General features: G+C 40.6%; 4 protein-coding genes and 1 long non-coding RNA gene across 12 annotated transcripts in view; 4 read left to right on the top strand and 1 right to left on the bottom strand.

Annotated features, from left to right (window-relative positions):
• The window catches only part of LOC113983571, a 7,803-nt gene extending 2,125 nt beyond the window's left edge, over positions 1-5,678 (top strand). Inside the window, exons 3-4 of the long non-coding RNA XR_003539137.2 lie at positions 1,575-1,664; positions 5,616-5,678. This is a non-coding gene — a long non-coding RNA (uncharacterized LOC113983571). The remainder of the gene's footprint in view (positions 1-1,574; positions 1,665-5,615) is intronic.
• A 50,976-nt stretch (positions 5,679-56,654) lies between these two features.
• ZFYVE28 (zinc finger FYVE-type containing 28) lies at positions 56,655-206,858 on the bottom strand. 5 transcript variants are annotated; one of them, XM_039382985.1, is made up of 15 exons: positions 206,602-206,858; positions 136,742-136,882; positions 117,508-117,645; positions 114,488-114,690; positions 112,673-112,762; positions 110,064-110,153; positions 106,938-107,039; positions 97,781-99,142; positions 86,239-86,343; positions 74,986-75,006; positions 73,468-73,619; positions 72,770-72,886; positions 71,246-71,350; positions 59,896-59,999; positions 56,655-58,968 (listed from the first exon to the last, which is right to left on the bottom strand). In XM_039382985.1, exons 1-15 carry the CDS (start codon positions 206,638-206,640, stop codon positions 58,837-58,839), a joined length of 2,901 nt encoding a protein of 966 aa, XP_039238919.1. In that variant the 5' UTR covers positions 206,641-206,858; the 3' UTR covers positions 56,655-58,836. The 5 variants fall into 5 exon arrangements, with proteins under 5 accessions (XP_039238919.1, XP_027568568.1, XP_027568569.1 ...); XM_027712767.2 differs by lacking the exon at positions 74,986-75,006 and having other exon boundaries at positions 73,468-73,622; XM_027712768.2 differs by lacking the exon at positions 74,986-75,006.
• A 378-nt stretch (positions 206,859-207,236) lies between these two features.
• On the top strand, positions 207,237-265,596 carry CFAP99 (cilia and flagella associated protein 99). Of its 4 annotated transcripts, none has more exons than XR_005564205.1 (17): positions 207,237-207,636; positions 210,588-210,715; positions 221,591-221,735; positions 223,726-223,820; positions 229,868-229,980; positions 231,950-232,130; positions 236,087-236,167; positions 240,529-240,594; positions 241,550-241,609; positions 245,542-245,630; positions 247,880-248,084; positions 249,883-250,024; positions 251,184-251,335; positions 256,386-256,591; positions 263,006-263,168; positions 263,774-264,002; positions 264,929-265,596. XR_005564205.1 is itself a non-coding variant. In XM_027712783.2 (17 exons), the coding sequence occupies exons 3-17, from the start codon at positions 210,596-210,598 to the stop codon at positions 263,939-263,941; spliced, it is 1,986 nt and encodes a 661-aa protein (XP_027568584.1). In that variant the 5' UTR covers positions 207,544-207,665; positions 208,747-208,764; positions 210,588-210,595; the 3' UTR covers positions 263,942-264,093. The 4 variants fall into 4 exon arrangements, 3 of the variants coding, with proteins under 3 accessions (XP_027568585.2, XP_027568584.1, XP_027568583.1); XM_027712783.2 differs by lacking the exon at positions 264,929-265,596 and adding an exon at positions 208,747-208,764 and having other exon boundaries at positions 207,544-207,665; positions 263,774-264,093; XM_027712784.2 differs by lacking the exon at positions 264,929-265,596 and having other exon boundaries at positions 263,774-264,093.
• Positions 265,597-268,042: 2,446 nt separating this feature from the next.
• Positions 268,043-282,870, top strand: RNF4 (ring finger protein 4). The gene is made up of 8 exons (XM_027712764.2): positions 268,043-268,387; positions 273,270-273,433; positions 273,908-274,028; positions 274,770-274,849; positions 276,170-276,179; positions 277,381-277,546; positions 279,681-279,729; positions 280,075-282,870. The coding sequence occupies exons 1-8, from the start codon at positions 268,243-268,245 to the stop codon at positions 280,222-280,224; spliced, it is 885 nt and encodes a 294-aa protein (XP_027568565.2). The 5' UTR covers positions 268,043-268,242; the 3' UTR covers positions 280,225-282,870.
• Positions 282,871-283,837: 967 nt separating this feature from the next.
• Positions 283,838-287,182, top strand: LOC113991862. The gene is made up of 2 exons (XM_039382996.1): positions 283,838-283,976; positions 284,109-287,182. The coding sequence occupies exons 1-2, from the start codon at positions 283,905-283,907 to the stop codon at positions 286,350-286,352; spliced, it is 2,316 nt and encodes a 771-aa protein (XP_039238930.1). The 5' UTR covers positions 283,838-283,904; the 3' UTR covers positions 286,353-287,182.
• The last annotated feature ends 1,176 nt before the right edge of the window (positions 287,183-288,358 follow it).

Here is a 288,358-nt window from a genome sequence, read left to right as displayed (position 1 = left end):
ACCATCCCTCACCCTCCATGCCCCTTCCTTGTCAAGTTGTTCAAAACACCTCCTAGTCAACAGAACTTTTCTGTGGCAAACACTGCCATGTGGGAAAGGATTTTCACAGCAGAAAATGTCACTAACGTTGGTGAAGAAGAGGGTGCTTGGCCAGCACTGCAGGGCCCCTTGGCAAGAGAGGAGGACTGCCATGGCCATTGAACCACAGCCTGAGAGGTACAGTGACAGCAAGCGGCAGCACATCCCTTTGGGAGTGAGGGATACTTCTCAGAAGTCAAGTCCACAGCCAAGTCTAGTTCCACAGACAAATGTGGTTGCAGTCTTCTCTTTATGCCAGTGGGACCCAGGGAAAAATCTCTCCTCATGATACTGCATGCTCATCCTTGTACTCTCTAGGCAGCCTTATCTAAACACCCCACCCCACCCCACACACTCCCCCAATCTCTCAGCCCTTTTTGTTTCACAGGAAACAAGTAGATAAACCACAGCTCTCAATTTCCTAGTTATGCAAAAAAGTAGAAACTCCTACACTTTCAGAAGCTCAAAAATGCTGAAGTGGTTGGAAAAAAAGGCAAAGAGAAGACCTCAAACCGAATGGGGATTTCACACTGCGGATGCTGGGATGTCATAGACACTACAAAGATGTGAGGGTGCTCTCACACCACACTCACTCATACATGTGTTTCCTGAAAGGGAACAGCAGTGGATGGTAGATAGAGCCCCATCTTTGAGGAAGGACCCAGTAGGAGGAAAATCTTTTGTCTGATGGAGCAATCCTTGATTCTGAGAAAACATTGCGTTGATTGCTGCTGAGGGGAACTTGCTCAGCTCAGTGGGGAGGAACCTGGCTCTAGCACTGCTCTCCAGCAGGACCCTGGGGATTTCTAGACATGTTTTTGGCCAGACCATTTCTTCTCTCCCAGCCTCCCTCTTTCCCTGGATCTGTGCCTGCCTCAGAGCTGTGGGATAGCCAGATCCCCTCAGGACTTCACCCATTCTGCACCAGTGTGGGCACATGCAACTGCAATAAATGCATGTGATGGAGCCCCAGCAAGAAGCCAGAGGGCAGCTATGCCTGTGCTGTTGCTGCCCCACTTCTGAGTGATGCAGTCACTGCCAGTCCCGTTGCCTTCACCGTGGCTGCCAGGGAACATCTTTGTGTTCCTGGGACACCTGGAGGGGCTGAGCTCATCCCATCAGAGCAGCTGCTTGTTCCCCTTCTCCCTGGTTTCACATGTTCATTCTCAAATCTTCTCCTTCTTGACAGTTGGTTCACAGCACGTGATTTAACCCCTTCCAAATTTTCCCATGTTAGGTAACAATTTTGGGAAATGGGATAGGCATCCAAATAAATGCACCTGGAGGGTAAGTGGGCTGTGCTGAATGCAGCCTGTCAGAGGGTCCCTCTCCCGACTGCCACTAGCAGGTAATGCTGCAGCTCATGGTACTGGTACTTGTGGAGCCTGTTTTTTCCCCAGTTCCCATATCATAAAAGCCTGTACACGTCTCTGTATTCTCACTTGCTATTTCCTTGTTCAAACGTCTGTATTTTTTTCCTTTCCCTTGGGAGACAGCGGAGTGACGTGGAGGAAGGAGGATTCCCTGATTCTGGTGAGTTCTGGGAACGAGTGCCACAATTTTCAGCCAGATGCCAAGAAACCCAGGTAATTCACAGGCACAACTCACATTTGTTTCCTTAGCAGCTCTTCTGTTTTCCGGCACATTGTCAAGGACACAGGGAGAGGAGAGGTTCATCAGGCACTGCAGGCAGCTGCCCAGGCTTGCAGGCAGCTTCAAATTTTAGGACCAAATCATGAACCACAGAGGACTGACTGGCAGCAGAGCACGGGCAGGGCTTTCTGCAGCCTGTGCTGCTGCCTCCACATCAAACTACCCTTGGCCTGTTAGAGCTGTGCTGTCTGCAGAGCAGCTGCACCAGCTTGTCCTGGATGAGGACCTGCTCCCCATCCCATTTCAACTCTGCCTCAGCCTCCTTCTCTGTTCCCACATTGGGAACAGAACATGAGAGTGGGTGTCTCTGTGGCTTTCCAGTCCCTGCTTTATCCAAGAGGACGTTTGTTTCCTGCAGAGGAAAGCACAGTCAGATGTCACGCTAGAGGAAAATCAAACACAGGGCCAGACTGGTGTCTTTTACGAGTCTACGTAGAGATTTCATCAGAGCTTAACTTGTCTTGTCAAACCAAGCTCTGATTTTGTCCATTGCTAGTGGACAAACTCAGGGGACTAACGCAGGGACAGGTTAGTTTGACAGATGCTCAGTTTGTTCCCAGTGTGGTGTGTCACATGAGGCAGTCCCAGTTGGAGTTATTGAACGGCATTGGTTATCCCGTATTGAAACTGGGAGTGCTGACACTGACCATGCAGAGCTCTGGGAATGGAAAAATATGATAATAATGCGGCAGACCCTGCACATTGCTAGTGATCTGCTGCTGAATGGTGCCACATGGCTTCACTGCGTGACGCTTGTCCAACACATTTGTTGCTCCAGTGAAACTTGGTTCCTCCAAAACACCACATATGCTGAAGCTGTACAGGTTGTCCTGTGAGAATCAGAAATCCGTGGTAGCATTAGGTGGATCAGGAAGATGGACTTTTTAGGTGGGGAAGGACCTTACCACCCCCTCCTATTGGTGGCCTTGGGAGTGATTTGGAGAATTTCAAACCAAAGGATCTCGACTCCCCTGGTCTCCTGAATCTTCCTGTTGTCACTTGCAATTCCTTTACCTGTATCCATTGTGGAATGGCTAATTGTGCCCATTTCAGCCTAACATTGTCCTGTTTCCTCTTGGTTTCTGCTGACGATATTAAACATAGCAATCATTTTTGGTCACGGATATTTTTATTTTTGTTAATTGAGGTACTTCTCATAACAAAAATCTTTCTTAGTCTGGTTACTGTTTTCCCTTATTGAGAATATTCATTCAGCAATTACCTTTGCCAAAGATGATGTAGTGCAAGCAGGTGTCACAGCCATGCTTTCAGCCATACGGAAAATACATTCCATTTCTGACAGCAATCCTGCTGTTTCAGTAGAAGGCTACCCCATGCAGAGATAGGCTGGTTAGATCAAACTGTACTAATTGCAGAGTGATTTGGAAATCTGTTCCACTTGCAAACAGAATGAATCCAACACTTTGTAACGTTGAATTAACAAAGGTCACATTTCATAAATATTACCAAGCAATTTTCATAGATAATGCAGCAGGCTAGTTAATGATTAGAGCAGTAAACTTCTGACGTAAAGCCATGATGAATAAGGGACATATTTTTAAAGCTTCCGTTATTATTGCCTTGAGGATCTTAACCAAAGGCAGCAGAAATTATTAGTGTCCAACATATCTTTAAGATCTAACCCGTCAGGCTATATCTGGTCTTCCTGATGGCTTTTGTGTTAGGAACTGGAAAATTGAAGATATTTTAGAATACAAGTCAGATCCTCAATGGGAAAAAAGCATGTTGGTTTCAATCTAGTTCTACTGGATTCTGCACTGTAAAAACCAGCTTCAGTAACTGGTGGGAATTGGCAGAGCTAAGGCTAAGAAGGGATGCAATTCTCCTTCTTGTTCCAACTGCTGGATCTGCTGGATCAGGGCAGCAAATTTTAGTAAAGATCTAGTTCTGCTCCTAGGACTGACCGCAGAGACTGATCCTCTCCTGAGACTGGGTCCAACACTGTTTCTTAGATGGAATGGTATTCAAGCAACCTGAGCAGTAATCTTGATTAAGTCTGTGGGATTAGCTCTGTAGGGAAGCAGTATTGTACATGTCATATGTGAGGGAAGGTGGTGGAACAAATCCTGGGATAAAACAGGAATCTTGGGCCCATGTACCAACAGAGGACTTAAAACCAGAGAATGTAATTTTCCAGGATTTAGTTAGACATGTTTTGTGTCCAATAGCCCTTCACTCATAGACAATCCATATTTCCCAGTAGAGTTTTATCTTCTGTGAGCCATTCATGTCTGAATTTTATGGGGCAGAAAATCTTGGTATGCAACTGTGGGACAACTGTCATCCAATAGTGCTTAAGGGTGGAGGGCTTGGGAATCAGCAAAATTCCAGCAAGAATTTTATATTTCCTTCATGCAGAAGAAACCTAGAAGGATAGAAAGTGGCTAGTGCCACTCTGTAATGAATTTTTGAGAGAAATGACATGTGAAACATGCAGCCCTTTGTGAAACATGCAGCGATGTCCAGGCGCTTGGATGAAGAGGTGGAACCTGTTCCATCTCTGTTTGGGAAAGCTGTTTGACAAGGTGAAACACAAATTGTCCAGGCAGTGATGCCATTTGGACATAACAGGTTTTAATTTTCAATTTTTAGATGTTCACGCTTTGAGAGCATCACGAACCTAAACCTAAAAATGTAATTCCTTGAAAACCTAGTGCAATTCAAGTGACACAAAAAAACCAAACAAAAAACCCACAACAAAACAAAACTCCAACATTCATGTAAACAGCAGCTCAGCTAAACATAAAACAACACAATTGTGGAAACCAGCCCAAAACACAATGAGCACCACTGTCAGAAGAAACCTAGAAGGCTTTTCCCACAGCCGGGGACCCCGCCAGGCAGAGGTCTGCAGGGTTGCTGCTCCCTGGAGGGCTCACCCTGCCTGCAGCCAGCACTTTCTCCAGCCCTGCCTCCATCCCAGCTGGAATGGGCTGAAAAATAACTGGAAGTTTCTTGTCAGAGCAGACGCACGGCACAGCCAGTTCTTCGTTGACAAACGAGCAAAAGAAAACAAAATATCACACTGTCATTTAAAAATAGCTTCAGTAAAAATACCACAGGGAGTGCTTTCACCAAGCAGAGATCAGCGACTGATTAGGGAGGGTTATCAGTGTACCTGGTGCCGGATAAAACTCGATCCTGCTGCAAGGCATTCTCCCTCAGTCAGACAGACTGTGGGTTTGTGCTGAATGCCTGAGAAACTCTAAAAGTTTTCTGATAATGCAGGAGTTTGAAATAAGGGGTTTCTGCTCTTCACCTGCAATGCAGCTGTAGAAAAGCTCCATGTGGTCTGATGCTGCCAAGTGGCACTCTTGGAGTTTGGTGGGACAGGGCCATTCCCTGCTCATGCCAAATGCAAGCTGGCCTGGTCCGCTGCCAAACTGGGATGAGCTGCCCTGTACAAGGGTGATCCCCTCCTATAAATTGTAGTGAAAGCATTTGTGAAGGATAGGCACCATTGCAAAGTTCAGTCTAGGTTTGGAAACTTCCACAAGTGATATCTGTGCCTTGTAGCCATGCTCTGAAGTTGAATAGTTTGAACACAGACTTGAGTGATTTTGGGAATTTGATTCCATTGAGTGTTCTTGCAGGGTCATCAGTGTTGGTTTTAAAACACAGCATATATGTGCAACAGTTTTCCAATGGCAAAGCTCAAATTGCATGACCCAAGATTTAGGGTCACTGGAACTTTTAACATTCCTTCTGGTCTTCAGCCTCTTGATTCTGCTTATACAATGAATTTAGGTGTTAAAGTCAATGTATTTTTCTTGCTTTGTTTATTTTGAAGTAATCAGAGCATCATTTAATTTGCAACTCTTGCTTGGGTCTATTTGCATTATTCTAATTATTTCACCCAATAGGAGAATTAATATTCACTAGCTGAAGAAGATCATGCAATGAACAAAACCCACCAATTTGCTTACGAGACTCTTGAACATATTTCAAGAAAAGAAGAAATTGGTGGAAAGAGAGCAAGAGCTCTTCTGAGATGGTATCATTTGTTAGTTTACCATAGTCCCCTCAAGAGGTACCTTGACTCATCACTTGTCTAAAACTTCATAGTTGGAGCCACAGCTGAAATCCACAGGCTTGAAGCACTGTCAGTACTGAAGAAAAAAATCAAGTGTATTAGAAGCAAAGCAACTGGACAAGTAGCTTTGCTAGGTCAAGTGTCATTCTCATGACCTTAAGATTAAAGAGCTTTCCTGTTTTTATGTATCCTGACTGTTTTTTACATGTGATTGCAAAAGCAAAGCGCAGCACAATGAAAATATGTGCAAAACCATCAAAACCATAAAAAGATATAAGTGACCTACCCTAAAGCAGGCAACCCTCAGGCTGGGGCTGCCCTCACAGCTGGCACCTCTCCACAGCTGCCTGTGTCCTCTGATGGTTGGATCACATCACGTGCAGCGTGCTCAGGCAGAGTCCCTGCTTCCACACTTGGGATTCAGGACACAGGATCTATTGGCCTGCCAAAGCCACTTCATGGAGTGGGCACCACCCCAAGAGCACAGCAGGGCCTGGAGTCAGCGTGGTGCTCCTCTGCTCCTGGGGTACATCTGCTTACAGTCAAGTTGTGCAGCAAGTCAGGGGACACAGAAGCCTCATTTTGGGTCTCCTTTGCAGGAGTGCACATCCCCATGGGATCATATTGCACCCCTCCTTTCCCCTCCCTTTGCCCCATCCCCAAGATCTTGGCCATGCAGAGTTCCCACCATTCTTGCTCTTCCAGGCTATCTTCAAAACACCGCCTTGGGTGATTCTTTCATCTCCTGAGGGAGCTGCATTTCAGAGATTTCCCTTCCTGCACAATGTCCATTCCCTGGTGGGATCCACTTGGGCCATTTCTGGGGACAGTGACATCCATCACACCATTGGCTCTGCTGTCCCATCTTGAGGCCAGTTTAATCATAGGGGGTTATTTAGGACTGGTGCTTTACTACAGTAATGAGTTACTGTTCTTCAGGCTGAGGGAACAGCAAGTGACATCTTAGACCTTTCACTCCCAGATCTGTTGCTTCTGTCCCAGGCACCACCTGAAGGGAAAACCAGCTGTCCCAGCTCACCCAGTAAACCATGAACAGCAAAGGTGGAAAAATACAACTCCCTCAGCACAACCTGAAGCCATATCTACTCAGCCTGGACCAGCAACTCCAACAGTTTTGCTGCTGAGATCCCCTACAGGAAGGATAATACTGAATGCACGTTGTCAAAATGCCTTTTAGCAATAGCAGGATACTCTCTGCACCAGGCAGAGGAGGATACATACGAAGCCTTAAGCTGTTCCAGTCTTCACAGAGCAGCAAACAGCAAAATACATGTGGCTTCATTGAGACATGTTGTTTTCAAAGCCCTGTGCAATAGCACCAAGTGGCATAAATCAGAATTATCTGTCACAAATTGTATGTCTCCATGGCCATTTCTCCAGTCCCAGCTGAGCAGCGAGACTAGAAAGAAAGCAAAGAAATGGCAATGCAGGAGATGGGGAGGTGGTAAAAAATCAGTGATGCCTGAGAAAAAGGTTGAAATGCATCCCACTAGAAAGTAGTGCTGAGGATGTGTTAGGGCAGGAATATGAGGGGCTTTCCTGCTTCCGGAGAACTGGTTCCAAGAGCTGCTTTCTTTAGCATCAATTTCAGAGTTAAGATTTTGGCTTTTTTGTATGAAGAAGTGGAGGACTCTGCCCCAACATGCACGTTCTGCAGCCCCAGGGTGTCCAGTCTTCTTCTAAAACTCTGCAAAACTTACAACAGCTTTCAGTTAAAGCTCAGCCCATCCCCAGGGAACCTGTGGAGCGAGGCCAGCAGCACATCCTCCTTGAAGCAGGCAACTGTGCTGCTAAATACTTCACATTCCTCCAGGACACTAATCCAGACTGGAAGATGCACTGGAAACCTGACACGGAGGTTACTCAGCATAAGACAGTTGCCGCGGGGAACTGTTCGGAATAGCAACAAGTCAAAACCTCAGTCCAGACCTCAACTCCAAATCCAAGCCATATCCCAACCAGCCTCAACAGCCTAAATGTGAGGAGTCATAACCTGTTCTGGAGACCAACCCTTTGGCTCTATATCCCAGGTGTTGAGCTACTGCCCATCTGTGGTATTTAAAAGCCTTTTTTCTAATTTATCTCCACAGCTGGGGCTTCTATTGGGGTGCTGTCCTTCTCTCCATAAGTCTCTGCCTGCTTTGGTTTAAGTAATTCATTGCAAGACACATCTCATCAGAGTTGTCTTAAAACATAGGTAAGTGTCAGTTTCTTTTCACCTTCCAGTTTGGGTGAAGTCATCATGCCCATTTTCCTTTGGTACGTGAGCAGGTTAGCAGTGAACAGCAGTGTGGCTTGGACTTACCACTGCTGAATGGCTTCTGGGCACTGTGCTGTGGTAACTGAACAACCCTGCCCACATCCTATGGGTCTCATAAGTATTTCCCATATATGAGGTCAAGATATTAAGAGCAGATATTGTAGAGTGCAACACCAACGTGTCCTACTCAGAACAAAAGCATTTGCTGAAAAAATCAAGTAAAAAGTAATTTGTCCATTAACAAGAGGTTCAGTGCTGGTATCAGAGTGCCAGGGCTCACAACTGCTACACCAGCCCTGCTGCTCTGGCATTTGGGGGTCAGAAGCTGAGATCGGCTGTATTTTTGGAAAGGAGAAGTCCTGCTTTTAGTTGGATTCAAGCATACAGCAATCTGGACAACAGCTTCATAAATTTATTTCCTACTCCCTGCCTCACTCATCATTGACTTGTTCCCACACTTTTTGGCAGCCTCTAGCACCATTTTCATTTTCCCCACAGATTGCTGTGCTGCTTCTGTGCAGAGATAAGCTCGTGTAAGAGAGGCTTAGGCAGAAAGAAAAACAAACAGCCAAGGTCCATATTTTAAGAATTATTGAAATATATTCTGGTATCACTTATTTCTTAGAACAAGAAATCATTTGTATATGTCAAAAACCTAAAGAAAACCCTGAAGTGTTGAATTTTCCCTTTCTATCACCATAGTTATTAAAAGAAGGAACCATTTGCCATCTGCTTCTGATGACACTACGCCCAGGTGGTCTTTCCACTTGTCCCAGAGTTTGTCCTGGGGTGCTGCTGTGCTTTGCTCATTACTGCTAATGCTGTCGTTCTGCAGGGTTATGGGAAGATGCAGCAGCACAAAGCTTTTCAAATCCAGGTTTCAGAAAGAAATGAGAGACATGTATCTCTCCAGTCTGTTGGGGGAAAGAATGAAAAATAAATTGTTCTGGTGATATGCAGTTGCTGGCTATTAATTCCTTTGAGGATTTTGTATTGCTTCCAAGGCAAATATAAGATTAGCTGATGGAGTAATGGAGTAGCATGGGATACAGATCACATAGAGGTTCTTGTAACACAGATGTTATTTATTTAGCCTGTGCAGAGCAGAGCTACTTACAGATGTAATTTTGTATGTTCAACATGTTATCTATCTGCCCTGTAGCCCCCCACATAACCTGAGAAGTCGGGGTGCTGCCTTTGTGGGCCCCCAGCTCCCAGGCAGGGAAGGCTGCCCCTTATACCCACCCCTGCTCGAGCAGGTGCCCCATCAGGGTGTCATGGTACTGCCACTTGTCAGCATGCAGAGATGAGCAGGTAAAAAAGCAACATGGCTGTGAGAGGGCAAGTGGAAAACAGGTCTCGGTCACCTGAAACCTTCCTGCTGATTCACCCAGCTGCAGGGGCTGCCCGTCCCAGCGCACCAGTCAGTGGTGGTGCTTGGAAGAAATGCTGCTTCTATGAGAATGCTGCTATTCTGTAAAAGCATTTTCAGGACCTTCCAGTGCCAGATATCCAGACGTGCTAATGTAAAATGCATTAGCCCAAGCAGCAGGAGCTCTGGGGCTGCTGGCGCCATTGAGTTCCACTCATTTCATCTTTATTATAAATACTGCATTGTCGTCTCATTCTTTTCTCTCATCCTCTCTTTGGAAAAGAATTATAAGGCTCTAGTTGACTGGTCCCTTTGACTTAGTACAGTTGTTAAACCACAGGCAGTAAATACCTCTTTCAATTGTTTTAGGCGGATGTATTTATTCCATTGGAACAACTGAATGAAATCTGTAAGAGCTAAAAAATCCCCCCTTTCACGGCAGCTCCGCACTTCTACCTCCGAGCCGAATGCAAAAGAAACTCCTCTTAAACCTGCCGTGTGAAACCAGCCCACTTTCAGGCTCTCTCCCACTCTCAGCTTAATTTTTTTTTTGGTTCAAAATGTATTGAAGCCTCGAAAAGACTCACCGCCTACTTGCAAATAGTGATCTTTCACCAGGCGGATCTCAGCTGACAAATGTTAATTGTTATGCAAACTATCCAGAAGATGAGCTCTTCTCCCAGGACTGAAGGGCAGCCACCTCCCAGATGAAACAAGGCAGCTGTTTAAACAGCGCGGGGTGCGCTGCCCCGGCTGCCAGAGCAGCGGGAGAGCAGAGTGGTGCGAGCGGAGCTGGAGCTGTGCCATGCCATCATGGTTAACACCCCCGCTTTTGTGGAGAAAACCTCCACAACACAGCTCGGGAACTTTAACTGACCCCGTGCGACCAGGAAAATGATGCTGCTTCAGGGGAGAACATATATAAAAGTTGATTCTTTGGGCTCACGCGGTGGGATGCTCCCCCCTGCAACTGGGGAAAACAAATTCTGGTTGTTGGGGCAGGATAGGGGTGAGAGAGCAATGCTTTGCCAACCTAGAGGATTTGACAGGGACCAGGGATGCTGAGAATGCCATGCAAGCCTTATTCTTACCTGGAGGTAGGTTGTTGACTGAGGCAGGTGGTGTTTTTGGGCCGTGGCTCCCACTGGAATCCCCTGGGGAGCTGGAAATCAGCTCCCCTCTCTTGGGAAAGGCACGTTTTAGTTCTATTGATGCTGCTTATAACTCCACCATAGGCTGAAGGGAAACTTCACCATGCTAGCAGTTCATTTTTCCTTCCAGTCCCATTTAGTTCCTGCTCCTTCCCTCCTCAGGTGCTCTTGGTGCAGGGCTGCTCTGCCCAGTGCACAGTCTTTGGGATCACTATGAAGCATGGGAATCACCCTAGAGAAAGAGAGGAACTCACCATGGCTGCTTGTAAAAACCATCCTGAGAGGGCTAGTGGGAATTTGTACGAGTAGCAAGTCTTGCTCTTTGCCTGCACCTGTCCAGCCCTCAGAGAGCACAGCCTTGGCAAGGAGAAGATGGTTCAGCAGTGCAGAACAACTCCAGGAGACCAAGGTCCCACTTGTTATCCCTGCATTGAGTCTGTTGGGTCAGGCTGGCTGCAGAGAAAAGTTACATTTCAAGCCCTGTATGAGATGTGCACAGAGCCCACTAACTTAGTGTGTTACTAAATTATCTGTATCAGCCACTTCTGGGCTAAAAAAACCCCCACTTTTCTGGACATCAGATGACATGGAAAAATGTTTCTTTCCTGGCAGTTACTTTGGATAATTTAAACAGGTTGCTGTGCTTCCTGATGAACATGCAGAGAACTCTCTACTTCTGTTTGTGGCTGTGCTGACTTTATGAGCACTGTATTTGACCAGGGCTTCATACCACCTTGTACTCCTTCAAACTGGTTTTGGAGGTTTTGTTGTTTGTTTGTGTATTTGTTTTAACTTTTAAGGTAGCTTTGCGTTATTGCAGCTGGGAACTTCAGTTTGATTTTGTTTGGTTGGGGTTTCTTTTAATAAATAAAATGCTTTATCCCACCTGTAACTGCATAGTCTTCAGCTGTATAGGACTCCATGAGTTTGACCCAGTGCATTTTGAGACAAAAACACATAGAAGGGGAGAATGGAGGAAGGATGTGATTTGAAGATTCAGACAACAAGGAAAAATTTTCAATGATTCTTACTTTCTTGAAATGCAATAGCAACATTTTTTTGACTTCAGTGGCAGCAGGATGGCAGGCTACTTAAAAGGGAAAAAACTGGCATTTAACCCAAAAAATCTGTCCCAACCTCACATCTCCTTCCCTGTTTTTGCATCAGTTCCCAGTATCAGGCTGACCAGAGCAGCCATGTGCTATTTCCACGCTCCACTTTGCCCTTCAACAGCTCTGTCTGGCAATTTATTTTACACAATATGGTAAAACTCCTTCCCCAAAGGGCTGTAAAGCCACGGATTCAGTTGCCAGGGAAGGCCACTGATTTCCTCTCAGCAAGGCCACTTGGCTTGGCCCACAGTGTCCATGGTTGTTTTCAACTGAGACTGAGCTGATAAGGGGATTTCCTTTCAAGTGGAAAAGCATAAACTATGTTCATATGCAGATAATTTCCTATTTGTTGGATTTAGTGTAACAGGCTGAATTTCTGGCCTGTCTCTCCAGCACTCTCCGACCACATGAAATATATTCCAAGTGGGAGTTGTTTTGCCAGAAGCTGGAGAGATGCCACAGTGCAGCTGGCTGTGGATGGCAGAGGTGGAAGGACATTACCAGTCCCCTTTACTCTGCTTTTTCTATAAGGAGGTAACACAGACCACAGCACCTGCTTAGCATTTGCCGTGTTCACTACAGGTGCTTATACCACTGACCCACCATTTTATCTGGGCAAAGTATGTATATTTTGAAAAATAATTTTAAAAAAGAAACCCTTGAAGCATAACTAATGCCTGCTGAGCCACCTTCAGGACTCAGTGATTTTGCAGGCAAATAGGACCATGCTCAGCTAAGGAGCAGAAGAGATGAAAATACATGTGTAGTAGAGGAAGGATTTACTGAGAAAGCTAGTAGAAGATTCCCAAACTATTAATGCCCAGGAGGAAGGGCATATCAAACCAGCAGTACTTTGTGTTCATCTGGGAAACCTACTCCATTCCTCTCTGCAGGGATTTCCAGAGGGGAAGACCCCAGTTCACAGCAAACTGATAATTATTAGTCTTCTATGTATCAATTTACACTTGCAAAGCACCTCAGGATCCCTCCCTGCAGTAATTGTTCATGTTTATTGTATTATCTGGGGGGGTTTATATTGCATTCACTTCAGTGACTGCCAGGGGAATATGCTCTTGAGGTTTAAAGATTAAGCTTTAATTTAAATATATATTCCTCTAATGTTACACATCTGGTTTTGCTTAAACTTGTTTTAGAAATCCTTTGTTTTCTGGGTCGTTTACTACTGGTCCATCTAACTCTCAAGCTGTGGATGTTACCAGCAGCTCCACCTGAGCCAGTGTGCTTTGAAAGATCAGGACTCTTCTAGTTTCAGCCTCTTGGGAATTTGTGTGTGGTGGATCAATGTACATGAAGGTTTTACAGAGAACATCTTAAAGTCTCCTTTGCTTTATACTCCAAAAGGCCATAAAGTAATAAAAACATCTCTGAAAAACAATAAATACCTTACATTTTCTGGGAGTATTTAGTGCTTCTTGAGTCCTTTGAGATTTGGGCTGATGTCTTTCAAGAAACAGCACATAGCTCTGGCCCACACATCTCCACACAATCTTCTGGTTCTAGACAAAGTTTTTTAAATTCTGGGGTGCTGTCTGTCCTTTCTGCAGTAGGATCTTGTCTGTTTATGTCTTCCAGTTTTGGAGATTTTTGCTCTTTTTTTTTTTTTAAGTAGAAGTTTTGCATGAAAACCCAAGGGCTCTGAGGACAGCTGATGGTCCTTGATGTCTTGAGTTGAAGCTTCTACTGTAAAAGGGCCATTAATCAGCACAGAAAGTTAAAGTTAATAGAAGAATTCAAATAGAACTTGTGCAGACCTAGGCAGGTCCACCAGGCCATGCATGTGTGTATATAAACACATATGTATGTACTTACCTATGTCTGCATTTACACACATATACAAATATAAATGAAAAAAATATATGCTGCATTCCAGCAAGAAAAGTGTCAATATAGAAAGCAGTACCATCTTCCTAGTTCTGCCCACTAGAACTGTGTAACCCTAACTATGCATTAGAATTTAAATGGTGTAAAATAGCAACATTTTTTCAGCCTTTGGTTTTCAGGGAACTTTTCTCCTCTAGAGTTTCTCAGCTTGAGAAAGTACTAAACTGCACAGTGGATTCCTGTACCTTGTGCAGCCATGCAAATTACCATCTAGTTTTCCCATGCCCAGCTCGAAATACAGCTCCCATCCTACTTAACCATATCCCGGTGTGAGACAATACAATATTGAGAAACACTTCAAGCTACAATAGTAGTAATGCAGATCTTTTGTTTTATCGTTAAGTGGAATGAATCCCTGAGGACTCAAAAGAACTCCACAGAAGCCTGATGTATGCAAAAAAAGGCTGGTTATGGTAAGCAAGGGTAGAGGTATGTGAATAGTCAACATGCACGTTCACACAATGAGTAGACAAAACCCAGTATGATGGGAATTTTGGTGAGGGAGCCTTCCTTCTTGCCTGTACCACAGACAAAGGGATAATATCCATCACAATTTATGAGATCTCAGGAAGGAGGGATGTAAAAATATCAATGCTCCATCCATTTCAGGCTGTATGTGGACCCTGACTGAGCTACAGCAGAGTGTGAAGTCTTTCACCTTCAGCATGTAAGATCACCAACTGAAAGTCAAGTGTATCCTGCCAGGTAAATGGTTCTTGTCCCTTTCTGCTACTGGTGGAAAGCTCCTTTGTGGCGGGGAATAGGCATGTCCTAACGGAGAGAGCTGGATGGTGTGAATGCTATGAGGAGCCCGGGATAAGCCCGGCTCAAGAGCTCTGAACAGGAAAAGCAGCAAAGGGAGGTGGCATTCCACAGGGGTCTTTGAAACAGGCAATTGAAATCCCAGTAATAGGAACAAGGTGGCCACATTCAGGCAATCAGACCGAGCACAGGAGCAAAACCAAGTCCAGCCATGACCTTTGACGCCCTTTTTGAGGATGGCAGGTTCAACTCTTCTGCATTGGCATCTGCAGTAAATGTTTCTTTCCAAATGTCTTCAGTTCAAGAAACGAATCTACAAGATGCCAGTGCTCATTTTCTGTGAAAGGTAGATCAGCCAGGTTGTCTATTAAAAGCACTCACTGAAGGTGAGCTGTGGATAAATTAATCTAATAGGAAAGCTCCATAGGTCAACAGCTGCCAGTCACGGATGGGGGAATGTCACAGCACATTGCTTGTGATTGCACATGATGGCAATACTGTCCGTAGTCACCTGGAGGCAATGTCCCTGGATATGTTAATGACACCTTTGCCTGCAGCCTGCACGGTGCTGTGGTTCATCATGTTTGAGCTGAAGGTTTGCATCTGTACTAACCAAGGATCTTGTGCTACTGAAATGCCCACATGAGCATCCTGGATGGCTGTCTCTATGCTTGGGAAGCATCTCCTCCTCATATACCGGGAGAGCGACTGTCACACACCCAAGAGGAAATGAGAATGGGTCATTTTGTAGACAGCACTATATGGAACGAAGATTACAATCGGAGAAGGTGCAGTCTGACATGGGACATTACCAAAATACAAACATCTGGAGATCCTCACAGAGGTCAGCAGGATTTGGCAATAGTTGTTGGCTAAACCTCCAGGGACCAGTGGGTCCTGCATGCTCTGCAATCTGGCCCAAAAACACCAGCCATGGAGTTGGAGTTGCTCCAAGGACTGCACAGACTGAAGAGGTGGCCTCTGACCCTTCGCAGTGAAGTCCTGCCCTCTGAAGCAGAACTGGCTCAAGACTACTGAAGATCAGTTCATTGGCCAGATATCCAAATACGAAGGAATGAAGCCTTCCAGTCATCTCTGATAAGCTGCAAAGGTGGAAAAATCTCTGGTCAGAAGCAGCAGGGTGTAGGCACACTGACATGCAGAGGGACACTCGAAAATAGAACCCATTCTTCCAGCCATGACCAAGGTAAGAAGACAACCCACATCAAACATAGCTGAATTTGGGGGAATATTCATCTTGTGCCCACTGCGTTTACAGAACAGAATTTTCAACCACAGGAAACACAAAAAGACATGATTGCACACATGGTGTGGGAGAAGCAAATCTTTACACAATGTTCCTCAGAACTTCAGGGGAAGAGGTGGAAAAATCCAGATGCTCAGAAATACTCTCTAATGGACACATCCCTCAGTTATGTTTTGTTGCTTAATATAATGTTTAAAACATTGTATTATTGGCTATTGTTCCTCAACCAATCAGTTGATATCTGGGTTTTTTTGTAAACCTACTTCATATTTATGCTCCCAGAGACTTTCTAAACAGTAGTAGATGTTTTCAGAGATGCAAAAGGAATTCTGGATTAGTTTGGTTGAGTTTTTTTTTTTAAGATATACAGAAATTTAAGAGCAAAAGCAGTTTATATTTACTCACCAAGGCCTTTATTTTATAATACAAATACCAGACCTGAATATGGAAAAATAATGATGGTTTCTCTCATGAACAAAAAGGTATCTTTCATCCATAAAATGTTTCAAAACAATTACAATCCAAGTAATGAAAAAATCCTCTAATGGGAGACAACTGGTTTGTCACTATTCAGACAAATATTTGTTATGCAAAAGCAATTCCTATTTTAAAAGGCAGTGTGGGATATTTGGGAATGTTCTCAAGAGCTGTATTCCCATCTCTGCAGAAAATATAAAATTATATGATTCAACCATTTGCATCACAGCAACTGGTCAAGTGCTCCAAAGGCACGATGGCTGGCTAGAGGAGCTGCCTCTGCCAGAAATCGTAGACATTTTACATCATGGACATTCTCATTTTCAGTTTCCCGTTACTGTTTTCTTTCAGTTTAGGGATAATCCAAGATGTATGTTTCTTGCCATTTAAAACCAAGAGAAAAACCACAACAGTATTTTCCGTGTAAGCCAAAATCTTTCACATGTGCCAACTGCCAAAGCAGACAAAAGAGCTTTGATCGTAGTCAGACACCATAACTAGCTACTTGTTTTAATTACAGAAAGTTTTAGCTATTATTACATGACAGGCTGGCACATTCAGCACATGACATAATTTTATGAAAGCTTTTCATTTCTCTCAGCACAGCTCCAGCCCTAGGCTATTCCACTCACAGCAGAATCATCAGTTTGAGTGAAGCCAGGGAGATACTGCAGACCGAGACCTGTGACTACCCAATCCTGCACCAACCCCACTCCCAGCCAGGTTGGGACACTGTCATTCCCGGTATCCCAGCTGAGGCAGAACTATGAACTGACTACAGGTCAGTATTTTCTTCTGTTCCATTAATTTTTCTGGATGAAACAATTCTAAATCCCTGGGGTTTGGGACATCTTGCCTGTCGCTTTTACTTGATGTTGTCCTTCTATTTATAGTACATCAGCTATTTTAAATAACTGATGAGCTAACACCCAAAATATTGGGGTTTTTTCCTGCCTGGGTCACTATCAGACCACCAGAAAAAAATCAGCCACGGTGCAGGTCAGTCCAAAGATTTTCACAGGTATTCCTGGGCTAGTACATGCTTCCATGTCTCTTAGCAATACTTTCACTTTGGCAAAGCTTTCTGTGAACAAACTCGCAAAAGCACTGATGAAGAGAAAATCAAAGGGGCTGTGACAGTCCTCAAAAAGGCTCTGTGATTTCTGTTTGAACAAATGCTTATGAAGACTCATTTTCTCATAGCTCTGGAGCTCTAATCCTCATCTATTCAGCACATTGGAGAAAAATACCAAATTACATCCCCCATCACTGCATCTAATTTCAAATGAAATCAAATAAGCATAGTAAAGAGAATAAACACAAATAATTAGTGGCAACGATAACATAGGAATTGGGCTGAAAGAATATCTTTCCCTTGGAAAACACTGGAAAGCAGTGTCAGAGTTTAATTTCAGAGATTTCTGTTTAATGTAAGAGATTAATTTAACAGCCATTAAAACATCTTATTAACTCAAGTGCTAATTGAGTGCTTGGCAGGAATAACAGAGCAGTGCCAACCATACACATAAAAATGGCTAGAATCTGAAGGAATCCTGTGGCTTAGTATTTTATTGCTTTTATATGTTTGGCTGGCTTAGGTGGCCTTACCTGCCTCCTTTGTACCTGGTTTGAAGATGCCATGCTCTGATGGAACACAATCTCAGCTGTCCTTTTGGCTGAGATCTTGCAGATTGAATTGAAACATGTGCCTTGCAGCGATGCCAGGGTTTATAGGTGGAAAGGTGCAAACTGCTGAGCTTTGGGAATGCTCAGTGCCAGGATTGCTGACATGATGGGCACTGAGGGAACAACTGCTCCAGCTGTTCCAGTAAAGGATCCATGACCATGCTGACCACCACCCTCCCAGGACTGGTGTACCACAAAATTTTTCTTTCTTGTACATGGACATCTACAGTTTGTAGGGAGAAGTTAAGACTAACAATACTCCTTCCTCTACATTTGACACCCAGCAGTGATGGTTTGTGTTTGACACACATTGCTTGCTGGGTCCTTTTGTCCCTAGCACCCATAGCCTGCAAAGGCATCCTACAATGTCTCCTAGACTGAGAGAGGATGGTCACAGATTGCTGTACTTTGCTTTTGCAGAACCACAGAGATTGCCTCCACTCCTTTCCCCACCAACACCCCCAGTGGGAGGAAAGCAACTAGTTTTTCTGGTCCAAGCAAAGCCAAGGCATCATATAGCCTGAATTTTGCTTGAGACCTCAAGGGAGGTATATCCCACTGCTGAAAATGTTACAGGGACACAGCTCCAGACCTCTCCCCTTGATGACTACAAATGGAGGTGGGTGGAAGGGATCTCACTCCTTTAGGGCAAACCTGAACTTCAAGTCACATCATCTAAATTAGCTGAGCACATCCAGGAGATATTTTGAGCTCAGCACACCCTAAACAGACAACAGATACTTTGAAACCAAGTGAGAGCCAGCAAAACAGATGAAAAGTTAAGGGTCATGAAGTTTGCCATGTATAACCACTTCAGGTGGTTACCTGAAGTCTGTTATCTACCCCTTAGCAGAGACACACCCCTAGCAATTTGTGTTTAGATACACAGAAAGCAATGGATGAAGCCAGGATTTACAGTCAGCCCCACTGGCTGACCCAAGCTACAACACATGCTCTCATATGCTGGGAGTCTTTGCTGTGATTGCTGTGATTGCTTTATCTGCAGTGAGTGTGGCTTCCTCCAGCTCAGCAGCTGCAGCATTAGTAATGTTCCACAGAGCTGCCTCAAGTCTGGACCCCCTGAAAGATTATTTAGCTCTAGCTTAAAAGCTACTCAACAGCCCTTGATGAAGCTCCAGTGAAGCATGGGCCAAGCAAGAGTGACTAGCAAGTTGTACCTGGGACAATGTTCAGGCTGCCAGGCTTGCACATGTACGCAGCACAGGTTATAAAGTGCTTCCAGTGGTCAAATCCACTGGGAACCTCGTGCTGCATGTCATCTTCCCCAGCCACCTAGAAATGACCAGCCATTAAACAACTAGTGCTTATTAATAAACTTGCTTGAGGAAATTGGCTGGAGTCTTACTTTTCATTGTGCTGAATGAATGGAGCTAAATATAATCCAGAGCTCGTTTTGCTGGGTAACAATGCAAGAGAAACTTCCTGTTCTAGCAGAAATCCCTGAGTTTAAAAGTAGGAGCTTCTCTAGGCTGAGTGAAATTCTTCAAATCTCAAGAAACATAGAGGTCACTCTCTAAATTACTCTCTCCTCCCAAAGACAGATTTTATTTTAATACTCTCTGTGAAGAGTAATGTAATGTCTCTATCAGAACCCAGCTGAAAGCACAAGTTGTTTTAATCAATGAGCACTCAGAAACAAAGGTACTTCTTGGCTTAAGACCCAAATTCAGTAATTATTTTTTCAGCTGAACTGGAATAAAGACATTATTTAAACATGTATCTGTCATCTCACACTGCCTGCGGCTTGCTGCTGGATATCTATTTCTCAGGAGCACTGTGGCAGCTCCTTATGTAAACAGAAGAAAACATAACCATTTCCTCACATGACTTCATTTTGGGATTATGTCTCCTTACATCTCCTTCCCTGGAGCATCCTGACAGGAGAGGGCTTCAGATGCTAACAAACCTTGTGGTGGGTGTGCAAATGCACAGTGATGTTTGCAAATAGGCCTGTTTGTGTTACAAATTTGCAAAACAAAGGGCCTCTGCATTTGATTTTTTGCTCAGTGCAAAATGAGCCACAGGCCGGTTGGGCTACAGGAGAGAGGGAATCGCTGGAGAACCAGGAGCTCAGCAGTGACACCACTGCCAGGGCTGGGAATCAGGAGATTCAGCCATGTAAAAGTACATTAATTCTGCCAGGCTCCTCTCCTTCGTTTTGCCATTAGTTACGCTACCAACCCATCAACTTTCTGAGGAGTTTTCCAGGATCAGTTTCAATCCCACAGTGCTGCCTGCGCGAGCAGGCTCCTTGCAAAGACCTGTGCTCTCAGAGAAAAACAAGGAGCTAATCTGTGAATCCTTTTTAGCTCAGCAGGTGCAAAATCTGGTCTTTTTCCTTTGTGGCAGTGCCATGCATAATGGAGCTGAATGCAGTATTGCCAATAAACACTTACTGCTCTTCAGCTCATGAGGCTCCTGTGTGTGTAGCTGCAAGATGGTGTTGGGCTGCCTTGAAACCCCGTGGGGCTGTGGCAATTTCCATTAGAAGAGGCGGTCAAGGAAGTCAGGTGAACCACAGCTGTTGTGGATGGGGTGGACACTTAACACCTTCTGGGTGTCAGAAGTGTTAGGTGGCTGTTAATGCCAAAGTAAGGTTTGGTGAGGCCCCTGGGCAGACCCGGCTCTGTCCTGTTGCTTCACTCATCTGGGGCCAAGACACTGGGTCAAGGTGAGCGAGCAAGGAGGAGGCAGAAGCTGGTGGCGTGTAAACAGAGGTGTATATTGGAGGTGGAGAGTGGGCAAAAGGCCATGACTTCAAGGTAAAAGTAAGAGGGGTTGGAAAACAAGAACCACGTTGGATACCTGACAAGTATCTTCTGGTGATGTCTTGGATGTCTCCTGTGCAGGAACATTCCTGGGAGACAACGGGCTTGCTGTGCTTCTGTGCCAAATCTGTAGGGCTTGCATAGACAGATACTCAGGTCTGCAAGATTTTACCATGAGTGCAACAAACTATTTGCTAATCCTCTGCTTCTGAAGGGCTGCAGGTGTACACACATAACAGATCAACTTACCCTCCACCGGCAAGATCTGGGGCACTGCTGGTCTTTTCAAGGTGGGGTGACAGCTACACTGCTACAGAGCACATCACTTAGGGGAGGAAACACCTTGGAAGCCTTCAACCCAAGGCAGCAGCACTCGAGTGCAAACTGCTGCCTTGAGCAGAAATCCACCTGAGCTGAATCTGCAAGAGAAAACTAAACATTAGCAGTTGCTCCTTCAACTTCAGCAAGCTGAATAGTTAGGAGCAGCTTTCAAAATCTGTGTATGTGCTCTCTGTATCACCTGTCCACCAAGTGGTGTTTGGCCTTTCAACCTGGAGCAGCACCATGTGGCACTTTCCCTCACTGTCCCATGGCTGTGTTTCTCTGCAGGAGACTTTCATACAATGTGGCCCTGAGAAGCTCGTGGCATAGGGTATGGGGTGTTTTTTTGGGGAGGGGACCACACTGTGGGTCTACCTCTATCCACTGGATGATGAACACAGAGGCTGGAGCTTGGGCTGTGCCCTCGGATGGATCCTGAGATGCTCTGGCACAGTCACGGTCCCCGAGCATGGAGACAGGGCTTGAGAAAGACAGAGCATGCTTCTGTTCACGAGTAACTGAGATGGCTTTTTGTACCTTAGTCGAGCCCTGCAGAAGCCCCTGAGCTGTGAGGAGTGGCTGGAGGATGCAGGAGCAGATTTCACGCTCTCGCCCTGTGCTTTGATGCTCTTGCCTAATGAGTTAATCAGCTGCTTCATGTCGTGCCTGACATGGGAAAACAACAACAAACACAACCAGAGGATGAAGTGAAGACAGCAAAACATTTTCTGGCATGTGCTCCTTTGACTGCAACATCAAAGATCACATTAAGATTTTTGTAGAAGGTTATTTCTCTGGGTTTCTTTAGCTCTGAAATTATCAGGAGTGTCAAACTCCATTTGCAGGAAGACCTTTTGGGGAGGAGGATGCTGCTGAAAGGGCAGAGATGTTTAATATTTCACTAAGGGCATGCACAGACTAACACACAGTTCTCAAAACATCCTCATTAAAATGCTTTAATTAACATTGGTTCAAACACTAGCAGACTTGGGGCTACACATGTCTCGGATACATTGGGGTGCTGTGCACTGCTCACGTCCCAGTTGGAGGAGCATCATTTCCCTCTCCCAGGGGATGGGATGCATCTCAAACTCCTTCACAACCTACTTTTAACACCACATGAGTTTTCTCATCTTGAAGGGCCAGGAGACATTTTTTACCTGACCACATGCGAGCCCAGTAACCATTCATGCAGAGCAAACAAAATCAACAGTGTAAAGGGAGCAGCAGAGATGATCCTTTCCCTTTCACAGGCTGTAGTTTCAGTTCCCCAATGCCATTAATCTCATTAACTTTCTACCTGGCATCTGGACTAGGCATCACCCTACTCCCACAAAGGCACAGGGAGTGCTCCCCTGTCCTTGGTCACCTTGTCTGTATTCTGGAGAAGGGGCAAGAAGACTGCTTCATATCAAGCCAGACAACAGAAAAGCAGGGGCACAGTCCTATTTCAACGAGGTCTTTTTTAAAATGGAAAAAAGATGCTTCTTTTCTCACCCAGAAGAGACTGAGTGTCTTACATTTTCTGAAAAACTGGGCTAATTTACTGAAAAAGAGATGTAAGGAAAGGTGGGTGGAAAAATACCTGCTGTTGTCTATTGTTCCTTTGGCCAGGAAGGGTTTTGGGGATATCCAAGACAGTGCCCTGCTCTGGGGGTGCATGGTTACACATGGGCTAAACATCTGCAGTGACTGTGGGACACCTGGTGCTGCAGACCCCATCCCCATCGTGGGCACTCACTTCCATCACGGAGCTCCAGCCTGCCCCACTTTCTGCATCTGCACAGACCACAGGAAAAGGTCAAGGACTAAAACTGCCACCAAGACCAACCAGATTTGCTGATGGCAGCAGCTCATGAGGAAGTGCCCTTCGACACCGGCCACTTTATCTGTGTGGAGATAAGAGGAAGGGGCTCCTCTCTGCGTGGATGGGCTGCTACCCTTCCCAAGCACTCCTGACACCCTGCAGCAAAGCCATGGAGGAGCCGGCTGACAGCTCCTTCTGCACAGCCTTCTGCAGTGATTATTAGAACAGGCTGGAGTCATATGCCCAGCAACTCCCTTTGGTCAGCACTGACATGGCAGCAAAGCCACGCTGAGTCAGATCTGCTGATCTGATGATGGAGGATGCCATCCCCACACACCATCCCTGCACACGGATCGGTGGGAGGACACCATTCCTGCACCTGGATTGGTAGGAGAACACCATTCCTGCACATGGATTGGTGGGAGGACACCATTCCTGCACATGGATTGGTGGGAGGACACCATTCCTGCACACGATCAGCTGCAGGTCAGCATCCCTGCACACGGATCATGGGCTGGAGGATGGCATCCCAGCATGCAGAGGAGCTTGCACTTCAACCTACAATAGATATGAATTTCCATCCCAGATAAAATACATTTTAATTATGCAAACTCTATGCGCATTTTTAAAACATAAGGAAAGAAAACCAGGACCCTGTCTTATCTTTTTGTGAAATCATTATTCACTTGAAATACATGGATAATTAACCACATTATCATGCAAATTTAAGTGAATCGAGCTGGCTGAATTGAAGAGACTTCACCTACCTAACCATAAAAATTGCAACATGGGGCTGTCGCAACAAAGCTCTGAGCACTATTTTTAGTGCAGCGCTGTAAGAGAGGGCCTGTGGGAGGGCATCTTCCAAAGGAATGCAGACGGTATCTTTTAGGAGAAATTAATCCTTAGGAAACCATTACTAGCTCTCACGAATGGCCAAGGGATATTTTTCTGGCTGGGCTGGAGTTTATACACAGAGACGCATGCAACAAAAAAAAAATCATGACTCATTGAATTTAAGGAACAATTTACTGAAGCCAAATTTGCAAATGCTCCTCCTTCTGCTTCTGCTCCCTTGGCTCGCTGTCTTTGGGGCACACCAGCCCTTTATCCATGATAAAAACTAAGTTAAAAATTCTTATTTACTGCCTCTGAATGAAAGCACTTTAGCTTTTCAGGATTACAGTTTTGCAAAGCCCTCACGTCATACTTTTAGTCACATGAAAAATACTCACCTACTGAGATCAACTTATTTCCACTTCCTGTGATTTTAGAGCATTGCATCTTCAACCGTAAGGTTTCAGTCATCAGCACATAAAGAGGACATGTACAAATATCTCCCCCTGTGAAAAAAGGACCACATTATGGCTCCTTGAACAACCACCGTCCAAAACAGACCCTGAATGGTGATTTTTCCAAAGATATTTTGGTTTTGTTTTTTTTTTTTTTTTTTTACCTGTCCACACATTAACTTTGACCTCTGTGAGAGAGTTACAGACCATGCTTAGGAAATACCTTGGTTCTTGTTCAGTTGTGGCCTGGCATGGGTTACCCCCTCCTGGTCATCCATCCTGGACACTGACAGGGATTTCTGGCACATTGGCATTGCAGAATGGCACCGATCACAGGGACACAACACGGTGGCTGATTGAGGACGCTGCATTAATGAACTTTGTCCTTAGAGATTCATGAACAGCTAAAACTGGTGATCTTCCCCCTGAACACCTTTAAAGAAATAAACTGAGCAGAGGTCAATCCAGGCTGAAATGTAAACACATCTAAAGCATCAAAATCACTGGCACGTGAACTCATATTTTACTGGTATAAAAAGGGTTTAGCAGCTTTACCTTTGAAAAAAGTCATAGATGCCATATAAATGGACAATTTTAGGTAAAATTTTGTTGTTTTTTTTTCTTTTGATACATTACCCTCATCCTCTTCTCCCCTTGCATATCAACTCAAAAACATTTGACCCTAGATGCAGTATTCAGCAATCTTTAGATGAAAGAGTAATGAACATGCTGCTTCTTACAGCAGGAAGGGGATCCAGGAGCTCCCATCTCCCTGAAAGTCACTGGGGCTTTAGTTGCCCAAGTGACTTCAGCAAACAGGACTTCAAAGCCATTCAAAACTATACAGCTAAGAAAAATAAATAAATAAATAAAGTTTGTAAATACCCTAACATTTTAAAACACATAGTGACTTTTTATGGAGCGCATTTCCATTTATCAGCCTTATCCAAAGGCTTCAAAGGGAGAGCGGTGGTGGTCGGTTTGGCCACCCATCCCCAGCCCTTCCTTCTAATTTCGCCTCCCGCTTGTTGAAACTTGCTTTCGATTGCACATCCACAGGGGAAGGATTTACATTTTCCTACATGCCTGCAAAATGCCTGCCACAGCGTCTGAGCCCTCTAGATGCTACTATAATAATAATAATAATAATTACGAGCACGATTCCCAGTGCACGCGGTGTGCAGCGAGGCAGCTGAGAGCCCGACCGCCAGCAGCTTTGTAGTCTGACATCTAATTACCAGCAAAGAAGAGGGAGGAGAAAGGCCAGCTATGGCAGGGAAAGAGGGAACAGCTCTTGGGAGAAAACGGGAGTGCCTTACAAGGTAGATTCGCTCTCCTCACCTTTGCTTAATGAAGAAGCTGCAACTAAACACCTTTAAGGTATTGCGCCTTTGTTCCTGTTGGGAAAGTTTGTCTGGGTGGATTTGAGGTCCTTTTCAGCTGCTTACAGGATTCTGCAGGCTGGCATACACCTCAAAACTCTCCGAAGGATCAGCAGATGGGATGGCCATGCCATCAGGGAAATGCCAGGAGGTGGAAACGGTCTGTGCAGGGGGCAGGTACAGGCATGGGAAATCTGCCGGGTCCCAAAACTCCCTGATTTATTGCCACAGTGCAAAGCATCTGCCCAGTACATGGTCAGTCAACCTGACACGTTAAGAAATCCCACATGTAAATCCAGCAGGCTGAGACATAGGGCAAAAGGGACCACTAGGTCATAAGTACAGTTCTGTATTTCTAAGGGAACTAAGCTACATATTTCATTCAGAATGGTGAGCCGAGAGGGAGATGGGTGGGGTTTTTTTGTTTTATGGGAAAAATCTGCAATTTTAGAATTTGTTTGCTACTTCGAAGTAGGTAATAAATTTGTCATGGATTGCAATTCCAAAATTGTTTCACACCAGGTAGATCAAAGTGTTTGGTGTCTATGAATTCTGATGTAGGCCTTTAAAAATCATAAATTATCTTTTTCTATAAGACTGAAAAACATTGAACCAAAACATAGTAAATTCCAAAATATAGTAAGAAAACTGAAGCAATTTTAGTTTATTTAAATTTTGTCCAATTCAAAGCATTTCTACAAGAGAATTCATTTCTCAAAGCATCAGCATTTCCAAGCAGAATAAACACTGGTCCCAATGCTTCCCATCCCTGGTGTTGTTATCACACCTCAGCCCAAAAAAACCCCAAAGCATCTGAAGCTGGAGAAGATGGGGACCTGCAGCTGGTGGCAGCTTTGGGGAACAGTCCCTGTGTGCTGATGTGAGTCCCATGGCTGGGACATGCTGGGATCACCTGGGATACCCAGAACAGACACCCGAGCATTCACTCAGAGCCTTGTCAGCCAGGCACACGCGTCCGGCTGGTTTCTGTCACCACAGGCAGAGCTCAAGGGCACTGCACACGCGGCTGCCTCTGCACACAACAGCATCCTGCCAGGCATTTTCTTGTCCTAACAAATTACCCTGAAGTGCCCTAAAATATTCGGTTTGCTGGAAGGAATTGGAGAAACGTGGAGACATAGGATGTGTTTTGCTGAGCTGACCAGAAAAACTGTTCCTGCAAAAAGTCAGGGCTCGATGCAGCACAGCAGCAGCAGGTGAGACGCAGATGAAGGCATGACAAAGCAAATGTTTTGCAGTGACATGTTGTCCTGGAGTGTAAATTAGGAGCTGGAAGGGCTCAGTGACAGTCCAGTGGGGTCTGTGTGTTCATTGGGAGCCAGAGGCAACAGCCCAGCCTGCCGGACCAGCTGCCAAGGCAATGCTAAAGGCAGTCTAAAAATAAAGTGCTTATCAGGGTGAGAAGGGCCGAGTATTTCATCACTCTGCCTCAATCAATGACTAGCAAAGCATGAGCAAGGAGGATTTCTGTTTTGTTAGGAGCTGTGTTCTGATTCACAGTTTGCTGGGCTTGGGCAAATACCTTCAGTTGACTTAAGCTTTGTGGGAACACGATGCGACTGCCGGGCTGCACCGTCCCCCACCCGCTGGCGTCTCTACTACTTGTAGTGCAGGACAGAAAACACAGCATTTTTATAGAGAAAACACATAAACCCCAAGGCCTGTAAGAAGCAACAGGTTTGGTGCTCAGCTCCTCCTTTGCCCACCACTCAGCAGTAAAAGGCAAACCAACCTTCCCCTGCAAAAGGAAAAAAAGCTTCACCCTGTGAGTGCCGACCAGCTCTGTCCTAGGATATTTGTTATTTAAGGGGCACTTCACGGAGCACATGGATAGGTTTGATTCTTAGGGCCTTGTGTCCACGGGAGACGGGAAGGGAAAGGGCAGGGAGAGGAGCCTGGCAGGAGCAGAGCATTGACAGGGTAGCGTTAGTGGCAGCAGCCGCTGCTGGACCCGCGGCACTGCGGCCCCTCTCGGCAGGCAGGGCTGGCTGTGGGCAGGCTCCGAGCTGCACAGGGCATCTTCACACCCCTGTCCACACCACGCTGGGACAACCTATGTATACACCTGTGGCATCAAGCATCACCCATTCCCGCAGCATGGATCCTCGGGCTGCGTTACCAAAGCCGAGTCAAGGAAAGCCCTCCAGCCGAGCTGCGCTGGGCCAGGCGGCGATGCTGGGAGATGGCACAGGCACGGTGACACGCTCACCGCTGCCACGCGAGGCGAGTTGCCGCCGCACTGGGAACCCTCACCGTGGGAAAGCCTTTGATCTAACCAGATCTCCCAGGGCCGCCTGCCGGACTCCGCTTCCACTTCGGTACCTGCTCCTGTAAACATCGGCGCCGCCGCGCACGCAGAAGCCACATCCTGTCAGCCCCTGTTGCAATCTGCAGGGCCATCTCCTTGGCCACAACGCACAGGGTTGCGACACTGCAGGGAGCGACACGTCCGTGTGGGGCAATGCAGGGCTGGTTCCCGTCGGGGCGCGGCGCCGGCTCTTTGCACCCGCACGCACCCAGGGCTTTATTTTTCAAGTGACCAAGGCAGGCTACGTGCACCAGGAGGTGGTTTCTACAAGTAACTCTCCTCTCTGCAGGAACATATATCTGACTTTATAATTCATACATGCCTGGGAAGTTCAATCCAGTCCCACTGGAGTAGCAAGCTCGGTGGGAGTTTATTTATTTAAAAGAGTGCATGCAGTAGCATGGAAAAAAAAAAATCAAATCTATCAGAAACCTTAATCCAAAACCAGCTTTGCTTTTCTTAAAATATGGTCTAGGGAAACTGCTTTTAAAATGTGGCTTCCATGGAGCCTTGGCTTTAGTACTGCAATCCCCACAGAACAGTATTTTAGTATAATAATTAAAACGTTTACAAAATGATACAAAATCTATGGCTGATCCAAGTTTCTATGGAAATTTGGAGGCTATGCTGTATGCAGCTGTTCCTATCTAATGCAAAGGTTGGCTGTAGCCCTACTTCTGAGCCCATTCGTAAATAACTTAGGGGATAATTTATCTGTTACGTTTACACAGTTCTCAGTTTGCACAGCCCCAAAGTGTAACATTTCTAGAGTTCCCAAGCAAAAGGGTGCCTTATCCTCCCCACTCAGCCTAAGCAATTAGTGTTCTCAGACTTAATGAGGTACATCTGTGGAAAGGTGTGGGTGCTTGCTCTGGGGTTGCAGATGTTGCACTGCCCGAGACACGTCAGAACATCAGGCACACCAGTGGTGAAATGGAAACACTCGCTCACGCTGGTCTGTCCTACCCACAGAAAGGCAGAGAGGCTGTGGGTCCATCCCTGAGCTGATGGTCCCTGCTAACAGGTTTTGGTGAGCCCATGCGGGGTAAACACAGACCAGAGCAAGCTGAAAAGAAGGCAGTTCTTCCACCTAGGATGAGTTCGGCATCTGAAGGGTAGGTAAACATTTCTCTCTTGACTCACGGGCACCTCTATACAAGTCACCATATTAACACTTCTACAGACGCACATAGATCAGGGGAGGCTGTTGGGTGACAAAGCAAAAGGATTTTAAATGCTGTGATGAAGGACTTTTTGGGCTGATAACCTGAAATTAGGCTGATAAAAAAGCCGGACAACTGCTTGTCGGGGAGCAGAGAGCATTTGCTACCTGCTCATCATCATGACATGATGATGTTTTACATTCACAAACTTATCTCCAGTGAGTCCAGGGCTGGTATAAGCAGTTTTTACTTTGCAATGTTAAATTACTAATGAAGAAAGTATTAATAACCTCTAAGCAAAGAAGGTTCGCCAGCAGAGCAGAGCTCCAGCAGCTACACAATGGCCCCAGGGATGTAAAACCTTCAAGCCTCATTGAAACAACAGCATGAAAATCTGCTTTTTAGAAAGGGATAGGAAAACTCCATCAGTCAGGATTGCACAGAAGAAAATCTTTCAACCAAAGTAGGGCTGGAGATTCCCATCCTGAACAAATATTTAGTACCATTCCCTGAATGAATCCCTTAGCATTAGTTTGAACTCAAAGACGGAAAGTCATAATATCTCAGTGCTTCACAGTAAGAATTAAATAAACCCCACAACAACCAACCAAAAATAAGCCAAAAAGACACCAAAAAAACGCAAACACAGTATTTTAATTCCTGGTTGTATTTAGGCACTGCAGGGCAGCTCAGTTACAATTGGGATGGAGGTGGTGATGGCTCAAAACTGTCACTGATTTTAGAGAATAACTGTATCTAGAGGCCCTCAGTCATTTCTCAGGGAAAATAATTTGCAAATACAGATACATGTCCCAAGACATAAAAAAAACTGTCAAAAGGGGCCTATAGGAAAGCTGGAGAGGGACTTTTGCCAACGGCATGTAGTGAGAGGACAAGGGGTACAACTTCAAACTGACAGGAAAGCAGGTTTAGATTACATGTTAGGAAGAAGTTCTTTACTGTGAGGGTGAGTATAGAAGATTTGAATACACATATTTGGTAGTGCAAAAAGATGTAAGCCAAGCTGAGATCAACCCAAACTCCTCTGCTTCCCCAAAGGGCAGGATCATAGCTCAGTTTAGCCCCAGCAGGCACAGACTGCTCTGATGGAGAGCAGTGCCCCCATTCACCCTCTGGCCTCCACTGACTTGTGGTATGGGGAATAAGGAAGGGGTTTTGATGTGACATAAGAGTGACTTCCTAGAAGATGACAAGATTTGCAGAGCTGCCTGTTGTTTGCAGGAGCACAGGTCTCTCTGTGTCCATGCCAGGGTTTGCAGCAATAAATCACGGGTTCACTTGGATGCATTCCTTATTGCCCGGGGGAGCCCTGTTGCTAAGTCACACAATTATGTCACCGTAGAGCGTCTATGATGTTTTTGTAGTTGGGTTTTTTGTGTTCCCCAGCCGACCTTCTGGGCATATACGTTTCCTTAAGCAAAAATCTTAAATTTCCAGTTGTTTATTAGCTGGATTTTGGTTATTGTCTTACCTGCAGCCTGGACAGGCTATGAAGACATGTGTGCATATGGTTCTGTGCTGGGTAATTACGTCGGTCACATACATCAGAGCTGTTCCCTCTCCTTTTTGGAAAAAAATAGATAAAATATTATGGGTTTTAGTAGAACTTAATCTATATCCTACATCAGTTCTTAATCATCATCATAATAAACCGTAACAATAAAAAAACTGAACTTAGATTTAGCTGAGATTAATGGAACAAGTCTCCTTCAACACCTTAAGAAATCTACTAGAAAGCAATTTGCAGTCTGCTTGCTTTTTGCCCAGAGAAGTTATGGATGCCTCATCCCTGGACATGTTCAAGGCCAGGCTGGATGGAACTTTGAGCAACCTGGGCTACTGAAGGTGTCCCTGCCCATGGCAGGGGGGTCGAAACTACATGATCTTTAAGGTCTTTTCCAACCCAAACCATTCTGTGATTCTGGTTTGCAGGACGCCACCTCTCTTACACTGATGGCAAATCTTGTTTTTTTCTGTGATTACACTGTTTTAAACTCAGAGCCTAAAAAGGTCTGCACGTTTCAATCTCTCCCTGTACACATAAAGGTTTCGGATTTTTTTTTTTTAATTATTTAGATTCTGGTAGAGCACTTTCTTTGTAACTACTACTGCTACGCACATTAAACCAGCTCTGAAGTTAAACAGCAATTAGAGCAAATGTTAAGATCATCAGCCACTCAGGTCTATTAAAGCAGAAAACTATTTTTGAGGCAATCCAAGAAACACAACCCGTCCAGCCAACGACAACACACCTTCCTCGTAAAGGCGCAGGTTTTTGTGCAGCCAACGAGCAGCTGCATCTGACCCCTGAGCTCAGAAGAGCCTGAGTGCCAGATAATAATGCAGCTGCAATGTAGATGTATTCTGGGAGCACACTGTGCTTCAGTTTGCTTTCCCAAAAAAGAAGGTGTGTGCGTGGTGTCCTGTGAGTGCATCCAGCCGGACAGAGAGACACAAGAGAAACCTGCTTACAGAGAGCAAACTGGAGCCAGACCTGAAACTGTGACAAGACGGTGCAAGCTGGGATCCAGGAGCACATGGACTTCTCTTTTAGAACCAGCTGTCCTCATCCCATGCAACTTTGGCTTCCACTGACAGAGATCCTTTTTCTGTCATATACTGAAGGCAGAGCACATCCTTCATCAGACTGTAGCACTTGCAGGGCAAAATACATTCCTGATTATAAGTAGCCACAAATTTCCAGCTAAGAATGACTTTAAAGAGGTCTTTAAGATTTCTTTCCCCCACCTTCCTTTATTTAATAAAATAAAAACCCGGTTTAAATTTGTAGGGTGCTTTAATTTACTTTAATTCTCAAATATATCCCAGACAAGAATAAGGGCCGCTGTCTAATGTTTATCCCAGTGGCATCTTTCAGGCCATCCTTCAAATATAACCACAACACTCCTGATCATATAGGTTTAACCATATCTCTGCATTTCCTGAGCATTTTAGCACCTGCCTGTGAGTAATTCAAACCATGTCTTTTCAACCCTACACCTATTTTAATGCTTTTTTTAATTCAGGTATACAAATGTAAACACAATGTGATATTTTACCTATTTATTTCTTTACCTGGGCCCCTGGATTTGCCTCCTGCCTCAGGCAGATCTCTGCCATGATCCTGGCACTTGCTTACTAGCTCCTCAGGGTTTAGTCCTGCAGTCTGCATCCATCCTCCCCTCTCTTGTTTAATCAACATTTTTTTAAAATGCTGATTATGCAGAGATTTTGCCATTTTTCTCTGAAATGAAACTGTCACATGGAAAGGAGAAGTCATCGGTTGTACCAATAAGTGAGATAAAAAGGATGCAGATTGCAGGGCAAAATAATAATAATAATAAAAAAAAAAAGACACCAAAATCATCTTTAAAACAGAAGTGAGCAGTATTGGGTAGGGAAGAGCTAAGTACCTTGTTTATATACACCTCAAATGCTTTTCCTTTGTGGAGGAAAAAAAAAAGATATCTGGATCTTAATACTCTCATGGGGACATTACAAGATCATTACACTTGGAGACTTTCCATTTTCCCCAGTCTATTAACATCCCATCCCCGTACCTCAAGCAAGATTTCCCTGGAGACATCACCTTCTTTCATCACATCTAATATCTAATAAAGACGTAAGAGAATTTAATAACAGACTGCACAGGGGAGACTTCTGTTCAAACAGCCAAGGTTGCTGCTGATGTGTTGTTACTACAGATGCTGAAAAAGTATAAGAGTGACCAGGAAAGTGTGGGGTGTTCAGTTTTGGAGGTCATGCCAGTAAAGCCACTGATCTCATGCCAGCCAGCCCAGAATTTGTGTGAAACGAGGCAGAAAAAGCCAGTTTCACCTGATCAAGTCCAGTTCCCTGTCACTTGGCTCTACAGATTTACAAAACTCTTTGGAGGAGGGATGCCTTCTCTGAAGGATCCTGAGACAACACAGCAAGTGAAGGGACTAAAGCCGTCAAAATGAACTTGCACCCATCTTAGTCATACTTGCTGAATTTAACAGAATATTCCTGGATTGCTTAAAAAAAAATCCCCTGCCCTATTTGAGAAACCAGCCCCAAAAGGCACCTGGTTGGTTTCCTACTGGATTAAGTATTTGCATGAAGAGCACAGTGTTTTATGGCCCCTGTCTCCCAGCCCTCCTATTGTTTCCACAGCCCAAATTTTCAATAATGACCTTTGGCTTTTGGTCCTCAAATTGAAAAAACTTGAGAAGCTAATTCTTTTTTTTTTTTTTTAAATCTGGAGGTGAGCAAGTATTGTCACAACAGGTCTTGTATAAAACCATCTTAAATGAGAAGCTGGAAAATGAAGGGTGCAAAAATACCACACCGCTTCTAAAACTTGTGGTGAGCTAAAATAAGGCACACTGACCTGATGGCTGGGCCTTGAGGTTCTGTGTGGCTTGTTCATGCAGTGCCTGCCTGGTCCTTTGTCATTCAATTGTAGTTCATCGTTTACAAATCCATGTTCAGGTATTCATTTTGCAGAGATGTACTAGAGCATTTTCTATAAATGCTTTTGCTGCTGCTGGAGATGGATGATCAGCTTCTCTGTGAATTGTTCATGACTCTTCTCAGGTGTGTGTGTGTGTTTAAACAGAGAAGAGAACAAGCCAAGTATAGACAAATGTTTGGTTGCAAACATTATATATGTACTATGAGGTAAGTACAGCTGAGAAATGGAGAACATCTATTTGCTGAGAGCTGAGCCAGGTACCCGAGGGCAATGTCAACTGTGCCCTCAAGAGTTCAGCTCCCAGTTTTGGCACTGGTTTTCTCAGGAGGAAATTGGTGGTAGCTGCATCAAGGTTATTCGTAAATAAAGAACTCAGGAACCTTTCTCACTAAATCTGTGAATTCAATTTTTACTACACTAAAAACATCTCGATGTTTTCAACTATTTAACGTAAATTGCCAGATTTCTTGCATGCTTCAAGAGATTCCCTCCAAAATGGAGTAGAGCTGGTATTAATTTCTGAGCTGTTCTCTTTCAGCAAGGTCACTGTATTTTCTCTTGTTCCTTCACAAGATTCCTTCATTCTGGACTCCCCACACTTCGTGTCCTCATCCTGCTTCTGGGGATTTGTCTTCACAGACCTGCTGCATCACCTGCTTGTGTGTCACCCACTTTTACAGCTCCAGGGAGTCCCCACTGCTTTGGTGCCAGAGCATCGAGCCACAGGGAAGAGGAGGTTTGCAAAGTCCAGAAACAATTTTAGGGAGAAGAAAAGAAATGCCGAGTGTTGGCTACTTGGCAAAGGCTGTGTGTTTGCTGCCGTTGTGGAAAATGCCTGGGAGGCACCATTAACCATTGCTCTTTGCTACGGGCTGGCTTGTGTCCACACTGCCAAGGACCAGCACTCTCTGAAGGGCAGTGGTTACCTTCGTGCTGTGCAGAACTTGGCCTGGGTCTCCTCTGAGCTCCCTGCAGAGCCCCACGGAGCCTGGGTCAATAACTGTTGTACTGGGGACTTTTCTCTAGGCTTGAAATTCTCCAGATGATGAAAGGACTGGGTGGCAGCCTGCCAGCAGGATGCTTTTCAGCAGAGTGTGAAGGCATTTTGGGTTCTACAGTGCAGCATGGAGGTTGGTGGGCACAAGGACTCCTGGGATGGCTGGAGGACTGCTCAGAGTAGAGTCTGGTCCAGCTCATGCCAGGTTCTTCTGTCTGGGCAATGCTGGAAAAAATCCCTGTCAGTCGTGTCGAGGTTTCTCCTTGGGAGAAACCAGTTGGTTTGCTCCAGAGCAGAGACAGGAGGGAACTCATATGCATGCCACGGAGACAGCCGGTGAGCAGAGCCTGGGGGGAAACGGAGGCATCCAAATTGGCTGGGCAGACAAAAGGAGCTTTCATACCCCCACCGTGGTCTCACCGAGTGAGACGTTAAACACAGAACAGGCGATGCAATTTTTCCTCACCATCACCCGCAGGATCGGCAGCTGGTCCCTCACCGCTCGCCCGCCACTGTCACAGCCTGGAGGTGACTCTGGCACGTGCTTCTTCAGCCACCATGAGCTCCTAGAGCTTTGCCAGATGAGGACAGTCTTTGTGCCTTGGCTCTGCAATTTTTAAAGGTTAATGTGACTAAACAGCAATTCTGTGTCTTTTTCAATTGCCCTAGCCTTTGATTTTGGGCCTGTGTAGGGGTTTAGGCTTAGTTTTAACTTGAAGAGGTAAGACACATGAAACACTCGCATAAAACCAAATTAAACAGCACACAACTGGTGGATTTCAGTATCTCCCCCATCCCATTTACAGTCCATGTTTTCAGTCATGCAGCTCTAGCTGAAAGCAGTATGACATTTTTCTCTATCATACGTTGTCTATTTACAGCAATACATGAAAATGTTTACCTTAAAATATAAATGTAATTATACAAACGTATAATTACAGGTATGACTGTGCCTCTTTGAGCCACCTCGAATTATAGTTTCAAATTATAACAATAAAAAAGGATCAAATTAACGACCTTGATTAATTTCATTACAGAGCGGAGCGAACGCCGCTCGGCACAGGGTAAGATTACTCTGCCTGACCTCATTTCATCCGTCCTCTTCCCCTGCAACAGAAGAGCGCCCGATGGCACATCAGGTGAGCCATTCCTCCCAGAGACGTTGCTAAGCAATCAGCTGCAGGGTTATAAATGTTGAGTGCTTGATATACAGCGCATGGGGGTAGAGATTAACTAATTTTTTTTTTTTTTTCTTTCCAGGTATTAAGGGAACCAGGGTGGTTCACCTGAGCTGCATTGAAATAGTTTGGAATCAGAAATGAACCCAGATTTGAAGCAGCCTTCGGTGTTTGTGTACAGACTGAACTGATTTATCGTGCGTGCTATGTGCTGAGTTGCAAAACCTTGCTGTATTAGTGATTTAAAAGGAGGAACAATTTGATTTGTCATTACTAATAGGGATGTAACTAAATTAGTCTCCCACATACTTTATGCTGATGAGGTCATGCTTAGATTTCCCTTTGTAGATTTACATTCTCACTAGCTTTAATCACAGCTAAGAAACATATTGTATGAGTAATACTATTATGAAATACTGAAGTATTTTCAGAGGGGTTTAGAAACCCAAGAAAACCACGGAAGTAAAAATCAAAGGGAAGCTTTAATATTCAGCCCTATGTTGTACATTTGATTAAATATTAATTCACAGCAATGTGTTGGGTACTTACAACCAAGCTCTCTTGACCCATTTGAAATGCACGGTCACGTATATAAACTTGGCATTTGAAAAAGGACAGGTCAACTCTGCAGATCCCACTTAAATCTTTTCTACAGTTCTTGCTTAATTAGAGGTCTCATTCTACCCTTACAAGTTATTGACTTGATCACAGCTGTGGAGTTAGGAAAATACTGCTGTAAGATAGATATGCAGGCCTTGAAAAGGTACAAAGTCTCTCTGTAATAAGGTGTTTTTTCTTTTAGATGTTTGTTTGTTTGTTTGCTTTTTTTTTTTTTTTTTTAGTAAAACAGCATGAAATGAAAGAAAGACAATGAAAATCTGGATTGTTCAAAGAATTTGACTTTTACTACCAGAAGCAGAACTGATGTCTGGATGGGAACATTAGGAATTGCCTGCTTTCTAGTTAAAAAGGGGAAAAAAGGAAAAGCTGCTATGTAGAGAAGCTTCCTTGAACTACTTAGCGGGGTACAGTGTGAGAAAAGAATCAGGAGGCTCCTTGTGCAAGCTGGGAAACTGAAAAATCCAAACTACAGGAAGACATCTCAGCATTTGTCTTCATCAGTGAACTTGGGAGTAGATGGTACAGGTTAGCTGAGTGCTGCCTCTGCTTCTGCCCTGCAGCTTCTCAGATGGGACATTACACCCTCGACCATGGCCGATGCACCCAAACTATCAGTGAGTAATTTGCTACTGTCAGCCCTGCTCTGACCACCACATAAATTCAGCACTGGGATAGAGCCACCTTTTCCCCATCCACAGTCATTCCTCGGTTCCAGCATCTTCCACTGAAATTTCTTGAAGGTTTCTGTTTGTGTGAAACTATTACTAGCATTTCATTTGGTATCAGAGCTTTGATCTCCCCACTTAAATGCCACATTAATGCAGAACTCCCTTGGGTGCATGAGTTCACAGTATGAGTTAACCTCTTCTGCTGGAAGTCTCAAATATGATTTAGAAATAATTCTGTGCATTGTGACAGAAACAAAAACTCATCCTTAATTAAAAGTATAAATAAAGGAACTTTTCTCCTTAGGCTAACTCAGATTCAGACAGCAGCTTTGTGCTGCTTTTTCAGTGCATTAAAGCAAAATTTCAAATTCTGCCTGCTCGGCCTACAGGTCTCATTTCTGGTCAGAAAGCAGAGCATTTTCCTGAATACCATTAAGCACCTGTGAGCAATAAGCTAGCTAGACCCACAAAACATTTAGATTTTTATCCTTCTTTTGGGAATAGAAACTGAGCTGCAAATTTTGGGAACACCCAAGTTTCATTACTGCTGTCAACTTGTAAGTGGTTTCTTGCTATTTTAAACCCCTTTAAAAAGCCTCTCAAGGTGCTGTTGATTTGATCCACAAAGAGATCAAGCTCAAATTTTGCAAAGAGCCTCTCAGTTGCTACCCACAGATTTTTGACTTCTTACCAAGAATGGGCTTGTGGGTGCCCGACCACGTGAATGCTGATGGAGCAGAGGTGCCTGCAGCTTGAGCTTTCCACCTCTCTCCCCAGTAGCTGTCAGGGGTGCCCAAGGACAAAAACAGGTAGAGGGTGACTTTACTACCCAGTGCCAGAAGGCAGCTTTTTGATGCTGGTGGCAGTCACTTCCATGCAGGACTCCAGTCTACACTTCTTGGTGGTGGTGGTTTGGGTTTTTTTACCTAATTACATTTTTATGTTATATTTCCAGGTTCTGATCTGTACCCAGTCCATTGAATGCTGCAATGACTAAGGCCTGTGCTTGGTTTCATGCTCATCTTTCTACCCCCATGATTCTTGTTAGCCTGGTCCTGGGCAGGACTGAGGCTGCTGTGGAGGCTGCAGGGTCAATCCTGCAATCCTCCACCCCTGCCTGTGAGCTGGCAGAGCCCAAAGCCCACATCTTCTGGTTTAGGAGGACTCCCGCAGGTGCTGGACCATTGCACAGAAGCAGGAGCATCACCACTAGCACACTCAGCACTGTCCTACCACCGTGCTAAGGTGGACTGAATCCCAAGTTAATTCCACTACCGATATTTCCTTACCATCTCAAGGGAAAAACAAACCCCTGTTTAGAGTGGACAGGGCTGCCACCTGGAGGCACCCCAGTTTTCCTACATAGTCAGTGGAGAGAAGGAAGTGCCTGTGTGAGGTGACTGCGGCTCCAGAGACGTCTGACCGGTCCCGTTGGACATTTATGCAGCCGGGAGATGGCAATTTTGGCACCTTGGTTAAGTAAAAGCTCTATGCTAGAGGCCGCTTTGGGGTTAAGGATTTAATAAAGAAGAAGAGTGGTTATTTACTTCCAAACTCATCCAGAGCACTCTCAAGGGTTTTCTCTCCAAGGCCAGGTTCAGGCAGGACCCAAACTCCCACCTCCCCACTGATGTAACAAATAAACAAGGACCTAAAGCACTTCCGTCTTCACCAGTTACCTTGGGCACCTCACAAACCCTCTCATCCCTCACTGATCCTCTCCGGTCAGTACCAGACTGTGTTTTCTTTTCCAGCACGACTCTTGCAGCCGTCTCGGTGTTTCCCAGGGGTTCCCGTGAGGACGGGCAGGGAGCACAGCGGGGTTGCGACAGGGCTTGTGGCACAGCGGTGCCGCCTCAGAGCCCCACGTCGGGCGGTTTGAGCAAGAGGAAACAGCCTCGAAAACGTCAAACTGCTGCAGATTTCCTGAGAAGTCAGGGGCAAGGCAGAAAAGAAAGAGGCAGCCAAGTACCCAGAAATTTGCCCCATCAGCATATAATGACTTCCAGCTCACACCCCCTCTCCTGCCCAGGCTGGGGGATGATTAAGTTTTGCCGTGCACAGAACAGCTCTTTTTTTTTTTCTTGGTTTTTTTTGTTTGTTTGTTTGGTTGGTTGGTTGGTTGGTTTTTGTGTTTTGTTTTTGTTTTTGTTTTTGTTTTTGTTTTTGTTTTTTGCATGACGTTCCAGCAGAGCAAGGAGGTGGAGGGGAACTGTGGTGGGGCTTGCTGCTCCTGCCACCTCACTTGGCGTGGTGGCCGGGGTGTTTTCTCCACCTCTGTGACCACAGCTGTGTCCTTTTGTGATACCTGGAAGTGCAGTTCAGCAGCAGTAACGGGAGGGACAAGCAAAGGAGGAAGCCTCCCAGGAGAACACAGGAGTTCTGCGACAGGAATGAGGGAGAACACAGGAGGTGTGCGACAGGAATGAGAAACCCTTCAAACATTCACGTCCCACCAGAAAGTCACCATCAGACTCTGCCGTTCAAGGGGCATCACTGGGAGATGCACCTGTGCAGCCACTCCCAGCAAAGGCTGCTCCCACAGAAATGTGGCTCTGAGGGTTCATTTTTATTTCTTAAATAATTTACGTAGAGAAAAGGCAAGTCGGAGTGTGGGATTTCCAGGGTTCATGGAAACACCACCATTTTTGTTTCATGTGCAACATGGGGAAGATGGAGCCTGATACCTTCACACTTTCTGGGCTGTGCCTTACCCCATAGGTGACATTTTGGGCACTGTCTGTAAAGAGATGCTCCAAATGAGCAGAGGTGCAGCAAGCCATCACCTTGCAAACAAATGAGTGGTCACTTCTTTGTTTGCCCGAAGAGAAGATTTATTCCCCCATTCCCAAAATATTGATGAGTACAGGTTTTCCCTCAAATCTCACAGTTAACATAACTCCACAGGGACCCATTCCCAGAGGAGAGGCTGTTTGAACCCCTCTCCTAAGACTCTTACAGCAGGAGGCCTGGGATAGATCACCATTATGTTAGCAAAACATGGGGGGGAGGGTGGTAGAAAGCATTCCCCAAACCTGCCTAATTTTAATTTTCTAATATAAATTATTAAGGACATGAATTTATAGGCGGCTATCAAGTAAATTCACTACACTGGTTATGGTCTCAAATTTTACTTGCCTTACCCAGAGCAAATCTTACCTTTCATCGCCCCTGCCCCTTGCCTTGCTCCTAGTTTTGTTGACTCTGGTTTCTACAACCTCATGAAATTTTCCCTCTCCCCAGGTGGGTGTCCTCAGTTTGCCAAGGCTTCTGCTTCTTGTGTTCTGTGCTTTCATGGTGAAAAATTAATGTGGAGATCAAGAGCTGAACTGGAACCAACCAGCCTTGTGGGGCAGTTGAGGACTCCAAACACAGATGAGCAGGAGTCAGTCTGATGCCTATATTAAATGGGGAAGCAAGGTCAAATAGATTCTCCCCATCTCAGCCTCAGCTCAAGGTGACAATATTCCCCATCCCCTGGAAATGAGAGGTAGGACCATATTGCACCACAGAGCATTAAAGAGTGCGCTTTGCCCACCAAAACATCCTTTCCAGCTGCTACTTCACTCCTGTCTTAATGTACATTCCTGTGTGCAGAGTTCTGCTGTACAGTAATCTTACATAGAGCCTTTAAGGCACAGTTCTTCCCATCTGTCCCAGGGTTTATGCAGCATCTTCACTGCTCGTGCTGGTGGTACAGCTCTTGTGCAAACACACACCTCTTCCTCGCTCACCTCAACACACAGTCCTGTCTCACACCAAGCAGCTGTATCTCTATGCCCACCAGCAGAGTAAATCACCGCCAGCAGGATTTTATCCCCTTATGTTCACAGATTGTTACAGTACAAAACTAATTTTCTCCATTTTGCTTGAAAACATTTCTTAAAAATTATTATTTCACATAATTTGTGGCTCACTCCTCACAGCTCAGCTCCAGCATCTCCCTGGGCCTGGTTCCTCCCCTGTCACTGATGAGCACTGTCTTTGCAGTTGGGGTCTTGGTGCTAAAGAAGAGGCAGTTTTATATTCCCTTTCCACCTCTCTGAAGATGGAAGATTATGGAGGTATACAGACACATAGGGATTTGAAAAGCAAGTATCAAAAGAAACCTTATTCTGAAATATATTTACTGAGTCCTTCTTTTAAAAGGAATGAAGATTTCCCATCCCATAAGACCTTTCATTCAGCACAGACTGGCAGCAGTCCTCCAAGGAGAAATCAGAACATAAATGGCAAAATAAATCGTATTTCTCCATTCAAAATAGGTCAAAGATAAGGAAGTTATCCTTCATGACATCCATGCAGTGAAGGCAGGTGCCCAGCCAGTGCAGACCAGTATGTTCAAAGGATGGTTGTGTCATTTAACTTGGCTGATCTGGAGGTTTAGCAATTTCTCAGCAAAGGCAGTAATTTCCATAAAATAAAATAAAACAGTAAAAGAAAAGGTGTAATTTTATTTCTGGAATAAAGTAATGCTGTCGAAACCACCCCACTGGGTTTTGTTGAGAGACAACTCCTTCATCCTTTCAGTGCACTGTGGGGTCCCTGGGGTGATACAGTCACATCAGGACAGCACTGTGGGGCAAAAACCCTCCTGCTATTCAAACTCTCCAGAGCAGAGGTTTTAACAGGCAGTTTTCTACCAATTTTATCTTAGTCATACCTACAGGTGTTATGAAAACCAGTGTGAAAATGTCCTCCATAGGTTGCTGCCAGCCTAGGCCATACTCATTGCCCTGGCATTGCCCTTGCAAAGGGTGGGCTTGCTGCTCTGGGTTTTGAAGGGCAGGAGGAAGAGGGGATGCTCTCCCAGACACGAGCTGGAGATGTACTTCAGAAAGGGCAGCTGCACTGGCCTTCAAAGAGTTTTCTCTTTTTAAATAACACATCAAGATACTTTTTTTTCATCTCTGTCCCCATTTTCACAAGAAATCCCAGTGTAATTTCCATGCTAATCAGATGGAAGCTTGCAAAATACATTTTCTTCAAGATACAGGGGAATGTATTAAGTTAACTCCAGGTGACCTGTGACTCTGACAGTGACACACACTGTTTAAATCCATGCAAATGAAAACCTTGCCCATGCCACAGGCAAATACTTTGCTTTCCCCATGCTGCTCGCATGGAGCTGCAAATGTTCGATGAGTGAAGTCTTAGTGATGCATTTCAGCAATAATTCATATGCTATACATAATTTAGGACCTCACTGCAGTCCCCCTGTAACACGCGTTGTACAGCGTGTACACACAGGGCCAGACGGCGGCTTTAAGGAGGCTCCAGGCATAATCCACAGTAAGAAGAAGTTTGATCCATCTCCAATTTGCACCTGCCAGATCATGAAGGGAGCTAATTGGATTAAAATATTGTAATTATCATTTCATTTACATGCGGTAAAACCTTAGGGAAACATTTTAAATGGCAGAAAATTTGAGGATGCAGTCTCTGAAGTCTGCTTCTTAAAAGCCGAATGCTCTCTCCCTTCTTCATTGCCTGAGACTAGAGTTTTATTCCCAAGAAAAGGTGAGTTTGATAAGCAGCTGATGCAGTGCACAGACCACAAAGCGCTGCTTTGTTTGATCACAGTCATATTTATCAAGGCCACTTGGATGCCTTTGATATCAGCAGTCCTTAGTGACTCTCCCTGCGGCCCTCACCCACGAAAAATTAGCTTTAAAACATCTGTAAAGAACCCGACCTTCAAGTTCAAGAGACATCCGTTTGCAGGGGTGACTACAAGCTGAGAGAAGGAGCAGAAAAAGCCTTTCTTGGACTATAGTAGCAGCTCCCTCTTCTTCTCCACAGGGAGACAATCCCGTGTTTTGAGGCCAAGAAGCTGTCCCTGAATGCCCCAAGGGAGGGTTAAACCAGGAGCAGCACCTGGCCCCACAGACCTACCTCACAAGTGGAACATGAGCCCTCAGATGGGGCTGGAATACTACCTGCCTCTTGCTGCATCTCCCAGGAGGGTGTCCAGCAGGTCTTTGGCAGCCCAGCCCTGCCGTGCCCTTGGAAACAGCAGGGAGCAGGGATGACGTGCTGCATCTGTACTGGTGCCTGTCACCAAGGAGCAGGAGATTACACACACACAGTGCGATGCAGTTTCGGAGCCTAATGAAGCAGAATACAAGAAAGGCCAAAAAGAACCCAAAGCCACATCTCCTCACACCTACTGGGTGCAGTGCTCTTTATCATTTGGATAACTCAGCCTGGATCAAGTGTGAAGCCACTGTCATCCGGGTGCCCAATGGAGAGTTCTGTGTCAGAATACGTCCAATTAACTTCTGTGTTTCTTCCATTACACTGATTCAGGAATAAACAGTCACAGCCACGATGAGAAATAACATAGAATGTTGCAATGCCCTTGTTCTCACAATAGCCTCAGGGTCTGCCCTAGTCTCCTGTGAAGCTGATATGGAGCTACTGATAGAGAGCAACTTCAAGCCTCGCTGAGCAGCCAGGCCTAAGCATGTGGAATTGTATATGCTCATCAAGAGCAGGAAGGTGGCAATAGAAGAACAAATATTACCCTTAAGAGGGGAAAAAAATGGAAGAAAACTCCATTTTAGGGAATGTATTAACCGTTTACCTGAGGTCACAAAGCTTTGAGAAGTCTAGTCTGTAACTGAGGCCCTGCTCATGCCAGTGATGAAGCACAGGAGCTCATGAGGGCAGCTTTAGTAGCTGCCTCAGCACCGTACATGACTGTTGGCAGCCCAGAGCCTAGACTGACACACTTACCTGGTTTCTTTTTTGGGACAGTCAACTCGATACACAATACATGATTTTCAAAGGGCAAGTACTCCACCCAGTCTGGAAACTGGAGACTTTGTAAGATGTGTCCTATTAGACAGGCAAAAATCAATGCCTACTTAGTCATTAGTCATTCTGGAAACCTCCGCCTTGGTGAGTCAGCCTGGCATACCTGGCAAGCTGGAAGGGAATCCGGTTTTAGGAATATTTTCTGTTTCTGCCACCCCAAAGTTTCCAACTTGAGCTGCACAGGGAGCAGCCAACCTCCCTGGGAAACTACCCAGCTGGGAACATGGCATGAAACCCATTTCTGGTCTCACCACATCACATCTAATGCATCTAAAAAATATGTAGCTGATGAGTTCCCTCTCTCCAGAAACAGAACAAACACACAAAAGTATCACCAAAGCAAGTTATTGGATGATGTCCTGGTAAACGCACAAGCTCAAGGGAGAAAGATAAGAGTCTGAAAAGTAGAATTTGCTATTACCCATTTTTTGGTGAGACATCTCCAAGAAGGGCAGCACCAAGGGTAGTTGTACAGAAACACAGCAAACACAGCTGGATCAGAAACAGCACTGCCATTCATGCAGTTCCTCCAAGGTTCAAATCAGTTGTGACAGTTCTAGCCTGGATTTCTATTCTCCACCTGGTCATCCCAGAAAATCATCACGTCTGCCCATTTCCAACAGGCACAGCCCGCTATGGACTGTAACAGAGAGCTAAGCGGGGTAGTTGTTGTTACCAGAACAGCCACAACTGCTGTGAATGTATACAATGTAAAGATAAAGCGGGTCAATTGAAACCCAACTTTCCACATTTAGCTGCTAAATGCCAGCTAATCATAACTTGTAACCATTGCGTTTCTGTGAACCAAGGGGTGTGGCCTTGGTGCTTTGGAGAGGAGCGCAGACCATCAGCACCACTGTCGCCTGAGTTTCCTTTAGACACAAATGGAAGTGCCCATTTCCATAATACAGGAGCTTCTGATTGCCCAGGAGAGCTGCTCAGGTAAACACCAAAGTATATGAGCAAGCTGACGAAACCCTGGAAGTCAGGGGATCTCAGCACAACAGAGCTCTCCCAGTTCTGCTCAGTGTCACCACATTGGACCACCCAGCAGCAGAACTGGTTGGGAGCCATGATTTGTCCAACTCTCCCTGATCATGGATGGCTGCAGAGCCCAAGGCTGTAAAACTCCAATGCAATGTCATTCTCGAGATAGCAGCAGCAGCGGTGGTGGTCTCCTGAGCGTTGCACTCACAGGATACAATTGCTATAAGGCAGCATCTCAGTTTTATGCCATGATGAGGTTTCCTCCACTGCTGTCTACAGAGAGCTACACTGCCCTACAACAGTCTCTACCAGCATCAAGAGACCATTTATCCACAGATGGGATGATGCTGTGCAGGTCAGGACTTCTTGGCATGTGTTGCTTTGTCTCCCCAGTGACACAAACCTGCCTGCTGTGCTGGCTGCCGGGGACACTTGAACAACTCTTTACATCATTAAGTCTTCAGCGCTGCTCAGAAGCAACCCAGCTCTTTTCCTTGTGCTGTAATGTAGCTCAGTGGTGCCTTTTTTGTTTGTTTTTAGCAATCCATAGCGTATCTTGTCAATGAAACTTTCCCACCTCCTCTCCTTGGACAGATTCCCAGCAAATTGCTTTCCCAACGAGGTGCATTTATATGATCACCCCTGAAAAGTGTCTTACTCTTTTGATGGGACAGGAAAAGGAGATGGCATGCAACTGGGACATGAAAAGGATATTCTTTAGCATAGCAAGGAAAACATGACTGCTAGAACAAGACTTATCTCAGGTTCCTTCTAGGGGAATGCCCAACTCTGAGCAGCATCAGAGTCCTGCTATTTCCAAGGGGAGACCTACAGGAGAATGAAAAAGGGACATAGGTGGCCAGCCTTGGTCGTCTGTGCTTCCAGAAGGACAGACATGATGAGAGAGCTGCTGTCTGCCACCCCACAGAGGAATTTTGCTTGTGGTGTGAACTGTCTGCCTGAGCGCTGCGGAACGGATCGCTCAAGGTTAAATTGGATTAAACTGTTACAGCTCCACTTTCCCACGTGTGGTTTAAATTTAAACGCTATAAATTTCATGGTGAGTTATTAAAACCTTCTTGGCAAGGAAAACTCATCTCTCAAAGAAAGAAATTTTTCTCCAAGTTTGCAAACCCAGAGGGAGGCTTTAAGTCAAGTTCACAGTCAGATTTCCAAGTGGAGGGGAAGGAAGAGCTGAGGTGTTTAATCAGTGGCATGTGGGAGCCCTGCGGAGCAGTCTGGCCCTGCTCTGCCATGTCAGCTGCTCACCAGGTTTTCAGGGTCCCACGTTGGTCCCACGTGTTGTGCCCGGTGGCACAGATGCTTCTGGAGCAGAAGCCGAGTTCTGTGCCGTATGGCACATTCGGAGACAGCAGGACGTTCTGGGCTGGATGTGTGGAAAATTTTTGTAAATACTTGTCAGCATAAATTAACAAACAAGCCTTGGGAGGCCTGGGAATGTCATTCTTCCGAGAAGTCCCATCCTCCCAGTTTCTCCTGGTATCACCCAGCCATGCGGTGGTGTTTTTATGGGACGGGTGTAAAATACCTCACTGAGTTTGGGTAGAAACTATGCAAAGATGATCACAAGTATCATGCACAGGGATGGACAGTTCTGCATGGTTACTGCTCCTTGCTGGGCCAGGGAAGCCCCCCACGAGAAACCTCTTGCCCTACTGCTCCCTGAAGGTGCTTACCAAAAACCATGAGGCAGACCCTGGCAAGTGCAGGAAGAGAAACCTGTAGAGAAAACAGCCCTAGACCAATAGTTTGTGGCAGGGCAGCAGAAAAGCAGAGCTTCCTCCTGCTTCCCACCCCAAGGGAGGACATTAAACACAGCCCTGTCAAGGACAGCACAGCAGACACACTTCTGCACTCTCCAGACTCTACGTTAAGCCTCAGAGGACTGAAATGCAAATCACTCAGAGCTGGTTTCTGTTCTCAGTTGTCACACCACAGGAGCAGCACCAGCTCAGGTTGTCCTGGTCCACACGCTTCCGATGCTTGCCTTGGATGTGCTGCTGCAGGAGCAGATGTTCACAAGCCGCTCAGGTCTTTCCAGTGACTGAGTAGATTTTTCAGCCTGAAGCCTCTAGCAGGCTCCCACATCAGCCCAGGTGGGCACAGCTGTCATCTTTGAGAAGGTGAACCACAAAGCTCTTGCCCTCGCCCTTATGCAGCCAGAAAAGGGATGAGGCAGCCCCACATGCCACTGGCTCCGCGCACAGCCAGGCCATGGACACATAAGAGCATCTCTTTGGGCACTGAGGCTTGCCTGTACAACCTCAACTACTGAGCTCCATTTCAAGACTTCTCGAGAATGGGAAAACACTAAACCACCCCTCATATCTAGCTGCAATTCCAAGGGGATCTGGAGGCCTGGTTGCTTATGGAGGTTGCTGCCGTTTCTGTATTAAATGCCACAGGTAGCACTTGGAGCAGGACAGACAGTGCTGGAGCCCCGGTTGGTGGAGAGGCACCCACTCAACATCCACTCGTGTGTGCACGGGCTCAGGGGCTTCAGGAAGACCCAGGCGGAGGCTGAGCTCTGTCAGGCACTGACAGCCCGGCACTGAGCCAGCCGGGAGTGATCAGGGCATCAGAACAGCCCAGCGCCTGAATACTCCCAAGAGAAGAAGAGGTTTGGGTGTTTTGGTGGGTAGTGGGGTTTTTTTTGTTTGGTTGGTTGGATTTTTTGTTTGTGGTGGTTTTTTTTTTTTTGTTTTTGTTTTTGTTTTTTTTTTTTTTTTTTTTTTTTTAAATAGGGCTGGAACGGGCTGGCAGCTGCAGCATTCGGGAAATGTCCCCCTGTCTCCCGCATCCCCGGGGCCGCTCCCCCCGCCCCGCACTGCGCCCGGCGGCCGCACGGGGTCACACCGAGACTGCGCCTCGCCCGCCCGGGCCAGCGGCAGCCGCTGCTTCCAGGGCCAAATCCAGCACCTCCGGGAGCGACGGAGCCGCGGGATGCGGCCGGGAGCGGTGCCTCAGCACGGGGGACAAGCGTCGCTGGGTTCTGTCCCAGAGGGGCTGGACATGAAAGCCCGAATTGCTGCTCTTACCCCACCCAGGGGAGCTGCTCCCTCCCCGCCAGGCTCGGCGGCTTCACGCTGCAGCTCGTGGGCTCCTGCGGGTTCACGGAGCATTGAAAATGTTATAGACCTTCTCGCTCGAGGCGGGAGCGCAGCGGAGCCGGGACCTCCCCCGCTGCCATCCCGGCGGTCCGGGCGCTCCCAGGCGCTGGCACTGTCGCCAGACCCCGCCACCAGCAGTGCCACCAGCAGTGCCAGCTGTCCGCAGCCGCGCCGGTGACGGGGCTCCAGGAGGAGAGCGTGATCCCTGCTAGTCTGCCAGGTGGGAAAGCTTTCAGCACTTGAACCGCTTACATTTGACCCAAATATTGCGCTGTACATTGGCTTTAACGCTCCTGCGTGACAGCTAAGCAGGGGACGGAAGGACTCGGTACTCAAACCACCACCCCCCCCCACAATCGGCTTCCACGCAGCTCAAGCACTTGACCTAAAAGTCTAATGACTCGGCACAGCCAGAGCCCGGTGCTGTGACAGCAGGTAGAGCAGCCTGGTTTGTGGAAGCGCTGTCTGCTCCCTGCCCCGTGCTGCCGGGACATCCAAGGAGGAGAAATTACGATTTGTCAAGAAGAATTGGAAAGAATAGCTTTGCTGCATTTTAAATACGAGATGTTTGTTTTGCTGCAAGATGACTGTAGGATGCCAGGACAGGCCTTAAAAATACTCAATGGTCCCAGTGGAGAAACTACAAAAGAAACAGAAATAAGACTGGTAGCTGTTGGATGCAATACAGAAGCAGTTTATGCCCCAGCAGAGCAGGGGGACACGGGGCTATGGGTGAAGGTGGTAAAGAAAGGAAATATTTTAGCACGTGGCAGACTTGGAAGGGCTCGCGCAGATCGGCAGAGCAGAGCCTCTGCACACCCAAACACCCGGGAACAGCGAGAAGCCGGAGTGGGAATCACACCCCGCAGCAATAACATACTGACTCGGCAGCACAACCACTGCTCCCGCGGGTCCGGGGCCACCCGAGCGCGGTGCTGTGCCAGCAGCTCCGGTGCTCACAGCCCCCAGGAGGAGCCCACGCTGACACCTCTCCTGCTGGAAATCGCTGCACACAACATTTAGCACAGAGGGCTGGTGAAACCGGGAGATAAAACATGCGTTTGGAAAGAACAAAACAATCCAGCAAGGGAGCTGGGAAAGCTGAGCGGCCCGGGAATTGGCTGATGGCTCGGATGTGCTTTCACAGCCTGGGATCCGTGGGGCAAGCCTCTAGGATGCTTCCCTGAGCAGCTGGGCAGAGCCAGCAATTACTGAGTGCAATTAACTGCTTCATTACCACCTAAGCAAAACAAACCAATCAATCTCTGCTTCGTTTACCCAGAGAAGAGACTGATGTCAAGACACAAACATCATATTCCAGACTGCAGCTGTGACCCACACCCTCCAGCCTGGCACGGTGACTCTGCTCCCCAGACACTCCCTGGGAGCAGATTTTAGATATCCCCTGCTATTTCAGGTGTGCTGATACCACACCAGTGAGCCAGTGCTCAGCACCCCCATGAGCTGAGCTGCCCCATGGTGTTGATAAATACCTGCTGAGATGGAGCTGTAGGCCCAGATGGGAATGATGGAGATGAGAGCAGAATTTAGTCTTCTGAGGTCCACCTTGACCACTGGTGCCTGTGCTTGATGCATTCAGCAGGTCTGGGATGTTTAAACAAGCCAAATGAAGCCGAGAGACTGGTTTTACGATGAAGACAACCTGCCAAAGGGAAAGGGAACCTAGAAGACACCAATCACTTTCAGAGGACCAGGAAAAACTGTGATTTTCAAGCTGAAGCCCAGAGCCACCCCAAGCCTCAGTTTACATGGCCCAACACCCTTTTACAACAGCATAGACATTTCCCATAAGCTCTCTTCTTCCCACCAGACACATCTCTAGATAAGGCTCCAGGTGACAGGCAGGGAGAAAAAGGTCCCCTGCCACGCAGGAGGAACAGGGACGACTGACTCCTGAGATCCATGGTTAAGCTTCAAAGGGTCACTAAAACATCAGAGTCTGGAGACTTCAGCATCTCTAAAACCTTTCCTCTACTGAGAATATTAAAGCCTGAGTACAGTAAAAAGAACTGCACTTAACTCTGTGATGAGGTATAAGTGATCTGTGAAAGGGATTATTCGTGGATGTTTGAAATAGCAGGACAGGACAATCCGATCTTGTGTCCCTGAGTATTTTAATAAGCTCTTCTGTAGGATGGAGATAACATCCCTACAGCAGTGTGATGGCACGTCAGCATGCTGGTACCGAGGTTAGCAGGGAAATATCAGGGGCACTGTGCATTGTGCAGGGTTGAGGATGGAGGTACTGTACAAAATCCTACGGACTCCACTGTGACAGAGTGTTGCAATGCCACTGCTGTGGGGATGCCCAACAAATGCTCACAACAGTCCCTTCATCCTGAACGTGTCTGAAGGGATGGACTGGGACAGGGACTCGGCAGAAGCGGCGGGGGGGCCAACAGCCCCTTCTCATGCTCGGGCAGAGGAAAGGCCTGGCTCCCCCCTCCAGTCCTTCATGGCTGATGTGCTCTGCTGGGCAAGAATATGAATAAATCCCTTTGGTGTAAGATATTTACTTACATCTTCTGTTGTACCTGCACTGTCCGTGCAGGGTTGGCCACTGTGTTCCATGCCCCGCTCCTCAGGCAAACAAGCTCCCTGCTCTGTGGCCAGCAGTTGTGAAGGAAAACAAAGCAGAAGGATCATTTCTTCTCTAGGTGCAGGTAGGGTTTGGGAAAACAGTGATTCTACATGCCCAGCCCTGCTCAGTGTCCACCCGTGGCACACTGATGGTACCCACAGCCCAGCTGGGCTGCGTGCAGGAGCGATGCTTTCAGCATGACACCAGTGTTGATGAGTGCTGCACGAAATCACAGCCAGCTCACAAGGACAGGAGAACTGCTGCTGGAAAACTGGGAAGTGATTCCTTTAGCTGATTATAAACTGCACATTGGGAGATTTTTGTGGTCGGGGATTTTCCTCCCCCTCCATTAGACACTGGGCTCCTAAATGGCAGCACATTCCTCCCTGTTCCCTCTTCCTTGTGTTTAATCCGTTACCTTTCTTTCCCTGCTGCTTGTAACAGTCCAATGTCAGTGTGACTCCAGCCCTGTTGTAGGATTAACTCCAGGGTGAACTGGGGAGTTGGAGAGCGCTGAGTGGCTTCCTGTATTCCACCTGCACATCAGCCCACAGAGAAATTCCTCTTCTTGGTAATTCCTGAATCCATTAATAAACTTGAAACCACCAGGACCCTGACCTCTGGTGCAGGACAGCCCCACTGAGTGCTCACCTCTGCCTTAGTCCCAGCATGGGTGGCTGAACTGCTGTGCCTGCAGGGAGCACCTGATGTGGTGTTAGAAATACTTGTGATTGTAGGTAGAAAGTCCCTCACACCTCTTAGCTCACTGTTCAACAGCTGCTTATCCACAGGAGAATTAGCCTCTTCTTTCTTACGTGCATTTGTTCAAGCTGGCTCAACTGCTGGCCATTGGATCCCCTCAGAGCCCTGCCAGGTGGGCAGAGGAGCCCAGCTTAGCAGACCTGTGCACCAAGTGTGGGCATTTACAGGGTACTGATGGGGGTTGCAATTAGTCTTCTCTTTGATACATTCAGTAGATGGTAAATCCAGAGATTTCCAATCCCTTAGTCACTTCCCATGGCTTTTCCCTCACAGCAAAACACGCCAGAAGCACTTTTAGCAGGACGCTCGCTCAACACCTTCCCCCATTCAGCTGCATCTTCCCTTTTGCCAGGTGCTTAAGCCCTTTTATAAATATCACAAATAAATGCAACCCTGCAGCGGCTGCTGGAGCTGTCAGCACTGAACCCCAGCAGCACAAGAGCACAGAGCAGCCAAGAAGATATGATTTGGCAAGAGCCAACTTCCTCTGGCAGCTAATGATGTGACAACATCTGAACCTTGGGAAGACACTGGAAAGCCTCCAGGAGTGGCACATGGGGCAGAGGGTTTTATCACACAGCACTGGTGTTCTCCATGGCTTCCAAGCAGTTTGTTCTCAGAGAAAGCACTTTTGTAATTGCTTGATTTGGGGTTAATGTTTTTTTTTTTTTTCTATTTAAAACTAACCTAATATTATTTAGTGATTTGTATTTACTTGCACTATGTAATTATATCACTTTATGAGAATTATTTGTTGCATGAATGGGAATTTGAGATTTTCAAAAAGTGAACACTCCTTTTTTCTTTTCATTTCTTACTGCAGCAAGCAAACAGAGAAAAGAAAAAATAAAACCAACAACCGAAAAGACAACAGCATCTCTGTCCCTTGTACCTGCCAAGGAACAGGATTTTTGTAACACTGGGTGGGAATAGAGAGGCAGCACACCCAATGGATTTTTCTCCAAGCTCCTTGAAAATACCCTCAATGCAGTAGGTAAGACAGTGCCTTGCATTCCCCTCCTGGGAGTTGCTTTTGGCAAAACAATGGGGGGGGGAATCCCTTTAGGCAGTGTCCCTCAGGCTCTCACCTTCTTGGCCGGCCAGGTCCAAGGTCCCCAACTCAGGGCTGCATCACCCGTGGGCTCCTGACAGAGGCTGGCTCTCTACTTGGGCATTTTTAGTAAGTACCATCGAAAGTCTCTTGCTAAGATGCCCTTAAGCTTTCACGCTTTACACCAGCCTGATTTTCAGATTCTTTACTGCAGCATCTACTTCACTTTCGTCCCAGTATGAGACAAAAATTGCATGGAGGCAGCATCTGGATGCAAGTCTGCATGCTCAGGTTTTCACAACACACATTTCTGAGACAGACACTGGACACAGCCATGTTTGAAATACTCCCTACAGGAAGGAAATATGGAAGCATTTTCCCTGAGACTCAGTTTAGACTCTAACTTCAGTATCATTCCTTTAATGAGAAAAAAATAAGAGAAAAGGTAAAAGCAGAATGTGAGGAGCAAACATGACAGAGAAAACTGCCTTTCATGAGGACAGCCAGGCAAGGTTTTCCTACTGATCCCCAAGCAAGGTTGATGTTCTGTCCGGCAAGAAACTCTCAAAAATGTGGCAATTAGAGGGTTTAAAACAGGTCAACAAATGAATTTCTGGTAGCTCTGTATTCTGTTCCAACACACTTGGACCAAATTAGTTGAATTTTCTTATTTGAACAGAGCTTCCTTACATGGGGAGTATAGCAATTTCCTTTTTTTTTTTTTTTTTAATTACTGAGAGTTATTTCTAGACAAAGATAAGTTACAATCACTGGCTCAAACCTTTAATTTTTGTTCCCCACTAGAGAGACTATTTCCCCCAGAGATCACCCATCCATATTTCTCTTTCCAGTAGCTACAAGTCCTCCTAGACAAAAGCAGATGGTTCAGAGACCAAACCCAGGACTTTCGAACTACTTGATGTTCAGTTTTTCCTGTACCATCTCCCAGTGCTTGAGAGCTAAGGGATCACAGGGTAGTTTCTTTTAAATGTATTTATGAAGTTGAAGAAGGGATTATTTTTCTGTTTATATCTTCAATTATTAATTTCCAGCTTTCTGGAGATAAACCAAAGAAAGTGAAATCAATTTAAAAACCCAAAACAACCCAAAAACAGCAGGCTTTACTCTGCATAATAAACAGAAAAGCTGTTAGTGAAGCAACAACCACAAATTGTCTTGGCCAAAAAAAAATATCTATCAAGTGCCTCAAAATTCGATCTCAGAGGCTCCCCAAACACAGAGGAAGATGTGACAATACAGGTCCTTCAGTAAAAAAAGTCAGGACAATCTCTGCTCTTAATATACCAGACAGGTGACTTCTCCTGGCCAAGACCTGACTGGGACAGCCCTTGGTGGAGCCACTGTTCCAGCCCTGGAAGGATGAGGGACAACTTTCTCCAAACTGTCCAAAAAGGCTGAGGCACTTAACCATCATTTTCAGACACATCTTCTAAGAAAGATGGATATTTTTAGCACGTTTTACAGCACATCACCAGAGAGAAATTACCAGCACAAATGCAATTCAGGACTATTTCTTCTCATCATCTTCCACCATACTGACAAGCCCCTTGGAACCACAGCCTAATTCCAGCTAAAAACCTGAAAGCTGTCCACTGCTGAAATATTACCTAGAAAGCAGTCACCTCTAACACCCTCCCTGCTGCTATTTTCTTTCTTTTTTATTAACTCAGTGAATAAAATGTCATGGTGGTAACAGCAATGTTTTACTGCCCTGTGAAGAACTATGTAAAAGTGCAAAAACATGTAAATAAGACTTTCTAGAGCAAGACATGAGTTTAGTGCTTGCTTAAGTGGTGTAAGTGCCTGGCACGGGGTTACTTTCAGAAAATAAAATCTCTGTAGTATCTGAGGTAGTTACAAGCTCAGTGCTTGCTGGCTGCACCATTCCCAGGCACATTCCCTCACATCCCAGCTGTGTCAGACATCTCGTGCTATGAGAAGGGGCAGATGGCAGCACTGCTCAGAGCAGCTGGACATGAGCAGCAGCCCCTTTGCAGTCACCTTGTGACCACAGGCAGCCCTCACTGCTCCTCAGGGGTTGGAGGCCTGGAGACCCCATTGTTGATACAGCACTTTGGACACAGAATACTCTCTTTTGTAGAGAGGCTCAGTCAGAGCCCAAGCAGGGTGGTGGCAGAGAAAAACTGAGAAGACAAATCAACTTCATACCTTTGAGTGAAACATGAGGGAAAATAATACTTTACACTTCAGAGCCTTCATGTTTAGTGAAAACAAGAAATGAAGCGAGTTCATGAAAGACTAATTGCCCAGTTTGTTTTATGCATGAGCCCCAGCATTCCTAGCACATGCAGTTACAGCTTGTTTTCAAAGAAAACCAATTACTTCATTAAAACATCATCTTCACACTTCCAGATCTGCTATAACAAGTCTTCTCTTCCTTCATCCTTCTGGCCTAATATTTTGCCATTTTTTGGTTTAAGAGCAAAGGGAAAAAAGAGCCAAATGAAAAAAATCAGAGTCTTGGCATTATCTATTATTTACTAACAGCTATTAAACCTGGGAATCAGGATCCATCCTTTCTCCTTCACCAAGTAAAGGAATACTGCAGAACTTTAAACAACATGGTGCAAGACCCATGGCAACTCAGGCAGCCATGTGGCAGGATGTTCCTGCAGGTACAAGGAAGTAACAGAGATGAAAACTCCTTGAGTTGTCTAATATTTCACTATCTGCAAGATACCCAAGGAGGCCACATAATAAGTCTAGTTTATACACAGTAGAAACTGAAAGCTGCGTGATGTGGTGGGGTAAAGGGGGATAGAGAAGGAAAAAGAGCTAATAAACCCCTCAGAAATAGTCAAAAGGATGCCCACAGGGATTTCTTCTTCCACACAAACAGCATAAATAAAGTATAATTCAGTAAAAGGCTATCATTAGAAAATAAGGGTTCACAGTAAGCACTCGACTTTGCAGCATAAACCTGTTACAAATAAAGATGTTTGAGCCATCACAGTCCCTCTGACAAAGCAGAAAGCAGAACCCTCTGTGCCTGCCTGTGCAGGAACAGAGTGCTGCAGTCTTGGCACTGGTGGGGAGATGCTATCGGGGGTTGCCACGGAAACTGGAGGATGCAGCCCCAGCAGCTTTGACTGTGCATGAACTGACAGTGAGTTCAGCGAGACACTGAGAGCACTGGTGGTTTCCTCCAGCTCCCAGGCAGGACTGTGATGGGGCTGTGTTTGAAGCCTTCCTACAGTCAATCTCCTGCTTCCACATCTTTCACATCTCCCTGCTCCTGTGCAGGCACAACCACACGGGCACAGCCCACTTCCTGCTCCTTCCTCTCAGGTTAGATAAGGCACACAAAGGTCATTCCTCACCCATCACTTCCACCCAGGTTCCTCCTCACTGAGATGCTGTGGGACAGCTTTTAAGTATATTTGAGCGTTCTGGTCAGGGGTATTGCCTGGAAGCAGAGATATTTTATTGAAGTTCCTTTCACTGCAGAGGGAGCTTCGATATCCATCTGCGTTTACAAACCCAGACAGAGCAGAAAATGCTGTACAGACCCAGAAAGGATCACTTCAGAGTTTACTGTAATTATTTCCCCCCCCTGAAAACAGTTGTGATTCAGAAGGAACCTACCACATGAGAGAGTCCAGCACCAGGTGAATTACTGCCACCTCTGCCAATGTTGCTCTTACCTTATTAGCCCATTCACTCCCATTGTAGTATCCCCAACAGGAAAACTGATGTGGAACACATTGTGTTCTGGAGAAAAGAAATCCCCTTTTTTATTAAAATATCCCTTTAGGATAAATTTCTACTGTTCATTTATTCATACACACCTTAAGGCAGCATTATTGTCCATAAATATTATGTATATTAATTCAAATGCAATCTTACACTTGTGTGCAGGCTTCCCATAAAGTTTTCCCATTGTTGCACCACTGAAGCTGAGATCCTAATGTCATGGAGCTGTAACATGGTTTTTGTTCGGTGAAATTGCATCCCAAAGCCATGCATTAAGTCCTCTGGAAATGAAAATTAATTCTCATAAAACCTTTAACAGCTGTATCTCATACAAGGAGCAGAACAAAGCAGCTCTGGGCATTTATGCTTCCTAAGGATAACTGTGCACATAGATGCAAGGAGCACCGTTTTCATTGCAGACTTGTGTCCCCCACAGAAAAGATTATTCAGATGTGACACAGGCAGATCAAATGTGCCTGATGTGTGAAGTGCCCGTTGACACGAGATATTTCGGGAAGGGAGATTTTCAGCCGGTGGTGAGAGACAGCACAAGGCAATGCTAAGTGACAGGCTGGTACTCCAGGTTTGATTTACCACCCCCTTCTCTGTACTTCCATTTTCAAATTTGTAAACTCCTTTCTTTCATGTTACTTGCAAAGTGAGAAAGACTTGAGGCCGGTTTGTTTGACAGGATGGCAGCTGTCACTCCATGTAAAGATACCCCGAAATGAAAGAGCAATCCAGCACATGGAAGTAGAAAGTCCTGACACTTTAATTATCTGAAGAGATTACAAGATGAAAGTCTTCCTTGAGGCAAATGTATATTAGTATTGATATAGTCATTGTGCTTTTCAGTAAGAGAAATAGGAGTCTGTATTTACATAAGAAACTATAGTGTTTGAGATCTTTAAATATCATATTTATGGAAATGATTCTGAATTACAGCATTTACAAAATAAAAACAAGCTTAAATAAATATTCAGTCCATTAAATAAGATTTTTTCCACAGAAGCAACTTTTTGTGCATATTTATTTCACAATTGAAGTTTGTTGCAATTTTTTTTATCCTATAAAAGAAGCATTAAATTTGTTGTGTTTTTTTTTTTTTTTTCCTAAAAATAAAACTGCAATAATCATTGCAATGTGAAGCCTGAGATTTAAGCCTGAATAAGTATCATTGCTCGCACCACATTACCCATCTCCCACCGATCATGCAACCCCACGCCTCTCCGAACTCTGGTGAATGCAGACACTCCAACTCAAGGATTTCATGAGAAGGATTTCAGGGAAGTAATAATAGTAAAAAATATAAATAAGGTGAGAATAACACATAATAGCTGACATTGTCTACAAACAGCATCATAAGGCTTGTGCATTACACGTAAACTAAGTGAAGCTGTTTCATCTGATTCAAAACGACAGTAGTGCCGAACTGCTGTACCCTTATATGGCTCATTAACACTGAACATTGAACAAAGGGAATGTCCCCACAAAATAAATAAATTATATTTAAAGAAAAAAAAAAATCAACACTGGCCAGTTTTGCTTTATCATTTTGAATGATGACCTTTCTCGAGCGTGATACCACAAACAACTTCCTCATCCTTTTTTGTATTTATCACCTTGAAACACAGTGTGTAACACCACGAGTCAGGAAAGGGGACACAGCAAAGAGCTCTTGATCTCGTTTCCTCTGTAACCACAGCACACACTGTCTTGCTTTTCATGTGGCCAACTCAAAGCCTGTCCAAATACCTTTGAAACCTCAGTGCTCAGGGAGCTCTTACTGCAAATAGTTTGTGCAAGATCATAGCATGAATCCACGTGAGTCTTATTTCTTTCCTCTCCGAGTGGAGATAAAAATTATTCCCTGGTGTTTCAAATAAATACAAATGTCTTCTGAGTTGTTAGCATGAGTGAAGTAACAGTATGCAATATTTTACATGGTTACTCTGCCAAATGTGGACAACAAGTACCCTTCTCTGGCTGACCATTCTGTAGGACCTTTTGGATATCTCATTACACATTTGCCTTTTTAAAACCATTTAAAAGACTCATTATGGGAGAAATAATTTGTAACATTTACTGAATTTTGCTGCCAAAGTCTTTAAAAAATATCTATTTTAATATTAATTCATTTATTTGGTAACCATTTCCTCTGAAGTTTGTTATGTTTTAAATGCTGATATAGAAACCAAAGCTCTGTGTCATTTATTAACAGGATTTAGCATCAATAGTTCAGATTATAAATACTTCCAAAAGTCCAAAATATGGAACTGGAAGTTGTAAAAATTTTTAGAAGACAACTTGGAGTTATTGCTTGGTAAATGAAAGGCAACAGAAATATTCTGCTCCAGGACCTTCAGTCCTTCAGGACCTTCCTATGGGATTCACAGAAAATTCTGCCTTTGTAAATATTGGATGTGGATTTGAAATAGATTTGCTTTAATTAATCCTAGCATAGGTAGCAAAAATCTAGTAGTGGGAAAAACAGCAGCAGGAGCGCTGATACCCACAGCCATGATGGAATTCCAGTGGGCACAGGAGTGTCCGAGCTTTGGGATTGATCTGCTGGGATGGACTAATTAACCGGCTACTCTGTTCCTAGCATGTGAGATAAGCAGCAATGCTTGTTCCATTCTCTGAGCCCTATTTCCTTCCACACAGTGCATTTGTTCTGCATATGGCATCGTAACATTAATGTTATAAATTTATGGAAGACTGTACTGTAGCCTTAGAGCTACAGACGCTTCATACTTCCCTTTAGCAGCTTAGTAAAATGCAATAAAAACTGTCTGTACAAAATTTATAATAATGGATATCAAAGCCTACGTGCCCTCATGGGGTCCCTCTTTCAAGTTAATTCTTGGCTTAGGTCAAATATATCAGTCCGTGTAAGACTCCAGAAGACACACCAGTAGTTTAATATGTCAGATACTGGCTCTGTCACTATAGAAAGGAGTGACATGGAACATGTAACAGTGAGTGCAAACACGGACAGGCTTCATCTGACCATAACGAGGTAATGGAGCAGAGTGGGAGGAACAGCGGGAACAGAAGATCTGAAAAACAAGAGGGAAATTTCACTTCAGTTCCTTTGAAGAACAGGATGGGACAAAACTGATTTCAAGACAGGGGAGAGAAGAGGGTGTGTTGGCACCACCACCCTCCTCAGCACAGCAAGTGAAAAGCCTCTAAAGGCAATTCCTAGCCCAGTGACCAGTTTTTCTGGCCATGCCCAACCTCTCTGATGCCGGTGCCCCAGCACTGACAGTAGCCAAGGCAGGCCTGTCCAGCTCTGCAGGTCGCAGGGGAAAGCAGCTCCACCAGAGATGCGAAGAATCGTTTCTCTCCACTGGTTTTAAAGAAAGACTAAGGGAATATTTGTGAATATCTCCCAAGTCCCTACTCCAGCAAGTCCACTACAAGGTTAATGAAAGCAGCTTCACTATCCTCTTCCTTTTTAACTTGTACAAGAGCAAGCGAGTGAAACGGGATTGCAGATTTCTGCTTCCTGAGCTACGTGACTGGTTTTTTTTCTCCCTCGCTCCCTCTTCCTCCCCCACAAACTTGCAAAGCAGCAGCCCTACAGACCACAGTGATGCTGCAAAGGTTTGGAAAGAAGGCAAAGGGACACACTGTCCCTGCAGCTGAGCTGAGCATGTATCACCTCTGGCAGTGCAGGCTCGTTAAAGCTTGCAGCAGTCGTTCAGAGTGACTCTGCATTTGGGTGGGGGGTGTTCTAGGATCTCAACAGGGAATTCTGCCTTTAGCAGACAAATGTTTATTGCTGTATAAAAGTCAAAACGCTCCCCAACCCTTTCTAAAGGTAAGCTGAGAGTTGGCAGCCAAGATACACGAAACCACTTGTGACTTGAAAGCCCTGGCCAAGCTCACACATTTTGCTGTGCAGCCGAGTTTCTGTGGTACATATGAATTTGCTGCTCTGTTTGGTGGATAGTTTCTCACATGTCTGACTGAGTCATTACCTTGCCACAGCTCCGACAGTGGTGCTTCCTGCGAATGACTGTGAAAGGAGCCTTGCATGCAGTGCAGTAGCTGCAGACTTCATCTGGAACCCAGTCAGGAGGATCTGTCAGAAGCACAGCAACAAAAGGGAACATAAATCAAAAGGGAATAAAATCAAACATGTGATTACCAGATCCTCAAGGAAGTAGGGAGAGTAAAATATAACAGCAGCTGCTTTCATCTCTGTTTCTCAAGGTGCTTTGCAAACAGCAGCTGGGTGAATTCACGATGCCTAGGAGGGTTCCACTCCCCCCATCTCTGCCAGGCACCCACCTCTGGGCAGAGCACAGCAGGCACTGAAACAGTGCACAGCAGCTTTGGACTTACAAAATATATCTTACATAAATGCACATAGCAGGGAAAAGAAGATAAGCAAAATAAAGTATGAAGACAAGGGACTATTAAAGCAGAGTTGGATCACAGGTATTTTGGTCAATGCAACTCGCCATCAAAACAAGCTTAGAGCAGAGATCACTCCCAGCCTCTTCAGCCCTCCCTACAGAAAGGCCGACTGCTTTTCTGCAATTAGACAAGCAACTCCACAGGTAATAAACCCAGAGCCTGATTACCATCTGCTAAATTATTAGAACTCTTACTGGAAGTCACCAGTAACTACGGCAAAACCACAAAATCGAGTGTGCAAGACTTAGCAGAGAAAGAATTCGCCCATTATCACGAACAGCATGTTTCAGTTGTTTATGTCTCCTGTGAGCTCTCTAACCTCTCATAAAAGCCAAGCAGGGAAATGATTTGGTTTTGGCAAAGCAGAAGGTGTCAGGCTCACTTCTGCTGAGCTGCTTCTGCTCACGACAGGCTGACATGACCTCGGAGAGTCCAGAATTACAAGTGCAGAAATAATATAGTTGATTGCTTAATTAAGGTGGCAAAAATCTAATGGAGGGCAAAGCAAGTTCTATCCAGAAGGAAATCCATGGACACAGTGAACATGAACTGCTGGATGTATTTACCCAAGTTCACTGTATGCAGTTTGCCTCAGAGTATTATTTACAGCTTGCAAGCCATGCAATTGCTGATTTATAAACCTGACAAGCAAAATCCCTGCCTCAAGAAATGTATTCTCAAACAACAAAATATATGGTGCAGTTAATGCAGAGGTCAAGAGGGCTACAGCTACAGGCAGAAAGAAGATAATTAAATGAAAATTCCACTGTTTTGTTCAAAAATAACCATGACCAGTTTTCACGTCTTTGTCAAATTGCAACATTTGTCAAATTAAAAGTACAAAGGATATAGCATTCAATGCAGGAAATGCTCAAAAAGCAGATTAATAAAAACAAAGAGAACTTAGAATTTCACTCAGCTTTCATGGGCTCCTCTAAACTATTTTAGAAGTTGAACAAGTTTAAGGAAGTAATCCTTCACTTTGTGAACAAACTGTCTGATAAAGGTTACAACTACAGGGCCAGCAAACAAAATCAGAAGTCTGCGTGCAGAGAAATGACCGATGTGGTGAAAAAAAGGGGATTGGACATAGAAGGCTTCACCTCATCCCTGGGAACAATTCACCAGAAAACATTCTGTGGGGACACAAGGCTACAAATTCCTACTTCAAAGGCAGGCTTTCCTTCAGCAGCAAGGACTGCCAGCTTAAGTCTAAGCATTAGTAACAGTGAAGCCAAGAAATTTTCCTTTCCAATTCTTTTCCTTCTCTGCAACCTCCCTAGCTACTACATGTAGCTTGCCCAGTGAACCTTACTACTAATAACAGTTTATGATGTTGATTTTGACAACTCTGTATCACTTTTACAGAAATCTCTGATCTCTAACCATGGCAAGCCTGTTGACCTTGGAGCATCCTTATGTTCTCTTCTCCAACCAGGATGGTTTTCACATATATCCAAAACAAAAAACCAAAAAAATGAACCAATAACAATATTCCTATTTAAAACTTGCCATTAGACTACATAGATTATATTTCCAGGGATTTAACTATCCATTGATTCTCACTGATTTTGAAGACAGCAGAATTTAGGCAGCTATTGAGGCTCTGTGCCACCAGGTCTCCCTCTGCAGAGCTGGTGGAAGCAGATTTGGTAGATGCCTACTTTGCTACCAGTGCTTTATCAAATGTATTGTAGTGCGGGCTACCACGTTCAGCTAGCTACTAATTTTAATATTCACAGAAAAGCCACAAAACACAGGCCCTTTTTGTACACACTGCAGCATGCTTGTAGGATCTGCAACTTCTGTGGCAGCAAGAGCCATAATCTCTCCCTCCCTCAGATCACAATTAGTCCAGACACATTAAAAGGTAATGCAATCCCACCACAAAGACCCTGGAGCTCATCAACAGAAAGCAGCTTTCTTATCAGCTGTTTATCTTTGGGTTTTTTTGGGGTTTGTGCTGTAGGTTGTTTGTACGTTATGGTTTTTTTGGGTGGAAGGGCAGGGTTTTTTTTCCTTCCATTCCCCCCAACCCCACTTTTTTCTCCTGTTGTTGCCCTTGAAATGCAACACAGAAAAAGTTATTTTTTAATTGATTGTGCATGAATTTGTCTCCATGGTAAATAAAAAGAATACCTGCAAAAAACCCCAAACCCCAAACCATGAGAAACAGCAAATTTTGATAAATAATGACTCATAACAATCATATAATCCACAGTCCATGGTTACAGAATTACTTGACTGATAGATTAATTAATCTGCAAACTTTGTTTTTATAACTGCATTAAAAATAATTCATAACTTAGTGGTACTCGGTGTATAGAAACAGCACAACCCTCTCTACAGAGCATTCTCCCACAGTAGAGGGGCTCTCTCTGCCTCCACGTTGGTGTCACATCAGCTGATTCACTAAATTAATGCATCAGCAGAGTGAGTTAAAGGGCACATTTTTCCCCAGACAGTGACTCATCAGCAGTAAGGCCCTTTGACGGGGCTCCACAGCCAGCCCCGTGCCCTGTTGCCTCAGGGTTTTAGTGCCCTCCCAACACCCCAACTGCTCGCACCAAGATCTGCTGCACTGCAGCACACCCCCAAATAGTAACACTTGGTTATGTAACGGCTTTTAACATTCAAAACACTGTACAAATGTAATTGCTTTAATCCTCATCACCCAGCTACAGTCAGTCAGTGTGCGGGGACAAATCATGGGAGAAATGTCTTGCACGAAATCATACAGTGGTGCAGCCTTGAAATGACATTTGAAATAAGGAACTTTGGGGCATTACCCCGATGTCTTTGCTTCCAGTTGTGACGGAAGAAGTCCTTACACTGAACACAGAGTTTTGAGAGCAAGCACTTAGAAGTTAAATGCAATCCTGGATTGAAGCCAAAGTGCTCACCCTGGCAGGGTAGATGAAGTCCTGAATGACTTGGTCTCTCTGAGTCCATGCAAAGCCCCTACAGCAATTGGGATCCCACTCCTTGGTCCCCTTCACCAGCCTCATCTTGTTCAACCTTGGGAGCAGCCTTTCTGACTTACATGTATTAGCGATTGAGTCATTGGGCTTTTTATAGAACAGGTTTTTGAAATATTCTCTGAAGAGCACTCTCAAGAGGGGATAAAGCTTCAATGTGAGGAGCAGAGTGCCTTACACAAATTAAACCCCAAGCAGGAGCCTGAAGATGTGCTGGAAGCAGGGCCAGCAGCACTGCATCCACAAGCTTTTTATATTATAGTCCTTCTCCAGGCTACGCTGCTCCATTAGCTCTGTATGCTGCAGCAAATAGAAACATCCAGTCACTAAAGCATTATCTGCCTGTGCTTCGGGGATTTGGACAAGGAACGGGGGAAAACCTTGTTCATGGGCTAATTGGCCCACTGCTTTATCATGCAATGAGAGTTTGCAGAAGTCTGCTGGGAAACGGATGAAGTCCATAGCACAAACATCAAAGAGGAGGAGGAAGGGAAGGAAGGGATTAATGAGACAGAGTACAGAAATAAATTTTAGAAGAAAATATTAAAAGCGTGCACAGAAAAAAAGAGAGAAAGGAAGAGAAACAAGTATTTAAATGAATAAGAAACAAGTTTAAAGAAAAGGCACAAGATAAAATTAAATAGTGTGAAGACTGAAAAAGACATTTAAAAAAGAGAAACAGTATTCCCAGCTCTAAAGTAGTCAAAAATCTTGCATTAAAATTTCTCATAAATCAAGAAATTTTATTGTCTTTTTATTAATGTTATGCTGTAGCTTTTAGAATTCACCTTTACATGTCTATGCCACCTCATTAGCTAAAAGTGTTTTCTGCTCTTGAAGTTAAAAGTCACATAAATCTCAGATGCTGAAGCTTTAAGCAAACCGTAGTCATGATGAAAAAAAATCACAGACACTGTAAACTGTCAAAAAGCACACGTGAATTAATTTTGCTTAAGTATGTGCAATAGTCTTAATGCAGGCCAATCTAATCTTAGAAAACCAAGAAGAACATTTCCCTGCCTCAGAACACAAGAGGAAGAGAGCCTGGACCTGGATCCATCAATGGTGTGCACTGAAACAACATTAGATCAGAAAACTTAAAGTTCATTTAGTGGTGCTGAGACACAAGAGTGGGGGGGGAGGGAGGTAAACAATCCTAAAGGTTGTTGAGGCTTACAGAAGGCCTAGCCTAGCAAATCTATACTCTGGTAGAAAACAAATCAGAAACATGCATACCACAGCTCTCTGTTGAAGATCAGCTGCTAAACCCCAATCTTGTGGTGGTGTTTGTATTAGGACCAGATATTCGGAGAAAATACCCTTTCCTACGTCTTTTGTTTTATCAAGTATTCCTAATGTAGGACTCCAGTTGAAAGCTCCTCCTTGCACTGATGTGTATTAGATTACAGAGCACACCATGCAAACCCCTGATTATACCTCTACCAAACTAACCTAAGGAGGGCTGTTCCTACAGGAGCCTGTGGAACTTACACCACTGCAGCCGTCACAGTGCATTACCCTCACAGCTGAGAAAAGGGTCAGATGGGCTTGCTGTAGCTCTTCTGATGAAAGCAGGAATTGTAAATTCTCACAGTTTTAAGTATGGAAAGTAGAAAACTAGGATGACTTGACTTTACCCCTCACTCAACTGCCAAGCAAGATGAACCTTTTTTGTCCCTCATCACACATAATTTTAGGCAATTTCTGACTTTGATGTAAGATTCCTAACAGGCAATTGTACCAAAGTAATCTTTTTCCTTGCTCAGTGTTGATTACAGCCAGGTTGAAATTTTTTCTATAAATTTTCTGCTTAAACAATATTATTTGATGAAAATTTGGGGGGTGAGGGAGAAAAGAGGTACAGACTTCTCAGCCTCAGCTCTTGTCAAATAGATTTCTTAGGATGGAATTTCAGTCCAAATCTAGAAAGTTTTCACCAAAGCATGGAGCTTTGCAAACCTGGGTTCGAGCCTCTGCTCTGCCCGATTTAACATGACCTTGAATGATGATGTCCTGTGTACATTCTGTCCTAGTACATGATCAGCAACTAGTTCTTTGGGCAAAATAATTATTTACAAAAAATGGAACAACTCTTATAGAAAACACTGACTTCAACTGAGATATGGTTCAAATTTTTACTTTAAATCGTATGGACCAGAGTCTTGGATCTTCCATATAACCACTACTTGGAGTCTTCTCTGTAAGAGCCACAACCATTACAGAATAGAAAAAAATTGATAATGTAGATCTACATATGACATACCAGAACACTCAATACATGTATTTTCAGGACAAAAATTTTCAAACCTAATCAAAATCCCACTTATGAGATTATGGAGCTGAATAAGCCTGTGCTTATCAACATCTGGGATGTTTTCCCCTAAGTACTGCAAGGAAGTCTCAACAAGCTCCACACACTGCCAACAAACAGGGATAGTCTTTGAGAAGGGAAAAAAGCTCTGAGCAAATTCTTAAAACACAAGTCAGATCAAATTATTGCACTACAACCTAAAACCCGTAAAAAACCTGTAATTCTGCATGCATGATTAAATATGTTCAGCTGATTATAAAACATTGCCTCCATATGGAAACTTGATGCTAGGTTCTTCTCTCGCACAGTGTAAGCAGAGCTGCCGAGTAAGGGAAAAGTAAAAAGTCACATGGACAGAACATGTTTGGCCACTGAACTGTGGCAACAATTTAACTTGTTTCACTTAGAAAGTGTTGCTGGTCATTATTAAAAATAATAAGAGTTACCCAAGGTGCGTAGAAGACAACAAAAACCCTGAAGTATTCAGCTAGGGCTGACAGCTAATTCTAGAGTCACAGTGAGTAGATTCTGCTCATAGAGGAGCATGAGTGGGTTTTCTTGACCCTGACTACAACAAGAACAAGATCTTGAGCCCTGGGACTATAAACTGCTGAATTGTGCTTGTGCTGCTGGTTGGGGAGTAGTAGGGACTTGTGACTAGACTGAAGTGGGTGGGCTGCAAAGGGATCAGGGTGAAATAGTGTGCTGTTGTGCAGCAAACAGATGCTAACACCACTTGGCACAAACAGGTATTTGTACTGGCAGCCACAGCAAATCCATTATGTCTGGAGTTATAACTAGGTGGTAGCAAGCAAGGCACTTCTGTGCAGATGCTAAAGGGATGAGGAATGAAAATGCACGTATGGTTGCAGAGAGAGATGAGATGCTATAGGAAGTATTTTCATGGAATACCAACAGCTTCATAATGCTTTCTGGTTTCCTTGAGAAAAATCTTCAGATTTCTAAGTTTCTTGCTTTTTCTTAGACAAGGAGCGTTTTCTTAGCCTGCCTTTAACTTCATGAAATGAAAAATTAAAAATGTGCACATTCCCCCAATCGCAACAGATCAATCCTCCTGAGTAATAAATAACTCCAAAATACATGTATGGTCAAAACTCAGATTTGCCAAAGCTCACTATTAAAATCACCAAATTCACAAGGATTAAGATAATGCTCCCAAACACGGTGAGCAGGGACTTATGCTAGATAACATTTAAAAATTAATAAAACATAAAAATACTTATGAAGACAAAAAATTAAGAAGTTGCTCTGTGTACATCTATGTATATATACGGGAATCTGCTGGCAAATACAAAGCAAGTTTTCTTTTGGGTCTAGAAACATGATCCCAGATGCATAAATGGCAGAAAGACATCAAACTTCTACTTCCCCAATGAGTGTTTTTTTTAAAACTGTACTACATATTAAGAATGACACAGTTCTGTCCTGGCAGGGATGCATTTATACTAGATTAACTAAGAGTAGTTTTATTACTTATTATTTTATTTTCAAATGTGGAGGTTCTGTTTCAGTTGTGTGTGACCCGTGCTGCCCACTCTCAGTCCCCTGCAAACTTCTTGGTCAGTTTATTATCTACCAGGGGTTTGTCCAAGCTGGAGATCAGGAGCTTCCCAAGAACCTGTGCTGGCTCGTAGCTCACCAGGGCATGAGGGAGAAAGGTAGTACCGTAAAAGTTCCCAGGACACAGGCCCCTTCTGCTGTTACTGCAATGCAGAGCAAACACCACTGACAGCAAAGAGCCCAACCTGCTTTCTTCTGAGCATCTGCCACTATGATTTGCTTTGAGTTTATTTACAACACATTGCCTCCACTGGCCATCACCTCCATCATACAACCAGGGCAAGAAATTGTACTATACTTAAAAATTATTTATGGAATATTGCATAAATGAAACCTATACTCTAGGAAAATATAAATTTATTTGTTTTATATTCTCTCTCCCTATAAATATACAGTGCTTTTTATACTCTATGAAGTATACATGCATATGTTTCCCTGCAAAAAATCTTGGAGCTTTAGGACAGTAAAGATGAACATAGACGCCACAGGCTCATCTGTATTTTCGAATGCTTTTGTTTTGGAACGCCAATTAATCTGTAGTTTATTTTATTTCAACCTTCAGAAGGTCATAGGATTTAACTCTTATACCCTTGCCACTGTCAGCTGGTTCATAATAAACATTCATATTTGTTTTACGACCCAGACCAGCTGGTGGGTTTTATATACAATCAGAATGAGAAATCTGACAAAACAAGTGATTCATCTTCATAATCTGAATAGATGCTGAAACCTTCAGTAGAATCTTAAAACCATTTATTTGTTCAGGTTGCTGGGCTTGCTTTCCTTTTTTTTTTTTTATTACCATTGATTGAATACAATCTTAAACATTCAGTACTTTCGGTTGGAGGAATTTACTTGATAATTGGAAAGAGCCTTCCTGGCAGGCAGCTTTCTGGACCTTCTCAGTTTGATACATGCTCCTGTTCTGCCACAATGGCAGAAGGGAGGAGCTACTCATGCGCTCCTTCGCTTTAAATTGTTTTCACTTTCAGTTGAAATAATTGAGTGACCTGAGGTACAGAAATTATGTACAAAAAAAAGATGTAATTAATTTTGGTGCAATGATGTCAACAGATTGGTGCAATGCTCTCAGACTTTGTGCCGAATCCATTTACAGGGATAACCCTGCTGACTCCTGTACTCTTCTTGGTGGCCCGTGGCCCAGATTTGGCCTGGAGGACAAACCCATCAGGCTTGCTGCAAGAAATAGGGTACCCATGTTCACACAGCAAAGGTTGCCTTAACCACTAGACATCTTCCACCTCCACCCAAACATCACTCAAAGTGAGGGGCTGTTCCTTCCACAGTGGTCAGCAAAAATGACATATGTAGGGGAGGTGTTACAAGGGGTAAAGGTACATGGCTGCCAAGACGAAAATCCTGCTGCAAGTTTATGCCTCATGCTGAATGCCTTAGGGATAGCAAAACCATGTATGCCATTAGCTAACAATGCTGCCTCAGCAGAAACAAGTTCTGTACAGCGTTACAGTGACCTTGAGGAACAGGGGTCTGGAATGTATTGGAAGCAAGGGGATAAAACGGGTGTTTCTACAGTTTCCTCAAATTCAACAAATCGACCCACTTTGGATATCCCTTTTTGCAGACCTTCTGTGACTTGTTCTGATTTGGAATATGGAGTTCATCTCCCTTCTCCCCAGCACACTTTGTCTCTTTGGGATACAGAAAATTCCTGTCCATCAGCAAGTCAAGGCCAAGTAACAGTGGACTATACTCATTAGTTTACACAGTCAGAAGGGATGCAGTGGTTTGTACAAGCAGATATTTACAGCATAATCACTTACACACCAGCCAAGGAAGGCTCCCAGACAAAGCCTGCAAGGAGACTGATGAAGACATGCCCAAGCTTCCCAGTGAGGCAGTGCAGCTACCAAAAGCAGAGTCCCTGCAGGACCACTGGCTAACTGGCTCTTTAGAGGATGTGTTAACATGGGAAAACACTGGCACAAAGTGCTCATTCTGGCACCCACGTCTGCTTATTCTGAAGGGACTTGGTTATCCCACGAGGCTCTGCTTTCTACCACGCAGGCACACGTAAAGCACCTGCTATTTCAGAACAAGGGTGCAGGCAAGGGCTGGTTCTGTTGTAGTTATCTGCATATGCTGTTAATACCACAGATTGAGTTTTACTATTCACTTAGGGCAGGGACATAATTGATTGACACTGCCTGGGTGCTGCAGGGGCTCTTGTAACTCCAAAAATTCCCCTTTACCACACTCCCATGTGGCCATAACATCACCTAAGTACCCAGACCGTTCTCCTCTACTTCAATAAATAACATTCCAAGTCATAGGCTGCACTTCTCCAAACATAAAACACTCCCCGTGCCAATAGAAGCTGCCATGAAAGCCCAAAGAACCCTAAAAGCTGAATAACATGCCAGGGAAGTGAAGTGACTTTGCTGTGACAAAATGTACATCCACTGTGAGAAGGTTATTTAGCATCCTGCAGTTCAAGTTCCGTAAGTCAAATTCACTGACAGCATCAGGCATCGATTCAAAACAAAAGACTATGATTTGAAATGGTAGAGAATCAATAATCTCTTGCATTCTTTTCCAATACAGCCTATACATGGTAAGGATTTTGCCTAAAGATTTGTTCTTTACTGCACCTTCTGTGACATTCTGAATTACAGCACGATAGAAAAATCAATTAAAATGACTAGTGAATAGTTCTTTATCTGCCTCCAAATCATCTTCCTCCAGAAGAGATAATATTTCTACATGAATTAGCCCTACTGTTCTAAATAGATTAGACCCTTTAGCCTGCAGCTTCAGAAGAAGGGTAAGCAAGCAAACCATGGGTTTTATGTAAGCACGAAATAAGTTATAAATATGTAGTATTACTCTAAAATCTAATCTTTAAGAGGTCTTCTCTTCCCCCTGTGATTTCTGATCTTTATTACAAATGACATGAACCAATATTTCTTTTCTGTTGGCCACCACCCTCCGCATACAGGCAGAGACACAGACTGCTTATCACTCAGTTCTCAGTCATCCCACATTCCAAACCTCTCACTGGAAGGACAGTAGTGTATGTGGATAAATATATAACAATATATCAAAGTTTTAAAGCACAGGGAAATTACTGCACACTTGAATTTCTGGGAAACTCAGATACAGTTTCACAGTTGACGGTTGTCTTGTATTTCTCACTTGACCACAGAGATATTACTGCTCTGATAATTGGTCTCCTGGTGTGCTGAATCCACCACTTAGCCTTGAAGATCAAAGCTGATTGCTTTCTTGTTTGCTCCATCTCATACATCTACTTTCTCTTTTTTTATTCTTTGACTGCAAGTGCTCGGATATCTTTTAATCCATTTTTTATACTATGTTTGCCATAACAGGGCTTTAGTTCATAACAACTCTGAAGCAGCTCGGATTAAAAAAGAGAAACAACTCGTGAGTTTTCAGAGTGCTTGAATCCAACCAAAACTTTGATACTTACATATGCTCTTTTCTTCACTCTTACCGTGTGCTCAGTGAGATTTGAGCAACCTCGGCAGACTTACCTAATACTACCTTTTTCTTTGAAGTAATATGGTGAAGAATATGAAAATATTAACCGAAATGTTTTGATTAAAGACAAAAGTAAAGAGAATACGAAAGGTAATTATACCATGAGAAAAAGCAGCACTTCCACATATAGCAAATGATATAAAAAACCTCTTCAGATTTGGCTGAGAAGACCTTACTTAGGGCTTTCCAGCTCACTCAGCCCTCAGAAACTTGTCAGATGCACTGCTGTATTAAAGCCTTTACTATACAGACCCTTTCTCCACTGATACAGAGGAATTCACACTGAATATGAAAATTTGGAGATAAGAGTTTCATGAAGCTGTAGGAAAAAACCTGAAAGAAACATGCTCAGTTTATCATCTGACTTTGTCTCTAAAACATACTATGACAACATTTTATACTCACTTTCCAGAGCCAAACGTTAAAAGACTTTTTATTTTAATGATCATTTTTTTATCCAGTGTTGTCTCATTTTAATTCGTAGAAAGAAGAAAGTACCTTCAAAGTCCCCATCTCTGGCTTTTGCTGCAAGTTCTGAGGATGATATACTTTCTTGACATAAAGCACAGTCTTCCAATGCTGCATTCCTTAAACCATGATTAACTGTAAAACAATTCGAAAGTACTCATTCACATTTTTCCAATTTTCACTTGAAAGGTTCATGTTAGAACTTCTGGGATTAGACTACAGTACCACCTCTGTGTACCTTCTTAGACTTCTTGCTTTTTCTTTACCCTGACACAAACAGTGATTTAAAAGTCTCCTCTATTCTTCTTTGGAACGATGACAGAAATGAAACATGCTGCTATTACAGGACATGCAGTCCTCTTACTTCCAGTAGTTTAGCTGCATCCTACACTTTATTTGCCAATTCTTAAATTGGATCCTTTTAAAGAAGTAGATTATGAGAACAATGACACATTCCCTAGGTGAATAACACACATCAAATCATATGTATCAAAGAGAAACGTCATTCCAAAAGTCCCTGACTTTTATTTGCTCATTTTGTTCATGCTTACTTTTGTCAACGTCTTCTTTTTTAATGCAAGAGTTTATCCATTAGAAATTATATCCAGTCAAGTACTATTGACTAATATATATTTCCCAATGATAATTCCTTACAGCTCCAGTTTCTTTATTACTCTTATTTGAATCTTCAGGAGCTCTTCTATTCTCTTTTTGGATTCTGTCTAACCCTATTTTTTTTTTTAACAATGAAAAAACCAATCTCTTCGCATCATGACATGCTGCCACCATAGAACTGTTCTGGAAGTTTCAACCACAAGTAATAGAGAACTGTAATGCATGTTGTGCATTATCCCACTGCAGAGTTGGGTTGGATTGGAGGTTTTTCTGCTAACTTGATCCAACTTTTAACCAAGCACATCACATACAATCATCAATGCTTTTAAACGAAACTAAGAGAAAGGAAAAGTTTTCCATCAGGAGGAAAGGAAGTGGGGAAAAAAAGAGCTCTGATCACCTTCAGATGCTGATAGTTCTAATCATAACAAAGGACAAAGGTAATTGCAGTCTTGCTGAGATGACATGGTTATTTTTAGATAAGTTAGCAGACTTGCCACTTTGAAAAAGAAATAATCGAAATGGTCACAGAGAAAAAAAAAATCTTTCACTGGCTCATGATCTTGTTCTGGTTCCATTATTTTAATTATCTAGAATTAAAATGTGGGTATTTTTCTGTTTTGAAGCCAAATTCTCATTCTCATCTTATAGTCTGCTCTTTGGTAACACACGGGAATACACGTAGGAATATGGAAACAGCAGGTGCACTCTGAAGGCTTTACTCTTCAGTATTTGCCTTAAGACATACTCCTGTGTACCTATACTTGCAGTGATTTCAACCTGTTTACAGTCTATTTCCATGACTTCTTTTAAACTTAGGTCAAATCACTGCACAGTGAGTCCTGTCAAAAAGATAACAGTATGTTAAGGGAATTCTTGTCAAATAGTTCATGGATCCCTATTGTGCTATCAGCAGAAATTTACTATAGATCTCTTTACCTTTCTTCTGCTTTTCCTTGTCTTCTGTTTCAGGTTTGGTTGCCATAACTTCAAACAAAGTCTTTAGGATACTTCTCAGATCACTAGCATAGTTTGTCTGCAGCTGGTCAGCAACACCTTAGGAGTCCAAGAAAATGAGTAAACCATTACTAGATTACTACACCGTCCTTAAAAAAAGTTCTTAAATTTGCCTGTTGCTACTAGTGGTGGCTTCATTTATTTTTAGGGGATTACTTGCTCATGTTAGGAATAAAAATTGAACATTTAATTTAACTAATTCTCCGTAATGGCCAAATTACATTCTGGTCTTTATGCTACCAGCAAGTCAATACATATCTTCCTTATCCCTTGGCAGGAAATACTGAGAGATTCCTTTTGCATGAAATTAGAACTGCTGCATCAAATTTCATTCCTTGAACACAATAGGACATCGCCATGAAAAAGAAAGCACTTTGAAGTCAAACCTGAGACACGTCCAAACTCTTCGTCGCTACAGATCTAAAACGTTTGCGTCTCTGACTCTGTAAGTTCCCATCAGGTAACAGGTCCTTCTAGACCAGACTGCAACTCAGGCCCCAAAAAGAGTCTTCCTGCAACTGCATCTCTAGTCCTTTCTACCATAACTTTATGTGCACCAAAAAAAAAGAAAAAAGGAAAGGAATAGTTTATAAATTCAAAACGAAAGGTGACTCTCATACCTGAGATACAGACAAAAAGGCGGTGAATAAGATCATTACTGCCATGAAATCTAGATCTGATCTTCTCTCGTGTGGCAATTTTAGCAGCCTGCAAAGCAAGCTGGATTTCTTCCTGATCGATGTCATCAGATGAACAAGAACTTGTCATTAAACTGCTGTCGGAGAAAAAAAAAACAGTGTAAAGGAAAGTAATGTAAATCTTCACTCAGTTGTTCAGGATGTTCAGCAAATCCTAAAGGATTTATGACTCAGGCAAGACTCTACAGCAAACCGGAACTAATTGCTGTAAATTCTTGTTGAAGTTAATCAGCACACAACCAACCACCATCACATTTGACTTTCACTGTGTGACACAGCTGCAAAAAAATTTTAAGCATAAAATCACTTGTCCGTATTTTATTGCATTTTTCCTTAGCTATGACAAAGTGCTGTGCCATTTTTCACATTATCTTCTTCTAAAAGCTCAGTCCTGAGAACATAACTCCACCAAAAATCCTGAAGGGGAATAGCAACCTAAAAATGTGAAGGTCAGTTCTAAAGTCAACTTAGAAATTTATTAATGTTGAAATTAATGTGGAAAAAAAAGGAAATTCTGAATTATGCTACCTTAAAATAGCAAGAATAGAATCTAAATATAACCTTACCAAAAAAAGTGGAAAGAAGAGCGATAAAATACAATTTACACAGTACAGAGGTAGATTAGTCCCCTTACAAATATAACAGTAGTAATTGCTGAAATGTCAAACTATTGTAAAAGAATGGCTCATCAACTCTAAAGAGATTAAAATGTGTTCACCAAATGTCTACCCAAAATTTAAATTTTCTTTTAAAAACTAGATGCCAGGCATTCCCAAACCTTTGCACCCCAACCCCCCTTGCCATTTTCCTCTTACGGAAAAGAAGTTTGAAAGAACCTCACACCACAGGGAACATTTGGTAGGAATCTTCAAATCAGGAATTACATTAAGTATTTGTGAATCAAGATGACTTCTTTAAAAAGGAAGTACTTAGGGGAAAAGTAGCACTTTGCCCTTAAAAACCCTTAAATGGGAGTAAAGGGAGTGCAGGATGTAATTACACCGAAGCCCTAAGGATTCACTGTGCTGACCAAAGGAGACACAAGTCTTCTTACTCTACTACATTCCAGGACAGAAAGAACAGTAAACAATTTTTCTACACATACTGGAAAAAAATTCATATTGCCAGTTATCACAAAAACCTGGACTATCTTACTTATAATCATACTTTTGCTCTCCAAAACTCCAGCACTCCTTACTCTGCAGACGACTACGTGTTAAAAAAAAAAAAGAGTTACTAACTGCATAATAGCATGTATAACAAAAGAAGTAATTTCTAACACATTTCAATCTGCTTTTATCAAGTGCAGAAACATTCACCACCTTGCAGATTCCATACCTATTGCAGTATGCATGAACAATTATTTCAAGAAAAGACACAAAAGTAACATTTATAATTACTAATAAAAAAATTTTATAGAATATAGTTTTGAAATTCTACCTGTAGGCTCCACATGTAATCCTTTGAAATGTAAAAAAAAAAAAAAAGTTATTAGGCCATGCAATCTTAAAAGCCCTAGGAAAAACAAAACTGAAAATAAATAAGTACTGGAGATTAGCTATTGATAGAAATATCAATAGAAGATGTGTAGCACGAGTACCTTAACTGGGTTCCCATTCTTTCAAACACAGAGTAAAAAGCAGGCTTGCAGGAGACTCATTTGGTTCACATGATCTATTGCTACTAACAAAAGAAAATCCTTGTAAAGAGATGTTATTTCTCTGTTTACAGTTCTGGCAGCATCATGACTGACTGGGTTTATTAAAGACACTGAGAACTGAGTGAGAATTCTCTCTTTCAATTTTTCTTTGTTTTTTCGTAGGGGATATAATATATCTATTATAATAGCAAGCCTGTCAGTGTGGAAAGGTCTGTGTTCAAGACAATGAAGAGGTCATGTAAGAACACGGCTTATGAAGGCGTAAGCTGAAAGGTAGTGAGAGCCAGGAAACAACTCCTGACTTGCAGTGGTGTGCAGTTAGAGGATTGCCTCTTCACACAAATGCTCTCATATGCAGATGAAGGAGTCTGCCTTGTAACATGGCCAAATAGGCTCTATTTTTTCTTGTCTTTTAAAAGAATTTTTCTTAGTGATATACACATTTGTATCATAAATTGCATGGAGCTCCTGAAAGAGCCAAATGCAGCCTATGTTAGTTACAATGGTCTTGCTGAAACTCCTGATACACAAAAACCTTAGTGCAAGAGAAAGCAGGGGCTGATTCAAGGATGACTCTTCCCTCCAAATCACAGTTGAAGAAATATTTCAAAGTCAGGTGTTAAGTGGGCAGAGAGCTGTGAAGAGTGCTTTTCAAGAACATAAACTACTTGGTCCTTTCCCATTTTGCAGAAAGGAAGAAAGGCTCATTCCACAATTCTGACCAATTTTAATAATAATTTTTGCCTTTTGGAGACTCTTCCAAATGGGAGGAATGCAGTTTCACCTACTCCCCCCCAAGAAATGTGGTTTGACCTACTTCTGTACCAGACTACTCTGTTAGATTCTGTGGTTGTGTCATTAAGACTGGTCATGTCACCACAAGACTGGCTGGAACTGTTTTGTCCTCAAAATCCGTAGCACAGAGCACATACAGATTGCTTCAGCACTGTGAGATGGATGGGTAGCATGTACACACACTCACATTTATAACACATGTTCATATGCACAGACACATGTAAAATACAATATCCAAATACAGAAGGTTCAGAAAAAAGGATATTTTCTACTTGAGATTGCTTGTGCCACTGCAAAGAAAGACGTGAATGCTCCAGAATAATTTAAAACTGGACTTAAGAATTACCATGGAGTTAAAACAATTACTCTGCCTTTATTAACACAATCAAGTCAGATTTAGACAAAAGTGACTTCAAAGAATGACTATATACCATCTGTTCTTTACTTTAAAACACATCTTACTGTAAAAGAATGTAGCAAAAAAAATTAATATTGTAGAGACAGTTAGAAATACTGTAAGAACAGAAACACTGCAACTGTTTCAGATAAACAGCAAAACAGACAGGTTTTTTTCTAACAGGATATCCCAAACAGTAATGATTGCATCTGTGCAAATAGATTTCTCGTAATTTTTTAAATTGATATTACATAAAACAAACCTGAAATTTGATCTGCCACAGTTCAATTTACCTTTTTTTTTTTCCAGTTCTATAAGGAATACCTTTCCTATGTGGCTTACCTAACATGCATAATTTGGCTCAACATTCCAAGCTGATACCACATGTGTAGGAAGCATTTCATTAATGTCAGACTACACTCCAATCTGTAATTTTTCACAAACAGCATCTGCAGAATCAAGTCTCACTGCAGAATACAAATAGCCATACTATACTAGAGACAAGTCGTCATTCTCTCAACTTTTTTCTTGAAGGGAACCCTGAATTATCCAAGGAATTGAAGAGATAAGACCAAAATATGCATGGAACTCCCCTTGTGAAATGTTTACCATATACACAATGCTTATAATATATTTCTTTTTCAAACTGTAAAAACATTGCAAAGTTAACACATCTGAAGATGAACATAAAGAAATAAGATTTTATATCAAAGGTTGATTCCAAACAGTAAACCTGCTTATACTTTATAAAGGAACAGGTACCCTTTGGTAGATACAGTGGATTAGCTTTTTGCTTAAACTTGGTTACCTCCCATCCTATTTTGTGCAGTACCTCTAGTGTTTCTTTTTGGATTCTCTCAGAAGAAACACAATAAACAGTAGGCGAGAACTTGCTGGTTTCTAAGGTGCTAGTTTTGACATGGCTGGAAAAAAACCTGTGAAAGTCATGGGTTCTTACAATTATTTTAAGTGAAGAGGGTGGTTAAAAATCAATTTTAGAGTCATTTAAACCCAAGCCAGAACATGTCTTATTATTTGGGTAATAGCATATATTTATTTAGCCAAAGACTATGTTTTAAGGAACAACCCCAGAAGCTACATTTAAAGCAGACTAAAAAAGGCTTTAATCCAGAACTTTATTTCCTGACTTTTAAACCCTAATATTTTATGAAGTCAATAGAGTTTTAAAATTTAATCCCTTAGGTATTTTCTCTTTGTTTTAAGAGAAAAGGCTAAAGGGGGGGGACACCCCCATCAACCCACCCTGAAAACATGTCCAAGGCTTCAGAACTTTATCTTGAGAAACAAATAATATAACTGCATGCAAATCCCTCTAGCTAGAAATCACCAAAAGAACTGGACTTGACTAGACAACAGTATTATCACATGTATTAGTAATGCCCAGCTCCATTCACAGTAGGACATGTGCTAGAAGCCCCATCTGCTGTCAACCTTTTGAATTCCTCAGTAGGGGGAATTACTTTCCATACACTGTGAGATTTGCAGAAGCCCGTTCTTTGCTTCTTTTGCCCCTGGCTGGCTAATTAAAATAAGGAATTTGGCTAACACGATTATCCATGTGTCCCAAATGATACTTTCAGCCAGGAAAAAGCCCTGAGCATTGAAGATGGTTGAATTCAAAATCAATATCAATAACTTCTGCTCCATACCCTGGCAGCTTCTGCAGCTGCCCACTCTGTTGGAAGAACATCTTCTTGCATCTTTCCTCAGCTCTTCCAACCTCAAACTCCAGAGCATTTCTCATTTGGACTGCAAAAACCACAGCTGTTAAAGCAGTATCTTGCTAAACAGATCCATTATAAGAAACTCTACCTAGATAACTGGCTTATTCAAACTCATTACCACTCTAGACTGGGTTTTCAGATGAATGCAAAAGTCAGTATTTCAAATGGGAGTTAAAATAAACAATACTGCCAGTGCAAAATTTATCAACTTTTACAGTGCTTTCTCCCAGATAGCTGTTTTGGTCATTATAGATAAAATTTCTGAAAGTGTGCATATGAACAAATAACTTAAGCATTAGTAATCAACACAGCTGCTTTCTAACCATCAAATGAATGTTAGACACTTGCAAGGTACCACATTTACTGCTTTACTTAAAATTTAAACCATAAATGGATAAAAGTTAAAGTTATTGTGAAATTCAAGAAAAAACAGAACTGAAAAAACAAGAGGTTAGAATATTCCTTAGGTTCTACTACGATTTTTTTCAATTCCACCATGACATTGTTTTCTAACACTTTCTTGCAATCAAACATACATTTAAAGCTCTCAAATGTTCACTCACACTGCAAAAGGATAAATAAAATTAAATTAGAGCACAGAAATATTTAAACTTCAAAAATATATCCTGAACTGGAAAAACTGAAAGTGAAAACCACAAATAGTATATAGCACTTATGACAAAATGGTATAGAATATCAGCCCTGGTATCCGATACAGGGATAGAAAACCACCAGTTCCAGCTTTTACTCTTTACCCAGAACTTGACACAGGACAGGTAGAACCTGGATACCTGATACTAATACTTTCAGGGGCAAAGAATAACTTCATACAGCTTTTCAGCAACATCCTCTGCAATACATAAGCCACTATTCTGCATGGCATCGTAACAAGTGAATTAATTTAGCATCCAATTCCTGCAGATACACTCTAGAGTTGCAACTCCTGTGTGAGGCAGAAACAGAGATGGAAAAGCAGCCTTGAAAAACATTCTCCAGTAAGAGGAACTCTGAGGGATAGGGAAACTTATTAGCACAATATTTTCACATTTCTTCCATCAGTTCCCTCAAAAAATAATACGGAACAAGCAGCAGAAGCATTAAAGCATCATAAGGTTTAAGAGAATCCCATAGGAATTCCATATCCAGACGTGGGAGTCAAAGCTGAGAAAAGCTAATTAAAGTATTAGGTGGAGCCTTAAAATTTTAATTAGAAAAGAAAGCTTTCTCTTCATTTTTCACCTTCAATGCCGCTATGAGGAAATCCTCTTTTTTCCTCCAATCTAATTGTGATTTTACAATGTATCTGTAGGCATTGTCAAAAACTCTGCAAAACTGCAGTTACTATAGTGATTTTAATTACACATAATCTCAATACTCCCAAACATGTTATTCAAAGGGTTTTACTGGGGAAAAAAACCACTAATCTGTAAAATAAAATCTAATTTCTGAAAGCCAGTAATTTTGTTCTATTAGTATCACAGGAAACACCAAGTGACATTCAACAACAGATTTTTTTCACGTCACTAAAATGAACATGATTATAATTGTGGCCAAATTACTAAAAATGAAAATTACAACTAAGCTATGCAGAAACAAGAACACAGACCTATTATGATCACTTTGTGTCAGTCTCCAGCCAGACAATATGCTTGATATGCCACTTGGAATATAGCCCCCAAATGGCAAATTTTAGGGTGTCTACCAATTTTGCTTGAACAGTCTTATTGCCTCTGCCACTGATGCCAGTCAGCTTAAAATACTGCCCTATTTTACTTGATTTACACGGAGAGCAGTATATTCTATATTTACTTCACCACATAAAACATTTTAACACCTCTAAAATATGAAGTCTATTATTTTAATAGAGAAAGACCAAAAAACTTGAAACAACTGAATTTTCACCTCACTGGAAGAAGCACTTGTTAACAAGTAGCTTACACAAGGTGCCTGGGACATTCCTTGAGAGGATAAAATCTGCAACAGTTACTTGTTACTAAAGACAAAGATAAGCATAAAATATAAAATACCATGTAGAATATCCTAGAAAGGAACACTGTAGCTTAGAAAATGCTGCACCATTTGGAGATTTAATTTTTTTTTTGTCTTGCGGGGTGAAGAACAAGATGGGCATGAAACACATCAAGAAGAATCCTGGCGGTGAAAACCTAGAGACATCTGCTTCAGTCACATATGTCTCACTGACTAAAATCATAAGCAAAAGCTGACAGACCTCATCAACACTGACTTTTTTGTTTTGCTAGTACTGCTCAGCTGGTTGTTGGGGCAAGGGATTTAGAAGGAAAACAAGAAGGCTGTATGCAGCAGCCTGTTTATGGCTGTATTAATAGTGCCCTCACTGCATGAGCGACAGAGCTGTACAAAACAGCACAGACTTTCAGTGCCTAAGACATACACAGACAGTTTGCAGTTCAAAATCATTAGGCAGGAAGAGCATCTATACTGGGAGTCAAGTCAGATTTGCTCAAGGTAAAAAACCCCTTTCTCTTCCCACAAATCTTTTCACTGAGCTCTTTATTTCCATGATTCCGATACAGTACATGTAAAGCCATTACTAACAGCCTTTTTCAGATTATGAGCACTCTCTCCACGAAAAAAAGCTCGACAGAAAAAAAGGGGGGAAAGAAAATCTACAGGAATGTACTGATCAAAACAAAAATGACAGTACCAAACATTAATGCAGAATTAATCTGCCAGTTTGCATAGCTTCAAATATAACCTGACCAGGTTAACAATGTGCAAGACAGTGCAAGACAGGAGAACTGAAGACAGAGCTGATCAGGTAGACTGACACTTCAGTTCAAATACATTGTTAATGTATTTGTTGTCCTCCATGCTATCATCTACAAGATCCCCAGAGCAGTTGTGATCTCTGTTGAAACCTAGGGCATTGTGCTGTAGCTTTGATAGCATAAATTCTGTACCATGAGATGAAAGAACTCAATTCTCCTAGTATAATTCACAGTTCTGGCAAATTACCAAGTTCTTTTTCCTTCTTGTATAATTTTTGAGGCACTGAAATAAAACCTGTTTTTGTAAGAAACTGTCCACCCCTAAGAATTTTGCTTGATCTGTCAGTTGGGCAAGAAACTGGCTGACAGCTCACACTCAGGGAGTGCTGACCAGTGGTCTATACTCAGGCTGGCAGCCTGCCACGAGTGGGAATCCCCAGGGGTGGACACTGGGCCCACGCTGTTCATGACCACCATGAACCATCTGGATGATGAGACTGCGAGCACCATCGCCAGGTTGGCTGACCCTGGGTGGGGAGGTGGACGTGCCAGCAGGGAAAGCCACCTCTCAGACCAGGACAGGCTGGAAGAGTGAGCTGGCAAGAACAGTGTGGAGTTCAACAGAGACAAGTGTAATTCCCTGCAGCAGTGACAACACCAAAGAGCCCGGGACAGGCTGGGATCCCTTGCTGAAGGGACCTGGGGGTCCCGGTGGACAACAGGAGTCAGCAGTGAAGCTGCTGCAGCAATGAAGGCAAATCAGATGCTGGGATGCACCAGAGGGGCACCACTAGCAGAGATGGGAGATGTGACCATCCCAATCTACCAAGTGCTTGTAACTGGAGTACTACTTGTGTCCAGTTCTCATCCCCACAGTTCAAGAAAAGACACAGACAGTAGAGCATCCAAAGGAGGGCCATGAAGATGATGGAGAACCTATCCTACAAGAAGAGACTGAAGGAGTTGGGTATTTTATTTCCTGGAGAAGAGAAGGCTCCAGGGGACCTCACCACAGTACAGCAGTATGTAAAGAGTGGCTATAAAGAGGACAGACTCTTCTCAAGATGCCACATGGAGAGGAGAAGTTGCAATGGGAGACGTTTCATCTTGATATAACAAAAAAATACTTTACACTAAGAACAGTCAATCCCTGAAAAAAACTCGCTTGGGATATGGAAGAGTCCTCATGGCTGGAGGTTTTCAAGATGCAACCAGACAAGGTGCTAGATAATCCTACCTCAGCTTACTTTTCCACAAAAAGTTGGACCAGATGATCTTCTGAGGTCCTTTCCAACCTGGGCTGTTTCATGATTCCATGAACTGACTGGCAAGGTACCTTCAAACAGCTTCCTGCAAAACACCATCTACTTCTGCAGCAGGTAACTACAATTTCAGTTCTTAAATATAAAAGATGTCGTATTTTAAATACCACAATAACCTTCCCTGCCTTGTTTCACATGTGTCTTTATACTAATAGGGATATACTCAAAATACACATAAAGTAAGTCATATGCTTCAACTACATTCAACAAGCCAATGACCTTGGGATCTACCCACATGTACACAAATACAGGTATTCTAACTAAAATAACCAGATAAATATCCCACTCTAATTGCTGGCAGTCTTGATGTTTTGGCATAAATTCGAGTCTCAATTCATTGCAGATGCTTCCTTTTACAGACCATAAACAGGCTAAAATTTCACCACAAATTTTTGTAAATACTTAAAACAGTAGAAAAACGTACCACAAACCCCCAATATTTAAGCTGTAAAGACATATCTAAATAAATAAAAATATACATACTGTTGACTACAGAAGTTGTATCACTAGGGTTAGTTTTAAAAGTTATTATTTATATTTAAAGTTGTCATTTATTGGCTTGTCATAACCTTAAAATGAAGAAATAGGGTTTACCATCTACTCTAGCAGGCAAATGTTTGAATACAGAATTCATTAGTATTTCTTCCTCCCTTGCACTCTTACACCAAGAACTTCAATGACGTTTTGAAATCAGCTAATTGCAACTACCTTGTTCTTCTGTTGTCTCATTTATTTTTCCTCATCAATCCCAAAGCAACACTTTTCTTGCATTTTCTAGTTCCAGTCTTTCAAAGAACTTGATATGCTTAAAGAATGAACCTCAGTCCTCTCATTCTGTTAACAGATTAGGTTCACTTAGGTTTCCACTCAAAGTAATGGCTATGTCAGGATCTTGTCCAATAATCCAAACATGCTGAAAGCTGACAAATTCCTGCAGTTTATTTTTAAAAATCACTGACTTCACTACTTCAAGCACTGAAATGGATAAGATTTCAGAGATGTATTTTATTACCTGCATGTTTACGATTTAGTAAGTTATAGTTATACTAAAAATGGTTCTCAAAATAACATTTATGGAAAGAAAACATTAAAAAGGAAAAACTGGGTGGATTTTTTTTTCCTGGAGTTGGTACATCAATGGATCTATTGCCACTTCCCTGCTGTAGGGCAATTTTCACTCAAGTCACTGATGTACAAAAGACTTGTGCATAGTCTTCGAAGTCTGCATAAAAACAGAGTTTCTCTGAGACTTTCTGAAATACACAGAACACATTTATTCTTTGCTAAGAAAGCTGACTACTGGTGGGGGCATCTCAAGTCTGGACACTGCTTAATGAACATTTTACAAAAAATTATCTTCTGAACTGGGTTGAAGTTTTAACCATCAGACCTCTGAGACTAGAAAGCGGAACCTTCTACACAGATCAGGTGCCAGTGAAATCGTCAACCTTTCCTTAGCAAAACCATTTGAGAAGCCCTCCGTACCTTTATTTCTTCCCTAATTTGTGCTCTAGCAACCTTGAGCAAAGTTTACAACTGTTTTTCAAATTACTGTGTGAACAGTCAGCAATCTAAGTATGCAACCATGATTCTCATTTAAGACTGAAAATCTTCAATCCAGATGCAATTCAACAAATTAATTACACATTTAACCGAGGTTTCCGCTTTTCTCCAGTGACTAAACAGGGAACCTTCAGGAACTCCAAATTTAGGAGTTTGGTGCCTAAAATTAGGTGGGATAAATATAGCTCTAAAAAAATTACACAGCGTTGGTTGATGATTGAAAACGTCCAAGGCAGTAAATCACAGGCTGACTTGAAACAGCCTCTTCAACTGGTCCCAAATGGCTCCTTACAGTCCTGACAGGTTTTTCCTCCCAGTAAAATCGAAAATGGCAAACAACGACCCATGGATTGAATGGCGTTCTGAGATCCAAGGAGTGAGAATTTTCTCCCTGGTTCTCCATTTGGAAAATGGATACTGACTATTTACTGGCACAAAGGGGTTGCTTATGTTTCACAGGAGGCTGGAAGGCTACATAAATGTATTTCAAGAATTCTATGTTTACTCCATTACTTTTCAGACAAAACTGAAAATGTTACATATAATTTCTAATTGTTGTTAAGTGAAAACAGTAAGACATTAAGTATGTTAAAATTGCATATTTCAGAAAAAAATGAAACAAAAAACAATTTAGGTATTATTCTGGATATGCATCACAGAGACAGCTATGTCAGAAAAAAGCATTTTAGAGACTGCGTTTGCAAGGAACATGCTTGTTGTAGTAAACAAATAATGCAACTCTAGAGAAATTGTTTAATAGGCAAATAAAACTCTTTAGGTAAAAAAACATAAAAGAAGAGGGAAGCCCTTTAAAAATAATGTATCCTAAAATATAATACAAATAGATGTACTGAATACTACATTTCTATGCACAAAGATCTAGGAACATACTACTGTGAAGCAGTTAGATTTCTAAACTTTTTTTTTCATTTTATTTCATTAAAATAAGTCATTAAAAGGAGTTTAATTTTTTTTCAAACTAAGTATTTCAAAAGGGGAAATTCCTATCATTATAGTCAAGCAGGTAGCTGTTTTGTTTTACTGGACCACAAACTACTAGATCTCCAGTAATATCACTCAGATGCAGAAAAACAGGCAACTCAGATTTTGCCAAATCACCCAGGGATGATACAATGCTATAGTTCAGTGGACAACAGCACAAAGGAACATGTACAAATACTGCCTTATAAATCAAACTTTAATTTACCTAAGCATCAATAAAGTGGCAACTGCAATGCTAACATATGAAGGCAGTACAGTAAGGCCTTGAAAAGAGGTGGTGCACCTAATGAAGACTTATTCTCAGTGCTCCAGTTATTCCTGAAGAGTAAATGAGGCTACTTCTACCACCCGTTCAGACAACGTTGTGCGAAAGTGTTTGATGTATATAGTATTTAGAATAGGGCAGCTGTTGCATGCAGGCAAATTGGGTTTTGTTCGAAGAACAGTCGAAAGGAAATCTATTTCAAAATTAAAACAATGAAAACCAGTTTTTGTTGCATCTTTCTGTCCTTATTTAAAAAATACAAAACTCAAAAAAAATTGAGCTTGAAGACAGATACAGCCTAAAAACCCCACAATTATTATTTTTAGTATTTCATCTATCACTATTAGAAAAGCCATTTTACCTTCTCTTTTTATCCCCAAACCTAGGCAAAATTTAGAACTCCTAAAGTTCAAATGAAGTGCTGGGTAGAGATGAACAGATGAAAAAAGAAGGCACAAGAGGCAGTGGAGGAAGATCTACATCAGCTGAAGTATTTGTATTTCAAACTGTCTGTACCAGAGTAAAAACGTTCTTGCATATACAGTGTATGCAATACATCACATAGATATATGTTACACAAACACCGAAAAAAAGTAAAGAACTCATATTTATGCTTTAGTGACATTTTTCTGCCCTAAACTTTATTCCTCTATTATTCTCATTAAATGCTTTGAACAAAACTAAAGTTAAAACTCTCATGCAGTTTCAGAAGATGAGAATATAAACTAGTATTCTTACCAATTTTGGCCAACAACACGGTGGAAGCTGAAGTATTATTAACTGGAATGCTCCCTTGTTTCACTACTTCATTTTACCAGGCAAAACAAAATGGGAAAAACATGTTTTCTAGAAAGCCAAGGCCTAGTTAAGAAAAGCATTTGTTACTTTTCAAGCTATGACCCGAAATGTCTCCAAAGAAATGCCATATGGACAACTAAAAGCGAGATCGTGGACATATGTAATTGATTCCTGTATGCATTAAAACTTTTCCATAAATAGTTGCCTCTCAGTTGTCACAGCACTGAAGAAAGCTGTTAGGTAAAAACAAAACCAAACCAAAACAAAAAAGCACCTGTTGTCCAAAAGGAAGAATACTCAGAAGTGTTGCTGTCACTTGATTAATTCAATGAAAATTTTTAACCGAGCGTACGTCAATACCATCCGCCAAATCTGACTGCGAAGTGATGTTATTACCTCAGAGCGTATATGCTGGAGAGACTACATGTAGTGACAGAAACACTCTCATAGTCACTGCTGGAGATGGAGCTGAGGGGGGAATCACGTAAGCCATCCTGAGAACTGAAAAAACATACGGAAACAAAATGAACTGCTGAAGCCAACAAAGGTAAAAACAGAGCACTGCGATAAGTCATGGCTTGTCATGGATCATACAGAAATAAGAATAAACTGGCAGTTGCGTTTTTGCTCTTCAGAAAATGATACAAACCTATTCTGTTTTCTTCCCAAAAGGACAGAAAATTCGGCAAAATCAGTGGGTACACACCTTAAAAAAATCTTCAATGTAATTCATGCCGTACAGTTAAAACATTCGAGAAAGAATCAAGCATCTTACATTTTCATCAGAGATGGAGGGAATAGCATGCCCATGCTGCTAAGTGTTGTATAACCTTATAATGAAGACATAACAAAACTCAAAGTTCATAAAGTCACCATGGGTTTCAGGTCAAGATCACTAAACCATACATTTAAAAAACTTCTGAACATTATGACAAATTTGACCTATGTTCCCTTCCCCTTGGAAGGAAAAAGTCTGTTAGAAAGCAGAAAGCTGATTCTTTGTTGATGGAGCTGAAGATAATACACCTACCCCTCACCCTAAGTTTGCTCAGTCCCTATAACTGCCATATATGTACCTCAAATTTTGTGCTTTAAGTCAACAGATAAGCAGGAAGGAGCAGTCCCATGGTAAACTACTGACACTTCATTAGTGGAAATCCACTAGCTACTGAGTAGAAGGATATTAATAATTTAAATGAATGGTACAGAACTTGTCTCTGGCATCCCAAGACTAATAAAAAGCCTTTAAATAACAGATCATTTTAGATCTTACATCATATTATCAACATAAACTAGGATTAGAGGAATAAAAATAGTTTCATAAGCACTACAAAACTATCTTGTAAAGACCAATTTTTTGTTTCAGTAACAATTTACTGCTCAGCTACTGGAAATTCCACAAGCTGAAAAAAATTAAATTATACTAAATAAGAAAATACGTAATCCTGAGCAGAGGTATCAAAGCTGTATTGGCTCTAGGCGGTGCAGAAGATTCATTCAAGCCTGCTGAACTCAAATGTTCAGTCAACAGAAATCTCTGGACAATGCAAAGAGAAACCTAAGAAACATCTCTAGTTCAAGGAGAGGTAGTTATATAGGTCAGAGTTATTTCACCTTACTTATCCACAATTACTAGCAAATTTTTTTATGCTCTTTTGATTTTTAGGCATACGCAAACCAGCTACATTCCAATCTCTTCTCTTTTACCAAATTTACTATTGTAGCTATTTTTTCAGCTAGAAGTCTGGAAGAATGCTTAGAGGGAATTCTTCAAAGCAGTGTATGGAAGGTATGTGCTCTAATCCCACTAAGAAATAATAGGATTTGTTTGCATACCTCCCACTAATCACTAAGAAAATGTACCCCTTCATGTTTCTCATTTCTGATTGCCAATTTGAAAATAAATCCCAAGTGTACCATGCTTTAGTTGAAAGGAGAGACTTCACAACCGGAAAATAATTTTATCAGACTTGAACAAAAATCTATTTAACTTTCATTCGTTTTATGTAATTTCCCTTGCTAATTCTGCTCATTATGAAGAGATATATGCATTTAAACAAAGGCTTACTCTTTTATAGCTCATCACCTTTACCCATCCAATCTTACAATATGGTCACGCTACTAAAATGTACTTTTACTATCTGTTTTATGGCAGCTAAATGATATTAAAAAAACCATTAGCATGTAATTTCACACCATGATTGGGCAGGTGTGGTGGTGTGCTCACCCCCCCTTTTCTCTTTAAGCAGTGGCCAAAAATGGCAGTCGTGATGGCTGCACCCACGTTGGGCTCTGGGGAGACAGATAACACAGCAGCCAAGGGCCACAAATCTTTCTCAGCAGCTGAGGGGTAGTGGAGCATGCACCAAATAAAGTAAAACTGGTATGTAAATATGACTATTAGTCAATCATCTTAGCTCATAAATAGTGGACAGTCCAGGGCACACTGAGCTCTCCTGCATGGCAGCAAGCTGCATGCCAGGACCTCCCCTTGAGTGGGGATGCCTCCTAAGGTTACTCCTCAAGGCTGAGAGAATCCTTATCATATCAGATACTCAGTAAGTGAACTGGGAACAAGTATGTAGAAATGTTGAAATATTAGCTAAGTGACAAAAAGACTGACTGCACATATATAATCCTTTAGACATAAACTATTGACCAAGACCAGGATTAAGTCTGGAGCCAGCTGCCTGAACCTCCTGACTCAATGAAAGGGTCTCCCTGGCAGTTTTGTCTCACTCCCCTCTGTTCTCTATGCACTAAATACTGAAATGTACCTTGGCATCAAATCTTATTAAACCACTGTCACATTTACCATTGAATTTTGTTAAGTCATTGTCCAGTAGCATTTATGTATATTGTTGCTTCTGTCTTGCGAGTGAAGCCCATCACTCTTTCTGCAACAGCAGGAGAAGCTGCCTTGCAAATATGACATGTATTGTTCAAAATAAAGTAATCTTTGAAAGCAGAATCAGGAAACAAGAACAACTAGCAAACTCAGCACCTTCTTTTATGCTCTCTCACCTCCCCACCATTTCCAGATTTTTCCAGTGTTAACAGTCCTGCCAGCTGATTTCGGGAGCACCATTTTTATCTGAAAAATGTCAGGTTTGCTGTCCTTCTGTGCTTTCTGTGAAGCTCTGCCTGATATATTTGAAATCCAGTCAAAATATCTCAGTTACCAATAGTGACTATTTAAGAACTTAAATCCAATTTTCTCAGGTTCTAGTTTTCCCTATTTTTTTTTTGTTTTAAAGAATTTGAGGTTTCCAGCTCTTACATGCAGCCCAAAGGGCTTACACTTTTCCAAAGAACTGGAAGTTCTCCCACTTTTTTTGGGGAGTTAAATGCTCTAGGCTAAAACATAAACCAAACCAACCCTAGAGTACCACTTCTCTGTTAAGAGCGGATATTATTCATTGTGAATATTTGTCCCAAGTCACAAAATCACTTTCCACTGTCAGGTAATTATGTGGAGTGGACAGTCTGAGCCAGAAGACAAAACAATAAAGGACCTTAATAGTACGTAAACTTAATGAGTAACCTCTAAACATAATGGTCCACTTGCATTGTCAATGATCTCAATCCTACCTTTCTGTTCATCTTCACAGATATCTTCTGAAGAGATAGGAAGCCTTACCTCATCTCTTCTCCATACTTCTTTTCCTCTCATTTGAATCTTCTCTCACCTCTAACCAGTTGCCAGGAGCATAATTTCTCATCATTTCCACCATCTCAGCTTTTTTAAGCCTTGTCTTAACACTGTTTGCCATTCTAAATTGCTTTATAGAAATCTTCATTTTCCACTACTCCATCCTTCACTTGGTGCACAAACCTGACCATGCTGAGTGATTTGCTGATATCAGGATTAGATATCCATCTGGTCAGTCATCATTTGGCAATGTAAACTGCTTGGACACACCTGACACAAGCCACGCTCACAGACATTAGTTTGTTACAATAAATGATGTGTTGTTTAGGCAATTACAATGTGTAAATGTTTTTATCACTCCTGTGTATCAATAGAGATTCAATTTTTGTACAGGAAATAGTATTTATGATTTACAGTGTTTATTTCTCATTCATATTCAGGCTGTATCTCTTCAGATGAGAAATTCTGCATTTATTTAGTACCAAGAAATGGGAATCCAATAATGATAACTGTTTTATACTTTCTCAGTGTTATACTAACTAGCTTTTTTAAAAAAAACACCAAAATCAGCCAAATAAAAACAGACTCCTGTGACATACTGCTTTCCCTCTCGGTACACACAGACTCAAGATAACTCTTAATAAAATTTTCTACTTATTACTGTCCGCCTGAAGATTCCCTCAGCTTTTCTAAGATGCTGGTAGATCCTGAGGTGAATTGACCTGTTTTTCCCAACTCAAGAATCCCATTATCAACTGATGATAGCTCAGCATGCATGTTCATTAGCACAATTATCAGAGAAGACACCTGCATATAGTCACATGCAGCAGCTGACAGCAGCTAACCCTTTCTTCCCATATCAGCCCCCAGGCGACCTGAACTTCACCACATCATGGTCATTGCAATTAATGCTGTGTTTGACTTGGGCTCAGGACTGCTTGAACTGTGTGAGGTGGCAGAAGTTTGTTTCATTTGTAGGTCTCAAATGCTTGCACTGCTGTTTTTAAAATTACATTCTAACACTGGATAAAACCACTATTCATGCTCATCAAAACGTAATTCCTCAGCACTTCTGATGAAAATACAGAATAAAGATTTGAGGCAACAGAACAAAGTGACATGAGGTGATGTGGCTGCCTCTTCATGGAATACTGGCAGACCAAACTAAGGAACCCTATATTTAGAGCTGTTGGCCACTTTTTGTAACTAATCTAAGGAAACCAAACTGAAAGCCACATTTATTTTATTCTGGTTTCTGTGCCTTTTTTCTACTACTATGTGTTTCTAGTCCTTTACATTTAATTAAACTTCAGTTTGTTTCAGAGGATGGTTTCCTCATGAAGGCTATTATGAGTTACAATTACAGTCCATGTTACAACAGTTAATTGGCACAGGTCTTCTCTGACCAGCTCACTACAGGAAGGCTAACTATAAAGCCTCATGTGTCACACCAAATCCCCTCAAAAGGTATCTTTTACAACTCTGTTTTACCTCTTATACTCAATTTGGAAATCTGCATGTTGAGAGCTAATATGGTTCTCTGTTTGTTCAACTGACATATGAACCTAGTAAAAGGGAAGCTGGTATAAAACACTGACACCTATTTGCACAGCAAGGCTTCGTAACAGCACTCATGTTATTGGGCAACACAAAACCTGTGTTCAACAGACAGGGTAAAACACTGCCACTTCTAATATGAGATTTGTGTTGTTATAAAGAAGGGGAGGAGGGACTGAAAAAAACTCATTTATACTGAATCTGAATTTGGCTAGTTGCACAAAGACACAAAACAGAACACCAAAAAGGAAACAAAGAATTTTTATCAACAGCCAGATAAATGATTACTTAAGGGAAGTTTTGCAGTAGAAAGACTGATGTTTGGTTCCCAATCTACTGCTATTTTCTTTTTGGTCATGAGAAGTTTTCTTTCTCCTTAATAGCTAGTTAAAAGATTAATCAGTACAAGACACTAAGCAGTCATATTTTTGTTTACATGAACTTGCACAGCTGTCCATTATTTTTTCAAGGAAAAGGCAACTTTTTAATGTAAAAACATACACAATTTTCTTAAGTCTTACTGTGCTGGGACTATTATAGAAAAGCATGAATTTAAGACATTTAATCAAGCTACTTTACATTGAAATATTGATTAATTTAGTTTTGATAAAGGAGTACTTGTAGAATAATATACTAGAAACTAAGAGACAAGAAAGGTAATTCTTGTGAATTGGGTTTTTTTAACAAATTCTAGCCATCCCCAAAATACAAACGGCATTTATAAAGGTGGAATAACTTATCTTAAAGTTATTGTACTGAAAATATGCACATGTCACATGTTGCCAAGGATTGAAAAAAGAAATACAAGCCAATCCAATCAAAATTAGAAACAACAGGTGTTCATCTTTTTCCACAGTTATTCTAATATGCTGAGGAAATACAATTTTAAACATATTACAATATATACTATTGTAATATATAAATATTGTACAATATATACAATTTAAAGATTACAGAATTGCAAGACTAAGAAATGTGACAACTTGAACACCAGGCTAGAGAAGAATAAATTATTCACCTTATTCTACGATGGCAATACCGATCAACAAATAGCAAAACATGCTTTTCCAAGAATGCCTCATTCCTCCTCCTTACACTGCAAAAGCATATGGCAAAATATTCTATTTTTTAAGCCCCCACAAGTAAATGCAAACAGCGCCAGCATCTAACAGCCGATGGACACAGCTAGAGCTTGCAGGAGGTGTCAAGATGAGAAATTCTCCTCACTACCCATTTCAGCTCCTTTTGCCAGTTTTCGAGTGCACTGTAAAAGGCTTCATCATAAGTACATTCAAACAGATCAAGGCAAATGGGGAAAAAAAAAATTGTAAAATTTAAGCTAGACACAACAGACCTGCAGTGGAAACGAGAGGAACTGCACTTAATAATCTGTTTTTTTTTAATATCAGAACAGTTTTGAAGTCAGCATGTAGATAAACAAACATGCAACAGAACCAGGTATTTAAGACTAAATCATGAAAACACCAGCATTGTGTGACAATATGACACAAGTTGTTAAACTTCATAAAACATTAGCAGTTTGACAAGGACTCTTCAACTCTGGAAAGAACAGAAAGCCAAATATTTATAAAACACACACAAAAAAAAACTTCACTCCTTGTATTTTTCTTTCCACTGGGAAAAAGCAGGAAGAATACTACGACAGAATGGGCATTTAAACAAAAAGTCTGCATAGTTTGCTTCCAGCTGAAAAACAAGGAATGGTAGATACAGATTTAAAGCTTGGTTTTCATGTTAACTTATATCCTTTTTTACCTCAAAACACCAAATGGTGCTTTGTCATAGTTTTATCATCTTCTGTTCTATTCTTACATGACTTTCCCCCTTTAACAGTTTGTTTCCCTACATGACAGCCTTTATTTCTCACATTGTCCCTTCAGCAGATCACATACTAACTACATCTTTGCTAGTGCTTTTCTCGTATTTGCATCTCATTAACAGTGCTGCCCAAGACTCTTTAGCTGTTGGTGTTTAGTATCTTTTAAATACTTACAAGCAAATAACAGGGAAAGACAATGTCAGTTGTGACTTAAAAACCAAAGTAGTGAAGACATATCAATACCCGGTGATGGCCTCCTATGACAGAGTGACTACTCCTTGTCAGTGGACAAGGGATGGGCTACAGATGTAATTTATCTGGACTTCTGCAAAGCCTTTGACACCGTCCCCCACAGCATCCTTCACTCTAAATTGGAGAGAGATGCACTCAATGTGACTGTTAGATGGATGAGAAATAGGCTGGACAGTCAAATCCAGTGGTCAGTAGCTCAGAGTCCTGATGGACATCAGTGACAAGTGATGTCCCTCAGGGGTCCATCTTGGGGCCAGTGTAATTTAATGTCTTCATTAATGACAGAGATGAAGGGATCAAGTGCACCCTCAGTATATTTGCTGACACCAAGCTGAGTGGTGCTGTTGACACTCCTGAAGGATGGAATGGCATCCAGGGGGACCTGGACAAGCTCAAGAAATGGCCCATGGGAATCTCATGAGATTTAACACAGCCAAGTGCAAGGTGCTGCACCTGGGTCGGAGCAACCCCTGGTATCAATCCAGGCTGGGGGATGAACAGATCAAGAGCAGCCCTGCTGAGAAGGACTTGGGGGTGCTGGTGGATGAGAGGCTGGACATGACTCGGCCAGCCCTGAAAGCCAAACATATCCTGACGTATCAAAAGCAGTGTGGCCAGCAGAGCACGGGAGGCGATTCTGCCCCTCTACTCCACTCTGTTGAGACTCCACCTGGAATCCTGCATCCAGCTCTGGGGTCCTCAGGACAGGAAGAACATTCATCTGCATGACAAGTCCAGAGGTGAGTCATCAAGATGATCAGAGGGATGGAGCACTTCTCCTTTGAAGACAGGCTGAGAGAACTGGGATTGTCCACCCTGGAGAACAATTAGGGAGACCTAATTGTGGACTTCCACTCCCTGAAGGGAGCCCACGAGAAACATGGAGCGGGACATTTTACAAGTACCTGGAGTGACAGGACAAGGGGGAATGCCTTCAAACTGAGAGTAGGTTTTGATTAGATGTTAGGAAGAAATTCTTTACTGTGGGGTGGTGAGGCACTCACCCCAGAGAAGCTGTGGATGCTATTTTAAACTCCAGTGAGTTTTGAGGCTAGACAAAGGAGCCTGAAATTCCAGCTATTTCAGATATTTAAGGATTATTATGGTAAACCAGTCTGGATAAGGGACATTATATGTATAAAGTCATATTGTATAGTATAACAACTGATCTACCAAAACAAGCAGTTTGTGCCACAACATACACATTTGACAGTTGCTTGATTCTGACAAGGGAAATTTTCTTCTAGTTGGTGACTTACAGTAACTAGAAAGTAAATACATTTATCAGTTTGATGAATGAGCCTATCCTGCATCTATTCCATGTGAATTAGACTGCTTATTGTTCTAGCTAATGGGCCATCATTCTGAAAATAATCTACTGCCTGCAACATTTCCTCTATGGTTAAGTTGGCATTCATAAGCATTTAATAGGCAGCAGTCACAGAAGCCTAATTTGATCTTCCAATTTAAGAATACCATCAAAAAACAGTGATTAGTCACTGCCCAGGCAGCATGAGTAAGGAAAGGTTCACAAAGTTCTGTTTTATAACTGAATTCTCTCTTTTACTGATAACATGACTAGTGATTCAGAGGCAAGAACCAAATCTACATATAGGTATCTATAAGAAAAAACTAAGACCTATACATATATAATTTCTTAATCTAGTACTCAGTAGATCTCCTGCATCTCCATCTTTCACAGAATATACCGAAGGAGTTAATATTAGAATGCTTCCAAATAAAGCATCAACAATCTAGTAACAAAACAACTCCATCCATACTTCTTTACTGCTGTGAAGGTGGAATACTTGCCAATTAATAATAGATGTACTGTAGTCTCAGTAACAAATACAGATAATTAGAAGTAATCAGCAAAGTAACTGTGGTAGAGGCTACGGGGAAAACAGACAAATCCCACTAATTTGTTAACAAAATATTCAGAAATACTCATCCAAGAGTTTTAGGAGAACTCAAGAATGAATGAGATGAATTATTAACCTCTCTATTAAAACTTTCTTGATGCTTAGAGTCTAAAGGTGGCAATCTCTAAAAATAAAAAGGACTCCATGGAGATTCAAACAACTCTGGTTCTGTGAGCCTGATCTTCATACCAAGCAACTTAACAGAACACATCAAAACTAAAATAAGTAGACAACAATATGAAGGTCTGTCTGGGAAGAAGTAACATAACTTCTGCAGAGGGAACCTCTTGGGAGCTCTGTGAATGGGTCAAGAAGCTTGTGAAGAATGGTGATTCAGCTGTCAAGCTTCTGGATTTCCAAACAGGTCCTGTCAAAATAACTCACTAAAGGCTTTTAAGAAAACTAAGGAGCTACAGTGTAAGAGGGAAGGGCCCAAAACGGATAAATGGTTCTTAACCACAAATAGGGAGAAGCTAACACACAAGCACTTTTCAGAAGAGTGAGATATCACTGCAGAAGTTCTTTAGCACCCTGGGAGTTTTGTTTTCATGTACAGTCCGCAAAAAAAGGGAGAGCAACGAGGTCTGAAAGGTTGCTACCAAGGCAAAATTATTCAGGGTGATAACTAGAACAGACTGAAGAACTGCTCAGGATCCTAAAGTCTGAATAACAGGTAATAAAATGGCACAACTCAACTGGTAAACATGTGGAGAACCATTTTAACATCAGATATAGAATGACAGCCTCTGAGGTCACAAGCAACATCTTGGGGCTTTAACAGACAACTTCAAAAAGAACATCAGCACACCACTTGACAAAAAATCCAAAGTCAAACACTAAGAACCATTGAAAAACAACAGAAAATAATTATGCCACTGTGCACATCCATGGTTTGCTCATATCTTGAGTAAGTGTAGTTCTGATTCACTTATTGCTAAGAGGAAATTGTATAATTGAAAACACTTTGGAGCAAGAGAAAATGCAGGACCAAAGGAATGGTCAATGTCTGGACAACTTCTCATCAAACAGGCTGTGAGTTTTCCAATCTGAAAAAGTAACCACATAGATAAAATGTGACTTAGGCTCTACAAAACCACAACAGGTGGGAAAGGCCAGACAGGAACCCGAAGCAAACAAAAGGACACAGAGGAACACAGACTTACAGAACTCTCTGTAAAAGGACAATTCTCAGATAAAGTTTTTAAACACTATTAATAGAAGCTGGACAAATCAGTGGAGAAGTTATTACATTCACAAAACATGGGAGGCTGAAAAAGTAGCTGACATATATATATATATAATTTCATTATATTTTGCAGATTTGTTCTCACAAATTTCATTTAATATCCTACCCAAGGCAAAAATTAGTAGATAAACTGTCAGAGTTTAGTAAATGATGTAGGATTCATCAGGAAACTAATTAAATATACAGTAATTACTTTTAAGCAATATTCCACTTGAAGTGTTGCAAAATCATGAAATGTCAAAGGGATTTGTGAATTACTTCTTAAGTCCATTCAGAAACCCTGTTGTAAGGCCTTGAATATGACCTTGCTTGCAAACCTAACATAGCAAATAGTCAGAATAATCAGAAAGATAAAATTCCTTCTGAAAAGTTTGAGCTTTGTGCACACTAAGTTGTATTTTACCTGTAATAGGAATTAACTCCAAAGAGGCCAAAGAACTCTTGATTCTATTTCCATTACCGGTAATATATTTCATAATTTAATTGGTATGTTATTAAACAAATGTTTATTTCTGCAGCCTTTATATTGTTATGTTTCACGATTCAAGCTACCTCCACTGTGTTATGTGAACTCTGTAAACATAACAAAATGAGAGATCCTGCATCACACACGCACAAAGAAAGCTGTCACAGAAATATAGGAAACAACAATATTTTATCTCTAATTTCTTTCCTCTGCTTCACGATATTAATACTTCAGGGAAACTGAGGTCATTACTCATACAAAACAGGTTATCCTCGAAAACAGTAAACCAAAGCGAAGTCAGGTTTTCTGCTGATGTGTGTAAGATCCCTAATGTCTAATCAAAGCTGAGCTGAAGCATGGCATTTTCTTTAATACAAGTATTATTATCTCACTGTTATCAAGTTCCTTATAGTCATTAAATATGCAGAACCTTAATCCATGACTACTATTCTTTTATCAACTTTGGCTGAAATGGTCCAATAGGTTTAAAAGGCTCTTCTGCACTCTGTTAGGCTCCTTCAGCACAGACATTCACAAATATGCTCATGCCCATGATCAGATTAACCCCGTTCTCACAAATGAAGCTAAGGTAAAATGTGTTTAGATTCCAATGTAATCCCATTCAGTGATGCAGAAGTTAACTTTTTAGTATCTGCCAGACACACTTTTCCTATAAAACAGCAAAGTACAATGGAAATAACGATCCAGGTACCATTTAGCAGCAATGCCCTCTTGGATACATTAAGCAGGTAATGTAACATTGATTTCAATGATATAGAGACATTAGAGGATTAAAATTCAGATGACCTCCAAATGTTTTGCAGAACAGCTGAAGTCCAGTAAAAAGCTATCTGCATTAAAAAATTATATGGATAAATTCCTTAATTCTGCAACACACTATTATCTTCAAAATCAAAATTAATAATACACCAATCACTACAGTACAAGGATACAGGAACTTATGTACATGCAAATTACTACCAAGACAGCAAGTTGCTCTTACCTTGAACTAGATCTTGACTTTACATCTTCCTTTGCCATCCTTTCACTACTAGCATCTTCGTTGTAGTCCGTTTTTTTCTCACATAGTTGTTTTCTCTTCTCCCACTTCTGCTGATTTGAGATGCTTTCTGCTTCTCCTTGTGAGTCACTTTCTGCTCCTACCTGTGAACCTGAGGAATGTGCCAGGCACTTAGAGGAGATTGGCAGTTTTTGCTCTTCACTGCCAAAGTCTCTTTCTGCTAACAAAGCAGAAGTTTCAGGTTTTAATGTTTCCTGTGCAGGGACTGAACTGTCCAAGTTATCTACATGGTCCAGTTCCTTAGACTTCACTAATGTGTACGAAGCATTTACAACACCTCCTGCAGAATGTTTAGTCTTTAAACCTTCAACACCGTCCTCCCTGCTGTCTTCACAGCTGCCACAACACACACAGGAATTAATTAGACAGTTTGTGGTAGCTATACTGAGTTTATGGGACTCATCCACCTCCTCATTTGCTAATGGATGAGCGGATCCAGGAACACAACTAATAGCTGCTTCTGGAGTTGTTACTGGGGATTCTGAGCTAGAGGGAGATTTAGGATTGAATATTACAGTAGCAGATATTTTCATTCCCCCTGTCCTGTGAGCAATCACTTCTGCTGTTTCTGCATCATCACCATACGCATCCCAGCCATTGAGGTATAACTGTGAGTCCGGACCTTCCAGACAGCTGCATGAATTTGGAACTGAAATGCCAGACATCTGCTTTCCATCTTCAATATTGTTATTATTGCTTAAGTCACTTTCAGCATCTTTTAAAAGCAAAGTTTCCTCTGTCTGATGGCCATTCTCATACAGCAAAGCATCTCTATATTGCAGGTTCTGTTTTGAATCATGACAAGGGTTATTCACCCAAGCAAAAGTATCACTTACTGAATCCAACCCAGCAAGAGCTTCTCCTGCTCCATCTAGGTCATCCATAAAAAACACTCTGTCCTCTTCATCGGTTAAGTTGTCAAGATGGTGCCGTGTCGGTGAAGCTTCTGTACTAGAACTATTTCTTAGGGTAGGTCTGTGAGCTGGAGACTGACAGATGCTTGGAGGGGAAAGCAGAGAAGACATTTCATCTCCGACTCTGTGTACCATCCTGTTCAGCTGTTCCAGCTCCTGTTCATCATACTGCATCGAACAAGCCAGCTCAGCCTCTGTGTTCTCAGCTTTTGCTGAAAGTTCCTTAGGAGGCAAAGTCGCAGTTAAGACTGGTGTAATGACAGAGGGTACTTCAGGATCTGCTCTGACAGGAAAATCTACATCTTGAGAGATGCAGAGGTTACGTTCCAGTGTGTGCAGTTCATCCTCAGTTAGTGTCTGAAGAAGATCCCTGAAAATGAAGAAATACACACATCATTTGGCACTGATGTTACAGATTTTTAAAAAGCTTTTACTGTTAGTGCAGAAACCCAGAACTTGAGGGCACAGAGTACTTTCAACTGTGTAACTCAAAGTGCATTTGGCATTCATATTCAGAACATGTGACTGCTGATGCCTGAATCTGAGATTAGTCATGCAAACGTAGGGTATCAAATGATAAACATGCTTGCAGTGAAGCCCCAAAATAAACCAAAACACACACAAAAATGGAACTTTCCCCCTCCCCATCTACTTAGAGTGAAAATGTCACCCACAGTTAGATACATTTGGTCATTTCAATTTTTTAATTCACAAATTTGACTTTAATTAGCAAACCAATTTGCCATCCTTCAACTAGATTCTGGAAAATATTCTGCACAAGAGTACTGCAGGAGTTTCACAGCATTATATTGTCAGATAAAAGAATTAATTAAAAATAGTAATATCACATATAGAACACGGATATCTGGAAGCCCGCTCACTGAAATAGGGATTAGAAGTTGGCTCTTTCCTGCCTTGAACACTTAGCTCAGTGTTCAGGTTTGGCTGGGATAGAGTTAATTTTCTTCACAGTGGCTACTATGGGGCTGTGCTCTGGATTTGTGATGAAAACAGTCTGATAACCCAGGGATGGCTTTGTTATTGCTGAGCAGGGCTCACAGAGAGCCAAGGCCTTTCTGCTTCTTGTACCCCCCACCAGTGAGGAGGCTTGGGGTGCACAAGGAATTGGGAGGGGACACAGCTGACCCCAGTTGACCCAGGGATATCCCAGATCACATGGCATCATGCTCACTATATAAAGCTGAGGGAAGAAGGAGGACAGGGGGATGTTTGGAGTGATGGCATTTGTCTTCCCAAGTCACCACTATGTGTGATGGAGCCCTGCTGTCCTGGGGATGGCTGAGCACCTGCCTGCCCATGGGAAGTGCTGAATTAATTCCTTGTTCTGCTTTGCTTGTGTATGTGGCTTTTGCTTTACCTATTAAACTGTATTTACCTCAACCCATGAGTTTTCTCACTTTTACTCTTCTGATTCTCTCCCCAAGCCCTCTGGGGGGGGGGAGTGGCTGTGTGGGGCTGAGTTGTCAGCTGAGGTTAAACCACAACACTCGGTCATTAAGGAGTTAAGCTTCTGCATGATGTTAAGAATCAGGCAGGTCTAGAAGCAAACATTTAGCTACTTAGCAAACTGTGTTTTCAAGAGACATGCAGCATCTCCAGTGTTACCAAGAATCCTCAGTATTGCAGTTTAAGACTATGAACACCTGAAAACAAAGTGCTTTAAGTGCTTTATAACTTCAAAACAAATCCACAGACACAGCAGCACTTAATTTTAGACCTGAGTTTCACTTATGTTATCCTTCTCAATAAGAAGCCATATATAAATGTATCCTCTGTCAAGAACTGCTGTCAACATTTTCAAAGACCAGTAAGTGTATTTTGCATAAATGAATGGGTGGGAAAAGCAAGACCTGCTCAACAGAGGGTAGGAGTCCATTATTCCTCATGTGTTTAGGAATCATTTGCTAGCAGTTGACATACAGCTGGCACCACAATAATAATAATAATATGCACATTTTAGAAGAATTAAGTCTAAACAAAAGGACCAGAAAACCTGAAAGAAACATTCAACATATCTCACATCTTGATTTCCAGTCAATGGTTTGCATTCTTAATTTGTTAACTCACAGACCAAATTTTTTTTGCAAGTACTATCAGTTTTTCAAACAGCTCAAAAAATACATCACTAGTATCTGACTTGTGTATCAGCTACCTACAATTTAAAAAAATCTAACAGTGTAGATAAGCAAGCCTAAGTCAGAATAAAGTTATGGTTATATACCTTCCACACAATTAACATACTTAGTTTTTAAATCTTGCTTTATGATGAGTATTATAAAAAAAATTCTAAGCCTTCAGAAGAAATATCTTATAAGAACAATTGCACCATCATATCTTCTCCTTAAAAAAATACCATTTACCTAACAGAGCTATAAACCAGTATTGCTACCTGGCACACTAGATAATTTTAAATACCTATACATTTAAATGGTAATCGGAGTCTGTAAGAGATTAAGTATTTTAACATCATCTTAAAAACAAACTGACAGAGAATGGCTTAAGTTTCAAGGTCAGCATAAAAATAGCAGCATTACTATTGTTTATTTTTGAGATAACTATACCAACAGAATGAATAAAAATATAGAATAACATGATTGTTACCATGAGGCTTTGTACTATGAATTTTCACTTTGTTAGTTTTTACAGAAACATTGTGGTGTAGGATTTTTTTAAGCATAAATGAGGTAATGTGGGATTTTAAAAACAGTTGGGATTTTAAATTTAAAAAAAAATTGCAACAAACAAGTAAGCACACAAATGTAACAGGGAAGGGGTTAAGCTTGTCCCTCACCTATGCAAGGATGCTAAAAATATCAGATAGTTTGGGTCAGGCCAAGGTGCATCAAGTAGAGAAGCCTGGCTCTGATCATAGATCCTAAGGAAGAGCATAAGCACAGGACAGATACACAGTGATGTCTGCTGAGTGAGTGGATCCTACCGGCTGCCAACAGCCTGTAGCTCAGGGATTTCTGAACCAAGGTGGCATCCTTGTGTTTGATAATCCTCAGAGAACTTTGCCTGCATGGGTCAGAAGGTGTGTATCAGGAACTGACCAACAGTCAACTGCTTAAACATCAGCTACGCTTCTCCACACACCACAGTCACACACCCTTCTCAAAACATGAGATAAGAATGAGCAACTTTTACAAACACAGACTATACAAGCAACATTCAAAGGAATTTGCTTTCCATCCAAGCTCATCAGCATAACTGGGAATGATGAAATGGGCCCAGGGAAAATCTAAGATTGAATCTTCTGACTTGCAGCACCTAGTCTGGGGTTCTGTTTAGTCTCCAGAACACCACATGGCAGCATTCAGGATTCCCCGGTGCCCAGAGCTGCTCTGCTTCCTTTCAAAAGGCTGCTCGGACCTATTCAATACAGGTTTCACACATTCATTATAAAATAAGCCCTGGAAACACATGTTTACTTTATACTGGCTGGATTCACTGACTTGAATGATGAACTCTATTTCTGCCAATACCACCACACCTCAAAATTTAAGATTAGTTGTGTGCAGTTTTGAGGATAGTATATAAAGCCTGATTAAAAATAATAATAATAATCAATGAAATCAGCTGACAGTCCTTTTTAGGCGAATCAGATCCACACTGCCTGAAAGAATAACATAACCAGTTGAATTATATGTGGTAGTCTACCAGCCCTGTAATTTCAGTAGAGAAGTAATCCTGCTTTAAATTCAAAGGAAATACGCTCATTTTCCCAATTCAAACACTGGAAATTTTGCTATTAACAAATACAGCTTGTTCTAAAAGAGGTCCAGGCAATTATCTTCACTTCTCTGGTTAAAAATTCCCTAGATCCACCAGCCAGTTTTAAAGGTGACAAATGTTTGATTAACAGTTACCTTTTAGATACACAATATATTTGTTTATACAGGATTCACTGCCAGCATTAGAAACATGCCATATTTTAAAATACCTATGTAGATATTGAGAACAAAAAGAATGTCAACCAGTATACAGGAGATATAAAATCTCACTAAAATACTAAACATCAGGCATCATTAGTAAATTGTAAGTTTAACTAAACTGTAGCTATTTCAACAGTTCATTTCCTTTCTGCTGAAGCACTTTTAACTCATTGTGCTCATAAGCAAAAAAAGAACTTCTCCCTCTGCTTCCATTATTCAGAAGCCACAAGTAAAAAGAGCTTCTGCAATCCACCCTGACAGCAGCAGTGTGCTTTCTTCTCAGAGAGGCTTTAGAAAACACTGAATTTAAAATAGTGCATGTTGAGGTTTCACCTGCTTTTACTCTTTTTGGCATCATATCACAGGAAGGCAATCTAGCTTTCAAAACATGAGGAGCATTTTTCTTTCAGTGGTTACAGCTACTGGCAGAAAAACAAAGCAAGTTCTTCAGACGTGCTCTGCTTGTTACAAGCAGTAGTAGAAATTTACTTTGCCTGTTGCAAAACTAATCAACATATTTTACTCTACTGCCAATATCCAGGGTGCAGAAATTACTTCTTCAAAGATCTGAGGCCAGATGTCCATTTAAAGACAAAACTGTGTAAATAGAGGACAGGGCCACAAAACCCCTAATCTTGCGCATTCCTCAAGCCTCCTCCATTAACTTTGCTCCTATTCTGACTAGAATTTTAAATTGGCTTGTTTTCAGAGAACAGCATCGTTGTTATTGCCAGCCTGTGCTTGAGTTCATGCTCCAAGCAGAGCACAACCAGCTGTCTTTATGGAGCTGCCACTGTAAGAGCACGATGCAGGTACATGATGCCACATGCACCCTCCTGCTCCTGCACTCCAAAGTCCGCAGATCTGTTCAGATAAATCAACACTGAGAAACCAAGACTGATCTATAACAAATAGCACTGGTACTCCTTTTTACTGAGAAAGTTTTAAATCAAATAAAGGTTTTGAACACATCCACCTTGGAAAACCTAACCAGTTTCCCCCCAGTCACTGCGCACACTTCAAAAGAATATAAATTTCACACTTCCCCCTCCCAATCGTTTAACACACTGACAGCATGCATATTGCATTGCATTTCTAGTCAATGAGACAGAAAGGCCTCCATGTACTGAAAATGGCACGATCCTCTGATTCTGCACCACTTGATCTGCAATCTGCTTGATTCTGCACCACCAAAATCCATAGGGGCCCTGCAATCACTTGTAATGATCCAGAAAGAAGCACCAGGCAAGCAAAGAGCTCTGAAATAGGGCAGAATTAAGGAGTACTGCAAAATTCCCTCTGAAAATCTCTGTACAGCAGTCTTACATGTATATTGTATAGATAATATATATGTATACATGTATATTGTATAGATAATACATATGTATACATGTATATTGTATAGATAATACTTGTATCACAAGCATGTTCAGTGTCACAGGCATTTAAGTTAAATATCTAAGTATATACCAGTAGTTCCTGAGCAGGTTGCAGTAGTTTGGCAGAAATGGTTCAAATGTCTCCATTTCAAAGGAACAGAGATAACACTACTATATAATTATGCATTGCTACATGTATAAAACACCAACGCTAATGTCTTACATCCAAAATCGAAGTCAACACAAGCACCTGGCTTAGATATTAATTAAAACATTCAAAGCTGTAATTTGCTGCTCGACCTTACCAAAATCTAAGCAAGAACCTTTACGGCTTTTGCTCAGAGAGTCTCAATAATCTCTATTGTTTTCCAAGTTGTCAGCCACCAATAGGAAACAAAAATTTTCCTAGCTAATAGGTATTCTTCTCTGCTACTTCTGATTTAATTTTGTGGATCCACATAATTAAATACAGTACTTATCTTTGCCTTACGGATATTTTAGGATAATACAGTTTAAAATTAATTACCTGTAATCCTACAAAATAATCAGCTGTGTATTTGATGTTACTCCATGAGTTAAAATACTTAGTTGGCTAAAAAGCTATAGAACTTTACAGAGAAATTCACTGGGATGTGATCATATTCTGCTATAAGATATTCTCTGTTCTTACAACAGGCACACAACTGCAGTACAAGATTCAACTATTTTAACAGAGGACTATTGAATCTATTTTCATGCCTTAACTATTGGTGATGGAGACTGGAGAAAGACTCCAGGAAAAATACTCCTCCTCTTCCGGGGAGCAGAAATATTGCTATCAAGTATCTCGTTCCATCTTCCTTTACAGGTTTCTGTGAACATTCTCACAGAGTAGGAATTGTAGTCTGATGAGTTAAAAAAATCCGTGATAAGAAAAAAAAATCTAGACATCTCAGGTACTTTTAAAAGTAATTCAGTTACCCTATATGAACACCACACTAATTTGTATCTCATTGTTATTTTCACTCAGTGTATTTTTCATTCAAGAATATTACTAAAGGAATATAGTTATATATATATATATATTATTTTTTTTGAGCCCAGTTCTTGCCAATATTTGAGTTCCTTCAATTCAGAGACTGCCAGAGATGGAATTTCTCATTACTTTTTCCTTGAATTTTTGCTCTGATAGATGCTATCTCACTAAGAAGACTTTGCAAACTTTGTCTCCTAGACAACTGAAATCACATTTCTTAATGGTCCCTTGACAGATTAAATATAAGTCTTAAAGTATATCAGAACTTTTTCCAAAACTGAATATGAAAGAGCCTTTTCATTTTTTAAAGTTTGCATTGAAAATTGCAGTTATTGAACAAACAAGCATTTTACTAATCTCTTTTCAACCCCAGAACTAAGTTCACAGTAACTGAAAATTAAATGGACAGAGTAATAAACTGACTTCATTGATTTTCATTTTCCATGTTGTGAAATATAAGGAGTAAGCAGAAAGTAGAGATTAGAAGTATATTAGCTTTTACATATCCTTCAGTCAGTGGAATGCTGGTGAAAATATCTGTGATAGCCATATATTGGGAATAGGGTATTTTAATGTAAATTTCATGGACTTTTTAAGTTTTGGTATGAATAAAGTCTTTTTCCCTTATAACTTAGGTTTTGCTCCTCAATTCACGTTGCTGTGCTTTACTCAATGTTTAATAAAATCATAATCACTCAAAAAATCCCAACAAACCAAACATGTTGATTTGTCTATTTTAATTCTCAAATTTCAATAGGAATATCACAAATGTACCTAAAAATAAGACTTCTAGACAGAAATACTAGCAAATCTTCAAGGGACACAAGAGGATGTGGTCTATATACTCATAAAAGCTAACTTCAGAAACAGGTCCCCTCTGAACCACCCCTGACAGAGTTTACATTCTCCCTCAGGAGATGCTTCGTCTCTAATGGACAAGAGGAGATTAATCTGGATAAACTATGTGAAAAGTATTCTTACATCAAACTGTCATTGTGATATTCAGGGAAGGCAATAAACAGGTGAAAATTGGACACAAAAAACCACAAACCCTGTCAAATTATCTCTGCAGATTTCCAGGAACAAAATTTGCAGTTAGTATATAAATTTGAATTCTAAGAAAATAATAGGGTTTACAGATTTAGAAAACTTTTTTTAACACCCGAAGGGTGGATATAAAAAAACAGGATGTAGAGATTCTTTAAAGATTCAGCTTAATTTCTCCAAAGTAGAAATCTTCTAAAGATTTCTGAAGACCTCAGCTAAGAAAAAAATATTTTAATACTCTTTATACTTGAGCCAGAGCCCACATCTCCAATGGTAACCAAGACTGAAGTCTTGGAAAGAGGTATATATAAAGTGATCCATCCTGTAAAAACAGATCCACAACATGAAAAACTGGTAGTCGTTTCTATTAGGTTACCAACTATCTGAGTATTGCATCACAACATAATGAGAAAATGTAATAAGCCTAACTAACAGTAACCCTGATGCTAATTAGAAACAGAATCTCCCGAATATAAACTCTAACTTTACCATTTCAGGCATCATCCAACCATAAGAAGATCTGAAATGCAATAAAATGATACTCAGGAAAAAAGAAACTATCACAGAGATTAAATGTTCAGAAAACTAATGTGACATGAAAAACTACATTTAGTTATTTCATGGGTATATCAGGCTGATGAGAGGAAAATGCAGCTTGTGGTTAACTTAGCAAACAAATACACTTTTTTAAGCATTTATGAGTTCTTTTTCAGGCCTCTGATTTTCAATTCAGAAGAGATCCAGCTACAACTATCTTTTATTACTTGCCTTATTTTTCTTAGCAAAGTGTGAAAAGGTCTGAAGAGTTCAGACATATCTTCTGGTTTATGGTCCAAGTTTAATGGTCCCTCAGAGTAGACAACAAGGCCACTGTAATTCAAACACATGCATGAACACACACAGAAATGAGAATTTCATTACACAGAGCAACAATTGAATAAAGTCAGAAAAGCAACTGTACATAAACATTAGAACTATATTTAAGTTACATCTTGTTATCTTATTTTTGTCTTATTCACCCACAGTTAGAATTAGATGGTAACAGGGAAAAGTTCCCTTCCCCTCTGTCCACCCCTCCTTAAACATGGGAGAAAAAGCAATGAAAGAACATACATTTATTTCATTGTTGCAGCTGACTGATTAAAAACCCCAAAAGAAACCTATTATCAAGGAAGTTGGGGAAAGTCCACTAACTGAGAGACTGAAATGGCTTTTCCTTTTCAGTCTGAAAAACTTCTAGGCAAGATAGCTGACTCCTGAGCTCCTGTTTTTCTGTCTCTGAGGTAAATATAACCTGGTATTGACATATGACAAAAAAAGAAAACAGATTTTCTAAATCACATAAAACCCTTCTTGATAATACCATCCTTCTAAATCAACTCAGCACTTGTAGAAATTTCCCTGGAAAGGTTAGTTCACAATCCTGAGAGCCTCCATGCACTTCACTGTAAGATATCTCAATAGCTCCTCCTGACCAAATCACTACTGCCCAATCCAGTCTGTGTGTCAGGGATTAAACAAAATTCACCTTCTTCACCATATCTGCTGCATTGTACCAAACTGTGTCAGAGGGTGGATTCCGCCCACACCAGGAACCACTCTACTTAAAACTGTTTAATCCTCTGCCCACAGCAAAAACAATGCATGTTTCTCAAAGGCAAATGGATCACACATTCTCACACTCAAGATTACACAGGTTTTCTTTTTCCCAGGCCATTTTCCTCTTCCTTCCCTTGGAGTCAGTGCTCTGTTACTCAAGATATTTCAAATGTATGTTTCTTTTCCTAAACTCAAAATACATGTTGCTTCAGCAAGCTATCCAGCATCCAAATCACCCAGAGTAACAAGGGAGCCTTGGCTGACAAGACTGTCAAAGTCTCTTTGCTCCTCAGTTGTTCCCTGGCAAGCACCCTGTGCGACCATCAAAGACACAGAGGCAAAGCTGATGTCACCAGTTCTATGAACTCCACTTAAGTATTAAAAAAAAAATACCAGGGAATTAGGGTTTGGAGGGCAGGAGCAGGGGAAGAAGAGATGAGAGAGAGGAAAGTTGCTTCTTTTGCAAGTCACCTTTTTTTTTGGTGGCTTAAGACCAATCCATCCTGTTACCAGGGATGCTTTTTTTTTTTTAATATGCTTCTCAAGCTTCAACAAGCAGGTTGCCATGAAGTGATGCACTTATTGCTGACTCATGTCTTATGTTTTACCTAAACAAATATTACTGCTTTGCTCTGTGGAAGCTTGAGGCTGTTCTCATCTAACTTCTACCTGATGCAAAGTCACTGTTCCTTTGGGTTTCAGGTATAGTTTGCTTTACAGAGCTTTACTCTCAGAAGAAATTAAAAAAGATAGAAATGGGCTAGAGCACTACAAAATAAAAAAGGTTATGAAATGGCTTCTGTACACATATAAGATTTGAAAGAGTTCTGAATATAGATGTAGCATGGAAAGAACTAAAAATTGTGAAAAAGTGTGTCTTTATACTTCCTATGTGGTTCAAAGTGCACCGACACCTGTTGAGATAACAGGCAACATGCACTGTATAACATGAGTATGATAAACTGATGTCTGAAAAGAAACCTTAGACAAAAATGGCCCTGAAAAGTATTTCTGAAAAGACTGAGCGGATCCAGCACTTCTCCTTGCCCAGATCCTTCCTTCTCATGAGGACACAGAGCCACAACCTGACAACCGTGTATTGCATCCATTTTGGCTTTACAGGTTTCTCCATTCACAGTCCAAATGAAAGGTTTAAGTTTCTTCCAGACAACACTGCATCTGGATGGTGCAGTTTTGCTCTGGAACTTCACATGGAAGTGATTTATTTGATTTATTTTCAAATCACTGGATAATTAGGAGCAGTTAACTTTTTCTCTTCTCCTTCTCTATCCTTCTTTGTAATTTGGGATAGATATGGTCTATTTTCCAGAGAGCCCTTGGTTTTCCATTTAGTCATGATGTGTTCCTCTTCACTGTGTCTTGCAGCAGCTTCAAATTGAGTTCTCACATTCCTGTTGTCTTTCAATAATCAGATTATTACTGTTATTATTTTTAGAATGACAGTTACAGACAATATCCTATTTAACAGGAAAAACAAGCCACAGGGATTTCCTGAGGAGAAGAGTATTATGCTCAGGATTTGAGGTTTCTTATTCTCCTCAATTGTACTATTTATATTAGCTAACTTTAAAACATTCACAATGGTAAAATATTAAAAATATGCTGGCTTTACTCCAGAGAAGCTGTTGTCTTAGTAAGTCACAAAGACTATTACGAAAAATGCGTCTGATTTGTTCAATATTGCAAAAACTGCATGAAGCGAAAACATTGTTACAATTTAGTTGTCTTAAGTGGTCAAAACAGGACAGAAATCTACACAAAAGTTACACATGTTAATACTTTCCTTGAAGAGAATTAAGCCTACCTAACTCAGTGGTTCCAATGCAGTTTGCCACGATAACTTCTTTTGAACCCAGAGTCATTGAGAAAAATACATAAATCTTACTGAATACTTTTGGTTTTCAAGACTTGTATCCTGAAGTCATACTATTTTTGAGTGACACAAAAATATGTGCTTTCAAAAAATATTTCTGAGAACATGACATTCCAAAGACTGATGTTCCTAATTTTTAATTTTTGCTGGAGGATGTCTGATCAATTGTTCCTGCTTTCTATATTTAGAGATCTAATATTTTTTTTTGTCTTGATATTCTACATGAAACTGGTAATCATTTGTACTAATTTAAAACATAATCCTCCCCTTTAACTTTTTTAAAAGAAAGTACAAGTAAACTCAGGTGAAAGAAAATATGTCAAAATTCCGAACGTGTTTTTTCAACTCTTCAGTAAACCTCTAAATGAGGCAGAATGGAGAATAGTTAAAAAATTACTTACCATACAATGGCTAATCTTGGAATTGTAAACATTAAAGCTGGTTCATAGTCATCTATCATATCTTGAGTGAGGTATCCAAGCCTTAAGGCTCTAAGCAGAAGAATAAAATGATTTAGTAAGAGATCAAACTCTTGAAGAATACATTTCACTAGGAAAAAAAATTGAAAAAATTGTTATAAGCCAAACCAAACTGCTAGTATTTAACTTCTGAACTATTTTTGTACAATCTAAACTATGTATATAGTCTTATATGTATGTAGACATAGATACATATGTCTATGTGTATATGTAGTCATATGTATATAGTCTTATATGTACTCTCTATATATATAGACTGCTTTAGTCTTACTTTAAAAAAATAGCATAAGAAAAAATTAATGTAAGAAAAAAAATCCCTTAATGCTTTTACAGTAATCCAACCCCAAATTTAGTTTTATGCCATGTTCCCTTTTTTTCTTTTACTATGTCAAGTCAAGCTTCAGCTTGTTGCTGAAAACCACTACTGAGAGTTTTTCAACTAAGAGAAACATTTTTGAAGTAACGGGAAACAGGAGAATGTATTTGGTTTAATTTTCAAATACAAATTGCTCTAATCATCTAGGCCAATCCCCCCTAAACTAAAAAAAAAAAACAAAAACAAAACAAACACCCAACACAGTTCTACACAGTGACTATTACTGAAGTCTGGGGGGGTTCAATCCCTGTACGGGCCGTTCACTGAGGAGCTGGATTCAATGCTCCTTGCAGGTCCCTTCCAACTCAGAATATTCTGTGATTCTGTGATTTAATATTTGGGGGAAGCTTTGTTGTCTTTAAATAGCTTCTCAAATGTCTTAAGCCCCTTCTAGACTAAACCCCAATCTGATTAGAATTTTTACTTGGCTACGTTTTCCAGGTTTCTTCAAAATTTCCCAATTTCCTCAAGTTTCATACCATCCTCAAATTTCCTCTCTGATATGTCCATATCAGTGCTTAAGGTAACACTTAAAACCACACACTAGCCCTGCTTTTGGTCCCCAAAAGAATGGAAATAACTTTTTCTTATTCCTTGTCAGCACTCGCCTGGCCAATACTGCTGGTGGTGGACAGAACACAACACAGAGCCAGCCCTGTTTGGTACCAGGAGTAGATGGACACACCAGACTGTGGCCCACTCTCTCATGCCCTGTTCCTTCCTACAGCCCACTGCCAGATTATCTGAAACTGCAAATGAAAACCCATCTTATTCCTCTTACTGGGCAAATACAGAATCACAGAACAGTCAGGGTTGGAAGGGACCTCTGGAGGTCATCCAGTCCAACCACCTTGCCAAAGCAGGTTCGACCAGAGCAGGTTACACAGGAACACATGCAGGTGGGTTTGGAATGTCTCCAGAGAGGGAGACTCCATGACCTCTCTGGGCAGCCTGTTCCAGTGCTCTGACACCTTAAAAGTAAAGAAATTCTTCCTCATGTTGAGGTGGAACTTCCTGTGTTTTAGTTTACGGTCATTGCTCCTTGTCCTGTCCCTGGGCATCACTAAAAAGAGTCTGGCACCATCCTCTCAATACCCAACTTTCAGACACTTAGAGGTATTGATGAGATCCCCTCTCAGTCTTCCCTTCTCCAGACTCAGCAGGCCCAGCTCCTCACAGGAGAGATGTTCCAGAGCTCTTATCATCTCTGTGGCTCTCCGCTGGCCATGTATATGTAGTAGCTGAATATGTGTACACGTAGCAGCTCTCTGACTGATGGAAGGTAATTCCTCCTACTTGTGACCTTTTTTGAATTGTAATCCTGTCTTTCAAAGTGCCTGAAACACCTCTGATCCTGGTGTCATCCACAGATAGTGGCAGTGTGCCCTGTCCTCCTCCATTCCTTAATGAAAGGGTTGACCGCACCAGACCCAGGGTCGGCTTCACAAGTTCTCCTCATGTGACAGTAAAACACACTTATTCCAAGGGTGTTTTACAGTCAACTGAAGTCTAATAATTCCACTCAGAATAAGGTTCACTAGTTTCCTCTTAAGAACAGTGCTGCACTGTTCAAAATCCCACTAACGCTGAGTATTTCACCTGCTGTTCCCTCTACTGCCCACCTGCTAGGCTAGTTAATCTGTCACAAGAGGGAAGAAAAAAAGTTGTTCAACAGAGTACATTTCAAATTCACACTTTTCTTTGCACCTTATGCTTCTGAAAGAACTTATGAATTCCATTTTTTTCATCATCTCTTCATACATATAGAGTCAAGCTCCAGTCCTGTAAGACTTTAAAGAGCTTTCACCAGTTCTTTATGATAATTACTAGAGGTTAACAACTATTTGAATCACCTCCCCATGTATTCTTGCATGAAATATCATTAAGTCTTGATGCCTTAAACAGCTCTAGCTTACGTATATATCTATAACTAGGCATACGAACAATATTGTTATTGTTGGATTATTAATTTTCGTGTGGTTTTTTTAATCTAGAAAACAAAAAAGCACAGGCTTGTGCCTGGCAAGCATGCTTAATACTTTTTAACTTTGTACTTGGATACTGACTAGAAAAGCAAAATACCAGGTGTTTTGTTTTTCTTCAAGACAACAATAAAAGTATTTCTATAAAAGCTCAGATCTAGCCCTTAACTTACCTCTCCACAGTTTCACAGAACAGTACGATTACCTCTTGCTGGACATAGTATTCTTTTGGAGACTTCACAGGTACCATGGCCGACACATAACTACAAAGAAGACAACATACCACTGTTTTACACGCTTTAACAGAAAAGATTACAAATGAACCCAAACCTAGGACAAATCTTCTCAGAAACCTAACCTTTCCCGTACTGTTTTGTATTTATTTTGACAGCATTCACTATGAAAACTGTACAGTGTAAGAATCTATAAGAAATACAGCCAAATTTCTCATTGCAGACTGAGGCAGTGGAATTCAGTAGTAAATTCAGTAGTAATTCAGCAATATAATTACACACATTCAGCTATTAGAACTCCATACTGAGGGGTACAGGGAGGTTGGTTCTAGAAGGATCTTTATTGCCACATCTTGAAGACTGAGTAGCTTACTCTGCATTTCCTTAAGATACTCACTAAAGCAAACATTTTATCTAGAAAGGTTTTACCTGAAATTAGATTAGTGACATTTCAGTTACCCACAAAAGACAATATATGACATTTAAGTTTTGGCCTCATTTCTACATGCAATTACCTCCAGAAGCACTAATTCAACAAGGGAAGAAACACTGGTAAAAGTTAAGTGGGTTTCTGTCACTGTACTGCTTAATTGGTCATTTCTGGAATACAATTAACACAGAAAGGGAAGAAGTTGTTTGCAAAACAATTGTAAAGAAAAATGCTACATGCATAGAGTTGGTACTGACAGGCCAGAAACTGCACAGGCACTGCCAAGAATCAGTTAATGATTGTCATCGGTGTCTGCACTCAAAACCACACTTAAAAGCACTTTTTCAGGCAATGTTTTCAATTAAAATGTTTTTCAGTGTAACAGAATAATAATGTTCTTTCTAACCAGAAAAAGATTGCTTACCTGAATAAAATAATTCAAGGGAATATGTGTATTGAGGAAGGGCAAAGAGTAATGGGAGACAAGACAGGTTATTGCCAAGAAAATTTAAAAGACTACTTAGTTCTAAGAAACATGTTCTACTGAAGTCAGGAATGACTGTACTATATTAGGTCCATAAATAATCTTGCTCATTATCTTGTCCATGGCCAGCATCACAAGCATCTAACACACAGGCAGGTAGCTGGCTTAAACTCTGAAGGACAACGCAAGACTTGGTCTATGTGACCTTTGATGCAAAAAGCAGTTACTTTTCTCACCCCAAAAGCAGTTATTTTTATTTTTGCTATAAACCTCCAAGTCATTTTTCAGTCTCAAGTTTTCAAATCAATGAGTTCCTGTGTTTAATTATTGCTTATGTAAAAACACTTCCTTCAGCAGAATTCAATTTGCCTTGTTAAATTCACTGGGTGCATCTTGCCTGTATCTCTAAGCACAAGAGAACAAAACCTCATAGTCTCTAGAATATTTGCTATCATTCTTTTCTTTTTAAACATCTCATATTTGTTGCCTTTTCTATGACAAAGAAAACATTAAGAGATTTATGGTTTCCCTTTGTGTCTTGGAAATTCTCCCTCAAATGCCATATGCCAGTATGCAAATTGAAGATTATAGTTTAGCTGGAGAGAGCAAATGTTGATTGCTAAAAAGCTATTTAGTTTTCTTTTCATTATTGCTACACTGAAAGGAAAAATCTAACAATACAACAAATTACTAAAGAATTCAAGCACCATGATAAAAAAAATATACTTTTTCCATTAAGCAAAAACAGAACAAAACAGCCAACTTCCAAAAACCAACAAGCCACGCAACAGCTGCGGTGGTCAAGCCAACGCTCACAACCCACTTACTTCAGCTCTTTTACCTTAATTCAAACTCAGCAAAAAGGACATCAAAATGCTTGAGTGAGTCTTTCATTTTTTCTGTGTAGAGGTTCAAATCCCTTAAGGCCTGGTCACGAATGATGTTTCTGACTTCCTCTAGGCTTCGGGTCAGATCCTTGGCCAACGGCCTCATAGCCATACTCTCAATTTCACGATTCATAATAATCGAACCAGCAGCCAAACACTGTGAAATACATGAAGAGAGAAAAATATTAGTTTTTACAAAGTTACTTTTGTATTTAAAAACAAAGCACAAGATGTGCTATTTAATACTTTGAACAAGGGCAGTAATTAGCCCCAGTTGGCTGCAAATTATTAAACAAGTGAAAGATTTAAGACTGGTATGTCAAGAGTCATAAGCTTTCATGTTAAAAGGTTAGGGAGCAGCTCAGCCAAGGAAATGTGAGAATGGGGGGAGGTTCAAGTGCAAGAAGTGCTGACAGAAGAACTTAAAGCTATTCTCCCACTAGTTAGGCAATAAGCACTGGCAGAATGTATACTCCATGTACACAAGGATTGCCTGCATTAAAGGAATGTGAATCCAGCAAAATTGTGATCCATGGCCTGTTCTGATTCAGGTTAGACTGCTCCATTTTGTAAAATAAATGTATTCCTAATAGAAAGAACAGAAAGTCTGCAACTGTGATGTCTTTTACAACAAAACTAGTTACACTGGCTATCAGACCACAGAGCCAGTTACACCAGTATTCTGCTTCCCACAGAAACAGTGGTTATATTTTACAGGAAAGAATATAAAAACCAGGTCACTGAGTGATTCTTCCCTTTCAGTGTCTGGAAAGCAGCTATTTAAGAGACTTCTTGCCCCAGGCATTATACACGGACTCCTTCTGACCAGCTGACAAAGACATTAAAAGTAGATTTTTACTGTAACACATTAACAAAACTTTTCAAAAATCCTGCTGTTAAAAACAACTGCTGGCTTTATTCCTTTATGGATACATTTGGAAGAGAATGAGCACCGCTATAAATCATACTTGCTGTATTAGTGGAAATATTTTTATTAAATGAAAATACATAAGGTGGTTCTAGTCCCCTCACTTTTTTTAATCTCCACTTGCAGCTGTATCCCTCCCCTCTCTCCTGTGCTCCTGGATGGGAGGTATTTCTACAGCTCTCTAAGGAGAACATGCAATCCCAGCCCCTTCTCAGCAGCCTGATGCATTGATTTGTGTTTTAAGGGCACTCAGAGGAGATCATGTTCTTACTTTTTATGAGTCAAAGCAGTATTTGTGGGAAAGTATGGATAAGGCAAGTCCTACCTGTTGATAGGTACTCTCAGTCTGATAACTCAGTGATTGCACTGACAAGGACACAAGTGTATTCTCAAAGTCCACACAGTCTTCTTGCTACATGAATTTACAGGACAGTGCCTACAGCAGTAGGAGTTACCATTACATCATCACTGCATATGTTACTTTTGCTGAAACCAACAGGTGTCTCCAGCCTGATGGTTAGACTTGGAGACAGTAAAAGTTTGATTTGGGAAGAGCAAAGGCATTAGTTTATATAACACAGTGAATAAAGGGAGAGGTGTTTTTTCTGTTAAAAAATACTGCCTCAGTGATTCCCTCAAGCATCTTCCACAATGCAAGACGCCACTACACTGGCTGGCACTTTCCCTGTGTGTTCACTGTTGTAATCCCAGTTTGTTAGTCCCTTAGAGTAAGAAAAGGTGATGGGATTCACTGGGATTTGTAATGGATGGTTGTACAAAAAATGACCCCAGCCAACACAGCAGACTCCCATCAGTCTAAAACACACGATGGTGCCACCCGGATGATGGCAGTGACTGACACATGATAATGAGAAGAAAAATTGCTGTGGTTTTTGCTGAGGACAGGGTTGCAAACCACTGACATACCAAATTAATTTTGTAAATTCTACCTGAGACTTCCCTGACTCAGAGGAGCCTACAATTAACAACTGTGAAAAGCAAGTTTCAGAAGCAGAACATAAGGAGGCACATTGGACTGAACAAGACAGGAACTCTTCATGGAGAACGTGCACTTGAAAAAGAAAAGAGGAACTGGTAGAGAAAAGAATGGATAATAACAGGAGCCCAAGGATTGCTTTAAATACAGGAGAGGCAAAGCTGAAAACAGCACCATAATGTGCTGTAGTGTAGTGAGATGTCTAGACTACTGTCCCCTTTAAGTCTCAAAAATCCATGAAGCCTGAAGTCTCCCTCAGGCCAGCAGAACCGAAGACATTAGGTTTATCACTAAAAATGCCACAATGATTTATTTTTCGTTTTAGCCAACAGACATCAGTACTAATGAATAAATATCTTGCATAACATCCTTTTTTCTGACACTTCAGACTTCCCTTAGTTAAAATAATTAAAGCTTATTCACTAAAACAATGCCTTATTCCTACAGATTGCTGTAGAAGCAAGTCTTTGAGAAAAACCAATTAAGAGAAGTGGACTTCATTGTTTTGCACAGGAACCATCATATTTTTAGCATGCGCATGAAACAAGCAAATGACGTGCAACAAATGACAGCTCAAAGTTACATACATTTAGTATGAGTTACAGCATAACACAGCCATTAAAATCAAGTGAGAGCATGCACTTGTATTTGTTGGAGATTAACTTTTATACTGATAGAATTCCCTAATATACTTTTGTTTCTAAGATTTTCAAAACATGAGACACAAGATGGCCCATCAGGATTAAAAAAAAAAACAAACCAACCAAAAATCTAGAGTATTTATCAGATGCTAAGAATAGTTTTTAAGAGGTGGTCATAATGACAGCACACAATTATGAAAATAAATTGCTGTTAGCTCAACCAAAGCCTAAACCTTAAGGAATTCCCTTCCACTGAGCACCCACAGAAAGTTCTCACAGATATTTACTTTGCTCTGTAATGATATTTCAAATTTTCAGAAAAGTCTCAAGATGTGGCTTGTGGTGGCTTCATGCCACCAAAAAAAAAGTGTCTATTAACCCCAAGCAACAGAAATATGACGGACTTACCTCTGCTCCAAACCAAAGCTGTCCTGCAAGGTTGTCATGGCGTATTTCCTCAGGAAACTTAACACAAAAGTCTCGGTTGGCCCGTTCGTGTGGAATGCATTCATCCATGATCTGATTTATGATGTTCAAAACATTATCCTGAAGCAAAATATAGGATAGATGTATACTGTTCCCAAAGAAAACTCACAACATTTTTTTAAACTTTTAATAGGAATTATTAGTGAGGCACCAATTAATTAAGTTAGATAGAAAATGCAGTGTTTAACTCTCATGGTCTTCATACACACAGAGAAAACAGAAAATAAGATTGCACAGAAAGAAGAGTACCAAACTTCAACCTTCCTAATTTTCCTAGAAACTGTTTCTCAGATTAATTGCATTTACCTTCAACTACTTTACTGGGACTTCTAATGAGAAGGCACGATTTAAAGAACTCATTAGTACTTCAGCCATTTATCTCCAAAATATCAGTAAATAAACTAGAAGTACAAATAAATTATGCTTCTTCCATTTCCCCTCACCAGCCCCAGTGATGTGCACTTCGTTATTCCCAAAAAGAGCACCTGACAGATTACCCTGAAGTTGCTAGAAACTGGGTTATACTGGCACCATTGTGGTTGAACAGACTTAAACACATCCTAGGAATCTAAAGCAGGCAGTTTCCACACTTAAGTGCCCAGTGGGCAAGGGCTGGCACATTTACCTGCCACCTCATCACCCAGACATCCAGGAGGATAAGAGGACACTGCACAAGTCAGAGTGTTAATAACTGCTCTGATCTACATCTGCACCAGGACAACGATCAAAGACCTATAAGTAGTTTCTTGGTATGCAGTAAATAATCTGTATTCATTTATTTGAAAAGATAATTTTCATATACCCCTGCTGGGAACCGCATGGAATTTGATTAACATAATAAAGGTAGATTGAGAGCACGAAAAAGGCTGAGTGCTTTCATTAAAGACGTTTTGTCTGTCTCACACTTCTTCCACTATTTACAGAAATCCTGTTCTATTTAAAATATTTTTCAAGCAAATACAACCAAATCTGTCTGTACAAAACTGTTTAACAAACAGAATTGCTTTAAGTCTACACCCCACTGTTTTATTTTCCTTTGCACGTAAAGAATTATAGAAGACAGGAATTTTGAAGAAATCTGCCCTGTTATTGTGTTCCCCATGGAGAAAGACAAAACCTACTTAACTACAAGAAATTATTCACATCTTCTGCAATTTCTGTGCAGACTGCTGCAACTGCTGTTGCTACAAAATAATCTAAACATTAATGCTGTAATCACAGTTGTCTTCAACCAAAATAAATGAATAAATTAACCACTGGCAATATTTATTAAACATTGGTAAAAGGTACTTGATGTATTAACAATTAAAACATTATTAAAGTATTTTTTGCAAGGCTGTAATGAGATAAGTTTCATTTCAATAAAGTTGTTAAAAACAAACAAACAACACCCCATATGTTTAAAAGACACTGGTACATATAATATTCAACCACCTCCTCTAGAAACAAATCTGAAAAATCAAATGCTCCCTTCCTTCCATTTCTTAATTGGTGGTATTGAGTATACCTCTCTCATTGTTATTTAGCTAGGTCCAGCTGGGGAACCAAAATATTTTCAAAGCAGGTCCCATAAGAAAAACAACTCCTAAACTACTTAGCTCCTACCCAAAGTTACAGAGCAAAGAAAGAAACTGAGGATAAAAAACCATTTAAATTGTAGAAGGGCATGAGTCACTCATGATGTACTTTAAATCAGTTATTACTGATCTATTTTAAGACCAGATGCTTTGCCTGCAGCTCCCACTTTATCACCAGAGCAATACAAGTTGGTCTTTTTCATTAGGATGAAAAAGCCAGATTCCTGTTTTCAGACAATTAACAAAAGTTAGCAAAGACCTTTTAGCATTGGAGAGATACAGTGGTAGAAAGTAATCCTAACGGTTAAATTTTACAAAAGTTTCGAGAAATACCAAGAAATATTAAGGCAGGGAACTCTTGAGAAAAATTCTATTCAAATCCGATTACATATATCAGATTTGAAATAATCCAATTACATTTTATTTTAGGACAAGATATTCCAATTTATTTTACTTGCCACCAAACTTCAATATGGGGAAATGCAATTTTTCTCTTGCTTTTCTTCTAAAAAGCTATACAGAATAGGATGAAAAGCTATATTGAAAACCTTTGCTCCTTAAATTTTATTTTACTTTAATGGATTATTTTTTAAATGCAATCTTATTTGACAGCAGTTACAAGACAGACTAAATTCCCCTTTCATAATCACCTCCATACATACTCAAAATTCATGATATATCAATGAACATTTTATGCAAATGAAGTAAAGCAAGAGGACCCTCACCCAGTAAGCAACTGTTCCATGTTTTTGTTCTGTTTCTCTAATCATTACACCTGTTAAAAAGTACTAAGATGCTGCCTAAATCATCTCAGGAGATAATTATTACAAGCATCATGAAACGTTATACCTTAATGCATTTAAATCAAATATTGCAACTAAAGGCAACAGGACATAATGAAGATAATTCAACTTTTTACAATAATACTAATTTTTCAGTATATCATTTGTTTACCACCTAAATGACATTTAATATTCTTCCTCATTTCTTCAACATTCCTATAATCTCTAGATGTCTCTGCTCCAGAGCACCCAAGATCTACCAACACATCTCCACACCTGCCGAACTTTGAGTCAGGTTTTTTTTTTAAATAAAACTATTTTTAGCATGTGCAGTACGAGTAAGTTAAACCACAGGTAATTAGAATTTTAATGTATGCTTCCCAATGGAGACAAATCCCAACAGCTCCATCTCCAGTACCAGCTGTTTGTAAAGAGTTATCTGGCTTCACATGGGCAGCTGGTCATTCTGTCAAAAAGCTAAGAGAAAAAGCCAATTAAAAAGATGGCCATCTTTTCCTGCACAGTCTAGTGGGGATACTGGAAGATTAAGGAAAGAACAGTTGATGGAACTTTGCTATACAGTGTACGAATGCTGAAAGATTTCTACAACGTGAATTGCTTTTGCTGTTTTAAAATGTGCAATTTCCCAGGTTCTCTGCTGTTCTACAAGGTTTATTTTATCCTCCTACAGAAAAAAAACCCCAAATCAACAATTCTCCATCTCTTTCCTTCCCTCTTCCATTCTTCTTATGGCACCCAGAGCAGAGTAACTTCAATAAGAAATCTGGAATATTTGCTCCCATAATATTTTCAAATTTCAGCTGCTTTGAAACTGGAAGGATGCCAGCCAGTTTAGACAGACTATCCAAGACATTGTAAGCAAATTAGTCTTTTCTTTAGAAGAGCTTTAAGAAACATTCAATTTATTTAATTACAGCATTCTGCTTTGTAAGCTAATAACGAATGGGTTTGGATACGTGGTAGCACTGAAATTTTGCTCTAATTTAAGCAACAGAAATCAATTACTTGGAATTGAAGTAGTAAATCTTTCACTTGATCCATCTTTCTACATAAAAGCCTCCGGATTTTAATGTATCCTTTGGTGGCTTTATGTGTTATCTCCTGGTTTATTTGCACACCGGGATGTGCACAGTTTCGGTTCAGATGCTCTGTTGAGGCTTTACAGAAGCACAACAGGCAGTCGCTGCAGAGATTCTGCTTTGGGATTTACTCCAACCTCCCCATTTCCTGGAAAACATAGCTCAGTGTTTCACATAACAGAGAGCACTTATATTTCATTTAGATAGGAAAGATAATGAGTGGTAGTGAGACAATGTATGTAGTTAGCCACAGCAGAGGACAAAAAGTTGGTTTATTTTTGGCCTGGCAGTAATTGGCCATATACTCAATTATCAAAGCATAAAGGTAACATCAACTGCTGTATTAGCTTCCAGAATAGGTACTAAAAAAAGCCAATAAATTCATCTTACTTATACTATAAAACATACATTTAGATCAACAAAAGGCAGACTTATCTACCCTTCTGTACATGTCCTTGATAACATTTATGCTGCTCTTCCACTCCATTAAATTTAATACAACTTTTCTGAGGCCTTTTGCAAGATTTCTTCAAAGGAATATAACTTCCTTTGAGGAATTAATGTTCAGTACCTCTTTAATATCCATTTTTTGAATTATCAGTAAAATCTAGCCAAGGCAACACAGTCTGTGATAGTATCTCCAGGAGCTTAAAAGATGGCATTTTAGCCTCTTCATTTAAATGTCCTTCACATTTTTTCTCGCAGAACTCCTTCAACATCACGTTATGACCAAGAGAAGCCACTGATGAACACAAATTAATGCCAAACATAAAGAAAGATCTTATTGTAATTAAAGCAATTAGCTAGTATTCAAGTTTTTATGGGCTACTTTCATTAACAGAAGAAACCCATTATAAGGTGTCCTACTCTCTCTGATGTAACAAACAGGATTTCAAAGGACACACAGAAGTCCTGGCTCCAGAACCCAGCAGGGTCTCTCCAGACAGCTATTCCACATGCCAAGTTTCTCCACAGGCAGCAGAGAGTTCTATGGCTTTCCCTCCAGTCCATCTTTCACAGATTCCAAAGGTGCTTTCAGACTCTTTTTGCCTCATCAGCTAATTGACTTTCCCACTGGCTACACAGCATCATAGAATCATCTAGGCTGGAAAAGACCTTTCAGATCATCAAGTCCAACTGTTAACCCAGCACTGCCAAGTTCACCACTAAACCATGTCCCCAAGTGTTACATCTACAAGCCTTTTAAATCCCTCCAGGGACAGTGAGTCAGCCACTGCATTGGACAGCCTGTTCCAATGCTTCATACTCATTTTCATGAAGGAAGTTTTCCTCATATCAAACCTAAACCTCCCTGGTGCAACTTGAGGCCTTTCCTCTTGTCCTGTCACTTGTTACTTGGCAGAAAAGACAGACCTCCACCACACTTCAGCCTCCTGTCAGGTAGTTCTAGAGAGCAGTAAGGTCCCCCCTTGAGTCTCCTTTTCTCCAGATTAAGAAAACCCAGTCCCCTCAGCCACTCCTCACAAAATCTGTGCTCAGCCACACTATTTCTGACACAGGTCAGGATGCCATTGGCCTTCTTGGCCACCTGGGCATGCTCTGGGTCATGTTCAGCTGCTGTTGACCAGCACCCCCAGGTCCTTTCCCACTGGGCAGCTTTCCAGCCACTCTGCCCCCAGCCTGCAGCACTGTAGGGGGTTGTTGTGACCCAAGGGCAAGACCCACCACTCGGCCTTGCTGAACCTCAGACCACTGGCCTTGACCCATCGATCCAGCCTGTCCAGATCCCTCTGCAGAGCCTTCCTGCCCTCCAGCAGATCAACTCTCCCACTCCACTTGGTGTCATCTGCAAGCTTATCGAGGGTGCAGCTCTGATGCTCCACTTTCTAAAGTAACTTAGGATTGTTCCACGTATGAACCTTGGGAAGTAGCTCCTAGTTTAACCTATCACTACAGAGTAGTACCAAAATTCACCATGAAAAGGCAACTTGGATCTCTAGCAATCTAAATTCTGTACTGCCCCAGACTTGCAACAACAACTCTCAGCAAATAAAAGAGGAATCCCCATTCACAGAGGGCAGAATGAAGGAGATGTAATCATGAATTACTGCCATCTTTGCCTTGCCTTCCCCTGCTGCAAAGTGAAAACATCCTGCATCCTCAAAACACTGTGCAGAGCTGGCATGGAGCCAGCTTTCTTCCCTATGGTTCTCTGCTGTAAATTAATTCCCCGACCTGCAGTGCACAGCATTTTCATTCCACTCTGTCCACAGTCTTAGATAACAGGCAGTTTCTCAGAATGACCTATTTGATCCATATGAGCAAGTGGAAACACATGAAAAAACTTGCTAACATGGGAAACTACAATTTACAACTACAGTACTAAACACTACTGGGATCCTTTTTTTCAAAGAAAAAATATCTTACAATATTAATTACTCCCTACATAAGATCAAACATGAAACACAGATAGGAAATAAAATTCCTGTTAGTTGATGGAGTTGTATTGATGGCTTGACTTACAGTCAAGCATTTTATATTTTCTAGTCATCATGCTAATTATTCTATAGTGACCAAAAGTTTCCCAACAATGATGAAGAAAAGCTGCTAAACAGACAAGATTTAAAAAGATGCAATTAATTATTTTATTTTCTGATTAGAAATGTTTAATTCTGCACATTTGTCTTCTACCCAACTATAACATTCCATTGGTCACTTGACATTACTGGGTGGGAAAAGGTAAATTTAAAATCTCTATTTTTGGCCCAAGTCTAACAGACTAAAATCAACTCTTCTGATACTGATAGGTTATTTAGTGTACTTAGAACAATTACATTCAAACTAATTTCCTTCATTTACAGTGAAGTACGGTGAAAACATATGAAAGGGTTGACAACTCTGCCTGTCTGTGAAATAAATGTTACAAGCTTTCACTCAATGGCACACCCAAATAGCAAACAAGTACCTGACACCAACTGTGTGAAGATGTCAGGCAGCACAGAGAAGACATCTGCTGGAGCACTACAACTCACACAAGTAATCATTACTAAGAGTAATGAAATGACAAATGGTGCAATCAGTTATAAACCAACTGAACTGGAGATGAAACTCTAGAGGAAAACCACTCAAATTTACAAGCTCTATTATGATAGATAAAAAGTACAGTAGAAATGTGCATTGTCTCTGATTAAAGCTTAATCTTGACATCATCACTTTAGAAAGGCTTTCCTGAGTTTCACTTTCTTTATTAAACTGGCACTGTCCCCACCTAAATTAAATTAGAAGACATTGCATAAAAAAGAATAATTTTCTTTGAATAAGGCTTAGCTCACTCTCCTGTCAGTCAACTGCCTAATCCTTCTGGCACAAATTTCTGCCTTTCCTACATCTGCATAAAGACTCTTAAATATAGAACTTATGAGAATTTTTCTAGAGTCCACCAGTTCTATTTCAGAAAAAGCCTCAGAAACAGATACAATTCAGAAAATGAGCATGATTCCCTCCTCACCACAGATCAATGAGTAACGTCCAAGTGTTCCCACACAACTGAATGGGTTGGAAAATCTGCTTTTTGTTTTTACCTCTTCCCTCTACTCTTAAAAAATATCTTTGTCTGTTACAGTTTCTAAACTTTGGGAACATGAAAGTTTCTTTCAGTCAACTTCTTCCCTTGTCTCCTTCACTGACCTCTACTAACATAACTAATATAATGTCTCGAGAGATGCAAATTAAGCAGGCAAGAAAGATTTGGCCATCACTTTAGCTAAAAGTACTCCTGGTGCAATCCACACTGTTTAACCTCTATATCAATTAACAAAATAACATCAGGAATAGATTCTGGCTAACTTCTAACCAATCATTAGGTTTCAGAATCCAGCAGGGAGTTTCCTACAGTTTTGGCTAATTTGTCTCCTTTAATGAGATCTATTTCTGCCTAATTCTACAAGAAAAAGTTCTTCAGTGGACAGATGCAATCAAACAGGAAAACATGGCACCTCTGAACTGCCTCATTGTTCACAGTGATTATGGTACATACTCCCAGTTTGCTCTTGTCAAGAATGTTAATGATACAATTAGTATTTCTCAGATAACTCATTGCCAATCCACTACAGCACTGTCCTCTGAGTTCTTTAACAGCTCTTCACAGATACCTTTTTCATCAAGGGATGCCCATTGATGCTGACTTTCTTTGTAAAAACTGCTTCTCTTCAGCAAGGATACAATTCAGATAAAGCACTGAATGAAAGGCCATATTATTTTCCCCTAGGGATTCCTTATTCTCATACCACTTAAACTTATCAGATAATAGGAGACACCTCCAGATAAGTTTCTTTTACACCTGAAACAGAAAGCCACTTTTCATCACAGACAGGCCTCAGGTCAATCTGCGGTGTCAGCATTTGGCAGCAAGGCCAATTTGAGAACTCGGCCCCTTATCTCACTTTCTTTGCAGCTTCTGTCCCACCTCTGGGCTGTCACAGGCTGTGTCACCAGCACTCGGAGCTTACTTTGTACCAGGGGCACGTGGGAATGGTTTCAGTGCAGTGATCCACAGCAACCCAGGTCATTTCACTGCTCAAGTTCACAGAATGGCTCTGCAAAGACGTGCATCAGTACAGCAAAGACGTGCATCAGTGCAGCTGAGGAAGTGTTTCCCAGAGGTATAAAGCTGACCAGCTTAAACCGGCCATGGATAAGGATCTATAAATCCACTGATCTCTCAGAGTTCTGTTTTGAGGGATGCCATGCTTAAGTGTGGGAATAGGAACAAGAATAATGTAAATTTGGAATGAAAAACTTTTAGACTGACACTGCCAAAAGACCATGGAATAATGCCTAAGGAACTATGTGTGATAACACAGAAATACACATTTGAACAGGTTGGGATTCTTTTATAAAATCAAAATTTATTTATCTTGTTTGCCCATACTCAACTACATATCCAAGCAATAAAGTTAAGAGATTTACTGAAACTAAAACATTTATAACATTGCTACTGACTGCCCAAGGGCTTGCTTGAATCAAAGACTGGGCAATCCACACGCACAGCTGCTGAGGCTATCACAGGACTGTAACCAAAACCTCTCAAATTTACATGAATATTTTCTTCTGAAATCACTCTATGCATTACCATTAATACAGTTATAAAACCCAACAGTGGTAATACAAAGCACTGGTAGATTTAAAAGCCTTTATCTACTAGGAGAGAAAGAACACACTTAGCATTAAATACAAATGAAAAACCTGATTTCACTAATTACAGAATTAATTGAGTTATGCTGAAATTGTGCAGCTATAAACAAAAGGCAAAGAAAGGCCAATGTGAAATTATATCACCAATTACATCCAACAAGAGTTCAACTCAAAACTGCAGAGCCAAAATCTTTGGAGACTTTTATTCTACAATTGTTCAAGCCTCTAATCATTTCTACTGTCTCTGTATTCTAAATGAATGATTTAAGGTTCTCCTAAAAATTTACATCAAGAAAACGCTGCTTTTCTTTTGAGGAATGCCCTCATAATTTCCTTTACTCAATTATAAAATATGTTTTACTTCTGGCCTCTTATTTGCATAGCAGAATAAGCCAGACAACCACAAATATATTATTAATTAGATCTACTGAGAAAAGTCTTCACATTTCAGCTACAGGGTTAATTTATTTTAGTCAAATTTGCAAAATCCCTATGGAGGACAATAGTGCAAATAATAAACAAGGCTGCCACTGAGGCCAGAGGTTCGTACCAATGTGTGAAAATTGCAAATACTTTTAAATCCCAGTTATCACATCAATCAAAAGCAGACATGACTCTGCAAGCCTGCTAGAACTCATCCTTATTTATGTCTGCATCATACCTAAAAAAAAACCCAAACAAAAAACCCACCCCAATAAAAGACCTTCTCACAGTATCAGAGTAATTCTAAAGCAAAAATTACAAGAGCTTACATCAAGAAGGCCGCTCAGCTCAGTGCCTCAGTTGCACAAATCAATTCAACAAGCTCTGCAGCCTGGAGATGATCATCACTTAACACTTCTACATGAACTATTACACTGTTTTATTATGAGCACTATGTAAGTGGAAGAGCAACAACTTTAACAGTAGTTACAGATACTCCAGGGCAATTGAGAAATCAAGGAATACAAGTAACTGTTGCTTGGTATTTGTGTAAGTAATCTTCAGGCACAGAAACCTTGAGAACTCCAGTGAACTGAAAATGTGTTCTCAGGGCAAGAATTTATATTGTATGCATCGTATGGCAGTATCAAGAGCACTACATCTTTTTAATTAAATTTGGAAATACAGAACAAAGAGCAGTATCAGCATGTAAGAAAGCAGTTGGCTTCATCTGCTTCGCAGTGTGAAGAACCGCGAACTTGGGGTTATACTGCTGCTGTCCAAAGTGTTGAAAAAATAGCACTAATGGAAATCCAGCAGAAGAAGCAAAAAGGTAAGCTTTCTTAACCAACAGCACATTTTCTGCGTAATTCATTTCACACAAGTACATATTTTCCAAAGCCTTTAAAATGGGAACTTTTCATGTGTGCAAGTAGTGCAAAAGCATGCAGTAGCAAAGCCTACCATCTGAAGCCTGCTCTCCAACATCAAAGTTGTCCTTATCACAAGCTGTTTTCATATCAATCATTTCAAACTTCTTTGAAGCAAAACCAGCTTGCTAATACATGTATACTTTCAAAAAGGAATATTTTTTTTTATTTACTGTCTTAAAGCCTGCATTATTTTTCACCAAGAACACCGTGCAGCAACGACCTAACACAAATTCTTTTCCAAAGTGTAAGATGGAGGTGGTGGATTCACCATCCCTGGAGATTTTTAAACGCAGATTGGACGTGGCACTGAGTGCCATGATCTAGTAAATGGACTGGATTTGGACCAAGGGTTGGACTCGATGATCTCGGAGGTCTTTTCCAACCCAATCGATTCTATGATTCTATTCTATGATTCTAAGAAGACAGCCAGTGCATCTCAACACCAGAAAAGGAACTTGGAGTTATGACTGAAGTATCTAAGCTTCTCCTTCTCCCTGTCTAATTATAAAGCTGCAATGACTGAACAAGCTACCCTAAAGGGTAACAATTTACTTTCTTCCCATCACCTTGAACTCCAGCCATTCAACTAGTAGTTTACTGTTAAATTATACACTAATAGTAACAATAGGGCAGTCTGAAATGATTCTATTCTCTCAAACACCTAAATATTTTGTAATCCCTCTTTGTAATACGTAGAACTCCTAGCTGTGTCCAATGTTTAATATATGTAGATAAACACTGAAAGGTCTTCATCTAAAGGTGCAGCATGAGGAACCATCAAGAGGAGGTTGAAGCCTTGGCCCAGTCCTAGAGATATATGAACACTGGCATAAGCAGAACGTGGTGGAACAATCCCCATGACTGGTGTGCCGTGATGGATGGTTACAGGCTCTCCAGGAGGGACAGGCAGGGCAGGTGAGGCAGGGGTGGTGTTGTATGTGATGGAGGGGTTGGAATGAACACAGCTTGCAGTTGGCAATGGCACGGTTGAGAGCGTCTGGGTAAGGATTAAGGGACAAACAAATGATGAGGATGTTGTCCTGGGAGGATGAAAGGGGAGACCTTATTGTGGTCTACAGCTTCCTCATGAGAGGAAGTGGAGGGGCAGGCACTGATCTCTTCTCTGTGGTTACCAGGGATAGAACCAGAGAGAACAGCATGAAGCTGTGTCAGGAGAGGTTTAGGCCAGATATTAGGAAAAGGTTCTTCATCTAAAGGATGGCTGGACACTGGAAAAGTTCCCCCGGGAAGTGGTCACAGCAACAAGCCTGTCAGAATTCAAGAAGTGTATGGACAATGCTCTCAGGCACATGGTGTAACTCTTAGGGGTGCACTGTGGAGGGCCAGGAGTCGGTCTTTCTTCTATGATCCTTGTGGGTCCCCTCCAACTCAGGATATTCCATTCTATGGTCCTATGATTTTGTTTATTGAAAACTTCCTTATGATGACCTGACACATGAGAAAACAATGTTGCACAGTACTCCACAAAATATTCTTCATAATAATCCATTATTATGAATTTAATTATTTCACATTAAAAAACAGCCTTCAACTTTCAAGTAGGGTAAGGTCACAATGAAAATTAAATTCCACTGCCAAGAACTGTCTTAAAAAAATTAATAACTTGTCTTCTTGTCTTCCTTATCATACTTCTCCAGCATTAAAGAAAAACTAAAAGGGAATTTCTTATATGATTAAGTGAAAAAGCTTCTAACAGAAGAAAACAGACTTAATCCCCAAGTACAGAAACATAACCAAAAAATAATTTGCACGATTGTTAATCTTGCTAACATGGTGCTACCATGTGCATATGGAGGAAGGAAGGCAAACTGCAGCATATTTAAGTCATGAGACTACATAAACAATTCAGTGGCTGATACTAGAATTTATCCTTTGCAACAGTAAAAAAAATAAATTAATTGAAATCTAGCAAATCACACTAGGGCAGAGTTGACAGCAATCCTCTGATGGCACTGCTGAAGAATGTGGAAGAACTATAAAGCTCCTGATAGTCAAACACGTCACATTACGTTTATTCCTACAGAACTGGATCTGGTGTAGTCTCACACTCCACAAATGCTGAGAAAAGTCAGGCTTAAAATGACCTGGGCTCCATTGTCCTGATTTAGCCTTCAAATGCTCTGGGAATTACACCAGTGTGTCTCAGGTCCACCATGTCAATATTGAATCAAGGTATCAACATGTCAATTATTCTTAAAGTAAAAAGTATGATCTAGGGCAGGTAATCATGCATTAAGAAATGAAACATCTTATTTTTTAAAACAAAATTCTAGAAGACTTTAATACCACAGAAATTAAGAGCCTTCTATATCTGGGTTCTCTCTCACAAAGAATAAAATGCTGTATTTGTTAATTTGAATAAAACTTGTGACCAAAAAAAATTACTATTCTAATTGAAGTACAGATAAAATATTAATTTTGCTCTCCTGTTCTCACCTCATGTTTTATACGGATGATTACCTCATTTTCCACCAGAACCAGTGGTTTTCCATATAAGTTTGCATGCAATGAATGTGGTCATCCTGAGCAAACAGTACAGTTTAATCTTGCATCACATTCCTTTTAGTAACAACCTATGGCTTCCCCAGCATGCACCATTTAACATAATATAATCACATTCCTTTTTTCACTGATAAAAAATTAATTGTGTTTTGTATACAAAGATAAGTTCCCTTTTCATTATTTAGCAACTTGTCAATCTAGCTTCAGTTTCACCCTCGTGCATTATTGATTACCACCTGTGTTGTCATTTCATGCTACATCAATTTTTATTTATTTTTAAATATATATAATAAAAAAATTCAAATGTCCCACACTGAAGAGCCTTTCCATTTCCCACTACAGAGAAATCCACACATGCTCTATGACAGAATTCCCTGCAGCTCAGTCATGGTTGTCCTCCACTGCTGGCATTTTGCAAACCCTACAACAATTTCAGTGTTGTATGTAGTGGTGTTGTGTTAAAGGTCTTGTTTCTTTGGGATTAGGTTTCTGTGGGGGGTTTTGTTGTTGTTGGGTTTGGTTTTTTAATTAAAAAAAAATAATACATCACATACATGGTGCAAGCTGAGATGAAAGACAACTGGACTGTTTTCCCAGTATCAGGCTGAAATTGGTAACCACCTCCTAAAGTGACCCATTATCAAACATGATCACTGCTCCAACGAGACACTAAACAGTATCAGATGAAGAGCTTTTCCCCCTTCTACACTTGTCTTATTCATCCATCTCCTTCTTCCAGAAGCAAATAACATTTCTAAGCTTTTAAGATACACAAAAAGTGTATTTCAAAGATGAAGGGCATATATTTTCTTTTTACATTAAAACTTTGATTTTGATTGAACAAGGCCAAGTGCAAGGTCCTGCCCTGTGTTGGGGAGACCCTCAATAACAATATGGACTGGGCAAGGAGTGGATTGAGACCAGTCCTGCAATACAGGACCCAGAGGTATTGGTGGATGAAAAACTGAAGGGCAAAGCTTTGTTTCCATTGACATTCTTAACTTATTTCATACTGATGCTTTCAGTTGTCAAATTGAGCTTGGAGAAATTTGGAGAAAAGTCTGGTTGAAACAGCATTTTTTATAATATTCACCATGTATTTTACATTTTATATTGCTACAGAAATTGAGACAGACAAGGGACAACACAGCACAGATATGTGTAGCTTTCTCTAAGGGCTCTGACTCCTCAGCAACACTTACTTGTGCTATGACAGAGAATGAGCTTCAGAATTATAGGTGTCTGCTTTCCACCACTGTATGGAGGAGAGACCTATACAAGAAGCAGTCCACTATATGCTACATTTTAAAGCCTAATATTAAAGCAAACTGAAACTGCTAATAGCTGACTTGAAAATGGTGGGCTGCCAATTGCAGTAGTTCAAGAGGTGCTTTCCAAGCAGGCAAGTAACAGGAAAGGAGTGAAGTCAGTATAATATGCTACAAGTCAATGCAGTGTCCATCACTCCTACCAGTGAGCCAGAAACACTCATGTTTCACAAATATTATGAATTCCTCATTTTAGTATTCTGTGGTACAGTGCAACGGGCAGCACAGCCGGGAAAGTCTATGGTTTGCTTCAGGTCAGTGCCCTGATGGGGCAAATTCCTTCCCTGTGCACTTCAGCAGATCAAGTTACACATTGCTGAGATGCAATCTGCAGGAATAATGTTGATAAAACCTTGCTGGGAACTGACTCATATGCTATTCTGAGACCTCACTACTGTACACAAAGAAGTAATTCCCAGTGTACTGAAGCAGCAAGCAAGTACTGTGATCCTGAAAACATTTTCACAATGCAAAGTACTTATGCTCAGGTTCACTACCTATACCTAACAAATCTCTGAGTTAGAAACACAGGGTTTTGTTTTTTTCTCTTTACTCTTAAACAAAACCAATCAAGTTCTGCAACACATAACAATAAACCTAACCCCATTTAGATAGCTGAGAAATTGTTTTAAACCAGTTTATCAGCTCAACTAACAAAATATTAATCAGTGTGAAAACAGCAATGGTCAAAGCAAATTACTTTAGGCAATGATCACAAATGCATAAGTGAATTATTCAAAAGGGTACATGAAGCACCATCACTTTTTATGAAATTCAATACCATGGGATGTTGTGAGTAGCACAGAAAGGACACCTTATTATACCACTAATACAAAAATACTGCAATGATTTGTGTTGTAGGGAAAAAACCCCGTCAGATGAACCAGCACTGCATATTACTCGAGATGCACTAATGCAGAGATATTTTGCTTAAGGAAAACACAAAATACTTTCCTTCTATTATCATCAATCAAGTTCAATAAACCAGTATGACATTCTACCTACCTTTTGTTCTTTTAAGAAAAACTTACACAGCTTTTCATCATGCATCTTTGCACACTTTAGTTATTAATTTTAAATGAAACCACTAGAGAAAGAAGTGTTTTATTCTGTTGAATAGGTATTAACTACACAACAAATGCAAGATACTGTATTGATAGATATGTTATGCTCTTACAATATTTTACCACTGACATACAAAAATCAAAGCAAAACCAGGGATGTAATTTTTATAATAGGCTACTGTAACTGGAAAACAGTGTTACATGACATTATTGTGAAAATGGAAAGTAAAGCTTTGAAAACCATTACCCTGATTCTTATTCATACATGCATGCTACACAGCATCCTGCTGTACAGTCAACCCACAGCATTTGAAATCCAAGTAGCAAGATCTTCAGAAATTCTGAAATATTAATTTAACTGTTAACAGTGTGATTCTTATCAGCAAATAGTGCTAAGACAAAACAGTGTAAGACAGCTTTCAGAATTGCAAGTTTCTTTACTAAGGAAGTATCAACAGTCTTCAAGACTGAAGTTCTCTGCACATCCCATGGGAATACCACAATGTGCCATACCTTCAATTTGCCTTGACTAATACTGCCAGTTTTGATAAGACAGAAAACATTAAATATGTCCACTGTAAAGCATTGCATTCTTTAGGCAGAGACCTGCTTGTTTGTCTGAGTCCGTTCACACACTACAATAAACTTGGAGATCTTTAACTCTACTATTGTAAGTTGAAGATAGAGGCAAAGTTATAAAACTTAGCTCTTCAGATACGGTTAAGATTCAGCATAATATCCAACGTCTCTCCAAAAAGAATTCCAGTTTGTAAGACTTGTTGGTCTTTAAAAGAAAAAAAAAAAAAATCACACTAATTTAAAGACATTTCCTTTCTCTAGTTGATAAGATAAAATTTCATAATAATAAAATTTAATAATAATAATAATCATCATCATCTGTTAATCCAGTAGATATTATGAGTAAACCACCTGAAAATAAGCAACCCAGGAACAATGAATTTCAAAACCAGATACAAAGACAGAAGGACATGGGATTTTAGAAGTCTTTGTCCCTAGAAAACATTAAAATCTGACTGAAATACTATGCCTCTCAAATTCATGGAGGTAAAAATTAGGAATGATCTGGAAAACCTAATAATACATGAAAAACAAGGACACAACAGGAAAAAAAGTAATACAAAGACTGGGAGTCTGGTTAACTATGTTTTGTGGTCACAAGACACTTCTCAGAGTGTCTCTTCAAGACACTTGAAGAGTCAGAAGCGCACATCTCTAAATAAGAGGTCTCAGAATTGCCTGACTATTGTTGGAGACATCACGGAGTTATTGCACAATGCAGCTGCTACCCTACTTTCACATGCACAACCTTCCACCACAACCATTCTGACCCCAGGGCTGGCTGTTTGTTCTCTATTGTTCTCAAACTCCACCATACCTTAGGCTAAAACCAATTTGTCCTCCTACCATGCAATATTTGATTAGCAAATATATTCTGAATCCTTATTAAAATACTGTTCCTTTTCTTATTTGGCATTTACAGGACAAATTCTTAAAAGAAAAAACCCCAAACCTCTGCTTTACACAAACTGCTACAAAATAGCATAAATCCTAATTAGCAGTGTTGTTTTGGACATGACATTTGATGATGATCTGACCTATTCTGCAGAACTTCGAAAATGACAAATTACAGAAATAGCTACACGACAAAAAAAAAAATCTCCGTCTTTTCTTGCAGATCTAGCAACAGATTGCTGTTACTAAAACAATCTGTTTGACAAATGAAAAGAAATTACCAGACATCAGAAGGTAATAAGAGTCACAAGGTGGTGAGTCACCATAGAGCAAGTCAAGCGAACTGACCAAGATGCTCTCAGAGTCTGCATTTCTTGCAGTCCTACAGGTGAAACATTCAGAGAAGCTACTTTTTGAACAGAACAGCTCCTCAGGTCTGTCTGTCCTATGAGAAACAAATCAGAAAGCCTGTGCACCTGCAAAGAAACAGGGAATCAACTGTCATCAGCAGGGATAAAACAACCAACAAGGAAGGAGACTGTCTTGCATGATGATATTTTTCATCTACCCTTATTATGAGAAAAGAAAACCTTTCCTGAAAAAGCCAATCTGGAAAGAATTTGACAAGAAAGTTTGTGGAATATCCATTACTGGAGGTTTCTAAGAACAGGTCAGACAAATATTTGGGAAGGGTGATTTACACAGAGCTGACCCATCACACAGAGGACTCAAGTCAATGACCTTTCAAGGTCACTCTCACCTGTACGTTTTTCCCTCCAAGTCACTGCATTTTGACTCTTACTAAACACTTATGGCTTCCAGTTTGGTAAACCCTAAACTCCACATTTTTCTCTAGGGACAGTACAGTAGGAAACTGTGAAGATATTCAAAGTTGACAGAAGTATTAAAATTGTTTCTGACATAACAATACATCGACTGTCAACTCTTTCTCTGTAAGTGCTTTTCAAAAAGCTGCACTTCTAAAATTTAGTTTTCCTACAAGCAAGCACACAGCACCTGACTATTTTCCTTTTTAACAGGCTCAGCTAACTTAATGTGAACATTTCCTACAATGATCAGGGCACTTATCTTGAAACTCATCTTAATATGATTAGTGATGAAATTTTTCCACATAATGAAGTTTGGTACATTTTATTAGTAATAACAGGAAGAAATTCTAGTAAGGGTGAATCAAAATACATTCTTTACACTTGACTGCACAATTTTTAACTTGGTGGAGATGTTAATGAATCTTTATTACTATGGTCTTTCCACTTAAAATTGTCTTGAGGTGACTGCAAGAGTTTACTTTTTGTGCAGAAAACCTCTTATCACCTGAGCATGGTGTACTCTGTACTTGAACCTACTTTGGTTTAAAGGGGTTTTCTTGGGTGTGACTGGGAGAGAAAATACCAAAGCATTCATGCAAATACTAACGTACCACAAAAGTAGTTTCTACTTCTAAAAATCGGAATTTTATTACTGAAATTCTTAACGCAGAATGGCATAGAGTGTGATAGGAGAAGTTATATTTTCTCAACAGTTTTTCAATTTCTGAATACTTTTTTCTTAGTAAATGGTCACAGTTTAACCTGACAGGCAGCTGAACACCACACAGTCCTTTATCGCTCCCCTCGCCCCAAGGGAATGGGGGAAAGAATTGATAAAAAAAAAAGGTAGAATTCATGGGTTGAGATAAAGACTGTTTAATAGGATAGAAGAAGAAGAAGAAATGATAATAAACAAAACAAGGGATACACAATGCCATTGCTCACCACCTGCTGAGCGATGCCCAGACAATCCCTGTGCAGCAGCCCCCAGGCAGCTTTCCCCCTAAGCTCACACACTGAGCATGGTGCCATATGGTCTGGGATACCCCTCTGGCCACCTGGGGTCAGCTGTCCTGGCTGTGTCTCCTCACAAATTTTTGTGCCCCCCCCCCCCCCCCCCCCCCAGCTTACACACTGGCAAGGCAGTATGAGAAGCTGAAGAGTCCCTGACCACTGCTTAGCACCAACTAAAACATCAGTGTGTTACCAACACTATTCTCACCCTTAATCCAACACACAGCTACTGGGAAGAAAATTAACTCTGTCCCAGCCAAAACAGGGACATAAATCCAATCACAAAACCATGACATTATTTCGAGAGCTAGACTTGGCTGAATTGGTCTTTGCACTCTCTGGTTCTTCTCCCTTCAAGTCTGGCTCAAAGCATACCCATATTTCAGTAAGTGGTCTCAGGAATCTTTGTTTAGGTATTATACAACGGAAACTTTGAGACACATTGATACTTTTGTATTACTTTACAGATAAAAACCCTCTTTTGCTTGGTTTCTTGGTAATTTCTCTCATCTTCAATACTATTTATATGAAGCAGAGAATATTCTTTCCAAAATAACAGAAAATCTATCAGCTGTCTTAATGTAGTTCATTTATTAATGGAAAACTATCAGACTCATGAGATATGAAACCTGAGCAGCTACAAATGGCATGGCTATCTTTTGCTGCTTGAAATTTTGAAATACTTCTCATGTCCTAGTAAGTCCTGTATACTTATTTTATATAAAGGAAACAAAGTTTTTAATGTGTGTTGTTATTCAAGGAAAGCATCAACACTCTTAAATGAGATGTAATAAGTTTAATTTACGGACTATTTTCAAAAATATACCCTTTAAAGTAAGGACAGGCAAAGGTTCCTTTTGGAAGTTCATTTATTAAAAATTAATAAGATAGGTAATAGTGTAGATTAGATGCACATACAAATGTCAATGAAATCAGGAAGGTGTCATTTTGATTACCTGACAAGAGCGAAACTGGTTGACCAGCAGTGTACATCTCTGTGGGTCTTTTCTTCCATCCAAACTGTCCAGTTCAGCTGCTACTTGATTTAGTTCCTCATCAGCATAGTAGAACTGAGCAAGGAGTTGTGGGTCTGTTCTCTGTATTGGAGACATAGACAATATTACATTATTTTTGCAAAAAAAACCCCACCCACTTCAGCTGGTTGTATTTATTGTGATTTTTTTTTTTTAACATTTAAGCCATATCGTGGCAGCAAGGAAAAGAATGATCTTGAGATATTTACCCACACTTTGAAATTTTTTCTCCCTTGAAGAAAAAAAAAAAAAGTCTCACGTAACAAACGTGGGACATTACCCAACCCCTGGTAATCTCCGAAACCACCCTGGCATTCTCACTACTTGTGGCATAGTTATCTGGAGGAGCAAACAACTGAAGCACAAGTTTTGTTTATTAAACAAAAGTAGACTTCAGTTGCTTTCCAAGTAAAAACAAACAATCATTCCCTCCCAAATCTACCAAAAACTGGAATAATCTCTCAAAGAATGTGGTAACCTTGGCAGCATGATGAACAGTGCTACCTGGTCAGAATACCCACTTTGAGGATCACAAGAATGAAGCCACAGAAGGGAAAGGTACTGAATCTACCAGGGCCAATTAGATGTCAAGACTTCACAAAACAAATAATAATATGACTACACAAGGCATTACAGAGAGAAAACTATGCCGCAAGTCTTTCAAGTGGCAAAGAACAGAATTATCAAAATGGATTTCTGGCCACACTAAGACAAAACAGAAATTATAACAGAAAGAACAGAAGAATAAAGGAATGTCTCCTCAAAAAGATTGAGAAATATTAATAATAATGGTTTACACCACAGAAGGATTTTTAAATATTAACAGCTAGCAATTCTGATGCTTATGAAAGCTTTTATCAAAATATTTAAAAAATAAGGGATTATTGTGTGTGAAAGCAGGAGATAAGAATTTTGACTGTTCAAAGAGAGTAGAGATACAAGTGGGAGAAGAGAGGGAGTAGTTTTTTGTAGATGCCACCAACTTGGTGAAAGATTCACGGGTTGCGATAAACACAACCTCTTATTATTCTAAAGAAGTAGTCAGTATGACATACACAATATTTGTGGGACATGTGTATAAAATGAAAACAGTTTTTAATCACAGTGTAAGAAACATTAAGACTACACTGACTGTAACTGGAAATTAGAATTAGTTGTCTCTAGATGAAAGAAAAAATGCCTGATACAACAGAAAACAAATAGCTGTAAAGTATCTGCAATTGATTCTTAATGCACTGAAGAATGAAACAACTCAAAAATGCTTTTAAGAAAGACTAGCCTAGGCATAGAAACAGTAAAAACAAAGGCCAAGTTGCATGAAAACAATTCATAGCACCTCAAATATTGGGAAAAAAAATAACATAGGTAAGAACTTCCAGGTAAAGAAAACTGTTGGGTAAAGTCAAAACATTGATTTTATAAGCTAAAGAAGCAGAAAAAGCATAGAAATTACCAAGAAGCATCACATTTTAAATGACAACTAGTGAAGATGAACAAGATAAGCATATTAGAGCACAACATGTACCAACAGAAACAATTGCAATACAGTGAAGAAATTAGTCAACAGCAAACCAGAAGATAATATCACTTGAAAAGACATCAGCACCAAGTGCAACAAATGGCAAAGGACAATAACACTGAGGGTATAATGATGATGTATATGCTGTGAACCATAATCTTTCCAATCTGAAATACAACACATTGTTAACCTCCATATTTTAGTCTTCAGAATACAGACCCCCACAGAGGAATCCTTTCAGGCATTCACAGTACGTGAGTATTTAAACCTGCACAGTTATTTAGTCCCTGAAAAGGATCTTTTGAAGAGAACAGTAAATATCCTCCACACTTGACAGGATCAAGGGGTTAATCAAGGCAAGCATTTTATTGCCGTAGGACTCATGGAAAAGGTTTAGTCTTATAAGCAATGCTACATATGCCCTCAGAGTTATGAGTTGAATTGGTTCTCAGTCAGCGATTTAATGAGACAACAACAATCCTCCCTGACAATAGAGGCACCCATTCCTGCTCCTATATGCCTTACTTGTATGTGAATGTAGAGAATTTACACCTTTAACACTGTTGTGAGCCATCACGCTGCCTAGCAGCTTCCTACAGCACTACTTTACACCCCCTAAATTCTGAGGCAAATCAGAAATTAAATATCTTTTCAGGTAGCTGAAATGTAGTAATGAAAGAGGTAGGGTTTTTTTTTTTTATTTTGTTCTTTAATTGGCAACTGTCTATAAAATAGAGAGCCTTTTCACTCAAGCTTCTTCCTCTTAATCTGTTCAACATTGTCTTTTATTAAGCAGCTTCAGTACCATAAGTATAAGCTGTCGAAAATCTACAGTCTTGAATAATGTCTTCACTATAGCCTTGGTGTAAAGGTGCCCAGGGAGAAGGATAAAGCTTGTGATATATGGTCAGGGAAACAAACAAAATTCAAAATGAATGATAATAACAGGGAGAGTCTATAGTTAAACTACTAAATTTATTGTTGTTTACTTCTAAATTTCTGTATTTATAAAGTCAGGCATTAACGCCTAAAGCATTTCTTTAAACATTCCCTGCCCAATTATTTTTATTATTTCTGAATTTTACATTTTCCTTCAGCATTTATCTACAACCATTGAAACCTTCCATACAAGGTTGTTAATCAAAGATGCAGGATTTTGTGTGTGGAATTGTGGCAAAGCATGACTGCTGATTTATAAGCACCTAAATTGCACTGCAGAAGCAAAATAAGGCAATTTATTAAGACTAGTCTCAAGCAAAACAAGTAAGCCTGAGATACTTAGCTCCCATGTGGCTGATTTTTTCAATTGGAGAAACAGAAGTTTTAATTGAGTTCTCTCAACTGTGTTATGTTTGGTGTGGATTAGTAGCGTGATCTTTGATTAATTGTGTCAATCATACGTGGTCCCTGGCAAGCTGAAACTGCATGCAACTCTAAATCTCTTCAGAGGGGGTCATTTAAAGCAAAACCCACAACTTCATCAATTCAATTTAATCCAACTGGTAGCAGAAAATAGGAGATACAGGAGCCATATTCCATGCCAAGTTCTACTTTCAGCTTATGCAAAATATAGTTCAACTAATTTCATCCAAATTCCTTACTATTCTTTGACAGAATAGGAATTAGCAATTTGCATCCATAGTTGCTCAAATTAACAGAAAGACATAATTTGAAAGCACTTAACAGAGAACTGACCACTTATCTGGGTAGTTTGTTTCAGGAAATAATCACATTAAATATCAAATTAACGCATCTAATTTCTTGTTTTGCTTTGCTAGACTGCAACTTCTACACACTGCTCATTTTGCCTTTTTCAACTACCACATCAAGTATTTGCACTACCTTTTATTTGCCTATTTCTGTATCCACTGACTGCCCCTTTAAACATATCAAAACTGTAGGTTGCACATACGGCTTTGGGATTTTGGCGGAGAATTTTCGTTGGGTTGTGTGGAAGTTTTTCTTACGTGGTGATATTGTTGTCTGTTATCATCTCAACACCCTCCTGAGTATGAGCTGCCCAGGTAGGAGTCTCATTCTATAAATGCATCCTGCATTTCTTCTGTCTAACACCTCTTTATATTCTGTATCTAACATTCAAAGGGATTCAGCCCAACCAGTGGCCCAGGTTATCCTGTGTATCTCTACTGCCAGCACAGAATTTACCACACCACTGGAGAATATTCTCCAGATTTGAAAGCATCACTTTAAAGAAAAAAACAACTAACCAAACAAAACACACATTTAGCCATGTCATAATACATCTTTTTTCTTCATTAGTGATCACTCCCTGAATATGTATTTTAATTATTTTTACATTTTATTAAGTACCACTCATTAGGTTTGATACTGAAATCAGAAGATGCCTGCCTGCCATCCACAAGGTCTGTATAAAACTGTCCCATGAAAAAGCTGTATTAACTATTGAACTGGTTACATTCTGGCTTTGCCCATGGAGTCCTATCAATGACAAGTGACTAGGATTAGCTTAGTTCAATTTGTTGCATAATGAATGCTGATCTGATTTTTCAAATAGGATTTAAATGGACTGTAAAAGAATGGTAAGAAGAAAACATCTTTAAATTAAGAGACCTGTTAGATACAGGCTATTAGAAAAACAACACGTTTATAAAATTATTTATTGCATGTTATCAGAAAAAAATATGCTATTCTCACATCTTGTAAACAACCTGGTAGACCAAAACGAGAAATTGTCACTAAAAAAATGTCACAACTAACCGGGAGAGGAAGAATTCTAGCACAGACTTCCCAACATAGGACTAAGACCAAAAATATACTACCAATGAGAAGCCAGGGTGCTGACAGAACAATCTCAAACCACAGAGTAAATCTGGAATTTAGGAATCACCTTGAAAAATCACATTTCCAGAAACAAGGGTGGTTCTCAAGGAGATTTTCTCCTTTTGAAACAAAACCGCAAGCACCTTTTGCATGATTTTTCACAGCGGCTTTCAAATATCAGTACTGCCTCTTTTGAGGAACATAAAATGTGCGTCATCTTATAAACGTAACTGATAGCAGCCCATCATTTGAACATTAAAGGCAACATTTCCCCCAGGTTTCTGTGATCCTTTGTATGGAAGCAGAAATATTGTACAGGTTTTTTCCAGCAGGAATGGAGCCACCACCACCACCACAAAACAAAAACATGATCATCCTAAATAAGCCAAAGAACAGACTTAAGCAATGGAACCATGCAGATGAACAAGATCGCAGCCAGTGATAGCACCATCTTCTGATGCCTGTCAGTTGTCCTCTGGAAAATAATAATCATTATTTTTGAATTGCTGATCTAAAGGCTTCAGAAAAATAGCTAACCCCCAACCCTGTTTGAAATAAAATCCATGGACCCTAGATGAAAGGCTCCAGATCTCCCTTTGTTCACTGGCACTTTTCCAGCACTAAGCATTTATGTCTCTCCCACACGCTCAGAAACCCTGACTTGATCGCCATGGAAAGAAACTATACAGAAAAGCATTAATTATATGCCTTTGTTGATGGTAAATTCAGATTGCTTTTTGACAAGGGAACAAAGTAAACCCACATCTACTGGGTAACTTTTCAAGTAGTACTTGGTAAAAGGTGCATTTTACGCAAATACATGTATTTTATTACACATTCTATGAAATGCCTTTACAATCACGGGACAATATTTGGTGACAGTCCACGTGCAATATTTTTAACCGCTGCAAGGCCACATGACACAACCTTTAACCCTTCAGGTTAAATTGCCTGCTCACCCATTTCTATTCTGCTACAGCTCTAACAGCTGAAAAGTTTTAGAGAAAGGCCATCACATTCACATCAGTGGAACTGTCTTGCATCTACACAGCTTCCCTTATTCTCCCTTTGGTAAGGGAAAGGTGTTTTTAGAAGCCTGGACAGTAAGGAGTTAATGCACTGCTATGTCTCAAACACTGATGACCACTCAAATGGTCAAGAATAGAACAGGATGTGCCTGGAAATGGGGGCTGTACAAAGGTAGGGCAGCACCTTTCTGGAGCCAGTTTTCCTGTTTAGGACCATGGGGACCACACAAAATGCAGTGCAAGAGCAGAAGTGGGGTCGAGGAGTGGGCAAGACCAACAGAGGGGGTTCCAGGCCACCAAGAACCCCAAAGCACCTCCTGATTCTTTTTGGGAACTGTCCATCAGAAATATGTGCATGCCCCATAACACTGCATCAGATACAAAGAATCCCCTCCCTTGCGAGGGCTCCAGGCATTCCCACGGCAACTTTAATGTAAATAACCCGATGAACTTTTTATTTCACAGGCCCCACTCCAAGAGATGAAGACTCCAATCGCCACTACAGCAAACCAGCAATGATCAAGTCTCATCAATGGATTCATGGGTGGTGATACCTTTCCTCTCCACTACCTAATTTTATCCTTTCCTTCTCTCTTTTCCTTCCATGTTTTCTTCATGGTATTTTTATACTTTTATAGAAAAGAACCGAAATGTCCACATACCTCCGTTCCGCTGCAATTAAACTGTTTTAAAATAAGTCTGCCTCATACATACCCTGGTTATTCAGTGTCGTTTTACTCTAATTCACCCAAGGGTTTCATTAACAGCAATCTCAGTTACCCTGACTCAGAGGTGGGTTGCAACAGTGGTGTTAGTGTCTCTATTACTGAAGGCCTGGTTGTTCTCAGTCTAAATCTGTTGCCTACTATATTTTCGGGGAAAGTAAAGAAGCACAGGATCAACCTCAAAATCTCCATTCCCTAAAATGAGTGCTGGCATTATTAGACAGTCCCAAATATGAACAACTACTGCACAACACAGAAATCAGAAAAGAGACTTCCCAAGTGGAAGCACATCCCCCTTAGGATGGGAATTCAGAAAAGCTATAGGTTAGAAACTTGCTTCTACTCTGCAGTGTACAGAGAATGCTGCTTCTGTTTTGAAAAACAAGTCACTGTACAAGTTGACAACGTGCTCTGTGCACAAGGCAGAATTAGGTCCTTAAGCAATTTAAATAAAGCCGCTGATGAGGCAACTCAGTGTTTTGAAAGTTTACAAATGATATTGCATGTAAGTAGTTTCGAGTAATTAAACGTAACTAAGACTTACATAACACTATTGGAAGGAACAAAATTTTTGTTCAAAAGTGATAGGATTTAGGTACAAAGTCCAAAGTTTATTCATTGCCAGTGTGAAAAAGTAACACGCTTACAGTGACAGAAACTTAGCCAACTGAAAACCTTCTACACCAGTCACAGCTGCAATAGTAGGTTTAACTGGCACACAACACATTCCAAAGATTTAAGGTATTTCTTCAGAAAGGGACACCAGCAAGTTGTTACATCTGCTATTTTTCACCTCACATGTAAGGAAGTGTATTCATATCCTTCCTTTGGATAGGCCCTTTGAATTTTTCATTGATTTCCAAATGTTGATAAATAGCAAGAAGAAACAATCATTCTCTAACAGGCAGGTGAGTCAAAACTTCTGACAGTTAAATGCCAAAATCTTTAGCAGCAAAAATACTTGTTCATACCAAATGAAAGAGGAACTCTGCTGCTCCAAGAACACAGTTGTTTTGGAGGGAGTTGTTTGGGTTTGGGTTTTTATTTAGTTTGGGGATTTTTTTCCATTTAATCTACTGTCTACTGAAGTGCTATCTGTTAGAGGGAAAAAAAGGAAAAAAATTTCCTCAGTCATATTTTGTACAATGCAATTAAGTCTTAAATTGGTGTTGCTCATGCATTAAAAAAAAAAAAAAAAAAAAAAAAGACACAGACGAAGACAACAATTGGTTATTGATCATGAGGATACGTAAAAAACAAGCACAGTGAAAAAAAGCTACAGCCTGGCTAAAGCTTTGCCAGCTGCTCTGTGTTTATCCACAGAATGTCATTACACAAGCAAAAAAGGCAGGTGAACAGCTTGTTAACACAATAAAATGCTAGTAGCACCTTAAGCAAAAAAACCCCCAAAACACCAAAATAACAACAACAACCAAAAGCACCAAAAAACCCCAGTGAGATAATGATTTATTGGACAATAAAATTCAGGGGAAGTGAGTTTTTCCAATTTCCCCTACACTGGGTATAATTCCAACCCCTTAAAAAGCAAAATCTGATAACAGTAATGCTGAACTAGAATTCCAAATATTTGAGACTGTCACGCAGTTGGTTTTCACTCATGACAGATTAAGTCAGTGTACAGAGTTTCTATTTTTGAGTGTTTATAATACTAATCTAGAAAAGCATGTGCTCAAATCCATATTTTCTGGGGGAAGCACATAAGCATATGCTGAATACATATTAGTGAAGCTTTTGGACATGTACTCGGTGGAACAGGAGTGCCCTGCAGCTGAACCACAGCTTTGATTTCTAGGAAAGATAGACAGACTGCAGGAGAGAAAGGGGTTTTGCTGTACTGAAGTGATGGAGCAGCCAGTTCTTCCACGTGAAGAGTGGGTAACCTGCAAGGCTGCCTCCTCGTCTAGCCTATGGCAGGCTATTTTTAATTAGCAAGAAATCAACCTTCTCCAAATTGGATCTGTTTTGCTCGTGATGGCAACTGGTGAGTGACCTCCCTGTCTTTATCCTGACTCTCAAGCTTTTTCATCCTATTTTCTTCCCCTGGCCTGCTGCAAAGCGGAATGAGAGTGGCTGGGTGGACACCTGGCAGCCAGCCAAGGTCAGCCCACCCCACTGAACTTAAGAAACACTTACCAAAAGCCTCCTCCAGCAGCTAATATCTCAGAGTTTGACCTTAAGATAATCACATTTCATTCGCAGCTGCTGCAAGAACACTGAGTTTAAAGAACAAATATTTACTTAGAAACAGCAAATTCAGCTTGTCAGGATACATATTGAAATGTACAAATCACTCTCTAAATGTTTTGGGTTTGGGTTTTTTTTAATGCTTTTATGCAGTTTGTTTCAGATTTGTCTAGATTTTTGTATTTAAACATTTAACTAAGCATCTCTTCAAACAAAATAAGGTTCTGCAGTGCTTTTAGTGATTTGTTACCTATCAAGAGGAAAACAGCCAATTTAGCTCCCTGAGCTTGTTCATCAATTATCTTCAATTCCAGCTCTGCAGCCCCTCCCTCACGCAGAGGAATCCTGGGCCATTTGGAAGTGGCACCCAGCTATTCTTCCTCCAGCAATGCAAACCAACTTGCTACACTACATGTCTTCACGACTCTGCATTACAAGACTTTTAACCCACTCTAGTTATATTATACCATGTTTAATGGATGTGTCTAAATATTTATAACAACTCCTAAACACTTGGGCAAACAATGACCTCTTATTGGACATGTCTTCCATGGTAATTTCTCTCTAGTTATTCCTCTGCTCTATAACCTTTTTTCCTTTCAGAATCAGACAAACAACAAAATAAAAAAAAATAACCTCAAATAACCAGTTTATGCAGCTAAAGGACTGTTTTGAAGACTTTTTTTGGTTCTGTCATCTTTTAGCACGCACATTCCTAAATTATTTTTTCCCTCCTGGGTCTACAGTTCCAGTACTTTGCTCATGCTTAGCAGACCTGGTAAATCACCAATTCTGCCTTGCTGTTCAGTACCGACCCATTTTGAACAACCTGCCATATACACAATTTTACTTCTGGATCATAAAATACACATCTTAGTTAATCAGGGAACAGACAAAACTCTAACAACAGGGAAACCTGACCCAGCAAGTTCAAGCCTGCTGATTATAAAAGTTGCTCCATAGTTGTTCTCAGGCATAGCACATTTCTAAGGTTTTTTATATTCACAGTGCATCTTTATTTTTCTTTGCCTCAGCAAACTTACTTATGGTGAGTCTGAGGTGTTCCATATCATATTTTAATAAAAGAACAGTCATCTGTGTGAAGTTGCTCATAGATAACCTCATTTGCCTTGTAGGAGGCCTTCGATAAGCTCAGGCTGAGCACCTTGCCAGATGTTCAGGATTTAACTACCTTGGCATCGTATCAGTAGAACAATCAATCATTGCAACAAAAAGATTTCATCAAAACTTTGTTCCGAAACGCATCTGTTCAAACCCAACGATGAAAGAAACTGCTCTTACAGCCCTCAGCACAGAAACTTTTCCCAGCTTCTGCCTTCTGACCATAACTTCAAATGAATGTTTGCATAAGTAAGTCTTTTGATCTTATTTCCACTATTTCAGCTAAATCAGATAAACAAGTAGCTTTCCAAGTGCCATCATCAGTCAACTTGTGTTTCCTACTCTGTCTTCCAGATAACAGCAAGCTTCCGTGGATATTTGTCCCATGCTTACCACAGCACCCATCTGTGGGGATTCATTCATGTCTAATAAGGAACACACTCCAGATAGTCCTTGATCTCAGGCATTTATCATCACTCTCTTTGGAGAAAGTCACCACCTCCTTTTAGGTAGAGACGTACTTGAAATTTTAGGGAACTTTCAGGAACTTCACTGCTTTTAATGTCTTGATACTGTGATTAGCATCCTTTTTCCAAGCACACTTGAGCATAAATAGTGGCTTTGAAAATTACCAGAACATGAGCGAGAAGAGAGGAAGGGGAAAGAAACCAGACAGACCAACAGCAGGACCACAGAGTACTTCAAACTACGTTTAAAACTTCTGAAACAGTCCAACAACAATAAAATATATTCAAGTATATGAAAAGCATATATTTGCTGGAAGACAGGAGACTGACTACATGGTAGTGCATGGCAGAAGGCTTCCATGCATCCCTGCTCCCACTCCCCGCTGAATTGAATATTTTTTGCTCAATTAGGCATTCCCAGGTCTTTTCAGACAATATCCTCAAGGTCTGTCCTTGGTCTCCCGGTCACAGAGAAAACCTCTCCTGGGAGACAAATGGGTTTGTACAGCTATTCCTGTTTTCTGTGCTAGCTCAGCACACAGTTCAAGTTTGACCATTTCTCCTCATCAGCATACATGCTGGATAAACTATCAGACTTCAGCTATTCCCCACACCCAACAAGTTCCTCTTAAATCACAGACACAGAATGCGCAAAAACTATGCAGAAGTTAAATACAACCATGAATGCTTTTCTGGCTTATATTTTCCTAAGATGAACAGTTCTATTAATTTATTGAGAGGAAAAATAAAACAAGAAACACATACTGTTTCTACTGGCAAGATCAATTTCTCAGACCCGTTTCCTGCCTGTTTTGGTAAATATAAATAAAAAACATACCTATTTAATGAATGGACACTTTTCCCAAATTCCCAATGACAGCTTTCAGAAAAGCTATTACACATACTCCCTATAGCCTATTACTCTTTATTGATCAGCAATATCACTCACACTATAACTACATGTTCAGGCTTTCCCCAAATGCATTCTGCCAACTTCTGGTTGCCAAGTATTTCTATAGTATGCTAAAGGACAAAAAGAGGTAAAGGCATTAATTGCAGAACTGCTGTTAAAAGCAAGGAAATGCATTACCAGTAATGCTTACTGTAATATTTACAATGCTTTGGCAAGAACATGATTCAAACTAGTTTTCCTTTGTTATGCTTCATAATAGTATCCAAAACCAACACTACATTGGAGCCACCACAAAAAGAAACAGAAAAGTGATGTTTGAAAAATGAAGCATGCTTAAGTAATGCAAAAATACTAACTCATAAAAGTATAATTCACTTCAATTTCAATGTGAACACCCACTGCAGGCCTTTATCAGCAGACAGTAGTAAACTTTACCTTCCAGCTAAGCTGAACTATCTTCTCTACCACCCCTGCTCTACACAGGCTCCACATCCCCCAGTCAGGCTCCAGAAATGAACACTGATTAGGGACCAGACCAAAAGCAAAGGAAGCCTCTTAACTTCTCACAAGTAATGGGGTAGAGACTTCAAGTGCTTCCAAAGCCTTAAAGAACACTTGCTGGAGTAGCTATAGCTTGTATTTCAATCCCATAACAGGTTAAACAATTTAATTGGTTTCACTATGAATACTGCATTTGACAGAAGGTTCAGCACACATGCAAGTCCGGGATCAAAGCTATTAATTGCTTTTCAATTGTGAAACAGTGCATATTTTTCTCTGAATAATCAACATAAAATCAAAGTGTCGGAATTTTCCTGACATTTCTGAAATCCAAATTCTTAATTATTCCCCTTAATTTCAAGACTGCTCTGAAAACAGTTGGTAACAGTTGTAGCCTTACTTATACAGCTGCCTGACTTGCACAGCTGTCTAACCTACAGTCACATGATCACATTACTTGTCTAAAACATGGGAATTTGCTCCCAAATAGGCAAGAATAACCCTTGGCAGTCTTCCTCTCAGTAAATCCCTCAGTTTTTCTGTGCTCTAGCCTTTCTGTTCTCTGTAACAATTGCAAAGTAGAGGTTAGAACTTGGAAGTACTTTCCCACTGCAGTCTTGCCTAAACCAGATAAGTGTCCCTCCAGCCCAATCAGTACTTTGTTGTTCCATTCAAAGGTTCAAAGATGAGACCTCCAGACCCCTCTAGATTTGCCAGGAGCATAACGGTACAATTTCCTTCTGAAGGCGAGAGACATCGGTTCAAACCTACTGAAACAAAAATCTTTTTTTGCCCTTACTTGCTGCCTCAGGGACAAACTGCCTTGAACCGAATTTAGCTCCAGCACCTGTAGCCTTTTCAGTTTTGCTCCCTCCAGCAGCGCTTATACCACACCTGAGCCACAGCTTTGCTTTAGTTTTCAAAACCCAGCATCTATGACACAGGCAAGCCTGCAGACAAAATGCCTGCAGAGCTTCAGGGACTACCAATGATGATCTAAAAAAACAAAACTCAATGCATTATTAAACATAACCCCCCTGCTTTTAATATACGTGACCCAAGCAACTGTGGAGAAATACTTAAAGGACACCCATATTTTATACTTTTGTTGCAACTTGCAAACACAGTCAAAGCAATTAATTGAAAAGTCTTACAGTAAAATGTTTTCAGTTATTCATCCAAGCAGTTATCTTATCTAGTCAGGCAACATTTTCCTCATGTACTGAATATTTTACAACTTCTAAAGCTACATTGCTTTTCCTTACCAAGTTATAGGTAAAATATAGCATTTCCTTTCAGAGAAAATGTTGTGAAGACTGATGGAGATTTTTTTAAACTGCAAATATATGCACCAATATACTATAACTCAGATTTTTTTTGTACTTGCTATTTGTTTTCCTTTATATTATTTTTATATTATTTTTAAGTATCAATGATATACATAGAAAATCATTACAAATTAGGTTAAAATAGAACACATCCAATTAAAGGCTCTGTTCAGGAAGACACATTAACTTCAGAGATGATGTTACCACATCCCAAAATTGCACTGTGAATACAAATGCCATTCAAAATCATGACTAATATCCATAATTAAAGCATGTGTTGAGAAACAATTTTTAATCATTTATTTTTTTGTTTGTTTATTTGAGAGAAAAAGGAACTCCAAAATTTATCAATTGGAGATGACAGGCAATAGAATATAAAACTTGGAACTGATGAAGTCTGGAGAAATGCATGTATTTTGAAGGGACATTGAAGATTATTTATATTCAGCAAAACACAATTACATTTTTGAAATGGACTGAAAAGAGAAATGTAAATCAAGCTGGTATTACTTTTATTCTCCAAGCAGCTACTGCTCGATTCTTCATGTTACTACCTACAGCAGCCCAAGGACCAGTCATGTCCCAGTACAACCTCAGCCAAAGAAAGTGCCTTACCTAGAGGGGCGTGGGGTGTGTAATTACAGTAAGGTGGCAAAAGGACCGACTGATTACAACACAATGACTCATTTTGGGGATATGCATTTATATATTTATTCCATATTCAGCAAAATAACCTGTCAAAAAATTATGGCAAAAAGTCCCAGGTGGTATATGAATGCAGATTGTTTCAGAAAGATCAGTTTGAGACAGGCAGCTCTGCATTTAAATTATACAAAATCCACACGTGAAATACAGTGGTCACTGTTTAACACATCACTGAATGCTTAAGTGCTGCAATGAGGAAGGCAATAAAAATCTGAAGTACAGGATACAAAAAACCCACAAACAAAAGCACTCATGTTAAAATAGAAGCCAAATCCAGTAATACTGTTGAGAACAGGGCAGATAGAGGAAACAAAGATATAAAATATGGATTTATAAACCTGATACAAACCTTTCCTGTTTGGAAAGCACCTTGAAGTTCCACAGTAAACCCAGCTCTTCTCACTGGTAACTTCTGAGCATCAAATCATAAAGCCAAATTCTAAAGCTATGACAAAGCTATGACAAATGCAGGCCTCCTAACAAGATAAATCCTGGAGTGCCAGACTCTTTTCAGTGGGGCCCAGTGACAGGACAAGGAGTAACGGCCATAAACTACAAAACAAGAAGCTCCACCTCAACATGAGGAAGGACTTCTTTACTCTGAGGGTGGCTGAGCACTGGGAGGTCGTGGAATCCCCCTCTCTGGAGACATTCCAAACCCACTTGTCATCTGCTCCAGGTGCCCCTGCCTTGGCAGAGGGGTTGGACTGAATGACCTCCAGAGGTTCCTTCCAACCATTAACTATTCTGTGATTCTGTAAATGAGGCAACTTGAATTACAAAAATTACATTAACAGACCTTGTATATATAAAATTGTATTAGAAAAGGGAAAATTTTAAGAAAGCTATGCAAGTTACTTTATTCCATGAAGGAAAAACGAAATTACCCGTGAAGTGAGACTTGCTAAATTACCAGCAGAGCTATTATGAACATCTTTATTTCCCAGGAAATAATTTTATTATGCAAAACATAAACCAGGAGTCTGCTACACTTTCTAGTTATTATATATGTTTCTTACCATGAAGTTGTTAGCATTTGTGAAGAGCAGATGGGCACATAGAGAACTTGTTTTATACACCCCAAATTTCTGCAAAGGAGCCTAATGAGGCTGTGGTCTGTCACCCCACCATCACCAGGGTGCCATTCATTCCTCTCCTGCAGTACATATGTGGCTCTGAGCTCCTGCCACACTGGACCTGCACTCGGCCCAGTTATTCCAGGTAACCCAATAAAGCCTTGTGATTCCCAAAAGAGAACAAATGGGAGAACCTTCTCTTACACAATTTTTCTCTGAACAAATTGTTACATAAAAAAAATGTGCAGCACTTAGAGCAAGATATACTGCAGGGAAAAAATCTGAAAAAAAAAGAAAAATTAGAATTCAAAGAGAAAAGTTCCTTTTCTCTTCATTCTGCTCAGGCGAAGACTGATTCAAAATTCCTCTCTGCATATCATCCTCTGTGACAGATGGGAAAACTCTCCAGCAGAGCACAGCTATACACTTCAGCAATGGAATGTAGAAGACAACACGACTCTCATACATTTCATTTCACGAGCTGAGGAATTTATTCTGACTTGCAATGGATGATGCTACAGTAAAGCCTTGCCTTAATGTACCTCACCACAAGCACCACTCAATACAGGAGACTGCAATTTGGGAACTGACATTACCCTTAACTAACCCACTCAATCAAAAAACACTGGACTCAAAACATTGCTATCATGAAAACTTACTGCTCCACAGTAACACTAGAGCAAACCAGTTGAAATTATACAAAGTGAGCTTTTCACTCATGCTCTGGAACACCCCAAAGTCTCTCAGGCTGCCAGAAGCCAGACAGAACTAGACTACGTGCAGCTGCAGCACACACAAATGTGGTTTGGCAGACTGGCCTGCCTCGCTCCCTGAACCATCTCTCCCCCCATGTGTACGAAGTGCATCTGCCTGCATTGTACCTCCAAGTCTTTCTACATCATCATTCTTCTATTTTCCAACCTTCCTCACCCCACCAATACAGAGGACACTGCTCCTCCTCAAAGAAGCAGGGCATTTGTGCCATAAAGGCAAAAAATTACAACGATGTAAAATACCGCAGGATACCTCCAACAAAAAACACTCGCTGGAGTAAGTCATTTAACAGTCCTTATCATGGCAGCAACAGTGCATGAAAAGCAACATGCCAGCTGAGGATGGGAACCAAAACATCACATTTGTGTGAGAGGGAATAAGAAAAACCAGACACTTAAGGCACTTGACACAAGAAGTGATTTCAAACATGTATTTTCTCTGTGTCTATTTTGAAAATCAGGCCAAAACCTAGAGTCGTACTCGAAGCTGATGTTCTGTATTCACAGTCACCTAGCCAAGTTTAGAATATTCACCCAAAAACCTGCTATTATCCCCAAGGCTGTTTTGTTTCTAGCATGTCTAGCAACAAAACCATAATAAAACATGGTGTTCTGTATCGGATTATGAGAAGGGGGTTTGTGCATAAGGTATGTGCATATCGAATATAACCCTCTCCTTGCCAGCCCACAGCTGGGGGCTGGAAATCCTACAGCAAACACAGACACAAAGTTCAAATCACTCATCATACCAGGATGCTCTTCAGCAAAGACAGATGAGTAAGACCTCAGTGACATGAGGTTGGTCTAAGGCCCTGGCAACATTTTAGCTGGATGAAACAACAATTTGCAATTTAAAAAACCTCTAACAACCCAAAATCTAGTACAGTTCTCTTCATTTTCCATCACCTGTCACTACATATGGTTTTATCAAGCTTTGTACTATTAAATTCAGTTATCTCAAAATCACTAGAAAGGCTCAAAACAAACAAGTGAGAAAGATATAAATTGACTCCGTAGGGAGACACCAGAGAGAGCAGCTTGCACAATCCCACAAAATAAAACCTAATCAAAATATTACATACTCAAAAAAACTGGCCTTCCATTCATGTCTTGTACAGGAACTGATAACCGAGATGTTCATTGGGAGAGAATTGAGTCAGAGCATTACTGACATAGGACAGTGGACAGGGTACTGTTAAAATTTAAGTATCTGTACTTTGGTTGTTTAAAGAACACAGGGTGCCCCTTTCCCTTCAACCAAAAGAAGTCTGGATTCCACGCTCCACATAACTCTTAGTTCTCAGTCACAGTCTATCACTAATTTACCATCTCAGTCATTAATATTCTTTTATATACCTTGAAGACATGAATATACATTCTTGGTAGTGAGGAATTAAATTTGTCTGGGTCTCCTAAGCTGGTAGTTTATTGAATCACATTGCCACATGACTTACTAAGTCCATTCAGAGGTTCCTAGACCCTTACTCAGCCTAGGCAGAAATTCCACCTAGACTGGAATAACCCATGCTCTGAGAATTTTTTTTCTCCATTCATAAAATCAGTGTAGTTGCAAGCTGGGAAGAGAGTCAAAAGTAGCAGTTTTTTCAGACTAGTTCTTAGGTTTGTCTGTCAGCTCGTGCCAAGAAAAATTTCACTTAGGCATAAGCAGCCACAGCACCCCAGGAAGAGAGAGGAAAAAGCATAATGCCAAGTAGTCCAAAGGAAAAACAAAGTTTGGTACAGGAAAATCATGGCATATTCCCCTGAAAACTGGCCATTAAGAATCTGGTCTAGTTTTGAGGAGCAGTATCTTAAAACATTTCACCTCTGCAAGAGAAAGGCTGCCCAGCCCCACGTCAGACTATGAGCACAAAGTAAAAAGACCAATTCTGCAAGGGCTAAGTGTTGCCTGGAACCAACAGATGCAGACATTGCCTTCAAAATTTTTCAGTTCTGTGCAGCAGATGGTTTAGCTATTACAAAATACTTCTGAAGTACAAGATGTGTTCATTCATGGAGGCTCTTGTTGCCTGATTTTCCCATTTGTCCTCTAGGATCAGGCTGCTGAGGCAGCCCTCTGCTGACATGTTATTTCTACTCAGAAAAATATTACCAGGCTTAAATGGAAAAGTTGACATCAGCACCACTACCTGATGGCTCCAAAATTACATGCAGATTAAGAGGCTTGGCTTATCCAAACAAACAAAACACAAACAAACAAAAAACTAACACCCAGAAAAACAGGTAAAATGTAAAGAATCAAAGCTAATTACAAGAAAAATCAGTAGTCACTTGCTAGGGGAGACAGATGTGCTACAGAGAGAAAATGGCAGAGAAGAGAAAGAAGAGTCTCCTGAAAATTACATCTACTATTGGGACAGAGTAAGAACTATCTGTCAATTTTTTTCTGATGACTGCTGGAAAAACCTTGGATTAAAACTCCACTCTGCCTGTAATACAACTTCACTGAATACACTAAACACATTCCATAAAACCTAATCCTTACTTGTATATTGGCAGTACCTCATTCAAGACAAAAGCAATGTTCTTGTATCAAGCAAAACAACAACCAACAGTTCATGATTATTACTGTGAATTCATCAAGAAATCAGCAATTACAACATATGTTGTTTTGATTGTGAGAAGGACAGAACAGTGAATAGGACGCTTCCCATTCTGAGGAGAAAAAATAATCTAATCAGTGGAATTTAATTATTTGTACTAAGTGTAAGTAGTTTTAGTGATAACATATTGCAGGATGCATTCATGAGGTATACAGTGATGGATTTATTTTTCCTAATGCCTTGAAATCACTAAGTCTCCTGGATATGATGGCAAGTTACAGTGCAGCAAATTCAGATCACTGAGAAGAAAAATGTGTGAGCTCTATAGGAAACAAACCTTTCACACACATTCAGGTTTATTCTTTCAGTGGTCCAAATTTTTTTTCCTTAAACTCAACATCTTAGCAGATTCTCATTACAGTGCACATGGCCATAAAAAGCTGAATTATTTTAACACATAAATTTCTAATATGATAGCTACAAAATAATTTTAGAGAACCAGATGACCCACTAATCCATCACAGTTCACATCTGCACCAGCAGAAGTTCAAATACAAGTATTAGGGCAGCTAGACATTTCAGAGAGCCTTGACATGTGGTTTCTAAACCCACAAAGAGCTGTTATGATTATTCTGTCTCCATTTAAAAACAAACTACTGAACCTCTGCAGCATACTGGGGAAAAAAAAAAATGTTTAAAGTTGCTTTATGTGTAAGAACAGATTATAATGTAGAAATATACAGAAGGTTCCCCAGTGACTGCTTCACACAGAAAAGGTTAAATTGCTTCGAGAAACTGTTCTGTAAGATGCTAGAAAACGAACCCATCCTGGTTTTTATTGTGAGCCATTGCCATTCAGACATCATACCACCCTACCAAGATAAATATGAACTTGTTTGCATATACCCAGGTGAAATTTTGCACTGAGTAATAATAAACTACAAAGAAATTTCAAAAAAATGCTAATTAGCTTCCACATCCAGCATTCCAGAGCACAGTAAAATAGTTCTGTCTAAGAAATAGCTGCATTCCCGTTCTTTCAGCATTCTGCAGCATATGGATGAACAGCCAGGCTGAAGGCAGACTTTGACAGATTTAGTGATTTATATACAAGGGGAAAAAATTTTTACTGGTTGCCATTGGAAAAGTTCACATAAAGCACCAAACTGACAGATTGAACTGATTTCTGATAATGAACTGATAAAACAGAATGTCTCTTACAAAGTTGAAATAAAACTTTTCCTTAACTCTTTGCTTATCCTATTTATCTCACATACATAAAGCAATTTTTTGCAACATCTCATTTTTCAGTGGCACCTTGAGCGAGTGACTGTGAGTCACTGGCAATAAAAATAATTCTCAACACATTTGACAAGAAATTCTTAATAGCCAAACAGTGGGCATTCACAGGTTTTATGCTGCTGCTCATACTACTTATCTTCCATCTTTTGGTTATTGCAAAACAACTACCTTCATTCCAGCTTGGCAATAACCTAAGTAATTACAGTTTTCAACAAACTGCTCTGTCCCTTTCTACAGTTTAATAACCAACCTTAATATAATATTTATATTACTGTAGTTCCAAGAAGGCTTCATCATGATCTGGTTACGCTGCAGTGCTCCCAAATCATTTTGAGAAACCATCTCTAGTTTCAAGACTTCAGCTTCACAGCAAGCATTTAAAATAAAAAAAAAAAAGCCAGAAGGAAGAACCCCAACAAAGAGAAGGAAAGAGATTGGCTCAGCAGACCTGTACAAGGCATCAGCTCCATGCTGCTTTTCCTCCCTTGTCTTTCTGTAATACTGGTTGAAATCCTTCTCTACTTGCTCAGGTATTCAGTTTTGCTGTTACTCACCCCCTTTTCAGAAACACCATTTTTTCTGTATGACATGTAAACACAAAGTCTAAGAACACTGTCAGACTTAATATGACATTCTGTTTTCAGAAGTTGGCTTCTGGTTGTAGGTGTAGTCTTCACAACAACTTGTTGCAGAGCAACAAGGAATTATTTGAATTGACTTCTATGTCAAGTGGCTTCAGGCGTGTTACTCCTCCAACATTCAACAGAGGAGAACATGCCTAAAAAGACAACCTGGAATTGCCACCTCTGCTTTTACCCAAACTGCTCCAGAACTCAAAAAACCCATTGTATTCCTCCAGCATTTAGCTCGTGCTTGATGTCAAGCTCATAGGTTCACTGATGACAAGCAAGTTATAGAACACAGAAAGACAGTACGAGTTGCTCTTTTTATCAGAAAGCATCTAGCATTTTGCAAATGTAAAGTAATGCTATCTATAGTAGTGCTATATATTACTATTGTAACACACAGAAGTGTTATAATAGCAAATCTGAAGGTTATTCTTTAAACCCAGAATAATTACTTTGGTATTGAGATAAAACTGCCAACAAACCAGCCAGAGTTTTTCAGAGGCACTCTAAACACGGCATCCAAGGGCACTCATCAACCTCAGAATTCAGATCACACAGCAAGGGAAGAAAAAACACATACACGGCTAACAGGCTCTCTCCAGTATATTGCTATCCACCCATTATGTGTAGCATCAACTGCAACTAATACCTGAGAATTACTCCAGTAAGAACTCCGCAAACAACTTCAGCATCTTCTTCACAAGTTCACTCCAACCTGTAAGCTGACATTGTTTTAAAGCATTGTAAGTGAGAACCCAAGTGTGTTCCCACTCTAAGTGTGATGGACAACCCTCGATCCTGTAAGGAACACAAGTCCCACAAGGACTGAAGTGTCTCTCTATTCCAGGGTCCCATTTCCAGGTGTGGATCAGACACCCAAAGCCTAGAGGACAGCTGGAATCTGGCAAGCACTACCTGTAGCTAAGCAACCTTCGGAACCGGAGTGGTGTCTAGGACTTCACTTACCCCACTTGTCCAGTTGCTTCCTGAAAATACTGCAAACACTTCTTCATACAACGCCCCTTACTTTTGGTACTATGGAAAGAAAGGTGAATCTCTTCCCCCCTCCCTGCAGTGCTCTCACACAGGCATCTCTCATGTCACTTCTTTCTGTGCTTTGTCTCAAACCGAGAGTCAGTAACGAGCTAAACAGATTAGCCTCAGTTAGGAGTTTGCATCGAGCCTGCCTGGTAACCTACAGGATCTACCAGAAGGGACACTTCAAACTGAAACAGAGATGTCGACGCCGTAGGGGATGGGAGGAAGGTGTAGGAAGGTGTGTGCTGAGGAAGATGCATCTTCCAATGACTAATGATAGCCAAGAAGCCTCTCTGGGGTGCTCAGGATATCAATGAGTACCCTTGAGCCTCAAGGTTTCTTCCAGAAGTTTGTCACAAAAACTCTGTAAATATGTTCATACTGAAATACAGAGAAGGGGTGCAGAGGGGGGACAGCAGTGGTTGGCTCTCTCCAGCAAATAACAAAGAAAATTAAGAAAAATAAGTATCTGTTTTAGCAGCCCAATCTTTACTGACATCCTCTGCTAAGAGGAAACTGAAAGGATGCTGCTGCATATTGTTTATATCACAGGCAATGTAAAGAGAAATATCTTGAAATACACACTGACAGTTAAGACAGGTTTTTCCTTGCAGACTAAAAATTAAATAAAAAACCCAAGAAATCAAGACAAATGACTGTAGCATACAAAGTACAGAAACCATTAAGTCTTTTTTATCTCTATATAAGAAAAACTTCATGACTCAAAGGACCATCACACACCAACTCTGAGATAAGCCGAAGACACACAATGCACAAATCCTGTTTAAGCAGGGACAAGTCTATGAGTGCCTTCAGAGAGAAATGATGCCTTTTCAGCCTAATGTCACCAGAGCCCTCTGAGCAGCCACAGCTGGACTGTGACCCCATAGGAAGACCTGGGCAAGGCCTGCATAAACCAGCAGAAGGCAACACTGTGAACCCAACACCTTGGTTATTCTACCCCTGGAGCTGAGCAGCATTTGCACAACTTATTAGTAATCATACCGAGTGTTTTGCAGTAGCATTTGTTACATGCTTCAAAGCACAAAATAAAAACCATGACTCAGGAAAATGAGGTAAGAGGCAGGCTTCCACACTTAATGTGTGGTAATTTAATGCACAATAATCTTGGTTCATGATCACATATCTGAATTGAAATGAACCTTCAAGACAACAAATATTCTAAGAAATTTGCATTTTTAGCACAGACACCAATGAAATTGAGAACTGACACTGCAGAACTGGAAAATCCCATTCTCTTCACTGTAGGTGAAAGCAGAAGAACCTTGGACTTTATTCTGAGCAATGTGACTATACAGCAGGAATTAAGAAGAAAATATTTTGGGCAAAACTGTAACAGAAGTCTGTATACACATTTGAAAAATAAGCTTTCAGGGAAGAAAAGGAGCCAAAATCCAAACCTGAAAAAAGAAGTTATAATCCAACCTGTGTTTTGCTAATTTTTTCAAGTTGTTGTCATGTTATAAAACTTACTTTCAGATTCATCTAGAGGTGTCACTATCCAGCCAAAGTGGAAGCACGGAACCAATCAAATTCACAACTTATCTTTACAATGTTTCAAACCAATTTCCTCAATTATTTACCAAAAAAAATGGTATGCCAATTATGTAAGTAATTGGATAAATTCAAGCTTCACAAGTAACTTTTTCCTCTTTGTAAAGTGAAAATAATCCTGGCTACACCTAAGAAAATCTCCACTGGAATCCCAAATATTATGGGTTTTTTTCATGTTCTGCAGCATTGGTATGTCTTTCTCCTTTCTTGAATTCTTCACTTGAGTCAACTTTACAGATCTCGCCAGATACACAACTGCTGATGCAGCATGAGGACTATAGAAAACACCACCAACACAACAAAGAAGGTATCCAAACAAGAAGTCTTTGCAGTTGTATTGGCTTTCCATGTTTGTACAGAAGTGTTCATGTGCCTCTAAGGAAAAGCAGATCCTTTCCATCAAAGCTATTTGATAGGAAGTTTTCTTATTCTTTACTCCTTTCATAAAAGCTTGGTTATAAACTACTGCGTTTCACAGTTCTCAGATTTATTACACACAACCTCCCCTTTGCTGAAACCCTGTCTCCAAGAAACTCACTCTAATGATTTCTTTTTGAAATGAAATTGTTATTCCACCCAGCTTCATTTTTTGGGGAAAAAAAATAAAATCATGAAAACATAGTAAATGTTTCCACATCAAGTTCTATGCTTTTTACAAGGCCGTTATTAAATGGCAGTGTTGGGCAGGTACCAGCAAAAACCAGGAATTCCAGCTACAGTTTAAGGCAGCTGATGTGATACAGACTGTAACCTGAAGCACTGCTGGGCTGGTGACATTTTGGTGAGGAACCATGATACAAAGAAGCAGTAAGCTGAAAACTATATTGATTAAATAAGACAAGGGGAAAAAAAAAGGCAACGGACAAACGAGGAGGCCGCCCAAGGAAACAGCAGAACTTGCATCCTCTTAACTCTTGCAGCTGAGATTTGTAGCATCATTCAATTTGTTTGTTTTCTCTGTTTCTTTCCGTTTGCTAACTTGTATTCAAGTGATTAAACACCGAAGCTCTTTAAAAGCCATTTTACAAACCTTTTGATGACTCAGAAGCTGTACAAAATAGTATTAAAAAAATCAAAATAAGATGAAAAAGCAGAATGAGCCAACAAATGGATTAAAAAAAGAAATGGATCCTCCTGTTCTTAATCCTATTTTAACTTTCATATCTAGTGAATGATGAGAAAAACTATGAGCTTTGGGCCTGGCAATGCTGCTGACTACTGTATGAGTATCTGCTACCAACACTAGTACTGAATCCCTCTGTGACTATGGAACAGTTCTAGGCCTTTAACAATATGATTATGGCCTTTAATTTTCACCTGCAACTGTATGATTAAGTTTAATAAAACTGTGGTCTACACTGTGACTCACGCTCTCATGTCATCATGAACGTTTGTTGTGCTAGACCCATAACATGCCCATCTCACATGCAGAAAATTAAGGTAACATTTCACTCCCACAGCACTCCCTTATTGCAAATACGAAAGAACACTGTGAGAATGAAGCCATAAGTGTTTATAGAGCACTTGGAGATTCCTGGATAAAAGATTTTATGATTCTATGATAATTTAAAATTAAATTACTCCAAACTAGTGGGAGGCTTTTTGCACCCTTCCCTAACAGAGCTCACACCCCCCCCCAGCACCATCACTACAATACTCCCCCTTTCACAGAGCCTGTAGGGCTTAATCTAAGTTAAATTCCAAAGTTCAACCCTGCTTGAAGTTACAAAGCTTGAAACTATTGCAGCTGAGGAAATTCAGCTTTTTTTATATAACTAAGGCTGAAACACACTAAATCTGAAACTTCAGCCTCAGTTAGGTTTCGAATGAATATGATAACCCTTCAGTGAGCTTAAAAGGTATTGCTACCATAACTTTTTATAATCTCAAACAATAAATACTTGTAAAAAAAATATCATGAATAAGCAGTAAGAAAGGCTACTGTTACTGTAAGAAAGGTTTCAAATAAAAAAAAATTGTAAACGCCTGTTCACAAGATTTTTCTTGTCATCTGGCACTTTTATTACTTGTGAGCCAAGTTAAAAAAGCCCAGCAAGCTTTGCTGAAATAATTTTTCATGTATACAGCAATCATTTCATACAAGAGAAGAGCTATATTTCATATTTTAAAGCCCACTACATCTGAAACTCTACACACACATTGTAATGGTCTGTACACTGAAAGAAAAGAGGTTCTAAGAAGGCACTGACATCTACAGTTTACTGCACAACCATCTGTATGTATGTACCTTTCTTCCTAAGAAGACTACAACTCTAAAATGAGACTCTTGGTACTACTGAATATGGGGAGGACAGCAAAAAGCATAAAAATAACAGTTACACATACCAGCTATTGCATAATTTGGTAGCATCAAAAGTTATTCCTAACTTGCCTTTATCATTAAAAGAGGGGCCTGAAAAAAAAGCAGCTTCAGAGTTCAGTTCAGTGAAGACATTACAGGGAACTCAAAATGAATGGGGAAGCTGATCTTCCACACTTTTACTAGAATCATAGAATCGTTTGGTTTGGAAGGGGACTTTAAAGATCATCTAGCCCAATTCCTCTGCAGTGAGGAGGGACATCTTCAACCAGATCAGGCTGCTAAGAGCCCTGTCCAATCTGCCTTTGAATGTTTCCAGGGATGGGGTATCCACAGCCTCCATGGGGAAACCTGTTCCAGTGTTTCATCACCCTCCCAGTAAATAATTTATTCCTTATACCCAACCTAAATGCCTAAGAGCATTACCCCTTGTTCTATAACAGGCCCTGCTAAAAAGTCTGTCCCCATATTTCTTATAGGCCCCCTTCATGTACTTTAAGGCTGCAGTAAGGTGTCCCTGGAGTATTATCTTCTCAAAGCTGAACAACTCCACCTCTCAGCCTGTCTCCACAGCAGAGGTGATCCAGCCCTGGGATCATCATGAGGCCTCCTCTAGACCTGCTCCAACGGGTCCATCTCCTTCCTATGCCAGGGATCCCAGAGCTGGATGCAGTGCTCCGGGTGGCATCTCACAAGAGTAGAGTTGAAGCTTAAAGCCAGAGCAGCAAGTAACAACATTATAATATGACACCTAGGAAGTCACAGCTACATATGCCACACAACACTTAAATAACTACATTGCTTGTTATAGAGCATCGTTCAATAGTGGCTGGGTGGTTCAAGTAGCAAGCATTCAAAAGTGCATGTTTGACAAGGGCAACTGAGATGCAATAATCAGAAAATCCACCCAAGACAGAAGATACTGATTTACATCAATCAACTGGTAAGACTTTACCACATAAAACTGGCAGCTCTAACCAGCCTTACATTATAACTATTTTTCCCCTTCAGCTGAACATGCAAGACTTGCAGAACAACTTTCAGCCTTTACACAGCCAAGTTTTGGGCAGCCAGTCTCCCTCCCCGCTTTTTTTGATTACATGAGGCAGGAGAACTGCCTGTCTTTATAATCCCTATTGATAAGAGAAACCTACCCCGACAAAAGCTAAAGCATCCCTTCCCAACAGCCTCCTAAATGTTGCATACGACAGGGAAAGTAAGCTGGCAAGCTAAATACAGAACTAAAAAACTCCCAACCAAACCCATATATGTCTTTTACAATTACATAACATTACATTCAGTCTCTAAAAAAAAAAAAAAAAAACAAACAACAAAAAACCGAACGACTTCACATAAAAACCTGGTAGATTTTACAAATAGTACCTTCCTCCCTTTGCCATCTAAATAGGAAAGATAAGTAGTAAAGGTAGAGCAATCCTCTCAGAACAGGTTAAGTTTGAACATATTAACACTTCACAGATTCATAGAACAAGCTGGGTTGGAAGGGATCTTAAAAGGACATCTGGTCCAACCCCCCTGCTGTGGGCAGGGGCATCTTTCACTGCATCCGGTTGCTCAGTAGATTTCCCTGTTTAAAGCATTAAATTCTCTCCTAGCCTTCACTGGGTCTCTCGTGTTTTTTCAGAGTGTATTATTGCTGCAAGTGGTTGCATAAGAGAATTACTGAGATTTTCAGAAATGCCACTAGAAGTAAAAAACATAACCCTGGGAACAAAATGGAAATTCAGTTATCTGCAACTATTCCCAGATACATTATTTTTCACAAGTAATTATTTTTAATTTTACCATCCTCTCTCTAAAGCAAAACTCCATTTAAAAAAAAATTATTATGCATTTGTACAATTGCAATTATTTTTAAATATACAACTCACTTCCTACAACATCTGGCAGCTAAAGAACAGACAAGTAGTATAAGGGGGTTGGTGCATTTAAAAAGTTCCTTCCATCTTCAGCTAAAAAAACCAAAAAAACAACAACAACAACAAAAAAAAACAAATAAAGAAAAGATCAGTTAGGCTCCAAATAGAGAGTTCTGCTGTGAGTCTAATGCAGGCCCTCTAGCAGCAAGATTATGTGATTATTTCTGGATGCCGCAGTCATGTGGTCGCACAGCAAAGCTTTTGTCGGAAACATGACACAATCCCCTCGCACTGGAGCTGCCGGCAGCCACTCGCCGGGCTGCAGCTCCCGAAAACACACCCACAGTGCCAGCAAAGAAATAGCAGCTTTCCAGTGCTACGCTCTCAGCCAGTCGGGGAGTTTATATTCCCTGTTGCAGTAAATTTAGAGGCTTGTTTCTCACTGCGTATCACTTCCAGGTGCACGTCCACTGGATTCCACTAAATCACAGAGCATAAATATCCACCTCCCCCAAAGCACACCTGCTTTGGGAAGCCTGGCTAAAGACTGCAGAACATACCACTGGTTTAATTTACTATTAAAATCTTTCCCTTGGGTACAAACAGAAAAGCCAAACCACATAATACTATAGCAAAAGGATGCACAGTACATGATTATCTACCCCGAAAGGCATTTGTATCTGGATATTGTATCTATTCAAAGAGAACTTGAAAGGTATTTATGCCAATCTTAGCTCTTCAGTCAGACAACTCTCATCATACTTTCCAGAAAAACACCAGACCTGCTGAAAATATTTCACTGTATTACAAAGACCAAACTCATTGGTTAGCTTGATTTAACTAATTCTGCCTCTCAAACTGCCATAAACAGAATATTTCCACATTCAAGTGGAACAGTTAAAAGCATATACAATACTAACTTCTAGGTATGACAACTTTTATAAAAATGGACTACAAAGTTAAGTATTTTAGATGCTAAATAACATTTATAATAGAACAGACTGTCGAAATACATGTATTTAGCTCCTATCACATGACTCATCACTTGTTTGCTTTTACCTATGAATATGACATAATCACTGCCAGGTACACGGAGTACTGAAAAACATTTAATCTAATTACCTGACCTCAGGATATTTGGCATTTGACCATAAAAATCAAATCTCAGGATTCAATACTCGCGTGGGGTGTTTTGCAGCACTTAAGTTCTCTTTCTGCAAGCTCATGGAAGAAACACTGCAAACAAAACCAATTCCCATCTAAAAATGTTTAGCAAAATGCTAATAAACACAAAACCCTCATATTAGAAGTGACAGAAACCTACAGCCACCATAGGAGTACTCCAGAACACCCGGGAAAAGATTCTGTAATGAAGAAACTCCTATCCCCACATTCAAATCAACTCATTTAACCACCTTAGGAGTGAGCTTTGCTGTGTCTATGAACACCCCTTATTCATTTGCTGGGGGACCTAAAGCAATCCAGGAGCACAGTTCAATCACAGCCACTACAACCCTACTACAAGAAAGTTCCTCAGTTGTGGCTCTCAGTAACAAACACCCAGTGGTGGGGTTCCAGGCTGGAAGTGGAGTCAGAAGGGATACAAACAGTAATTCTAACACAGAATGTATAGTCCGGCCTTTGCCAATTCCTGTAATAAAAGTGCAAGTCATACTGACAAAAATGTCCTCTGCCCAGTTTGTGTTAGCCAGATTGCAGGCCATACACTGTTACCAGCCCAAATCTTCCCTTTAAGCCCCCCCCAAACTACCTGTATGTTTTTTTTCTGGTATTTGTTGAAACAGCAAGGTGTTTGATTTCATCACATCGCAGACAACATCCCCAGGACATCAAGGCTTTGCTGGTGTTCCTGGCTGAACTCAGCACTTGTCTGCATGCAGAAGCTCAGAATAGCACAGGGGGTGAGGCAGAGTTTAATACACACTGAACTGCAGCTGAACACAGGAGCAGCAATTTGCTTTTTTTCCCTGGGAACACACTAAATGAGCAAAGCTGTAATGAGTTCTTTTGCAATCAGTTAATGACTTTAAAGTTCTAAAAACAAACAAAAAAAAAACAACTCAGAAAATGAAGAGTATCTACAAAATGAAAGCTCAAAAAATAATATTTTTCACTTTTGATATCTAAAAGGTCTCAGTTTAAAGAAAAAGTGGATCTATCAAATTTCAACAATAACAGCACACAATTATTAAGCATCCTGCTCATGGTCAAACAGCACAATTACCAGCTACAGCACAGAATGCTGAGAGCCTGAAAGCTCACACCTGATCTAAAGCTCCCAGGAGTTGTGTTAAAAGGGGGTGGATCAAGATAAAATGCAGCTCCCAGTCTCAAACTGGACAGCCAACACGAGTGTCTTCTTGCATGTTTGTACAGCATCCATAAAGCCACTCTATAATTAGAATTCAGAAACCCTTACATAATTAGAAATTCAGCCGTATGGCATAAATGCACGTGATCTTTTAAAACCTTTCAAGTTAAAAATATGACACAAAAAGCATTTTATTATTTTTATCTGTATACAATAAACCACAAACTAATAAAATATTTTTAAAACAAAGTCATGAAGTTTGGAAAAACACTGTTTTCCTACTAAGCTGAAATAATACTTCTGCAAAGAGAAGAAACAGTAGGAGGGAAAACAGACTGCTGCATTTTGAGAAGAGTGACCACGTGTATTGATGCATCATTAAATGTAAAGGTTCCTTTAACATTCTTTAGGATGGACCATGTTCTTAAGTATAAAATTTTTCATATACTTTGCAACTGATTCTCACAGTGTCTTAATTCTTACACCTAAGATTTTTCTACCTCTATATTTATATGAGCAAAATAAAGCTTCTTTATACCAGTAGGTACGTGCTTCTTGTACCTTCCTAAGGTGTCAAGTAGAGTTTAGGTATTTACTATGCATTTCAAAGGGTTTCAACTTCGAGCATAACATTCAAATCTGCTGACATGACATTTTGTAGAACTCATTCTAAACTGAAATACAAATCTGAAGATACAGTCTCTCAAAGCAGGTCACAATGGAGTCTCAGGCAGAACTCTTCAAGAGAAGGAGACCTAATGTTGACTGATGGCATAAAGACCATTTTGAAAGAGAAAGACAGAGGACAGGTGGGACAATTCATTCAACAATCTAAGCTATTTTTCAGGGTTGGCTATTAACATTCTACACAGCATCCTAAGGTGCTCTCATTACATGGACCTTTAAAAAAATAATAATTATGACATTAATAAACCTGCCAGATCACAGATTGAAAAGTGTATCTTTTCATCAATATGTAAAAGGTATTGACAGTAAACAGCAGAAACAGAAGAAGAATGTTGATGATGTTGTTTAGCTATTCTGGAATTATTTGATGAGCAGATTAGTTCTGTATAACTCTCAGCCCTTCCCATGGCTCATTAGAGCCTTGTCACCACCCTGTTTGCCAACCAGTAACAGGCTGCATAAAGCTAAATCAAACAAGTGAACTTCAGACTTCCTTTTCTTGCTATCAGTAATTTCTCCTGACTTTGCTTCTGCCAGATTAATTCAGCTATTTAGTTCCCGGACTTCATGACTATAGAACTGCATTTACATCTTGTAAATATACAATTTTAACTTCACTGAGCATACATCTCTAATTATTCTGATATGTAGCAATCTGATACCATAAATCCCTCAAGGAAAAACTGATGAAGCCACATCTGGTTCATTTTAAAGAGAGTTTGAACAGGACACTAAAATGCATCAAGTATCCTATTTATCTTAGGTGTTAAGATACTGAATGATGAAGTGCATTCTGCATTAAACATTTATCTGATGGCCTAGTCATTTTATTTACCGTTGAACCTGCTCACCAACTTTAACCTTTAATTTTTCCCATGTTAAAGAAGAAGGCCCGATACATCTCTGTTTATAGCTTAATGCAGCTGTTTACCCATGCAGAAGAAGAGCTCCACAGTCAGATTATATCAATTTGCTCACAAGAGCTACTCTGTAATTAATAATACCCTCCACTGACAAGTCAATACAGAAATATTCCATTCTGTAACTCTCACTCTGTAAATACAGGTTACAAAGATGCAATATTCCAAAAGATACAAATTCCAAATCATGGCACGCAGTCTCTCCAAAAGTTTACCCATTCAGCTGAGCACAAGAATAGTCTGATAGTCACCAAGTCACATCTGCCCACAACATAAACCCTTTCAAAAAGCAACAGCAGATACCACTAGCATCAAAATTGCTCTCAAGAAACCAAAACCGACCAAATGAACAAAGCCTCACCTGTTTTTTTGTTTGTGTGGATTTTTGGGGGTTTTTTGTTTGGTTGGGGGTTTTTGTTGGTGTTTTTTTGTTTGTTTGTTTTGGGTTTTTGTTTTTTTCCCCAGAGAGACAGTGAACTTAGTTTTAAAGCCTGTCTTGCACCTTCAGCCCCACCAGCCTGATCAGGACTAGGGCTTGGCTGGAGAGCATGGTACACATACTGGTTTCTATCACATGCATCCTACCCAGCAACACCAACCTCTTAAAGATGCTTCTGCATCCTTTATCTTGCAACTCTCTTGGTAAATCCCCCCCTCTGAGCAACAGACTAGGTCCTCTTACTTCATAAAACAGGTCTGGCCTCACATTCATCCTCCGTCTGCAATGGCTTTTGGAGTCTGTCAGTACCAGTCCTCAGTGAAAGAGCTTCAAGGGGGTTCATTCCAGGCAGCTACCAAACACCCCCCTCAGCCTTTCATCCACTACCCTTCTCCCATGAGATGTGGGGAAAATAGAAGGAAGGCAAAAAGGCTCATGGATCAAGACAGTGACAGTTTAATAAGAACAGCAAAAAGGAATCCATTCACTCCTCCCCATCAGCAGGCAGATGTCCAGTGGCTTCCTGGGAAGCACAGGTAACCCTTGTGAAGACAAGTATCATAATCAGAAACATCCTCCCCCTTGCTCCTCCTTTCCTTGAGCTTTCACTACTGAGCACAGCATCATAGGCATGGAATATAATATCCCTTTGGTCAGCTGAGGTCACTGTCCTGGCTGTGTCCCCTCACAACCTCTTGCCCAGCCCCAGCCAACTCTCCAGCACTGTTTTAGCCACCAGTGTGACACACAGCCCCACACAGGCTGCTGTGCAGACAGACAGCTTCCTAACTCCAGCCAGGCCCAGCACAGAGTTATTACAAGATTTCTCTGAGGTTCCAGGTACCAATGTAAGATTTGTTTCTTCAGACCCTGACTACAAAATTACTTCCCATCACTATCCAGAAAAATAGAAGGGGATGAATACCTTTAAAAGGGTCTCCCCACCTTTACAAGAGTTTTCAGAAACTTTAATATGTTAATTGTGCATAACTTCCTTAGCTGAAAGTCAGTGACAGATTCTTGAAGTCACTTCATGTCCTGCCTATCACAGACCAGAGGACCATGAACAGCACAGGCAGGCACTGAGAGAAAAAGCAGGCTCACAGGAGTGACCCGTGATTTGCAATGTGTGCAGTTTGTTTTGTTGGAGGAGTTGTTGCCTGGTTAGCTTAAAAACAAAACAAAAGAACAACAAAAAGCTATACAAAGTCATCACAAGATACTTAGGCATTACTAAATAGAAAGCAAAGGAGAGGAACACAAGATACTCCTTAGTAAAGTTTTCATTATTCATTCCTTCCAATCCTATCACTTTTTTTTTTTTGGATCAGTGCTTCTCCTCTGGGCAGCAAAGGTACTCCAAATATGTATTAATCTGGTTGCCAGTTTAGGTACTCATTGGTGCTGCACTCAAAATGCTAAAAAAAAGTTTGCAGAGGCATTTCTTGGATGGATGATGTACAAATTTGACAAATCTGATGTACACATTCAGTCATACTTGGTTAAGCACAGGTTACTCTAAACCATTCTGTTATTCCATTACCCTGAATGCAGTTACTATCCCAAAGGATCTGTTGAGTAGAAGATATTCTGAACTTATTTTCAGTACTGAAGCCTGTGTTAATGCTTGCTTCATGACAGGAGGAATGCAGACACTCAACCATCTGTAACATTCAAACTCAGAGTTTTGCATGTATTTTAAAGAGTCCCCTTATTGTGACTGTTCTCATAAGTTAATACAAAAAATTAAACATAAAACTTGGAAGAACTTAACACACCATCTGAGATCAGAATTAATGAACATTTTACTACAAATCTGAGAGAGATTCAAATTTCATATGAATCACACTATTGCTAATATTCAAGCTAAACCACAACATTTACATTCCGAATTTTGCAACCAGTTAGCATACAGCTGATTCCCAGAACTTTTAACTGAAGTGGATTTGGAAGAGAATTCTTTAATAAAAACTACCAACTATCTACTGTGCAAATTAAACAACTTTAAGCAGGTTTCACTGTGATAAACATTAAAGATCATGAACAAGAGGAGGTTCCTACTTTTTTATAATGTACCTTTGTATCTCTTGTTTTCTTCCACAGAACTGTGAAACCCTAAAGATGACAAACTATAAGATGATGGAATATCGCTCTAAATGAACTTTGTCAGGATGCTTTTTCTTTGTTAAATTCCGCTTAGCTAATGACAACCCATTCTCCACAATTTCTTCCTTGAGCCATTACCATAATAAAACTTGGTGACACTTAACGCCAAGGAAACCCATCTGCTAACACATGGACAGCAAGTATCTTTGACAGCCTAATTTCCATCAAGGACAGCAGAAGAAATGATCTTTTGGTAACACCACATCTATCACAAATGAGATCAGCCTGTGCTTTTCATTATTCAACATGGATTACATTTGGAAAGGAAAACGTACCGCTGCATTAATACATCTCATTGTGCATCAACATCATTTGCAATTGTACACGTTTGAAGGCAGAAAGGAGTACGTAAGGGAAAGGGATTTCTTCAGGGAAATCAGGAAATGAGTGAAGGATGACTCAAACTGATGAAATCAGATTTGTAACTTTCTACTTATGTACAAAACAGATTAGTAACTTTGTTATGTATAAATTAGAACAGACAATTCAAATTTCATTCGTGTGCTTAAAAATCTGGCAGAGATAAAGAAAAATCTGAAGGAGATGAAGATACACCCTGTAGTCCGTAACAACAGATCATCATCCTAGCACTGCCTGCCTACAAACTGCAGAGGTACTACAGAGGTTACAGGTTACACACAGAAGAGACAAATCTTCACAGATCTAACAGCATAGCCCCAGAGCTGAGTTTGTACACAGAAAGATAAGAGCTATATAAATGCCACAGAGTTCTACAAAGCAAACAAAAAACATACTAAGAAGTGAAACAAGGTAGATCTCTTGCACATTCTGCCATACTGCCACCAGAGGAGGCCGGGTACCCCAGCCTGCTTCCTCCAGCGCTGGGGTACAAGCAGTGCCAAAGTCCTCTAAACATCCACTCTGTATCCTGTGACTCCCAAGCACATCACAGACATTAAAAAAAAAATATACCAAAACCCCCAAAACACCACCAAAACAAAAAAAAGCCCATAAAACACCAACAAACCAAATGAACACAAAAAGATTAAACATTCCACATCTCCCTCCTCAGCTCCATGTATAGATCCCTAAGCATATCTACAAGGAACATGTTAACTGGATAAATTTATTCATATTATCACAGAAATTAGAAAATAATAGTTATGATATAGGAAGCAAGATTTCTTTCACCTCATGCATCAATACCATTATTACCATATTTCAATTACAAAAATATCTGCATCTCATTCCTAAGCTATCAAGTATTCAGTATTTGAGAATATGGACTTAAATCTTGGGTATAATGAAACAATAACAAATGAAATAAACCATGGTCATACAGAAAGAGGCTAATTCAGTGCAAATATGTGATTAACAGCTTATTTTGTTTGCAGGTTACTATATCCTCTGGCATCTGTATAAGTTGCTGCTGAACTTCCAGATCACCCCTTAGTAAGTTTAACCTTGCACTTCCAATGCACTGTGCCAGAACTCACTACTAGGCAACTAAAAATATTGTATTGCTTCATAAATCAGTTATTCATGGACAACAGTGGCAATAAAAGCCCACTAACAGAACTGCTGTGAGGATAAATGCATTTTAAAAAGCCTAAACACCTTTAAATCCCCTTTAAAGGGACAACAGACAATAAAAATTCCTATTACTCAGTTTAGTTCAACTTGAGGATCATTCTTCATGCTTATTCACAAGCAAAAAGCTAAATAAAGGATAGTTGAGATCTCTGTCTTCTTTTCCTACGGCCTCTCTGGACACTGAAGAACATACAGCACATTTACACAAAATCCCTATACCTCTTATCATGGAAAAAAAATATAAGAGAAAGGGACAACTACAGAAAATAAGATGTATTCAAGCAGCATACTGAGGGAAGAAAAGCAAAACCAAGCTGTAACTTCTAATGAAAGTATTTTCTGTTCTGTTGGAGCCTCTGCACTTCCATCAGCTTAAACGGTTTGGTCCTTTCAGTCTTGACAAGAGCCTTGTTTTAGTGGTTGACACACCACAAAACACCCCCAGAATAAAACAGATGTATCAGGATGGTACATGTCATTAAAGTAAAATAGAAGGATGAGAGATGGAGCAGGAACATATTTCTAGCCAATTTTGGTACTAAATTGTTCCAGTGAAATTTTCCATTCGTTAAGCCACCAGCTGTTGAGAATTCCTCCTTATACATCTTATCCCTTCTCTCACACAGCAGTTTCTCTAGATTAGCAAAATACAAAAGATTGAGAAAAAATTTATTATCAAGCACACTTGTGTTCAACTTAGTGTCCTGAGAAAGGTTTTTATATAAAATTTAAAAAAAAAAAAATAACATTTTGTCCTCTTTAAAATTTCCTTTAGTCCAGTAATAATTAGAATTCTTACTACTGGTTAGAAATTATCCTTATGCCAGTACGGTATAGAACAGTAGACCTGAGCAATTTTTAAACAAATACACTCCAGGTTTGCATTTTCAAAGTTGTAATTACACGAAACACTGACAGTTTTTTTTTACTGACGTCGCCGTCAGACTTGATTTATATTCCAAATTTCTCCCAGTAGTTATGGATGTGCAAATCATTTTACCTTTTCAAGTATGTACATGAATCTGGAATTATGTGAACCAGGCATAGTGAATCTATGACAAACACTTGCACGTTTAAAACATGAATATTCAAAGTTATATCTCACAGACTCAGCACGAAGTAGAGCAACATGCTCCTCACTGAAGAGTTAATTATGTAATAATATGAAACGAGAATATTTACCAGAGTTTAATAGAATTTGTATTTGTATTTATTTTTTTCTAAATATATTTTTTGACTGGCAAATGCTGATTCTGATTTTTTTGTGCACATTGTCACTGAATAGCATGTCAAATATGCCATTTAAGCTTTTAAATTTTCAGCCTTACAGTTTAAATTATTGGCCTTCAAAAGCCTCCATGTGGATTTATAAGTGCTGTCTGAAGAATTCACTTGAGCAGCTTTAAAATACTCAGAAGGAGACAGCACAACATCTGTCCCTGACAAGCTGCTGAAAACCAGGCAGCAAGCCAAGCACTCCCCAAAGTTCCAGCCCAGCAAAATAAGGCAGTCTGGAACAGCTGTAAAGCAAGAACTGCTTTTAACATTAAATCAAAGAAATCAAAGCTTGCAATAAGCATAAAGCAGGTGCTCCTTGAAGTTTACCAAAGAAATGAGAGGCACAACTTAACTGTCCCATACCAAAGTATTATGGTTTATTATTTTTTTACTGAAGAAGTTGTGACTGTCTCTTTTAACATTACATCAGATTGAAAACATGGGGAGGGCTTCATTGCTTTGCAAAACTAAATTGATTCTCCTCTGAGGACTTCACAACGCAAATTCACAGGAAAAAACAGAGAGAGCTAAAAGGTAGAAGAAAAAAGGACAACACAAATTAGATTTTAGGTGCTGTTGTTCATTAGGTTCATACCCCGAGTCTTCCCACAGATTTCACCTGTCTTTTCAAGGTTTATTTTGCTCTTAAGGGAACAAGAATAAAAAATCATATTAAAACAATCAAAACTACATGAGAGAGAGAGTGAAAAAGGATTATAAGCTCAAATGGAGATAAGCAGAGGTCCAAGGAGGTAAAAGTGGAATTCTACAAGGAAATTCTAGAAGCTGTTTTAAATCCTGGAGAAAGCAGAAAGATAAAAATAAATAAACAAGAAAACCAGTCTGGTTTTATTACTTGAAAGAATGCCAGAGTCTTTCAAGAAGAGAATAAAAGTATCAACTCTTTCAATACCAAGAAGAAAACTCAAGAAGATTTTTCTGGCAATAAGTACAACTAACATAGGTTTGAACACACATTAAAAAATAAAATCTCAAAACATGAATTCCTGAGCTACAAAATAAGTCTTGAGCAAAATTTTTCCTAAACATATGCAGTCGCATGTTTTGAGAACTCGAAAACAGTGTTCATCTATCATATTTTTTCTTCTCTATAATAGATTTAACTACATTTTCCCTTTTTTCTGCCTTCTTCCAAAAGGCTGCCAAGTCATGCAAGATTGAAGTCAAGAAAAAAATTATAAATCACACAACCTTCAACTGCTTCTGTTTTTATGTGCGATGTCACATGTTAGGCTGCATGACAGTCGAGGGGTGATACCTGGGAAAGACTCGGAGTCTCTGGGCCCCCTGGGAGCTGCCACAGTAGGACTGCCCCTGCCCTGCCCTGCAGCCCTTTGTGTCAGATGCACTGGTGGCATCACACAAGGTCTGGGAGAGGAACAGATACCACAGCCCAGCCAAACAGGAGTGCAGTGCAGTGTGAACCTGATATTCAAAAATGCGTAACACGGGGAGCCTGGAAAATCTACAAACGCTACTCTGTGGAAGCAGCTCAGTGCCATGAGATCTGGGAAGAGTGGTGAAGGGAGTGAAGGAGACCCCTGCAAGGCTGGGCTGTTGACAAGTGCAGCAGAACAGGTCTGGCAACATTAATTACAAGAACTATGTAATAAAGTACTTTTCAGATACACATCCTGACTTCCTATTTACTTCCTGGTGCTTTCCAAGCACTGACAGAGCCATGTCCCATTACTGCAGGAGGCTGCTACAGCTCTTGCACCGTGCTGCAGTGACAGGGTGAAGTGAGGTGTTCAAACCAGAGCTTCCAAAATACAAATGCCTAGTGACAGGCAACATGCTCAGAAGGAACCTGCATGCAGTAATTACCTTCCCTGTCACTCTAAAACAAGTCAAGCATCATCTTGCAAAAACTGCAGAAGTCCATCAACTTTTATTGCTCTTGTTTGTTCTTACCTTTTATTTTTCTAAAATTATGTGACATTTAAGAGGCTGCTCCATCATTGTTCTGAATATCCTTCTTTGGTTTTACTTAGGCATCAAAGGGACAGTTTGTAATTGAAAACTTCATACATACTCTTGAATTGGTATTTGAGTAAAGGAAAACTAGCTAAATTTTACTTATACCATTTAAAATATAAAAGGAATGACTTATTCAATCTTACTGACAGCTTGAAGAAAAGTAGAATTGATAGATTATCAGAGGGACACAGGAATGATTTCACACTAAGATAAGAATCGTCTAATTTAACCTGTGACTGCCATGCATTGAAGCCCTGGAGAATACTCTTCTGAATATCATTCACCTTCAACTCAATTTTTTTCTGTTAGAGTGCCATGGGAAACAATACAGCCTTCAAGTGCCACAGTAAAAATAAAAATAGCATCCATAGTTTTCCCTCTAATATAGCAGATATTGACAAACTAATTTTTTCCACTATTCTTCACAGGTTTGCACTGAATCTATTTTTTATCTTCAGCTGACCTAAGAACCAGGCCTGTACTGATGCTGAGAAACAACTGAAGTCACAACAGGCAGTGTTCAATCCTGTTCAGCGAAAACACAAGTTCTAATTGTCTTAAACACCAAATGAAAAGAAACCAGAACTCATATTACAAGGTTCTTCGGCAAAGTAAGATTTAAATGGCACATTTTCCCCTAATGGCAGCTACATGCAATGTAATACTTCAGTTGTACCTACAATGTACAAGTTTTGATCTTCTTTCATTTATATCTAAATAAAATTAAAATAAATATGTTTTTATATGTTGCTTTAGAGAGTTACAAACAGATTATTCAAACATCATCCCAAAGCAACATAATTGAAATATTAAACTCCACAAAACCAGTAACTCTCACAAATAATAACTCATTCAAAATTAGATAATAACTCATTCAAGATTAGAAAAGGGGACTCACTTCCTCCAAGCCATCTTGTTGCTGGATTTAGAAATTCTATACTAGGTTTACAGGGACTGGTGTTAGCAGTGACTGAGTGAGGAAACAGAAACCACCAAAAAAATCTTTGGAAGATATTTCTCAGTTAAATACAGGTGTGCTGCATAGAATAACCAGGGATAAGGATATTCAGAATCAGTGGTCTGCAGTGTACACACAGAGCTCATCCTCAGCTGCTCTGCTTTGCTACCTTTAGGTTTAGACTTCATGAGTAAAATCCTGATGGGAACTTGTGATTTGTGTTATTTATCCATCACAAAACCTAAACTCTTGTCTATACATGAAACATGATGATTAACTATCACCATCTATCATCATCTTTGGTACAAATCAACATATTGGCAATACTGCAAAGCCATCTGTTTGGTTCCTTTGAAATAGTATTAAACAAAATTACTGGGACAAAGTGTGTGTCTTCTATGAACTACCATAATGGTGGTATCTTAATACCAGTATTACCAGTACGACACAAGATGCTACAGAATCTTACTGTTTCAAAGAAAGAGAACAAACAAACAAACCAACCCCCACCACAAACACAAAACTTCATGAAGTTCCTACTCAGACACCTGGGTTTCACAAGGGTTTTGTTTTTATTTAAAGGAAAGGAAATAGGCAGAACAAGCAAGGTCTCCTCTTTTACTCAAAAGATCTACCAGCAACTGCAGCACTTCCTCTGCCCTGAATGTTGCTCGGGTGATGTTTTATAACTGGTTATAAAAACACAGAATAAATTCCCTTTCCAGGCCAACAGTACTTGTGTTCATCTCTGACCTCTCCAGGATGTCCTTTTCTCTCCCAGCCTACCATCCACCTCAGGGCTCTTGTACATTGATCTGAACTTTCTGAATATTTGGAGAGTGAAAGAGCTTTAGGATTTTCACATATAAATTGGGGAGCAAGCTATGCCTAGCATGCTAATTAATCCCAGAAGCAGGTTAGCTATAGCCAAGGTTTTTATGTTTACACTGCAGGAGAAAAAAAAAAACACAACAAGGAGTTTTTGTCAGGGAGCAGCAGAGAGGAAAGCAAAGAACACAAGCTGGGTATTACTGTCCGACTGCAGAGAGCTGACCTTTCAATATTAAACAAAACCTCCTACATATGTTGGAGTTAGGTGGGGTAAGTGGCTCGGCAGGAAAACAAAGAAAATGAAGGAAATAACTTATGTGTCTGTTGTGACAGAAAAGAGGGAGGCAGTGGAAAACAGTGCCAAGTATACTCACAGTAACTAATCCAGGTATTACTCTGAGTGACCACATGAATCCAAATGGAAAATAACATTTGGGGCAGTCAATGAAAGTGCTGAATTTAGAGAAAAATATGACCAGTAGTCTGTTTAAAGTGTTTTATAAGAAGGCTGTACCACACTGATCCAAAGGAAAAGCATTTGCAAGAGAGACACAGATTAGGGGCAAAGTCTACTCAGAGTCTGAAATGGCACAGCAGAGAGAACTGAGGATAAAAATCAGGATGGATGGTGGGACTATCCAAAGAATGACCAAGTAACATGGTAAGCAAGAGCTAATGCAGAAAAACACCTGGAGGTACTGGACACATGTTGACTTTGAACTGAAATGCTTAACAGAATTTTAGTGTAGTGAGTTTGTTCACTCACCCTCTTCCCAGGACACAGGTGTGTCAGCACCACGTTCTCATGCAGAACAGGCCCTCTCCAGCATTTCACCTACAATCAACTATCAAGCAACTTAACTGCATCTTTTCAGTGACTGTTAAATAAACAGAAGAGTAAAAAGAAAAAAAGCTGTAAGACAAGAGGGGGTTTTTTAATACAGTGAAATTTCCTCCTTATAGCTGGGTGTAGTGTGCCAAGTTTATTTTTAAAATGCCTTCAAGGCTAAACTTCAGAAAATAGAGCTTTGCAGATAAGAATACCACTAGTTCCTTTAAAGGTGAATACAGGAAGCTATGTACTATCAGGAGCCACATACAGAAAAACACAGAAGACAAAATCATTTTATCATTAGAAAAGTTGGACTGTTCAAAAAGACCAACACTACCTTGCACTATAAAGTACCTACCACACTATCTTCTAGCATTAAGGGAATTTCAGGAATATTTCCATTATAATACTGATGTTTTCAATTTATCACAGCTCTCCAGAGCAAGCTTGCAAATCAATATTTTTCAGACACAATAAGCAATATTCCTCATTCCCCAAAAAGATTTAAATAGAAAGAGTTCAGTTATGTTAAAGCAAGTAAGAAAAAAAATAACCTTTTCTCACAAAGAACAATCCTGAAATGTAAAATAATACAAGCAGTTCTAGTCAGTCGTAATTCTGAACTGTGAAAGATGAAGTCTGGCATGTTAATATCCACCTCTGGGAAAGCCAAGAGACAAGCAAATTGCTCCACAAACATCTCCAGCTTATTGCTGGCTATGATGATTTTATGACAACTTACTGGAACTGTGTGCTTTTAAAAAGCACAGAACAGAAGCTACTCTGAAGCTGTGTTGCACAGCAATATTTACAAGTATTTTGCAACTTTCATAGTCACATTGCACCTGCAAGGGAGAACCTGCCTGGCACCTGGACTTTACTAAAACCACATTTCAAGGTTCACTTTTAGGGTGTTATTTCTGTTAAACATTCCATCTCCCTTACAGATGTTTCTATGAAATTTAAACCCTTTAAACAATAACTAGTACAAGTTATTTTGCCACAATGCAAAATTTAATATATATCAGCATGAGAATGAGCTCCCAAATAATACTTTAGAGAACTACCTTTAACTGATAAAGGAATGAAGAAAAGTGGAAGCCTCAACACATCAAGCAAAGGTTTTCAGAAGAGGTGACTTAAGAAGCCTCTATTTTTTGATAGCTAGCTTTTAATATCTTTAAGAGGGCTTTATTTCATAGCACAATGAACACTTACATCTAAAGAATATGATCTTTAAGAAAAAGGCAGACATGTAATACCCTAATATACCTAGATTTTAACAATCCTTTGTCATCCCCTTGCCTATTCACTGGCCCAAAAGTTCCCTTTCCAGACCCTGTCACAGTTGTTTATAAACAAAAGCAAATATAGAAGCAAGCATTCAGAAAGCTTCTCACTTCCTGATAAAATGACCATTGCCAGTTTTCAGAAAGACAAGGGGGGGAAAAAACCACTTGCAATCCATTCTGTATATTATATTGTCTCAGAATGATTCAAAATAATATTGTTTTGAATACTTGCAATGGAATCATAATTCTATTTGTCCAGACTTCCAAAAGTATCGAGTCTGCGAACTTTTACCAGCCTGCTTCCTAAAATGAGGGTCAATTTTTTTGTACTTACCTCTTTTTCAATATTCAAAACACTGCATCCATTAAAAAGGTAACCATAAAAACAGGCTCAGATGTAATGAAAAAGATCATATGGTGCAACACTATTGTAGAGACATTGCTGTAATTCATTTCAATGTGTATCTTCCAAAAAAAGCCTAATGTTCCTCACAGAATTCACCATGAGATTTGAACACGACATTCCAAGGCAAGGAGATTTTCTTATCAAAGAGTTTTTTCTTATCGAGCAACACACAAGATTTTAGCTACAGAAAGTTCGTTCATCAGTCAACCCACAGAGGAGGTGAGATTGTCAGTCAACACAGAAGAGCAGCTACTGAGTAAGACTGGGTTAAGAGATGCAGGTTACAACCTCAGCTCAGCTTTTATCAAGTCCTGTACCCTCCATTTCAGTTTTCCACTGGAGATTAGGTTCGCCTTCACCTGTAGATATGAAAGCCTTTCAGGAGACATACTGCATAGGTTTTAATCAATAGGATGCAATTTAAAACATAATTCCTCTAAAGTACATTAGGAAAGCACAAGAAAGGGGATTCAGTTCTTCAAATATAATTGCATGCATTTGTACTCCAAATTCAAGTCTCAATACACAAAATAGAATTTTATAAAGAGATTGCAACTTCTCTCTTACCTAATGAGCACAGCCTACTAAATCAGACCACTAAGGAAAGAGAAGAATAAAGAACTACTTCATTCTTCCCTGAAGTTTGCACACAAAAAATAAACACAGCAGGCGAACATCAATCCTGAAAAAGACCATTTGACTTCAGGTATTTTGTATACCTCCTTATTTCTACTGTAGACTCATCTTCTAAAATGAGGGGGTTTGTATATTCACTTCTCTTGAAAATGAGAAATTTTCCTCTAAAAAAAAAAGATTATAAGCATTTTGTATCAACAATAATTTTTTAATCCTCTGAATCCTTATGTAGCACAAGGCTTCAAGTGGTGACATGGAAGCCAAAACCAGAACAAGATGCAGAGGAAGGTTTAACTGGCACACCTGACTTTTCCAAGATCAAAAGTGCAAAGAAAAGCATGAGATAATACCTTGCATGACCTTCTCTCAAGCATCAGAATTTAAATGCTCGTGAGAGTAAAGGTGGGAAGTCAGAAAAAATGCTCAAACAAACCACAGGAAATACTCCAAGTATGTGACTTTTACAGTTATAATGCAATCTATTTTTATTTTAGAACTTGTTCCTGTGAGTCCTTATTAACCATCATATTAACTGCAGATAAATGAAAGACAGGAATAGTACAGGTATAGACATTATACCACAGAGCATAAATTCCCTTTCAGGCCATTAAATTCCTTCCCTGTGCTCCTACGTCTCCTTGGAACTGGCAAGAGTTTCTTTACGAACTTCTTGAACACATCCAAGAGACAGCTTCAGGATTCTACAAGTTTTTATTCACTCTCGTGTTGTACTTTTTTTTACAGCATGGAAGTGGTAGACAACTTCACAAATTTTTTCCAGGGTTGGGGTTTTTTTTGTTTGAGGTTGGATGCTTTGGGTTTATTTGATCACAGTTGTGTTGTTTATTAAAAACAAAGTATACACAAGGCTAAAGGGAGAATAAAACAGAACAGCCCTTCTGTTGATGCAGTATACCGATGATATCCAAATCTCCTGTATATTAGGGGCTATGTCAGAGTTTCAGTGGAGGCAACTACACAATTAAAACATTTATTTTCTCTGTCTTACAGAGCGTGTTATTCACAAAAGAGCTCCAGCTGATCAAGTTTTATGCTATTCTTGCTATACAGAAAGCTAAGGAAAAGGTGGTCACTGTAACAGTCATGATAAATCCAGTACAGAATCTGGCATAACAAGTAATCTCATAGACCATCATTTTGTACTTAAACCATTCCAAAATTATAATAATCCTGAAAGTACAAATTGGTTATAATAGTCAAAGCTGGAATAAATACATGAAATCCCAATTTGTCCTGTTGCAAAGTTGCTTATTCAAGTTACTTGTAATGTGCATCATTCAAACTTCCAACTTGGTGTTTCTTCAAACATCACATTCACTGTTTCTAAATGTAGTCTACTTGTCTGAAATTTTTAACCAAGATACAAAAATCAATGTTATATAAAGCACTCTTTCCTGATACTGATGATGCACAATATGAGTCACCACTTCAAAGCCTCCAACACACCGCCACAAGCCACATTCTTTTAAGTCACGAATAAACCCTAAAGTGGTTTCTCCTGTGTTGCTTCTAATGAAAGGTTCCCAACAGCAAGTTGAAACTTTGACAGTCATGAGAGCATAAGCTCCAGAAGCAGAAGTGAAAACTTCTAAACAATACATGCATCTTCTGTAGCTCAAAAGGCAAATACTTGCCAGACTTGTTATTTTTTAAGCTTGTAAAAAAAAAAAAAAAAAGGCTAGAAAAACAGTCACCAGTGAAATGTTAATGTTGTATCTTTGTTAATTTCTTTTCCAGGCTTTTTACAGTGAATTTGTGGTCTGATTCCATGATCTGTAACAAAAAGGCGGGAGGGAGGGGGAAGAGAGGGTTTGAAAGTTCAGTGTAGCTCTTTGCCAGTGGCAAAAGTCAGGCCATCAGAGGTGAGGATTCACTCAACAGAAGACAGTTCAACTAAGTAACTTCACTGCCACTAGAACTGTTGGACACTTTGTGATGTGCAGCAGCCTGTTGGTATTACTTGGCCCTAAAGAAAATCAGGAGAAGAAACCCTTTCATTTGAACAGAGAAAAAAAATTGAAAGTTATTCTTGCTGAGGAAACGATTCTTCCTTCTCGGCTCATGGCAGCTTCATCCATGTGAAATGCTTTCTCATCCAGTTACAAGCACTTACACACCCTGCCCACATGAGATATACACACATACACACACACACACACACACACACTAAAAAGCCACTGCTGCAATAGTCCTGTTAGGTTTGGAAAAATCTCTCAAACAGATATTCCATCTCATATGTCACAACTTCTAAGTACTACTTTGTCACAAAACTCTAACAATATAGTCAATATATCAGTACACATAAATGTGTACATCTATGTTGATGCACATACAAGTCTATAAATAAATACAACCCAGGAAGTCACAAGAGAAAAGCAAAAATTTGGATGGTTATTTCCAAACAATGAGAAAGTGAAAGGATGCCCAGACCAAGTGAAACAGCCGTGCCAGTAAAAAGCAGACAAGGCCATGGATCATCCCGAACCCTCCGAACTGGGTGATGCAGCATGAGTGATAGTGCTCCACTAGAAGTAGTAAATCTCAACAGAAAACAACAGCATTTTCTTTCCTAGGGAACTATTTCTGTCATCTTTTGCCATGAGAGGGACCAGTTTGTACACCAAGTGCATCTCTGCATGTAATGATTCAGAACAGAGAAGCAGCACTAGTGAGGCACTTACAACTGTCTGAATTTATTCTCCACCAGGAATCATTTTAGAAGTATATAGTAGCAGTACAAACACCCAAAGAGATCTACCACATCTTCATCTTTTTCCTTCTTTAAGAGGAATACACCCAATTGGCAAAAGATCACCATTCCTCTCATGATTTCCAAGATCACAATCTAGAAAGGTCTTGCCTTTTATCCCTGAAACAAAAGCTAAAAATGTCATTTCTGTATTTGGGATCATCTCTGATAAATACTGATGGTGCTCTACACTGCAGAAGCAGCTTTATTCTTGTTTCTGCTTAGTCTATTCTGAAAATTAAGCTATTATATTTCTCAGTTGTTTTCACATGATTTCTGGTAAGGCCATCACAAATGCCATGTGATATTCTCGGCTATGAAAAAATTGCTTTTTTCAAGAACCTGCCATTTTGTGATGAAATACAGTGTTATTAACTAGTGTTGATTATTTAATTTGTAATTTACCAATGTAAAATCGACAGGTGGGTTTTTGGTCAAATATTATTGTATTTCACATTCAAGCTTCTTTTGCAATTTAGCCAAAATCAGTGAAAACCCATCAAGAGCTAGTACATATCAAAGCTAAGCTCTGACACCTTGTGAATAAAGCATACCATCAGTCATGCAAAAGTAACCCCACCAAAAATAACAAGTTATGAATATATATATAAAATTGCTCTGAATGGCAGTAAATATAAGTACACAAATACTTATGTTCAGTTGTTGACTGCAGCAAATTTTACAAGGAGATTTCTAGCAGTAAAATTTTGGGGGGAGGCTGGGTTTTTGAGGTTTTTTGTTTGTTTTAACTTATGCAGACATTATAATCTTGTATCATAACCAGAACACAGGTAGAAAGCTAGCCAAGATGCCTATCATGCCTCTCTGCATTCTAATGTGAATTTATAATTTCAAAATTAGTAACAGTTTAAGGAACATTCCTGCTCACTTTTTTCTTTCTTGGTTTCTTCCTCAACCCTCACCCCCTTTTTGCTTTGCAACTTCAGTTCCAGCACAGTTCAACTGCAACATCACTAGAGAGATGGGAGGTGCAGGGAAGATAAAAATACAATAAGGTTAAATACACATGATGAACTTAAGACTCCGGTACTGCCTTAGGAACAGGAATTCTAAATATGTCTGAAAATAAAAACCCTAGAGTTTGTAACTCTCCAACACTTATCCACATAGAAACACCTACTCGCCCCCTATCCTGAACAACCACGTGAGCATTAGCCAACATAACATCCCAAACTGGAACTTGGTGACGCAGGAGTTCAGCTTCCTTCCACTAGGCAGCAGTGTTAAACCACCGGGCAACTGCCTGCGATGATATGACCCAGTTCCAGACTCCACTCAGCAAGATGGGCACTACTTATTTCAGTGCAGCAACCCAGCAACGTCACTTCTCCTCGTCTAAAACGACCAGTGTCATACCCAGCACTGAACTCAAGGTCCTTGGTACACAAGAAGAGATCTGAGAGATTCCTACCTAACAGAGCTGTAATAATACCCACCAAAGAACTAGAGACAAGCTCTACAAGAGGCAGACCTCACTCTGTAGTCCATCAACACATACAATTTGGTACTTCTACACCCAGCTTTTTCAGTTAGTTCTGATTTAAATAAAATAGATATAGCTAGCACATTATGGATTCAAAATTCCGAATTACAGAATGAACCTTACTACTCTTCTTTAAAAGTTATGCCATATCAGAAAACCTACTGCAGAACTTTGCGATACTAATTTAATTTATAATGTCTTAGGTAAATTCTTTAAATTCTTCAGTAAACCCTCCATGGCCCGCAGGAACAGCTGCCTCACCATGGTCTTTACCACAGGTTGCAGGGGCATCTCTGCTCTGCCACCTGAGGCACCTCCTCCCCCTCCTTCCTCACTGACCTCGGTGTCTGTAAAATTGTTTCGCTCATGTATTCTCACTTCTGTAGCTACTGCTGCTGTTGTGCAGCAACTTTTCCCCTTTCTCAAACACATTATCCCAGAGGCATTACCACCATCACTGATGGGCTCAGCCTTGGCCAGTAGTGAGAACATCTTGGAGCTGGCTGATGTCAGCTTTGTCAGACATCAGGGAAGCTGCTGGCAGCTTCTCACAGAAGCCACCCCTGTAGGCCCCCCCACTACCAAAAGCTTCCCATTCAAACCCCAAATGAGCCTTTAAGCTATTGCTGAACAAAGCAAAAGATTCTCTTCACACCATGAAAATGGCAGATAGGAGTTACTGCAAATGAATAATTGGGTCCTCCTGCAAGGCTTGGCTCCTGTCATTCAGCCTCATCGTGTGCTGGTTGCAGTGTGTCACTGCTGACAGCAGAAAGGCAGCACTAGTGCTGCCCATAAAGGGCAGAGAATTCCAAGAGAACTCAGTCAAAAGGCATCAATAAAAATAAAAAATGTGCCCACGTATCTCAATAAAACTCCTATTTACTTTTTTTTTCTACTGAAACCTATTCTATGAAAAATTCTCATATCAGTTTTACTCAGAGGTAGGATTAGCAAACTATCTTCCTGCAAGTGCTTGAACATCACCCCCATACACTAGTGATTTTGTGTGACTTGCCTACAACCAGCAAAATCTGTTTTGAAACCCAGCTCCAGTGTTCAAGAATTTCTCATTTCTAGTCCCATGTACAAACGTAGTGGTTTTAAACCCTGTCACAACACTAGCTTTGGAGCTCTTTGCTAAAGAAAACCAACGAGCAGAAAAGACTTGATGTTGAAGAACACACTCTACCTTTAAAAAGAAGCTACAAATCCTTTCAAGATCAGAATAATGCATGTAGGGATCATGTGGCAACTCTAAGAGTCTGATACATTAGCTACTAGCTGTAGCATTTCCAGCTAGTTTTCAGGTGGATTGCCCAGCTGTAGGTACCAACAGCAAATGCAGACCTTTCAGTAAGCAGCCCAGAACAGTGCACATTTCAACAGCACATGTTCTAAACAACACAAGAGTGCTTTTTCCAGCAAAAAAAGGTCATTCAGTGGACAGAACCAAATATTAGCAGTTTAGCATACTACATGTACTTCATGATGCACCTCACTGTGACCAAATCACTTCCACTAGATTGATACATTGATCATCTATCATCGCATTTGCTGCAAGTTTACAGTGTCTATGTGCTTGAAAATTTCTGGTATACTGTGGTCCCTGAAACATTAGAAAATAAAGTGCAATTTTAGTCCTCTGATATCTTGCATATCTATCTATAGTGGCAGCAAATTTTTGGGTTTGGAGGCCCAGTCAGACCTATAATGAAGCTTTGTAGATCTTGGTTTGAAGATTCAGAAGATATCAACAAACTTCAAACTTGTTTCTCCAAAGGAAAACAATGAGGGAGAAAGAGGATTGCAACTGAAGGATTTAGGGAAATGGAGTGCTGATGTTTTAGTTTCTTTTATTTGATAACAGAAGTCATCATACAGGATGAGAAAGTAACACAAATACATTCCCCGTAGACTGACCTTATCAACAGGTGGCCTTTAGTGCTGCCCATGTCTCAGGACTTTGATCCTAACCAGCCATAAAAATCTGTGCTGCCTATGGAAACAGGCAGAAAAGAAAAACCCTAGGAAAAAAGGACACAATTTATGAGTACTCTTTATCTCCATCTGCTGCTCAGCTAAGCATTTAAGAAAAAGAAGAATTTCAGAAGATTTTAGTAGTAATCAGTTTCCTGGGAAGTTTAGGCACTCGCAAACCTTAAATTACCCAACTCTACTGTATACTGTTTAAGCAGTGCATTACACAGGTTGCTAGGTTATGCTGTTTATGCAATTCTCACCCACGACAATCTCTTTACTTGGAAATCAGTAATGTTAAAACTTTCAAGAAATACAACAAACCTGGTAAAGTCTCAAAGCAACACAAGAAACCTGTATCAAATTCCCTGCAGTCTTTGCTACCTGTACCAATTCCAAGCAAAAACAACTTCAAGCAAAGATTCACTTGCTTGTGAACCTGGAAACATTCAAATGGAATTGCTGGAAACATCTGAAATAAAAGAAAGACAATAAGAAACCAATCTCCAAACACATCTGACTGATTTTCAGTGAGGTTATAGTTTTAAAACTCAGTGCTGATTTACAATGCCTAATAAGACTTGTGTTGTTGAATTACTAATGAGACATTCAAGTTTCTACCTGCTGCATTATACTTGTATTAAAACACATCCCTAAAGCCTACTAAAACCTTCACTTAAAATGCGAAATTGTAAGACTGGAAAAAGTGGTTTAAGATCACATTTTCAGCTATGTTTCCAAAAGTTACCCAGTTCCCTTGCATTCAAGTCCACGCTTGAAGGTGTATAACTACTTTCAATAATTCTAATAAGTGAAAATCCATGCTAAAACTGACAAGTTGCAACTAGGAAGCATTTTTGCAATTTATATATTAACAAGCAGAACATACAAATTATGTAAGCAAATTGTTGTTAGACATTCAAATTGTTTACTTTTACAAGTTAGGAAAGTAAGAGACTTTTACAAGTAGAGACATTTATTCAGACAATTGGTGATGGTCAGCAGTGCTTTTCAGCTCAAACTGCATACTACAGATAGTAAGAAAACAATGACGATATTTTATTAAAAGTATTGTTACTTGCTAGTTCAGATGTATTTCATGGTCAGTTGTCAACACACAGTCATCACCACTTAAGATGTGCATTCAGTTTTTGTACTAAGTGATTTTATAAATTAATTATCTAATTAAGAATTACTAATTAGCTAAGGTGATTTAGATGGGCAATTATTAGAAAACGCCTTTGAGAATAACTGAAGCTGTTTCTGCACATCACAGCAACTCTACCTGATGCCATGAAGTTGCAAAGTCCTTCAATTGGCTGCACAAAATACTTCTGTGATCTGTGTCAGGGGTGCCAAATAAAGGACAGAAAAGCTACCAAAATGTCAGTCACAGGGCAGGTAGATCACACAGTTTACTTTTTTTTTTTTTAAGAAATAAAACATTAATTAGGCATGTCTGTACCCACTTATAAGAAAAGATAAGTTAGTACTGTAACTACATTTTCAGATAATTTTTTCTGTCACTGATCTTCTCCTCGTCACATTGGAGAAAGTTTGGTCAGTGGAGGAAAAAAAAAAATATGTCGCAAAGTCTTAGCCCAGGTAATACCTTCCAAAAGCTGGGTATGAAATTTTACCTTCAAGTGAAGTGAATGACAAGAATTCCCTTTGACTTGGAAGAAGACCAGGTCATCACTCTGATTAAATACATATTTCTTTTTCAATTGTTTAGCCCAACTGAATGTTAATCTAGTGCTAAATTAGGGCAAATCTAGTCTTGCTAGAAGAAAGGAATGTGCCATGATTTTGAAGAAACTGAATTCATTAAGAAGGGCTGATCTGATCCATTTTAAAGCAGTTCAGGAAAATAATAAACTTATGAACAAGGTAGATAAAAGATATTCCTAAACATAAACAGAACTACATTTACCCTAAATTTAACGAAGGGAAAAGCAGAAGTGAAGCAGCACCCACAGGTATTCAAATTTAGGAGTAGTACCAATAATCAAATTAATTCATATCTAAGAAGCAAACATCTGCATCTTTCATATGACAAACCAAGGGCTCTGCCTTACCATATTGTTACTTCAAGCTGTAAATCAAGTTTAGTGCTCCATTCTTACAAGACCTTTTGCTTGAGTTCACCAACTCTTTAGAAAAAGCTGCTAGAAATATCAGTTAAAACTCAAACATTGGTGATGTCCAGAAGAGTGAGACAGTGGGGATACAACAGGGGCTAATGCAGGCACTTTGCGTAATCTGAATTATTGCCCAGGGTGGTTATTTTACCCTCAAGGTTTACACGTGAAATACATGAATGCAAAGTACTGTAAAATATTGAAATCGATACAATTTCAGGTGCCTTTGTTTTTAGGAAAAGGTCTAAATTGTCCAGGAGTCTTGAGCTGGTCATGTCTAAAAGTGCCTTTTATGTGACATTCATCTACTCAGACAATGATCAAAAAAGTCAGTGCAATAGGCTGGCAGACCCTTGGTACCTTTTAGCCAAACCAACACACGCAATGGAAATTAAGATGTTGAGGGCTAGAAACCCCAGGAGATGCCCAAGAAAATCCTGCTTACTACTTTAACCCAAAGCAACTCAATATTCATGCTATAATGACAGCCATACTACAGCAACCCCTCTCCTCTGCTGAGAGATGACAATCAAGAACATGATAAATGGGGCCTGACAACCCTAACTATCTTTCTCAAAAAAGCTATTTTGGCTAGTGCTGGTATTAAGAAGAATCTGTCACAAACATTTTTAATTTCATTTCATTTAAGGTGATGAAGGGTCTGGAGCATCTCTCCCATGAGAAAAGGCCGAGAGAGGAGGGACTGCTCAGCGTGAAGAAGAGAACAAGGGGGGTTTCATCAATGTCTATAAATATGTGAAGAGAGGGAGCACAGATGACAGAGTCAGGCTTTTTCCAGAGGCTCCCACTGTCAGGATCAGAGGCAATGGGCACAAACTGAACACAGGAGGCTCCCTCTGAACATCAGGAGACACTGTTTTACTGTGAGGGTGACTGAGCACTGGTGCAGGTTACCCATAGAGGTGGTGGAATCTCCATCCTTGGAGATACTCAAAAACCATCTGGACACAGTCCCACTCAACTGGCTCTAGATGGCCCTGTTTGAGCACTGGGGTTGGACCAGATGACTACCAGAGATCCCTTCCCACCTCAGCCATTCTGTGATTCTGTAGTTCAGGTAAGAAAAAATGCATAAAGACAGAAAACAAAGATAAAGATCCTTTCTCAAACTTTCTCTGCAGATATGGCAAAATTAACAACCAAATTATACTTACTAATAGAATATAATTTGGCATTTGATTTTGCAGTTAATTATTATTAAAAAATTAAAAAATTGTAAATTCATGTTTTTAAATACAACATTAAAATATAACATTCTAATCCTGGAAAGTTATTTTCTTTCAACCATCCAACTAAACCAAGAAGTTACCTTAAAACAGATGCAATATTTTCTAGTTCCTAAACAAACAAAAAATCAGCCATACAAAGTGGGAATTTTCTGAAACAATAACTGGATTTCACCTTGAGACAGTTGCTACCATTAGCAGCACTCTGGCACCAACAAAGATTCCATTTACAAAAGTTGTATGAAAGCACTCAAACCAAGCTGTGGCGAATCTCACCTAAAAGCTCTTCTAATGAGTTGTCTTTTTATTCTTGGAAGCCATTATACCTTTAAAACAAAGATTCAGGGTACCTGATGCTGTTCTCATGACAGAAAAGGACTAAGTCGAAAGAGAAAAACAGACTAAAATAACGTGATGAGTATTGTGAACATTATCCTCTAGTGTCTTTCAGGCTTATTTGCGTTTTTTTCTTATAGAAGAACATGACTTTAGAAAAGGTCAGAAACTGAAGGAATCCTATATAGAATATACAACTGATTGCTATGATTCATTTCCATTCTTTGATGTCTCTGAAATTTTAAATAATTATTTTACGTGCAAAACCCAGAAGTACCTCTTAGGGAGAAAACAATACTACTTCAAATGCTGAAAGCAGACTCGCCAGCTCCCTTTAGGAGTTCCAAGAGGGGTATTCACAGAAGCTAGACTTCCAGGAATGTGACTTGCCTTGCTTAGGAGACAGGAGAAAGAATAAGAGAGAAGAGCTCTTCTAGGTGGCAAGTCACACTAAAAACTAGCTACAGATGCTACAGACTGTCTCCCGCAGAAATGTCTTTCACTTCCTTGATGTGGGAAGCAGACAAGCTTCACTAGGCTAAAGTTAGCCCTTGAATAGCTTGGCAATGCCTCTTCCCTTAAAAAAAGGAGGCAATATTCCTCTATCTCTGCAACTCTTGTAAAGCCTACATAACTACAAATACTCTCAGACTGGTTGCTAATGGAAAGACAGAAAAAGGAGATATAGTTTTGTTTTAAAGCTTTATGGTTTTAGAAAATAAGGCTGTTCAAGGTGTGACAGCAGCACACAGACATGGAACAGGACACTGGCAGAGGAAGCAGCAGCCCTGCCCCAGGCTCTCCTCACTTCTCAACATCTCTAAAGGAATTACCTGCAAAAGGCTCAATTCTTTCATGCCTTCACTGACTTAGGACCTTCTTGAAACCTCTGTTACAACAATAAGAATAAACAGCGTCACTCTGGACTTCAGCTACTTTCACTACAGAAAGGGAGCCATAACTTTCTCTTCAGAGAAAACTTTCTTTAGAGACTTTTCTAAAAATAGCCTGCCAAACCAGATCAAAACCTAAATCAAAGCTTCTGTTTAAAAAAAGCTATTTTCCCAGATGAATTTTCCCCACCAAAACCTATGATTCCTTATGCTCATCATAAAAAAACACCCACACCATGCACCCACACATAAACCTGGCAAGAAGACTTAGAATGAAGCAGAATCAACACTTTCACAAGGTGTATGGTCCAATAACCAAGTATCAGTCATTGAACACGAAAAGTTAACTGTCAAAACCTGTCCTTCCTCAATAAAGGATCTGCAGAAAACAACTGGGCTTTTTATTTTCTGACTTTTTTAAACATAAAAAGAAAATATATTAATTTCACTGCTTTAGTTAGTTCATGCGTATTTAGGTTCTCTCTCAAATCTCAACTTCTGCTTTTGACCTAAGGCAATCTCATTCAATAAGGAAGAATGTGAGGGTTTTAATTGTGCTCTGTAAGAAGTTTGTGAACCCATTGGCTTGGAAATGTTCATTTCCCCAATATTACAACAGACTCAATTTCACTGATGAACTTTAATGAGTTGCTGTTGCCAAGAGTAATCCCATTTCTTTCAATCCTCCACCCCCATTCCTGCATACCTGGCTGGCTAGCACTCAGTTTTTAGGTGACTACAGCTCATCTGGCCTCTCCCTGTCAAACTGATTTAATCAGCATATCTGGGGGGGAAGCTTTCCAAGGGGCAGGGAGAAGAGTGGAAAAGAGGTCAATTCAGTTCTCCTCACAAACCTCCAAACTGTTCTTCTAGGCTGAGTCAGCTCAGCAAGGGCTCCAACAAATGCCATAGCCAAAGCTGGGGAAGCAGCGGGAACGAGGCAGAGGGTGAGAAATGTGTCACAGTGCTGTCAGGTTGGTTAAGATTGGCTTTGGGAGTTGGAAGGGAAGTACTTACAAAGGCAGGTAGTTTGTGCAGAGAGATGGTGAAAGCACTTTTACCAAATTTGAAGAACAGATCAGCAATGGGCTCTCGCACCATAGGTCAGCATCTTGGGCTGCACTAGGTGCCACACGTTGGAGGTAAGCCTGCCTTTCCAGTCAGGGCTAGAGAGACATCTGGAATGCTGACTCCAGCTCTGGACCTCCTGCTAAAGAACTGCATGAACATACTGGACAGAGTCCAAAGGGCCGCTAATGATTCAGGTGTTGGAATATCTGTCATACTAGGACAGGCAGAGCTGGAACTGCTCAGCCTGGAAAAGAGGAGGCTTGGAGCGGATCTGATCAGTGTGTACAAATACCTGATGGGAGGGTGGAAAGAAGGCTCAGACACACTTGTCACAGTGATACCCAAGTGAGAGGTAGCAGATACAAACTGAAATAAAGGAAACTCCATCTGAACATCAAGAAGTGCATTTTTACTCTGAGGGTGACTGAGCATTGGCACAGGCTGCCCAGAGACGTTGTGGAGTCTCCATCCTTGGAGGCATTCAAAACCTGACTAGACATGGTCCTGAGAAAGCAAGGGGGATGGATTAGGCAATTTTAACAGGTCCCTTTCAACCTCATCCTCTCTACAATTCTGTGATTATGCATAGCTACAAATCCATCTATCATGTACAAAAGGACATGATGTATTAATATCACCCAAAGCCAGGCAATTCCACATGGACATAGCAGAGAATTCCCACGTGCTTCATTAGCTACCATCAGTTATCATTACAATATTCTGAACATATTGAAGGAACAAAAAGAAGGCTTGACATGATCCCGATACACAAGAAGTGTCATTGACTTAAGACATTATAAACAAAAATTAAATTACTGTTGAACATTAAGAACAGCATTTACCTATGAAAACAAATCACATGTTGTTCCTTGCTCAACTGTGTAGCCTTACATGCCTTACAACTTGCTACTCTGCAACCAGTGTGGCTCATCATTTAAGGAGGGCAGGCTATTCAACAGCAAATTAGAAGAAACTCAGATGTTTGCAAAAAGCCCACAGCACTGGAAATACATTTGGCCACATGCTTTCCCAATCTGACCTGAGCCAATATCCCAGCATGACACCAGTGATTAGCCTGTTGCTGAACACGGAGCCCTGAAATGACTTGTAGGTTACCCAACCTTGGAAACTTGAGATTATAAGGCAGTAAACTGGCAGTTCAAAAGGGAATACTTTTTAAGCTTTTCTCCCCAGTTTGTTAAATAGCTTTATAACTTGCCTATCACACAGAACTAATTCTCACACCTCTCCCACTGGACATGCTAGTCTTTACTTTTCAGTCTGAACTTCAGTGAACCTACAGCAACTGCTGAGAGTTTTCTTTTCAGGAGAGGTACAGTAGCATAATAAGACACAAAAGGTCTACAACATGCTAATTAATTATCTTCCCTAAGGATCTACTACTGTACCTTGATGAGCCTGTATAGCAGCATAAAGCACCTGGATACTTAATTTTTCTTTGTGATTATTCATTCCATTTAATGTATCACCAGAAATGTACAAAGCTCATTTAAATATTATTATGAGGCTGCAGAGGGTGCTCCAACACCGCTTATAGACAGTTTCTATTCAATCCCCATATTCCTCAGCAAATCCCTCACTGATTTTTCAGAAGTAATTAGAATTTGGAAATAATTTTGGAGGTAGGTTAAGAATAGGCTTCCCCTAACACTTTCTTTTATCATGAGAGAAAAGTGACATGAATCACAAAAAAACCCCTCTTTTTCCCCTCCTCCAACAGAAGGTGTTATCAGTGGGAATAACATCAGGAAGGCAGCATTTCTCCATAATGCTGCCTTTTTCCTGCACGTAAGATATGAAATACCAAATTGCTCCACATGGATCTAATGGACTGGGGAACGGGGAAAGCAGACACACAGATATGGAAACACATCATATAATATCATCACCCACATTGCTTTCAAGTTGCTTAAGCAAGTAACCTCCCCAGAAGCAGCTTCTGCTGCTTTAAGAGTAGCTCCTCCAAAGCAGCAAAGCTTTCAGCTCTTTTTGTAACCACTCAACACCTCTACAAAGTGGTGCAGTGTCACTGAGTGCAGAATGCAGTGACTCGTGCAGGTCGTGCTCAAAAGGTGGGGGCAACAATCTAGAAAGTAAGAATACCTCTGCTTGTGTATCCCAGATCTTACTTTTCAATTTAGCTATGGAGAAATTTTATTTGCTAGCTTTCAAAGTAGGCAAAGTGCAGAATAATTAGAAAAAATTATTTTGGCTAAAAGTAAATTTAATAAGGATTTGTATTCTCCTCTTTCTTACAGTTTTTTAAATCTCATTCCAGTGAGCACACAGTGAAAAATATTACAGTATCAGACAATACTGTCATTTCAATATATTAATTCTGAGCCAGCTGATGAAAATTAAATAAAGGATATGCTTTTAAAGCATTTTAAATTAATTTTTTTTAATGTTTAAATAGTGTACTTAGCTGATCCTTCCATCTACTGGCTCCAAGACCCAATTAGCAAGTTCTAGGTTTGACAATTCATGTATGGAACTTGAAACAGAGAACAGATATGCCAAACACACAACAGAGCATTAACCAAATACTTCACGGCTCTTTTTGGTAAGAACAGCTAGCTCAAAGCAGCATGTAGTTCAAGAACAAAAACCCTGCCCTTTATATAGCTCACTGTCTTGCCTCACTACTTCTGCAGAGCTTTGCTTCCAGCACATGCTATCTGTGTCTCTGTCACTGCAAGATTACTTGCATTAACATTTTATACACTGTCTGAGCCTTAATGTCACCTAAAAATAACTTTGGGTGAGCCTGTTTTATGCTAAAGAATTGAATCAGAAGTTCAACTCTTAGTCCCACATAACTTCACATGGGTTTCAGACTGGCCTCTTAGGAAAATAACACCTCTCATACAAAAGAAAGAGCAATAGAATAGGTGCAGTCTGGGGTAGGTTTTTATTTCACCAGTCTTAATATTACAAATAAACTTAAGGCACAAGCACTAAAGACACTGAAGATGCAACTCCATAGTTGGTACAAGGTAATATAAAGACCACATTGCCAGCAAAGGCATTCGTGCTGCCCCTCTCCTCCTGTAAGCTGAGAACGGACTGCAAAATTATATACACAAAGCAAGTTAGTTTCCACCCGTGTTAGAAAGCTGATCCAGGGCAAGATGCAGCCACACAATTCCCAACAGCGGGGAGTTAAAACACGAGTACATGGCCACAAACTGAAGCACCAGCTGAGCACCAGGCACTTTCTGTACTGTCCTGGTTGATTTAAAATTCACAAGGGGAGCAGACAGAAACTCTTGATAGGAGTCGGATATCCTGAAAACTGGAGACAAGAGAATATATCTCCCTTTGCTCTGAAGGGATCACTACTGCACTAATTCATTCGACCATATCTCACTTTACAGAAGTATTAGGTCATTATAACAGAAAAGTTGCCTAATAAGCAGTAAAAGAAGGGAGTCAAACATTATGTAATAACATAGTTAAGTAACCAGAGTGTGATACAGGGTAACCAAAAACCACATCCTATCATGAGTTTGTAATTAACAGGTTCAAAGGTTAAGATCAGTCATTAGTGATAATATTTCTATCCAACTCTGTAAAACCTACACACCTCACAAGTGCCAGCATTAAGAGGAACTTCTAATTCCTGTTTTACTATGCAACATTTAGCACATCAGCAACTTGATTTCACACAAACCAAACAAAATATAACATCTGTAAGGAAAATACCCCACACCTCAGTGAAATGGGTTTTCTGTACTTTGTGCGTTGAAGACTCAGCAACGTCTGCTGACTTGGAAAACACTCTCCCCCTCCAAATTACAGAAGCATTTCAGTAGAAGGAAACCTTTTTTTCCCCCACCCAGAAGCTTTGCAAGTCAACATAAACCAGCGATTTTACCACGAGGGGGAGATGAGAAAGACAGAAGTGACTGGAGGGATGGCTAGTGAGGCATCGGTTTAAAGATGACTAATTAACAGTTGAAAATCACCATTACCTATCTCCCATATGTTCTCATTTGTAAGCAAGAGTTGGACACTGAATCTAAACATATGGCAACAGTAAGTTGCACTCCAGTCTTTGAATAGCAAAGTACATACAATCTGGTCCATTGCTTCAGCTGTTAAAATGTTATTGCAGGGTAATCTAAAAGGAAAAATAATCTCATATAAAGTAGTGGATAGAAAGAAGTGGCAAATGAGGAATAAAATGGTTGAGAAACCCCCAAATTAAGCTCTTCTGGCTAGTTTGGCTATTGGCTTACATTTAAGTGCACTAAATAACCTCATCTCACCTTCATGCCTCAGTTCCCCATTTCAATGATAGGAAGAATGACTATTTGTATTTGAAAGATGCACAGATGATACACAGGTTTTGGATCACACACAACATGCAGGCACACTAGGATATATATATATATGTATATATAGATGGAAAAATAACTATAAAAAGAACTGGAACCAACCTCACAACATTTCAATGCTTGACCTGACTGCTAACAAATGACTCTGGGCTTAAGCAAAAATTGTGCTTAGCTTTCTTACAGTAAAACTAATGTTTCTATGAGAAAGGTTGTCACCTATTAACTCTTCAGGATCACTCATGAAGTATTCTTTATGACAGTCTTACACGGTTTATAATTTCTCAAAAAGTATGAATTTATATCTATCAGACACATTTTTTCAAAACTAATCAAAAAGCTTATTATGCACTGGTCAAGTCATAGGAAGTCAGATGAAATTAGGCAATGGACAACCTCTTTGTTTCACGCAGGAAATAAACAACTAGGCACCTTCAATTCACCACCACTGATTCGTTAACATCAGAACAGGAGATCATATATATATAATATACACACACACATATTTATACACATATATTACACTAAAGAAATTAACAGAACATTTATAATACAGAAGAAAAACTGTTCTAATTTTTTCACACTGAAAAGAATGTCATGGCTTTAAAAGATGCATTCATTTTTGAAAAAGTTGCATCCCAGTTCTGTATCTAAAAATACTTTAAAATTCAGAGGTAAGTTATTTTAATGTTAACTTCCTTGTTTCTTGTTCTCAACTATACACAAAACTGCCTACTATGAAAGTGCTGAACAGTTACTCTCAAACTGCAATAGGAAAAGAAGAAATGAACTGAAAAACAGTTACAACCTAAGGCTAAGGTTTCCTTGAAACTAATTGTCAAATGAAATAGTGTGGTCAATTGAGAAAACATAACTTTTAAAATAACTAGATAAAAACATTAAAGTGTCAATGGAATATAGGCTCTAAAACGAAGATAAATGCTTGCTTGTCTCTTCTAGTGAGAGAAGTGAAGAGCAAAAAAAAACCTATTACCTTTCTACTTCAGTCCCTGTCTTCCTACTGTCACCACGACTATCAGGTCTAGTATTTGTCAAGTATCTTGACTGAAATCAAGAGGGGAAAAAAATTGTATCAAGTCCGCAATTATGCACAAAACACCACCAAAAAAATCTAGGTGGAAGTAATGTTAGGGAAACAGAGGGCACTGCAAGCAGTGAACAAAAGTTTTGGACACAGAGGTATGACATAATCTAAGTAAAAAAAAAAAAAAAAAGAACTGCAATTAAAAAAACCCAACCACAAAATCAAAAACCAGTCTTACTGAAAATGAGAATATTTGCTGTGGATATAATATCTTCCTCAAATACACTCAGTCAACTGCTTCAACAAAACTGTTAGCAAAGAAATTATCAAAATACAGTAAAACTAAAACAAACAAACAAACAAACCAAAAAACCACTCTTCTATACAGTAACTTCAAAATATCACCACAATACCTAAATCAGATTCTCCAACATGAACACATAAATTCTCAACAACATGTTCAATAATCACTTCAATATCAAGAAATTAGTCAAAGTAACAATTACACCAGTGAGAACCTGTCAGTACATAATATGCACTTTTTAACACAAGGCACATCAGCTAACCTCCCCACTTCCAGTTATTTGCTGCTGATCGTGACATAACATTCTTATGCTCAACTTTACACAAAAAAACCCTCAGATAACTCTGCAGTGTACAGGAAGACCATTCCTTGAAAGAACCCACTGCTACCTACAACCTACAGACCTCCAGATCCATCCAAACTCACCACCAGGAATACCTGCATGAAGCAGAAGCAGACTTACAGAAAAATCAGTGCAAACCTCACGTTCTACAAACAGGGCCTGTGGGTACACTTGCAAGAACACAGCGTGTTTTGCCCATGGCACCACACGTCCTTCCAGGACCTACACTCATGTAATCACCATGTCCCAGGATGAACATGCACCACTCATCACCAAGGGACACAGAAACGCCCAGTTACCATTCCCACTTCATCTCTTACACCTCAGTGAGGACCTGCAAGATTCCTTAAAATACAAAGCAAAACAAATCATGGGTACCAGATGAGATATGAAGGCCTTTTACATTTTTGCCTACTTCTTACATCATATTAACTGTTCCTTATTCTACAAGGGCTTCTGTCCATATTGCACCATAAAAAGACATGACTTCTATTGTATCAAGATATTTTTGTAGGGTTGTTGATCAGATCAGGCACACTCATCCAGCTTTATAAAAAAATACTTAAAAAAACCCCCACTAAATGTTTAGCAATGCAGGCACTCTGTGTATATATGTGAATCTTGAAATAAAGTAATAGCAGACAGTCCTTTGAGAAATGTGGAGGGTTTTATAAGAAGAAGGCTGATATGTTCTCATTTGCATGGTAAGAGCACAAAAACTTCAGCAACCGGACCAAGACAGCAAGGAGAAATTTCTGCCTGGAGATTGGTGCTTACAGAAGCAGAATTAGAGAAAAACATTAATATGACAGCCCATACCATTCCTAAAGAAGTTTATTAGATGACAAACATCCAAAAGCCACTTATAGACAAACACACAAGACCCCTTTCGCGCTCAGCTCCTTTCATGGCAGGAAACAATAACCTGAATAAACCGGGGTTTTGAACATCTGATGAACTTCAGAACGTCAGGAAACATTTCCTACTTTAAAAGGTTTACAAAGGAAGGTGAGAATTAGAAGAATGCAAAGCAGAAATGCAGAACACCCTGAGCATCCGGTTAGTTTAGCTTCAACCACCTATAATTCTCAGAGATCAAAGTGCCATTTGAAGGCAGGTATTAACACATTCCAGCATAAACATCACCCCAATTTAAATTAATCTGTGTTCCACTTCAAAATAAATAACAGGCATTTTGAAAGACTACAAGAGTCATCCTCCCTTTTTCCTCCCTCAAACTATTTGTCTTACATTTTTATGCCAAGTGTTTTTGTCAGCCCCACCTTCTTCACCTGCCTTCTCCAGTGTCCTTTACCCCATTTGCTTTCTTTTCATTCATCACCCAGAGTGGTACAGCTGGAACCGACCTGATGCCCACTCTTACATTATTCATTCTGAATGGCTTTTAAGTGTGAGTAAAGACCCTGAGAGGGAAGAAATACAAGACTATGGCCTACCAGGATAGAGCAGAGCAGAGGCAGTCCCTAGGTGATGTGCTCAGAGGTCCACTCCCCTTGCTGTAGATTCTTACACAATTCCCCAACCTCACTGCAGAATCCTGTTTCCTAATTCACTTCCTGTCAATCAGCTTTTCAGAGCGATCAAAAGTGATAATAGTACAGGGAGGAGAGGGCAGTGAATGTAGAGGAATCAGACTAAGAACCACCATTGATAAGATCAGAAAGGAATTCTCAGGCCAGAAGCCTGAGGAAGTAATGCAAAAAAGTCACTGACTACTGGGGAGACAAGAAAGAAACTCCTACAGCCTTCAGGGTAGAACAGAAATACTCAGACAGGATGTAATAAGTCTGACCCACATAATCAAAATAAATAAATAAGAGTAAGACATTCCAGTTACAGCAGCAAGCTATACTGAGACGGGAATGCTGCATCTCTGAGTTATCCAAACATTCTGCCTCCCAAAAAACCTCACTCTTTCCTATATCCTAAATTTAGACCTCTAGAAAATGCATTACAGTCTTTGTCACTCACCTGTTTTCAAATAGCAGGCAGCTGACACTGCCTCAAAGGAAAATCATATTCTATTACACTGAGCTGTCCACCAGACACAGGCTAAGTGCTCTGCTTTTAGCTGACTTAGGGAGAGCTCCAGTTTATAGGATTCAACAGCCTCAGCTAGCATGGAATGCAGCATCTCACTTCCTGAAGGCAAGCAGGGGGCATATGGCCATGACACCAATGATCCCAGGCTTGGCATTTTAAGTACAATAAATATTTGGAATATCGTGTACTTTCAAGATGAAAACAAAGATTCAGCTGAAAACAGGTCAGACAGACTCCAGCAGCATCCTCCAGTTAAATGACCAAGCTGGAGGAACTTGCTCTTTCACATGCATGAAGGTGGGTCTGTCTTTAAACATGAGCCAAACAAACATACACAGCCTTCAATTATTTATTTTTAACACCATTATTCAAAAATAGTTTTACTGAATTAATTTAAATAAACGTTGCTAGCACAACTGCCAGGAAAGTAGATCATCATAACTACTAAAGCAGTTAAATGAAGCACGTCAACAGCATTTTCACTATTTTTCAGTTAGTTCAGGAAGAAAATATTCTTCAGCCATCCAATGCTGAGGATGTTTTAGATGAGTTGTTTTTGTTTTGTCATTCCTCTAAAACAACCTAGGAAGAGTGCACTGTAATCTTTAAGAAGCAAGTTTTTCTAGATTCTGTTAAGTACCACCACATTGTGGAAGTAGAGGAACAGAACCTAAAACATCCAAATCAAGTTTCCAAGAGAAAGACCAGAAGACAGTCTGCAGGACAAGGGACACAACAGGTGACACCACTGGCTGTTTGAAAAAGTTTCTAATGAAAATGCCTGCCTCAGTGGGATCAAACTCAACTTTAAGCATTGAGAAGCCAGTAGTCATTACTGAGACCAGAAGTACAAATGAATTGAAAAATTATTAGTCATTTTAAGGAGAAGTCTTCATGAGCTTTTGAATTATAACGGTACAATCTGTAGCTCAGCAAACTCCTAAACTGCAGACTACCATAAGCTTTAAAAAAAAAGCCCAGAAGAAATATCAGTTTCTATTCATCTCATTGCTTTTCCCTAGGCATCTGCCACAGGACAGAGATAACCACCAGACATCACATCAGGCTAGGTGGACCTGTCATCTGATATACAATGACTCTGCTCACAGCAATCTGCATCAAAAATAATTTCACAAGGTGTGTAATTCCACAACAGAGTAATTAAAACCAGTCAAGCAATTCCCTTAATAGACAACTGCAATAATTACCTACTTCCTCTCTTCAGACACAGGTAAAACCAAGGCTAAGAAACAATATGACTGCAGGTAATTGTCTTCATTTAGCTGCAGTGCTACAATCCATCAGCGAAGAATTATTAGTTCCCACACTTGTGTTCAAACCACTAGATGGTGCTTCTAAAATGAAGCAATTCAGTATGCAAAACTCTGAATAATGCATGATGATTTATAAGTTGCCTTCCTCAGGACTGTTATCAATAACACTGATTAATGTAGTTAAATAGCTGCAGTCTCTGATCAGAGAGGGGCAACAAGAATAATTATGCAGATAACCGAGATCAAAGATCTGATCATTAAAACAGTGCCTTTCAAATACCCAGTAAAAGCTTTCTCCAAGTAAGAGAAACTCCTCAATCTTCTGTCTTGTAAAGTCATTAGTTGTTAATATAAATATTGCATTAAATAACACATTTTGCTCCCAAACTGCTGTGCCCAAAGGCTTTGAATACTGTATGGCACCAGTCAAGAGAACCTTTTAAGTTATAAATAGCATTTACCTCTTCTTTCACTCTTCAGTCTAAGACATTTTTCCCGAGACTAAACTCGTTCTAGTTCTCTTTTGTGAAGAGCAACCCTTCAAGTTTAAGATTTGGAAATCAGACCTGAATTAAGATGTTAGCTGCTTTCCATCTATCACTGGTAAATCATCCTTCCTTTTTCATCCACTCTCCCAAAATCAGTATCAACAGTTGCTTGGCTATTCCAGCAGCTTTGTCCTTTTCATTTCTGACCGTTTCCATCTATCAAAACACTGCTTAAAATAATTCTTCCTGCATCTCATTCTATTGGCCCAATTTTAAAAATGCTTTTTGCAGTATGTTAAGCACAGTTGACTGTGTAATTTTTTACTATCTTCCACTCTTCTAAAGTTCAAACTTCTATTCATCTTTAAAGATCTCTTACTCTTTTCCTCCTTACAAACTTTTCCTACCAAAAAATCCTACAAACAAGTTTCTTCTCTTACTGTAAAAAAATTCAGTTTTAACTATTTCCTATTGTATTTTCCATCATTTACTTCTTTGAGTCAGCTCTGCCATTAAGCAACCCTGACAACACTGCTGAGAAAGATGACCTCTAGCACTTCCTGCATTACTTTGCACAAGGAGAAGTATTAAAAAAAAAGTAAAAAAAGTCCTAGATGAGTGTTGAACATTAAAAGCTGTACATAAGGTAATCTCATTGTTTTGAGGGTTTGCCACTGGCTTTCACTTTTCTACTTTAGGTGATTGCTCTTGATCCCCTAGGCATGCTCTCTTCACCTTACTTGTGTTGAGATCTTTCAAGATACCCACTTACTATCTATTGTTTTAAGCCTTTTTTTGTAATTAGCATACCTATCTATTGTTCAAAGTCCTTTAGCAACTATTATTAGCAACAATTATTACTACCTATGGCTTACTTTCATATAAATGTAGCTAAGAAGATCCCTAAAATAGTAAGAGAAAGGTACTGTGCACAAACCCAGAAACAAGCCTTCTCCAAGAACCTGCCATTCCACTTATCCTTAAATGTTATTTCTGATCACAGAGCACCACTGCAGACACATTAACAGGCAGCAAGAACCTCTTGTCTTGAAGATGCATCTGCTAATCCAGCTGCAGAAAGCAATGACCAGATTTAAGAAAAGAAACCAATGAACAGTATTTCAAAACAAACGCCCAGGAAGAAAACAACTACAACACTCAGCATCTCAAGCGCTCCGGGGGGAGATGATGCACAGCCTCTGAGGGGTGTGAAAGAGCTCTGCTGAGTACCCACTTGTCAGTAAGTGTTCACTCCGAGCTACAAGTTGGGGCCATGTCCTTAAATCTACCCTCACATCTCCATGGTAGTTAGGCTGGCTTTTATTCAAAACAGGCACTAAGGGCACAGCTGCACTTCGGTCAATCTTAGAGGAGAGAGGTGCTAAAAAACACACCTACGAAACCTCCAGGCTTTATGCAAGCCTTGGGAGCACCCTCTAACTGGGGCAGTGCATTCACAAAGCACTATCTTTACTACCAATAACTATGAATTCTGAGTGAATTACAGGAACATAAGACATTCTTTAACATTTACTGCTAGAAGTTCACATACAAAGCAAAAGAAACTAGGAGCAAATAAATAGGTTAATGAATGCAAATTGAAATAGCAAAAAAGAAGGTAAGGTCTCATATAAAAAAAATAAGTCCCTGGCTTTTGTCCCCCGGGTAAAAATTTATTCAGAGATGTAAATCCAAAGCAAGCAATATTTTGGGAAAAAATAAGTATGAAAAATAAACATACACTGAAGATGTTTCAGTCTGTTATGCTAAGCAGATTAAAAGCATATTCAAGTTGTGGTTAGAGACAGACTATTTTTTTCCCCCCATCAAACACTAAACAGGTCTTTCAAAATACCAGTACAATATGAGCTCAATTCAAAGCAGGTATCCCTGTGAGCTAGTTACCCATGCATTTTTCAAGCCAGTCTACAGATTTAAGCTGCAACATTCACAGAAATTATTCTGAATTCTTTGGATATCAAATGCATTTCAAAACTCTGCAGAACCAGTCCAGTTTCGTATTTTTACTGGATGCTCAGATCTGTCTGGGAGCATGTTCTGACCGGACACCTGTGGAATGCTCCAGCACCAGACGGTACAAGATAAGAAATTCCCTGAACTGACAGGAAATATTTCTATCATATCTGTGCATACAGACAAGTATTTTGATTTAGAAGGGATCATCCTTTGTCTCAGGAAGGTGGCAGTGCCTGGGAAGCCTGCAGTGTGTCCCCCAGGTCAAACAGAGCAACTGTTGTTCCAGCAGCGTGCTGCAATTCAAGAACGCTATTGCTTCAAATCACCCGTTTTCTCCTGGTTCAAAAGCAAACACCTACCTCCCTCCAAAAACTTCACACCTTGAACCCACAGGCCCCCAAAGCAAAACACATCTGACAGACAACATTTTAAAAATTAAAAAACAATCGATGTGGCACAGGAGGCTGGAAACAAAATCCCATCTCTGCTCTGTCTCCAATACATCAGTTAACAGTCTGCGCCCTACCAGCTCTACAGATCACGTCTCTGCTATTTATTTCATTCTCCGGTTACCTCTACCCCTGGCATTTGATCCAGTTTATTAAAATCTGGCATATCAGCATACCTGAAGAATAGAGCTGGACAGGAAGACTGCACCAGGATCTAGGAGAGCCGTGCTGTTCCCGTGACAAGCTCGCAACATTAGTCAAGACTTTCCACCTCCTACACCCACATTTTCTCTCCCATTCTTGGTATGTTCAAACAGATGCAGCAGTTACCAAGTAAATATCCCTGCCTCGATGCAGGTCCCTGCATCTTACAGGAACTGATGATTATCCTGAGAGTTTTGTGATTCCATCTTGTTATGCACTATCTGTTCTGCTCTGTTTCCCCATCTCCACCATTTACAAGGATTAAACTGAATTAATTTACATATTTTGGGGTTGGGTTTTTTGGGGGATGAATTATGAAACAGTTCCCTTGGGATTAAGCTAAAGCACATATTCAGGTTTCTGAGCAGGCTGCACTGTGAATTTGCTGCACTCTGATGTCATCTGCCACTGCCTTCAAAAGTATCTCTGAATGGCCATCAAAGCTGTAGGCCAAATGCCCAGTGCCATCAAAATCTGCTGCCATGCACAAGTCCTATTATATGACAGTAGGATCTGGAATGCTTCAGAAGCAGCATTCCCCATCACTGGGAGTAGCAAAATCTAACTGATATAATGTACCTGTCATGCTTAGTACCTAACAGAGGATTACAAGTAAGTAACATCAGCCATGAGCGGTGATAACCCCCAAAAGAATAAATATTCAGGAAAGTCATCTTCAAAATACAGTCTATTCAAAACAGCCTATGGAACCCATTAACCTATGGGAAGGAATCCTAAGGATTCCTTGACCCAATACAAAAGCAAGTAGCACAACCAGGAAAGGTACAGCCTCCAAAGGTGAGCTCCTCCATCTTACAGTTTATCAGAGAAGTGCTATTCAAACTTCCTTGTATTTAATGACACTACCCACACCGATTCAATAGGGACACCAGGAAAAATGCCTCTTTCTGAAGCTACTACAGTTTGCCAGCAGCCCATTTTGAATACCAAACAAAAATTACCCAGGAAGCCACTGAAACTAACAAAAACTATTGGCAAAGAAAGCATAAATATGCAACAAAAAGGACCTGGTGCTGGTTTTAAACCAACAGTAATAGATGTCATTGATTTATGAGGTCCAGTGTCATGCAACAGGCTTGAAAAGTTCCTTCACCAGAGAGGTCTCATAGAAGTATAATGATATATTGTTTGATACAGACCCTGAATGCTGAACACACATCATACAACAACGAGACAGTGTATTAATATGTAAATTTTATCACAAAAAGATGAAATCTCCATTGGAAAGAAAAATAACGTGAAATCTAATGAGTTTTGGTTAAAAAAAGCAGTGACAGAAGCGATTTTTGCAATGATTTCTTCTGCATTTAAGAATACCAGTATTTCTTTCTGTTCATTAACTGTTCCTCTCATTTTTTCCCTAGTATAAACCAAAAACAAATAACAAAGTTTAATGAAAGCTACCTACAATTTGTTACTGTATTTTCAGTTACTTAATCTCTACATTATTTTCCTTTCAGCTATTAGCGGCAACAGCAACATCAGACAGTATGTATTCTTCAGCAGTACCCAGAATTATGACTACATACAAAATCCATAAAGCCAGCACAATACGAACTTTTATTCTGCAGAATTGCCTAGAGTTTTTTTTTCTTTTTTTTAAACTGCAACACACTGGGCGTAATTCAGCCAAAAGGAGTGAGTACACAGGAGATTTACTGAGAAAAATCTGAGACTTTGCTCAGAAAACTGCGACTTAACATCATTATTGAAATTAAAGCATAAGGAAAAAATGGGCGATAGCGACAAACAGGGACAAAAATTAAATTAGATACTTGATAAAGTGAATAACTATACTGACTGCTGTGATGTCTGGACAATAAAAGGATGCTCTAGATGTTCAAAACCAGCAATGCCCTTCATTTACAACCCGAACATCACATGCGAGACAAGATCACTCTCCAGACAGTTGTTACTTAACTCGTGCCAGAAGATGGTAATTTCATTACAAAGCAAACTGCGATTCTTGGATTCCTTCCAAGAATTTCAAAGCGAGAAGGGCAGAAAATAACACACCTACAGAAAGCACCGTTCAATAAATCTTCTTAACTTAAAAAAGTTCTCGGGTGCGCACCCAGGCAGCGTTACCAGCACCGCGGGAGCGCCCGCACGTCTCCCCGGCTCCGGGCTCCGCGCAGCGCACGGAGCAGGGCCGGGCACCGCCGGCAGCCCCGCGGTGCGGGGAGAGCCCCGAGCCCGCCCGGCCGCGCTCCCGCCGGGCCGGACCCGCACCGCGGCTCCCGCTCTGCTTTGTCATCCCCCCGCCGCAGCGGGCGAGACGCTCACACCGCCGCTCCCGCAGCCCCGACACCGAGCGCGCCCGGCGGGACCGTCCGAGCGCCCGCGGGCTCCGCTCGCCCCGCGCGGCTCCTGCGGCGGCGGCATCGGCGCGGAGGGACCCGCGGCGGGATCCGCCGGGACCCGCGTCCCGACCCGCACCCGCGGGTTGAGGTGACCCCGGAGAGAGGCGCCGGGCGGCGGCGGCAGCTCCTCCGCACAAACAACTTGCCTTGGGTTTGTAGAGCCACTTTCTGAACCTGTTCATCATCACCGCGGCCGCTGACACCCCGCCGCCGCCGCTGCCACGGGGGGTGCCGGCTGCCCGCCCGAGCCGCTCGGGGGACCGGGGGCGAGCCCTGCCCCTCTCCGGGAGGCTCCGCCGGATGGTCTCCTGCTGTTTGGCCGCTCCAGGCGCGGTAGCGGCCGCGGGCGCTCCCTCAGCGCAGGGACCGACCGGCAGCTCCGCGCGCTCCGCGCCGCCCCGACCGCCCCCAAAACATTGCGCGGCCGGCGACAGCGCCACCCCCGCCGCGCATGCGCGGTACCGCCCCCGTGCCCTCCCCTCCCCACCCAATCGGGTGGCGGCCCCGCCCACCAGGCCGCTCATTTGCGTAACACGCGGCGGGGGCCGGGCGGGCCGCGCGCCTCGCGGGCCACGCCCTGGCGCGGGGGATGCCGGGACCCGCAGTCCCTTGCTGTCTCTTGTAGTCTTCTCTGTGGGCTGGTCTGCGCGCGTCCACTCGGGGGATCGCAGACTCTGTTCGTGCCCGTCGGCGCTTCCCATGCACCGGCAACTGGCGGCTGACCGGCCGCTGGCTGCTCGTGAGCGCAAACACCGAGGAGGCGCGGAACGAGACGCTTGGCAACGGCGGCAAACAAATGCCGCCATCTTGTTTCCCCCGCGTGGGTAGTTCCGCGCCCCCGCTCGCGCCGTCCCTCAGCGCTGAGGAGGGCGCGGCAGGACTACAGCTCCCAGCATCCCTCGCGCGCCCCTGGCAACGGCGCGAGCTGCTGAGAGCAACTGGGAACGCGACTGCGAGAGCAGCGAACGGCCAGGGACGGGAAAGGGAGCACCGGGCGAGCCGGGAACGGGAGCGCAGGGTTCGACCAGGGACGGGACGGGGAGCACCGGGAACAGCTAGGGACAGGACAGGGAGCAGCGCGGGCAGCCGGGAACGGAGCGCCGGGAGCAGCGGGAACAGCCAGGGACAGGACAGGGAGCAGCGGGGGCAGCTTGGAGCGCCGGTGCAAGGCAGCTGTGGCCGTACGTGACCCCTCCGGAAAGAAAAGCGGGTACAGTCCCTGATGTGTGAGAGTGACGGGAGCTCTGGGCAGGCTCATGGCTCCTTCACTTGTTTATTATCATGTAATCACAGATTCACAGAATGGTTTGGGTTCGGAGGGACCTTAAAGCCCATCCAGCCCAGCCCATGGGCAGGGACACCTTCCACTAGACCAGGTTGCTCCAAGCCCGATTCAACCTGGCCTTGGACACTTCCAGGGATGGAGCAACCACAGCTTCTCTGGGCAGCCTGTGCCAGTGCCCTCACCACCCTCATATTAAAGAGTTTCTCCCTAATATCTAGTCTAAACCTGCCCTCTTTCAGTGTTCATTTTTATTATGTTTTCATAAATGCAATAGAAAAGATCAATGGGAACTGTGTTACTCTGTGGAGGGGGTTGCTTTGCTATCTGAGATTTTGGGCAAGTAGCAAACCCTGGTGTCCATTGGCTAACCCACCTTATAAATATACAACTTATTTGTAAAAGGGTTTGTACAATGAATATTTAATTGTTAAGTGCTACAAACAAATAGTTTAAAAATGCCATGTCATGTCAAGTAAACCACCTTCAATAAGTACGCAAAACACTGACATTCATGCAAAGTGAAATGAAGATCCGGACTATAGATACTCGGGGTGAACATTTTCCATCTGATGCCTTGCTTCCTTAAGGGAAGAATGTGCTAAAAAGAGGCCCCGTGCCCAGAACTGCTCTGAGTGACACTCAGCAATGCAGAAAAGTCCAGAGTAAATGAGAATGTCAGGATGTAAACACTGGGCAACTGTACCCTGTATGAAAACCATCGGGACAGTCGTACCCTGGATTAGTGGCCCTGTTTCTAGCACACAGCTGAGAAACACCTCATTCCATTTTGAGCAGTAGCTGCTTGATCTGACTGAATTTTGCAGGGAGGCTTAGTTCAGCTCTTTTTAAGGACAGCTTTCATCAGAGGAAATGCAATCGCAGTCTTTCTAGGCCAGGAGCGTAGGAGCAAATGTAAAACCTGAAGGAATCTTTCAGGTCATTGAAACCAGTCCCTACAATTGTGGATAATCTTATCCTATGTAATTGCTTTCAAAATATCTCCAAGCTCCATTGTAAGAAAAGGGTAAGTCAGGTTCTCACCTCCCTTTAACTGAAATCTACAGCTGACGATGAAAGAAAATTTCTACCATTTTATACCCAGTATAAATTTATATCATTTTTATACATAGCAATTAGAGTATTCTCCTAAACGACTGTGTGGAAACAAGGGTGCATGCCATACCAAAAGCATTTTATTCCCAATGTGTATGTTTTAAAACATTGACAATAGTAATAGCAGCATGTTTAAATACAAGTGAAATTCTGTTAAGAACTCGTGTATGTCAAGAGATCTCAAGGCATTACTACGTCTTAGTTTTTGTAGTCCAGTTTTTGGTTTTAATTGTTGTTATCTGGGGGGGAGGAGTGACTATCAGCGTGTACAGAGCATGAGAGCTCAAATTTCTTTCTGCTGTGCCAGAAGAAAAAATATTTGTCGCTGGTAGATCTGTTGGAGTCTGAATTACGATTCAGCCTGAAGTACAGAGGTATTTCTCTCTTGCTCATCCAGAATCCCTTGTGAGTGGTAAGAACCTTGGCAGGTTCTTACCTGAGAAACAAATGATTCTCAGAGGAGTGGAGAAACAGCAACTCCCCTGTGACAGAGAAACAGTAGTGCCTCTTTATGTATTTGCCATCCCTTGTCATGTTCCAGCCCTGTTTTGAGGGACTTTTTTTTTTTAATTGGACATTTTGTCTTGATCATACCAAGTAACTGAATGCCTGTATTGAACATAATCACAGACAAACTCTTTTTTCAGCACTTTAGAAGTGCTATTTAGGCAGTTTTTATTGAGTATGGTAATGCTGAAAGGCAGAGTACAGAACCACTGTATCTGAAAATGTTATGATATCATTTTAAAGCAAGAAATTAATTATCTTTACCACAGTGGGAATTAATCATCTTGATCAAGTATTCTTTTCTGGCATCAAAATATGATGATATATAAAATACAAGAGCTATTTTCAAAAACGTATTTTATTTTCACCACTGAAAATTACTTTTGTGCTCATTTTTTTCCCCATTGCTAAAACAGATTAATGACTTTCAGGCCTGATCATTGCTATCATTGGTCTTTCATACACCACCACCTGTGCATGAGTAGGAACAAATGCATTGTAGTTCTTGCCATGTGAACATTAAAATCAAGGTAACCGCTCCTACAAAGTCTCAGACATACGAGTAAGACATCATTTGAGATGGACAGAATGCAGTCATTTCACAAACAAAGCATCAAATATAACAAGCACCCACCTGCTGAGCCTTTGGAAACCTTGACAGTGACCCAGACAACTGATGTGACTGTGGCCCAGTTACTGACCAACACTGTCTCATTGCTTCCTTATAATTCCTCTCTCATCCTGTTCTTTTGGAAAAATAGGCTGTTAACAGCAATATGTGATGAGATTTAAGACTAAAATTTTGCTTTCTGTTGCATCTCACTGGAAAGAATAGTGTGTTAAATAGGACTTGTATGGCACACAGGCAAAAATTCATACTTTTCTCTAGTATTACCTTTAGTTACATTTTGTCAAATAGCCTGGCACAGGTTACTTTTGTCAAATACCTAACCATTTAGGTATCATCCTAAAGATATTTTAAGATGCTTACAGAATAAGAAATATGTAATTTTGTTGAAATATGTAAGAAATATGTATTTTATTTTATTGATGTTTGTACTGTATTTTCCTTTCTCCTGTTAGCTGTTCTGAGTAACTGTGATTTTGAAAGCTTGACCTAAATGTTCTCTTCTATGTTACTGCAGTATCTTCTGTATGAGCCTATCAACATACATTATGCCACAACTGAAGGGGGCATGAAAAATTAAAGATTTTCTGTATTTATAGGATTCTCCATGGTGAAGATGGTCAGACATAGAGAACTTATTGCAGTAATAGTGCAACAGCTTGACAAGTTTAACCCTGAAAATCAGAACGTGGAGGATTTCTTGAATGAATCAGCTGTGATGTTGCAGGTATATTAAGTGTCAGTTCATCTTACATAGCTTACTGTTTTACTATGTGATTTAAAATATAAAGATGTCTCTTTTCTAACATGTTGTTGTAACTTTCATTGATTTTTCTTACAGTGACATTTTTCATTCATGAGTAAAGTCCAAATTTCTTACAGTTATCACCAAAAAATAAGGCAGTAAAGATCAGAATGGTTAAAAAACTGCTTGGATAAAAACAAAAAACCAGGAAGGTAACAACCTTCTAAAATGGATCTGACAGTGATAGAGAAAACTTCTGTTCCACTTCTGACTAAGCTGTTCTGTAGTTTCTTATTCCTTTCTTCCTTCCACACAGAAGTTTCTGACAACCCCAGCCATTTGTATGTACGAATGCAGGTCAGAAGCTGACTCACAGGATCAGGTACTCTTGCACTGAGGACATAAGTGACCATCAGAACAGTGGCATAGAAGGAAAGTGGCAGTAAATCAACTACCTGATTCTAATCAAATACTGCAAGTAACCAGACCACGATTTGCCAATATGTAGCTATAGTGGCTGGAGCAGTTCCCATCCTTTCCTGACCATGGTCTGTCACCTCTTCCCATCTCTTTATCCCCAGTGTCGCCCTGACTTGTGCTGAGGCAGCTACTGGATTGAATCAGCTTTAGAAAATCACTAAGGGAAGGCAGTGATATTGTTTAGACTGCCATGTGTTATCAAATTACATTGTTGGAGCTCTGATTCCACACTGCCATGTAGCTCCAGTACTCATTTCCACTTCTGACAATAAGGTCTAAACCATTTCTGTTCCTGTTAGATGGTCTGTTGCATTGATTTTGCATAAACACAAATGAGTACAAGAATATAAAATTATGGAGGTGTGATGTGAAAACCAGAGGCTGAGGCAGTGGCTCTATACACATTCCTTGGGTTCTTGCTTTCTTAAACAGTTTTCACTCAGACCCCTAGTTTCTACCTCTGCCTTCCTGCCTTGTAGTACTGCCATAACCCTTTGTGCATTCATGTGCTGAATTACATCAGGGAACTGATCCAGTTTCAAAATAATCCTTTTTTCACTGGGCTGAGAGCAGGTAAATTCAGCTACCACTGCTGCCAAAGTAAACACTTGTAAAAATGAATCTTCAGATCATTGTTCTTCTCAGTCCAGGAAAGGTGATACAAAGACAAAAGAAGCAGTAACTCCATTACAGAAACATGAATCTAAATTTTCATTAAAAATCCTTTTAAAAGGGGAAGAAAAAGGAGGATAGCTGATGCCAAAGTTAAGGCCAAAATCTCTGGGATAGTTTCAGATCGCTTACTACATAATAATAATAATAATCCAAGAAAGTACAAAGTAATATATGTGTTTATATGAAATTCATCTTTATTTCAGTACCAAATGGGTGATTATAATTCATCATGAAAAATTCCCTCCTTTCTTTTCTGTTTCATAATAGGCATATGATCCTGAAAATATTGCAGCATTTTTGTACACATGATTTCCAGGCTTGACCACTTACCAGTTAGCCAGTATGAACTGACCCATGCAGAACCTTCCTTCAGTTTGTATCCTGAATGATGCCATCACTCTAAATCACAGACTTGGCCCGTGCCTGTACGCCCCACGCCAGCAGCCTGACAAATAGCAAACCTCGTGGTGTGTACTGACCAGACAAAAATCAGGAGGGTCAGATTCCAAGAGCACAAATCTAAATAATTGCAAGACGCAGCTCTATGTTTATTTATTTACTGATTAGATATGCAGTATATCAGACTTTTCTACAAGTTGCTGTCTTCTGTTCTGTTAGACTTTTCTAACTGGTTAGTAGTTTTCTGTCCCCTAAAAGTGCAATCAGGTTCCAGTCACTGTCAACACTATGTTTCATTCATACTGCAGATCTTTATTGTATTTGGATCTTTAATAGTCTTTGCGTCCATTTAATGCGATATCTGAAGTGTCTTGTTTAGTTCTTTGATAACCTGTTGATGTTCCACATAAAATATGCTCCTTAGCCTATTGTCTAGCTTTCTGGGGTTTTTCCTGGTGAAACCAACAATTTTGGGCTAGATTATTTCCCTCAAAATAAAAACACAGTACACACAGTCATTCCAAAATATGTTCAAGGGAGTTCAGTACCCCACTAGCAGGGGCTGTAGGAGCCACTGTGATGCCAGTCTTGTTGAGTGTCAGATCCTGGAAATAAGTGGCTCTGACAGCCACACATTCTCACCTGAACTGCAAGGAGCAAAGGACATTTGGCAGAGCAAAACCTTTGTCGAATAAAGTAGGTTTTAAGAGCAATATAAATGTATGTATGATTGAAAGTAAACAAAATTACTTCTTTGGAAATCTAATAAATGAACTGAGGAGATGGCCATCCTTGGCTGATCAGAAATGGGAGACGACATCAGTAAAAAGTAAGAAATTATAGGCAGAATGGAACTGAGTTGTGAAGCGTCTTGACAGGCAGCTTCAGTTCTGTGTGCTAGAATCAACTGTGAGGTGGTAGGTGGAGTAAGTGGGTCAAATCAATGGACTATCAGAACAAACTTAACAATAGCATTACAGATGGTTGATTCGCTAAAGACTGGGTTAGTTATACTCAGGAAAGAGATGTTTATTGGAATAAAATAGAATATTTTGAGACACTACCTTAGATTTTTAGCTCTGAAGCAATAGGAGAATACTACTTGAAACCTACTGCTGAAAAAGAGTGAAGAAGATGTGCACGTAAACTGGTTATGATATCCTGGGGAGTAATCTGTGTGAAAAATGACCTCTGAGGTTATGAGCTTGACTGACAAGCAGGGTGGCAATAGTACCAATAAATGAGGAAGGAAATAGCATAAGAGTGCTGAAGTTTTGTCTTCACATTATTGAAATTGAGCTGACAACAACAACAAGGAAGTGTCACAGAGAGAGGCCAGCATCCTCGACTGAAGTGTAGGCTTCTTATTTGTGTACATGATAAATGTGAATATGTTATGAAAGGAAGCTGGATGCAGTCCTAAGGGAGTGAGTCTGGAAGGCACAATCTGTCTTGATCCAAATATCCCTGTCATCCATCTACCAGCGGCATAAGACCATTCTTGTGGGAATCCTTGCAAATTAAGGCAGTAAAAATGGCTGTTCAAGGGAGGCACAGGAAGAGAAGTGAAAGTAGGAAAGCAAATATATTTTAAAATGAAGGACTGTACAACATGAATATGTAAAAAAAGAAAGAGGCATAAAATACAATGGGTTGAAGCCCTAGGGTGAAAATATGCTTGCTTTGCAAATGACAGTAAGAAGGAACTTGTAGATGTTGGTATTAGATCTTTTATTAACTAATACAATTGGTCTTTGTTGAAAGGTGACAGAATCCAGAGCTTTGCATAGACACCCTTCAGCAAGATTTTCTTTTTTTACTTCTAGATGTATGTAAGGTTAGGGATATAAGTAAAACAAAAGCCAAAATACATGATTGTGTGAAATAATACATTTTGCTCTTCCATTAAGACTGTGTAGAAATTTTTATGTTTTGGCAGTGCACAATGGCTGTTCTGTAGAGGTTTGGAATACTCTGCTAGCCAAATATTGGGTGGATGGAAGCAAAAGGTAAACTGAGTTCTGTTCCAAGCTCTGTCGTCCTTCTATCCCTGTCCTTTCTCTTACCCTCAGGTTTGCTTGCTCAGGTCTCTTTATTTAACCTGTCCCAGTTCCACCTCTTCAAGTGGTTGATTCCATTGCTATTGCCACTGTGCAGCAAGTCCTGCTTGCTCTTTGGTCTTGTTCCACTCATCTCAAAGTTCTTGCACATTCAGTTCCAGTCTCTACTGTTCCTAAATCGATTAAGAAATATCTTTCTTCAAGCTGCAGCCCACAAGAGGCAGATATGACAGAGCAGGTAGGTGAGACAGGCTCTCTTCTATCAGTGTGAGCTCCCAGACTGACCCAGCACAGCTTGTCCCAGGCTCATCCTGTACTGTAGTGAAAGCTCTGCTTGCCCTGGGCTAGGCACAGTCAGGGCACACAGAATTTTCAGGGGAGTTCACTGCTACAGTATAAATTCACACTAAGCACATGCAAATGGGTGTTTTTTACTTGGCAAAATGTGCACGGATTTTCATAAGAAAACCATATGGCCAAATTTGTAAGGCACTGCTGACCCCTGTGTGCCACTTTGAAAATACACTCCTAGCTGTTTCCCTGCATTTGATTTGAAACTGCTTAATATTTCCAAATAGTCAGTTAAAACCCTGAAAATTGACGACTTTCTGTCAAAAATCAGTTACATGTATCAGGCCATGTGAGTTACTCTGGTCTTACTGCTCTTGGATAGCATGGGGGGGTATCCATTAACTTCAAGAGAAGCAGAAGCGGCCTCTTGATTATTATTGTTTTTATTTCTTAATGCATCTTTGTAATTCTGTTCAGTGTCCCGCCTGCACATATTCTCACTGTAGGAAATCTTGTCTCAAGCTTTGAGACAGAAACCTCTTCTGCAAACATTTGGGCATACACTCTGCTTCTGAGTATATTCTGGAGAGACTGTCCGAAGTCAGAAGCATTACCCTGTACATATGTTGGTGTACATGAGATAAGTAGTTTGCTGTCTTTATTTACAGAGGAATGATGGCATTAGATACTGCTGTCAAGAGGTATGTTTTTTCCTGGCTGTATGTAGGATTTAGCTTTACACACTCCATTTACAGAAACGACGGCTGCGTGTCTAATCCCCGTGTACTGCTTTGAAAAATCACCCATCTTGCCCTGCATTTATGTAAGTGAGGTAGATCAAGCAGACACCATATCAAATAACTGTTGGGATACGTTTTTCTTTTTCACTCATTGCTCTTTGCCACCACCCAGTGATTCAATATACAAATAGGAAATCAGAAAATTAGTGCTAAAGGAACAGAAAGTGAATTTTAAAGAGTGGTAAACCATTACTCTGGCAGTAGTTCAGGTCAGTCTGAACCACTGTACATCTAAAGATAAAATGTTCTTTTAGTATGATGGAAATGTATAAAAGAATTGCTGAGTGGCAGGTAGTTAATAGTGTTTAAAACCAATGTGTCAAGAGAGAACATTATCTCTGCAAGGCCACTCAGAAAGCAAGAAAGAAAGACATGTTCCAATCTCAGTTCCTATCTTCCAGTTCCTAGTTCAGGCTTCTACATAAAAGTGGAGTTAGGTAGGAAAACTCACTGATTATTAGCCTCCTGTTTTTAGAGAAAAACAAATGAAATACGGAAGGATTTGTAATTATTGAATAGAGTAAGATGAATAACACAGTTTCCTCTAATTAGAGTGTTATGATCAAAATCAGTCTAGTGGCGATTCTATGTTAAACTCCTTACATTTTATTTGTGTTATATGTGAACTTTACATCATAAAAAGAATTTCTGTTTGTTGTTCTCCGTGAATGATCAGACTTGATTTTCTTCCAGGAAGAAAACTACACTTTGAGTTGTAATCCAGTTATTTACCATCTTTGTGTTTACTGTATTGTAATTTATGATGTTTATAACATAATATTGGACTTGTTTTTCACTGCAAATATTTTCAATAAGAACATAGGTTCATTAGCAACATGATGGATGATTCCTAGTTGCAACAAACAAGCCCTCACCTTCAATCATGAAGAATCATATTATTCCCTCAAACCTCCTAAAAACTAATAAGTCCAGTTAAATGTTTATGCTATTAAAACAGAATTCAATTTGAATTATCCTGAATAACACATTTAACTTAAAATAATTCCTAAGTTTATCTCAGATCCTTAAATTATTGGTGTTCACATTCAAATTTACATCTCTGTTTCTGTTGTTCTTCATTTGAATAGCCAGATTACTTCTTGTTTATCATCCTAAATGCATTTTAATACTCCTTTTATCAGACTGATGCCCTCCAGATAATATCTTCATTCTTATGTATTAAACCCCCATCTTTTTATTAAGCATTCTTCAATTAAATCTATACAAAATGATCCATATCTAGGGTGATGTTTCATCCAGTGTATGTTGTACATAAAGATATTATTTTATCAGACTGTTTTTTTTAGAAATGGACTACATCTGTTTATTTTGAAAGATTAAGTTTTGTAGTTAACTGAAGCATCCCAGGTATTGTTCTTCCACGTGACTGTTAGGATCAAGCTTTTGTTACAATAACAGGAGACAGATTTAACACGGGAGTTACCATGCAATGTTTGTGCCTTTCTCTATGCAAATAACTCACTCTATTTGCAGTGGAATTATTTGCTTCGATTAGAGTTGCAGGATCAGAGCCATCACATTGACCTTTCTACATCTCAGCTACTGAAAAGCTTAGTTCTGTAAAATCAAAACTGCCACCCCAAATTCACTGTTTTGCTCCTTTATCCCTCCCATGTTGATAGCAAGATGAGCCTGTTTATAAGCTTTTCATTTCACAAGAACATGGTGTAATTTGGCACAACTCTTCATAGTTCTCATTTGTGCTGGTTCAGCTGTGTCTCACACATGCCCACTCAACTGATTTTACTCAACTGTGAGTAAAATCCCCAAATGTCAAAAGTCACAGATTTAGTTTTAAATATGAAGATAATGTAAGGCAAGAATGATAGATGTGGTGAAAAAAAAAATCCTACTAAATTATACAAGTCTAATTTGTATTATTAGTTACTGACATAAATGCAGATTAGAATCTTCCTAAGGCAAGGATGGAATCTGAGTTTTCTGCAGTGCTCTGCTCATGTGATTTAATATTAACTACAAGGGGAAATAATGTTAATGGTACCTCTTGGTACAGCACTTGGTCAGTATTGTCTCCTGAAGATGAAAATTCTACTGGGTAGTAGAAGCAGGATCCTAGTTATATTCTAAGATCCAAGGAGTTTTTTCCCCCGTTGAAATTATTGGAAGCATTTTTACTGACTTCAAATGGAAAGAAGACTGGTGAGTGATTCAAAACCCGATGAAGTCAATAGGAATATTTTTTTGTTTTCCACAGCATTTTGATTAAACACTTGGAGAGGGCTAGCTCTGATATCTGAAGCAGTATAAACTGATCAGACTGTATCTGCAAAATGTGCATATTCTGCCTAGAAGTAGAGAGGTTCACTACATACTATTACGTGGTTCTCTCAGGAGGTGAAAGCTATTTTATCTTTTCATCAAATATTGTCTTCTTTCTAAAATGTTTGTTTCACCTCAGACTGTATCCTTAGCCTTAGAAGTCTCAAACAGAGAGCATGACTGATGTTTCTTTCTCTTTCTCTCCAGAATCAAGAGCTTTTCTTTCTCTCCTCACCCATCCTTTTCTAACCAGCCTTATTATGATACAACCACGGTGGCAAAGCTTTCATTTTGCAGATACTTTTCAATTTAATTTGTGCTATTTCTTGTACCCATGTTGGAAGTTGGTTGTGTACACAAGCCTTCTTACACAGTCTCTTCTTGAGGAAACTTGAGGTGTTCACAGCTACAGGTATGTGTCAGAGAGCAGGGAAAATATATCCGTGGAAGCAGGCTAAGGGCATTAGGGATTTCTCAACAGGGGGAGATAACACCAATCAGCACATAAGTACACAATCACATCTTCTTCCCATTATCCTGAATGATAATTTCAGGCAGAATCTTTTTTTTTTTTTACAACTTAAACACTTATTAATCAGAAAAAGATTAAATGCAATGCCATGGAGAGAACACAGTCAGATATTTGTATCTATTAAAGATGTGTTTTGTCTTTGAATATTTTCAATATTAAGTGCACCAGAAGATGATTGCTGCATGTGTTATTTTGACCTGTAAATTATCTGGCCTTCCTCATGCTGAAGGGCTCACACATATTTGCAAACACAGCTACCTGCTGGTTGTTTCAGAGAAATACGTGAGTTAAAGTATACCTGAAAAGGTAAGAAGTTGCTCTGATGGACAGATCAGAGGCTCACAAATTAGCATTTATTTATTCTTGCTGGCACCAATGACTTAGTGCTGCCTGGGGCAAATCTCTTGCCTGCTCCATGCCATAGTTCCTGCATTTAGAGAGTAATAGTAGCCAAAAGGAATCTCATTAAATGCAATTAATGTTAGTAAAGTGTTTTGAAAACCTCATGCAAAAGGTGCTATAAACATACAATCTGTCATATTGTACTGTTTCAGGATCATTTGTCCCATTCTGAAATACATCTGACTGACATAAATTGCAGCATAAAGCCACACAGAAAGAATACATTTAGGAATTAGTGCCAGAAATTACACCAACCCAACATATTCCTTTCCCAAAGCAATTATTATTTCAGATATACAGATAAATTCTAAATATCCCTGAAGAAATTTGTGGAGGACACAATGCACTTTCTATGCAAAGAGTATCCTAACTGGTTTAAAGCATTGGCTCAGTTTTTGACTCACTAGATGATCCACAGGGCTTAACCAACAACTGGCTCACCTTTGAGATTTCCTATCCAAGTACTCCTCCTTCCCAGTCTTGTTTAGTTGGTTATGAGTTTTGATGAGATCACTTCCTCAGATGACACAGCTGCAGGCTGCTTAACTATTCTCAATTTTTACATGTAGGAACAGAACATTCAGTACCTTTTGTGGTTGAAAGCATATTTGACTGATTATATTTCATGGTAAGACTTTTTGGCCTGTGGTCGACAGAATTACCAATCAGTACTGATGTTCTGGGGCAGAGCTGTCTCCAGGCTGCCTTTCCTGTCACCTTGTTGCTTGGCTTGAGGCCATGTAGTGGTTATGGACTTTCTTGCTCAAGGAGTAAGCAAGAGTAAGCACTTACTTCTGTGTTTATTCTAACACTTAGCTTGTGACTGATTTGTCAACTCAGAGCAGTAAAAGTAGAATAAATGTGAATATGCCATTGTATTTTTATGCTGCAGTCTCTACTGTATGGGAGATATGATTTGGGCACTGGTGGTATCATCTGTTTATCTACTTTGGGCCATTTCTCCAAAGTCCCTTTGAAAAGCACAGGTTTGCTGCAGCACTTTATACATGTATGACATATCAAAGTACACAGAAGGCAAATGCAAAGATTCTAATCTAATAAAGATCTTGAAAACAATTTAAATTCTAGCTTTCTAGCAGAGATAATTGTGAGAGTTTCTATTTGGGCTTGTTTCCAATGAGCTTGACCAGTTTTACTATGGACTTTCTGTTTATTTCCAGATCTGCTGTTTTCTGCAGATAGATCTGTTCATGAACAAGAGCATTTGCTCAAGGAGACCAATTATTTTAGATTAAAAATGTCTACTTTTACTGGAAGTGCATCCTCTCTCACTTTCCCAGTATCAGTTATTTAGGTTTGCTTTTGCCTTTTGTGGTGAACTCTTCGATATCTCATATCAAATTTGGGATATGTATATTTGATCATTTAGGGGGGGCTTAGACTTCTGGATTTTCTTTGTTAGTTTTATGAAAGAACTTCCATAAATCTTCATCCATAAAAGGTTTATTTGGAATGGACTTGTGCCTCACAAGAATTCTCAGTGCTTAGCAAGTGCTTCCCATCAGTGGTTTTTTTTGGTTTTGGAAAATTTTCAGATGCATTCAGTCTCTTTCCTCTGTTTTTTTTCTGGTGATATGCACAAATTGGAAGGAATAAAACCTGGCTTTTGAGCAGGAGTAGTGAAAAAACTTATGCTTGCTCTGAAGGACAACCTGAGAAAATAACACTTTGAATACTTCTCCATTATTTTTTACATTTAAATATTAGAACTGTAACTTTAAAGTTTTACCTGGTATGTGCTCGGTCTCAAAGACCTGTATAGTGTCATACATCAGAAAACTCACACAGTTCCATCCAGCAGCCTCTAATAATACCCTTAAACTAAAAATGAATCACATTAGGGAAATAAAGCGATCAAGAGGGTAGCAGAGAGCCTCCTAGGCAAGGTGAACCTCTCATCTGATATATTATTGCTGTTCAATTGTTCCCACATTTCAGAGCTGTGGGAGAGATCTTATATCAAATGTGGACTATGTGTTTTCAGAAGAGGCACTTAGCTTTCTTCTTGACTTCTTGTCTAACCTCCTTAAATCAAAGGATCATTATTGTTTGTCATTTTGTCATTGCATGGCTGCCCTTTTTCAATTCATGTAATAAACTGTTCTGGGCCTCAGATTTTATTGCACTGTTTAAAGGTGGTTCATACAAGAAGTTTATCTCATAAAGTAACAGATATTCCATAGGTTATTTATTATGACTGAAACTCTTTGTAAAGTTCAGGAGCTTTCAAACTTTTTAAAGGGACTATGTGGTAGGATGCAAAAGGCGTTCAGTGAGCATCTGATTCTCCTATTCTCTTGTGGTATTGCATGAATGTTATAAGAGACCTAGAGCATAGCTGGATAAGAAACAGTCTGTGTTTAAAAGAATCCTGGCACTCACAAGTTGTTTAAATTAGTCAGATTCTCCAAACTTAGGTTTCAGGAACAATTAAGAGTCTTGTCCATAATCCCTGTTCAGCTTCTCCCCTCAATTTAGTCTCCCTAAGTAGCACAGACTTCGCTGACAAAGGACAGGTTTCCTATGGGAAAACCAAACTTTTGCTGAAACTTTCTCATACAGTTGCCTAAGTTAACAATTGCTCATAGCTCAGAGACTTCAGATTTTCTTGCATTAACTGCTGACATTCACACGTCAAGGGCTTTCACTCAGTGTGTATGTCAGCAGATAAACTGAATGTTTAACACTGGGGAAGGTCACATTTTCCTTAACAAGGGCCATTAGTTTGCTGGGACTGCCCATATTTGACAGCATTAGAAGAGCATCAGCCCTACCAAGGGCGCTGCTGTTCATTATTCCTGTTTTCAACTTACTTCAAAATTATTGTACTTTTTGTACACAACAAACATTTTCTTTCCAGAATACATTAATGATTATTAATTTTGTGTATCTATAGACTCTTAAGATGACAGAAGAAAAATTTGTATTGGATACACTAGCAGGATGCACAGAATATAAATCCTTATTGGATGTTGTAGTCAATGCCTTTTATGCTGAGGATGGGAGATACTGCCTGATTCCTGAGCGTAATCTCTACATAGGTGAGTTGTTTTTACAACACCAGATGTGTTTACCACAAAACTTTAAAAAATATCTTTTTACTAGCGCAGATCTTAGTATTATTTTACATTCGGAGTATTGTCATTGTGCCTAGTGCAGTATGAAATACAGGACACTTTCCAATGTCCTTACAATGTAAAGTCTAAAACTTGAAATTGTTATTTAGTCTGGATTCCTACAGGAGTTAACTGGAATTTTACCTAGGAAAGTCAGGTAAGATGCAGGTGGAAAAAGCATCACTGGCTGGAAGAAGCATCTTAGACATTTAACCATCCCTTTAAAAAATGTTCTTCACTGATTTCCCTTTATTCTCTTCTATGCAACCTATTACCTCTGCCATTCAGACACAAAACTCTAACAAAGCTCTGTCTGCTGAGGAACAGCACATCTCACCATAGGCAGATGTTTCTGTCCATACATGGGTATCTTCATTCCTGACTGTCACAATGACATAAACAGACTTCTGTCTGTCTCCATGAGTGAAGTCAACTGGTTTCTTTATGTTAGTTACTTGGTTAAAATCAGTTCCAATACAGCTGCATCTGATACTATGAGCTAGTTAATTAGGGTAGTTACTACTCCCAAAGTTATTTCAGACATTGGGAAGTGCGTTAAAATTTAATTTAAAAAATATTTTTATGTTATGCATTTAATACACACATTCTGAAGTTGATTTATTAAGTCCCTAAATAAGCTGGAATCACAAATCACACTGGCATTGCTTCTCTAAGTCAGATATGTTCAGATGCTTTGTGGGTATATTGGAAAGTCAGTTCAAAGTGGTTGAAAAATACAGTAAACATATAGATATATCTACATTTTATGTTTTAAAAGCTACAAATTTTTTATGGCAATTCTGGTTGCTTCTGTCACAATCTGGAAAAGTACAGAAATCTAAATCAAATAACAAACAGAAGGAAACCTAAACTGTCAAGGAAAAAATTATTAGTGTATTGAGTTTATTCTAAATGGTAATGCTTCATTGTCTCCATTTCTCCAGGGCCATGTTTTTCATTGTCTGGGGCACATAAATTATATCTTTAAGCTGAGCGTTGCTATAATTGGATTGTCAGGACTGGTCCACTCAAAAGCCTCCATTAATCATAGGCAGAGGGGAGGCCCCAGAAAATTTTCCTTTATCAACAAGTTGAGAGTTTAAGGTCATTGGCTTACATTTTTTTAAGCTGCTTGTGATTCCCTTTGCCAAGCTGCATTGACACTTAAATGATCAAAGCTGCTTATAAAGGCTGTTGCTATGTGTGAGCAGATTTGAATTTAATAAAGCTTGTAGGAGATAAATGTATATTCTGCTAAGACTGCTTAAATATGTTGCTATACTAAAGCACATGAGATTGAAGCCTGACAATACACTCAGCTGGCTGCAGCACATTGGTCAGAATTTACTGATTTTACCATTACTGTTTGGTGGCAGCTAAAACACTGCAGTGCAAGTGAAGCCTGAGTGAACAAATGCAGGCTGATACAGAAGCCCATGAACTTTACAGGTCTGTAAAAATTTCACAGTACTGACTGTGCTTCTTTCTGTATCATAGAACAGAATCATAAATCATTTAGGTTAGAAAAGAACTCAAAGATCATCAAACTGTGTACTGGGGTGCAAGAATGAGGTTTGGAATTTCCCAATTTAAAAACCTGATTTTATTTCCAAGAAAAAAAATCAAAGATTAGAACATTTTAGGCAAAGTGGTCACTTGGGAAAAACAGTAAAATAAAGATGAAATTTTATGTTTAAAATTTTTGTTATGTATGATGTTGTTATGTATAATAAACTGTGGATTTGGAACAGAATAATAAGAGCCATCCTCCCTGAAAACATTAAAAATAGAGCACGTTGAAAAAATCACTATCAAAACTGTTAAAATTAAAGTGACAGTCTAAACCCCAGAGTATGCTGAGTATAGGTTTATTAGAATTGCCTGCTGCATTTTAAATGTATGTATCTTTTGATAGTTATCTGTTATCTGGCTACTTTTCAACTAGAAGAGCTTGGTCTTCAGCACTTCAGCAGAATTGTGAAGTCCTTAGACACTGCAAAAATGCAAAAGGTAATGAAAGTACAAAACATTTTAAAAAATAATTATCTCTTCATTTTGTTTGAGTAATCAGATGACTTTTCTCAATTTTGAGAATAACTTAAATTGAGAAATTAGTGTTATTTGCTGTTAAAATTCAGAAATTAAATTAGTATTTTGTTATCACAAACGCCTTAAATTTCTATACTTATGGGGTGATTCTCATATTCAGTCAAAGATCAATTTAAAATATACTTTATATAATCTGAGAAGGTAGAATAATCACACAATTTACACTTCATGTGATTTGCAATTGTCCCTCCAACTTGCACACTTACTCTTGCCTCTGCTCACATTCCTTCCTTGGCTGTAGGCGGGAGAAGTTTTTTCCATACCCAATGAATGTGCATTGAAACCTGCAGTTCCTGCTGATCGGTGTTCTTTTTCCCCCTGAACAACCCACTACCACTTTCATTGTCAAGCCTATTGTGCTTCCATCACTTTTTCTCCTTTCCAAAAAACAATGGCTTACTTGGAGCTATTATTGCCCCAGTACAACATGCAGTTGTCAAAACAACTGCTGCCAAATAGAAAGCGGGACAACAAAGTTCTGCCTGCCTTTCCTTTTCTGGAGTCACGAATTTGGGGTTCACTCCACTATTTGTTTGCTAATTTTCATGAAATCTGTAGCAATATAAATATCTTCTGCTTCTCTTTCAAAATGGTTGAAAGTGCTAATTATCCTAAAAGCTATGTTGTAAAGAGGGGCAGAGGGATAAACTGAGTGGCAATGCTTTCTCATAAGCCCTGTTTTCCCAGGAAAACGGGCTAAAAATTAAATTACTGGTGACACAGCATCTGTAACCTTTGATCATCCAGATGTTTCAAAGTGTAGTCTGAACACGCTGTTTGAATAACAAATATGGAATTAAAGAGACAGGCAAATTTTAGTAATTAATAGTCAAAAGGCTAAGGTTTATCCTTGTAGTGATTACTCTGAATGTTCATGTGGATGCCAGTGTCTCTTTAACGAGTGCAGTTGCTTTGCAGTATGTGGGGAGAGAGCAGGTTAGGTTGTCTGGTTTTAGATGGACTTAGTGTGGAATGGTTTTTATTAATTCCATTCGGAGACAAAAATTATATATTTCATTAACTATCAGAAAGAACAGAGAAGTGGCTGGAAGAATTATCATAATCTGGTAGACAGACAAATCACTCTGTTTACCTTCTTTGGTAAACATCTTAGACACGAGCCACTGGATTGGGTGCATCTTGAGCTCGCTCAGCTAGCAACACAATTTTCCCACTTCTGCCAGTTATCCCTTGTTGATTCCATTCACCTAGCTTTATATGGCTTAAGCATCAGTGCCCTGATGTTCCACTTTAGATAATTTCTCTTTCCTTGTCTGGAATAACTCTTCTGATAGGAAAGTGCTGCGTTTTCCAATGGTATGCACCTGCTTTTTCTTCCTTTAGATGTAACTTTGCTTAAGTATCTTATCAGATCTTCATCACCATGGTACCTAGTTTTTCTTCTCTTGCATTAGAAGAGGTTCTTTGTCTCCAAAGTGATGGTTCATGATATTAATGCACCTGCAGCAGAGGATTTAGAAGCAGCATTTGGTCCCCCCAGCAACAGAGACAAAAACAGCAGAAGGCAGATCTGCAGCCTTAGCAACAAAAGTTATCAGAAATCTGAGATTCTCCTTCAGGATGCTGACCTGTAGATTTTGCCTAATGGCTATTGTGTCTGCATTCAGTTAAGATAGCTAAAAAAATTTTCACATATACTTACCTAGGATAGATTTACTGTAATTAAAAAATAAATTCAGTGCGTCACAGGCTGAATGGAATTTTCTTAATCACACAGATGAACCTTACTCAAAGGAGTAGTCTTCAGGTGAATGTGATCAACTGTGTGAGATTTAAGACCTTTCTCTTACAAGACTGTGTGACAGAATCCATTCAACTCAAAGTTGCAGTGTTTCCCTATGTCTGATGCAAGTTCAAATATGTTCATTTAGGCAGAATATCCAGACAGAATAGTAATGCTGCCTCACTTACACATGTTCATCTGCTTGAACAGAAAATCACAAGCTCTTATTTTGTAATATTAAAAATACATGCAAAAATTCTTTATGGTTGTATAATTACAGAGCCATAGGATAAAATCCAATTTTCTAACTTTAGTAGCCATGCATTGCTAGCTCAAGCCTATTTTTGTGTTCTATTACTCATACATGTTGTTGTTCTATATTTATTTTAAAATTTAAGGATTTGTGTATTAGAGAAAATATGCTATTGAAATAAAAATTCAATATGAAGCTGAAAATAGCTTTATAATTTCTTAATAGCCTTGTAAATTATGCAAAATACATAGTGTTTTGTTTCTAGCATTTAAGAACCTGTTTTGTTCTGTTTCATGTTCTGATTGCTTCTAACAGCTGTTCTAATGAACTTCTGAGATCTTCAAAGGAATATCACTGTAAGAATTGGGCATTGTAATAGCTATTATGATGAGGTAGGAATAGTAGGACAAGATCAGCCTTATGGTGTATGGGAGGTAAAACCAGCCCTGGCTGGGTCAGTAACAGTGTTCTCTGGTAGTGGCTGATATATATAGAGAAACAAACCTGCTGTTTCTTGCAGTTACTTCCTTAAATCAAGAGTCAAGAGCATATATTGTGAATATAAGCATTTCAGCTCTGCAAATGCTTACATGGATGTAAAGATATTACCAAATGAGGAAACTTCCCACCTTTTATTTGTTTTTCAGAAATCTGTACAATCCCACTGTGTAAAAATGCATTAAGAATATTAGCAGGGTATGTTCAAATTCTCAAAAGCAAGGTATTAATTCAGCCCACCTGAAAAATGCATTAAAACCAGTCTTTAATTATACACACTTGTCCTACTACAGCCAGAGTACATTAAAGTAGTAAAAATGGGTACAGTTCATTTCATAATTCCCTGTGGTGTAATTCCACCACTTCTAAAAAGGAAATGAAACTTGGTTACCATGCTCTGTGAGTAGTGAAACTTTTGGAACATTCAAGATAGAAGAGCAAGCAGAATAATGCTGTTACCAAAATGACTGTCCAGTGGCTTCTCTCAAGAGACAGATGCTGAGAGAATCCAAACAGAAATCCAAGATGCCCCATTTTGCTGCTATAAAAGCAACGGCCACTGATACTTGGTTTGCCACCTGTGTCACATGTGGCCAAAGACCAAATAGAAATACAAGGGATTTGTTCTAGCAATTCAGTTCACAAAACACAGAAGTTTCTGTTGTTAAAAAAAAAAAAAAAAAAAAAAGAAATGTGCTATGGCTTTGTGGCTCTTATTCTGCCAACATTCACCATCTGTGATAGGGATTATCAAAACTAAGACTGTGGACTTTTGGTTCAGACACATTCTGGTCAGAAAGGATGTCCAGTCATCCTGCATTGCCATTTGCAATCCCTGCAGTGCCTCGATGACCGTTCCGGGGCTGCATTCCAAGTATTCTCTAGTAGGATGCATATTGTGGCATATACTTATTGTAGCATTGCTTTGGGGACTGTGACTAAAACAGTACAAAAATATACGTCACAGTATTGATATCTGATTACACAGCTAACCATTCTCTGTACCTCAGGAGTACATCATAGATGTGTCAGTCACATGATTACGCATTTGTCTTAATACAGGCAGAAATGTTAATAACCAGTACAGGACTGGTGTTGCAGTAGGAGGCCTCAAAGAGGTAACAGCCAGCTGTTAAATACAACAGATAGAAATCACTGTGAGCCTTTTTTATTGTTTCATCTCTTCATCTTGAAGTGGCAGTTGAGTTGTACTTTGTAAAAGATAGTTACAGCACATATTTAGGAGGCAGAGAGTCAGGGAGAGCTGAAACAACAATTCAGAGGTGTAGTCTCACATGCCACTGAAGTAGAAAATTGAATGAAGCTTCTTAGGGTGGGCTAGTTATAAAGAGGAATACTGAGGGGGAAACAGAGCGGGAGGAGTCTAACTTAGTGGAAGCTAGTGAAAGAAAACTGGAGGATTTACAAATCACCACCTGCAGTATTTCTGCATCAGCTTCTTCTGTGAGCTCTTTGAATATCTAGAAATTTGAAACCAGCTTCAAATCTCAGGGTCTGATTCATTTTAAGTGTATCAGCTCACGATCAATTCATTCCTGTTATACGCTTGTTTAGATGGGTCTAAAACCATGGTTATTATAAATTTTCTGTGTAATCAGGGCCTTCTGTAAGGTGGGAAGAGTTCTGGAGCAGGGGAGCTGTTCACAGGGTCTGTAATCACACATAACTGCTGGGATAACTGGATGTGAAATTTTGTTACAATGACTGGTAGAAATAGTGTCTATAAAGTGCCTCTGTTCTGGTAGAGGGTATGAACTCTGTCTAGACCTCTGACATTTTATTTATACATTGCATAAGTACAAATTACTATGTTAGGGGACAAATTTAATCCAATATGCAAGTGCTACAGAGGAAGATCCTCCATAAGGACAATGAATGACTTGGACAAAGACCGATGGGATGAAATGCATCCCTTACCATATATTTTGCAAACTCCATGGAATCTGGCAGCACCAAAAAACCCAACTTCTTGACAATTCAACACTTAGTTTATAGTCACACTTTTAGGGATGAAAGATCTTTTTTTGGGTGATGTGCTGATAAGCCAGCATCTGCAGTTTTGGGGAGAAGCAGTAGTTTCTAGGCAAGAATGGGAATCCAAGGGGGTAATATTCCTCTAGTCCTGCAGCACTGATTAGTCTTTTGACTACCAAAAGCACAATAGATGAAAATAAGGCTAAATTTACAAGTTAATTCCTTGGAAGTGGTCTTATCAAGACTATAGATTTCAAGTAGAAGGCTTTCTACACCTGTTGCACATCTGCAGCAAACACCTTGAGTCAAATCTGAATGGTTTGTAGCTGAATTATTCACAGAGCTCTGAGGCACCTTGTGCCTGGAGCCGCATTTGAATTAAGAAGCTCCTTGGTAGTCTTGCAGAACTAAAAACTCAGTAGAAAGAGCTTTATGGCTCTGTAGAAACCAACTCAAGATGGGGCCGATGCCGAGTCTAAACTAAGCTCTGCAAGTCTCCACTGGAAGCTTCTCAGAATGACTGCACACTGCTTCCCAGGATGTCTCATGATATCAAAATTAGTGTGCTTTTTTCTCTTACTGTGACTGTTTCAGCATGATGCTTGTACTTTCATTTCCAGTAATTTTAATGAAAGACCTAACGTTCAAATTTGGAATTTATATTGCTGTAAGTGATACAGGCTGAATCTGAGTGCCATTTTTCAAGAGTGTTTCAAAAGGCCAGTTGAATAGTTCAAGATTTAAAGAAAAGCTTTTGACCTTCTGGTGAACTGCAGTGGCAAACAAAAGTTCAAATGTTAGTTGCTATTCCTCCAGCATGTAGAACCATACAATGTATAAGTGTGCCAAATTTCAGTCTTCTAGTTTAACGAGAATATGACAAATAATTATATTCCAATAAAAGAAGAAAATATATTGTATAACATTTACTATAGTTTTTAGCAATTCTCTCTGCGCAGTTCCCAGGGAGATGAAAAGAATTTAAGTAATTCAGGTGCAGTGCCAGGCCTGACAGGTTTCTGGGCTCCATGGATCATCTAGTAATAAGTAATCAGAACTTGACTCTGGGTATATTAAACTCTGGAACTCTATTGTAAAATTATACTAAAATCAGAGTATTCCAGTAGCAATTAATCTTGAATAAAAACTGTTTTTTCACAGTGTTTGAAGCAAATTAAAGATGAACCGACACATCTGTATGTTGTAGCCTCCAGACGATTTTTTTGCCACTAAAATATTTTAGTATCTATTGGTGTTTCACAAAATAGGGCTGAAAGACATGGGAGTGTGCACCAACTAAGAAGAACCTAAAAATACTGAGCACCTATGATTATAATTTCAAAGTAAAATACAAGCTAGCTCTTCAGCAGTGTCTGTAATAGAAACAGCTATCTTTTTGTGGTCTTAAGTACACCATATCTTCAGTATTCATAGTTAAAATAAACCGCTTATTATTAGTTTCTTAGATTCTTCTTCAATAAATTGCATTTGAACACATGGATAAAAGATGAATGGAGTCACTTCTACGATTCACTGTATGTAAAAGAGAATTTGATTGATCCACTGCTAAGGTAAGTAGAACTTAGTAGTCTCTGGCCAGCTCAAAGTTTAAAAGCTGGGGAAGGCTTACCCTGAAAGCTGAGTTTTCTGTTAAAGTGTTTCTCCTGTTGAAGTCTCTCTTCTTGTCTTCATGAGACTTTAGTAATCCCTTTTACCTACCCAGAGGCAAGGTTCTGTCATAGAAAAGTTCTTTCACAGCTGTTGTACATGTACTCCCTGGTGCCCCTGAATATATCAAACATCATAATCTGAAAAAAAAAGATAGAAGGTTCAAATTATCTTACCGAGTTAGAGTCATACCTCATAAGTCACTTCAACATCTGTGACATTAGGCATTTGAAAAAATTATGTTTGACTTCTCTGAGTTTGGCTTTATGCACAGACTTGTTTATGCTGATGGTCATAAAATCCCTTCTGAGCAAATCAGATAAGCATGTAAACAAGTCTTTTAAAATTATTATTTGTTTACACAGTTGCAGCATCATTTAACAGCTTAAACGCTCTGAGGTGCCAGGTGTGTCTACACACTGGTTAGGTGGTGACAGAGTAGCAACAGTACCCTTGCCAGACTGGAACATTTCCATGTTCCATGGGCAAACACCAGCTCTGCAGCCTACTGGGTCACTTTTTGACTGTTTTTATCCAGAACAGTATAGATTAACCCAGATGATGGCAGGCACTGTTAGACAAAAACATGCTACAAACAATGTCAGCTGAAAAAGAGTTTGCATCTGGTTCTGTCATATCAGAGTCACACTAGAATTAATCCTTTCATACTGTGCAGTTTATGAGCACTCCAGCAAATGTACAGCATAGATTTGGCTTGCACTACTCTGAATTTTACTGAGTTCTACAGGAACCACAGGGATGGATATATTTGAAGTCAGAATTTGACTCAAAATACTCCAGTGTAGTGACTCTAATTACAACATATGCTTACAATACTGTAAAGATACAGATAGAGATGTAGAGATAGAGGTACACATCCATATTCACACCGTTTTTATATGTACACATGCATGCAGGCAGATGCTTAGGCCATTGCTTGTTTCATTAGCACTCAGCTCATTGGAGCTGTCCTTCACAGTCAGTTACACTCAGTGGAATGAATCGTGTTTTGCCTAGAAGTGGTAAATGTAAGTTATACAAGAATGTTAAAGACCAGATTTGGTTCCTGCGTTTGAAACTTCCTTCAGGGGGCTGAGGATGCATTGATGAGCTTAGTCAGTTCAGTAGTGGAAATTCTTTTACAAAGGTCTTTGTGTTCCTCTTTCTAATGTCAATTATGTTGATATAAAGAGTCCTATTTATTTTAGTGGAGCTTCATCACTTGCACAAGTTACTTGCAAGGCTCCCCTGTAATGACAGTACACTGTTTGTGTCTTACCTTTAATATGCCCCTTCCTGTCATTCCTTGGAAGAATTTTGAACCTTCATACAAGTCCAAATACAAACACAGAGAAAAAATAATCTTGGCTGCCCCCAGGGTTCACTGAGGGTTCATTTGCTAACTCGAGGAACTCCTTACATCTTTCTATCTTTTTTACTAGAACTGCCTGTGCTTTGAGATTGATTTGTGTGTGCTCTGTTGGTTGGTACAAGTGACATTATTCAGACCACTGTTTGTTCATAGTCTCTTCATTTAAGTGTGTTAAGTGTGTAATTAGCTTATGACAGCTGCTTTTCTGATTCATAGTCTGCTCCTGTTGCAAAACGAACTGGCAGCAAGGAATAGTTGCTTAGTCTGTAAAAACTGTGGCTATTTCACCAGTAGTAATCTGAATGGACCAGCATCTATCAAGAGGTGAAGTAACACAGTGCAACTAAATCCTGAATACAGATTTATAGACCAGTTTTATCAAAATTGAATGGCTGAAAGCCTTACAGAATTTGCACCCTTGCCAACCTCATATAGTGTGTAAGTTTGTATGAAATTTAAAAAAATTAAAATAAAATTGAAAATTCTGTTTTTATTTGAAGATGGCAGCCAAAAGTCCAGCAACTGATTGAACAACTCACAAATAAATTAAATATATGTGCTACCACTGTCAAGACTTCTAAAGTCACTCAGCCAAAGGAATTTAATTTGACTGTGCCCAAACCACGTGCCATTCCTCTACCTCTGCCAACACATCTGCCAGTACTGGAAAAAAGACGACCTGTAAGTTGATTTATGATTTGAAAAACTCTAAATTTTTTGTATGCTTGTGCACAAAATCTTGGTAGGGGAGTTAATAACCTCTTTTAAGTAAGAATAGAAAATCTACAACCTTTGACAGATCAAAAAGGACTTTGGCAATAATCTATGTTATTGAAGGTCAGATTTCTAAAAAATCCACCAATAAACTAATTCTTTTCATTTCAGTGAATGTTGTGTAAGCGAGTGGTAAGCCAAACAGAGGAAAGGGAAAAGGTTGGTTCTTGTAGTCATTTTGTGACTTTCAGAGGTAGAATTACAAAATGGATATAAATTGATGGCAGCATTGATACAAGTGTTTCTGATAGTCCTTGGCTTTGTAAGATGCTTGCTTTGGATAATGCACCGAAGCAGGTAAGAAAAGAACATTGAAATGAAAATGTTTTATTAACTTAGATTTTTTTGTAGATGAACTCTCATTAAAATAAACAGAAAAGCAATTTAACTGGAAATGAGATGGACTCTAGGTTTGCAGCTCCTCCTTGAGGGTGGAATTTTATTCCTTTCTAACTGTATTAGTGCTGAATCTCTGAAATTAAAGTTTTTTCAGTTTAAATTCATTGCTCATCCTCAAATGAGCTCTGTAATTAAAGTTTTTCAGTTTCAATTCATTGCTCATCCTCAAATGAGACTAGATGTATCTTTGAAATACTAAGTTGTTATTTTACTGATTGTCTCAGATTGTGGTTCAGTTACACTGGTACAAATCAGAGACCCACAACTGGTTTTAAGTTATCTCTCTGGGGTAAAGCAAACAGGATCTGGGATTAAGCTGCTGTGAGTAACTTAATAAGGACTCCAAAACCATCTGTATTCAAATGCAGTGGGAAGTGAGCTTGGAAATCATAGATTTGGGCATTATCTGCCACCTTGTATTAGCACTTCAGGTTTTAAATAATACATGTGTTGAATGCTCTTAGAAACCATTTACATCTTAGGATGGCAGAGCAATTTAATGGTACTGTGTTATACAGTTAATGGGATTTTACATTGAAATAGCTTAATACCAGGCCCTGAAAAACTGCATTTAATAACTACTTAATCAGTATAGGAATGAGTCATGTTGCTGTCATTTTAGAACCTTTATGCTGTGCAGCCCCTCTTAGAATAAATTTGCTTTAACACAGATGCATTTAGTGAAGTTCATTTGGGGTGTTAGGATTATACTAAATTTGGTTTGCATTCTGGCCAGGTCTGCAAATTTAAAGCTTGTGTGGATCTAAAACCAATAGTGTAGTAGTGACACATGTTGTACTCATTTCTGTGCCTATCTCAGCAAATTAAGCTTCACTTTAATTTGCCATATTGTTATCAGTATCACCATTTCACATCCTGAAAGGGAGACTGAAAAGACAAGCTCAGATGGCAAGAGTCAGTAAAGTGAGAGTTTATTTTTGAAATTTAACAATGAAACTACTCACTCTAAATATTTGGTCTAAATACTATAAATTCTTGTTTCCACTGGCCTTTGCACATGGATGCAGACACAAGTATGCACATATGCACTCACACATTCATAAATACAATTCTACAAAGGAGTGCTTTGCCTTGAAGTTTTCAAAGGAGACAAATAGAGACAGGTGCTTAAACCTGATAACATGCAAAATTATTTGGACACATTTAACTTCCTTGGATATCTTGGCCTAGAGTGACAAATAAAATCCATTCTTTTAGTATCAGCACTGTACCAGAACAATAAGATTATGCCATGATTTTATTTTTAGATTTTCTAAAAACCAATAATATATTTTAAAAAACAAAAAGGCTGCACTGGGATGTTATTGTAATGCCTTTCAGCCAAATTTAATGTATTTTTTAGATATTTTCCTTATTATTTCAGCTGTGCTTCATGAAAGAAATTGCTGATTGTTTAAAATAATTAAATGGGTGAAATAATTTAAGCAATACAGAGGATTTTGTTTGCAAATATACAGACTAAACAATAGATTTATGATCTTCTTATGTATAAAAGTAGAAACCCTTAATACAATAGCATTGCATTAGCTTGTCCTTGTCCACCTTACAACAATAACTTTAAAAAAAAGAGTGATGAAAGTTTAGAGCAATTAATAATTTTGTTCTTCCTGAAACTTCTTGTGGTACCTACTCCCAAAATAAACCTCTGGTTAAGGGATATCCACAGAGCCTGTGTGAGCTTGACCACTGGCTGGAGAGGGAAAGCAAGGCTGGTGTCTTACTCCCAGCCCTCTTTTTTCACATTTGGATTAAGTAGGTACAGTTTGGCCTTTTTGATCTCTCTGTTGCTGGAATTTACAATTTACTTACAGTGACCTCTTATCCTCTTCCAGCAGCTGGGTAATTGCTGTATTGCCTACCTGTCTGTCTGCCTGGTACTCATACCATGGTGTCTGAGGGCTGAATTACAAGGCTAAGAACGTTTTTGAAACAGAGCTGATTGAAAAGTCTCCTCCTTAAATTACTTGGAATAAGCATAGCTGTTTCTGAGGAGAGATTTCCAGCTTACATTGGCAGACAAGTGCAGTTTTGCAGGTAAAGCACATGACTAGGAAGGAGAGTGAAATAAACTGATACTCACTGCATGTGCAACCCTTTGCACATCCTCTGGGCTTTAATTTCTCCATCTATGAAAGCATAATAAAAATTCTTAGATACTGCTGGGAAATACTTTCATTTCTGCTTTACTTAAAAAGCTCACAAAAATACTTGAGCAGTCTCACCAGTGCATTTAATTGCTAGCTTCTTCTGTTTGTGCATTTATTGTAGCTGCAGATAAAGATGTCACATAGCAAAGGCAGTGGAAAGTCACAGAATCACAGTCCATCAGATTCAAGACTTTTTGAAAGCACAGCTCTTTATATAGTCCAATAAAGCTAGATGGGATTCACATGTTCCCTAAACTGATCTCCAGTACAATACAGACTATACATTTCCCCCATTAATTCTTTAATTAATTTTGTAACTTCGAATTGATCTAGAACATTTTTAGCAAGATAAACATTTAAGCAGATGCCCACTAAACTGTCAGACTATCTCACCCACATAGGAAGGAGACATTCAGTCTTTTTTCAGAGTTTGCTCTGGTCAAAATTTGTTGTTCAAGCAAATCTTGAAATCTCCCCCAAGTCCCTAGTCTCCTGTTGATCCCTATGACAGCCATACAGTCACTTCCTGGTCATTTTAGCTGTAGCACTTTCTGATCTGTGAATGCTTTCCCAAATCTTTCAGTCCTCAACCTCCAAACATTTAATCCATACCTCCAGTGGTTTTCCCTTACAAGGACATTGGGACAGCCATGGTAAACCAGAGCAAAGGCCCATTTTGCCCAGTGTATGTTTTCCAGCAGTGGCTAAACACAGATGTCTGGGAAGACCAGAGGGATGGGACAAGCACAGCTGCTGCTTTCTCCACCTGCCTTCTCAGTCTCCCACCATTTCAGCTCAAGGACTTCCTCAGTTACAATGAAGTTTCTGGGTATTTATTAAACTTCAGAGGATTTCTCTTCCCTAAACTTCCCTGTAACTTGTTGCTACTACCACACAGGGTGCCGGGGAGCTCCACAGCTTAACTTTATTCAGCTGCCCTATGTGGCTGTCAGTGCTGTGAAACTGAAGTTTATGAGATGTCAAACAGAACTGTTCCCATTCTGGCAACATTTTTTCCCCCTTTGATAGGGCCTATAGGACTTACTATTGTTTTAGCCTTTCTTGTACTAGTTTCACATTTTTTTTTCATTTGACCAGAGATTATATTACATTAGACAGGACTGAAAAGCCTGGGTAGTTCCAGCTAATTGGAATCCATCCCTGTCTTCTACACTGGCACTAATAGAAAAGAATCAATATTTAAAAATTAATTGCTGCTGTTCTATGGTAAAAGTTAATGTTTCACTTGGAATGTTTTATATCCTATGTTCTAGAGATTTTTTTCTTTTAATGTAGGTTCCTCCAAGCACCTACAAACCTCCAAAGGAAATAAAGCAACTAGAGGAAATCAAAGATAAAAATTTCCAAAAAGCAAGCGTAAGTATATTATATTCTTGTTCTACTCCTTCCTTTCTTCTAAACTTGTTCTTCTGTATTGTTCCATCTTCACAGGTCTTAGAACTTTATCTGAAACGTATCTGCTTTTGCACCTAAATTTTGCACCTTGTGGCTCTTTCTCTACAGAGTCATGAAGTTTGTATCCTCTATTCTGTTCTAGCACCCTTTCCCCATCTTCTTTATTTTATTATTAATTGTCTGAGGCAAGTGACACCTTTTAGTCACTATACAAGTAGCACATGAGAAATTTTGCAAGTGGGCATATAAGGCAGCAGAAACATGATTACTTCCTTGTCTTCTCAAGCTTGAAGTAGTTTGATGGTTCTTTTACTCCCACAAGAAATGTGGATATTTAAGGTATTTGGTTATTAATTAAGGCTTCAAATTACAAAGTATGTTCAATATTTTTGTTTTTTGTAGTAAATGATAAATAACCATGTCATCATCCACTGTTTTAAAATATCAGCAGACTCTGACTTCTCTTTTTGTGCAGACTTCATACTCTTTCCTTCAGCAGCTGAGAGAGCAGGAAGTCATCCTGGCTTGTACACGGTCTGTGTGTTAAGAGAGCAGGAGAAGGGAGGCCTGGAAAAACAAACAGATCTAGTTATTTTATCCAAACTTTGACACGAATCTTGTTCAATGATTTAGCTCCTGTCATAGTTAAAGCAAATTGGTATCATCTTCTCCTTGGAAAGGAATTAATTTAATGTCCATTCCCACTTTCTCTCTCCCTCCCCACACTGCAGTCACCATATGCAATTAAATAATGGTATAAGCTTGATAAAAGGTATTGCCATGTGACTCCTTTTTAACTGTACTCTCACACCTCCATTCTGAAAATGCCTGACTCTAGTTTTCACTGGCCAGTACAAGTCCATTCATCACTGTTCTGGGCTCTCCTCATGTCCTTGTCAAAGGGGCATTGGATTCTGTTCCAAGACCATAGTAAGTGCTTTAATGTGGGATAGATTCTAGGGGGATAAACTCTGCATTCCTTTTGCTGGCCCATCACACTACCTATGCTTGATATTTCATTATAAAACAATAAAACATTAATTTTTTTATTCTTTTGTTATTTCCCTATTGTTGAGGAAGCACATCTCTATTTGTCTGTGCGCTTATTTGTACATTACAAACTTCTTAGAAAAACCGGGAAGGAAAAGCTAAATATCACAGTGCCTAAATTGTCAAAAATCTATGGCAACTATAAAATCACTTTACAACCAGCCACATTCTTCAGTAGAGAAAATGCATGAATACAAGAAACAAAGGAAAACCACCGCAGAAATTATAGCTACAATAACAGCAGCTTTTGCCGCCTCTGGAAATGTTATAAAAGGCATCCAAAGCATTCACAAAGGTCAGTTCCCTTGAGTGTTTGCTAAGCAAGCTGAAATGATGGGTTCTAACAGAAATATGCATGAAAAAAGCCATTTGTTTCGTAGCATTTCTGCAGAAGCTGTATCTGTCATTATAAGAACCGTGTCTGAGTATCTGTGAGGAGTGAGAACATTGGAAGCCACACTCCAGACAGTTATGGAAGCACTGATGTCATCAGCTGCTGCCCAGAAAGCCATTAGAAAAATCTAGTCTGTGTTTCACAGCTCTGATTAGGAATTTGGTTTACAACCAAAAGAAATGTACAAAAACTGGAAACATGGTTGCCTGCGCTTCCCTCTTTAAAATGACAGAGGGAACTACTGCCAGAGGTGTGCCCATTGGAGCAACCCCTGGTGCTGTGATCCCCTGATCATAATCTTCTAATGTAACTCAAAAACAAAGCCATCGTTTGTCAGCTATGTGGAAACAGTTACTACCAATGGTACTGATGTGCCATGGATAAGTATGATGCTTTTAAGTTGAAATCTGGGTGAGCAACATGTTTCATGCAGATGGACCTATCAAAGGCCTGATGCCCTGTGCAGAGGATACAACCACGCAGAACTGTGTAGAAAATCAAGAGTTGCTTACTTCAAGTCTTAAATCAAGAATGAAAATTCATATAAATACTAAGTCAAGCTTTCAGGGTCCGTCTTGGGGCCAGTGTTATTTAATGTCTTCATTAACGACAGAGATGAAGGGATCAACTGCACCCTCAGCATATTTGCTGATGACACCAAGCTGAGTGGTGCAGCTGACACTCCTGAAGGATGGAATGGCATCCAGATGGACCTGACAAGCTCAAGAATTGGGCCCATGGGAATCTTGTGAGGCTTAACAAGACCAAGTGCAAGGTGCTGCGCCTGGGTCGGGGCAAATCCCCCGTATCAACAGAGGCTGGGGTCAAACAGATCAAGAGCAGCCCTGCTGAGAGGAACTTGGGGGTGCTGATGGATGAGAGGCTGGACATGAGCCAGCCATGTGCACCTGCAGCTCAGAAAGCCAACTGTGTCCTGGACTGTATCCAAAGCAGCAGAACTGCGGCCAGCAGAGAGAAGGAGGGGATTCTGCCCGTCTGCTCTGCTCTGGTGAGACCCCTCCTGCAGTGCTGCATCCAACTCAGCACAGGAAGGACATCAACCTGTTGGAGCAAGTCCAGAGCAGGACCACCAAGATGATGAGAGGGATGGAGCACCTCTCCTATGAGGAAAGGCTGAGAGAATTGGGATTGTTCACCCTGGAGAAGAGAAGACTTCGAGGTGACCTAACTGTGGCCTTCCAGTACCTGAAGGGAGCCCACAAGAAAGATGAAGAGGAACCTTTGACAAGGCCATGTAGTGACAGGGCAAGGGGGAATGGCTTCAAACTGAAAGAGAGTAGGTTTTCATTAGTTGTTAGGAAGAAATTCTTTACTGTTGTAGCAGTTTGAGCTACATTAGAAATCTAAAATCCAACTTCCAAGCTTCCCCCACCCCTTCTCAACAATTTATCCTAACACTGGAGAGAAACTTTCAGGCCAGAGGCTTCTGTAGGGGAAGGGGGAAGTATATACATTTATTTACACAAATAAATACTATACAAACTAAAGGCAACTATATATATATATATTACATTACTATCAGTCAGTCTTTTCAAGCCCCTCCTTTAACTTTAGTCCAGGAGCAGCCTTTAAGGCTGATATGTAACACAGTCTGCCGTGGGAGTGTTCTGGGCTCCTGAACACTCCCTCCTCACTAAGTTCCAGCAGTTGTTTGTTGTAGTCTCTCCTCCTCATGAAGTCTGAGAAGATTGCTTTGTCTTTGCTCTCCTGCTGCTGGTGATCTCTCCCTCTCGGTGTCCCACCTCGGTTCGTAGGCTGCTGCAGTGTAGCTTATCAAGCGTATGCATCTTGGAATCTTCATTCCTCTAAGTCAGTTTTTGGCTGCCTCCAGTCAGCTTCGACAGGCAACTCCCGAGCCTCTCTTGGCCCATCTCCAATTTTGCCTGGGATTCTTCTCCCAAGCACCGAGCTGATTTATCAGCCCATCCACTTGGCTCTGCTCAAGTGCTGAGCCCCAAAATCCACCCCCCACCAGCCTAAACGCAGTGGGGGGAAAAAAAAAGCCCCCTAGCCTTGGCCACAGGCAGCTCGGTTCAGTTCTGCACTGTCCCAAGCGTCTCGCAGCTGCAGGGGGGGGAAAGAAGGCCTGGCCTCCTCCCTCTTACCTCAGGTGCTGTGAATCTCTTCCTTCACAGCACACGCTCCAAATGCTGACTCTAATTCTAGCCAAAGGCTGAGTTGAGGGGCCGCAGGGCTCCCCTCTCCCCCCCGGAGGGAAAGAGAGGGAGCCCAGCCACCCCCTGGCCTTGTCCACCTACACGCAGCAGACACCAACAGCAAAACAACCAAGACTGCACTGCCAGCCGTTTCCGGTGCTGTGATATATGATTTTGAGCAGAAGCTCAATCACATGAGTGGTGATTGGCTCTCCAGGGAACACTGTCCTGGCACCCAATCACTTCTGAGCCCCTCAAACTCTCAGGGGGGGCCAATTTCAAACTATGACAACTGTGAATGTGGTAAGGCACTGGCACGTGTTGCTCAGAGAAATTGTAGATGCCCCATCCCTGGAAGTGTTCAAGGCCAGGCTGGATCTGGCTCTGAGCAACCTGGTCTAGGGAAAGGTGTCCCTGTCCATGGCAGGGGGGCTGGAACCAGATGACCCAAGCCATCCTATGATTCAAGGAATAGACCCTGAGATTAGCTTAGTTGGTTAGAGCACAGTGCTAATGCCAAGGTTGTGGGTTTGATCCCGGTAGGGGCCACTCATGAGTTGGACTCGATGATCCTTGTGGGTCCCTTCAAACCCAGAATATTCTGTGAAAATAGGGGTCAGGGCTGCAAGGCTTTTTAGACAAAATTATTCTTAGAGAATTTAAATGTACCACACTCTTCAAGTTAATTGTTGTAATTGCAGGATCTGCTCCTGAAAGCAAATACTGACCGGTTCAGGTGTGCAACCATGAAGCCTGAAAAGAGAGAGGTATGCTACAAAATACTTCCTTACCTAAAAATCCCCCAGTATGAAGATGAAAAACGACTGGAGTATTTAAAGATCTCAGTGTATTTGAAAAATTATATTTACTCGGGCTTAGGAATTATGTGGTATGATTTATAGCTGTACTGTCATTTCACATCCATATACCAACCCCTGCCTCTTTGGATGCATAATGCACAACCCCCTTTTCTTCTGGTGCTGCTTTATTATTCTCCTAATTATGAGAGAATCAGCCTTTCTGTGAAACTCCTCCAACAAGTCTCCAAACTGGCAATATTTCTCTAAATCCACTTATTATTTTTCCATTAACTTGTATGCCACAGAGTCGCCAAGCTGAGGGAATAACAGTCCCATTCATACAGAATTCTCGCTTTGGTTGATTCCCAGTTTGCAGTTATGTCACTAAGCTGTGTATGTAATATATGCATTTCAGCATCACTGCTTCATATTCTATTCACTGTGTTCATCCCCATGATACCAGACAGTTTCACATCAGTATCTATAGTGAACATGGTAAAATTAAATTAGTAACCATCAGTAGAATTCTACCACTAATTAATAATTTCATGAAGTGTGCTTTGACACTCTATTTTGTCCTCCCAGTATCTATTTCAGTTAAAAGCTGAATTTATTAATATATATATAAGTAATATTTCATAGTCAAACAGCATCACTTACTTTTTACCATTATGTTAGTCAATAAATCTTAGTTAATATTTAGACCTACATTTCTGTGGTCATTTGATTTGAAATTTTCCCACTAAATGGGGTGTACATAGCAAGTTTTTGTGGATATAACAATTCCAAAATATGTCCCCTATATATTTGTTACTCTAGATGAATATTCAAGTGTTATTTTTGATAAATATCTAATATTTTTTGCTGAATAATTGAAAATCTGTTTCTGAAATGAAACCATATATTTTGGTTTGAACTGCAGAGCACACATGACAGTATGAAGAGTAAACCATCATTCCGGGCTCAGAAGATCCAAAGTAAGGTGAGAAACCTTTAAGGAACTGATGTCACATGTGCTTGAAAATTTTGGAGTGAAAAACACACATGCAAATCCTGTGGTGACACAAACTCTCGTGGAATCCATGTTTTTACACTAAGGTCTGTGGCCAGGAGCATGAGATGGGTTGGTCTGTGGCTCATAGATTTTTTCCTATGCACCATGAACAATCCACAAAGAAATGGTCAGGGAGCAACAGGAGTGTGGCTACTCCATGAGGGAAGAGAAATAAGGAGCCAAAGGTAATGAAAGCACAGGCAGTGCCCTCACCAACCAGGACACAGTATCTGAACATGAGAAGGTTGGTGGCAGTGACAGGTTCTCTGACAGCAGGTCACCCTTTGGCAAAGCAAGGCAACAGGTCAGGTCTGGAGTCTGCCCTAGAAGTCCATTCAGGAGATGAGGCTACAACAGCAACCTGTGTCCATGACAGCAGGAGACAGAACTGGAGAGTCAGCCAGGAGTGGAAAAAATCCCAGCACAATGGGAAAGGACTGAAGGCCATATCTGAGCTTTAGTGGGGCTCCCAGACCAGCGAGCAGAGGGTGTGAGTGGAGGTTCCAGGGGAGGCTGGTCGGGGTGATTAAAACCTGTTGGTTCCCTGAGGGCTCTGACAGGTAAATTGTGTGCAGTTGCACCGTGTAGCCATATTGCCTTTACAGTGTTTTCAGTTACAAAGGGAGAAGATTTTACATAATATGGTAAGAATTGAGAATCATCCCCAGGAAAAAAAGAATTGTAAACCCTTGGGCTGAGAACTTAGCATAAGGACAGAAGAATCTTGCATCAGTAAATCACTGTTTCAAATGAGATCCTAAAGAATGCTGAGCAATCATTCCAGCTAATGACTGTCTGATACACAATATACAATCAGGCTGGATGTTTGTCTTGTTTCCTTCAGATGCATACTGAGGTTATGAAATCCACTATACTGATTGCTTCTCTTCTAGGATTTCCAAGGGTCAGGGAATTGTAAACGTGGAAAATGGGCTGTTCAGCCTTAATGGTGAAACACATGAAAACTCACGTTGCTGTTTCTGCAATAACTGTACTATGATGATCTTCAGTCTTGTATTTGTTCAATCTGTCACCTTTCATTTGTTTCAAGCTCATATGCAGAATAATTAAAGGTGGAAACTGTGCTTGTATCATGATCTCAAATATCTAGTGAGCAGGTCTGCCTGTGTACTTAGGGACAGCTCATATATACCCTGAAAAGACTCTATTTGGGGAACTGGGCATCTGGCAAGTATTTCCAAAGCCTATCTGGCATTTATCACATACCAGAGTTATCTTTAATAACAGTATCAGCTACTCAGTCTGCTTGCTTATAGTCCAGCAGCATTTAAAGTACAGGAAAGTAGTAAGATCTCAGTTCCTTCTGCACAAAACAGAGGCAACCCCCCCCAAAACCAGGACACATTTACATAGTTAACCCAAACACACATGACCTGTAATTATGTGGGCTCAGTTCAAAACTCTGTATATTCCACTCCCTTTTCTGATAATATAAAACCTTAGTGTGGACTACTGAGAGTCAAACCATCTGCCCAAATTGCATAACAAAAAATATGGATCTGGCATCCTCTGGCATTGATCAGGGCCACTTCTAAAACCTGCTAGTGTCTCCTCTAGAAGCATAATCAGTTTTATCTTGTCTGAACACATTTGCCTTAAAGGTTGGTTAGGTGATATTCAAGATGCTGCTGTAACTTTCAAGCAGAGATAGGCATATAGTTATTGACTTCTAAAATACTTTCTATTCCTGTTGCCTCCTGCCTGTGCAACTCTGTGAGTAGACAAATCCCAAGAGGAAAGTTTATCCAAGATATACAAATAAGATTATAACCTATCCTCAAATTAATGAAATTATATAATGTTTTAACCAACTAGTATTTTCCTTTCCTCTTTTTAGAACACCCACACTATATTAAATATATTTTTTTTTCATTTCAGGCACATTTATTATGTGCAGCAGCAATTATTTCTCTTGCTCTCCTAAAGTATCGATTCATCCTTTTCAGTGGGAGAATGAGACAGTACAAATGCATCATCACTCTGTCTCAGTCTGCCTCTTGCTCATATCAGGCCTTGCTCTTTACATATTTATTGGTTTTGGTGAGCTATGGCGTGTTGATTAAGTGGCAATAGTGAAAACAATTTTTTTTACAAGACCTAGAGTGTTCTGCAATTTTCCCAATTATTTCCATTTTCTCATCTTAAAAAAAAAGAAACATATCTCATGACAGGAAGAGAATGAGTAAAATTCAGAACTTCTCTGATACTATATGACATAGAAGAATCTATTCAGTTATTTTTCTCATGCCTGCCTGCATATATCTTGGGAGTCCTAGATATTTTTTACTGTATTGCCATATTTCTATTTCACTGTTATACAGTCATATTTCTGGTCAATAAACTGCAAAACTGAAGCTAAAGGTATTTCCATAATCACTCTTAGTTCAGTTCTCTATCCAAATTACAGTTGGTAAATACCAACCATGAAATCTGTATACATAGATAATTGCCACAAATATGAAAACTTCTACATGTGTCAGAGAAAATGCCTAAATTTACATTTTTTACACAGTAGAGTACCTAAAATACAGTCTGGCAAGTGACTGTTCATATAATGCAGAAACTCTGAGATGTGTTGAGAAGCAGACCAAAAGGTAGAACATCATTAGGCATTAAGAAGAGTAAGTATAGTGGGTCAAACAAAAGAAATAAAATACATTAGTTTTAGTATTTTCCTACATTCTTCAAGCTATCACAATTTTGTCAAGAAACAGACAGGTATTTAACTTTTGTGCATTAAAATATGCCATCCATGTAAAAACATCTTAATTCTACTTAGTGAATTTCTGGTGGAATGTGTTTTCTATCCTCAACCTGCCTAATTAATAGAAATTATGAAACATGCTTTTTTCCAGTTAGCTCATGTATTTCAGGAAACTGCAGTGCATATTTGTGCATACAGTATTTGCAGTATGTAGCTTGAGTGATTCTGTGCATCTGTTTCTCAGCCACTCATTAAGTTCTTAATTTGGAATTTAAGTACGTGTTTTAATTCTGAACACAGAACTTGTCTGGATTTAAGTCTAATGTGTTGTGATTAAGCTTTGTTTTCTGCAGGAATGATCCCAGTTTTTCCCCCAGCAGCAGTGCTTTGCCCTGGTTCAGGTCAGGTCTCCTACATGTGTATGTGAAGGTGATCCATTTTTTCCAAATAGCCTACTTGTGCAGGGAACAATTTCAGCTGGCAGAGAAGTTGTTCCCTTCCTCCCTCAGTATTTAGAGGTTGTCTGGTAGTCAATAAGGCAATACTTTGAAGAACTACAAAGCAGCCACAGGGTCTAGTCCAAGTTACACCATGAGGCCTGAAAGTCACTGAGACCTGTACTTTATTTCTTCTGTCTAGAAAATGGATATGGCAATGGGTGATGCCAGTTGTCTTGGAAATACAAGTTATAATAGTGATTATTTATGAATTGCCTCTGAGACTTTCCTATGAAGGATGCTGCTTATGTTTTACTTGGATGGTTTTGGTTAACTGACTGTCTCTCAGAGAAGCGCTTTATTGTCTTTGTCCAAAACAGATGGAATCCCTTCGCACTGTGTATGTGAGCACTGGAAGATATGAAGGGAAGTGAAGACATTCTATGGGATTTGACATGGTCCAGGAGTGATTACAAATTTATAATCCACTTGGGGGACTTTGCTGATTTCTTAAGCAGCTTGAGTGGTTTATGAACAGCATGCAATTTCATTGTGAATGTCAGATTAATGCTAGATGAATGCTTTAAGCAAAATTTATGCTGTCTTGGGTCAATTTATTTAACCCACTGAAATGTTTTTATACTCTGTTTTATGGTTTACATTACTAACAGCAGTATATGCATTCCCTTTCCTGACAGATTGACAATATACCCATTAAATTAAACACTGCAGCTATTTTGAGGGAGGGTGCCCTCTATCAGAGGAAAATGGAAGACGAGCTCAAGAGGTATGACCACTCTCCTTCAAGAATGACTTTTCACATCTCTGGATGTGGGATAATTAACCACATTCAAAATAATTAAGTAAATTACAGGTAAACTAAACTAATGGATCTGTTGTAAGCATTAGGAAGCTACTCTATAAAGATGGTTCACAAATAAAGAGAGAATTGGGTTTAAAAAAAGTCTACATTAAAGTAATTGTTTTTCTGTAGATGCTGTACAGTGTGACTGTGTTCTGATTCAGCACTCTGGTTAGAGTCCACTTGCAAAGTCCAACAGGGATCACTTTTATGTTTATTCTGATTCTCTAGAATAAATAATGACCCAAATACACATCTATTGCTGTGTCCTTCATAAAGGTGCATCTGTAATAAGCCAAATAATTTCATATATATCCATTTTCTTCAATGATTGTGGTCAACTACCTGCCAAGTTTGATACTTGAACTTGTTCATATGTATGTAAAAATACCGGTCCATTGCTATCACAGTAAGATATGGTGGGCAAAGAATGTGCTGCTCCTTGAGGCAAGATAAGCCAGGAGCTGAGGGTGACAGTAAGACATTGTAGGGACAGTGTCCTCACTGACAGCAGCTCAGTTCCATGTTACCCTGGCAAGGCAGTGGAGCAGGTCCAGTGACAGCCAGCAGGGTCAGCCGAGGGCCCAGGGATTGCAGGATGAGTCCAAAGTGATGAGTCAGGACCGAGGTCCAGCCAGGAAGCCAAGTCAACAAGGCAGAGTCAACAAGGTCCTAGGCTGGGTGCAGGCATACCTGCAGCATAGCTTAGGCAGGGCTTTTAACACTGGCTTAAATGTGTCTCCCGGGATGAAACTCTCCACACACCCCAGGACTTTTCACAGCTCTCCCTCACACAGTTCTTTTCACTCGGCCCAGTCCCGTGTTACACGGTCACACTGCAACAGAGCTGTCTTTGAACACAAGCACTAAATCCTGGGCAGGGGTGGTGGGGTGGGAATAAGAGGTTGCAGGTCCTTTTGGTGCACTTAGGGCTCTAAGGAATTCTGACATAAGGATTCCTCTGACATAAGGAATCATTATTCAGCAGGATAGGTTTTCACAGGATGTTTACTAGGGAGAGGGTGACTCCTGGATGGCCACTACAGATTGCATTCTGTAACTAGAATTACAGAACATTTTCACTAAAAATTTTAAGAAAGATTAAACCTCTATCATGTCGTCTTGATTTAGTATTACTTCTAAACCACCTGACTTAGCAGGTTAAGTACTAAATATTGTTAGCATTTTAAGTCCTGGAATGACTGTGTAAGGTTGGACTTGGTCTTTCAATCTTCCAGGTTTTAGTAGATGCATCAGGATTCTAGCAGTAAGATACTATGCATCACTCAGGTTCTGTTATCAGCTATGTATGTACATTGAGGCTCTTCTGTATTAGATATGATACTGTTCACTCTAGATGGCAGAATTTGTTCTACTCAGCAAAGAATAGATTTTCCCTGTAACTATTTTACATTAATAATTTTAATCTTCAGCTGCATTTAACAGGCAACAGATACATATAGATATGTATATATACACACACATATATATGCATTGGGGAGCAGCAGTTAAGACGCAATTCACTGCATGTTTGTGTCTCTGCCCTAGTTATTGGCTCATTCCCTCCTCTGCTGCAGGACTTTGATGGGCCTGCCCCAGGGCTTTGCTATGCTTTTCTCTCTCAGCTGAGCACAAAAAATAAGAATGTGACTTTGCTTAATAGCTGAATACTTCTTTGCCTCATTACAGCAATATTATTTAATTGACAGAATGCAAAACAGAAACAGAATTAACCAGAAGTTTTTAGTTCTCTGTGTTAAAGTTGCCAAGAAGATTGCCAAAGAGAAAAGTTATTTGTTATTTCTACCTGTAAGGAAAGCAATCCTCTGAGAAAATGTTCATACCTTCAGCCTGATTCTCTCTGTTCCTTATGAGAATCCATATGTAGCTAAAGTTTGCCCTCTCTTGGGGCTCTGTTTTACTGAAAACTTTCAGGTCTGTGCCCTCATGCACTTTCTTCCAGTCTGGCTTTCTCAGGCATTCCTCATAGTAGAAACACCTCTTAGACTGGAATTAAAATATATCTGCCAAATGACTTTGCAATGACCAACTTTTTTCTCAGCAGAGATCAAACCCTTCCTATCACAAAAAACTACTGGAAATGTTTTATGAACCAAGGAAGGGCTGCAGAGCCAGATCCTTAGAATGGTATGCTCTTCTTTTCTCTCTTGTAGAATTGAAAATTTGGAACAAGGGTTTGGAGACCCATCTGAATTCTTGGAATGGCAAAAACAGATGCGTGGAAAAGACTTGGAAGAACAGCTGGCTGAAATAGAGTGTAGGAGGCTTCAAGGGAAACTGAGTCATGAAGAGGCAGTTCTAGCCCGTCAGAATGTAATTCAAGAAAACAAGAAGAAAGCTGATCTGTTGAGGGAAGAGGTAATGCATACAGAGATGCTCAAATTTTGCTTACTTTCAATCAGTGTAAAATGCACCACAGATAAGACCTCCTATAAGGTGTAAAAATTCTATGCAGCATCTTTACTCACCTAAGTCTGCAAACAAAGGAAAAATAGTGCTATAACTTCCAGATGCAGCAGTGCTTGTACATTAAAGTACTTGTACAAGTGATTGATTTGATTGATAAGTAAGTTTATTCAACTTTAAGTAACTTATCAAGTAACTTACTTGATAAGTAAGTTTATTCAACTTTACTTTAAGAAGTAAATTGAATAAAAGCAGAAGGTTAAAGCATGCTCCCCTATATTCACATCATTATGGAAATCCCTTTCGAACAGATACTGAGATACAAAGCACCATTTGCAATGAAATCGATAAAATATAGGACTAATTTCTTTATCTTGTTAAAATGAGAGCCACAAATATGAAAGAATTTGTTTTCTTCAACTGTTATAATTCAATTGACTTCATATTATCTGACATGCCTAGGTCTCTCTTAAGGGAAAACTCAGGTAGAGAACCCTCTTTGGATCCACCTATGTGGAAAACAGAGTATTTGTGCCAAGAAACAGTTTCACACAGTTTTTGATCTGGCAAATCAGTTTCCCAAAAACATTGCTAGATCTTTTCATTATTTTCCCAAATTTGCCTTACATTTTCTATAACCTAAACAGGTGATCAATGATCAACATATACTATAGATTTTAAAAACTTTTCATAGTCACTGTCACAGGCTTTTCTATTAGTCCAGTATGTTGCTATGCCCTGTAGGCCAGTAATTGTTTCTTGACCATCTCTCGCAGATGTCTCTCTTCAGTGTCTCAGCAACGTAAGATGGGACAGCAAATGTACAAAATTTTGATAAAGACCCTGCTGCAAAAGGGAAACTTGTTTAATGAACTCCTTTTCTGCCCTGTAAAATCTTTCAATCTTTTTTTGGCATTGAGTCTTCATGTTTGTTTAGACAGACTGTAGCAAGGATTTACAGTGAACCCTACTATGTACAACTGATCATAGTGTGATCACTCGCACTCATTCCAAAATTAGTGCAATTGTTATGTTCAACGTAATTTCAGAGCATATGTGTTTTATTTGTTAACAGAAATGCCTCAATATGAATAGATTTGGGGATGTGCAAATAAGACTTGCTCTAAGCTGACCAATTCCAGGTAGCTCCCTTTGCCTGTCAACAGATGCCAGCAGGGTATTTCATCCACATGCAGATCTCCAGACACACTGGGCACCAACAGCTGTTGTTGCTGACCTTCCTCCTCCCTTTAAAACTCTGGTATTACATCTAAAACAGAAAGAACAGGAAGGAATCTAATCTGGGAAAATCCATTTTCCTGCTTCTTGTTCCTTTCCTCTGATAAAGAAAGGAACATGGTAGCCACAAGTGGGCTGTGTTACAGAGCTATGGCTTAGGCCCAAGAAGATCCTGTTATGTAGGCACATAAACAGATATATATTAGATTACCACACCTCTTGCTATCTCACAACCAGATCTAGAAATGGCTCTTTTTGTCTGCTTTTAGAAACATGTAGGAGGGAATCATGGAAAATAGCAGCACAAATGTCATGGAGGGCAGTTGTGAGTAAATAAAACAAAGAAGGGAACTTAAATCTGTCTCTTTCTTGTCCCCAGCCAATGTCCTTTGCTACTTTGGTGGATGATGTAATAGTTTGAATCCAATTGTCCTTGCCCTGTTTCAATGATTTGAGGCACTCGGGTCACCAGCCATCAGGAGTTGTGTTCACCTCTTTGTTTGCAATTTAGAAAGCAGAGCTGATGCACCAGCAGGCAGAGAAACATCTACAGGAACAGAAAGAAATGAAAGAGCTGGCGGAGCAGGTCATGGAAGGACACAAGAATGTAAAGCAAGTAAAAACAAAGCTCCAGGAATACAAACAGCAGATAGGTATTTATATATTGCCAGAAAAATGAGAGATGGTGCTAAATGTCCCCAAATTACTTCACCTTTCTTTTAGTGGGCCAATTACAATTTTTACAGAGGGGAAAGTAAAACTGAGGGAAAGATCCAGGCTGTACATTCCCATGAATGTATGAATATGAATTCTGGGAATAAGCTGGATAGATCAGAAATTCTAAGCTACTGATCATGGGACTTAGTCTTTGTTTAAATGGGAGAAATAAAGCACTAATGTTCTGCAACCAGTTTTCCTTCCATCTAAAAGTAACACGTGAATGACTCTACTTTTTGTCAAGTCGTGAAGCTCAGATTCTTGTGATTCATATAATTTTTGCCTGGCAACTGCTGTGAAAGAATCATGGCTTAAGATTATTGTCTTCTCCAGAGAAGGCCATCCAGAGAAGAAGACTGTACCTATTTAAAGAAAAGCCATCTTCTAGAAGGACAGTATCACAAAGGAGAAGGATGTAACACCTCCAAGATAGACCAGTGGTTGTGATGAAGGGAAATAATGTTACTCATCCTCCATTATCCTTAAAGAAAATTCTTCAGTTAATGCATTAGCTAATAAAGCCCAGGCTGTTTCACTGACATGGTTGTACATATTTCAATGCAATGCCATGTTTAACATCTACTGTATGAACAGACTGCCTCTAGTTGGGCATATCTTGGTGAGGAGAATTTTCTCTGCTTGTGTATCTCCATACTTATATCCGTAAGGGTTGAGGCAGACAGAGAGTGTTAGCCACTCCAAAATGGACTAGCAGAGCCCACCAGCCTTTGCAATTCAGTGATTTCTAGGATATACATAGCCTGAAAAACTATGAATATTTTCTATTGTATAATATCCTTTGATTAAATAATGAAATAGTATGCACAGATGAGAACAGAAACTACAAAGCAGTAATTCAAAGTGCCTGTGTATGTATACAGTACATTTATGAGCTGAATAGAAGGATAGATAGTGGAGGTGGGAAGTACTCATTTGTTTCTCTAATGATTCCTCCCACCAATGCCAGACTGTTCCCTCAAGTACCTTCAGATCAGTAGTATTATCATTATTCACAAATGCATATGAATTTTCCTCCAGATGGACTACTTGTTAAAATAGGAAACCAGCTAACAGAGATTAATTCTTATCTTTCAGCTCAGCAAGTTTCTGAAGAAAGTGGAGAACTTCTTCGGCAAGCTTTAAAAGAAGAGGAGGAGAAGGCTAAGAAAAGATATGAACTAATTCAACAAATACGAGCTCTTGAGTCTATACCTGGCATCAGACATAAGTTTGTTGACTTAACAGAGGTAAACTCAAAAAGCAGAACTACTGTTTTTACATAAATGTGTCCTGTATATGTTTCACACATTAAGAGGAATCGTGTATTGCATGCAGATATATCACAGTCTGGGTGCATTAAGTACAAAGTGACCCCATAACACAAAGGTTAGATTTGAAATGGAACTTTCCCAAAGTTATAAACCAAAAAATTTTATCAAGAGCAATATTCTGATGGTAAGTGAAAACTTAGTTCCCTTGAACCTTCTTTGAATTTTGCCAATAGAATCTGGGTTTCCCTATATCTTACAAAAAGAAACTAGCAAGTGATTACAAGATGTTCTATCCATATTAACAGATTCAAAGATTTGTCAGTCCGGGATAAGAACTGAATGAACACAAACGTTGGACTGAGGTATAGCTGTTCACATTGCAGTGGTGATAGCCATGGTAATTAGCAAAATAAATTTCCTTTGCTTTTAAAACTGTCAACATTCAGGTATATGAAAGAGATGGTCAAGAGAACCCAAAACCTTCTGAGCTGTTACGTATGTACTGTGCAAATGACTTGTGTGAGTGTGTTTAAGTCTACAGGAACTGTATCCCAAACTTCTGTTGATGCACAACAACTGATACGCCTGAGATTGGGCTTTGTAATGCCCAGACTTAGGCAACATCCAGAAATCTGTTAACTTACCACTAAATCAGAACTAGATTAGCTGAAAATACTTCTCCATTTTTCTTATCTACACTGAAAGAAGAATAACATAGAATAATGTTAAATGACACTAGCAATTTTAAATCACAGAATCCTTTTGTTTTGGTGTTTTTTTCCTTTCTTTCATGAGTACTCAAATGAAGAACACAAAAAACATCCATGGCTAGTCTGCAGAAATCATACAGAAGGAACAGGTCTTCCTTCCATGGGGCTGTGGTGATGCTTTGGTTTTATCTCCCGCTCCTCTGAATAGAACTGAGCCACTAATTGATTCCAAAGCTACCTGTCTTTGCAACTACCAAATAAATCCCTCATCTCATTTATCAAATTTTAGAATGCATTTAATGTCAAATGTGAAAGAAGTGAACAAGAACAAAATCAGCTCTCCAGACGTCCCATCCTCCGTTACTCTCCTTAGTTGCCTCTATGGCTTCTCCACTTCTTTTCCAGCCAAAAAGGCAATTCTCTTTTTTCAAAAAGCGAGGAGTACGAAGAATTATCGTACACCACAGATATGGTAAATGCCAAAAGGTAGATTTGTACACTCTGTCAACCCTAAACAGATCCTTTAGTATGGTCTCACTGCACATTTGTTACCCTGATGATTCAGTCACAAAGTGTTGGCTGCAAAGACATAATGGTTTGATATAGTCAGATGTGGAAATGTCATTACTTTTTCTATCACAACTGTAAAATGGTGCAGGGTCTCATTCAGGAAAATGACAGTGACTGGAATGTCAGTACTTTCTTATTTTTGAACCTAGTTCATGTCATTGCATCTTACAGTGGCTGTTGACTCCTCACGTAGAGCTTCCACTGAAATACTGTTTGTTTCCAAGTACAGAATATGGCTTTAAAGACATTTTCCCATCTAGTTCATCTCAAAAGACAAAGCAGAAAAACACAGCAGGTTTCAAGTCATATATGAAAAATTCATTCAAAAATCAAGTGAAGTTACCAAAATGTAAGGTTGCTGAAAATAGAGTGGCCACACAGTAGGTCAAATCGAAAGTACAACGGAATGGACTTGAATGATATGGATATGTTAGATGGATAAGGAATTGGCTGGTTGGCCACATCCAGAGTTACAGTCAATGGTTTATTGAAAACCAGGAAGGAGTGGTGTCCCTCAAGGGTCCATACTGGGATCAATGCTATTTAGTGTCTTCCCTAATGACATAGATAGTGGGATTAAGTGCACCCTCAGCAAGTTTTCAGATGACACCAAGTTGGGTGGTGCAGTTGAAGAGAGAGATATTGAAAGGCTGGAGGAGCAGGCCTGTGTGAACCTCATGCAGGCCAACAAGGCCAAGTGCAACAAGGTGCTGCACGTGGGTCAGGGCAACCCCCGTTTGTCTGTATCAAACGGGCTGGGGGATGAATTGCTTGAGATAGCCCTGTGGAGAAGGTCCTGGGGGCACTGGTAGATGAAAAATTCAGTATGAGCTGTCAATGTGCACTTGCAGCCCAGAAAGCCAATCATATCCTGGGCTGCATCCAAAGCAGTGAGAGCAGCAGGTCGAGGGAGGGGATTCTGCCCCTCTCTCCGCTCTTGTGAGACTCCACCCCGAGTTCTGTGTCCATCTCTGCAGTCCTCACTATAAGAACGATGTGGACCTCTTAGAGTGGGTCCAGAGGAGGGACACAAAAATGATCAGAGAGCTGGAGTACCTCTGCTGTGGAGAACGGCTGGAGAGTTGGGGTTGTTCAGCCCGAAGGAGAGAAGGCTCTGGGGAGACCACACTGCAGCTTTGCAGTGCATAAAAGCACTTCAAAGAAAGATGTTTTACCAAGGCCTGTAGCGACAGGACAGGAGGAAATTGTTTGAAACTGTAAGCCTTACACTGGGCATAAGGAACAAATTTTTTAAAAAGAGTATGGTGAACCACTGGCACAGGTTGCTCATAGAAATTCCAACTTAAATCACTCTATGATTCTATATCACAACTTCACAGTTCCCTTATACCAACTATTACAATAGCACTCTAGTGAATTAGCACACTTTTGGTGATAGCTTGCCCTGTTTTTCTTTCTTTCTACTAAAGGCTTTTTTTTTGGCATAGTGAAATTAAGTATTTGTTCATAAAATTCTCACTCCTTCTCATAATTTTTAAAGTACCAGTTCTTCCCTTGATGGCACTTAAGTTGCTTGAACACCAGCAGGAGTATAGGAGTATAGAACTTTTCTTATTTTAGGAACCATTTCACCAACTTCACTGAGTATTTTTGAAATGCAGACATTCAAAATATTCAGCTTCTACCTGTAGGAAAATCTCTTTCCTTGACATTTTTGGTTTCTGCTTGTCATGCTCAAACATTACCACTTACATATAAGCCCTGTTGCGAAGTGTTTCCCTTTCACTTCCTGTGGATACAACCTGATGGTCATGGAGGCAAAGTATTAGGGCACTTGCTATTTGCAAATTCACTCTGAAGTGAAATCTGAGAAGGAGATCACAGAATCACAGAATCATGAAGGTTGGAAGAGACCTTCAAGATAATCCAGTACAACCACCACCCCAGCACCATCATTATCAGCCCTAAACCATATCCCCAAGTGCCACATCCAGAGGTCTCTTGAACACTTTCAGACTCCACCACCTCCCTAGGCAACTTATTCCAATGCCTAACCACTCTTTCAGTGAAAAAAGTTTTTCTAATATCTAATCTGAACCTCCTCTGACACAACTTAAAGCCATTTCTTCTCACCCTTTCACTTGAGACATGGCAGAAGAAGCCAACCCTCACCTCACTACAACCTCTTGTCAGGAAGTTGTAGATGACAATAAGGTCCCCCCTGAGCCTCCTTTTCTCCAGGTTGAGCCCCACCAGCTCTCTCAGTCTCTCTTCATCAGACTTGTGCTCCAGACCCTTCCCCAGCTCTGCTGCCTTTCTCTGGACTCACTCCAGCACCTCAATGTCCTCTTTGAAATGAGAGGCCCAGAACTGGACACAGTACTCGAGGTGTGGCCTCACCAGTGCCCAGCACAGGGGGACAATCGCTGCCCTGGTCCTGCTGGCCACACTATTCCTGATACAGGCCAGGATGCCATTGGCCTTCTTGGCCACCTGGGCACACACACTGGCTCATGTTCACCCACTGTTGGACCCCAGGTCCTTTTCCTCCAGGCAGCTTTCCAGCCACTCTGCCCCCAGCCTGCAGCACTGCAGGGGGTTGTTGTGACCGAAATTCAGGACCCAAGGCTTTGCCTTGTTGAACCTCAGACCACTGATCCAGCTGGTCTAGATTCCTCTGCAGAGCCTTCCTGCCCCCCAGCAGATCAACACTCCCACCCCACTTGGTGTCAGGAAGGATACTGAGGTGCTGGAGCAGGTCAGAGAAGAGCAACAAGGCTGGTGAAGGGACTCAAGCACAAGTCCTATGAGGAGAGGCTGAGGGAGCTGGGGTTGTTCAGCCTGGAGAAGAGGAGGCTCAGGGCAGACCTCATCACTCTCTACAACTCCCTGACAGGAGGTTGGAGCCAGGTGGGGGTTGGTCTCTTCTCCCAGGCAACTATCAGCAAGACAAGAGGGCACGGTCTTAAGCTGTGCCAGGGGAGGTTTAGGTTAGATATTAGGAAGAAATTCTTTACAAAAAGGGTAATCAGGCATTGGAATGGGCTGCCCAGGGAAGTGGTGGATTCTCCATCCCTGGAGGTTTTTAAGATGAGACTGGATGTGGCACTTAGTGCCATGGTCTAGTAACCACAGAGGTAGTGGATCAAGGGTTGGACTTGATGATCTCAGAGGTCCCTTCCAACCCAGCTGATTCTATGATACCATGATTCTATCTGCAAACTGACTGAGGATGCATTTGATCACCTTGTCCAGATCATCAATAAAGACGTTAAACAGGACCAGCCCCAATACTGAGCCCCGAGGAACACCACTCGTGACCAGCCACCAACTGGATTTATTTCCATTCACCACCAATGATAAATTATAAATGACCATTTATCATTTCATTTACCTGTGGTGATACCTATTTTTTAGTTTAAAGTCTGTTCTGGTTTTACACATTAAAAAAGAAAAGTAGTTTTGCACATTTTTAAAATTTGAAAGTGTAATTAAAACTAAAAGTCAAGTAGAATTTTTTTGGAGAGCGAATGTATTTATGATTAATCTTCTGTATATTTCAGTGCTTTTTCTTTAAATATTTTATGATCACACATACGAGAGAAAAGCTCTACATTTTAAAAACAGCTTTTAAATACCAGTAACTTTAGGGCCATCCCTATATTTCTGGACGTCAGAATATATTCAGCATGCATTGGAACACAATCAAAATGTTCTGGTTTTACTCATTTACTCTCCCCTTGGTATTTACAGTGTTATTTAAACGTATATTTCGTGTTCTATAGACTGGTGGCCATGGTTTATTTTGTGAAATGTCAATAGTGGAACTACGTGAACGCCTCGCTCTACTCAAAGAAGCACAGAAGGCAGCAGAGGAAGAGAAGAGAGACCAGATAATTCATGAAAAACAAGCTAAGGAACAACTTATTCTAGAAAAACTGGACCAGATTTCCCAATTCAGAGCAGAACTTGGACGAGCAGCTGCTTTAAAGTCAGTATAAAACAGCATGTGACATTTAAGACATTGTGACTTTGTTAATATTTTGCCAGCCCCTTGAGGAGAAGAACAAGTAGAGAGCAAAATACTGCCCTTTTGTAAATCAGTATGACTTTTGTCGAGGATTACACTGGGGACAGGATTTCCTTTTTATTCTTGAAAATAATTTGCATCAGATTTAACAAATCTTTTTCATCATTTATGGTTGAAGACACTCCATAGGCTAGTGTTGACAGTATTGCCCCAGGATTCAGAGCCAATAATATATATTTAGAAAGAAGTTTTGCCTTTCTTCTGTTCCTTTTCAGCTAATCAGAACTAATTTGATGTTATTAGAATCATTCTAGCTTGCCACTTAAAGTGGTTTCTTGTTTTCATCTAAACCAATATTAAGGCTGTAGCTTTCTTCCTTGAATATCATCTGTAATGTGAAAAGGCAGGCCTTATTCTAGAAGTTAAAAATACTTTAGGAAGAATATTTTCTGATAGCAATAATAAGTTATAAATTAAATATGGCAGTAGATCAAAGAGGAAATTCTTTGCTTACAGGCTCTCTGATAAAATTCTGCATTTATTATTCATATTTATTATTAATTATTATATTTATTATTCATTGTCATCAAGGATCCATAACTAACATAGATGCCTCACATATGCAGAAGACAGGTCCCTTCCACAAAGGGTTTAAAATCTAAGTTAAAGCTATTTACAAATAAAGCTGAACCTGTGTAAAAGAATCAGATGTGGCACACATCTTACACCCTTTTTACTGCATCTGGAATATTTACCACTGTTTTCTTGCAAGTTGTCTTTCACCTTTTCCCTTTTGTGGCTTTGAGAGGTTAGTCCTTGTCTTGCTATATATATTTTGCAAACTTATTTCAGGCTGACATTCTGAAGACATATTTTATCAGGCTACAAATACACGTCTTTAGACATGTCTTAGATTCATGTTTATGGCCAAAGGTGGCTTCTTAGAGTTCAGTTCATGTTATTGATTAATCATCCAGTTCTAAATCTCAATTACAGAACGCAGTACTGATGTATTCCTTTAACTAGTTTACACTAGTCTCAGCTCTAATTTGTTTTTTTGCTGATAGTTAATCTCCAAAGACTTGGGTTTCAGTATGTTAGTACTTAAGAAGATAGTTTAATGAATTTAATGAATCAATAACTGCGGCTGCAGTGGATTGACTGCACAGATCAGTGACCCTCTTTTCTATGGCATATATCAAGACAAGATTTTAAGACTTAAGAACTTGAAATGGAGTTGGAGCTGGAAATACACCCTCATTGCTAAGCAATCAATATTGTGAAACCCTGTGGGAGCAACTCAAGCCACTGCTTTCCAGTAGAGACACAAACTGGACATTAAGAATTTGTGTACTACGTGAAACCTGTTTCACTATTAACTGCCTAAAGAATCATCTGTCCTGCTAGATGTGCAGTCTGTGAATTTTGTATAGCACTGGATTCCTTTAAACTCTTTGGCTTAATTCAGACCTAAAGCTGTTCTGATCCTGAAATAAGCTATGCTTGAATGAGAAGTTAACTTTGATTCACTTTTTTGTCCTGTCATTTGAAATGTTTTTTAGAACAGAGCAGCATGCCAAAGATAGTAGAATCCAAATGAAGTTAAACACTAAATTTGCAAGCTTCTGGTCAGACTTATGATAAATAATACAGTAATTTTAATGTGCTCGGTTTGCTCTCCAAGTAAAGAAAATATAACGTTTCATTATAGATGTTGTAAGACATTTTCCTTTCATGGCTCCCAGGCAATCTATGTATGAAACTTGGAAGACTCTCCTATAAAAAGTATATAAAAAATGTTGTTCTTTAGGAGTGTATTTCATGCATTTTCATCTAGAATCCAAATCTCTGGTGTTATTTCTGTTAATACAGAAATATGGCACGCTGGCCATAGCATTTACAAATGTTAGACACTTTGATGCAGTTTTTATTTCTCTCAATAGAAACTATAGACTTAGTATATTAAACCTTATTTGCAGATCTTGAATTCTGAAATATCTATCAAATCAGTGTGAGAGATTAATTGTTTGGGTTGTTTTCTTGATACACTGCACAGGAGATGTAAAAAGCAAATTTTTATGTTTACAGAGTTAATTCATTATAGGGATAGAATAGCAAACCTTACCAATGGTCCTCATAAGTTAGCCCTATGCATCAATATGAAACTAGGTGTTTATATCTTAAATTTCATTATGTTGAAGGCTACTGCTAATCAGCTAAAGTATGGCAGCTAAACTTTGCTAAAAAAAGTGCTTTAATGTCCGCTGGAGTTTAATCAGGTCCCTATCAAAGAGGTTCCTTTCAATGTCATTAACAAACAGACATACATCAACACAAAAGAAGCACATTGAGCAGGCCTATAGTGAGTTATATTAACAAAACAGGAAATGGAACATGACAAATTACTGAGACATTGGCCTTTAACAGACTGCAAGCCGTGACACCCATCACAGCAGTGGCTTTGTGAGTGCTTGCAGAAACTTAACAATGAATGCAGTTCATATGCAGGACATCCCTTTAATTGCTAGAATTTCACACAGTTTGAAAATCAGCACTGGCATATGAAGTGGATGAACATTTGAGTTCTCAGATTTCAAACTAGAGCACCAGCAGATTTATGTGTGTTTGAAAACACGCTAATTTACTGAGGAAGAGGACAAGCAGAAGGGAGGGTTATGGATGAATGGCTGTGATGGTCCTATCCAAGTAGAACAAACTTCCTAAAGCAGGTGTTCCCTGGAGTGTCCAGGTCTGACTTAGGGGTTCAAAAGCTTTCTGGATGAGGACTGGAGAACGGAGGCCCATCCTTCAAAACTCATAAGGCACTCTGGCAGCACAACCCTGAGATACAGCACAGAACTGAGGGAAGGGGCAAACAGCACAAGGAGGGGGAAAAAATAGTGCTATGCTATGGCTGTATGTGGTTGTTCCTTCAGATCTTCAAAAATATAGCCTAGAATAATGAAAAAAAAAGCTGAATAATTAACAATATAAGGGACTTTGGTTTGGTACTTCACAATACTCGTGATTTCATTGATTTCACAAATTTAAGAAATACTTCATAAAATAGTCCTGTGTATGTTTGCAGTAAGGAAGATTTAGTTTCTCATTTCCTACACTGGTAATGAGTTTTTCACTAGCATTCAAACAGAAGGAGATTTATCTGCAATGATGGATCAGAAATATAAGATGTGAAGAGAGACATTTAAAGAAGCAAAGCCAGGCTCTTCTCAGTGGTGACCATTGAAAGGACAAGAGGAACATCAGGAAACACTTTTTACTGTGAGGGTGACCAAGCACTGGCACAGGTTGTACAGAGAGGTTGTGGAGTCTCCATCCTTGGAGACATTCAAAAGCCATCTGGACACATTCCTGTGCAACCAGCTCGAGGTGGCTCTGCTTGAGCAGGTTGGACAAGATGACCCCCAGAGGTGCTTTCCAACCTCAGCCATTCTGTGATTCAGTGAATGAACTTTGATTATACACCCTCATAATCTTTATTTCAAATGAGGAAAACACTGTTATGAATAAAAATCACTTCCCCACCTAAAATTAGGTGCTTAATAAGTTGATTATTTTGGAAAGGAGTCAGATTTTGAGTGCTTAAATCCCTCACATTAATACAAAATAGTAATCAGTCTAATAGTGTAGAGTTCTTAAATTTCAAAATAATGACTGCCTTAACAGTGAACTTTTAACAGTTAGATACATTCACTTTACTTACTGCAGTAACTAAGAATTATATGGTGCAGGACAGAAAAAGGCAAGGAGGGAAGTACAGGGAGACTGAGAGTATGAGGAAACAAAAAAAATTATTCCACTATAAGGCAGTCCTGGTTTGGTTTTTTTTTAACAAAATGTGTTTATTGCGCAAGACTCCATTTTGCAAGGTGAGGTTATAAATAAAGTCTCAGCTGTTTAGGTTGATATTCTGGTCCCTAGAATGGTAAAGTCATCATTTTTACTCTATCTCCTACAAGTACTGAGTCAGTTAAGAGCTGTCATACATCTATCTCTTTATACTTTTGATGCAAAGATGGAGTTTGAAAATGTAAATGAAGAGCAAAATGTAGTTTCTAGGAGGAATCATCTGTGCAAATCTTCAAATTCTGCATTTTTTAAACACAGAAGATTTTTCATAAATTATCATGTAATTTTATATTGAATCTGGATAGGACTTTTCTAACTATGTACTAGCCCTTTCTGACTGGCTGTTACCATATTTCCTACGGAAATACGTGATATGAGGTGACAGAGATCATAAGAGGTTTTTCTATCTTGAGTCGTGAAAGTTCTCAACTGACCATCACAGAAAACCAGAATTTTAAAATTTCGTTTTTCATTCCTTCCCCTCTTGGAGTTTCCATTATGATATGGTGTGGCAACTGAAAATCTATGGGATTGGCAGCTTTTTGGAATAGTGTAGATGACTGGCACATGACTTCCTGTAGAAGAGGACCAAATATTACTCTGGGGATAAGGAACTATTTACAATGTTAATACAGAAGCAGCTGCTGCTGCTTCATGATGTTAAACCTCTTGCTGTATTTCCTTTAATTGTATTTACAAGAATCTGGATTTGCACGTAAGGAAAGGTTTTGTTTTTTATTCCCACTGACAAGATTTAATCATCAAGTATTTACATAATACCTTACTGTACTGTTCTCCTATATCCTTTGGAATGCAATGCCTTGATACAGCACAAGTAGAAATAAACCATGTTCTCAATTAGATTCAGTGATAGTACGTGATTTACAGAATAGTGTTAAAAATTAATCTCAGTGTAGCAGAGTATATCACAGTATTAAGGAGGATAAGGAAATGTTATCCTAACCAGACAGTATGACACAAGAAGCAGAGAGGTTTGGGAAGTGTCTCAGGAAAGCAACTGGAAATGAGAAGCCAAGCTAAACTGTGTCTCTGATTTAGAGTTCAGTCACATTTTAGAATGTAACAGAGGTCATATCTCCCCTTCATCCACTCCCTGAGGATTTTGGGCCCTCTAGTCTGGAATGGCTGCTCTGAAGAAAATCTGCTGTCATGGAGAGTTTCCTGTTAGCAAAGATGAAGCTAACAAGGCAGGCAAAAGCCATCTCTCCCAAGATGAAAGAAGTGTTTGGATCCCTGGAGTCTTGATACAGACACTTTTTTAAGGCAAATTGGTGGATTTAGCCTCAGAAGGAACTTCTTCCTTCTTCCCCATCTGCCAGCTTCTTGAAGAGAGTGTGTCTTATACTGAAAACACGTGATGTAAGACCCAAGATACAAGGGTAGAGTTCAGTTGTAAAACATTTATTTCCAAGAGGCGTCTTGTCTTTGAAACTAGTCCTGCCACTGGCAGAATGACAGTTACAGAATCAGCTGGACAATGCCCCGGTGCACTCTGCTCCGGGTCATTTGGAGTCTTTATCTGGTTTCCAATAAAAGCAATTGTAATGTTGCACCACTGCACTATATAAAAAGATCTTTTATAAACTATCCCCGCCAGCTGCATCAGATCTAACCTGATTATATGTTATATAATTATGTGCATTCTTTGGAAGATCTGACACTTCCTTTAGCTCTCAATTTGGCCAGAGAATCACAGCTGATCATGATATAATATTAACTCTGCAATTTGATCATACTAAGCCAAATTCCAGTGCAATGTTGAATAAATGAGAAAGTTGGGTGTTAAGTGAGTCCTTATGTAACATGGTGCAACCTGCATGAAGAAGTTATGACTAAATTGTGCCAGTTGTGGCACAAAGTAAGCAAAACCAGATCAAATGTAAATTCCAGAGGACAGAAAAGTGACTACAATAGAAGGGGAGGAAAAAAGGAAGACTGACCAAAAACCTCTCTCTTATGCCTTACTTTTATGCTGCACATGCTGCTATCAATTTATGCTCACCTAGAGCAACTAACCTTAATTAATACATCACCATCCCAGAGATTCTGTGTCTGGGCATTGGGATTACACAGAAAAGAATATCTTTCATTTGCCAAGGAATACAGTGATCAGGATGAATACTAATGACCATATAAGGAAAACTCCATAGCTTTCACAAGCAAAGTGCTGCAGTATTATCTCAGGTTCTGCACATTTTTTTTCTGAAGAATATCATGTCAAGCTTGAAGTACTTCAGATATTGTCATCATGGCATCCTATGGGAAAAAATTATTCTATATGGTTTAGTAATGCTGTGGTGTAAACAATGAGAGGCAAGTTGCAAATACCACATGCAAGTTATATGATTTACATCTGTTTTGAGTCTAGCTGGTTCCCAGAAGCAAGAGCAAATTCATTATTATCAAGGTAATATATGCTCAGATGGATTTATTCTGTGGGATGATATTATTTTGCCTTCTCATTGCTTCTTTTTGATTTTGCAGGCAAGAAGAAAAGAAAAGAAAGTCCCAGTCTGGTGAAAGGCCCATGAAAGATGAACGCATTTTAAACCTGCAGAGGAAGATTGTAGAAAAAAAAATGGAGCGTAAAAAGCAAGCAGGACTCTTAAAGATCATCCCCCAGAAAACCAGCATCATGCCAAGCAAGGTCTGGTTATTACATAAGGAGAAAGGCTCTGCAATAGACCTGCTGTTCACAGACCTTTGCTCAACTGCCAGCACTGGCAAGGGGGGCAGAGGCAGATGGTGCCATGCATGACTGGCAATAGCAACACCCTGCTTCCTGCACAGGCACAGTTTCTCCAGCCACGGCCTTGACCTCACCTTCTTGTCACACATTCTGCCACCACGAAGCAGGGCTCATCCATACTACACCTGCCTTCCCACTCTTATTATCCCATCAAGACAGCATCTTACCCTCTCTCTAACTCTCGTCTTTCCCAGCTTCCCATCACACACACCTCATCCCAAACTGGGATTACCCCCTCTCTCACCTGAGGTATATTACAGTTCATCATTCCCATGGTTTTGTGGAGTGTTGCAGCTGTGTTTAAGTCATCTTAAACTGGGCAAGCTGCTCAGGTTACCTTTCTATTCATCACACACCTACTTTGATGTTGACAAGTTTCCCAATTATGTTAGAAAACAAACCGGGTTGTCAGCCAGCAGGATCAAACAGAAATTCAGTGTATCCTCTGAAGAGGAGACCACTGTATCACCCGCAGTCTGATCATTTGTGTGTCTTTCCTGCAGGATTCTTCGCAAGGGAACCACTGGAGAGAACTGGAAGAGATTCGGGAAAGACAGTTCAAACTCCTTCAACATGGCTTCATGGCCAGAGAAGCAGCTCAGAAAAGGGCTGCCTGTGTGGCTGCAAGAATTGGAACCACAACCTATATATTGCGCTCTGATATACAGTAAAATACACTTGGAACCAATTCAGGCCTGCTGGAAATCTCCCAACGTACCTATGTACTACAAGGTTGAGTTTTATTCTTTATTTCACCTTTACAGTGTGATTAGAAAAATGTGGGTCTTACAAGCACAATAGAATAAAAATGGGTGTGTTTCTTTATAATGTTATTATTTTATAATGATATAATGAATAATTACAATATAATGATTTTTTTCTGGTATAATCAAAAGCTTTAAGAAACCGAAACCTTATCATCAGAGATCCTACAGCAGAATGGCAAATATCTGGGTAAGAATGTTGAGACCCGTATTTCTGGTATTGTATAGTATGCCATGGTTGGCTACACTCATCTTCCAAAAGGATAAAAATGAGGGCAAAACCCAAGGAACATTTGTTTACAAATGCATCTTTTCAGAAGGCATAGTCAGCCCAAGGTTCTAACACGTCTTCTTACATGATAGTAACTGCGTGTAAGAGGATCACCAGTTTCAACACTGGTTTTAGAGGATGAGGGAAAATCTGTTTAGAAGGTTTAGGTGATGTGATAGCCTCCAAGAGCCAGTGTCTAGATTCAGTGACCCAGGCAGACCATCTCTCTATTTGCACATGTAAATCTCTTCAGTATTTAAACAGTGGAAGGAGACCATAACATTGTTTGATCTCTTTAGGGAGCTGCTTCCAGAAAAAGTCAAAATTCTGTTACTCACTTAGAAGATAATTTGCCTTCTATGACAATTGCTATACTGTGTAAAACAGCCTTTAAATCACAAGACTTATCCAGGCACAAAGCCAAGGAGGATATAAATCGGAATTAAAATCTACACAGCAGTAAGGCTATGTAATGTATTTCCATTTTAATTCAATGCCAGTTACTAAGTGTTTAATTATGGCTATTGCAAATATTTAAATTGACGGAGACTGTCACTGACATTAGAGTCAGGCAGCTGCTTCTAATGCTCTCACAACATTGCATTTCTCACTTTTTATTGCAGGAAGTCTAATGGAATTCTTTTGTTGCCATCTAGCTGTGAAGATCATTTCCACAACCCTCAAGCTGATAAAATGTGTTGTATTTTTCACTCGAAGTAAATGCTATAGTAGTCCACAGAAGCAATGCAAGTAGGGCTCATGCTCCATAACAAGAGTTAAGGAACACAGCTGAGTGAAAAGAAGGAATCATAGAAACAGAACTACAGAGAAAAGGGAACTATGACATCATATCAAGTAAGGGGTTGTAATATCTTCAAATGACAAACCCTTGGTGGCAGGGAGTTTGTCTTCCCTTGTGGTTGTTCAGCATTCTTTTGCACTGTATTCCAGAGCAACAAAGCTAAGTGGTGACTCTTAACACCTTGATTTTCCAGAAGCCAGCAATTAACAGCTGACAGTCACAGTCTAGGATGTTGCATAGCCGAACAGTTCTTCTTAAACATTTTCAAGAGAATTTAAAAATGCAAGAAAAAAGCATCATTAAGCAGATAGGGAAAGTCATGTGGAAATTTCAAACCCCCATCATACTGCAGGCTTCTTCCCCTGTGATTTTGGACCAAGTTTTCAAAAGTTTTACTGAATTGCAATCAAGCTGATTCATAACTATTTCCTTCTCCATATTTTCCCTGCTCTCAAATGAAAGGACTGAGGAATAAAGGAATCTCAATAATCCAGCTGTGGAATTTTTACCTTCAGAAGTCACAAATAGCCCTATTGCTACTTTAGGATCTGGTGCATAAAGTCATCTTCAGATTCAATGTTTTGAGGAATATAAAAGAATGTATTTTGAAGAAAATAACAATACATTCCTATTTTTATATCTATATATTCATCATTTTTATATCAATGTAGGCTATTGATTTTTTCAGTGAAGGCAGGTCTTGCAACGGAATACACAGAACAACATAAAAACCACCACCTTCCTCCCGACAAAAGTGTATAACTTGATGCTGGACACAGCAGATCCTATTCAGAACCACCCTGGCCCTGCCTTCTAGAGCACTTTCTCTAGTATTCCTGTTCTAGCAGTATGGGGTACACCAAAACCTGAGGTGACCCAGTGCAGAGCCATCAAAGGCCTGGTGGGACTTGTTAGTGTTGTATTACAAAAGCAGCTGTAATGCCCTTGGAGCCAGGTGAGCTTTGGAGCCACACAGCTTTACTCAGACTGCTGCCTGGTGTCTGTGGCAGGGACCAGCCAGCACCTGGTTCTTCCACTCACAGATAATTGAGCAAGCAATGCCTCTACCCTTGCTTCATGGAAACACAGGTGGATGAATAATTCATGATTCATTCATTTACACATTTGTTACACTATTTGCAGCCAAGAAGATGAGCCTAAGCGAACAAGGCTGACTCTGAAATCATCTATCAAATAAACCCCAACAAACAACAGAGGTTTCACCTGTCTGATCATAGTGACAGACTCATTAAGAAACATTTCTAGTGCCAAAAGCTGCACATTCCAGAAATCTCTCATTCCAGTGTAAATGGTCAGACCACAGAAGCCTTCACATGCCACTATGGTGTAAGGAGGTGTAACAAAGCCCAGATGACCTGAGGAAGACCAGGGGTTTTTGCTCTGTGATAAGCACCAGGCACAGGGTGCTCACCGCTCACGTAGCATGGTCACTGCTGGGTGGCATTTGGCTCCCTCTTCCACATCAGCCCCAGTAACATGACTGCCAGGCCAGGTAATGCAACCTGCCCTAGAGAACATGATGTTTTCTCTCAGAGAGACAGTCGTTTTCTTGTTTAAATGAAACCAAAGACAGTTATGTTGGAATGGCAAGCAAAAAAAATACCCAGTACAGACCTCCAGCACTTTTCGCCCAGGGAAGAAGAGAAGTCACCAGGGAAAGCTACAAACAGCCCGATTGCTGGGCACAGGGCAGTAAGAAACCAGGGAGGGACAGAGGGTCCTTGCATTAAGGTAAATCAGCTGGGAAAACCCCTTTTTGATGGTGAGGTGAGGTGAGTTGAAACACCTCTGCCATTGTTTATAATGAGTTACACACTGGATCTGGAGTAATTATGCCATGGGCAACAGGTAACGATCTCCCACGTTGATGGCTCTGATAAATTTTGCTCAGTGTGTTGGAAACACTCTGGCAAAAATAATTTCTTCACAGAAGGGGTGATTAGACATTGGAATGGGCTGCCTAGGGTGGTGGAGGCACTATGCCTGGAGGTGTTTAAGGACAGACTGGACGAGGCACTCAGTGCCATGGTCTCATTGACAAGGTGGTGCTCGGTCACAGGCTGGACTCGATGATCTCAGAGGTCTTTTCCAACCTCATTGATTCTGTGACTGTGAAATGTTTACAGAAGACTGGCGGGGGGGGGGGGGGGGGGGGACGGGAAGGGGGATGAGGGGCACCCCAGAGATCACACACACCCTACCTCCAGGTACAGCAGCACCACAGAACACAGCAAAAGCGCGGTCAGGGCCGAACTAACACGGGGACTAAGGAGAGCTTTCGAGGGACAGCGACAAGGGACAGCGGGCCCCGACAGCCCCGCACAGGCCGCACGCCCGTGCGGAACTACAGCTCCCAGCACGCCCTGCGGCCGGAGGAGAGGCGGGGCCGCCGGTCAACCCTCCCTGATTGACGTGCGCGCCGACCACTCGGCAGGGTGCGGGGCCGCAGTTCCGCCAATGGCGGGCGGGAGGGGGCGGGCGCTGCCGTGCGCGCTGCCGGCCGGCGCTGAGGTGAGCGCGGCGGGCCGGGGGCTCGGCCGGGGCAGGGTGGTGGTATCGGGCCCGTCCCACCCGCCAGAGAGTCCGGGCGGCAGGTGAGCGGGGGAACGGAAGCGGAAAGGAAGAGGGAAAAGGGAGAGGGGAAAGGGAAAGAGGAAGGGAAAGAGGAAGAGGAAGGGGAAGCAGGCGTTCCTGGCCGCAGCGGGGGGAGCGGGGGCGATGCGGCCGCTCCTGCCGGTGCGCGGGGCTGGGCCGGCGCCGCTCCAGCCTGGGGACGGTACCCGAGCCCCTGCCCCGGGCGCGGCCCTGCCCGGGAGCCGCATGGCAGGTCCACTCCCCCCCGGGCTCGGGGGGCTCCGGGGCCGTGAGCGGCGCTGCCCGGGGGGCGCGGGGCGGCCCCACCGCTCCTGCCCTGCCCTGCCCTGCCCTGCCCTGCCCTGCCCTGCCCGGCAGGGCCGAGGTGCGGGCACGGCGGGGCTCCCGCCGGCTCTGCCCTGTGTTCCTGGGAAGGTCGGTCTCCTCTCCCGCGGAGGAACCGCAGGGGCTCAGTGGATGTAGCTGAGTGAAGTTGCCGCTCTCCCCCCCGGTATGGTATGACAGGAGGAGGGGAGGGGAATGTTTCTCTTCTGCCTCAGCGCTCCCCCTCTGCACTTCGATTACAGAATGTGGAAAGACTCAACTGGTTTTGTTTTCCTTTCTTTGTATCTGATTTTTGGAACTGTTGAAAGTAAGCTGTGTCCTCTCAGAAAAACTTGTGCAGGTAAGAGCAATGAGGAGCTTTTCTTCTGGCCATTGTCCATCTTTCGTTGCTGTTTCTGAAATAGGACATCTGACTGATGGAAAGGTTTGCTGTGTTCTGTTCTGTGGGTGTTTTAATGTTTTGTCTTTCTTAGGCTGATCGTGAACATGCCATACTTGTCTGTAGATGTAACTGACTGCTTGGAGCAGGCAGACTGGTGTCTCTCTGGTTGGCTGGTTATCTCTCCTGTTACTCTGTTTATAGAGCCTCTCACCAAGCTTTTGTAGTGTGGGAGTGTTTGACCTAATTTGGGTAACACATAATAGATTCAACTTCTGCTTCCAACTGAAGTTGCTGTAGGGCATCTGAGAAAAGGGGAGAATCTTTACAGGTACTGGAAGTACAGGAATATGAAGCTTTGTAAGAGTAAAATATCAGATTAGTGTTCTCTGTGATAAAAAACATCAAAATTAAGACTAGCGCTTTGTGATTGGCATGTGCATCTTCTGGCCACGGAAATCCTGTTATGCAGCTGCATCTTTGATACTGTGTTTTCTGTTGTTAGTAGTACAAAGAGACATTTTGGGTAGAAATAAGAAGCAAAGTCTTAAAGGCATGGGATAACACCTTTTGACATATTTAGTGTATACTGGTTTTGTCGGCTGTGCCTTGCACATTTCCAACGTTTGGATTGACATAATTGCTTCCTTCAAGTAGGTACTTCAGTGTATTTGTTGTGTTTAGGGTGATTATGAACTAAAGTCTTGTTTGTGTTAGTCAGACATAGGGAGAATGTCTGTTTCTTGCTTAAGACAATTTGCCTCAATTCATGCTAAGGACATGGGAGACCAAGACTTTGTTTTCAGAGTGGTGCAAAAAAGTTTTCAGTTTATGTTGTCTAGAAAATCAATTATTTTTGGATGGTAGTTCAAACATGTTTAATTAGGTCAACTTGAACTCATAGAAAGTGTTAATTTTCTTGTGGAGGAAAAAATGTAACAGGAGACTTAAATGAGGAATAGGGGTAGTTACCACTCCTGGTGTAAATATTCTTATTTTAAATGGCTTGACCTTTATTTTTCTCAAGTATCTACCTGTACAGAGAAAAGTTGGTGGATATAGTCTTTAAAATGCTGTTTGTTGTGAGGTCAACACTGCTTAAGCCCTTGGGAGAGCTAAATGATAGGAACAATAACTGCATGTGCAGAGCTCTGCCTGTAAGGGGAAGGGGAGTGGCTTTTTCTGGTACTGTTATCATCCTGCAGTGGTGCAATAAAAAGTATGTAAAAGTTAAAAGTATTTATTGGCTTCCTAAGTTGATCTACTAAGTTTTCACATACAAAAGAAAAAAAAAAAGTCCAGCTGAAGCTGTGAGTCACTGGATGTGTAGGGGTTGAGAGGAAGGAGGTTGATGCATAACTCTTTGTATCAGCCACTCTTGGGAGTCTTGGTGCTGGGTGGTTCCGTGGTGGCTGCTGGAAGAGGAGTGTATGGGCCTTATCATTTAACTCGTCCTCTCCTGCCCTGTGTAGCAGATTGTGTTATTAAATTGAGTGGTCCTGATGTTTTGAAAATTGTGAGGAGTTCTTACTGATGAGTGTATCTCTTAATGTGCAATGTGTTTACCTCTGTTCCTGTGCATTACTAGACTTGACCCGTGGTGTATTTCCTGTGCGTTGCTAGACTCGGTCTGTGGTGTATTTAAGGAGGCAAACTTTGCTTTATTTTCAGTATGCATTCTTACAGTTCAGGTAGTTAATGTTCAGTGAAGTTTCCCAAGTAAGCCAAGAACATGTGGAAATCTGTAGTTCCACAGAAGAGGTTTGTTCTTGCAAAACAGAAATGTTGCTGGATCATGAGGCTACTTCTGCAGTCTTAATAAATTCCTGTAGTCTGATTTGCTTTGTAAACATGACTCTCCTGAGATGGGTCGTGTTGATACTGATGAGCCTGCCTATGGTGCTTTATTTTGAGGTGGTTTACAGTGATGAGCTTCCCTATGGGTATAATTCTCAACTTTCTTCTTCAAAGCAGCTTCTGAAGAAGTTAAGATTTGAGCCATTGCAGGTAGAACTTTTGTGCCTCATATGTACTCTCTGCATTAATTACAAAGAAAGCCTACTGTTGGAAGATTCTGAAAATTAAACCATCTAAATAGCAATCATGCTCTCTGTCATTTAAGTCAAAAAGTGGTTCTGTCTGCTGTTGCCACTGAGGTCTGATACTAGATCCTCTGAGACATTTCATAGTAATCCTGTAAATAATCTGTTCCTTGATATCTTGTTAAAGAAGTAAGTGGATATTTAAAGTGAGTAGGGTGGTCTTAGCACAACAGGTCTTCTATTGTGTATTACTTTGGTTTTCTTTTCACCATAACTTTGAAAATATAAGTTTGTTTGTTGGTTGGCTTCATTTTTTCTTCTGTTTTAGCTCTTCTTTGGAATTTAAGCCACTTGTGGCCAAAGAGAATCTGTGCAACGTTTTTTGTTTGGAGTCATCCCAGGTGTTCCTCCCATGTTTTTAACCCTTTCTAAAGATACTTTGTCAACAAACCATTGCACTGGGTTGTATTTAGTGTTAAATCCTAACAGCACCAGGTCTTGGAAAACCTTCTGGGTGTTTTATATCCAGACTTGTGCTGTCTGGTGAATACAATGAGCTTCTTTTTTATCAGTGCAGTTTTGTCAGTGTATCAGGTTGCTCCAAAAGGTTCTGTTTTAAAATAGTTCTAAGAACCTGTAATTAAAAATAAGCTTATATAAAGTTAATTTCTTTGTAATCCTCAGGTGTGTGTACCAACTAACATTTCCCAGCTTTTTAAGATCCCAAATATTTTTTCCAATTCCATACCTGAGGAGAATCAAGGAAAACATCCTTGACTTTCTTGATGAAATAAAACTTTTAAAAGAATCTAATGTCCTAACTTCCTAATGTACCTCATGTGTTGCTGTCTATTGTTTCTTTTGCTGTGTGCAGAAAACTACTTTGCCCAAGTTATTTCTCATTTGATTTGTACCTGGTTGATGAAGATGGTAGCTTGTTTTTCAGAAATTAGTTTGAAACAGCACATGTGCCAGGCTTAGGGATGATTCTCTCCCTTGCCCCCATCCCTCATCCCCCGTGCTGTGTCCTCCTCCTTCACCTCCTTCTTCCCTTTGTCTCCTAAAACCTCCAAACCCATGAATAATAATTGTGTGGAACTAGGAACTCCTATAGCACAAAGAAAATGTGCTCACAGAACAGTCCTGCTGTTCTTTTGGGTTTGGGTTTTTTTGTATGGGTGCATCATTAGGCATGGTCTTGTTTTAAAAGTTCTTGTCCTCTATCCCAGAAACTCAGTAAAGTGAGTCAAATAGGCTCTTCCCAAGGATGTTGGTAAGGTTGGCAGAAAAGCTTTCTTTCTTGACAAGTGAAATGAAATCTAGACCTTAAGAACAGTGTGAAGTGTTCAGAGAGAGCTCACACTACCTGGACACAGAATGTTGTGGAAAGGAATGTGTAGGTGAGTCCTGCATTGGGGGAGCAAGAGACAAAGTCAGTTCCCAGCTTTCTCTGAGCCTTAGTCTTCAGGTGAGACAGAAAAACTGTACATGTCAGTTTAGATTCCTAAAAGGAACTGGTTACTGAATAGCTTCGTAGTAGGAGGGGATGTTACACATAACAGTTCTGAAAATGAGATCTACTGTGACCAGAATCTGCCTGTGGACTCACTGAGCATTAAGTCTGGCATGTAGTAAATGATTCAGCTGGGGGGAGAGGGGGAAGACATGTTGACTTTAATTGTGGCTTTTGTGCCAGTTTTAAAATGAAAAAATGTGAGAAAATTGCTGAGTGATGTGTTGCTTAAAACTATACATAAATGTATCTCTGGGCTTAGTAATAAGTAACAAATTTAGTGTAAGCATTTTTCTCAAGCATTTTCTCAAGTTTTGTTTTAAAATATTACAGTTCAGTGTTAACGGGTCTCTTAAGAAAGTGATTTATGAAATAGAGAGAGTAAGTTGAAGATGAAAAAGATCAGTCAGATTTCCTTTAATTCAAGGTTAGGATTGACTACTGGTGCTGTTCCATCCCATATCCCACTGCATGGTCCCAGTGTTTCCTCATCTGTGAGTAGGCTAACAGCATGTGTGCTGGTCTTTGCAGTGAAAATCAAAGTCAGCTCAGGAAGACAATTCAGCAATTCTTGTTTAACATAATTGGTTTTTTCCTAGCCCCTCCACTGTCTCCCCTCACGCCCTCCCACAGCTCCTCATTGTGTGTTGGATCTGTGGTAACTGTACCACAGCCGAGCTCTGAGATGGACCCTTCAGTACCCGGGCAGTTACTCAGAGCTGCCTTTATGCTTTTCACCTCTCCCCCTTGGCAGGGAGCTGGGCACACACACCTGCAGGCACCAGAGCAGCTACGGGGAGCGCGTGTTCTCCTGCACATCAGCAAGGATTTTGAAACTGAAATTTCTCTGCTCCACTTGCTTTAGATTCCTCTCAAGCTCTTTGGCTCCCAGCTGCTGGAATCTGAAGGTGGGTTGGAGAAGAGAACTGCTCATCTGGAGTTTTTGGTTCTCTGAAGATGGCTGCTTCTGACACAATTCCCAGTGATTGCTGCCCACGGACATTGGCTCGAGAGTCAATCAGTTGCTTTTCAGTTCGATGTCATTGGGATTCCTTAGTATTCTTCTAGTTTGCTGTCAAATTCACTTATTCTGGTGTTTAGTTAATGGGTAGCAATGACTGAGGCTTCAGGCTCAGCTGCAGGTGTCTGAGGCTCAAATACTGAACTCTGGGACTTCCCTCCCCTCTGACTTTGGGCAGAAGCTGGTGACTCGGAAATGGGAGTCTTGGAGTAGGAGTGTTGAAGAGAACAAGCATTGCAGATAGGTAATCTCTCTTCTCTTTGATAGGTTTGGAAGAACATCGTTCTCTGACCCTGAAAAATCTGGACTTTTTGTCAGTGACCTACTTAAAGGAATCCAAGGAACTTATAGTTTTAGCTTCCTTGCCATTACTTTTTTGTTGTGTGTACCTCTTGATTGGTGGTTTTAGATCAAGAAACACTATGAGCACAGTAAGTATTTCACTACTCAATGCAATCCTGATTCTTGAAATGTGTTTTCCATGGTACTTCTGAAAATTATTTTAAGAGTTTGTAGCTAATACACAGGAACATAAGTATATTAAATCTTCATGTAACTTTATGTTCAGTGGTAATGAAGATTTTGAATCCCTCTAGGTTTTAGCAATAGTTCAGAAATGCTTACAATGTGAGCAAAAACCTGATAAATTGTGAACTAGTCTTCTCATTTCCAAACCATCATGATAGGCTTTTTCTTGGTGAGGCAACTGGTAAGAGATCTGGGGTGATGTCTTTTCATCGATGCCATGCATTCAGGTAGGAATAACTCATACCACCATTCAATGAACGCCCCAATCATTCCAGGACTGTTGTCTGTATCCTTGTGTGCGTTCGTTGGTGTTGCAAAATCGAGGGCCACATTAATATTGCTCACACAGAAAATGCTAAGTCTTTGTTCTCTCTTAGACTCAACGAAAGCGCCGTGGAGGAGCAGTTAATTCTAGGCAAGCTCGAAAAAGAAACAGGCTCACGGCTTCCACTGCAGAAATGGCGTCAGAAGCAGAGCCAATTGAGCTTGAAGAAAGCGGTAAGCTTTCTTTTGACCTTGGTAAGAACAGAAACTGCTTCTGGAGGCTTGGTGTTCTACTGAAAGTGTGTTTTAGCCTGGAAAATGTTAGTTCCTAGGCCCTTTACTGTACAGGAAGGGAAACCTAGTATGGAAGCCCCTAGTATGGCATCTTGAAATAACAAGCCTACTGACAACTGGTTTGATTTAGTACTGAGCTACGATACATTTACCACTAGTGATGGATGAGTTGCATAGGAAAGGTCCTCAAAAGCTGCTCAAACATCTGGAAGTCTACTCTGGCGAGCTGGGAGTCACTGCAGCTGCCACTACAGAGAGTGGCAAACTAAGTTTGGGAACTCCTAGGTTTGAAAAAGATAAGAAAAGCTCTGTCATTAGTTGTGTCCCATTTGAAGGGAACATGTGCAGCACGGTACTTTAAAGTTATTATTTTTTTTCTGTGTGATGAACATTCTGCTGTGTCAGATGAATTGTCTGTTGCTGTGTGCCTCCCACAAGCTGTATTATCCAACAGAACTGTGTGAGGAGCTCAGCTGCTGTTCCCCTTGCATTGCAGCTTGCAGAAGACAGGGCAGGTAATGCTCTGTGTGGACTGCTGAGGGCAAAACTTGAGTGAAATGTTGGACACATTCTTATAGATAAAATGGACAGAACATGGTTGAACCTTGGCCTGTTGTGCAGTGGCAGGCAATTTTACTCCTCTACAATCTCTGATCTTGATTCTAACATTCTGTTTTTCAGCTGGTGAAGAAGTAGTAGATCTCACATGTGAATCTTCAGATCCCGTGGTTGTTGATCTAACTCACAATGACTCCGTTGTGGTAAGTAGTGAACAGCACACTTGTCTAAATCTTGTCGTCAAATGAGTTTTCTGTTGTGCTCCCTCATAGAATCTGACTTTAAGTTCAAAACTGACTTGTCAGTGCATGGAAGCCCTGTGTTACAGATAACACAGAAGCTGCTCTGGAGGTGCACTTGCAGGTAGTGATAGGATAATATAAAATAACTTTTTGCTCCAGAACCCGACATGAATATATATCAGTCACGAGTAGTGTAACATAAAGAGATAGTTGAAGCTTTTCTAGATATATCAAAGATAGAATCGTAGAATTGTTCAGGTTGAAGAAAACCTCTTAAGATGATTGAGTCCAACCATTCACCCAGCACCATCAAGTCCACAACTAAACCATGTCCCTAAGCATGACATTTACATGTCTTTAAAATACTTCCACGGATGGGGACTCAAGCACTGTCCTAGGCAGCCTCTTCCAGTGCTTGCCAACCCTTTTGGTGAAGAATTTTTTCAAATATCCCTAGTGATTTAAAGAAAAAACCAAGGGAGAGAAGAGTAAGTCTTTGACTTATTCTTATATGAAGTGTTTAGCTGCAGCATTGGTTTGAGGTACTCCTGTCAGAGATGCCAAGCACAACTTTAGCTGACTGGGTGCAAACCAGTTGATCTCATTACTCCAACAAGTCTTAAAAAAATCTACTTTTTTTTCCCTTTACTGGTGTTTTGAAAGCTTTGCTCCAGCCAGTATTGTGGTTTATCCTCTCAGATTTGGGATGCCACTGCTGCTACGCAAATCAGAAACAAGCAGCAGGAATAGCATGGGGGTACTTCTTGATGGGGTTGTTCCTTAGCCTTTGCAAAGGAAAGGCCTCAAACTTCACAATTGCACTGCCCCTGCTCCAGTTCCACCAAAGACAACAGTGGGTTGGGGATTATTTTTTTTCCCTTCAGCAGCTGCTCTCATATGAAGCATTTATGGACATCACTGCTGAATCGGCCTGTTTGGGGAGAAAGAGGGAAAGAATCACCTCCAGCCTGAAACCATAAATCATGGAACTGAAATGGGGGAGCAGGGAGGAGGGGGTTCAGGTGGTTCATAAGCTGCCTTTATTTCTACCCCATTGGAGCAGTGGGAGCAGAACCATCAGCATCCACTTGGTTGTTTAGAGCAGCAGTTAATATAATACTTTTAACATTCTTAGTCAAAACAAGAGCAATAGCCTACCATTCTTAGCTTGTTTTGTTGTAACTGCTTTGCTTAACTGGTGTTTGTATGTAATACCAGGGGTGCACAACAAAGTCTAATTGTATTTTGTTTTCTCTTCTTTCCCATATGTATTGATGCAAGATTGTTGAAGGTGAGTGAACGTTTTAAAATTGGTAATGGAATTGTCTTAAATGGACCCTATTATTTTTGTTTGCCTTTTCCAATGAGCTTGAGCAGCATGAATCGAAAATGCATTTAGGAAAAGGCAAAGGATATTGATAAAGCATCTAGCTGGTGTCTTAAGAGAATGAATCCAGTCTGTGTTTCATAGTCACTATCAGAGCTTGTAGAAAGTACCTGAAATAAAATACATCAAAGCTGTTTTAATTGCTTCTTACTTTCCAAAAATAGAATTTCTTTAAGCCCCAAGTTGACCATAATTTTAATTAGCACTGGAATATCAGCTTTGAATAAAAAAGAAAATGTCAAAAGATTTGTTTAACCTGTATTGCAGTGAAGAAGCTTAAGGAGAAAGTGATTTGTGGTCATAGTATTCAGTTTCATTATCTACTCTAACATGCTTCAAATTTTGTAGAGAGTAGTATTAACAAGTGTTAATTAACAAGTTGTTTTTTTTATTACTTTAGATATTAAAATAGTTACAGGTCTAAAGAAGTTAATCCTTTATATCTGTCAGCCTTGTTCTGATTATATTATTGGACATGCATTAGTATGTTGTCAGCTGCTTACCTAGAATATAATCTGTTCTGTGATCTAAATGAAGCAAGAGCAAGTGAAAAGTACCGACATTAAAAGTTGTAGCTGAACACTTAGGCAGGAAGGGACTTTAATTTTGTGACTCTTTATGTCATTTTAATTGATTAATGCTTGATTATTTTTACATGGACACTGGAGTTGCAGAGATAATTGACTTCAGTCTTCTCCCTTCCCTATCACACAGCAACTGTTGCAGTTCCTCACCATGGGATCGTAGCAGTTTCTGTCAGCAGGGACTGGGAGGGGTATCTTCTTTTTACAGGGGAAATTGATTCACAGGTGGTGTAATTACATGAAACATAGGACACTGAGAATCTTTAAGGTCGCATTTTAGCTGTTTGTAGGGGGAGGAGTGCAAATGTTTTCTGTCAGTATGTACCAAAGTATTCACAATATTTGGACGTGTTCAGCCTTAATATTTAGGAAACTAGTTTGTTTAAGGTTGCTTTTAACCCAGCTGAGTATGGTCCATTTAAAATAGGAACCCTTACAGACTATTTCTAATCTCGCATTTCAAGGATAGTTCCAGATAGAGAGAGACAATAGTATAGCTAACTTAAAAAATTAAATTGCAGAGAATCAACGACAAAGGAGAAATCTTAGACTAAGAAGCCAGCGACAGTCGGACAGCTGCGTACTGAGTAGCGATGATGAAGATGAAACAAGAGATAATGATGTGTATGTGACCGAAAAAGTGTCTCGAGAACTGGGACCACTGGAAGAGGAAACTGAAAGCACTAAGTACGTATGCCTCATGACCTACCAGACATTGAGTTGTGCTTCTTTTCATACAGACAGCACTGACTTGTATGGCCATCGCCTGACTTGTCTTTGAAGCCTTCACTTAGTTCCCTCTTTCAATGAGTACAACATCCCATGTTGCATGATGATCAAATGATACCATTTCCGCTTCAGGATGAAAAGCCAGCCCAAGACAGATGTACAACTTTGTATACAGCCTTAAAGATGAGTGTGGGGATATGGCAAGGAAGGGGGATTAGTCACAGGCCATAGCTCACAATGTATCGCATTTGCTTTTTATACAAAGCTCTGGTAGTTATTTTAGATATGGAAATACTTTTGTTGGTGTCGATGAGGTTTGATAGCGCAAGGCTGGCAGGCAGCAGCCTGGCAAATTCCAGTAAAAACACTTCTGTGTTCCCTGCTTGTTTTGCACACTGTGCCACTTGCTGCCTTTCTCCAAGCAGCAGCCATCCTCCTCAAGGTATCCTTGCAAGGCCATTGTGGAGATTGTGCTCTTATGGCCAGTTCTTGTTCTGTCCCATGGATGTTATGGAGCCCTGGTATGTCTGCATGTGAGATAGGGATCTTGCTGTTTCAGTCAGTAAAGACCCCATTGTGCAGAGAAACAGTAAAGTCCTGCTGTAATGTGTTAGACTAATTAAGAGAACTTGGGTTTTCTGTGACTAGGGAACACAAAGGACATAAGAATTGTTGTATAAACTTTTTTTAAAGTGGTTCTTTGGAGGGGGGAAAGTACAGGATTTAATGAAGCTGGCGTGCTTTGAGCCTTTTGGATTACTGAAAGGCAGTGTGAGAGAGAACTTGAGTATGGAACTTCTGGGTGTCAGATCATAAATATGCCATTGAAAGGGCCTATACTATTCTAACTCATAGTGCATTTTGATGGTGGATTTATAGATGTTTAAATTTTGGTTGTTCAGTATTTCAGAGAACAAATCCCACTAATTGGATAATATGAAAAATATTAGTTTGTTTCTTCAGCCTCAGGCTTCTCTGTTAAAGACTGTACCTTCCTGCTCTGTGTAGGTGAGGCTGAAAGAATTCACTGCTGCAGCATTTAACATTGACAAAAGGGTCCTCCCTGGTGCTGGAGATTGCCAGAGCCATCTGTAGTGTTGGACTCCTCTTCCTTCTAAGAAGATTATCATTAATTATGATTTGTTACTGAGGTGCTATTATAGCTGCTGCCTAAAGAATTGGAGGAGTAAAAATGGGAGAATTAGTGGAGTTAAATTTTGTAGGTTAAACAAGGGGTAGATGTTAGTAGGGTTCCCTGCTTGAATTTAAGCTATCCTATGCTTTCTATTCCTCTATGATTAATAAATTACAAACTGTGATTTAGCATGAGCCGTGACATAAAGCCAAGTGTTTAAGGTAGAGGTCTGAAAGTTTAAAATAGAGATTGGTTTCAAAAGAAAAGCAGCAGGAAACTCATTTCTAATAGAGAATAATATTTAGCAGTTGGGCTAGGACATGTTCCTTAGGCAGCTGAGCTGTATCCCTTTGGCAAGTGTGTGTGCAATAGAGCTGTCCTGGAGGCCGAAGGCAGCACAGGGACATCTGTAAGCACAGCTGGGTAACAGCCACCGAGTGGGTCTTTCCTTCTTGGAAGTGGAAATTTGTTTTTTGGTATCTCCTGATGTTCGTGTGTTGCTGCCCTCCATTTTATAAGGAGGAGTTCTTGGAATGTGTGTATTGCTGAATTAGAACAGGGGATATTTGAATTTCTGGCAGCCTCTTCCCTTTCTAGAATGACTTGTTTCCAAGGCACAGGTAGATGCTTTTGTTACAGAGCTGTTACTGATGTTGTTGATGGCCGTACCTATGGTGCCCAGTGCTAGAGACTGCTGTCCCTTCTAGTGCTAGAGCAGGGTGACTGACTGCATCTTCCCCCTAGTGAAAACCTTTCCCTTAGAACAAGGAGACCCAGACTCCTTATTACATGCCACAGACTGAGGGAGCTAAAGATACATGGGGATCTTCAAAAGAAATGTGTCATGGCTGGTCTGCGCTCAGATGGTGACGGGACGTTTTGTGTGTCGGCAACGCCCGACGTGCAGTGAGATTAATGGCTGCATGTTCTTTCTTGTTCTGTTCTCTCTGCCACAAGGCCGTCTGGTACTGTTAGCTGTCCCATTTGCATGGATGTCTACTCAGAGGTAAGAGTCCACATGCTGTCATCCTTTCTGTCTTGTGGGAGGGAGAATGGGGCAGAGGGGGAGCTGCACAACTCAGTTGGCCTGTTTGGGATGTTGCAGAGATCTGACTTGAAGCACAGAGCTTGTTTTGAAGCTCATACTAACTTGTCACTCCAAGTCACTTCTTGGTGGCATGGATAGAGGGAGAAACTTTTGCCAGGATGGCACTGAAAGATCTTTCAGTTCCGTATTATTCTAAGAGTAAAAGACAATTCCAGATATCCAAGTCCTGTTTACCTGGTGGCAGGAGACCAGCAAAGTTGAATTCTTTACTTCCAGTGCCTCTTGTGGTTTCCTTTCTTCCAGATTGTGCAAAGTGGACGACTGATTGTGTCAACAAAATGTGGCCATGTCTTCTGCAGTCAGTGCCTCCGTGATTCCCTTAGGAATGCCAACTCTTGCCCAACCTGCAGGAAGAAACTCACTCACAGACAATATCATCCCATTTATATATGAGTACTTTTACTTCTCAGGACAGTCTCAATGGATTTTGGGGGAAAATGTCATGTTTTCAGTGCTTTGAAGATTTAAAGAGCAACAGGTTGTGCACAAATCCAAATAAAATTGTTTTGTTTTTTTTTTTGGAGAACGACTTGTATGTATCTAGACAACTTTTTTTTATGGTCCAAGCTGCTTCTTTTTATGTTCCTTGTTATAATGTTTTATCAATGACTGTCTATAAACTAGACCAGCAGCCTAGACCAGGAAGGAAGCAGTTAATCAATTTTCTTCTACTTTTTCTAATGCTAAAAAATGAGGGGGCCTGAATATTTTGTTTTTTCTTACTCTATAAATTATTCCCACCATCACATCTAGATATGAAATAGTTTCCTTTTCAGAAGACAGATTAGCAATTTATCATTTAATTACACTTTTGTTTTTGTCCTGTAAGAAGTTCACGACTCTTACTTTCCTGCATGTCGTCTTTGCCCAAGTAGAGTAAGTTCTGTAGTGATGGCTTGTGTTTTCATAAACAAGGCTTAAATTGACAATGAAGGTTATGCAATAAAATAACCTGCTGTTGACCGGCAGTCAGGTGTTTTGAGCAGAAGGCTTGAACATGTAGATGTTTTTATGAACTCCATGAGATCTAAAATACGTAGAAACGTTGCAACATGTACAATGTGAAAATACTTCTTTGATTGTTTTAACTGCCAAGAATTCCTGTATTTGAATCCAAACACTGAATTTATTTTCTAACATGATGAGGTGGTCTCTTGGGTTTACTGCTGTGCTGTAACACTCTCTCCTAATAACCAATGAGAATATAGACTTCTCTAGGCTTCCTAGTGATGAATAAGAAGCAAACTGTATGCTGTCCTCTTGTCAGGTGAATACCAAACTACCTACAGATCTTCTTACTGTGTCAGCTGTTCCCTGTTTAATGCTTTGAGTGTGTTTGCCTTGCTGTTCTCTCTGGTTGTTAAACTGATACCTGACTGGTTGTAGCCTGGTGCATAGGATTGAAAATTAAAGAACTGTACTGCCATGGATTTAGGAAGCGGAGGCTTTAGAAGGTGTTTGGTAGCAATGTTAACTTGACAGCTTTTTGAGAGACAAGTTTAATCACTCTTTGCCCTGAGCGTTGCCCAGCTTTCTTTAAATGTGTATTTTTAAAAAAGAAGAGAAGGCGGGTATATGTCCTAGGAGAGAGAATTCCTCTATTTCAGAAGGCAGGAATACACCAGTTTATGTACTGTTATCAAGTCACTTTTTTTTCACCCCAGAACTCAGTTCTAAATCCTTCAAGTCTGTTACTAAATGTGCAAGCTGATGTAGATGAGCTGATACAAACAGGTTTATGCAGACAAGATGATTAAAATCAGTGTTTTATGATCCACATTTGCAGTAGGCATATCTGTGAAAAAGTCCAGAATTAACCTTGGACACCTTTTGGCAGTTGGTTATGGAAACCATTATAAGAACCATTCTGTGCCCTGGTGCAGCACAACTGTAGGATGTGTCTTTGCTAACCTGTCCTAGGGATCTGTAGGAAGTCTTTAATTACAGCAGCTCTTGTAATTAGCTGTTTCAAGATCTTTCTTGAAGTTTGCAACCCAAAGTAAAGTTGATTTCTTTCTTTTTTTTTTTTAATGAGGATGTTTCTGGATGTTTCTGGATATAGTAATACAGAGTTCTGTTCTGTAAAGGATGTCTGAAGAAAGGCAGTACCTTCCCCACCCTGGTTTGGAATAGCTTTGGTTCAGCACTGTTAGCAGGAATATGCAGTTTCTGCATTGTGGCAGTACAGTGACTCCTACAAAGTTACACACATTCAGTTCCTGTGTGCTCCCACTGGTGATATAAACTACAGGCAAGGACTACGGCTGTCGTAGGGTAGTGTGGTGACAGTGACGGCTGCATTTGTGTCCCAAAAAGCAGATAGTCAATGCTTAAAGCATTAACTGTGTGAAAAGAAAAAATCCAACATTAAAACAGTCAAGACCCTTAAGGGTCACAGGAACAGCTTTCTCCAAGTAGCTTAAGAAACAAATAATACTAAATTATGGCCAGTTTTCCTTGGGTGACTGCTCCATGAGAAAAATGATCAAAAGAGGATTTAAGGGATTACTTCTGGGGATGAGGGTGAGTTCCTTTACCATGCATCTTTCACAGTGTACTAGCCATAGCCTAAATGACTTTGCACAACTCCCTCCATGTAAATAACACTTTACAGTTAGTGTCTCCATAAATAGATTTAATTGAAATTTAGATATCATAAACTATAAAATAACAAGACAAAACATTTTTAGCTTTTGTGTACCCTGTGAAGTGCCACAAATTTTGTGCATCTCAAAATGAATATTATGCCTCAGTAAATGGAAAAAAATAGGAAATTCATTACATGCTTTCTTTTTAAGGGGAAAAAAGAAAAAAATCTTAATATACTTGAGTTCCAGTAATGTTTTGCATTGGCAAGAACTCATAGATACAGGAAAAAACTCTTTATAATATGTAGATGTCTGTCTTGCTGTATATAGTTCAGGTTTTCCTGTATTTAATTGTATTCGAGTCTGTCTGCCCATCTGTGTTGGACTCTGCTGGTAAGCAAAGGGTTTTCTTAACAGGTGGAAATAAAAGTCTTGGTTTGACCAATCATAAGGACTTGTTCTTTTCATCATGATCTAGTCCTTAATTTCGGGGGAAAACCTCCTGCAGACCCAAGTCTTTTAGTTGCCGGGGCCAGCGTGTGTTGGGTGGGGCGAAGGAGAAGGGCGCTGCCTGGGGCGTAGGGAGGGATGCGTGGACGGGAGGGGGAAGTCCTGCTGCGGGCTGGGGCAGTGTGGCCATGCAGGGCTGGGCCTGTGAGTGGGCAGTGCCGGAGAGGGCTGACTGGAAGGGACGGCAGGCTGTTGGGCCATCTGCCGGCTTTGAAGCTGCTGGGCAAGCCCCCGTTGCCTGTTGCGTGCAGACGTCGTCGTCAGATGGGAGGCAGCGTGCTGGAGAGAGGGCGAGGAGGAACGCAGAGGAGAGGGCCGGGCGCCTGCTGCTTTGAAAGTCAGGAGAAAGCTCATTGGAGTTCTTCTCCCAACAAACTAAAGAGATGCCCTTTCCCTGAAGTTCTTGGCCCTTCTTTTGGCTTTTCTTACATTCTCTTCTTTCTTAACTTTTGCCCTTTCTTACTCTTAACAAGGCAATTCTACCCAGAAGTAACTTGTCTCTCTGACCCTGGGACATGCCGTGGCCACGGCTGGCTGCCCAGGGTGGTGGCACCGCCAGCTGCTGGATGCAGACAGGGCTGAACTCTGGGGAGGCCGCGGGCACCGAGGCCGTGCGGGAGCTGTTGGCTGGGACCGGTTGGAGCGTCTGTGATGGGAAAGCGGGGGAGCCTTGTGCCGGGCACAGCCGGTTCCAACTGATTCCAACCAGCTGCAGCCAGTTGTGTGCCCCCTACGCTGCTGTCCTAGGGGTGCTGGGAAATGGCCCATTGTGACAGCATTGCCGGGCCCTTTGTGATGCAGGGCCTCCTTGGGCACACAGGCCATTGTGACAGTGCGGGGCCCCGCCCTGCCCGGGAGGCTATTTAAGGAGGGCAGAGGCCTGGAGTGCCCTCTTTCTCCCAGGAGAGCTTCTGTCTCAGGAGGCAGCATCTCTCTCGGGGGCCTCAGCGGCAGAGGAAGTAGCCGACGTGGACGATGTGGAAGATGAAGAAGTTTACCAACTTGCAGCCACGCAAGTGGCTGTCGAGCTGGCAGAGGAATCACAAGGTGAAGGATGGGGTAGTGGAGAGCTGCCTTGGTGCCAGGGCTGGGCTTGCAGGCACGGAGAGGCCTGACGTGCCATGGCAGCTGCCTCCATCTCACACCGCCTTCTCCTCCTCCTCCTCCTCCTCGCCACAGGTGGACAACTGGCAGGCGCAGGCAGCAGCGCAGGAAGAGGAGAACACCTCTTCTGCTGCCGTGGCTGAGCAGGTGAGAGCGGCAGGGGCAGAGAGCCAGGCAGCTGCCCCACAGAGCCCCAGAGGCTGCGGCCGCGCTGTGCTGGACACACTGCAGCGCGTGGCACGCGCCACCCGGCGCAGGCTTGCGGTTGGGATCCGGCGACGTGGCCAGAAGCCGGAGCCACAGAGGGAGGTAGAACCGGGTATGGAGGTAGCGACAGCAGGAACATCCACAGCAGCAGGGTCAGAGAGGCAGGACTCTGTCCTGCAAAGCCCCTGCTGTCCCCCCAGCCCCTTCCCAAGCCATCCGGAAGCTCTCAGTGGGCAGTGGGCCGGGGCAGCAGCAGGGGCAGTGCTGCCAGTGGCAGAGAGCAAGGAGGGGGCCTGGTCTGAAGAGCTCTCAGACATCTCCAGCCAATCAGAGCAGTCCCAAGGGGAGGAAAGGACAGAGCAACCGCTGTCCCATGGAGGAGACAGCAACGGTCAAGAGCTGTTTCAGGAGAAGACGAAGAAGAAGAGCAGCCAAGTCCACACCATCTGGGTCAAGCCCTTTTACCCAGAGGTCTTGCTGGACCCCCACACTGGTTGCCAGGAGGGGCCCGGTTTCCCCAGCAGTGTGGGCAGAGAGGTGGTAGAAGAGGCAGACACTGACCTGCACAGCTCTTGTCCTGCCCTGGCGGGTCCCACGGACAGCCAGCCAGCAGCTGCTGCCCTCGCCGGAGCTCCTGAGGAAGAGGAGCACTGCACACCTGTCGCTGCCGAGGCACAAGAGGCGGCAAAGACGGCAGCTTCTCCTGCCTTGGGCGAGCAGGCGACAGCAGCAGGGCCAGGGAGCCAGGCAGCTGCCCTGCACAGCCCCTTCTGCTCCCCCAGCCCCTCGCCAATCCAGCTACAAGCCAATGGCCTCAGCGAGCAGTGGGCAGCAGCAAAGGCAGTGCTTCCAGCGCCAGAGGCTGAGGAGGGGGCCTTTTCCAAGTTGGGGCGAGACTTGAATGTCTACAGCCCCCAAGAGCTGCCCCATGGGGAACGCAGTGGAGACCAAAGCTGGAGCAGCAGAGAAAAGGGGTTCCCTGTGCCCATCCCATGTGAGGTATTGGCAGAGTCTTGGGACCTTCAAGCACCCACACCGAGAGCCCGTGCCCCAGTTCGCCGCAGCAGCAGCCCTTACATCAGGCCACAGGCCCCAACCCCGGACCGCTGTGCCCTCAGCCCCTCGCCGTGTGAGCTGGAAACTCTCAGTGGGCAGCGCGGGGGCGTCTGGTCCTCAGAGCTCTGGGACATCTCCAGGGAGTCCCAAGGGCAAGAACACACACACCAACCGCTGTCCCAGGTGGAAGACAGCAACGACACTGAGCTGTCGCAGGACAACTGGGAAGACATCGAGATCTACACCATTTGGGTCAAGCCCTCCCTCATACCAATCTTGCTGGAACCTCAGACTGGGGGCCAGGAGGGACCCAAATGCCCCTGCACCATATGCAAAGAGGCAGCAGAACAGACAGATGGTGACCAGCACAGCACAGCAGCAGGGGCAGAGGGCCAGGCAGCTGCCCTGCACACTTCCCCCTGCCCTGCCAGCCCCTCACCAAGCCAGCTGGCAGCTCTCAGTGAGCAGTGGGCAGTGGCAGCGGTGGGGGCATTCCTGCCAGTGGCCCAGACAAAGGAGAGGGCCTGGTCCAAGGATGGGAGTCTCTGGGACATCTCCAGCCTCTTAGAGCCCTGCCAAGAGGAAGAAAACACAGCTGAAAGCTGGAGTACTGGGGGAGTAACTAGCTCTGTGTCCCTCCCGTGCGGGCCATGGGCAGAGCCCTGGGACTCTCAAGAAGGCACATCCACGGACGATGATCTGGGGGCAGTCCGGGACATGGGTCCTTCCAACCCAAACCAGCAGTTTTACATGGGCACAGGCACGGACTTGACGGAAGAAGGCCTTTTGCAACCCAGACCAAGGGCAAAGAAGAACTCCCAGGAACAGAAGGCCGTCAGGGGGGCAATTTGCTGCGAGGACGACTTGCTGGCATGGGACAGACAGTCTTCTGAGCGCTGCCAAGTCGAGCCCTCATCAACGCCTGTCTCAGCACAGCGGCCCTCTCTCTTCAGGGAGGCGCTCCGGGCTCTGTGCGGGGCATTCTGCTGGTCCTGCCTGGCGAGACGGGATGGCGGCTCCCAGGGGGTGGCGGTGACCGCACCGACATCCACCTGATGACCGGTCACCAGTGGTGTCACCCAGGGCTCAGTTTTGGGGCCAGTCCTGCTGGTCTGTTGGTTTGGATTGCCCTTTTCCCGGTCAGCGAGGACTTCACCTGACTGCCACGATTTTCCAAAACCATGGAGAGTGGCCTAGCAACTTTGTCTGCCAGCTCCCTCAGGACCTGTGGATGAACCTCAGCGGGTCCCTTGTGCACATTCAGGTTCCCGACACGCTCTCGAACCTGATCCTCTGCTGCAGGGGACTTAGGCACTTCTTCTGCCAGTCCCTGCCTTTGCCTTTCTCCACTTGGGCGGCGTGGCTGGAGCACTTGCTGTTGAAGACTGAAGCACAGAAGTCCTCAAGAGCCTCAGCCTTCTCTTTGTGCATGATAGCCACGTCTGCCAGTTCCTTCTGGAGAGGGCCCACCTTATCCCTAGGCTGTCTTTAGCAAGACAGCTGTAGAAGCCCTTCCTGTTCTCCTTAAGAGACAGACTCAAGCCGAGCCGGGCCTTGGCTTTCCCACCCTTGTCCCCAGCTTCCCTACCCTTGTCCCCATCCTCCCAGACCACCTGTCCTTCTTTCCGTTCCCTGAAGTAGGAGAATAAGTCCCCTTAAGTTCTGTAGGTTTAAGTAGGGGTAGGGAAGAATTAGTCGAGTTAAGTTCCATAGGATAAAGTAGGGATAGGTGTTAGCAGTGCTCTCCACTTGAATTTCAAAGTACAAGGTAAAGGCCGTCTCATGCTTTCTCTTCCCGTTTCCTGACCAAAATTACAAACGGGGCTTTAGCATGGGTGGTGACCTAGGAGAGCCTAGTGTTTCAGGTAGACTTGTAAGAGTTTAAAATAAAGATCGGTTTTGCAAGAAAAGTGTCAGGAAGCTTGTGTTTTGAAAGAGAATAATATTTAGCGGTTGGGCTCGGATTTGTTCCTTAGGCAGCTGAGCTGTGTCCGTTGGCAAGTGTGTGTGCAATAGAGCTGTCCTGGAGGCCGAAGGCAGCACAGGGACGTCTGTAAGCACAGCTGGGTAACAGCCACCGAGTGGGTCTTTCCTTCTTGGAAGTAGAAGTTTGTTTTTCAGGCTCTCCCGATGTTCGTGTGTTGCTGCCCTCCATTTTATAAGGAGGAGTCTTGGAAGACGCGTCTTCTGGGGCTGGGCCACTGCTAAATTACAACAGGATATCTAGAAGCCTTTGTTGAAATAAAACTACTGGTTTGACCAATATGCAGAGCTGGTTCTTTTCATCACACAATAGTCCTGCATTTGGGAGGAAAAAAGCATCCTGCAGACCCAAGTCTTTTAGTTGCTGGGGCCAGCGTGTGTTGGGTGGGGCGAAGGAGAAGGGCGCTGCCTGGGGCGGAGGGAGGGATGCGTGGACGGGAGGGGGAAGTCCTGCTGCGGGCTGGGGCAGTGTGGCCATGCAGGGCTGGGCCTGTGAGTGGGCAGTGCCGGAGAGGGCTGACTGGAAGGGACGGCAGGCTGTTGGGCCGTCTGCCTGCTTTGAAGCTGCTGGGCAAGCCCCCGTTGCCTGTTGCGTGCAGACGTCGTCGTCAGATGGGAGGCAGCGTGCTGGAGAGAGGGCGAGGAGGAACGCAGAGGAGAGGGCCGGGTGCCTGCTGCTTTGAAAGTCAGGAGAAAGCTCATTGGAGTTCTTCTCCCAACAAACTAAAGAGATGCCCTTTCCCTGAAGTTCTTGGCCCTCCTTTTGACTTCTCTTCTCTTCTTTCTTACCTTTTGCCCTTTCTTACTCTTTTCTAAGTCACACGCATGTGGAGTAGTTACCTTTCAAAACACTGTCAAGCAATTTGCTGTTTCATGAGACTTTTTGGTTTTATCCTAAAACAAGCTCATGACTTTTTTGCTTTCTACCATACCCTCTTTGCCCTAGTAGAGCACGTTCTGTGAGGATGGACCTTTCTTCTCTACAAAGCAACAGGAAAGTGACAACCAGCATCATGCAATATCATAAGCTGCTGTGCAAGAGCAGTCAGCTGTTTGACCCAAAAGGCTGTTGTTATGGC

The sequence above is a fragment of the Pipra filicauda genome, unplaced genomic scaffold (assembly GCF_003945595.2).
Source record: "Pipra filicauda isolate LSUMZ 115617 unplaced genomic scaffold, ASM394559v2 scaffold293_size922472_pilon, whole genome shotgun sequence".
Classification (NCBI taxonomy): domain Eukaryota; kingdom Metazoa; phylum Chordata; class Aves; order Passeriformes; family Pipridae; genus Pipra; species Pipra filicauda.
Note: the sequence above shows the minus strand (reverse complement) of the source record. Positions and strands in the feature narration are given on the sequence as shown.

Coding starts and splice junctions, on each gene's coding strand:
- LOC113991862 (XM_039382996.1), top strand. CDS start 283,905: ATGTGGAAGATGAAGAAGTTTACCAACTTGCAGCCACGCAAGTGGCTG. Junction 283,977..284,108: donor GCTGGCAGAGGAATCACAAG/GTGAAGGATGGG, acceptor TCCTCGCCACAG/GTGGACAACTGGCAGGCGCA.
- RNF4 (XM_027712764.2), top strand. CDS start 268,243: ATGTTTCTCTTCTGCCTCAGCGCTCCCCCTCTGCACTTCGATTACAGA. Junction 268,388..273,269: donor TCTCAGAAAAACTTGTGCAG/GTAAGAGCAATG, acceptor TCTCTTTGATAG/GTTTGGAAGAACATCGTTCT. Junction 279,730..280,074: donor GCATGGATGTCTACTCAGAG/GTAAGAGTCCAC, acceptor CCTTTCTTCCAG/ATTGTGCAAAGTGGACGACT.
- CFAP99 (XM_027712784.2), top strand. CDS start 207,252: ATGCCGCCATCTTGTTTCCCCCGCGTGGGTAGTTCCGCGCCCCCGCTC. Junction 210,716..221,590: donor AATCAGCTGTGATGTTGCAG/GTATATTAAGTG, acceptor GTGTATCTATAG/ACTCTTAAGATGACAGAAGA. Junction 229,981..231,949: donor TTGATTGATCCACTGCTAAG/GTAAGTAGAACT, acceptor TTTTATTTGAAG/ATGGCAGCCAAAAGTCCAGC.
- ZFYVE28 (XM_039382985.1), bottom strand. CDS start 206,640: ATGATGAACAGGTTCAGAAAGTGGCTCTACAAACCCAAG. Junction 110,154..112,672: donor TTCTGTGAAACTGTGGAGAG/GTAAGTTAAGGG, acceptor TCTTCTGCTTAG/AGCCTTAAGGCTTGGATACC. Junction 99,143..106,937: donor ACTTTGCTAAGAAAAATAAG/GCAAGTAATAAA, acceptor CTTCATTTTCAG/GGATCTTCTTCAGACACTAA.